This window comes from Heterodontus francisci, chromosome 9 (genome assembly GCF_036365525.1).
Source record: "Heterodontus francisci isolate sHetFra1 chromosome 9, sHetFra1.hap1, whole genome shotgun sequence".
In the NCBI taxonomy this organism is placed as follows: Eukaryota; Metazoa; Chordata; class Chondrichthyes; order Heterodontiformes; family Heterodontidae; genus Heterodontus; species Heterodontus francisci.
Window position 1 is genome coordinate 75937888 of NC_090379.1, and position 288358 is coordinate 76226245.

The 288358-nt window shown below is 42.6% G+C and overlaps 3 protein-coding genes across 8 annotated transcripts in view; all 3 read left to right on the forward strand.

Annotated features, from left to right (window-relative positions):
• The first annotated feature begins 28728 nt into the window (after nt 1-28728).
• Nucleotides 28729-38692, forward strand: dtd2 (D-aminoacyl-tRNA deacylase 2). Its single transcript, XM_068039345.1, has 3 exons — nt 28729-28896; nt 29221-29290; nt 34722-38692. The coding sequence occupies exons 1-3, from the start codon at nt 28744-28746 to the stop codon at nt 35045-35047; spliced, it is 549 nt and encodes a 182-aa protein (XP_067895446.1). The 5' UTR covers nt 28729-28743; the 3' UTR covers nt 35048-38692.
• An 18544-nt stretch (nt 38693-57236) lies between these two features.
• On the forward strand, nt 57237-174976 carry heatr5a (HEAT repeat containing 5a). Of its 3 annotated transcripts, XM_068039346.1 has the most exons (37): nt 57237-57548; nt 63329-63542; nt 67158-67369; nt 71302-71410; nt 71710-71859; nt 73270-73441; nt 75036-75193; nt 77874-78123; nt 78959-79114; nt 80771-81021; nt 81319-81430; nt 84599-84751; nt 86775-86874; nt 87986-88095; nt 93536-93699; nt 102133-102308; nt 106466-106571; nt 110504-110694; nt 114353-114512; nt 115408-115597; nt 119316-119485; nt 120122-120148; nt 124734-124875; nt 126156-126335; nt 126824-127048; nt 127258-127439; nt 131844-131912; nt 136186-136365; nt 137551-137785; nt 140592-140840; nt 152146-152273; nt 155121-155268; nt 156671-156940; nt 161152-161376; nt 170947-171098; nt 172523-172736; nt 173624-174976. In XM_068039346.1, the coding sequence occupies exons 2-37, from the start codon at nt 63417-63419 to the stop codon at nt 173935-173937; spliced, it is 6156 nt and encodes a 2051-aa protein (XP_067895447.1). In that variant the 5' UTR covers nt 57237-57548; nt 63329-63416; the 3' UTR covers nt 173938-174976. The 3 variants fall into 3 exon arrangements, with proteins under 3 accessions (XP_067895447.1, XP_067895448.1, XP_067895449.1); XM_068039347.1 differs by lacking the exon at nt 120122-120148 and having other exon boundaries at nt 57238-57548; XM_068039348.1 differs by lacking the exons at nt 57237-57548; nt 67158-67369 and having other exon boundaries at nt 63462-63542.
• Nucleotides 174977-200857: 25881 nt separating this feature from the next.
• Nucleotides 200858-288358, forward strand: part of hectd1 (HECT domain containing 1) — a 116081-nt gene continuing 28580 nt past the window's right edge. For 2 of the 4 annotated variants that reach the window (XM_068039349.1, XM_068039353.1), the window contains exons 1-25: nt 200858-201046; nt 201738-202001; nt 234109-234343; nt 242061-242288; nt 242963-243247; nt 243800-244070; nt 244162-244238; nt 244484-244582; nt 248859-248973; nt 252664-252838; nt 256155-256293; nt 258057-258227; nt 260618-260840; nt 262513-262776; nt 263002-263078; nt 273845-273979; nt 275789-275935; nt 276023-276117; nt 276204-276309; nt 276842-276976; nt 277094-277233; nt 278021-278344; nt 284394-284560; nt 284907-285083; nt 287390-288232. In XM_068039349.1, the coding sequence (XP_067895450.1) occupies nt 201862-202001; nt 234109-234343; nt 242061-242288; nt 242963-243247; nt 243800-244070; nt 244162-244238; nt 244484-244582; nt 248859-248973; nt 252664-252838; nt 256155-256293; nt 258057-258227; nt 260618-260840; nt 262513-262776; nt 263002-263078; nt 273845-273979; nt 275789-275935; nt 276023-276117; nt 276204-276309; nt 276842-276976; nt 277094-277233; nt 278021-278344; nt 284394-284560; nt 284907-285083; nt 287390-288232 (4768 nt within the window). In that variant the 5' untranslated portion in view covers nt 200858-201046; nt 201738-201861. The remainder of the gene's footprint in view (nt 201047-201737; nt 202002-234108; nt 234344-242060; nt 242289-242962; nt 243248-243799; nt 244071-244161; nt 244239-244483; nt 244583-248858; nt 248974-252663; nt 252839-256154; nt 256294-258056; nt 258228-260617; nt 260841-262512; nt 262777-263001; nt 263079-273844; nt 273980-275788; nt 275936-276022; nt 276118-276203; nt 276310-276841; nt 276977-277093; nt 277234-278020; nt 278345-284393; nt 284561-284906; nt 285084-287389; nt 288233-288358) is intronic. The other 2 variants (XM_068039351.1, XM_068039350.1) reach the window with 2 other exon arrangements.

Sequence of the window (288358 nt, forward strand, 5' to 3'; positions counted from 1 at the left end):
ACCAAATTATCAACATTATTTAGATATATAAAGATATCTAAAAGGGTTACTAACCTGAGGTATGGAATGAGACATTGCTGGAACAACTGGATTTGAAAATTAGAAGAACTGACTGAATTTTGGAAGTGAGTCTGTCGACCTGATACTGACAGTTGCCAGTAAATTGTTAGTGCATGAACGAACAAAAGGAGAAACTGATTTGTAACTAATGGACAAATAAGGAATGCATCAGAGCTGATGGAGGATCTTCAAAGGCAAGCTAATGCAGGTCTGCTTTTCAACAGTGTTTTTAAAAATTGCAGGAGAAAGAAGCCTTGTATTTAGGTGGACATATGGGGAATCTGGAGATTGGGAAACTTTTGCGCAAAGGTTATTGTGTTGCAGTTGATTCCAATATGATAAGAAAAAAATTAAATAAATTACCCAGATTTCAGAAGAGGCAATTTTAAAGCCACAGCAGTCAAAGTGGAGAAAGTAAGTGGGGAAATAATACCGGCTAGGAAAAATAGCAAACAAAATTGAATAGTATTAAGAATATATGGTGGGCAAATTAAATATGTATTGCATAAAAATAAAGTTAGTATCATAACCAGCATGTCAGGTGTCAAGTCATAAAGTTTAAAAATAGCTTAAAGAAGAAACAAAAGTTTCAAAGATTGAAACAATCTTGAATTGCTGAAATGGTGTGTTCCAACATCAGTCCTGACCAATTTTTTTGTTTTCCATTTCTAGAAATAATTTGGTTGTAGGCATAAGAGAATGGTTGTGAAGTTTGCTGAAACCAAATTAGGTGGAATGGCAAACTTTGAGGAATATTGCAGGACACAGGTTTGCAGACTACAAAATAGTTGACAGATCCGGTTCAGTGCAGAAAATAAGCAAAAATACATTTTGTGAGATAAGAAAGATAAAAGGAACTATACACAAAGAAAGCCCCCAATATTTTATGTCTTTCTCAATGGAACAGAGGCTAAGGAGGGACCTAATGGAAGTTTTCAAAATTGTGCGTGCTTCAAAACAAATGGTGTTCACCAGCCCATCCGTGGATCGCCACCTTGACGTGGTGGAGAGGCTTGTGTGCTTCGGCGATGCCTTGAGCGATGCTGTCCTCCTGGTGGGGCCACCCATGGCGGCAAGGTCAGGAGGAGGTGCCAGACAAAGTGCGGTCCAAAAAGTCCTCAATGGCAGAACGGGCAAAGGAAGACTGTGCGTCTCACCGGTTGTGAAGGTGGAAGAAGGCTGCAGTGGTAAGGTGGTCCTGGTCATCATGGTTCAACATGTCACTGAAATCTGACCACCAATATGTCAAGATTGTGCAGACAATGACGGCGACCCAAGGTCCCCACATTAAACAAAGTCACATGCAGACTTCTACCAGGGTCCATTTGCCAAGTCCTGTGGCGATGGGTCAGGGCTGTGGACCTGGGAGTCCCTAACCAAGAATCTGCACACTGGTGACAGATGCATGAAGGTCGTTGGACACCTATTTTGGGACAGAGGTGTCTGGGCAGCAGCATCTGTGAGAGCAGTTAAATTCAGGATACCCTCTGCTCACCCCAAATGGGGAGAGGGCTAGAAAAGGTGCCCTAAAAATAGGCTGTCCCACTTTCTCCAGGGTGGGGAACCACACCCTGTGGATCACCATCTTCGTGGTCAAAGAAAGAAAACTTTAAATTTTGCAACTTGGAATGTTAGAACACTCATGGATAACCTAATGAGTGGCTGTCCGAAAAGAAGATCTGCAATCGTATCACATGAGCTATCAAGATTCCAAATTGACATCGCTTCCCTCAGTGAGACCTGCCTTCCTGTGGGGGACAGCTGAAGAAACAGGCAGGGGGATACACCTACTGGAAAGGAAAAGCTGCCGGCGACCCCCATGTCCACAGAGTTGGTTTTGCCATCTGAAATAGGATCTTGGATGCACTGCCAGAACTCCCCAAATGCATAAATGAAAGATTCATGACATTTCACCTGCAGCTCAGCCATAATCAATACATCGCCATCATCAGCGCCTATGCCCCAACCCTTAACTCCAATGAAGATGTTGAGGAAAAGTTCTATTTTGACCTTGATGAAGTCCTTACTGCCATCCCAAAAGAAGAGAAGATCCTCCTCCTGGAGGATTTTAATGCCAGGGTTGGCCCGGACTCCAATGTCTGGAGAGGAACCATTGGGAAAAACAGGGTGGGAAAAGCCAATGCAAATGGTGTCCTCCTGCTGACAAAGTGTACACAGCATAGCCTCATTATAACAAACACCCTCTTCTGCCAGAAGGACAAATACAAAACCACATGGAGGCATCCTAGATCAAAGCACTGGCACCTCCTGAATTATTTCATTGTTCGAGTCAAAGATCTAAGCGATGTCTGTACCACTCGTTCCAGATGCCTGCTGGGCAAATCACCGACTTGCTCGATCGGTGATGAACGTCCATCTAGCAACAAGACGTCGCAAGACTGAAAAGTCCAAGAGGAAGAAGATCAATGGCTCAGCCCAATCGAAGAGAGGAATTCCAAGTGCAGCTCACAATCAATCTGGAAAATCTTCACGCATCCAACTCCATTTCAGAACAGTGGGAAGAAAAAAAGTCAGTTGTACTAGACTCCTGTGTCCAGACCATTGGGTTCGAGCATCGTCGTCACCAAGACTGATTCAACGAAAACAATGCTGAAATATGTGACCTCCTGGAACAAAACGAGCAGCCTTCATTGCCTGACAGAACAACCCAAGGTCGCAAGTAAAGAAGGCAGCATTCTAGTAGCTCAAGACTGAAACCCAATGACAAATCTGGAAGATAAAGGACAAGTGGTGGGAAGAGAAAGCCCAAGAGATCCAACAAAATGCCGACCGTCATGCGAAGATTTTTTTGAAGCCACCAGGGCCAACTATACTGGCCCCCCCCCCCATACTATTTACAATCTACCTGACAGTGGCTATTCATCTCATTAAAGATCAGCTGCCCTCTGGTGTGAGTATTAAAATACCACCTGGATAGAAAACTCTTTAACCTCAGTTGCCTGCGTGCCAAAACTAAACTGACCACCGCAGACATACATGATCTACATTTTGCTGATGACTGCAGTGTCATTGCCCGTTCTGCACCAGATTTGCAAGCCACTCTCGATCTCTTCAATTCCACATACAAGCGACTCGGCCTGTCCTTGAATGTTGCCAAAACAAAACTCTTATTAACCCACACCATGTCAGTTAAATGTTCCACCTCCCATATATGTTGAAGGAGAGACTTTGGAATATGCTGAGCACTTCCCATACCTTGGCAGCCATCTCTCTCAAAAGGCCACCATTGACGAGGAGATCTAATCCCGCATTAGCTGCCCCAGCTCAGCCTTCTACGAACTACGGGAGCAGGTGTTTGATGACAAAGATCTCCGCAAGTCAACAAAAACCCTAGTGTAGTTGTTGTCACCACTCTTCTGTACTGCAGTGAGACCTGGACTGTCTATCAGCGACACATAAGAGCACTCGCGAAATTCCATCAGCAATGCCTCCACCGCATTCCCCAGATTCAATCGGAGGACCATCGAACAAATGCTAGTGGTCTTGAATGGACTGGCCACTATGTCCGGGTGGCCGAGAACCGTCTTCTCCCTGCCAGGTCCAGTTTTCTCAACTCTCAAATGGTCGGTGTTTCAGGCGAGGACAAAGCAAATGCTTCCAAGACACTCTGAAGCTCTTTTGGAAGCGGGGAGGAACTTGCTACCAATCATTCAACATGGTGACAACTTGTCCATCAAGCTGCATCATGCATTGAGTCCAAACGTCTTAATGATGAGGCAGAGCAACGGCAGAGAAGGAAAGAAAAGGCAGCAAATCCTGCATGCCGGATCCCTCTACTTTGTGGGATATCCTGCCTCATGTGCCCAAAGATCTGTGAATCAAGAATCTGCCTGTTTTGTCACCTGAAGACCCATGGCAGAAAATCTCGACCTTGTGCAGACGCCATCCTCAAATCGATAGACAGCCAACGACGATTCACCAGCCTTGGAAGGGCATGTTTGAGGCTGTTGTCTGCCCACTACCCTTTCCCCAAACCACCACCGCCTCCCACCTCTCAACAGCTCATCGCAGCTCTTGGGAATTTGATTTTTAAAAATAACTTGTCCCTACAGTTAGCTTGGTGCCACAATGTAGTTTACTTCCTCCTATCAAGCTGATTCATTAGAACTTCAATCACATTTCCAGTTTCTCTGTATGGCATGTTTGCCAATGCAGTGTAGCCTCGAGGATATCTCACTGGTCTCTTGGAAAGTAATGGATTTGACAAGTCACTGGTACAAAATTAGCGACTCTTTTAACCATAATTAATGATAAACAGAAACATTATTTTTGTATAATTGTGTATTCTGGTGGTTCAATGCAACCCACTGATCCTGCTTAATCTCCCTGATAACCTCATGAGGCTGGGGATGCAAGCATGTCAGCCGGCATACTTAAAGCCCAGTTACAGATTTCTGGATTCCTGACCCCATTAGGGCGAGCAATGTTTTTTGAGACATTCTTGGGTAGAACGGAAGTAGCACTTGGGTGATGCAATATCTTAACCATACCAAACATTCTGCTGTGGTTGAGAGGAAAATGTAATTTGGGCATTTCAAGATGCAGTTGGTTTCAACTGTTAGTCTCAGTGATAACACTTTTGCCTCTGAGTCAAAAGATTGTTGATTAAGCCCCACTTAAAGGACTTTGAGCAGAAAACCCTAACTAAAACTTATTGCAATATTCAGGGAGATGTAGGTTGTTATGTGTGCTGTCTTTCTGAGATGTTAAACCAAGGTCCTGTCTGTCTGTTAAAATGACTATAAAGGATGTAACTATGCAAAAATATCTGCAACAAGAGGTAAGGGATACAAAATTAAGTTCGGGTTTTAGTGTAGGGGCAGTTACTCGATGTATAAAAGTATCTTTGGACAGTTATTTGTATGGCTCTGTAAATTCATTTCCCTGGTTAGTTGTTCAGGACAAAATTATGTTAGCATTGAGGATAGATTGGATAGGTGGATGAAGGAAAGGGGATGGGGATATGGTGGGTAAATGTAATTAGGACTAATTGCTCACATGGAGGGTAAACACCAACATGGGCTGGTTGGCCTGTTTCTGTGTTCTAACACATGTATTTCTGTGTAAATAATTTTGCCTAAAAATATATGCCTCTGTTGTAGCAAAAAGATTACTAAATTTAAACACTGCAATTCAAATCCTCTGAAGAAGGAATTTTCCTCCACACAAGATCAGGGGGCAGGTTGTTCAACCTTGCCCGTCTAAGAGCGAAGTCCAAAGTACGGAAAGTCCTCATCAGAGAACTCCTCTTTGCTGACGATGCTGCTTTAACATCTCACACTGAAGAATGCCTGCAGAGTCTCATCGACAGGTTTGCGTCTGCCTGCAATGAATTTGGCCTAACCATCAGCCTCAAGAAAACGAACATCATGGGGCAGGATGTCAGAAATGCTCCATCCATCAATATTGGCGACCACGCTCTGGAAGTGGTTCAAGAGTTCACCTACCTAGGCTCAACTATCACCAGTAACCTGTCTCTAGATGCAGAAATCAACAAGCGCATGGGTAAGGCTTCCACTGCTATGTCCAGACTGGCCAAGAGAGTGTGGGAAAATGGCGCACTGACACGGAACACAAAAGTCCGAGTGTATCAGGCCTGTGTCCTCAGTACCTTGCTCTACGGCAGCGAGGCCTGGACAACGTATGCCAGCCAAGAGCGACGTCTCAATTCATTCCATCTTCGCTGCCTTCGGAGAATACTTGGCATCAGGTGGCAGGACTATATCTCCAACACAGAAGTCCTTGAAGCGGCCAACACCCCCAGCTTATACACACTACTGAGTCAGCGGCGCTTGAGATGGCTTGGCCATGTGAGCCGCATGGAAGATGGCAGGATCCCCAAAGACACATTGTACAGCGAGCTCGCCACTGGTATCAGACCCACCGGCCGTCCATGTCTCCGTTATAAAGACGTCTGCAAACGCGACATGAAATCGTGTGACATTGATCACAAGTCGTGGGAGTCAGTTGCCAGCATTCGCCAGAGCTGGCGGGCAGCCATAAAGACAGGGCTAAATTGTGGCGAGTCGAAGAGACTTAGTAGTTGGCAGGAAAAAAGACAGAGGCGCAAGGGGAGAGCCAACTGTGCAACAGCCCCAACAAACAAATTTCTCTGCAGCACCTGTGGAAGAGCCTGTCACTCCAGAATTGGCCTTTATAGCCACTCCAGGCGCTGCTTCACAAACCACTGACCACCTCCAGGCGCGTATCCATTGTCTCTCGAGATAAGGAGGCCCAAAAGAAAGAATTATGCTTTGTATTGTTTTATAGACTTTTTAACAAGAAAAAAGTCGATTTTGTAAAAAAAAAAGATTGTTAAATTATGCTAGTAAACAGCAAGAGGTTCTTGTCAAATCATTAGGAGGTAATTGTTAGTAATGTTTCAGTTCCCCGGTGCTCAGGTTCCAATATTCAGAGGATGCTTTTTTTTCCAATGTCTGTGCAGAATGTTCTTGCTGTACATGGTTTTCATGCAGAACATTTCAGTGCTCACCATAAATGAAAATTGTCAGCACTTGAGGCATTGGAAATGCCATTGTGGATGAGATTCAACAAAAAATATTTAAATTCTTCAGCCGAGCACATGCACTTTCCTCATATGGAAGATGGGGTTTCTTGGTTTCATCATATAAGGTTGTTCAGGGTGCGTGAAAATTTACTACAAGGTCAAAACCAGATTGTGTTTTCAAAAAAGTTTATTAAATAATTTTAAATGAAGTATTGAGAAATTTGAGAAACTCTTGATTTTTTTAAAATTCAGTCTCAGGTGATGTGCACTGCTGAGACTGAAATTATTAAAGCACCTCAACCAGTATAGTTCAATGGATAAATGTGTTTTGTGGAGTTGTATAGACTCATAAAATTTTACAGTATAGGGCCATTCAGCCCATCGAGCCTGTACCAGCTCTCAAAGAGTTAGCCCATTAGTTCCATTTCCCTGTCTCTTCTCTATTCACTTTTTGAAAATTTATTTTAAATGCTTGTCTACTTCCATTTTATAAAATCTTTTATGGATTATGCTTCTACCACTGTTTCTGATTGGGAATCCATGTCCTAACTATCCTCTGTAATAAAACAAATTCTGCTAATCTCTCCCTTTGTTCTTTTGATTACCTTTAAATTTATGCCTTCTAGTTATGGACTCGCCAACTAGTAGGAATAGTTTTTTTCCCCCTAAATACCTTATCAAATACCACCAGCAGATCTTTTAAGCTTTCCTTGTTCTAACAAAAAGAACCCTGTCCTTCTATTGTCTCATTACTGAAGTGTCTCATACCTGGTATCGTAGTAAATCTGTTATGCATTCATTCTATGGACTTCATATAACAAGGCATCCAAAACTGGATACAATATTCTAACTGCAGCCTAACCAATAAACCTGAGCCACACAGACCCAGAGCACTGTCACTGACTCTTAACTGCCCTCTGACATGGCCTGGGAAGCTACTCAGTTGTATCAAACCGCTACAGAAAAGCCAAATAAGAATAAGACTGGTTGGACGACCTGACATTGACCTAGGCACCGGAAATGACAAAGGCACACTCTGCCCAGTCGACCCTGCAAAGTCCTCCTCACTAACATCTGAGGATTTATGCCAAAATTGGGAGAACTGTCCCACAGACTAGTTAGGCAACAGCCTGACATAGTCATACTCACCAAAGCATAACCTTACAGCGAATGTCCCAGACTCCTCCATCGCCTTTCTCGGGTGTGTCCCGTACCACTGGCAGGACAGTGGTGTACAGTTGGGAGGGAATTTCCCTTGGAGTTCTCACATTGATTCTGGACCTCATGAAGTCTCACAGCATCGAGTCAAACACAGGTAATGAAACCTCCTGCTGATGACCACCTACTGCCCTCCCTCAGCTGATTTGATCAGTGCCCCTCCATGTTGAACACCACTTGGAAGAAGCACTGAGGGTAGCGAAGGCACAGAATTTACTCTGGGTGGGGGACTTCAATGTCCATCACCAAACGTGGCTCGGTACCACCACTGCTAACTTAGTCTGAAGGACATATCTGTCGTACTAGGTCTGCGGCAGGTGGTGAGAGAACCAACAAGAGGGGGAAACCTACTTGACGTCCTCAGAAATCTACCTGTTGCAGATGCATCTGGAAATTATGGTATTGATAGGAGTGACTACCACAGAGTCCTTGTGGAGATGAAGTCCCATCTTCACACTGACTCCCTCCATCGTGTTAAGTGGCATGACCACCATGCTAAATGGGATAGACTCAGAACAGATCTAGCAACTCAAAACTGGGTATCCATCATCAGTAGTAGCAGAATTGTAACCTTATGGCACGGCATATCCCTCAATGTACCATTACCATCAAGCCAGAGAACCAACCCTGGTTCAATTGAGTGTGTAAGACAGCATGCCAGGAGCATACCCAAAAATGAGGTGCCAACCTGGTGAAGCTACAACACAGGGCTAAAAGCATACCAAACTGGAAGCAGCATGCTATAGACAAGAACTAAGAGATCCAACAACAAATGATCAGTTCTGCCACATCCAGGCGGGAATGGTAGTGGGCAATTAAAACAACTAAAGAGGGAGGCTCCAAAAACATCCCATTCTCAATGGTGGGGGAATCCAGCATGTCAGTGCCAAAGACAAGGCAATCATCTTCAGCCAAAAGTGCTGAGTGGATAATCCGTCTGTCTCCTCCTGAGGTCCTCACCATCATAGATGCTAGACTTCAGCCAATTCGATTCACTCCACATGATATCAAGAAATGCCTCAAGGCACTGAATACAGCAAAAGCTATGGGCCTTGACAATATTTCAGCCGGGGTACTGAAGACCTGTGCTCCAAAACTATCCATGTCCTTAGTCAAGCTGTTTCAGTACAGCTACAGCTAGGGTCGGCGCAGGGGTTAGTGGCGCAGTGGTTAGCGCCGCAGCCTCACAGCTCCAAGGACCCGGGTTCAATTCTGGGTACTGTCTGTGTGGAGTTTGCAAGTTCTCCCTGTGTCTGCGTGGGTTTCCTCCTGGTGCTCCGGTTTCCTCTCACTGCCAAAGACTTGCAGGTGATAGGTAAATTGGCTGTTATAAATTGCTCCTAATGTAGGTAGGTGGTAGGGCATATGGGATTACTGTAGGGTTAGTATAAATGGGTGGTTGTTGGTCGGCACAGACTCGGTGGGCCGAAGGGCCTGTTTCAGTGCTGTATCTCTAAATAAAATAAAATAGCTGTCTACCCGGCAATGAGGAAAATCACAAAAATCAGGACAAATCCAATCCGGCTAATTAACACCCCATCAGTCTACACTCAATCATCAAAGTGAAGGATGTTGTCGTCGACAGTGCTGTCAATTTGCTACTGCTCAGGTTGGGTTCCGCCAGGACCACACAGCTCCAAACCTAATTACAGCCTTGGTCCAAGCATAGACAAAAGAGCTAAATTCCAGAGGTGAGGTGAGAGTGACTGCCCTTGACATAAAGGCAGCATTTGACTGATGTGGCATCAAGGAGCCCTAGCAAAATTGAAGTCAATAGAAATCGGGGGAAAGCTCTCCACTGGTTGCAGTCGAACCTAGCACAAAGGAGGATGGTTGTGGTTGTTGTAGACCAATCACCTCAGTGCCAGGATATTGCTGCAGGAGTTCCTCAGGGCAGTGTCCTATGCCCAACCATCTTTAGCTGCTTTAACAATGGCCTTCCCTCCAACATAAGGTCAGAAGTGGAGACGTTCGCTGAAAGTTGCACAGTGTTATGTACCATTTGCAACTCCTCAGATAATGAATCAGTCCTTTACTGCATGCAGCAAGACCTGGACAACATTCAGATTTGGGCTGATAAGTGATGAGTAACATTTCTGCCACACAAGTGTCAGGGAATGACCATCTCCAACAAGAGAGAATCTATCTCCACATGACATTCTACAGCATTACGATCGTTGAATCCCCCACCTTCAGCATCCTGGGAGTTACCATTGACCAGACGCTTAACTGGACTCGTCCTTTAAATACTGTGGCTACAAGAGTAAGTCAGAGGCTGGGAATTCTGGGGTGAGTAACTCGCCTCTTGACTCCCCAAAGCCTGTCCACCATCTACAAGGCACAAATCAGGAGTATGATGGAATACTCTCCACTTGCCTGGATGAGTGCAGCTCCAACAATACTCAAGAAGCTTGACGCCATTCAGTACAAAGCAGCCCACTTGATCACCCCATCTGCTACCTTAAACATTCATTCCCTCCATCGTCGGCACATTGTGGCAGCAGTGTGTTCATCTACAAGATACAACTTGTCAAGGCTCCTTCGACAGCATCTTCCAAACCTCTGACCCCTAACATCTAAAAGGACAAGGGCAAGAGACGAGTGGGAATACCATCACTGGCAAATTCCCCTTCAAGTCAATCACCATCCTGGCTTGGAACTATTTTGCCATTCCTTCACTGTTGCTGGGTCAAAATCCTGGGCCTCCCTCCCTTCCAGCACTGTGGGTGTAACTACACCACATCGACTGCAGCAGTTCAAGAAAGCAGCTCACAATCACCCTCAAGGGCAATTGGGGATGGGCAATAAATGCTGGCTTTGCCAGCAACACTCACACCCCAAGAATGAAGAAAAAATATGGACAACATCCATGGTATTCCCTTTATCAATTAAACTCTGTTGTATCATATTATTACGACCAGGTGAGCAATGTCCAGGGGTCTTTTGCTGTCTTTACCTGGTCTTAGTGTAGCAGGGTTTAATTTTAAACACCCTGTTTTGAGCTCCCCTTTTGTGAATCCTTGTTCACCACTGTCCAATGATAAGAGAAGAAATGAGCACAAACAGGCTTTCTGTGGTTTAAAGAAGAAAGATGAAATTTATTAAACCTTAAACTTTAATACGGTTCACATCTAAGCATATACGACGCGGCCATGCTAGCATGCACACGTGATACATGCAAATCGGGGCAGAAGAAAACATAAGTAGAACAGTTTGAGGCAATATCTTGTTACTGTTTCTCAAGCTCACTGAAGGCATTGATTGAAGATATGGTCTTGAGTTTTGTTGGGGTACAGTATTCTGCTTAAACCTTGTTCACATAGGAAACTATTCTGTCTTTGAGGTTTACATGTTTTCACAAGATTCAGTTCTGTGGGAAAGAGATAGAGGCAGGCAGACAGGAGAGGGTTCTGCTGCAATTCCAGGAGAGATCTTCAGTCCATGAGCACACGGCTTTGTCTCGGTTTCAATCCGTTTGCTGGGAGTTCAAATTCAAAAAAACCTCCCAGGTTGCCCAGCAGGCTAGTCATGTGACTAGCTCCTTAAATGGAACAGTCCCTTCAAATCCTTTGTTGGAAGTTCAAATTCTCTGCAACAGCCATAGTCATGTGACTAAAACTGGTTGGACCACGTATGTGTATTGGAGAAGCAACTGCTGGGTCACCATTGTTTCAACATTGTCCGGTGCAATGGAAATGTCTTTCCGGTCAGGGGCTTGCAATTTTAAGTTTTAATGTTCATGTGGCAAAATAATATGTGCCTCAGTCTTGGTAGGTGGGGGGTTTGCCTGACAATATTTATATTGTCTGTCTTTAATTAACCTATATCTTTCCAGGTGAGTACTAATTTTATCCCGTATTTTGGCCTTTGCTGTTAGGCTGACTAATCTATAGTTACCTTTATTCCTTTTTTAACTGAGGTATTACATTAGCAACCCTCTAGGCTTCTGCCACAACATCTATATCCAAAGATGATTGTAAGTTTTTGGTCAGAGTCACATGTACTTCCTCTCTGAGCATCTAGCCTGATATTTACAATCATTTTCATCTTGAGTTTCATCATTTATCCAGCACTACTCCATTGTCAAAAATCATCTTATCCAATGACTCCACCTTCTCCTCATACCTTTCATTTCCCATTATCTGTTTTCTGCAAAAATTGAGGCAAAGTATTTGTTGAAAATGTTTCCCATTCCATCACCCTCCAAGTTTCTTTTTTGTCCTTGATTAATCCTATCTTTTCTTGAACTGGTACTTTACTTTTTATGTGACTATAAAATCCATTATTATGTCTTTTGATGTTCTTTGACTGTTATTTTTCATAGTTTCACTTAGTCATTACTATATTTAATGTGAATTAACATCAGATTTATCATATGCCACATGGAATTTTTGACAGTATCCTCTGCATTGTCTCATAATTTCACTATGAGCAGACTGCGGTCTCTAGTTAATATGCTTTTTATGGTAATGTTCTGCCTTGTATTATGCTTAGTTTGAATTTTGCCATGCAAGTAATATTTTCCTGGGTGAAATTCTTTCTGTTGGTAGTGGGGGATGTGTTCTTGTAGCTGCTGGGTGAAGTAAAGGCTGCACATCAAAGTAACTTGATCGATTATAAATTAACCAGTGTACTAGTACTACGTGTTAACTAAAGTTAGCAACCAGCTTTGATATGTTTGAGCTTCCCACTGATGGCATGCCTCAGATGATAGTTTTTCCTTCTGTGTACTTGAAATGATCTTATTTTTTTATTCATGCACCAGCAGTGGATGTTTAAAGGGAAGCAAAATCTAGTGGAAGTATTTTTTTTGTCCTCAACTTTATAGAAAAATATATCCACCACAGTCTACCCTTGATTGACAATATTATCAAACTTTTAGCTTTATTACCAACAGTGGAAACTCTCCAATTAGGCATCCTTCACTCCTGCATTACCATAGTTATATCATTGATGGGGAACATCTCAGTGAATTGAAGTTGCAGTTCCTGCTATTTGTTTTTTAAAAGAGTCCACCCGAAGCCACCCAAACTCAGGAAACCAAACTACAGGCTGGGGATGGAGATTCCTCTCACAGCCCATTTCCTATAAAGTCACTCCAGGGCATAGTGGGACACTCCCCATCAGTGGTATCACCAGAGTGGCCCAGTTGTGAGAAATAAACAATGTGGGAAATAAGATTAGCATTTTAAAAAATCTAAATTTAAGTTAAAATATTATTTTGATCTATATAGTAGCACTTTAAGGAAAATATATACCCCTATATGTTGCTTCTACTTTAAAGGAAATTTTAACCAAATGGAATATGCAGACATTCTCTTCAGAGATTCTCATTTTTATTGGGGAAAAAAATTAACATGCTCTGAAGTGGCTCGAGGTCAGGGTTGTCCAACCTTTTCCTGTGGAGGGGCCACATGACAATTTTGGTAGTACATAGGGGGCCGGTGAGACAATTTCCGAAAGATACAGGCATTAAAAAATTTATCTTAATGATTAATCAGAGGCAGTGGCGTACTGGTAATGTCACTGGACTGGTAATCCAGAGGCCCAGGCTAGTGCTCTGGGGACATGGGTTTTAATCCCACAATGGAAGATGGTGAAATCTGAATTCAAGAAATAAAACTGGAATTTAAAAAAAAAAGCTAGTCTTGATTATTGTAAAAACCCATCTGGTTCACGAATGTCTTTTCGGGAAGGAAATCTGCTGTCTTTGCCTGGTCTGGCCTACATGTGACTCCAGACCCACAGCAATGCCTTCATAAAATGCCTTCTGAAGTGGCCCAGCAAGCCACTCAGTTCAACGGCAATTAAGGATGGGCAGTATATGCTGGCCGAGCCAGCAACGCCCACATCTGACGAACAAATAAAAAAACACGTGGAAATGATTAGATTAATTGATTGACTTACTTTCTTCTTATTTTGGACACTGATTTAGTGAGATACCTGGCATTTGTTTGCTTGCACAAGTAGTCAATATTTGCTCGCAGACTTGTAGCGGTGCGGAGTATTCCAGATAGATGTTCAACTGTTAGTGATCTTGATCAGTCTCTCTCCCTCTCTGAGATCCCCCCCCCCCCCCGTGTAGTTGTTCACCTCCCCCCCCCCCCCCCCGCCATCTCTCTCTATGTCCCTTTCGTTCTGTTACCCCATCTCAATCTGGTCCCCCCCATGCCCCCCTCTCTCTCCCTCTCCCTCCCCCTCTCTCTCCTCTCTTTCCCTCCCCCCCTCTCCTCTCTTTCCTCCCCCCCCTCTCCTCTCTTTCCCTCCCCCCCCCTCTCCTCTCTTTCCCTCCCCCCCCCTCTCCTCTCTTTCCCTCCCTCCCCCCCCTCTCCTCTCTTTCCCTCCCTCCCCCCCCTCCTCTCTTTCCCTCCCTCCCCCCCCCTCCTCTCTTTCCCTCCCTCCCCCCCTCCTCTCTTTCCCTCCCTCCCCCCCTCCTCTCTTTCCTCCCTCCCCCCCCTCCTCTCTTTCCCTCCCTCCCCCCCCCTCCTCTCTTTCCTCCCTCCCCCCCCCTCCTCTCTTTCCCTCCCTCCCCCCCCTCTCCTCTCTTTCCCTCCCCCCCCCTCTCCTCTCTTTCCCTCCCCCCTCCTCTCTTTCCCTCCCCCCCTCCTCTCTTTCCCTCCCCCCCCTCCTCTCTTTCCCTCCCCCCCCTCTCTTTCCCTCCCCCCCTCCTCTCTTTCCCTCCCCCCCCTCCTCTCTTTCCCTCCCCCCCCTCCTCTCTCTCCCTCCCCCTCTCCTCTCTCTCCCTCCCCCCCTCCTCTCTCTCCCTCCCCCCCCTCCTCTCTCTCCCTCCCCCCCTCCTCTCTCTCCCTCCCCCCCTCCTCTCTCTCCCTCCCCCCTCCTCTCTCTCCCTCCCCCCCCTCCTCTCTCTCCCTCCCCCCCCCTCCTCTCTCTCCCTCCCCCCCCCTCCTCTCTCTCCCTCCCCCCCCCCTCCTCTCTCTCCCTCCCCCCCCCTCCTCTCTCTCCCTCCCCCCCCCCTCCTCTCTCTCCCTCCCCCCCCCTCCTCTCTCTCCCCCCCCTCTCTCTCTCTCTCCCCCCCCTCTCTCTCTCTCTCCCTCCCTCTCCTCTCTCTCCCTCCCTCTCCTCTCTCTCCCTCCCCCCCCCCTCTCCACTCTCTCTCCCTCCCCCCCCCTCTCCTCTCTCTCTCCCTCCCCCCCCCCTCTCCTCTCTCTCTCCTCCCCCCCCCCTCTCCTCTCTCTCCCTCCCCCCCCCTCTCCTCTCTCTCCCTCCCCCCCCCTCTCCTCTCTCTCCCTCCCCCCCCCCTCTCCTCTCTCTCCCTCCCCCCCCTCTCCTCTCTTCATCCCCCCCCCCTCTCCTCTCTCTCCCTCCCCCCCCCTCTCCTCTCTCTCCCTCCCCCCCCTCTCCTCTCTCTCCTCCCCCCCCTCTCCTCTCTCTCCTCCCCCCCCTCTCCTCTCTCTCCCTCCCCCCCCTCTCCTCTCTCTCCCTCCCCCCCCCCTTCTCCTCTCTCTCCCTCCCCCCCCCTCCTCTCTCTCCCACCCCCCCTCCTCTCTCTCCCACCCCCCCCTCCTCTCTCTCCCACCCCCCCCTCCTCTCTCTCCCACCCCCCCTCCTCTCTCTCCCACCCCCCCCCCCCCTCCTCTCTCTCCCACCCCCCCTCCTCTCTCTCCCTTTCCCCCCCCTCCTCTCTCTCCCTCCCCCCCCCCCTCCTCTCTCTCCCTCCCCCCCCTCCCCTCTCTCCCTCCCCCCCCTCCCCTCTCTCCCTCCCCCCCCTCCTCTCTCCTCTCTCCCCTCCCTCCCCCCCCTCCTCTCTCTCCCTCCCCCCCCTCCTCTCTCTCCCTCCCCCCCCTCCTCTCTCTCCTCCCCCCCTCCTCTCTCTCCCTCCCCCCCTCCTCTCTCTCCCTCCCCCCCCTCCTCTCTCTCCCTCCCCCCCCACTCCTCTCTCTCCCTCCCCCCCCCTCCTCTCTCTCCCTCCCCCCCCTCCTCTCTCTCCCTCCCCCCCCTCCTCTCTCTCCCTCCCCCCCCCCTCCTCTCTCTCCCTCCCCCCCCCCTCCTCTCTCTCCCTCCCCCCCCCCTCCTCTCTCTCCCCTCCCCCCACCTCCTCTCTCTCCTCCCCCCCCCCTCCTCTCTCCCCTCCCCCCCCCCTCCTCTCTCTCCCTCCCCCCCCCCCTCCTCTCTCTCCCTCCTCCCCCCCCCCTCCTCTCTCTCCATCCCTCCCCCCCCCTCCTCTCTCTCCCTCCCCCCCCCCTCCTCTCTCTCCCTCCCCCCCCCCTCCTCTCTCTCCCTCCCCCCCCCCTCCTCTCTCTCCCTCCCCCCCCCTCCTCTCTCTCCCTCCCCCCCCTCCTCTCTCTCCCTCCCCCCCCCTCCTCTCTCTCCCTCCCCCCCCCTCCTCTCTCTCCCTCCCCCCCCCTTCCTCTCTCTCCCTCCCCCCCCTCCTCTCTCTCCCTCCCCCCCCTCCTCTCTCTCCCTCCCCCCCCTCCTCTCTCTCCCTCCCCCCCCTCCTCTCTCTCCCTCCCCCCCCCCTCCTCTCTCTCCCTCCCCCCCCCTCCTCTCTCTCCCTCCCCCCCCCCTCCTCTCTCTCCCTCCCCCCCCCCTCCTCTCTCTCCCTCCCCCCCCTCCTCTCTCTCCCTCCCCCCCCTCCTCTCTCTCCCTCCCCCCCCCTCCTCTCTCTCCCTCCCCCCCTCCTCTCTCTCCCTCCCCCCCCCTCCTCTCTCTCCCTCCCCCCCCCTCCTCTCTCTCCCTCCCCCCCCCCTCCTCTCTCTCCCTCCCCCCCCCTCCTCTCTCTCCCTCCCCCCCCCTCCTCTCTCTCCCTCCCCCCCCCCCTCCTCTCTCTCCCTCCCCCCCCTCCTCTCTCTCCCTCCCCCCCCCTCCTCTCTCTCCCTCCCCCCCCCTCCTCTCTCTCCCTCCCCACCCCTCCTCTCTCTCCTCCCCCCCCCCTCCTCTCTCTCCCTCCCCCCCCCCTCCTCTCTCTCCCTCCCCCCCCTCCTCTCTCTCCCTCCCCCCCCCTCCTCTCTCTCCCTCCCCCCCCCTCCTCTCTCTCCCTCCCCCCCCCCCTCCTCTCTCTCCCTCCCCCCCCCCCCCTCCTCTCTCTCCCTCCCCCCCTCCTCTCTCTCCTCCCCCCCCTCCTCTCTCCTCCCCCCCCTCTCCTCTCTCTCCCTCCCCCCCCACCTCTCTCTCTCCCTTCCCCCCCCTCTCTCTCCCTCCCCCCCTCCTCTCTCTCTCTCTCTCTCTCCCCCTCCTCTCTCTCCCCTCCCCCCCCTTCCCCCCTCCTCTCTCTCTCTCTCTCCCCCTCCTCTCTCTCTCTCCCCCCCCCTCCTCTCTCTCTCTCCCCCCCCTCCTCTCTCTCCCTCCCCCCCCCCTCCTCTCTCTCCCTCCCCCCCCCTCCTCTCTCTCCCTCCCCCCCCTCCTCTCTCTCCCTCCACCCCCCTCCTCTCTCTCCCTCCCCCCCCCTCCTCTCTCTCCCTCCCCCCCCTCCTCTCTCTCCCTCCACACCCCCCTCCTCTCTCTCCCTCCCCCCCCCCCTCCTCTCTCTCTCCCTCCCCCCCCCTCCTCTCTCTCCCTCCCCCCCCTCCTCTCTCTCCCTCCCCCCCCCCTCCTCTCTCTCCCTCCCCCCCCTCCTCTCTCTCCCTCCCCCCCCTCCTCTCTCCCTCCCCCCCCTCTCCTCTCTCTCCCTCCCCCCCCCCTCTCCTCTCTCTCCCTCCCCCCCCTCTCCTCTCTCTCCCTCCCCCCCCTCTCCTCTCTCTCCTTCCCCCCCTCTCTCTCCCTCCCCCCCTCCTCTCTCCTCTCTCTCTCTCCCCCTCCTCTCTCTCCCTCCCCCCCCTTCCCCCCTCCTCTCTCTCTCTCTCTCTCCCCCTCCTCTCTCTCTCTCCCCCCCCTCCTCTCTCTCTCCCCCCCTCCTCTCTCTCTCCATCCCCCCCTCCTCTCTCTCTCTCCCCCCCTCCTCTCTCTCACTCCCCCCCCCCTCCTCTCTCTCTCTCCCCCCCCCTCCTCTCTCTCTCCCTCCCCCTCCTCTCTCTCTCTCTTTCTCCCTCCCCCTCCTCTCTCTCTCTCTCTCCCTCCCCTCCTCTCTCTCTCTCTCTCCCCTCTCCTCTCTCTCTCTCCCTCCCCCTCCTCTCTCTCCCTCCCCCCCTCTCCTCTCTCTCCCTCCCCCCCCCCTCTCCTCTCTCTCTCCTCCCCCCCCCCTCTCCTCTCTCTCCCTCCCCCCCCCCCTCCTCTCTCTCCTTCCCCCCCCCCCTCCTCTCTCTCCCTTCCCCCCCCCCCCTCCTCTCTATCCCTTCCCCCCACCCTCCTCTCTCTCCCTTCCCCCCCCCCCTCCTCTCTCTCCCTTCCCCCCCCCTCTCTCTCCACTTCCCCCCCCCCCTCTCTCTCCCTTCCCCCCCCTCTCTCTCCCTTCCCCCCCCCTCTCTCTCCCTTCCCCCCCCCCTCTCTCCCTTCCCCCCCCTCTCTCTCTCCCTTCCCCCCCCCTCTCTCCTTCCCCCCCCCATCTCTCTCTCCCTTTCCCCCCCCCCACTCTCTCCCTTTCCCCCCCCCCTCTCTCTCCTTCCCCCCCCCCTCTCTCTCTCCCTTTCCCCCCCCTCCTCTCTCTCCCTTTTCCCCCCCCCTCCTCTCTCCCTTTTCCCCCCCTCCTCTCTCTCCTTTACCCCCCCCCTCCTCTCTCTCCCTTTACCCCCCCCCTCCTCTCTCTCCCTCCCCCCCTCCTCTCTCTCCCTCCCTCCCCCCCCTCCTCTCTCTCCCTCCCCCCCCTCCTCTCTCTCTCCTCCCCCCCTCCTCTCTCTCCCTCCCCCCTCTCTCTCTCTCCCCTCCCCCCCCCCCTCCTCTCTCTCCCCCCCCCCCACTCCTCTCTCTCCCTCCCCCCCCCATCCTCTCTCTCCCTCCCCCCCCTCCTCTCTCTCACCTCCCCCCCCCCCCCTCCTCTCTCTCCCTCCCCCCCCCCTCCTCTCTCTCCCTCCCCCCCCCCTCCTCTCTCTCCTCCCCCCCCCTCCTCTCTCTCCCTCCCCCCCCCCTCCTCTCTCTCCCTCCCCCCCCCCTCCTCTCTCTCCCTCCCCCCCCTCCTCTCTCTCCCTCCCCCCCCTCTCCTCTCTCTCCCTCCCCCCCCCTCTCCTCTCTCCCTTCCCCCCCCCTCTCTCTCCCTCCCCCCCTCCTCTCTCTCTCTCTCTCTCTCTCCCCTCCTCTCTCTCCCTCCCCCCCTCCCCCTCCTCCTCTCTCTCTCTCCCCCTCCTCTCTCTCTCTCCCCCCCCTCCTCTCTCTCTCTCCCCCCCCTCCTCTCTCTCCCTCCCCCCCCCTCCTCTCTCTCCCTCCCCCCCCCCCTCCTCTCTCTACCTCCCCCCCCTCCTCTCTCTCCCTCCCCCCCCCTCCTCTCTCCTCCCCCCCCTCCTCTCTCTCCCTCCCCCCCCTCCTCTCTCTCCCTCCCCCCCCCATCCTCTCTCTCCCTCCCCCCCCCCCTCCTCTCTCTCCCTCCCCCCCCCTCCTCTCTCTCCCTCCCCCCCCCCCCTCCTCTCTCTCCCTCCCCCCCCCTCCTCTCTCTCCCTCCCCCCCCTCCTCTCTCTCCCTCCCCCCCCCTCCTCTCTCTCCCTCCCCCCCCTCCTCTCTCCCTCCCCCCCTCTCCTCTCTCTCCTCCCCCCCCCCTCCTCTCTCTCCCTCCCCCCCCTCTCCTCTCTCTCCCTCCCCCCCTCTCACTCTCTCCCTTCCCCCCCCTCTCTCTCCCTCCCCCCCTCCTCTCTCTCTCTCTCTCTCTCCCCCTCCTCTCTCTCCCTCCCCCCCCTTCCCCCCTCCTCTCTCTCTCTCTCTCTCCCCCTCCTCTCTCTCTCTCCCCCCCCCTCCTCTCTCTCTCCCCCCCTCCTCTCTCTCTCCATCCCCCCCTCCTCTCTCTCTCTCCCCCCCCTCCTCTCTCTCACTCCCCCCCCCCCTCCTCTCTCTCTCTCCCCCCCCCTCCTCTCTCTCTCTCCCTCCCCCTCCTCTCTCTCTCTCTTTCTCCCTCCCCCTCCTCTCTCTCTCTCTCTCCCTCCCCCTCCTCTCTCTCCCTCCCCCCCTCTCCTCTCTCTCTCTCCCTCCCCCTCCTCTCTCTCCCTCCCCCCCTCTCCTCTCTCTCCCTCCCCCCCCCCTCTCCTCTCTCTCCCTCCCCCCCCCCTCTCCTCTCTCTCCCTCCCCCCCCCCCCCTCCTCTCTCTCCCTCCCCCCCCCCTCCTCTCTCTCCTTCCCCCCCCCCCTCCTCTCTCTCCCTTCCCCCCCCCCCCCCTCCTCTCTCTCCCTTCCCCCCCCCCCTCCTCTCTCTCCCTTTCCCCCCCCCCTCCTCTCTCTCCCTTCCCCCCCCTCTCTCTCCCTTCCCCCCCCCCTCTCTCTCCCTTCCCCCCCCCTCTCTCTCCCTTCCCCCCCCCTCTCTCTCCTTCCCCCCCCCCTCTCTCTCCTTCCCCCCCCCCCTCTCTCCCTTCCCCCCCCTCTCTCTCTCCCTTCCCCCCCCCCTCTCTCCTTTCCCCCCCCCCCTCTCTCTCCCTTTCCCCCCCCCCTCTCTCTCCCTTTCCCCCCCCCCTCTCTCTCCCTTCCCCCCCCCCCTCTCTCTCTCCTTTCCCCCCCCCTCCTCTCTCTCCCTTTTCCCCCCCCTCCTCTCTCTCCCTTTACCCCCCCCTCCTCTCTCTCCCTTTACCCCCCCCCTCCTCTCTCTCCCTTTACCCCCCCCCTCCTCTCTCTCCCTTTTTCCCCCCCCTCCTCTCTCTCCCTTTTCCCCCCCCCCTCCTCTCTCTCCCTTTTCCCCCCCCCCCTCCTCTCTCTCCCTTTTCCCCCCCCCCTCCTCTCTCTCCTTCCTCCCCCCCCCCCTCCTCTCTCTCCCTTCCTCCCCCCCCCTCCTCTCTCTCCCTTCCTCCCCCCCCCCTCCTCTCTCTCCCTTCCTCCCCCCCCCTCCTCTCTCTCCCTTCCTCCCCCCCCCCCCCCCTCTCTCTCCCTTCCTCCCCCCCCCCTCCTCTCTCTCCCTTCCTCCCCCCCCCCTCCTCTCTCTCCCTTCCTCCCCCCCCCCCCCTCCTCTCTCTCCCTTCCTCCCCCCCCCCCTCCTCTCTCTCCCTTCCTCCTCCCCCCCCCCCTCCTCTCTCTCCCTTCCTCCCCCCCCCCCTCCTCTCTCTCCCTTCCTCCTCCCCCCCCCCCTCCTCTCTCTCCCTTCCTCCCCCCCCCCCTCCTCTCTCTCCCTTCCTCCCCCCCCCTCCTCTCTCTCCCTTCCTCCCCCCCCCCCCCCTCCTCTCTCTCCCTTCCTCCCCCCCCCCTCCTCTCTCTCCCTTCCTCCCCCCCCCCCTCCTCTCTCTCCCTTCCCCCCTCTCCTCTCTGGCAAGTGACAGTTTATCATGTCTCTCAGAATTGATTCCAATGATTTGTCCACTACTGCAGTTAGATTGAGAGAGAGAGAGGGAGGGCGCGGGGGCGAGAGAGAGAGCGGGCGAGGGGAGAGAGAGAGCGAGGAGGAGAGTGAGAGAGTGTTTAGGGAGTTAGGTGGTAAGTTTAAAAAAAAAAACAGGATCTCTCGGCTTGTAATCTCTGGATTACTCCCTGTGCCACGTGCCAGTGAGGCTAGAAATAGGAGATAGTGCAGCTAAACACGTGGCTGAGCTGTTGGTGTAGAAGGGAGGGTTTCAGATATCTGGACCATTGGGCTCTCTTCAGGGACAGATGGGACCTGTACAAGAAGGACGGGTTGCATCTCACCTGGAAGGGCACTAATATCCTGGCTGCAAGGTTTGCTAGCGTCACTGGGGAGGGTTTAAACTAGTGTGGCAGGGGGGTGGGAACCAGAGCAGTAGGACAGCTAGTGAAGTAAATGAGCAGGACATAGTAAATAAGGCCAGTAGGACTAAGGAAGAGCAGGCAGGGAGATGTTGCTGTGCACAGCGGTGGTCTGAAGTGCATTTGTTTCAATGCGAGAGGTATCACAGGTAAGGCAGATGAACTTAGAGCTTGGATTAGTACTTGGAAATATGATGTTGCTATTACAGAGACTTGGTTGAGGGAAGGGCAGGATTGGCAGCTAAATGTTCCAGGCTTTAGAAGCTTCAGGCGGGATGGAGGGGGATGTAAAAGGGGTGGGGGAGTTGCATTACTGGTTAAGGAGAATATCACAGCTGTACTGCGGGAGGACACCTCAGAGGGGTCATGCAACGAGGCAATATGGGTGGAGCTCAGGAATAGGAAGGGTGCAAACACGATGTTGGGGGTTTACTACAAGCCTCCCAACAGCCAGTGGGAGGTGGAGGAACAGATATGTAGACAGATTTTGGAAAGATGTAAAGGTAATAGGGTTGTAGTGGTGGATGATTTTAACTTCCCCAATATTGACTGGGACTCACTTAGTGCTTGGATGGGGCAGAATTTGTGAGGAGCATCCAGGAGGGCTTCTTGAAACAGTATGTAGATAGTCCAACTGGGGTTGGGGCCATTCTGGACATGGTGTTGGGGAATGAGCTCGGCCAGGTGGTCAAAGTTTCAGTGGGGGAGCATTTCGGGTGCAGTCTCCATAATTCCACAAGTTTTAAGGTACTTGTGGATAAGGATATGAGTAGTCCTCGGGTGAAGGTGCTAAATTGGGGGAAGGCTAATTATTACAATATTAGGCAGGAACTGAAGAATTTAGATTGGGGGCGGCTGTTTGAGGGTAAATCAACATTTGACATGTGGGAGTCTTTCAAACGTCAGCTGATTAGAATCCAGGACCAGCATGTTCCTGTGAGGAAGAAAGACAAGTTTGGCAAGTTTCGGGACGCTTGTATAACACGGGATATTGTGAGCCGAGTCAAAAAGAAAAAGGAAGCATTTGTAAGGGCTGGAAGGCTAGGAACAGACGAAGCACTTGAGGAATATAAAGACAGTAGGAAGGAACTTAAGCAAGGAGTTAGGAGGGCTAAAAGGGGTCATGAAAAGTCATTGGAAAACAGGATTAAGGAAAATCCCAAGGCTTTTTATACGTATATAAAGAGCAAGAGGGTAACCAGGGAAAGGGTTGGTCCACTCAAGGACAGAGAAGGGAATCTGTGCGTGGAGCCAGAGGAAATGGGCGAGGTGCTAAAATGAGTACTTTGCATCAGTATTCACCAAGGAGAACACTTAGTGGATGATGAGCCTCGGGAAGGGAGTGCAGATAGTCTCAGTCATCTCATTATCAAAAAGGAGGAGGTGTTGGGTGTCTTGCAAAGCATTAAGGTAGATAAGTCCCCAGGGCTTGATGGGATCTACCCTAGAATAATGAGGGAGGCAAGGGAAGAAATTGCTGGGGCCTTGACAGAAATCTTTGCATCCTCATTGGCAACAGGTGAGGTCCCAGAGGACTGGAGAATAGCCAATGTTGTGCCTTTGTTTAAGAAGGGTGGCAAGGATAATCCAGGAAATTATAGGCCGGTGAGCCTTACGTCAGTGGTAGGGATACTATTAGAGAGGATTGTTCGGGACAGGATTTACTCCCATTTGGAAACAAACAAACTTATTAACGAGAGACAGCACGGTTTTGTGAAGGGGTGGTCATGTCTTACTAATTTGATTGAGTTTTTTGAGGAAGTGACGAAGATGATTGATGAAGGAAGGGCAGTGGATGTTCTCTATATGTACTTTAGTAAAGCCTTTGACAAGGTCCCGCATGGCAGACTGGTACAAAGGGTGAAGTCACGTGATCAGAGGTGAGCTGGCAAGATGCATACAGAACTGGCTCGGTCATAGAAGACAGAGGGCATCACTCTAACCTGTCCCCCTCTGAACTTGAGGCACTCCGTTCTCTCAGGTCTAACCCCGACATGGTCAGCAAACCTGCAGACAAGGGTGGTGCTGTTGTCGTATGGCGTACCGACCTCTACCTTGCAGAAGCTCAACGCCAACTCACGGACACTTCCTCCTACCTCCCTCTGGACCATGACCCCACCACTGAACATCAAGCCACCGTCCAAAGGACTGTCACTGACCTCATCTCCTCCGGAGATCTTCCCTCTACAGCTTCCAACTTCATAGTCCCACAACTACGGACAGCCCGCTTCTACCTCCTTCCCAAAATCCACAAACAGGACTGTCCCGGCTGACCCATTGTGTCAGCCTGCTCCCGCCCCACTGAACTTATTTCTTTCTATCTAGACTCTCTCTTTTCTCCGCTGGTCCAGTCTCTTCCCACCTACATCCGTGACTCTTCTGACGCCCTATGTCATTTTGACAATTTCCAGTTTCCTGGTCCCAACCGCCTCCTCTTCACTATGGACGTCCAATCGCTCTGCACCTCCATCCCCCACCAGGATGGTTTGAGGGCTCTCCGCTTCTTCCTGGAACAGAGGCCTAACCAGTCCCCATCCACCACCACCCTCCTCCGCCTGGCTGAACTTGTTCTCACATTGAACAACTACTCCTTCAACTCCACGCACTTCCTTGAAGTAAAAGGTGTCGCTATGGGTACCCGCATGGGTCCTAGTTATGCCTGTCTTTTTGTGGGATATGTCGAGCATTCTTTGTTCCAGTCCTACTCAGGCCCCCTCCCCCAACTCTTTTTCCGGTACATTGATGACTGTATCGGTGCGATTTCCTGCTCCCGCCCCGAACTGGAAAACTTTATCAACTTTGCTTCCAATTTCCACCCTTCTCTCACCTTTACATGGTCCATCTCTGACACTTCCCTTCCCTTGCTCAACTTCTCTGTCTCCATCTCTGGGGATAGGTTGTCTACTAACATCCATTATAAGCCCACCGACTCCCACAGCTACCTCGACTACACTTCTTCACACCCTACCTCCTGTAAGGACTCCATTCCATTCTCCCAGTTTCTCCGTCTCCGACGCATCTGCTCTGATGATGCTACCTTCCATGACGGTGCTTCTGATATGACCTCCTTTTTCCTCAACCGAGGATTTCCCCCCACTGTGGTTGACAGGGCCCTCAACCGTGTCCGACCCATTCCCCGCACCTCTACCCTCACCCCTTCCCCTCCCTCCCAGAACCATGACAGGGTTCCCCTTGTCCTCACTTTTCACCCCACCAGCCTCCATATCCAAAGGATCATCCTCCGCCATTTCCGCCACCTCCAGCGTGATGCCACTACCAGTCGCATCTTCACCTGTCAGCATTCCGAAGGGATCGTTCCCTCCGCGACACCCTGGTCCACTCCTCCATTACCCCCACCACCTCGTCCCCGTCCCAGGGCACCTTCCCCTGCAATCGCAGGAGGTGTAATACCTGCCCATTTACCTCCTCTCTCCTCACTATCCAAGGCCCAAAACACTCCTTTCAGGTGAAGCAGCGATTTACTTGTACTTCTTTCAATGTAGTATACTGTATTCGCTGCTCAAAGTGTGGTCTCCTCTACATTGGGGAGACCAAGCGCAGACTGGGTGACCGTTTCGCGGAACATCTCCGCTCAGTCCGCAAGCAGGACCTTGAGCTTCCGGTTGCTTGCCATTTCAACACTTTCCGCCCCCCCCCCCCCCCCCCCTGCTCTCATGCTCACATCTCTGTCCTGGGATTGCTGCAGTGTTCCAGTGAACATCAATGCAAGCTCGAGGAACAGCATCTCATTTACCGATTAGGCACACTACAGCCTGCCAGACTGAACATTGAGTTCAATAATTTCAGAGCATGACAGCCCCCCATTTTACTTTCATTTTTAGTTATTTTTTCTTCCTTTTTTTTTTTACATTTTTACATTTTTTTACAACCTTTTTTTGCATTTATTTCATTTCATAGTTTGTTCAGTTTGCTTACCCACTCTTTTTTTTCAGGTTTGCACTTGCTGCTGTTCAATATTCAGTGTATTTACACCTAATCTGTACTAATGCTTTGTCTTTCAACACACTATTAACATATTGTTTGCCTTTGCTCCGTGACCTTTTGGTCAGCTATGAGGCCTGGTCCAATCTAGACCTCCTTTGTTATCTATTGCCCCACCCCCACCTCACTTGCTTATGACCTGTGACTTTTCTAATATTTGTCAGTTCCGATGAAGGGTCACTGACCCGAAACGTTAACTCTGCTTCTCTTTCCACAGATGCTGCCAGACCTGCTGAGTGGTTCCAGCGTTTCTTAGAGGGTATCAGTGGATGGGTGTTTTTCTGAATGGGGATATATGACTAGTGGTGTTCCGCAGGGATCAGTGCTGGGACCTTTGTTGTTTGTAGTATATATAAATGATTTGGAGGAAAATGGAGCTGGTCTGATTAGTAAGTTTGCAGACGACACAAAGGTTGGTGGAGTTGCGGATAATGATGAGGATTGTCAGAGGATACAGCAGGATATAGATCGGTTGGAGACTTGGGCGGAGAAATGGCAGATGGAGTTTAATCCGAACAAATGTAATATAATGCATTTTGGAAGGTCTAATGCAGGTGGGAAGTATACAGTAAATGGCAGAACCCTTAGGAGTATTGACAGGCAGAGAGATCTGGGCGTACAGGTCCACAGGTCACTGAAAGTGGCAACGCAGGTGGATAAGCTAGTCAAGAAGGCATACGGCATGCTTGCCTTCATCGGTCGGGGCATAGAGTATAAAAATTGGCAAGTCATGTTGCAGCTGTACAGGACCTTAGTTAGGCCACACTTCGAATATTGCGTGCAATTCTGGTCGCCACACTACCAGAAGGACGTGGAGGCTTTGGAGAGGGTACATTGGAGGTTTACCAGGATGTTGCCTGGTCTGGAGGGCATCAGCTATGAGGAGAGGTTGGAAAAACTCGGATTGTTTTCTCTGGAACGACCGAGGTGGAGGGGCGACATGATAGAGATTTACAATGTTATGAGCGGCATGGACAGAGTGGATAGTCAGAAGCTTTTTCCCAGGGTGGAAGAGTGAGTTACTAGGGGACATAGGTTTATGGTGCGAGGGACAAAGTTTAGAGGGGATGTGCGAGGCAAGTTTTTTTACACAGAGGGTGGTGAGTGCCTGGAACTTGCTGCCAGGGGAGGTGGTGGAAGCAGATACGATAGCGATGTTTAAGAGACATCTTGACAAATACATGAATAGGAAGGGAATAGAGGGATATGGGCCCCAGAAGTGCAGAAGGTGTTAGTTTAGGCAGGCATCAAGATCGGCGCAGGCTTGGAGGGCCGAATGGCCTGTTCCTGTGCTGTACTGTACTTTGTTCTTTGTTGTTCTTTGGCTGTGGCATAGAATATGAGAGCAGGGAGGTTATGCTCGAACTGTCTAAAACACTAGTTATGGCACAGTGAAAGTACTTAGTACAGTTTTGGTCACCACATTCCAGGATGGATGTAATTGCACTTGAAAAGCTGTAGAGATTTACGAGGATGTCACCAGGATTGGAGAATTTTAGTTATGAGGGAAGATTGGATTGTATGGGGTTGTTTTCTTTGGAACAGAGAGGGCTGAGAGGAGATTTAAATGAGGGGCCTGGACAGCTTGAATAGGAAGGACCTATTTCCCAGCAAAGCTCAATAACTAGGGACCATAGAGAGATACAGCACTGAAACAGGCCCTTTGGCCCACCGAGTCTGTGCCGACCATCAACCACCCATTTATACTAATCCTACATTAATCCCATATTCCGTACCACATCCCCACCTTCCCTCAAATCTGCTACCACCTACCGAAACTTGGGGCAAAATACAATGGCCAATTTACCTATCAAACTGCAAGTCTTTGGCTGTAGGAGGAAATCGGAGCACCCGGCGGAAACCCACGCGGTCACAGGGAGAACTTGCAAACTCCGCACAGGCAGTACCCAGAACTGAACCCGGGTCGCTGGAGCTGTGAGGCTGAGGTGCTAACCACTGTGCCGCCCTGATTGGCAGAAGGATTAGAGTGGAGAAATTTTTTTCACCCAGAGAGTGGTGGGGATCTGGAACTCACTGCCTGATAGGGTGCTAGAGGCAGAAAACATTTAAGATACTTGAATATGCACTTGAAGTGCTGTAACTTACACTGTTATGGACCAAGAGCTAGAAAGTGGGATTAGGCTGGAAAGCTCTTTTTGGCCAGCACAGACATGATGGGCCGAATACTCTCTTTCTGTGATGCAAATGTCTGTTTCTGAAGTACAGACTTTTTGGACACCATCAATCATTCTCATATCAGTAGCTGAACAAGAGTAGCATGATCCAGGGAATTGTGAAAGCAGGTTTTTTTTTCAATTTCCTTTCTTGAAGGAATTAACTCCTGCTGAGGTACAGTTTCATAGGCCCTTGGAGCATCATGTCCAAATAGTCCTTCTACATGTATAAAGCTATACAGTCAGTGTTAGCCAGCTTTCAGTTGCTGTAGGCTGTCATAGCCAAGATTGATCCCATCATCCAATCTTCACACATGCACTTTCCAATGCAGATCACCAAACAATGATCAGTCGTGGTTGGTTTAGCTGGTTGTTCCCTTCTGACCTCAAGGGTCTGAGGCCAATATTAGCACTTCGGTTGCCAACCTGGCAGAGATGAGCTAACTTGGCATAGACTTTGAATCAAATTTTGAATCCTTAAGTGTAATTTCACCTTGGAATATTTAATGGGACTCCTATATTGAATGGGAATTCTTATGTAACGTCAGGTGAAGGGAACAGTATAAATATTTAAATATGTGGTGTTTTGTGCTCCTCCGTTTCTAGAGATTCTTGCTGCCATGTTCAAATGTGTAAGTCGAGATCTATGGATACTCAGTAGAGTGAACAAATCCAGATGGGAACCAAAGAAAAGACAAAAAGGGATAGTAAAAGGAAAACCAATGGAAGAAAACAAACAGGGAAAAAATTAACGAGCAGTACAGGTATTCCGAACCTGCATTTAAATAACACCTTTCATATGCTTAGCATGTCCCAGATACAGACAACTGCATTTTCAAAAGATCTGTGCAGAACAACTTTCGAAACAACAACAACGTGCATTTATATAAAGCACCTTGAATGTCCGAAAGCGCTTCACAGGAAAGTATTATGATAAAAATTGACAGTAAGCGAAAGGAGATTCTCATGACCAGGGGTACCAGGAAGCTCTGAACCGCACGTGCTGAGTCCTAGGAACTTGGATCTCACTCCCGCTACTTGGCGCATGCGGCTCTGGAATCGACCCTGGTTTCCGGCGGAAGAAGACGTGCAGAGCTTGTTGCTGTTAATGGCTGCCCGTGTGCTAGTGCAGCAATGTCTCTCGGCCCGGTTGCGGGTGAAGGAGGCGGAGGAGGACGCGGCTGCTGAATGTATTCAGGTACTCGGCAGTGACACAGGCGATTGCTCTTCCGTTCAATTCAGTTACTGTGAATAGACTTGCCTGATGCGCTTTTGCTCTTGGCAACCAGCTCAGGGTTTGGTCTGGGAACTGGGGAGGGCAGGGAGTCTGATGCTGTGAAATGAGAGTAAACTTTAAATTCCTTCGCATCTCCTCTCCATTCTAGTCCTCCTTCTCCCGTCCCTACTCCCCTTCCTTGCAGAGGTAAAGAATAGTCTTTTATGCTGCATTTCACTCAATCTCTTCTACTTTATTTTGCTGAAAGAAATCGTATATTTTTACACTGATTTCCTTGATTCACAGATTCAAAGAGGAACATTGATCTATGTCTGCTTTTGTAAAGGTGCTACTGTAGACATGGTTCCCAAAATGGGTGAGTCTACAGTATATTAATAGTACATGTTCATAGTTGCTATTACTTCGTGCAGTTTCTGAAACTTCCAATGCAGAATCAATCATATTTTTAAAAATCTGTATAAAACAACTTTCCAAACAACTTAGTTATATAGCACCTTTTCAATATCAGAAAATGTCCCAAGACACTTCACAGGAACATGTGATTAAGGTTGACAAGGAGCCAAATGGGATATTAGGATGAGTGGTCGAAGAAATAAGATGAGATTGAGGTGTAGAGATGTAAAGGTTTACAGATGGAATACCATAGCTTGGGGTACAGACGACTTAAGGCATGTCAGCCTGTGGTGGGATCAAGGGAGTTGGAGGAATGCAGAGTTATTGGAGGGTTGTGGAGCTCAAGTTTTGCATGAGTTCAAGTTGATAGAGGATGGAAAATGGGAGACTGACCAGGAGATCATTGGAACAGTTAACTTTGAAGATAACAAAGCAAGGATAACAGTTTCAGCAGCAGATAAGGTGATGTTAAGGAGGTGGAAGTAAGTGGCCATTATGATGGAGAGGATGTCGCGTTAGAAGCTCGGCTCGCTCACAAAGGACGGTTTATCCTCATACAGTCGCCAGAGAATGGGATGGAAACGTTATCAAGGGAGCAGAGTTTGTGGTGGGTGCCGAAGACTATTGCTTTGGTCTTGCATTTCAACTCTTGCAGGACTGAGTGCCAGACGAGCATGTTGATAAGACAGGTACTGGAATGGTAAAGAGAGATGGTGGTGAGATAGAGCTAGTTATCGTCAGTGCATCTGACAATGTCTTGGGATGATTCTGATGCAGCATGTAGAGTAGTAGGGGTGGGCGGGCCAAGGGTTAATCTTTGGGGGACTCCAGATATAATGTTGCAGGGACAAGAGATGCCAGTGCAGGTGATTTTCTACCTACAATTGACGAGGCAAGAGTGGAACCAGGTGTGGGCTGTCCAACAAAAGAGAGGCATCGGAGGCAGATGGTGTGGTCAACTATGTCGAAGGCTGCAGAGAAGTGAGGTTAATGCAGAGGGAGAGTGCTTCACAGTTGTAGTCACATTGATTAGAATAGTTTCAGTGCAATGGCAGGGTGGAAATATGATTGAAGAAATGTAAATGTGGAGTTTTCACCTCTTCATCGCCTCCTCTATTTTGAAGATGTCTTGATAATTCTTTGTCTGAAGAAGTACTTGCTGTTGGCCTTGAATATAGCTGTTACTAGTTTGAACTTATATCCCACTGTCCTACTTGTCACTTTATAAATTGAACTGATATTCTGTATTTACTTTTTCTCATCGTGTAATTATTTTATATACTTTTTACAAGATCAGCGCTCACGCTGCTCCTTTCCAGGTTAAAAAGCCCAGATTTCTCCAGCCTTTCCTAATAACTGACCCCTGACACCAGGAATCAGTCTTGTGCCTCCTCTGTATACCATCTCCAGCTGCCAAATGCCGCCCCTTTTTCTTCCCAACCAGAATTGGATGCAGTAGTTAAGGTGCAGTTTGACTAGAGCACTGTACAGTTTGATCCAGACCTTCTTTGACTTGTATTGAACTGTTTTGGTTATGTAGTTCAATGTTCTGTTAGCTTTGCTAATTGCTTCTCTGCAATGATTTAACGTGTGCCATGACTGCTCGGATTCGCAGATCTCTTTCAACATAATCATTAGCTATTTCAACACATTTCATGGAGGACATTGTTCACCCTTGCCTGCACTAAATTTCATCTGATTTTTGTTTTGCTCACTCACATATTTTGCCCAATTTGTGCTATAATTTGTGAGCTACCTCCTTCAATTTCACTGCTCTTTTCCCATCATTCCCCCCCCCCCGCCACCAAGTTTGATATTGCCCGAAAAGTTAGCAATTTGCATTGAATTTTTGAATCCAGGTTCTTAATATAAATTAGAGATAGTCATCAGTTTGGTCACCCTTTTTGAATGTAAGTGCCACATTTGTCACTTTCTAGGCAACTGGTACCACAGTGTCTCATGACTCCTATCATCAAGGTCTCTTAAATTTTCTGCCTAGTCCTTCTCACATCCTGGGCCATCACAATAAAGCAGTTATTTCACCAACCTTCAGTTTTATTTCCTTAAAAATAGTATTTTAAAATATTAATATATGGAAGGACAGTCTGTTTAGTGTTTTCATTCCATTCAGGACTAAGTACAACAAACTTTGGGATCGCTAAGTGTTTGGAAACAAGTTGTCTGTTCCTTTCAGTTGTTAAGGATCGCAAGCTCTGGCAACTCATGGGTACCAACACCCCTCCAGATCTTTCTTCCCCTTCCCTTTGCTCTGACCCTATCCCTTATCCTAATCTCACCTCTTGCCATGTATTAACAAAACCCTCTGACCTCCCCCCACCCCCCAACGCTGAACGAACTGTACTTAGCAAAGGACTCAGTTTTAAAACTGCCCCCCCCCCCCACCCCACCCCACCCCCCCCAAACCCCGGACCAGTGGACCCATTCACCCGCCTCCAGTATTCTCCCTCCTCCTGGACTCCTTCTTCTGGCCTCTTACCTGCTCTTGATCTTTTCATTGAGAACTGTCGGCGTGACAACGGCCGTCTTAATTTTTCTGCTCCCCTTACTCATACTAACCCCTCTCCCCCTGAACTTGCTGCACCCCATTCTCTTAGGTCTAACCCTGAAAAGGGTGGTGCTGTTGTTGTTTGGCATACTGACGTCTACCTTGCAGAGGCTGAGCGCCAACTCTCAGACACTTCTTTCTACCTCCCCTTGGATCATGACCCTACCACTGAACATCAATCTGCTGTCAGCAGGACTGTCACTGACCTCGTCTCCTCTGGAGATCTTCCCTGTACAGCTTCCCACCTCATAGAACTACAACCCCGAACAACCTGCATCTATTTCCTTCCCAAAATCCACATACAAGACAGTCCTGGTATACGCATTGTTTCAGCCTGTCCTGCCCCACTGAACTTATTTCCTCCCTATCTTGATATTTTTTTCTCTCCTTGTCCAGTCTCTTCCCACTTACATCTGTGACTCTTCTGACTTCCTACGTCATTTTGACAGTTTCCAGTTTCCTGACCCTAACCACCACCTCTTCACTATGGCCGTCCAATCTCTTTATACCTCCATCCCCCAACAGGACGGTCTGAGAGCTCTCCGCTTCTTCCTTGAACAGAGGCCCAAGTCCCTATCCATCATCACCCTCCTTGGCCTGGCTGAATTTGTTTTCACACTGAACAACTTCTCCTTCAACTCCACTCACTTCCTCCAAATAAAAGGTGTTACTATGGGTACCCGCATGGGTCCTAGTTATGCCTGTCTTTTTGTGGGGTATGTCGAACATTCCTTGTTCCACTCCTACTCGGGGCCCCCTTCCCCAACTCTTTTTCTGGTACATGGATGACTCTGTTGGTGCCATTTCCTGCTCTTGCCCCAAACTGGAAAATTTCATTCACTTTGCTTCCAATTTCCACCCTTCTCTCACCTTCGCATGGTCCGATACTTCCCTTCCCTTCCTCAATATCTCTGTCTCCATTTCTGGGGATAGGCTGTCCACTAATATTTATGAAAAGCTCCCACAGCTATCTCGACTACACTTCCTCACACCCTGCGTCCTGTAAAAATTCCATTCTCCCAGTTTCTCCATCTCCACATCTGTTCTGATGGTGCAACTTTCACAACAGTGCTTCTGATATGTCTTCCTTTTTTTCTCAACCGAGGTTTCCTCTGCTCTGTAGTTGTCGGGCCCTCGACCATGTCCGCCCCATTTCCTGCACTTCTCTAACCCCTTCCCCATCCCTCCTAGAGCTGTGACAGGGTTCCCTTTGTCCTCACTTTCCACCCCACCAGCCTCCACATCCAAAGGATCATCCTGCGCTATTTCCACCACCAAACACATCTTTCCCTTCCCCTCCCCGTCAGCATCCTGAAGGGACTGTTCCCTCCCTGGGTCCACTCTTCCATCACCCCGACACCTTGTCCCTTTTCCACGACACCTTCCCATGCAATTGCAGGAGGTATAATACCTGCCCTTTTACCTCCTGTCTCCTCACCATCCAAGGCCCCAAACACTCCTTCCAGGTAAAACAGCAATTTACTTGTACCTTTCTCAATTTAGTATATTGTATTTGCTGCTCACAGTGTAGTCGCCTCTACATTGGGGAGACCAAACACAGTTTGGGTGACTGCTTTGCAGAACAGCTCTGCTTGGTCCGCAAGCATAACCCTGAGCTTCTGGTTGCTTGCCATTTTAATTCACCACCCTGCTCTCAAGCTCACATTTCTGTCCTGGGCATGCTGCAGTGTTCCAGTGAAGCTTGACTCAAGCTTGAGGAACAGCAGCTCAGCTTCTGACTCGGCACCCTACTGTCTTCTGGACTCAAAATTAGTTGAATAATTTCAGACCATGAACTCCATTTTTTTATTTTCATCTTTTCTTAAATGTTTTAAATATATGCTAGTCTTAAACTTGTTTTTCGTGTTTTTGCTTTCATTATTTTGCATTAGCGCTCTCTGGACAAATTGCTTCAACTATTTAACTCTCCATTTGCCTTCTGTTCCATGACATCTGTCATTCAATCTCTCCCGCTCTCCATTCTATCACACACCTTTCCTTTTGTTTGTTGTTCTTCTCCCGCACTCCCCGCCCCTTTCACTTGCTCAAAGACTGTTGCATTTCTCATTTGCCAGTTCTGTTGAAAGGTCACAGACCTGAAATGTTAACTCTGTTTCACTGTACACAAAGGCTGCCAGACCTGCTGAGTATTTCTGCCGCTTTCTGTTCTCATTGTCTGTCTTTCCTTTTGGTCACCAAAGCAGTCGGATAAATAAATAACTTGAGGGGAGGGGAAAGAAGAGGAATAAATGACAAGTTTTTTGTCACTGGCGTTTAACGGCTCACAATGATGCTCGTAGAGTTCAAGTTAGCATTAATTGGTAATGTCGCTGATGGGCTCCAGGGAAGAGCTAAATTTCATTCTGTTGGAGTTGGGCTGTTCTTCAAGGGTTGAGGCCGAGCTATATACGTGAAGTTTAGTGGAGGGAGATTAATTCTGCATTTGGCCAATATTTGGAGTCTTTTCTGACACTGGGTGTCTGAGATAGAAAGTGTTCAATTCTGCAGCACTAATATCCCTCACCTTGAGCACAAAATGAGCTACATTGAAAGGAATGGGATAAGAATAGCCATTGGGAAGTACATCTGAAACAGATTCAAAGTCAAAATGTTTAAATCGTGAACACTTTGAAGTTTCTGTCTTGCTAAGAAATTGCAACTTGGGCACAATATACTTGAGTGTATAAATATGAATAGGATACTTTGATTTCTTTTTTTTTCCAATAGATTTGATAAACTGCTTAACTGCAATGCATGTTGTTCGGGATATGAAATGTACCTGCATGAGTGTCAAGCTTTTGTTAAAAATTTTTTTCCCCTTTTGCAGTTAATACATTGTTGAATGTGAAGCTCTGTGAGACTAATGAAGGCAACTATGTATCTGTGCTGGATCTACCAGCTAATGTTCTCGTTATACCTCAGGCCACATTGGGTGGTAAAGCCAAGGGACGCAGCATGCAGTACCATTACAACATTGGAAAAGAGGAAGGAAAAGAGCTTTATGCACACTTTGTAGCTCTATGTGAAAAGGAGTTTGCCTCAAACAGTAAATGTGCTGAAGCTGGAGTTGTGGTCCGGCATGGGACCTATGGCAACAGACAAGTGCTGCAAATGGACACCAATGGACCATACACACACTTGATTGAATTTTAAGTCACAATTACATAATTTATAATTGTATACTCCTTTATCTTTTTTTCTCCTCTTAAACTTTCTGCTACTTTTAACTCGACAGGTCATTTTTCAGTGCAACCCGCAGTGAATCGGTCCATTGACGGTATTACTTGTGTTGTACTGATACTCTGAGTGGCTGGGTCTAAATGGTAGTCTTGACTGATATTTGAAGTCTGCTTCACCTTGGGTGAATTTTTATTTGACAGTTTTGGCGAAATTTTTTGGAACAGTTACCTCAAATGGTTAGGCCTATTGCACTTCAACATAACGGTCAGAATTTTCCAGACTTAATCATTGCCAAAACGGGCAGATCAGGAACCCTTTTGACTATTGAGCAGGCTTTGCTGAGGCTCTTCCAAGGAACCACGGCATTAGCATCCCGCCTCTGGGTTGCCAAACCAGTCAGAGAGGGCAGGCGAGATGATGCATCCATTCTCTGCAAGGAAGGATTTCTAATTAAAGGGACACGGGTAAGACGAGCTTACCAGCACTTGGAGTTTTGAGGCTGTAGTAGCTATAGGAATGGAGAGGAAACCTGGGAAGGCTTTTCCTTGAGCCTCTCACACCTGGAGGTCCTGCTGTGTGATCTGAGGGGCTGCTGTGAGGTGAGTTTTCCGAAGGACAGGAACAAGAGGATAGTTTCTCCAATTAAGCAGGCTTGGATGGAAGTGGCCTAGGAAGTCAGCAGCAGATGTGTGGTTCCTCCAACCTGGAGACAGTGCACCAAGAGGATGCAGGCCCTCAGGAGGGCATGACAGGTGAGTGACATAACATTTTCAGGTACCAAGCCCCAAACTCTGACATTCCTAGCATTCTCCTGCACATTTCTCAGATCAACACACCTTGCAGCTCCACTCAATCCTGTTTCACCAGCACCACTTCATATCCCCATTTGAGTAGCCAACACTCTAACTCGCCCTCATCCTATTGCCCTCTCGAACCATGCTTAACATTCACCCTCTACAAATGTTGTCCTTCCTTCCTCTCCATACAAGCCATTATGAACATTCACACCTCTCTGCTTTCTCTCCTTGCAGGAGAAGACCACATACAGCTTTGGAGAGAGGCAGAGACCTGGGCTGGGGGTTGACCCTTTAGTGACAGCCACCTTAATGACAACTGGCAATGTGCCCAACTGCTCCACTGGGAAGGAGGTCTTATTCCAGGGGGCTGCAGACATCAGCAACTTACAGTGGAAACCTGAGCCTCCTGAGGTGCTGATCCTTTGCTTGCAGACCCTGTGTTGGGAGTCTCACCACCTTTTAGCTAGATTTCTGTATCCATCACCTCTGCCCTGTGAAGGGGCATGCAGCTGAGGAGAAGGCAACTGGTGCTGCTGGTGATGGTGTTGCTTCTCTGCTTGTCCCTCATCAGAGATGCAAGCTGGAGCTGCATACACTGCTGCCATGCTGTGATGAAGGCAGGCAGCAGGGAAGTGCAACTGAAGGTGAGTGAAATGCTAGGTATGTGAAGTGCCTTCCAAAAAGTTGGCAATCGACTGTCAAGCTGAGATAGCACTCTTTCAGAGAAGAAGTACTTTGAACAGCAGCCTTCCACCTGGCAATGGCTGGAGTTTCTTCAGTGTAACATATCAAAGCCTTCCCAGCTTGTCAGTTTCACTAAAGAAGCTCTCACCGCTGTGCACTTGCCTTGGTGCCCCTGGCGTGTTGCTGACAGGTCAGAAAGCAGGAGCCCTGGCTGTTAAATCCAGAATTGAGGTTAAAACAGTACTTAATTGACTGACTTTTTAAGTACCTTAGTTGGTTCCTGACCGATCCAAGGGGCTTCCCCGCTCGCCTCAGAATCCACCCGGTGAAACCTGGAAGAGGGCAGAATTATGTTGGGATTTTGACCCAACATCACTTTTAGGGAATTTAACTCTCCTCATGTACCCAAACCTGCCTCCCTTGCCTGGGAAAATTCCACCCAGTATGTTCCCTTTAACTGATAACAAACTATGATGATTTGCAGATGAGAAAAAGTTCATGATCCAGATTATGTTCTAGTACAATTTCAGCATAAAATAAAAACAGGTTTTTCTCTGCATAGTCTTTCCTGGAAGCAGACTTTGTACCTGTTGTGTGGAAGCTGTAGCTTTCCTGATTATCTGCCCTGGCAGAATTTCAGAACGGAAGGACTGACATTAGTGTTATTTGCAATAACCATCTTGTTGGATTAAACACAAGTCTGTAAATAAGTCAATATTTTGCATTTTCAGAGAATTTGCATGCTCAAGAAACTTAAATACTTACCTACAATTAAATGGAAATATGAAGCAGAAAATAATTAGCAAATCAGGTGAAATTTTGAGTAGGGTTCACCTCTTATAGGGAACAAGATCCATTTATGGATGTTGCAAAAAAGACAATTTTTAAAAATATTTCCAAAATTATATTGGAACATAATTGAGGTCATGGACTTTTCCATGAATGTCTGTCAATTAAAATCTAGTTTCTAGAAATTAAATCGTGCTGTCTGTTTTCCTTGCATAAAATGGGTGCCTAAGGGTCCAATGTGGCATGCATGTTCTTATTCCGTGCTAGAATTTGTTAACCGCCAAACTGGTAAAGGCTTCCAGGGTGTGGGCCTGAAACAGGTGTTGGGCTGTTTGAATGTGTAAATAAGAGGCCTGATGCTTGTTTGAGGCTTCCTTTGCAAAATTCAATTCTGCACCATGCTGTTCTTCAACCAACCAGTGGTCCTTAAAGGGACTGCAAGACACTGCAGTGGGGAGGTAAGTTTTATATTTTTTACATGCGTTATTGTGGAGCTGGGAGGAGCATTAAATCTTGCTCGCTTCCCCCCGACCCCCCCATTGATGTCCTCACCTTGTAAACTCCATGACCTCAGCCGACGTTCAAGATGGACCATTTTAGTGCCTCCTGGAACTAGCGATCTGTCTCTGGAACTGCATTTGACACTTGTAGTTCACTGGCAATAAATAAATGAGGCCAGCAGACCAATTTTCCATGGGCTAGCCATTGGCAGCTTTAGGATCATGCAATGTGCGCTGCATCTGGATTGCACTTGGGGCATGATCCAATTTTTAGGCCCATATCTCAGAAAAACTGTTGAACTGGTGGCTTGGGGTGTTGGAGCCATCTGTTCTGAGAAATCCAGTGTACTTCTGGCAGAAAAAGCAAATAATGATTCATACTGTGGATTTGACATGCTCCATTGATTTTTCTTTAAACAATGATAATTGATAATACACATCAAATTTCTAAGTAATCAATAACATGAATATTTAAATTGGTAATTGTTGCTTGCTGGTGTTCTTGATATTCACTATGGCTAAACCATAAGCTTGTTAAGGGTGCAGGAAAGTCTGCTGTCTACAACTACACAACCATTAACAATTCAAAACAGCAGTGACTGTTCAAGATGTATTAGTTCAAAATACTGGTGTGTAGACACTATCCCAGCTAAATCCATTGGCTGTTTGAAAGGGGAAAAAATTGAATTGATGTTCACAGTATAAATTCACATATTAAAATTTTTGACAGTTTGCCATGAATAAATTATTAAAAATTTTAAAGGCCAGTGCCAATGACCAATACTCGTGATTGTATGTTGACTTTTTGTATCAATCTTAGTGATTCAAATAAAACAATGTGAAGTGTTTCCTTTTGGGTAAAATTTGTTTTTGATCAAGTTCAAGCTGATTTTATCTGCTCATTTTGAACTTCAAACTATCAGATGATCAGATATATCTGTAATCTTTACACTGCAAAGATGCACAAAGGAGGAATTTGGGTACATAATATCTGCACCATAGCATAAAATTTCATCAGATGCTTATCCTTATAAATTTTTGTGCTTTGAGTTCCAAATATAATTGGAGTTCTCCAATGACCTAGTGGATAGAGATATACTAACCAGTGTCAACTGACTCAGTTGGTATTGTTCTGACTGAGAAAGGAAGGGGTCTCGGGCTCCCCTCTCGCCCCTTTCCTGGTTTAATTTTGAAAAAGTGTTTTAGCTTCACACTTTTTTTCCCCCCCCCTCCCCAATCAAGTCTAAATCAGGGGAAACGATCACTGACCAACGCAAGCAAATGGACCGCTGGGTGGAGCACTACCTAGAACTACTGCAGGGAAAATGTTGTCACTGATGCTGTTCTCAATGCAGCCCAGTCTCTGCCAGTCATGGATGAGCTGGACGAACAGCCAACAAAATCAGAACTCAGTGATGCCATTGATTCTCCAGTCAATGGAAAAGCCCCTGGAAAGGACGGCATTACCCCTGAAATAATCAAGAGTGCCAAGCCTGTTATACTCTCAGCACTCCATGAACTGCTTTGCCTGTGCTGGGATGAGGGAGCAGTACTACAGGACATGCGCAATGCCAATATCATCACCCTCTGCAAGAACAAGTGGTTTTGTCACAGTATCAATCACCTCTGAGCCACAAGGTTGTGTATTCAAGTCCCACTGCAGCAACTTGAGCAGAATATCCATGCTGACATTCTAGTGCAGTACAGTGGGAGTACTGCATTGTTGGTGTTGTCTTCAATATGAGATGTTAAACTGAGGCCCTGTCTACCCTCTCAGGTGGATGTAAAAGATCCTATGACCCTATTTTGAAAAAGAACAGGGTGCTATCCATAGTGGCCTGGTCAATATTTATTCTCAACCGGCATTTGCTGTTTGTGTGATCTTGCGGTGCACAAATTGGCTGCCACATTTTTTTGTTACAAGAGTGATTGCATTTCAAAATTATTTAATTGGCTGTAAAGTGATTTGGAACATCCTGTGGTTGTGAAAGATGTTACATAAATGTAAGTTTCTTTTTTTGTTTTAATCCGTACAGACCTGTCGGATACCAATTCCTGCTGTGTGCTGAATTTGATCCTCTCAACCTGGGCATCAGTCTGGGTGCTTCAATTAGTCTTGGGACCGTGGGCCAGGTCAGCCAGGGTTCTTGTTTCTAATTACTATATGGTGACTTGATGGAAAGTGGGCATTTGTGGACATCAAGTAATATAAATCAGTTCAGCTGTGATGCTCTCCTTTTGGCAAATAGCTTGCTAATACACACTCTGGATTTGTGAGAAATGTCCACTTCGGTGAGATTCTGGAGAACCTTGCTGCTTAAAGAATCGTCCCCCACCAGCAGTTAGAGGGGGAAGATAATAGGCAAAAGGAAAAAAAAACTAAACCGGACTAAGCATGTGTTTAAAGGAGTTTTTTAAAGGAATTGCAACATGGAATATTTGTAGACCTTGGACGGTATCGTCCATTATGCACATCACTGAAATGTAGTCGTCCACCCTTCATTTAAAATATGACAACTTTAATATGGTGATGCATTTAGAATATTGCTATTTACAATGAAAAAGCAATTCTGCCAAGGTGCTCCTATGGGATTGGTATTTGCCTATCTGGGTTTACTTCTGGACTAGTGAAATTAAAGTTTGCCTGTAGTGGCTTATTTGATCCTAAATGTATTTTGAAATCTCAGCCCAGTGGTAATAGAGTCAGAGTCCAACAGCATAGAAACAGGCCCTTCGGCCCACTGCGTCCATGCCGACCATAATGCCTATCTATACTAATCCCACCTGCCTGTATTAATTCCATATCCCTCTGTGCCTTGCTCATTCAAGTACCTGTCCAGATGCCTCTTAAATGTTGCTACTGTTCCTGCCTCCACCACCTCTGGCAGCTCATTCCAGATACCCACTATGCTTTGTGTGAAAAATTTACCCCTTTGATCCCCTTTAAACCTCCTCCCTCTCACCTTAAGTCTATGCCCTCTAGTTTTAGTCACCCCTACCATGGGAAACAGACTCTGTCTATCTACCCTATCTACGCCTTTCATAATTTTATATACCTCTATCATGTCCCCTCTCAGCCTCCTTCGCTCCAGGGAAAACAGGCCCAGCCTATCCAATCTCAAGCCCTCCAAACCAGGCAACATCCTTGTGAATCTTTTCTGCACCCTCTCTAACTTAATCACATCTTTCCTGTAGTGCGGCGACCAGAACTGCGCACACTATTCCAAATGCGGCCTAACCAACGTTATGTACAACTGTAACATGACATCCCAACTCTTGTACTCAGTGCCTCGGCCGATGAGGGCAAGCATGCCATACACCTTCTTCACCACCCTGTCTACCTGTGTTGCCACTTTCAGGGAACTTTCAGAGAGTCCAAGGTCTCTGCTCAACAACACTCCCCAGGGCCCTGCCCTGGTTTAACTTCCCAAAATGCATCACTCACACTTGCCTGCGTTCAATTCCATTTGCCAATCCCTTGCCCACTTTCCCAGTTGATCTATATCCTGTTGTAACCTCAGACAACCTTCTTCACTGTCCACTATACCACCAATTTTGGTGTAATCTGCAAACTTACTAATCATACCCCCTACATTCACATCCAAGTCATTAATATATATGACAAAAAACAGAGGGCCCAGCACCAATGCCTGCGGCACACTACTGGTCACCGGCATCCAATCTGAAAAACAACCCTCCACTACCACCCTCTGCTTCCTATCACCAAGCCAATTTTGTATCCAATTGGCTAGCTCACCGTGGATCCCATGTGTTCGAACTTTCCGGACCTTGTCAAAGGCCTTGCTAAAGTCCATGTAGACAACGTCCACCACCCTGCCTCGTCAATCCTCTTGGTCACCTCCTCAAAAAATTCAAATTCGTGAGACATGATTTCCCACGCACAAAGCCAAGCTGACTATCCCTAATCAGACCTTGCCTTTCCAAATGCATATAAATCCTGTCTCTCAGAATCCCTTCCAATAACTTTCCCACCACTGATGTAAGGCTCACCGGCCTGTAGTTCCCTGGCTTATCCCTGCTGCCCTTCTTAAATAAAGGCACATTAGCTATCCTCTAGTCTTCTGGTACCTCACCAGTGGCTAACGATGATACAGGGCCCCTCCTGAAGTTCCCAGCATTGCAGATGCCAGACCTCAGCCAATTCGATTCACTCTGCGTGATATCAAGAAACGACTGAAGGCACTGGATCCTGCCAAGGCTATGGGTCCTGACAATAACCCGGCAATGGTACTGAAGACCTGTGCTCCAGAACTTGCCGTACCTGAGCCAAGCTGTTCCAGTACAACTACAACACTGGCATCTACCCGGCAATGTGGAAAGTTGTCCAGGTATGTCCTGTACACAAAAAGCAGGATAAGTCCAACCCGGCCAATTACCGCCTCATCAGTCTACTCTCAATCATCAGTAAAGTGATGGAAGGTGTCATCAACAGTGTCATCAAGCAGCACTTGCTTAGCAATAACCTGCTCAGTGATGCTCAGTTTGGGTTCCGCCAGGGCCACTCAGCTCCTGACCTCATTACAGCCTTGGTTCAAACATGGACAAAAGAGCTGAACTCCAGAGGTGAGGTGAGAGTGACTGCCCTTGACATCAAGGCACCATTTGACCGAGTATTGCATCAAGGAGCCCGAGCAAAACGAGTCAATGGGCATCAGGGGGAAAACTCTGCTGGTTGGAGTTATACCTAGCGCAATGGAAGATGGCTGTGGTTGTTGGAGGCCAATCATCTGAGATCCAGGACATCACTGCAGGAGTTCCTCAGGGTAGTGGCCTAGGCCCAACCATCTTCAGCTACTTCATTAATGACCTTTCTTCAATCATAAGGTCAGAAGTGGGGATGTTCGCTGATGATTGCACAATGTTCAGCATCATTCACGACTCCTCAAATACTGAAGCAGTCAGTGTAGAAATGCAGCAAGACCTGGACAATATCCAGGCTTGGGCTGATAAGTGGTAAGTAACATTTGCGCTACACAAGTGCCAGGCAATGACCATCTCCAACAAGAGAGAATCTAACCATCTCCCCTTGACATTCAATGGCATTACCATCGCTGAATCCCCCACTATCAACATCCTAGGGGCTACCATTGACCAGAAACTGAACTGGAGTAGCCATATAAATACCGTGGCTACAAGAGCAGTCAGAGGCTAGGAATCCTGCCGCGAGTAACACACTTCCTGACTCCCCAAAGCCTGTCCACCATCTACAAGGCACAAGTCAGGAGTGTGATGGAATACACTCCGCTTGCCTGGATGGGTGCAGCTCCAACAACACTCAAGAAGCTTGACACCATCCAGAACAAAGCATCCTGCTTGATTGGCGCACCATCCACAAACATTCACTCCCTCCACCACCGACGCACAGTGGCAGCAGTGTGTACCATCTACAAGTTGCACTGCAGCAATGCACCAAGGCCCCTTAGACAGCACCTTCCAAACCCGCGACCTCTACCACCTTGAAGGACAAGAGTAGCAGATGCATGGGAACATCACCACCTGCAAGTTCCCGTCCAAGTCGCACACCATCCTGACTTGGAACTATATCGCCGTTCCTTCACTGTCGCTGGGTCAAAATCCTGGAACTCCCTTCCTAATAGCACTGTGGGTGTACCTACCTCACATGGACTGCAGCGGTTCAAGAAGGCAGCTCACCACCACCTTCTCAAGGGCAATTAGGGATGGGCAATAAATGCTGACATAGCCAGTGAAGCCCACATCCCATGAATGAATGATTAAAAAAAAAATACAAAAATCTCTGCCAGGGCCCCAGCAATCTCCTCCCTTGCTTCCCATAGCATCCTAGGATACAACTGGTCAGACCCTGGGGATTTATCCACCTTAATGCGCTTCAAAACCTCCCAACACCACCACCTTTGTAATGTTGATATGCTCCAGGATATTGCTGTTCCCTCCCTTGAACTCACTAGCTTCCATGATCTTCTCCATGGTAAATACAGACAAGACATATTCGTTTGAGCTCGCTCATTTCCTGTGGCTCCCCACATAGATTACCACACTGATCCTTAAGGGAACCTACTCTCTCCCTTGCTACCCTTTTACTCTTAATATTCTTAATATAGAATCTTTTAGGATTCTCCTTTATCTTATCTGCCAGGGAAATCTCATGGCCCCTTTTCACCCTCCTAATTTCCTTCTTAAGTGTACTCCTACATCCCCTATACTCCTCGAGGGACTCGCTTGATCCCAGCTGCCTATGCCTGACATATGCCTCCTTCTTTGTCCTGACCAGACCCTTAATATCCCTCATCAACCAAGGTTCCCTAAACTTGCCAGCCTTGCCCTTCCATCTAACAGTAACATGCCGGCCCTGAACTCTTCCTATCTCACTTTTAAAAGCCTCCCACTTGCCAGACGTCCCTTTACCTGTAAACAGCCTCCCCCATTCAACTTTTGAGAGTTCCTGTCTGATGCCATCAAAATTAGCCTTCCCCCAATTTAGGACTTCAACTTGAGGACCAGTCCTATCCTTTTCCATAACTATCTTGAAGCTAATAGAGTTCTGGTCACTGGTCCCAAAGTGCTCCCCCACTGACACATCAACCACCTGCCCAGCCTCATTTCCAAAGAGGAGGTTGAGTGTAGCCCCTTCTGTAGTAGGGCCATCCACATACTGCTTCAGAAAACTATCCTGGACACACTTAACAAATTCTTCCCCATCTGATCCCTTAGCACTAAGGCAGTCCCAGTCAATAATAGGGATGTTAAAATCACCTACTATTACAACCCTATAATTCCTACACCTATCTCTGATTTCCCTACATATATGCTCCTCCAATTCCCTCTGACTATTGGGGGGCCTATAGTATAATCCCATCAAAGTGATCACTCCTTTCTTATTTCTAAGTTCTAACCATATGGCCTCACTGGATATTCCCCCCAGGATATCCTCTCTAGGTACTGCCGTGATGTCCTCCCTAATCAATAGTGCAACTCCCCCTCCTCTCTTACCTCCACCTCTGTCACGCCGGAAGCATCGGTATCCCGGAACATTGAGCTGCCAGTCCTGCCCATCCCTCAACCATATTTCCATAATAGCTATAATATCACAATCTCATGTACTGATCCAAGCTCTGACTTCATCTGCCTTACCGGTAAGGCTTCTTGCATTAAAGTAAGTGCAGTTTAGCCTACCAGCCCTTCCACACTCCCTGTCCTGCCCTGCCTGCCTACTGGACTTGCTTGCTTTAACCTCTACATTTGCGTCAACTATCTCATCGGAGAGGCGACTACTTTGGGTCCCACCCCCCCCTGCCAGACTAGTTTAAACCCTCCCCCGAGTAGTACTAGCAAACCTCCCCGCAAGGATATTGGTCCCCTTCCAGTTCAGATGCAACCTGTCCCTCTTGTACAGGTCATCTCTGCACCAGAAGAGATCCCAATGATCCAAGTAGCTGAAGCCCTCCTGCCTACACCAGCTCTTCAGCCACACATTCATTTGCCTTATCCTCCTATTCCTACCCTCACGAGCATGTGGCACAGGGAGTAATCCTGAGATTACAACCCTAGATGTCCAGCCTTTTAACCTTCTGCCTAACTCCCTATATTCACTTTGCAGGACCTCCTCTCTCTTCCTGCCTATGTCCTTAGTACCAATACGGACCACGGCCTCTGGTTGCTCACCCTCGCCTTTCAGAATGTCCTGTAGCCGCTCTGAGATATCCTTGACCCTAGCACCAGGGAGGCAACATATCATCCTGGAACCTTGCTTGCAGCCACAGTAACGCCTCTCTGCACCCCTTATAGTAGAATCCCCTATCACTATAGCTCTTCCACCCCTTTTCCTCCCCTGCTGTGCAGCAGAGCCCTCTGTGGTGCCACGAACTTGGCTGTTGCTGCTTTCCCCTGGGAGATCATCCCCCCGCCCCAAACAGTATCCAAAGCGGTATATCTGTTTGAGAGGGGGATGGCCACAGGGGACTCCTGCACTACCTACCTGTGCCTACTACTCCATCTGGTGGTCACCCATCCCTTTTCTGCCTGTGCAGCCATTACCTGCGGTGTGACCACCTCACTGAACATGCTATCCACGACGTCCTCAGCATCACGGATGCTCCACAGTGAATCCACCCGCAGCTCCAGCTCCATAATGCGGAGAGCCAGTAGCTGCAGATGGATACACTTCCTGCACACATGGTCATCAGGGACACTGGAAGCGGCCCTGATTTCCCACATCACGCAGGAGGAGCATATCACAGGGCTGAGCTCTCCTGTCATGACTTACCCTGAGATTAATTAGTTACTCCCTTAATTAAAACATACTAATTACACTAGGGGCCTTGTTCTACCCACTCCAATCTTCTCTTCTTCTTCTTTGGCCTCCTTGTCTCGAGAGACAATGGGTAAGCACCTGGAGGTGGTCAGTGGTGTCAGTCGCTGCGAGGCAACTATGAAGTGACCTCTCCATGGCGCATGCCTGGGCGAATGTATGGAGGTTGAGAGTTGCCCAAGCGTCAAAACCCCCCTCTTGGCCTTTCTGGTGGGGTCCTCCAATCTAAAGCCCTTAATAAGCTTCATTGAATTAAAAAAAAAACACTTTAGTAGTCCTCACCTTATCTCCTTTTTTCAACAAAAAAAACTTATCCTTTAGTGCATTTAACTATCTCAAAATAGCAGTGACTCACCCAACCAATCACCTTGCAGCTCTCCTCTGATGTCACTGTTGGCTTTTTTTTTCAAAACTCCGGCGCGCTGGAAGAGCTCCTCTCCGCTCCGCTCCCAGAAGGTAAGAGACCCCACGTCGATCCTTGGGCTCCGCTCTCAGCGTTCTCCCCACAGGTCCACTCCACTCACGGTAGGTAAGAGACTGGGCCTCAATCCGTGGGCTCGATCTATCGGCTCCGCTCTCTGCGTTCTCCCCACAGGTCCGCTCCACTCCGCTCCCACAAGGTAAGAGACTGGGCCTCGATCCTCAGGCTCGATTTATAGGCTCCGCTCTTGTCGTTCTCCCCACAGGTTCGTTCCACTCCTCTCTGCTCTCAGAAGGTAAGCTGCCATAGTATATGTGCCCCAAATTGGCAATATTACAAATGCAGTTTGCTTAGTATGGGAAATGGAGAAATGTCACTCCTGTGTAGTAAACGATAGCTTTCGAGCATTTGGCAGCGTGGAAATAGATTCCTTTACTTCTGGCTATGTTGTATCTGAGTAGGCACTGTTTATTTCTGTGGTTATGGGTTCTTAAGGAAATCACATGCATTCTCTACATTAGGCTGTGAATTTTCAAAAAGTTAGATATTAAAATTAAATTAAAATAAATTGCTATGTACACATGCACTTTAAGATTCATCATAGTCCTTTCTTGACTTGTAAGTCAGGCTTACAAGGCACTGAAATTTGGTGTATAGCTCCTTGATAGCTCAATGAATCCTACAGAGCACAGTAGTCCTAATCTCTAGTCTGAACAAAGTTACTGATATAAAAACAGAAAATTCTGGAAACCAGCGGTACCGATAGCCATCAGTGTACTCGAAAAAGGTAAGGGAGGCGACCTGTGCAGGACTGGAACAAAGTGTCTCCCACGAACCAACAGGCCATAGTAATCCTTATTTTGGAGGAAGTGAGTAGAGTCAAAGGGGAAGTTCAGTGTAAGAACAAGTTCAGTCTTGTGGAGTAAGATGTTGGTGGATGGAGGTAAGTTTGGCCTATGTGCAATTAAGAAGCAGAAGGCTCTCATCTGAACTGGTGGGGTTTGGAGATGTAGAGGGACAGGACATCCAGGTTGAAAAGGAGATGGTTAAGGTAAGGAAACTGGAAGCTGTTAAATTGGCATAGACTATCAGAAGAATCACAGATATAAGTGGGAAGAGACTGGAAAAAGGTGGGAATATTGAGTTGAAAGAAAGAAATAAGTTCCATGGAGCAAGAACGGTGATTTACTTGTACTTTCAATTTAATACACTATAGTCACTGCTCACAACATGGTCCCCTCTACATTGGGGAGACCAAATGTAGATTGGGTGACCACTTTTCTGAACACCACCATTCAGTCCTCAAGCGTGACCTGCCCCATTTTAATTCTCCATCCTACTCCTACTCTGATCTTGGTCTACACTGCTCTAATGAAGCTTGAGGTATGCACTTTATAGCCTTCAGGACAACATTGAGTTCAATTTCAGATCGTAACCACTGCTTTCGTTTTGTTTTTCAGAAAGCAGCTGCTGATAATTCTGCTGTTGCCATTTATAGCTCTTAGATGGATCTTTGGTAACTTCACTTGCCATTACTGCCCCTTTTTGTCTTGCATCGCCATCCTTTTGCCATTTAATCACTCCTGCCTTCCACTCTATCACAGATCTTCCCTTTTGTTCTTTCTTCCCACAACCCCGCCTCAACCCCCCCCCACCCCCTACATCCTTGTTTCTGTACTTGCTAAAAGCCTGTTACATCTCAAGCTTTGGCCAATTCTGATTAAAGGTCACGACCTGAAAACTAAACTCTGTTTCACTCCACACAGATGTTGCCTGACCTGAGAGCTTCCAACGTTTTGTTTTTATTTCAGATTTCCAGCATCTACAGTATTTTGCTTTGTCTGATTTAACTGATGTCAGCCAGAACTCGATAGTCAGTCTTGCATTCTCCATTTGGGAGAGGAAAATCAGCCTGTGTTCCACTCTAGATGGCCACCCAGTGACCTCCATTGGACAGGGACATACTTGGCTCTTTTGTGATTGAATAGCATTCCGATTTCATAAGATTCATAAATGATTTATCAACATTTGGGGATGTACTGGAAATGTCTATGGGACTGCTTGCAACGAGGAGTCAATAGGGACAGTGAGAGAATTGGCCATACAATATATATTCGAAAAATGAGATGCATGTTCCATTTTAAAAACACTAATGTCAACTCCTTTCATAGGAAATGCCAGTTCACATTTACCTGCAATACACCAAGTTATGCCCCACCCCCACCTCACTTGCTTATAACCTGTGACTTTTCTAATATTTGTCAGTTCCGAAGAAGGGTCACTGACCCGAAACGTTAACTCTGCTTCTCTTTTCACAGATGCTGCCAGACCTGCTGAGTGGTTCCAGCATTTCTTGTTTTTACACCAAGTTATGCTTGTAGATGGTGCTGTGAGAAGACTTTCAATGTTGAAGGCATGACTGCTTGCCTTTTCACATAAAGCTGAATGTTACTTGGTGTTACGCAATGCCTATTGTAGTAAGTGTGTGGTTTGAAAAGCTGCTTTGAATCTGTTTGTACTGGGTGTCACTGTGGAGTCACTATTTTAGTTCTTCAGCCTCCAATGTGTGGGCCACCTTGCTAAAGATCAATAATTAGAAGGTAAGAATTGCAGTTTTATTTTTAATCTATTTTAAAAGCTTACTTTTTAATCATTCATGAGATTTGGGCATCACTGGCAAGGCCAGCAAGGATTGCCCATCCCTATTTGCCTTTGAGAAGGTGATGATCCGCTTTCTTGAATCATTGCAGTCCATATGATGTATGTATACCCAAAGTGTTGTGACGCAGGACGTTCCAGGATTTTGACCCAGCAACAGTGGTATAGTTCCAAGTCAGGATGGTGTGTAACTTGGAGGAGAACTTGCAGTTGGTGGTGTTCCCTTGCACCTGCTGCCATTGTTCTTATAGGTGGTAGAGGTCGCAGGTTTGGAAGATGCTGTCGAAGAAGCCTTGGCAAGTTGCCTCAGTGCATCTTGTAGATGGTACACACTGTTTCTACTGTGCGCCTTTGGTGGAGCAAGTGAATGTTTAAGGGATGGATGGGTTGCCAATCGGGAGGGCTGCTTTGTCCTTGATGGTGTCAAACTTCTTGAGTGTTGTTGGAGCTGCATTCATCCTAGGAAATGGGAAGCATTCCACCACACTGCTAACTTGTGCCTTGTTGATGGTGGAAAGGCTTTGGGAAGTCAGGAGGTGAGTCACTCATCATAGAATACCCAGTCTCTGACCTCTTGTAACCACAGTATTTGTGACTGGTCCAGTTAAGTTTTTGGTCTATGGTGACAGCCAGGCTGATGATGTTAGGGTTTCAGCAATGAATGTCAAGGGGAGATGGTTACATTCTGTCTTGTTGGAGATGGTCATTGCCTGGCACTTTGGCGCCAATGTTATCACCACTTCTTAGTCCAAGTCTTGCTGCATGCAGACACTGACTGCTTCATTATCTGTGGAGGTGTGTATGAAACTGAACATTGTGCAATCATCAGCGAGCAGTCCCACATCTGACCTTATGTTGGAGGGAAGGTCATTGATGAAGCAGCTGAAGAAGCTTTAGTCTAGGACACTGCCCTGAGGAACTCCTGTAGCAATGTCCTGGGATTAAGATGATTGGCCTCCAATAACTACAACCATCTTCCTTTGTGCTCGGTATGAATGGAGAGCCCCCACCCCGAGTCCCATTGACTTCAATTTTACTCAGCTCCTTGCTGCCACACCGGTCAAATGCTGCCTTGATGTTGACTGCAGTTGCTCATGTCACATCCTATCTCTGGAATTCAGCTCTTTTATCCATATTTGGACCAAGTCTATAATGAGGTCGGAGGTGAGTGGTCCTGGCGGAACCCAAACTGAGCATCAGTGAGCGGATTGTTGATAAGTAAGTGCTACTTGATTGTACTGTTGACAACACCTTCCATAATTTTGCTGCTGATTGAGAGTAGACTGATGGGGATATAATTGGTCCGATTGGATTTGTCCTACTTTTTGTGGACAGGACACGCCTGGGCAATTTTCCACTTTGATGGGTAGAGGCCAGTGTTGTAACTGTACTGGAACAGCTTGGCTAGGGGCCCGGCTGGTTTATTATACTTGGCCATTATAAATTGCCCCTAGTATAGGTAGGTGGTAGGGAAATATAGGGACAGGTGGGGATGTGGTAGGAATATGGAATTAGTGTAGGGTTAGTGTAAGTGGGTGGTTGATGGTCGGCACAGACTTGGTGGGCCGAAGGGCCTGTTTCAGTGCTGTATCTCTAAACTAAACTAAACTTAGCGGAGGGGTCAATAACCAGGGGGCATAGATTTAAGGTAAGGGGCAGGAGGTTTAGAGGGGATTTGCGAGAAAAAAATTTCACCCAGAGGGTGGTTGGAATCTGGAACACACTACCTGAAGGGGTGGTGGAAGCAGGAACCCTCACAACATTTACAAAGTATTTAGATGAGCACTTGAGAGGCCACAGCATACAAGGCTACGGGCCAAGTGCTGGCAAATGGGACTAAAATAGATAGGTGCTTGATGGCCGGTGTGGACACAATGGGCTGAAAGGCCTGTTTCTGTGCTGTATAACTCTATGACTCTGTCAGCCATGGCTGGAAAAAAACATTTACATACCAACAGACATCGAAGCTGAGGAAGCACATTCCAGGGCCTGTTAAAGAGGATAAAATCCACAAGGGCCAGGACTGGTTAGACCAGCTAGTCACATGACTAACTGGCTGTTCCAGTATTATTTTTTGAACTGGCCGCAGAGAGTTTGAACTCAGCAAGACTGTTTGCTCCTGGACTGAGATGATCTCTCCTGTCTGCTCCCATTTCTTTCTCACAAGCCTCTGAATCCACTGAACACACATGAACCCCAAGAGAGAAAAGTCTCCTACAGCGAACAAGGTTTAAGGAGAATACTGGGCCGCAACGAAAAGCAAGAACCCCCTACAATCAAGGACTCTACAGTGAGCTCGAAGAACCGTAACAAAAACTCTTCAGAAATTGCCTCCAACTTTTCCACTTTATTTTTCTTCTGCTCTTTTCTCTCTCTAGTTGCATGTGTGTATTGCACATGCATGCATTGCACATGCATGCTAGCATGGGCGTGACGTGTATCATAGGCATCAACCGAATTAAAGTTTAAGTTCAAGTTTAATAAATTTCAACTTTTCTTCTTTAAACCTAATAAAACCTGTTTGTGCTGGTTTCTTTGCCTTATAATTGAAAAGCAGTGAACAAGGATTCACTAAGGGGGAGCTAAAAACACTGTCTGTTTAAAATTAAACCCTGTTATGGTAAGACCAGGTGAAGGCTGAGAGGGACCCCTAGACACCTTCCTCACCGGGCCCAGCTTATATCTCACTCCCCGTTCATTTCAGTTTCTCCCGCTGCCCAGTTTTTTCATCCATGGTTGGACTTTACATTTCATGGACATAAATCTGTAAAGACTTGTTTTGTTATGAGCTTTCTTTTTTTTATTAGAAATAATATGTTGCGTAATATCAAATTTCAGGGCATAGTTAATCTTAAGATGTATGTAAAATGTTAACTGCATTTGCCTCTTGTTTCACAAAGAGGGTGATAATTATAGAGGGGAAGAGAAGTAAATTACTACATGCAAGTTGTTACGACCGAGGTGGGAGGAGTGCACTGTTAATTCAGTCCCACTTCTTCACAGGTCACAACATTTATTAAAATTTTACCACTTACCGAAACAGTCAATCGGACACTCTATTTTTCTCCAGAATAAAGCACATTATCCAAGTTTATTTAATAAACACAAAATTATACATTTATTATAAACCAAGTCTTAACCAATAATAAAGTAAAACATGCACACAAATTGAAATATTAAAGCCCCTTATTTATCCTAACCCTCGCGCACGCACACACACACAACCAGTTAACCAGTTTACAAAGAAATAAAATTAAAAAGAAACTTAGGCTGAAAAGAAGGTATGGAAGGAAGTCCTTTGTTTTGGTGAGGTGTCCCAAAGGCAAATAGGCGGCTGTCAATGGAATCTTCCGAAACCAGTTCTTTCCAGGCAATGTGGATGATCAGTTTGGGTAGGCTTCCAAGAGATGCAGCTGCAGAAGGTTTCCGTTAGGTGGCAGCTACAGAAGGCTCCAAATGGGTTTTACAGCAGGGAGGCAGCAACAAAGGTTTCAGTTGCATACATTTGACATGCAAGTTCTTTAATCATGCAGGCTTTCTTCAAATACAGGAGGAACTAGGAACACCCTTGATGCAGGATTTCTTTTCAAGAGAAAGATGGGCTGGTCATCTCCTGGCAGGTCAGTAAGCCAACTTCTGTTTCAGGCCAAACACCAACTGGCTTTTTTAACAGTTCAAATTGAAAATAAAACTGTGCAGAAGTAAGTCCTGTGACATCTATAAATCTTGGCTTGTCACTCCTCTGCAAAAATTTGTCAAGCCAAAACAACCCCTGCTGGGTTCTTTGAAAACAGGTGCCTTACAGTAACTGTTTACTCTCAGGTCAAACCTTCTGGTGACCTTCCTTTTTAAAAAAAACATGAAGTTCAGCTTCTTCAAGATTCCAGATGAATCAATGTCAATTTAAAAAAAAAAGAAATAGAAGTAATCTCATAACAAAATAGGTAGAAAAATTGACCAGGACATTTTTTAACTTGTGTTTTCTGGGTTTTTTTTAGTCCTGTTGCTGCTGGTACTTTTAAGTTTTATTGTGCTGTTTTCTTTTAAATCCTGCTTCCACTTTGTACTTAAGCGTTCATTTTCATTCCCCTCAGTGTTTAAAATAACGTGAAATCAGATATTTGGGCCTTTTTCAGTGCCACTTACTTTTTTCATACTTCCAAATTAAATGCTCGTATTTAACTACAACTCTACTGTTTCAATTTAAGTCCTGTTCCCAGAATTTCTCTTTCATTTCGTCTTAGATGATTTTTTAAAAATTCTCTTGTGATTTTTGTATTTTCTTGTCTGTGTTTCTTTTCTTAATTATAACTCCTTTTTAGTTCTGCTCCTGTTTTTTATAAATCGACAGAAGCCTTGCAAAACTCTCCTCTCAATACTTATTAATACTTTTTAGTTTTGTTCCCAATTTTTTCTGCTTCTCATTCTCCTCATCATGACTGGCCTTGTCCTTATCAGACATCAAATTCTCCAATTGCACATGAGCAATGCAAAAGGAGATCAACCACTGAATGAAACGATGAGATCTCAGAACTAAAACTTAGCTTTATGTCTGTTTTTCTGAGGACAGTGCCTTATTTCCAATATAATACACCTTCGGGAGCAAGTTTAGGCAATGGGAAATCATACTGTATTGTTAGGGTTGCAGTTGGTATCACCACTGTCTTTGTGGTAGCACAGATCCTACTTTTAAAAAAAAAATTCTTCACGCTCCTGTCCCCAAATGATTGCCAACAGCAGCATGGGATATCACACATTGACATTTTATTCTGGTTACCACTACTGCATGAGAAATGCCAGGAACAAAAGGAGACCACTATATACTGCCTTCATCGATCTCACCCCAGGCATTAGACCATGTGAGCAGAGGTAATCTATTTAAGCTGCTGAAGAAAATTGGCTGCCCATCAAAGCTGCTCAGTGTAATAATCATCTTCCATGACAATGAGAGGTAAGGTCAGCTATGACTGAGCAATATCAAAACAATTTGAGATCCGCAGTGGGATCAAACATGGTTACTTTCTGGCACCGACATTCTTGGCATATTCTTCTATTTGCTGCTGTCATATGCCTTCAGTTCATCTACGAGGGCGTGTATTTACATACCAGAACTAATGGAAAGCTGTTCAGCCTTGTCTGCCTGAGATCCAAGACAAAAGTGCACCAAGTTCAAGAGTGAACTATACAGTAAATGGAAAAGTCCTGGGGAAAATTGATGTCCAGAGAGATTTGGGTGTTCAGGTCCACTGTTCCCTGAAGGTGGCAACGCAGGTAAATAGAGTGGTCAAGAAGGCATACGGCATGCTTTCCTTCATCGGACGGGGCATTGAGTACAAGAGTTGGCAGGTCATGTTACAGTTGTATAGGACTTTGGTTCGGCCACATTTGGAATACTGCGTACAGTTCTGGTCGCCACATTATCAAAAGGATGTGGATGCTTTGGAGAGGGTGCAGAGGAGGTTCACCAGGATGTTGCCTGGTATGGAGGGCGCTAGCTATGAAGAGAGGTTGAGTAGATTAGGATTATTTTCATTAGAAAGACGGAGGTTGAGGGGGGACCTGATTGAGGTGTACAAAATCATGAGGGGTATAGACAGGGTGGATAGCAAGAGGCTTTTTCTCAGAGTGGGGGTTTCAATTACTAGAGGACACGAGTTCAAAGTGAAAGGGGAAAAGTTTAGGGGGGATATGCGTGGAAAGTTCTTTATGCAGAGGGTGGTGGGCACCTGGAACGCGTTGCCAGCGGAGGTGGTAGATGCGGGCACGATGGAGTCTTTTAAGATGTATCTAGACAGATACATGAATGGGCAGGAAGAAAAGAGATACAGAACCTTAGAAAATAGGCGACATGTTTAGAGAGAGGATCTGGATCGGCGCAGGCTTGGAGGGCCGAAGGGCCTGTTCCTGTGCTGTAATTATCTTTGTTCTTTGTTGTTCAAGTCTTCATCAGAGTTCTTTATTTTAATGATGGTGCATTATCATTCCATACTGAGGAACACCTTCATTGACAAATGGACAGACTCTCTCACGCTTGTAAAGAGTTTGGTTTGACCATCAGCATCAGGAACACAAATGTCATGGTCCAGAATGTTGCTGTACCGTCATCAATCAGCATTGACAATGTGAAATAAAAACAGAATGTGCTGGAAAAACTCAGCAGGTCTGGCAGTATCTGTGGAGAGAGAAGCAGAGTTAATGTTTCAGGTCAGTGACTGTTCTTCAGACAATGTGACACTGGAGGTGTTGATAGCTTTACACATCTAGGCTCCACAATCAACAGCAATCTGTGTCTTGATGCTGAAACCAAACTGAGTAAGAGAATGTGGAACAACAACAACCTGACAGAGAACACCAAACAGCAAGTCTACCACGCCTGAGTCCTCAGTGCACTCTTCGACGCTAGTGAGACCTGGACAACATATACTAGACAGGAGAAAAGGCTGAACAGTTTCCACCTTAGCTGTGTCAGATATATCCTTGGCATCTGTTGGCAGGAAAAGGCCGCCAACTCAGAGTTCTGGAGATTGCTAATTCTGTCAGCATACACTCATTATTAAGTCAGCAATGGCTCGGCCATGTTCATCGGATGGATGATGGCCAGATACCCAAAGAGTTTCTGTATGGTGAACTGGTCACTGAGTCACAGCATGCTGGACGTCCATATCTCTGCAACAAGGACACCTGCAAGCGAGATATGAAGATGGCAGACATCAACAGACAAGTAGGAGACAGTCGCCAATGGCTGGGATAGTTGGAGGCTGATTGTGTGAAGGGGCATTGGAAGAGGTGAGGAGAAACAGAAAGCTCAGCTCGCTGAGAAGAGGGCCCAGAGAAAACAGAGGCCAGCGCATCCTGCATCTTTTCAGCTCATTGCCTTCATCTGCAGTAAGTGCAGCAAAGACTTCTATTGCCAGACTGGGGCTCCTGAGCCACACCAGGCAATGTTTAACACTAGCAAAGCGTAAACCATCATCGCATGAGACTGAAGGCTGCCACCACCTACGGGCTAGCAGTATAGTTTTTGCATTAAAATAAAGTTCTGATGAAAGGTCACAGACCTGAAACGTTAACTCTGCTTCTCTCTCCACAGATACTGCCAAGCCTGCTGAGTATTTCCAGCACTTTGTTATTTTAGTTTTTTGCATTGCTTGGCTTTGTGGCCATTAGGGAGAACTTAACTGTTTACAAGTGGGGACAAGCATGTGCTTAATCTTGTAAATGATCGTGTAGATAACAGCTCAGTTCTTAATTTTGGAACCAAGATGCAGCAAACCCCTACAAGTCAGTCTCAGGAGATTGTCTCAGAAGAAACTCAAGCCTTACTGAGTTGAAGAAAAACGTGCACATACATAAAACAGTTTATCACCACCGACAATGAATTAGTATTGGAGTGGAGGCACTATTGTGCTGGCAAATGCAACGGATGGATGCCTGGATAGCTCTGCATTCCTTCTGCCAGCCTTGGGTCAATTAGGATCTTAAAAGACCTACAACATTCTAAAATGTAAAAGGCTATCAAACATCTGGTTTGAGGAGCTTCTGTGCCTAATACGACTAAACATATATTTTTCAATTAATTTTCAGAAACAGCTTTTTAAAAAAAATTCTAACAATGGAATGACACATGATACAACAACCCGTTGCTTATTTTCTGATTTTGTACAGGGCCGTTCGATTACTCGGATTTCGAATCGTTGCTCTGGTCATTCGGCTTTCCGCTTACTGTTCGGTTACTCGGAGTTCGGCTCACTACGCTAGTCATTCGGCTTTCCGCTTACTGTTCGGTTACTCGGAGTTCGGCTTGCTGCGCTAGTCATTCGGTTTTCCGCTTACTGTTCGGTTACTCGGAGTTCGGCTTGCTGCGCTAGTCATTCGGCTTTCCGCTTACTGTTCGGTTACTCGGAGTTCGGCTTGCTGCGCTGGTCATTCGGCTTTCCGCTTACTGTTCGATTACTCGGAGTTCGGCTTGCTGCACTGGTCATTCGGCTTTCCGCTTACTGTTCGGTTACTCGGAGTTCGGCTTGCTGCGCTGGTCATTCGGCTTTCCGCTTACTGTTCGATTACTCGGAGTTCGGCTTTCCGCTTACTGTTCGATTACTCGGAGTTCGGCTTGCTGCGCTGGTCATTCGGCTTTCCGCTTACTGTTTGGTTACTCGGAGTTCGGCTTGCTGTCCTCGGCGCTCCCCTGGCTCATAGTTACGGCACCTGTGGCGAGGAGGAGGTGAGGGAGCTGTCTGAACCCAGGGGACAGTGGCTGCTGTTGAACGAGGGGCCTGGGGAGTAGTTACCCAAAAGGGAGCTGTCGATCTCTGTGCAGGTGAGTGACGGCTGGTAGAGGAGGCGGAGCGAGTAAGTGGCTGGGTCACAGCGGGACTGAGATGCGGGGAAGCTGGAAACCGGGGCCCCGCTTCTTGACCACTGGGAAATGGCCGGAGGAAAGGAGCGCTCCGGCCGTCCCTCCGTCTGTTTCCTATTGTTAAGCTAATGGCTAAAGTTTGCATTAAAAGTCAGCCGGGTTTGCCCTGGGAAGGTGGATTAAAGCCTTGGAATGAACGAAGGAGCTGGCGAAGGGTCCGGGCGGTGGTTTCCCCCCTCCCTTCCCCCAGTGGAAGCTGCAGAGCTGAAGTACCGACTGGCGCAAACCTTTGCATGCGTCGTCGGATTCCAAGTTAACCTGTCGGCAAACCCTGGGATATTTGTGGATGTCTCGATTAATCGTTGCGTTAATAATTGCAAGGTGTTTCCGGTTGGACGTTATGAATTTTGTGGCAGTGACGGTTTGAGAAATATTGCAAATTAAAACTTCGATATTTCATTGAAACAGAAAATATTAAATCAAGTATATTCCATGCATACTCGCAGTTAAAGTGTTGCACATCATAGTAGTGGTATCTGCTTCTGTTTGTAGATCAAGTCATATTATTAAAGAAGCTCTGATAACCTGAGTTTTCATCTGAAGTAGGTGACATTTTGCCGAACACTAAAGCTGAGGCGTGTATGGTTAGAGGACGATAGGGAGATCGTCTGTCATTGAACTGTTCTGTGGAAATAAAATTAGGTCGAAGAAGAAACCGAATAATTACAGGGTGGTGGGAAAATATTTTGAACGTAATTAAATATTTTGATGCTGTGTTTCATTCTGTTTATGTATTTAGCGATTCATTGAGTGAATTGAGACGTTATGATCTACAGTAGCAGGTGGTTTTCCAGAAAAAAATAGCAGTTATTGTCAAACTTGTGATTATAATGTTGGAATGTTACTGCCAGGAATGAGCTCTGTTGAATTCCAGTGGTATTTGGTTTTGGACTTTGCTCACATAACTTTAGCTTGCTGCAGAAAGGCATTCTTGGGCTAAGTGGTTTTATTTTACTTATTTTACAGTGCTTTCTAGCATCTGGTGTGTTGATGCAAGGGCTGATCACGACTCAGTAAAAATAAGAATGTCATTGGGAAGGATCTATATTCTGATCTAATAAGCTGGGAAGTATCTGAGAAACTGCTTGAAGGAAGAGGCATATTATTTTTAATATTCCATTAGTATTCATATTTTAACGGTTTTACCTTGATGTTTCAATTTTGTGCATTCAGTAAAATGCTTTGCTTCCTGAAAGAGTGTTGTGCAGTTCATTATCACCAATAAGACATCTCTATTTTGAGTTTGTTGTCCACATTTAAAATTGATGGCATTTTCCCTACCAATTAAAACTAATGTTTTATATGCTGTAGAAATATTGATAAGCCATTCCTCTTATTACTAATAATTTGCAGTTTGTAATAAAGGTTTCATTGGAACGTGTTGTATGTTCTTCGTGCTGCTCATGTGTTATGCTTGTGTATCAAGATTTCTGAAATCTATTCCAACTGCATCAGGCCATGTATTCACTGACAAAAGAAATAAACTTTGGGACGAGTAAAGCAATAGAATGTGACTCAGCAAGAAATTCTTAAATTAATATAAAGCTTGTAATTTGTTCCAATCTACTGGACCAAGATATTTTGCACAAGGTTCATGATCATAACTGATCGGATAAGACAACAAACATATTCCATTACTGGCTGCATTGTCTGGTGAACTTAATATGTAGGTAACTTAGATTAGATTCATAGAGAGATACAGCACTGAAACAGGCCATAATAATAAAAGCAAAATACTGCGGATGCTGGAAATCTGAAACAAAAACAAGAAATGCTGGAATCACTCAGCAGGTCTGGCAGCATCTGTGGAAAGAGAAGCAGAGTTAACGTTTCGGGTCAGTGACCCTTCTTCGGAACAGGCCCTTCAGCCCACCAAGTCTGTGCTGACCATCAACCACCCATTTATATTAATCCTACATTAATCCCATATTCCCTCTCACATCCCCACAATTCTCCTCCCACCTACTTACACTAGGGGCAATTTACTTCTGTGCAAACTTTTCCAAACCACCTTCTGCAAATAGATTTCATAGTAGTTATAAAGTTACAAAAAGGCATTGGATTGTTTTTTTTTGTGAGCCAGTTATTTTTCCTGTGCTGTGATTTATGCTTTGAGTATTGCCTGTATACTTTCTGCTGAAGGGATTAACAGTTCCGGGTCTGAATCAACTGTGAACATTCCTTTGAAACCTACTGAATCTACCTTAAAGTGTTACTATTGTTGCCACCAGATGTCACTGGTGCATCTATACAAGCTGTTAGTGACAGAGATTACATTTTGAAGAGATCTGCTTATTTTGATGCATTACCAGGGCATTTGGCAGATCCTGGATGCATATGTATGCTGTGGTACCACACAATGCACTTAGGCTCATAAATAATTGATAATTCCAGTTGCATATTACTGCAGCTGCCATCCCCATGCTCAAATTCTTTTGGGCCTCCTTATCTCGAGAGACAATGGATACGCGCCTGGAGGTGGTCAGTGGTTTGTGAAGCAGCGCCTGGAGTGGCTATAAAGGCCAATTCTGGAGTGACAGGCTCTTCCACAGGTGCTGCAGAGAAATTTGTTTGTTGGGGCTGTTGCACAGTTGGCTCTCCCCTTGCTCAAATTATAAGCAGTAAATCAACGGGTTTTTAAAAAAAGTTGGACCGACAGTTCAAAGGACAGCTGGTATAAGTCGGACACCTGGTATAAGTAGAAAACCTGATGGAACATTGATAGTTCAGTGAAATTCAATTATCAGTCAAGTCACTTTATTATATGTAATCCATTGTTTAGTGTGTATCCATCATTTAAATGATTTCTATCTTTTTGGGAATTTGAATTATATGATCAAAACACAGAATGCATTGCAGCTCAGGCATTTCTTTGCATCTCTGCATCCTTTTCTTCCATGCAGTAATTTGAGCTTGCATTGGCCCTGTGATCCATCCTTTTGATGACTGATACCTCCCTTGAGAATTTCATATAATTGCCATGAGGCACTATTTACAGAGTTCTGTACAGATAAAGATTGTTTTTGTGATTACCTAATCAGGATGACTGATAGTTTGGAAAGAGTATTGCTGTCTTTCAGACAGGTTGGAGAAAAAAATGCTTGTTTCAGTGAAATCCTATTTGCCCTTGCTCCAATTGAAATGAACACCTGACAATTGGGCACATCAGCTTCACAGTCAGATGAATGATCTTCTCTTTTAGTTAAACCAACACCATTGCCATTCTTGATTACACTACTTGTGTATGTTCTATGTAGTCCTGCAAGCACTTGAGTAAGATGCAAGAGCATGTATGTAGCAACAAATCCATGCATGTTTCAGCAGATTTTCACCTCTAATATGATGAAAAAATACTATTTTAATATTTTACAGAAAAAAAGTCTCTTTAGCTCCTAGACCTAATGCCAGAGTAAATTCATGGATTTATTAAACAAATTACCATTTCATTGTTAAATCTGGAAGACAGTTTAATCACCTAGACCATGTTGTGCCCATTATAAGAATGATCCAGAGCAGGAAAAGTTAAATCATTTGGAGATTCACATGCCAGGACAATTGAATGGGCTGTTGTAGTTATTTGAAGAAGCATTTGACTCACATCCAGGCCTTTTACTTTTGTAACTTAAGTACCTCCTGTGCCATCATCTCTATCAGTCAATTGCCTTGTGGAATATGTAACTTTTGGAAGTGCAGATGTTGGAGATTAGCAGTGCATAGCAACCTAAGGAATAACATTCAGTGGCAATCCAACAAAATCCTGTCTTTGTAACCTGATTTCATAAAGTTGGAATCTTTGATTCAGATGTTACTAATTATGTGCAATGTACTTTCATAATTTCTTTGGTTTTTGAAATTACGCCATTGCCAGGTACTTGCCTGTACATTGTGGTAAAGTGCACTTAGAGTCTGTGTTTACAGTCTGCATTTGAATTATGTAGGTGGAATGAATATTCCTTGGTAATGTTTTTTAATGAGTCGGCTGCTCAAAACAAGTAATCATGCAATTGCTAACTTTAAAAGGGGATTCAACTTGAATTGAAAGTGTTTTGTGTACTTTACATTTCAGATTTATAGTTTGTGTTGATGCTTGCAAGGAGCTCTTGTGCACTAAACATTAAATGTCTGAATATACCATAATTTCACAAAAGTAATTTTCCTGTCTTCCAGCTCTATCTTAAGAGCTGGATGTGGTTTGGGTTCTCTATTGTGGGAGGGTTACATTTACATTTTGTCGAAAGCTGCCTGATTTCATTTAACAGTTGTGCCTTGTAAGTATTCAGATGACGTGAGACTGGTCGAATATAAATAGCTTATTTATTTGTGTATTGTGAGTGAAGAGTTTATCAAGTTTATTTAAATTTTATATAGTTAAATGTAAAATCATGAATGATACTGAGACGGGGGGCGGGGTGTTCAAGATATAAATAATGTTAAGTAAGGGTTAGTATTAATGAAAGTACCATGCTTACAGGCTTAGTCCTTGATAAAATGTCACTTTCGCAGCTGCAACAGATTTGAGGTACATATGATTTATTTCTTCATAGTGTGAATTTCAACTGAATTATTTAAAAGATGGATCAAAATTTTAGGTTAATGCAACATAATTTTGAACAAAAACAATTTAAATTTGGCCGCCTTGGGAAATGAATCTTTGTTTTAGTTTTGTGTATGATTGCACTAAAAACATTGGACATCAGTTGTTCTTGAATCATTCTTGAAATAAATACAGTTGATTCAGCACTTTCTGAATAAACTGGAGGGCAATGGACTTGTTGACGAACTCTTCAATCCTCGCCCATCTAGACATTTTTAGCATTCTTTATTTAGTGTTAAGAGTTTATTTCATAAGCAGAACGGAGCCTTGCATCAGGGCAGGCATAAGATCAATAAAATCTCCACATACTAAATTTCAACAGTCAGCATGTATTTAAAATTGCGAAGATCATCATATAACAAAAACTGTATTTATGCATGTGTATCAAAGTCCATATTTCTTGCAGCTGATTGGTTTATATGCATACTTTTTTCCAGCAATCTTTAAAAAAGACATGTCATTTGGAATGCGCACAGAAACTTCCTCACCAACAGAAAATAGGTTATAAGCTTAGTTAGGATATCTTGAAACAATTGCATAAACAACCTCAGAAATCTTACTTTGGAGGGAAAGTGGAAGAGAGAAACTGGTAATTTCATCGTGGTTCGTGACTTCCAGCCTAAAAAACAATTGAACTCTGACCTCAATCTCCAAAGTTCCCTCACCAAACAATTAAACTGAGTTGAAGTTGTGATTACTTAACAACTTTGTGGCTTTAAAGAGGCATGATTTTCTCTTACACAGATAACAAACAATTCATTATATTGATTAACATTTTTCCTTATAAAGCAACGTATTAAATATGCGAGCATATGAGAGAGATGCTAGTATATTGATAAGTTAGCATAAAAGTTCCCATTTACTAATAACTGGGAGAAAACAACTTGAAATTTGGTTCTGCAGATGAAATAAAATGAATTCATGCTGAGGCTCTTTGAGGTGTGCTCCTTATATAATGTAAATTCTTGAAGATTTTTCTAACATTGTTTAACCTTGAAATGGAAAATAATTTTGTATTGATTTATTCTTGAACCAGTTGATGTGATGGGCCCAGACTGTGAATAGTTTTCTTGTGTTTGTGTTGCAGCAACGGAAAGGATGCCAGGACTTTCAGTTTGCATTCATTGTCATTTGTGAAGTTTCAGTGACTATTGGAAGAAAAGTCTGCCAGAGGCATGGAACAGGCACATGGCCTGCTGTTAAATGAGGAGCTTTATAGTCAACTGAGCGAATCAAAGAAACCAGAGTTTGTTTTTGAATGGCTTCGATTCTTACAGAAACTTCTGTTGGCTGCCAGTAAGGTAAAAGGTTAAGCAAGTTTTAAAAGCTGCGAAAATGTTTTTGTTATGCAATGTTCTTTTGTCTGAATATGTACAAATTTGCATTCGTAGAAGTTTGCATTTATGAAGCAGTTTGGACGTCAATATCTGAAAATGCCTAATTAACCAATTTGAAGTTCATCCTCTGTCGCCTCTATCATGTAGACAAAGTCGCAGCCTGTTGCACAGTAAAATTCCACAAACAACAATTGGGTAAATAACCGAATAATCTGGTTTTAGTAGTGGTGGTTCAGGGAGGAATGCTGGCCAGAATACTGGGACACTTCCCTGCTCTTGAAATACTGCCATTTGATTTCTTCCCTTCATCTGAGCTAGTAGGCCTGTCACACTTAATGTCTCATAAAAAAAGATGGTGATGACAACTTGCATTTAGGTAGTGCCCTTTGGAGGTATGATATGTCACCCACCCCCACCTTTTACTTCAATTTTTGATTGGGGAGAATGGGGCTGAGGAAGTGTGTTTTTAAAGGGAAGTAAACCGACTACTGAAATGAGCAGTGTTAAGGACTTGAGCACATTGGAGTTGCTGTGTTTTGGATGATGCATTAAACTGCCTGCTGCTCTCTGCCTATTGTGGTAGTTCAGGTCGATATTGAAGGTTCCTTGGCATATTGAAGAATAGGGAATATCTCCTGGGATTCTAGCCAACATTCCTCCTTCATTATCTGGTCATCCATTTCAACAACAGAGCAATGTCTATTTGTAATTCATCTTTAATGTACTAAAACATCCCAAGGTGCTTCACTGGCATTATCAAGCAAAGTTTGACACCAACAATAACAGATCCCTTTATCAAATCGCAGTTTAAATTCACTCTAGACAATGGGATGGGCACACAATTCCCATCGATACCCCGTATCAATACATTTTTATTCAGAGAAGTCTTTGAAGAAAAGCCTAAAACTTTTCCTAATGTTGAGCTCTGAGCTGATCCAGTATCTCTCAGGATAACAACCTTTCTGAGTCTTTCCTTAGACCAAAATGGAGTGACTTCACCTTCAAATATGAAGCCCTCATAATCTTCAACGCCCCTATTTGCACCCATTGTAAATGCGTTAGATGGTACTAATTTTTCATCAGTCTCACACTTTGGTGACAGATACTTTGAAGAACCATTACCCACACTCACTAAAGCTACAGCTTTTGGTTTTAACTTCCAACACACTGTCATAAGGTCTGAAATGTAAGTGCAATGAAAACTAAGAAGGGTCACTGACCCGAAACGTTAACTCTGCTTCTCTTTCCACAGATGCTGCCAGACCTGCTGAGTGATTCCAGCATTTCTTGTTTTTGTTGCAATGAAAACTTGTTGGTCTTGTTGATTCACTCTTATCCTGTCTACTATCTTTTTTACCACTTTGAGGAGCATCTGTCTTCTCATTTTTGCTACCCCCTTCTTTGTACTCAGAAACCTGTTCAATATCATTCTGTCTATCCTTCCAACTCCTGTCTACTGTCCCCTGGCTGTTTGAGATAAATCATAAACATCAGCGAAAACAGCAGCATCTCTTATATTAGAAAGTTTACGTTCTTCGAGGTATGTCCGAATACCTGCTGGAACGCTATTTTTAAATTTCTCCATTAACACCCGTCTCACATTTCCAAAATTCTACACAATTTTCGTTGAACAATGCCAATGGTAAAAAATCATTTCTTTATCTCTAGCAAATTCTACACAAGTTTGATTCTGTGTCTTCCTCAAATTTTAAAATTTTAATTGATTACTTTCTGGAACCAACTCATATGCGTTAAGTACAGCATTTTTAATTGTCGCATAATCTAAAAATTATTCCTCTCAAAGGCTTGAATAAACATGCTTTTCCCATTAAGGCACTTTGTAAAAGAATAGTCCATGTTTCTCGTGGCCAAGCTCGCCTTGTAGCAATTTTCTCAAATGAGACAAAATACCTTTCAATCCCTTCTTCACTGAATTTAGGCACGAGGCGAACATTCTTTGTTAAATCAAAACATTGAGTGAAACTCAAATCATCATCCAAACTACCAGTTATTCACTGTCCATGTAAACAAAACCTTTCTCTTTCCAATTCAAATTGTCTCGCTTCCCTTTCTCTTTGAGCCTCCAATTCAAATTTTTGTTTTTCGAATTGCTTTATTTTCTTTTCCAATTCAAGTTGTTTCATTTGCAACTCAGTCCTAGCTAACTCAATCTGTGTTTTATCTGGGTTAACCCTTCCCTCTTCAAATTCCACATGTGCGAAAGTGTACACTACTTCTGCTTTTTTAGCCCCTGCTATTGACTCTACCTTCAACTCTTCTGCTAATGTCATCAGCTTAACTGTTGATAGTTACAAAACACTCGGGGATAAATCTGCCTGTCCCAGAACAGTCTTAGCAATTGACAAAACCATTCTGCTTCTCAATAAGTACAGTAAAAGTCACTGTGGAAACTTGTTCACTTAAACTTTAGCAAATCCCAGCATACCCGTCTCAATCTGTGGATACGAAATACCGCCAGGAGCCTCCAATATGTTACAATCCCTTTAGGGACCATTAACTTTTAAAGAGAAAGTCGAATTCCCAGTTTTTTTTTATTTAGAGATACAGCACTGAAACGGGCCCTTCGGCCCACCGAGTCTGGGCCGACCAACAACCGTCCATTTATACTAACCCTACAGTAATTTTATATTCCCTATCACCTACCTACACTAGGGGCAATTTGTAACAGCCAATTTACCTATCACCTGCAAGTCTTTGGATGTGGGAGGAAACCGGAGCACCCGGAGAAAACCCACGCAGACACAGGGAGAACTTGCAAACTCAGCACAGACAGTACCCAGAATCGAACCCGGGTCCCTGGAGCTGTGAGGCTGCGGTGCTAACCACTGCGCCACCCCTTGTTACTGAAAGAATTATGCCACAAGATTTCAGGTTTTAAACAACAAACTTTACTGTACAGGAGTTAAACAACGCAAAACACTAACAACACAATTCGAAAACGCATATTTCAAACTTAAAATCTTAACAGAACATTGTCACGCATACCAGAAGTGCAGTTGTTGTGGAGGTCCATGAGCTCCTTGCATTTGTCCACCCTCACCTCCAACAATGTGATGGGAGAGGAGTTTAAAAAGACAGTTTGCAGTAGAGAAAAGAAGCCAAGGTTATCTTTGCATTCCAGGATGATCCTGAAATAGTGAACAGTTTTAGCAAATGTGAACAGGACCTGATAGTGTTTTACGTAGCGGTGAATGGTTAAACCAGTTGTCCGCCATTTCAGTTCAAGTCTGCATCCCTTGGACTTAAAGCGGAAGATGAGGGCCGTACCAGAGTAACAGCCAGAGTGAGAGAGTATAATAGTTTTAATGGAGATGAGAAGACTAAGGGTGAAGGTGAGGATGTGGTTGAGGAATTTCATGGCTCTGCAGAATCTTTGTAGGTGCAGAATGGCTGTATGGTCTGATTGCATAACAACACTGCACTTAGTCATTCATTTTGAATGAAACACTCTGGAAGTCTGAGAGGTGTGTTAAAGTGCTATATAGATAAAAGTTTGTGTGTCTTTCTGGTCAAGAGTTATTAAAGTTCACTTTGCTACTGAGAATCTTTTCTTGGCAGGATGATATTAAAGAGAAGCAGAAGAAGCTTGTGCAGCAGCTCATAGCCTTGTTAGAGAGCTCACCAGGCCCACCTGCCCGTAATCTAATTGCTAAGAATCTGGCCTTGCTGTATTGCGTTGGTGACACATTCTCTGTGTATCAAACTATCGACAAGTGCAATGAAATCATCAGGAGTAAGGATGACTCACCAAGTTACCTACCTACTAAACTGTAAGTGATTCTTTTTCCAAAAAAAATCAAGATTATGACAAATGATGGAAAATTGGAATGGCTAGAAATTGATAATGTAGATTTCTTTTCGACTATGTACGCTGAGGTCATCTATTTTCCTGCAGTTCTGTTATCTTGTTGCTGTTCCTTTCGCTTTTCATTTTTGAGGGAGTGGATGCTTCCCAAGCCGCTACTAATACTGCTGGCAACTAACTGCCAGAAGTTGCATAAGAGTGGCCTTATGGGGACTCACTTGTCTTTTTTTTCCACGCCTCTTGGGAGATGTCAGGCCTCCACATGGCACTTCATGCAGCAGTACAACGGGAGGGTTTAAACTAATGTGGCAGGGAAGTGGGAACCAGAGCAGTAGGACAGCAAGTGAAATAAATTAGGGGGAACGAGTAAATAAGGCCAGTAAGACTAAGAGGAAGAGCAGGCAGGGAGATGTTGCGGAGCACAGCGGGACTGGTGGTCTGAAGTGCATTTGTTTCAATGCGAGAAGTATAACAGGTAAGGTAGATGAACTTAGAGCTTGGATTAGTACTTGGAACTATGATGTTGTTGCTATTACAGAGACTTGGTTGAGGGAAGGACAGGATTGGCAGCTAATTGTTCCAGGATTTAGAAGCTTCAGGCAGGATAGAGGGGGATGTAAAAGGGGATGGGGGAGTTGCATTACTTGTTAAGGAGAGTGTCACAGCTGTACTGCGGGAGGACACCTCGGAGGGGTCGTGCAGCGAGGCAATATGGGTGGAGCTCAGGAATAGGAAGGGTGCAGTCACGATGTTGGGGGTTTTCTACAGGCCTCCCAACAGCCAGCGGGAGGTAGAGGAGCAGATATGAAGACAGATTTTGGAAAGATGTAAAGGTAACAGGGTTATAGTGGTGGGTGATTTTAACTTCCCCAATATTGACTGGGACTCCCTTAGTGCTAGGGGCTTGGATGGGGCAGAATTTGTAAGGAGCATCCAGGAGGGCTTCTTGAAACAATATGTAGATAGTCCAACTAGGGATGGGGCCGTACTGGACCTGGTATTGGGGAATGAGCCCGGCCAGGTGGTCGAAGTTTCAGTAGGGGAGCATTTCGGGAACAGTGACCATAATTCCATAAGTTTTAAGGTACTTGTGGATAAGGATAAGAGTAGTCCTCGGGTGAAGGTGCTAAATTGGGGGAAGGCTAATTATAACAATATTAGGCAGGAACTGAAGAATTTAGATTGGGAGCGTCTATTTGAGGGTAAATCAGCATCTGACATGTGGGAGTCTTTCAAATGTCAGTTGATTAGAATCCAGGACCGGCATGTTCCTGTGAGGAAGAAGGATAAGTTTGGCAAGTTTCGGGAACCTTGGATAACGCGGGATATTGTGAGCCTAGTCAAAAAGAAAAAGGAAGCATTTGTGAGGGCTGGAAGGCTAGGAACAGATGAAGCACTTGAGGAATATAAAGACAGTAGGAAGGAACTTAAGCAAGGAGTCAGGAGGGCTAAAAGGGGTCATGAAAAGTCATTGGCAACAGGATTAAGGATAATCCCAAGGCTTTTTATACGTATCTAAAGAGCAAGAGGGTAACTAGGGAAAGGGTTGGCCCACTCAAGGACAGAGAAGGGAATCTATGTGTGGAGCCAGAGGAAATGGGCGAGGTACTAAATGAGTACTTTGCATCAGTATTCACCAAAGAGAAGGACTTGGTGGATGATGAGCCTAGGGAAGGGAGTGTAGATAGTCTCGGTCATCTCATTATGAAAAAGGAGGATATGTTGGATGTCTTGCAAAGCATTAAGGTAGATAAGTCCCCAGGGCCTGATGGGATCTACCCCAGAATACTAAGAGAGGCAAGGGAAGAAATTGCTGGGGCCTTGACAGAAATCTTTGCATCCTCATTTGCTACAGGTGAGGTCCCAGAAGACTGGAGAATAGCCAATGTTGTTCCTTTGTTTAAGAAGGATAGCAAGGATAATCCAGGAAATTATAGGCCGGTGAGACTTACGTCAGTGGTAGGGAAATTTAGAGAGGATTCTTCGGGACAGGATTTACTCCTATTTGGAAACAAACGAACTTATTAGCGAGAGGCAGCATGGTTTTGTGAAGGGGAGGTCGTGTCTTACTAATTTGATTGAGTTTTTTGAGGAAGTGACAAAGATGATTGATGAAGCAAGGGCAGTGGATGTTATCTATATGGACTTCAGTAAAGCCTTTGACAAGGTCCCTCATGGCAGACTGGTACAAAAGGTGAAGTCACACGGGATCAGAGGTGAGCTGGCAAGATGTATACAGAACTGGCTCGGTCATAGAAGACAGAGGGTAGCAGTGGAAGGGTGCTTTTCTGAATGGAGGAATGTGACTAGTGGTGTTCCGCAGGAATCAGTGCTGGGACCTTTGCTGTTTGTAGTATATATAAATGATTTGGAGGAAAATGTAGCTGGTCTGATTAGTAAGTTTGCGGACGACACAAAGGTTGTTGGAGTTGTGGATAGTGATGAGGATTGTCAAGAGTTTACAGCAGGATATAGATCGGTTGGAGACTTGAGCAGAGAAATGGCAGATGGAGTTTAATCCGGACAAATGTGAGGTAATGCATTTTGGAAGGTCTAATGCAGGTGGGAATTATACAGTAAATGGCAGAACCCTTAGGAGTATTGACAGGCAGAGAGATCTTGGCGTACAGGTCCACAGTTCACTGAAAGTGGCAACACAGGTGGATAAGGTAGTCAAGAAGGCATACGGCATGCTTGTCTTCATCGGTCGGGGCACAGAGTATAAAAATTGGCAAGTCATGCTGCAGCTGTACAGAACCTTAGGCCGCACTTAGAATATTGCGTGCAATTCTGGTCGCCATACTACCAGAAGGACGTGGAGGCTTTGGAGAGGTTACAGAAGAGGTTTACCAGGATGTTGCCTGGTCTGGAGGGCATTAGCTATGAGGAGAGGTTGGATAAACTCTGATTGTTTTCACTGGAACGACGGAGGTGGAGGGGCAACATGAACAAAGTTATGAGTGGCATGGACAGAGTGGATAGTCAGAAACTTTTTCCAAGGGTGGAAGAGTCAGTTACTAGGGGACTTAGGTTTAAGGTGAGGGGCAAATTTTAGAGGGGATGTGCGAGGCAAGTTCTTTACACAGAGGGTGGTGAGTGCTTGGAACTTGCTGCCGGGGGAGATGGTGGAAGCAGGTACGATAATGACGTTTAAGAGGCATCTTGACAAATGCATGAATAGGATGGGACTAGAGGGAAATGGTCCCTGGAAGTGCAGAAGGTTTTAGTTTAGGCAGGCATCAAGATCGGCGCAGGCTTGGAGGGCCGAATGGCCTGTTCCTGTGCTGTACTGTTCTTTGTTTTTTGAAATGTCACTAGTCCATGGCATTGTATACTGGTACTTGAATGTACAATTGCACTTTGATATCTTCCTTTAAACAATTCAGTAGAATGCCATTCTTTGGGAAGAATTTGCTTCGCTTTGTGCCTTCTTTTGGCTTCTGCTTAATAATGATCAAAAATTCGAAATGATCCACTGTTATGTTGTGCTCAGAAATTTGTCCATTGACCTCCCGTCCTCTGAAGTTCTTTCACTAACTCAGATTGTTTAGGTAATTTTAGCTTTTAATTTTGCATCTTATCTGTGGTTTTCTTTGACAAGCCAGGTCAATTATTTCAGTGGCAATCTAATCTGTTTCTTCAGATGTGATAAAGATCATCAATTATGTCTTCAAACTGAAATAAAAACAGGAAATGTTGGAAACACTCAGCAGATCAGGCAGCATCAGAGTTTCCATTTCAAGTTGATGAGCTTTCATCCGAACCCTTCTCTTTCTTTCTCCATAGAGCACTTTCTCTGTTTGTTTCAGATTTCCAGCATACAGCAGTTTTCGTTTGAATAGAGTATTTGTGTTTAAATGCATGTAGTTCATTCAGTTCATTGGCCTTGTTTTACAGGGCTGCAGTTGCTTGTTTGGGGGCCTTGTATGAGCAGCTGGGGAGAATGTTGGGGAATGCATACATGGATACTGTGGGGAACTTGCTGAAAGCTATGAAAAGTGCTGAGGTAAGAAAGGCTTCCCATCAGGATCTTTTCAACAATCTAGAAAATCTATTTCAAAGTAAATATGGATAGCGGTGGGTTAATAGAAATAAATTCACTTGTTTTGATATATGACCAATCCTTTATACACAGATAATTACAAGCTTCATGTATTGATTATTGTGCTAAATGATGCAGGAGAGTGCTGAGCCTCGATACAAGTTGGCAAGCTTACTGGTTTGTAGCTATTGAAGCTGTATTATAGTATCATACTGACATGAATGAATCTTTAACATCAGTCTCTGGCATGATTTGTAACCTAGTCCCAAGGACGCTATGAGATTATGCTGAGTTTGCAGAAGGTGCTTTCTGGACAAGGAGCTACTGCTGCACCATGTCACAGAGATATCTACAAAGCTGCTCGCTCATGCTTAGCAGATCGATCAATGGCTGTTCGTTGTGCTGCAGCAAAGGTATACTTTTCTCAATTTTTAGTGTTTATTTACTTTGTCACATTTGAACGGAAAAATGAGGCCATACTACGGTTTGTTTAAAAAAACAAAGTTGGCAATTGTCTGTTGGCCTTTTTTCACTTTCCTTTCTGTCCTATATGTATCATAGAAACACTTCTCAGAGACATTTTGATACATAGACATTTCAGCTTTTCTATTTACAAAAAGCTAATTGAATTCTAGGTTTTATCAGAAGAGGTAATGAGGAACCTATGCAAAAAGTCAGCAAGACTTGTGTGACTCCACACTTACATGAAGCATGCTGAGGGTATAAAGCAGAGTCATTCGGATGCCACCTAGTATGAGGAAATATAAATATGAAGAAATGCTTGAAAACTGCATCATTTGTTAAACCAACACAGATAATGGGATAATATAGTATTTGAAATTATGAAAGGATGGACTATGGTTATTTGAAGAAGACTGCTCCCAGTAGTTGAGGGGGTCAAGAACGAGTTTTCGTAGGTTAAAAAATTTAATGCAAGACATTGATAACACAGGGCAGGAGAAACTTATTCACACAAGCGGCTGTGGAATTCACTTCTCGGATTAGTGGTTAAGATAGAAATTATGTCAGCATTCAAGATTAAATTGGATGTGTGGATGAAGTAGAAGGTGTTACCTGGATATGGGAAGAAGGATTCGATCCATTTGCACTTGTGGAGGATGGATATTAACAAAGACTGATTCGGCTGAAGGTCTCTTTCCATGTTGTAACCTCAAAGTATTTCTGTGTATTTTTCTCATACCTAATGTTACATTAGCCTCACCTGGTTAGGCAAAGGACAGGCCGATCACCTGCTTCTGGACCCCCGCCCATGCTGTATTTGTAGCCTTTTACCACGAGGTGTGCAAGAACATTATTGGTGCTTTTTTGCACCATAGGAATTTAAAATCATAAAACATGGTAATGAGTGGTGGCTGACAAGATGCTGATAAAAGTGATCACAGTTTTTTGAGGGTCTGTACCCTCCTATTAGATCCTGCTTCCACTGTGCTTTTCACCATCCTATCTCCTTGTTTCACTCCCCACAACCCTACCTCACCTTCACGTTCAGACATGCATTTTTTGTGCGAGAGGATGAGTTCCTGAGCTGCATACTGTGTCTTAACTGATCTTGTGCAATTCCTGCTTTAGAAAAAGAATTATTGAATAGCAGTTACTTTTTAAAAAGGACAGATATTTCACAATGTTTAACAATGTTTTGAGATAGGGTGAAGTTATGCATTGACATTGAATCGTTTACAAGAATATTTTGTTAGTAAAATTAGTGCATAGTATTTCAGTGGTGCTTTCTGGCTCCCAGTACACTCATTACCATGATTGCCACAATGTGAATTCAGAGAAAATTGTAATATTTTTGTTTTTAGTGCCTTTTGGAACTTCAAAATGAAGCTGTGTTTATGTGGACCACAGAACTAGAGAATGTTGCTACGCTTTGCTTCAAAGCTTTTGAAGGTTCTAATTATGATGTACGTGTGTCCGTTTCAAAATTGCTGGGTGCTATTCTGGCTACAGCTGTGGTGCCTAAGCAGGGCCCAGGTAGGTGCTAAACTCAGGCAGATGGAATTTTTTAAATCATTTTTTTTTAAACCAATTTGGATTTTGAAGTATCATTTCAATATAGAGGTAACTGTAACAAGATAACAGATTTAGTGTTTATTTCTAGATAATTGTATCTGATAAATGGACTATTCCTGAAATTATGCCAGCAGTGATTTTTGTGAAGATGCAGAACATGCGTCTTTAAACCGGAAGTAGTCCAGGCAAAACATTTTCTAAAAATTGGTTTATCTAACTGTTCAACTTCAGTCACACACTATGCATCTCTCTGCCTGCTGTGCCCCTTTTTTTAACAAGCTATGTCTAACTTTTTAAACTGGGTGTTTAACTCAGAAATATGTTAAAATGAAGTTTTGAATTCTGTAGAAGTATTAAAAATTTTATACAGTTTAACCGTTATTTATCCCAGCCAGGTCTTTTGGATCATGCAGCTTACACCCCGTGTCGTAACATGTCCTGGGCCTCCTTGGAGCTTCTGTCAGTACTGTTCTGTAATTGTAATCGTCATCTTCTGCTTACATAACTTTGCCTTCCTCAGCCGCAAACGTAGCCATCCATATCTTTACCACTGCTGGACATGACCATTTCAGTGCTTTCCTGGCCAGTAATCTTCTGCTTGTCCCATGTTCCCATGCCAAGTCCCACTCACCATTCCTCTTAGCCTCACTGAAATATGTTGTCTCCCAGTACCCCAGTGCCTCTGGGTTTTACAATTATAATTCTTGCATTTAAAATCACTTCAAGACCTGGCTGAACTCTATCTCTGCAACCTTCATCAGCCCTCCAGAACCCTCCTGTCCTCCAATCCTAACCTCTTGTGCAATACCCACTTCATCCCACCATTAGTAGCCATGCCTTCAGCTGTTTCGGCCCCATGCTCTGGAATTCCTCCCCTAAAGCTCTCCACCGCTTCACCCTCTTCTCCCTTGATCCCCTCCATAAAAGCCATCTCTTTGAAGAAATTTTTGGTCAACCCCTCCTCCTGCAGCTACCCAATATCTTTCTTTGGCTCTGCATCCATTTTTGTCTCTATGCTTTCAATGAAGTACCTTGGGACATTTTCCTACATTAAGTGGACCATATCAATGAAGAAGAATCCCAGTCATTGTTCCTTCCTGATGCGCACTTAATCTGTACTTGGGATTGTGTCCAATAATCCAGCTTTGATTGGATATTTACTCCCTGGAAAAATGTCTATGTGCTCATTGACCTTTTTTTCCCCACATGTGCCATTCATTTCATCCACTTCATATGAATTTAAAAGTTAAATGAACACTGCTGGGATTCAGGCTCAGGACTTTCTGGGCCTGTTTGGCACTCACTTAACCGAGCTACTCAATTTTTCTTGGATTACATGAAACTAGGATTTGAATCCTGGTTTCTTAATACTGATCAGCATGTTTTCGCTGAAAGTTTGCATTGCGCCTCTTTTAATATCATAGATTCAATCTTCCCTATAAGTAGACTAATTAGTGAGTTAAAAATATATTGGAAAAACCTCTGCAATATGACACTGTAACACAACAGAGTTCAGTGCTTTCTAATTGACATCAATTGTTCCTTTTTCTCTCAGGTGTGAGGCAGGTTGTTCGTAAAACCTCACTGGAGGAAGCAATGGACTTGCTGGCTACTGGCTTCCTGCGAGGAGGCAGTGGGTTCTTGCGTGTCAGTGGAGAGATGTTGAAAGGAGGTAGCTCTGTTAACCGGGATATTAGGATTGGAGTAACTCAGGTGAGAAATGACATGGGCCGAAGGGCCTATTTCTGTGCTGTATAACTCTGACTCTATGACATTTGAGTTTTGCCTTTGAGAAACAATGAGCGGAGTGATCTTTTAGCTGCACTTTTATTTATCAAAGAATCAAATGAGGTTGGTGCTTGATAAATGTTATATCGAAATCTCTGGAATACTTTTAAATATTTGAGTGATGCTTTGTTTTTGACATACTATTGTCTTAAACCTGGAATGTTCTATCATTTTGCTGTTTGCAGGCAACCTTCCTCCTCATTTTGGAGTAAAATGCTCATTTGCTGTGTGGTGTGTTGTACTAATGGTACACTTGACAAATTTTTTTTTCTTTCATGGGATGTGGGATTCGCTGGCTAGGCCAACATTTTTGCCCATCCCTAATTGCCCTTGAGAAGGTGGTGGTGAGCTGCTGCTTTGAACTGCTGCAGTCCATGTGGTGTAGGTGCATCCACAGTGCTGTTAGGAAAGGATTTCCAGGATTTTGACCCAGCGACAGTGAAGGAACCGCGATGTAGTTGCAAGTCAGGCTGGTGTGTGGCGTGGAGGGGAACTTGCAGGTGGTGGTGGTGTTCCCATGCATCTGCTGCCCTTGTCCTTCTAGGTGGTAGAGGTCACAGGTTTGGAAGGTGCTGTCAAAGAGGCCAAGGTGGGTTGCTGCAGTACATCTTGTAGATGGTACACACTGCTGTCACTGTGTGCTGGTGGTGGAGGGAGTGAATGGTGGATGGGGTGCCAATCAACTGGGCAGCTTTGTCCTTGATGGTGTCGCGTGTCTTGAGTGTTGGAGCTGCACTCGTCCAGGCAAGTGGAGAGTTTTTCATCACACTCCTAACTTGTAGCTGTTGGACAGGCCTTGGGGCGTCAGGAGGTGAGTTACTTCGCACAGAATTCCCAGCCTCTGACCTGCTCTTGTAGCCACAGTATTTATATGGCTGGTCCAGTTCAGTTTCTGGTCAATTGTAACCCCCAGGATGTTGATAGTGGGGGATTCAGCAATGGTAATGCCATTGAATGTCATGGAGAGATGATTAGATTCTTCCTTGTTGGAGATGGTTATTGCCTGGCACTTATGTGGCGCGAATATAACTTGCCCCTTATCAGCGCAAATCTGAATGTTTCCCAGGTTTTGCTGCATAAGGACACGGATTGATTCAATATCTGAGGAGTCGTAAATGGTGCTGAATATTGTGCAATCCCCGCAGGACAAACCCAGTACAGCCAGTTACTGCCCCATCAGTCTACTGTCAATCATCAGCAAAGTGATGAAAGGTGGCATTGACAGTTCAATCAAGCGGCACTTACTCAGCAATAACCTGCTCATCGATAAGCAGTTTGGGTTCCGCCAGGGCCACTTGGCTCCAGACCTTATTTGAGTCTTGGTCTAAACATGGACAAAAGAGCTGAACTTGAGGGGAGGCGAGAGTGACTGCCCTTGACATCAAGGCAACTTTTGACTGACTTTGGCACCAAGGAATCCTAGTAAAATTGAAGTCAATGGGAATCGAGGGGGCAGTCTCTCCACTGATTGGAGTTGTACTTAGCACAAACGAAGATGGCCTCCAACAACCACAACCAATCACCTCAGCCCTAGGACATCACTGTAGGAGTTCCTAAGGGAGTGTGCTATGTCCAACCATTTTCAACTGCTTCATCAATGATTTTCCCTCCATCATAAGGTCAGAAGTAGGGATTTTTGCTGAGGATTGCACAATGTTCACCATTTTCAGCAACTCAGATAATGAAACAGTCTGTGCCTACATTCAGGCTTGGGCTGATAATGGCAAATAACATTCACGCTTCACAAGTGCTTGGCAATGATCATCTCCAGTACGAGAATCTAACCATCTCTTCATGCTACTTAATGGCATTACCATTGCTGAATCCTCCACCATCAACATCCTGGGAGTTACCATTGACAAGAGCAAGTTAGAGGCTGGGAATTCTGCTGTGAGTAACTCACCTCCTGACTCCCCGAGACCTGTCCACCATCTACAAGGTATGTGAAGAGTGTGATGGAATACTCGCCAGTTGCTTGGATGAGTACAGCTCCAACAACACTCAAGCTCAACACTATTGAGGACCCAGTAGCTCACTGGATTGGCACCTCCTCCTCCACCACCTTAAAATTCACTCCCTCCACCACTGGCACACAGTGACAGCAGTGTGTACCATCTACGTGATGCACTGCAGCAACTCTCTAAGGCTCCTTCGACAGCACCTTCCAAACGCACAACCTCTTCTCACCTAGAAGGACAAAGGCAGCAGATGCATGGGAACACCACCTGCAAATCGTACACTATCTTGACTTGGAAATGTGTTTCTGTTCTTTCACTGTTACTAGGTCAAAATCCTGGAACTCCCTTCATAACACCAGATGGACTGCAGCGATTCAAGATGTTCACTCACCACCGCCTTCTCAAGGGCAATTGGGGATGGCCAATAAATGCTGGCCTTTCCAGTGAGGCCCACATCCCATGAAAGAATTTTTTAAAAAGCTGCAGGTTACACATTTTAGTGTTGTTGCATAGTATATAATGATTTTAAGATAACACCTTGTATGTGATGGAAAGAAGTAATTAACTGTATTGTGTAATATCACTCAAATAGCTTTTAAGTTTTGAAATTCGAAAAATCATAATTTTCACTGATTCATCTTTTGTAGGCTTATGTTGCCTTTGTTTCTACACTGGGTAGTCAGTGGTTGGAACTGAATTTTGCTGCCCTACTTGCACATATTTTGGAGTTGGTGTCCCACCCAAAAGCTATTCAGACTCAAATAGATGCCATTTGTTGTCGCCATTGTGTTTCATTCATCCTTCGAGCCACAGTAGGACGTCTACTCGGAGAGAAAGCTCAGATTGCAGCAGCAAAAGAGATCTGTCAGGCTGTGGGTAAACAGAAGAAAGCTGTAGGTATGAAACTAGAACCAAGCTAGGATAATCTTCATGTCAGTAAGAAATGCTTGTATGTCTAAAATGTATTTTTCCACATGAGCTATATAGTTAGATCGTTACATGTTGAGTGGAATACATATATAATGATTTCTACTGTTGCTACTGCTGCTCTACTTAGTGACTGCCTTTCAATTAATAACTGTTTTGTGCTTCATATATTGCTCTTGATAATGAAATCTGTATGGCAAATTAGGCATCATTAAAAAAAAAAATCTCATGATTAACATTTTTACATTCTGAGCAGTTGCTTTCCTGTAGAAATGTATTTTATTACAATACAATTCAGAATTAGTCTGTAGGTATTGAACCTACAAATGACTAATTTTCACTTTAGTGTTGTGTTGCTTTTATTTTTACATGGGGTGGGGTCTGGAATTTAACTGTAAAATATTTGTATCTCACTTTTATATATGGCATGAATGTTTGAATATCCAGTTTTCACTTAACTTATATTTTGAAGATTTATTTCTGCTGATTGGGTCCCTCTTACTATATTTTGTCTCTCACTAAAGTATAATTGTTTAACTGCCCATCAGAACGAGCAATGCTTCAGACAGGCATGAAAAATTAGACATTGGGCAATGGGGTTCGTGAATTATAAATATGAGCTAATGTTGCGATTCAGATTTTCAATTCTTTGGTTTGCTTGAGCTGTTGGACTCATCTCTTTATTCATAATTAAATAATACTGATGTATTACCACATTTCAGTAGTGAATGCAGTAGTTCTGTTTTATGTATGACAGCCTTTTGATTTCTGCAACAATTTGATTTTAGTTTATCTTTACTGCCAGATGCTGCCATGAGTGACAGTAATATGGAGACAAAGGTGGATACAATGGATGTGTCTGCCAGCCAACATGTGCTTGTCTGTGCCCTACAAGAGTTGGGCAGTCTAGTACAAGGCCTTGGTTCTACTGCTGCCCCGCTGCTTCAGGATTCCACCATAGGTAATGTGACAACAATGACAGTATGAAGATGTTTAGCTGTCCTTGATGTGTTAGCAAATCTAATAGCTGAAATTACTGTTCTCCAGCATTTTCTTCCGAATATTGATGTTTTTGCAATGCTTTCTTATTTTTATACGTTAAACAATGTGAAAATGATATGTTCGTGCATGAGTTAGTGCATGCATTCATCCCTCATTAAATTGAAGTTTCTTGGCTTTACTGGTGGCCCAAGATTTTGGTCCTGGTCGTTGCTTGTGCTGATTGACCATATGGTTACATTCCAATCGTCACTAGACATTCCACAACTTGTATATTATGAATGCTATCCTAATGACCTGCAAGAACTAGGTCTACATATGAGATCCCCTGAGCAGGATCAATAAAATAATGTCGAGCTGTCTTGCACTACATTTAATAATTCAGATTTTGTTGCCATTAAGGTATTTATTCCCAGCTGGTATTAGACTGGTTCACGTGACTCATCACTTATTACCTATCTAGACTCTGGTTATCTCATTACTTAATATATTCATATTACAATTACGGAGACTAATTTTTTGACAATTTTTTAAAATAATGGTCAGGGTTATGGGGAATTCAGTTTCAGTTTTTACTGTATACCGCAGAGTTTATTTCTGTTTTACTTTGGGAGGTGCCTAGAGGAAACCAAAGTCAGAAGGAGAATAGTTCCATGATGTCAGTGTGACTCTTTGCATCCAGTTTAAATTGTTATTGAAAGAAGCCCATGAGCAGGTCATATGTAGGTAGCCCGCCAAAAGGACTGAGTACCATCATATATTGAAAAAATGATCCTACATATGCATCATATAACTGCCCTCAAATTTGCACTCTGAAACAAACTACAATGTATATAGTGCACCCTTAAATATATCAAAATGATGACCCAAATTTTGTGGTCAGCAGTGAAGTGATGGCACTCACTGCTGACCTTGAACAGAGACCTAGCGATCTTTCAGGTGTGGATCTCACCGTTGGTTTGATTTCTGGTGCCAAGTCAAGGGGATCTCCAGGTGTCCAGCAACAGTGATGCCAGAAATTGCTGTCAGTTTCAAATTGTAATGATAGCTGAACACTGAGTGAAGCAAAATCCAGGCCATTATGAATAAAGTAGTATGAGAACCTAAATTATATTTATGTTCCAGTCAGTGCTTGCTTTGGTTGTGAATTATAAACTCAATTTGCTCACTGAATACAAATCTTATCTGTGGGTTGCTGTATGACAAGCAGACATTGGCACAAAATGGTAAAAGGCAATTTCAAGGCTGATGCCATGATGCACTTTCATCACCCAGAATGCTTAACACATGATCTTCTGGGGGAGGTAGTGAATGTAAAAACTCTGATGTCATTCGAGGTACAATTAGCTGTTGGGGGTGGGGGGTAGCAGGCTTAACTATCAGTTACTATGAAAGGATGTCCTCAATTGACTGGTCGTCTTCATCTGTACTTGTCTTTGTGTTAGCAGTATGCAAGTCATTTGTCAGTAAGTGTGTACAACAAACTAACTGGCAGCCAGCTTGCAAACAAAATTTTTGTATGTTTAAGTGAAAAGCTGAAGTTGATATTTCTAAGAGGATTTATTTATGAAAATACAGGTGGAAACTATAATTTGTGCATCTCCTCTTCTCCTGTCAGGTGTGCTGGACAAAGTCATTTCAGGGCTGCTTCATCCCAGTGTTTCAGCTAGATTAGCTGCAGCTTGGTGTTTACGTTGTTTTGCAGTGGCCTTGCCATCCAAAGTTTCTCCTCTTCTGGATCGTTGCACTGAACGTCTCAGTGCTCTCAGATCTTCACCTGAAGCAGTAACTGGTTATAGTTTTGCTATAGCAGCACTGTTAGGAGCAGTGCAACATTGTCCACTGGGTATCCCTCATGGGAAAGGAAAGGTGATGATTTTGCTGACATTTATTTGTACAAGAAAAATTACATAAATTTGGTCACAGTTGAAATGGAATTGACTGTAATTAAGAACTGTTGAGTTAGAAAGAGATGCTGCTTTCCTTTAAGGCTTATTTAGCTGAATTTTAATGCTATTTTGTTGTTCAATATCAAATCTTTAGTCATTAAAGTCATTTTCCCACATCTGTTTTAATTTATCACCTATCACTGTTTAGGAAGTTGATTTTATTCATGTACATGGTTAATGTATATTTAAGACCAATTTTTAAATTAATCTGTTGCAGTTGATTATGACCCAAGCAGAGGATTTTTTACGTACAGCAATCCAAAATAGTCGTCTCTCAGTACAGCGCACCCAGGCTGGTTGGCTTCTGTTTTCTGCACTTATGACACTAGGTAATATTGTTTAGTCATATCGGTTGGCAAAAACTAAATTTAATTTCTAAATTAATATGCCTGCAAATGATGTTCATGAGGAAGAAAAGAGACAATGACAAATCCATGAGTGACTCCACACCTGACAGTGCAGGTATGGGTAAATAAGCCATTTTTGGAGGTACATGGACTGTGCATGGATCGGACAAGAACCACAGAAAGACAGTTTTACAGTGTTGGATAACGGAGGAACGGTGAAGAAGGAAGATGGCATGCTCTATTGTAGAAAATGTTGCATAGAGATGCATCACGGGTGCAGAAAGTGGCGTTCATGACTTTGATCAACACCCTGTACATACCAACTTGTCTGAAACTTAACTGCCCTTATGCTACCCTTCACAAAGTGACACTCACTCATCATCCTTGTTCTCACAGACCAAATTAGCTCTGGCCCACAAGGCATTAAATTTAAACTTGTCACCTTCTAATCACTTCATAGCCTTGCCTCAACCTCCTTCAGCCTTGTATTCTCTAATGTGCCCTTTGGCTTTTTGACTGTGGCCTTTTGTGTGTTTAACATTTGAAACCCAGAACTTCTTAGTGAACAAACCATGCCTTGATTACGTTTACATACAAATGTGCTGTTTTGTCCCATTTCCACTCTACCAGCTTAATATTCAGTGTCCCCCAGCTGCCCAATAAGCTGTTTTGTGCAGAAACTCACAGTCCTGTGTCTAATCCATCAACTGATGCTTGCCCAATGTCATAAACCAGTCCTCCGTGCACATTGTGCTTTTCCAGGATGAAACCCAGCACATCGTCATTGCAACTTTCATGCACAATGGAAGGGAGACAACTGGTGAAACAACTGCAGTTCCGCATACGCTATTAGATTGTCATTACTGCTTGCATGGCTCAGTGAACGAAGACATCTGTATTTTTTTTAAAAAAAGCAATCTAGCACACATATGGTCAGCTCATAGATTTCCAGAACATATCAAGTATGAAAAATCACAGATGGAGAAAGCAGGTAGAGACAGAGAAATCAACAGATGTAGAGAGATTGATAACACACAAATCAGACTAAAGGAACAGATTATTGGTTGGCACAGAATTGAAGTGAAGCACAGATATGGATGCGAGAGAAATGTTCTGAAAAAGCCTGAGAAAAAAGATCAGAAAGACGCAGTTGCTAAGAGGAACATCAAGGCGAACAGAGTAAGTCATTGAGCACTCTTCCCCAACTATAAAATTATTCAACCTTGTTTAATCCCTCTGCTTTGATTTCCAACTCAGCTGAACAGACCCTTTTCCCCTCTTTCATTCCCCCTCCCTTCCCACCACCACCCCCACCTCTAAACCCATCTCTACCTTCCCCCTTCCTCCCACCACACACTACCTTTCTCCCCTGCCCTCTGACATTACATCACTTCCTCACTCTTGTCCCGTTGTCTCTCACCCTCTAATCCTGCTTCATGTAAAAGCTAAACTTTTTCGACTACTCATGTGCCATTCCCGAGGAGATGTTATTTGGTCTTCTTTTCCCTATTTACATTAAAGTCATATTTCAGGCAGTTAATGTATACCTTGTAGATCAGGCAGGCGATGGAGGTTCCTGCTCACCCAACCTTTTAGACTACAGAGCTTGAGGTTTTGCATTCTTTCTCATAGCTCAGTCCTTTTGCATTTGGGTTCAGTCTTGTTCATCTCTGTACCCTCAAAATTGCTGTATATTTCACATAGATTGTACTGTTACTGATATCCCTGCACATTCTTGCTGTGTATTGTTTAGAAATAAAACATCAAAGGTCACTTGTTCATCAGACGGGCATATAAAACTCATCATCCCGTGATTGTGTTAGCTCAGGATAGTCTTGCCACAAGTGACTTAATAGATTGCCAATCTCCAATATATGTAAAAAAAAAACCCTCCAATGTAAAATTTATTGTAGCTTTAACTCTTGAAAACATTGAAATAGTGTTGTATACATGTTTGTGTATACATGGTCATGGGACAAGGTGTTGCATCTCTGCCCCTGATCACACTAAATAACACCCCATTGGAAGTGGTTATTAAATTCTGCTACCTTGGTCCATGGTGCCAGACAATCTGTCCCTTGATGCAGAGCTGGATACACGCATAGGGAAAGCCGCTACCACCTTTTGGTCGACGAACGAAATGCGCATTGGGATAAAACCAAGCTGTCCCTTAGGACCAAGCTGATGGTTTATAAGGCCTGTGTTCTCAGCACCTTGCTGTATGGCTGTGAACCATGGGCGACTTACAGCTACCAGACAAAGAAGCTCAATAACTTCCCACTTCGCTGTCTGCGGCGCGTTACGGGTATGTCATGGCAGGACAAAATCACAAATGTGGCAGTACTCGCAAAAGGCGGAGCTCCCAAGTATGTTGGCGCTAATCAAACAGGCGGCTTCAGTGGATCGGACACGTCAGCAGGATGGAAGGCGGTCACATACCAAGGACCTTCTGTATGGTGAGGTAGCAGGGATTTGATGCCCAGAGTTCCGCTTCAAGGATGCTTGCACGTGTGACATGAAGGCCCTAAATGTTGACTGTTGCACCTGGGAGTCAGTAGCTGGCGAAAGAGGGAAATGACGACACATCCTGTGGACTGGTGTGCACTCCCACGACAGCCAGTTGCTACAGCAGCTTGGCAGCAGGCGCCAATGTCAAAAACAACAACTCACGGTGTCACCTGGCAGCTTCACGTACAGCACTTGTGGCAGAACCTGCTTCTCAATGATTGGCCTTCGCAACCATTAACAAAGGTGCAGCAAGAGCAGACATCCCACCTAAATGGATCATTTGCTGCATGTCCATCATCTTTCCTAGATGGAAGGATGCCACCCTAACCTACATGTTCAAAATAATGTGTAAAAGTACTTTTTCTAAATGTTCACTAACATAACTTCAGTTAGAATAGTGAAACAAGTGCACACTTCACTCATTAATGCAACTTGCTGACATCTTATGCAACATAGTACAAATTTTAGCATTGGTCAAATTACTTTTAATTTGGTCAAAAATTTTACTTTATAATTGACCTTATCTGTCAATTCTTTAATGTTTCCTTGTTCTTGTATGTTCATAATGGGTGAACTATTTGCAATTTTCAAAATAATTAAATTTTTCAAATTGAACACTTTATAATCAATTTGTAATTCCAGGATCGGCCGTTATTCACCATCATCTTCCAAGAATTCTCTTGCTTTGGAAAAGTGCGTTCCCACAATCTCCAAAGGACTTGGAAACAGAGAGAAGTCGTGGCGACTGCTTCACATGGCAGGTGACGCTGGAAGGACGTGCAGGAGCTCTGTGTGGTAAGACATTTGGAACTGTCAATGCTTAATAATCTGCTTGAATGTGAATTCCCATTGGCTTACAACACAGATGTGCTACTTTCAAAAACATTTATTCATTTTTAGCTGGGGGAGGAAAATAAAAACTCAATTCCATAGACGCCGCCAATAGTCAAACTTTCCTTAAATACAGTAATTAGTGAAGTAAAAACATCTAACCTGATGTTTTAATTTTTATTCGTATAGAACTATTTGGCTGCATGTGATGCCATTTTTCTAAGGCATTCATTGTTACCTCTGGAAAATACAACGATACCACCCCTACAATCCATATGCAAGTTTAAATACCATTTTAAAAATTCCTTTTGTTTTAGTTATCAAATATATTACAGGCAGAAAATATGATCTATGGGATACAATCTGTAGGCACTGACTGTACTAAACATCATTTTGTTGGTTGAGAGTTAACAGACCATCCACTTATTAGTTGTACCAATACCTCACTATCGTGTATCTATTCACTCTTAATAAAAATGTAGTCAGAGTAACAATTATGCTCCGGTGACAGAAAATAATTTCTTCAGTAATTTTAAGAATGTGGATAATAAAATTCCTTTTTTTTTTTGTTGCAGTTGAAAAGGAAAATTGTTTACCTCTTTGCACAACCTGATTCAGCTATGCAGGCAATAACCCTGTTGCAGCCCTTTTACTTGACAGTTAATTTTGTTCTGAAACTAGATGGACTGTGTGCAATCCTGTATCACTGCTGATGTAAAGTGAGCACTTGAGTGAAGGAATCCTAATTGCAGCAAATTGAAATAAGCGGCGCAGTGGTTAACACCGCAGCCTCACAGCTCCAGTGACCCGGGTTCAATTCTGGGTACTGCCTGTGTGGAGTTTGCAAGTTCTCCCTGTGTTTGCATGGGTTTCCTCCGGGTACTCCGGTTTCCTCCCACATGCCAAAGACTTGCAGGTTGATAGGTAAATTGACCATTAGCAATTGCCCCTAGTGTAGGTAGGTGGTAGGGAAATATAGGGACAGGTGGGGATGTGGTAGGAATATGGGATTAGTGTAGTATTAGTATAAATGGGTGGTTGATGGTCGGCACAGACTCGGTGGGCCGAAGGGCCTGTTTCAGTGCTGTATTTCTAAACTAATATGGAGTAAGCAAAAATAGAAATGAACTAATAAAAGACACTCGTCAAATCACTCTGGTGCAACATAAGGCTGCAGAAATTACCTTTCACTAATGCATTGTAACACAAAGGAAGGAAAACTAATTTTACTCATGGCTCATTTTTTATTATTCAAGTTGCATGTGCCCAAGTAAGACATTAAAAATGGGATATGCACAGTTCTCTGTCTCCCTGTTTGGGGAAAACAAGAAGCAGAAATAGTGACACAAAAACAGAAAATCCTGCAAATACTCAGCTGGTCTGTGTGACAGACATGAAACGTTAACTCTGTTTCTCTCCACAGATGCTGCCTGACCTGCTGAGCATTTTCTGTTTTTCAGATTTCCAGCATCTGCAGTATTTTGCTTTTGCAGAAATAGCAATATTGACAAATTATGCCTGTGGCTAAAGGGTTGATGATACTGTCAGTAGTAGTTTTGTTCTTCAAAAAAGTACGCAACCTTTTTTTGAGGGTGCTGGTTCATTACAAGGCAAAGGAATTGCGCCTTGTTCATGTGATGCTTTTGGGATACTTAGTTTGTGACCCAAAGTGAAAAGTGTCCATTTACTCTTGTGTCTTTTGTTTCAGAGTACAATTTTTTTTTAAATTACATTTTACTGACAGAAAAATGGAAGCTGTAAACACACATCCTGTCTCTCAACAGCTCAAAAGCTTGAAGATTCACTTTGCATTTGAGTCACAGCATCTTCATACAATTCAGTACATGTATAGTACTTCGTTTTTATTTGTTCTTTAGTTTTTGTAGGTTTTTCTTAGAATTACATTTTCACAACTCTATTTTTATGCAGACTCAAACAATATTCTAAGACTTTTAAGTTGGCTTTGTATTGATTTTTTTTTTTTTAGCAATGAAAAGTTTTGTGTTGCATTGCGGAGATTTGTTGACTGATGATGTAATTGAGAGACTCCTTCCACTCCTTGCCTTCGCTGTGGCTTTATCAACAAAGTAAGTTGTATAAGCTATTTAACAGTCAGTCATTTGAGGTGTCTATATGCTTCAGTTAGGTGCATTCTTTTGCTTGTTATATTTTAGTAAGGAGATTGTTTTAAATGCACGTTGGTGAAATTTTGATGCTTTTTAAATCAGTTATTTATAAAATAAGTCTTTTGTAAAGGATGAAATTAACATTTCTAACTTAAGCAAGAAAGTTCTTTCCTTCCTCCTCCCACCAGAAAAGTTGCTGTTGATTATTTTTAATAACTTGTACAATATGTACAAAATAAGCCATTAACAAACGTTTCTTGATCTTGACATTGGCATAATTTCCACTGATGTTTGTTGGAAAAGGGGGGCAAACCATTTATTTGTAAGGGGGTAGGACATATATTGAAACCTTAGTAGTTATTTCGTAAAAATTAATGGCTTCTTAGTGCTTGCTACATGAGGAACGGGCTCAGGTTTCACTGTAATGTTCCCCATGGTTAAGTAGCTCATTGACACTTTCTGCCAAGTTACTTAACAAGGATGGTCACAGGCAAAGTATCAAAGAACTGCTGTTGCCCATTAGAATCATATTCCAGTATGAATTGCCTTGATTGTGTGGGGGGTGTGGTTAAGGGAGAACTTCGGGGAAAGACTGCTTACAACTTTGTATTTCTTATCAGAACTTAAGGAAAGTTGTCTAATATAAAGATGATTTTCCTTCATTTGCTTTGTCTTTTCGTGCATATCAAGAATACTGCTGACAGCTAATTCAGTGTTGGGTATTGCCGCGCATGTCATGTCGTAGGTGCTAGAGATACGTTTCAGAGAAACTACAGCTAAACTTCTCAGACAGCATCAGCTCCTGTTTGCTAATTTCACCACATTTTCATAATTTGTTAGCCCAAATCCGAGTGTTGCATTTGCTGCTGCTTGTCAGCTGTACAGTTGTTTTCTGCAGTTAGCCCTTCCCCTTCAGTGGGCCAAGAAGACTCAGGTTTTAGTACTGTTTTTGATGGCTAAAATACTCATAAACAAAGGTGTAGAAATGAATAACAAAACAATTTTATAGAAACCTTCTCTGTGCAGTAATTAGCTTTATGCCTTGAGGTGATAAATAATACATTTCTTTTAGACTGCCTGCACTTAACAAATCCTATGGAGTTCCTTTGAAGACTGCTTCAGTGGTGTTCAGGCAACGGTTATATGAGATTCTGGCTTTGTTGCCACCCAAGACCTATGAAGGTGGGTCTGATAGAAAGTTTCAGTCTCTACTATCTGATATTTATGATTGTAGAATAAGATCATTTCTTGTGGGATTAAGTTGTATTGAAATATTTTGTTTTCCTCTTTTCCTCCTCTCCAGTGGCATTCTATTTTTATTCGTACTTTAAAAGAAAAAAATATAATCTCATTGAAAATAATAATCTCAAAGAATTGGGGAATGCAGACAATCCATGGACATGGTACACAAGTACCATGACAATTTCGAGATAAGGCATATTGCTGAATAAATAGTTAAGCTTCTGTTTTAAATCTACAAGAAAACCTGTCGCTGTCTGTTTATTTGACATACAAAACACAAGGGGTTAGAATCCTAGTAGCAAAAACACTTGCTGCGGTCATTTGGGAGTTGAACAAATTGGTACAAAAGTAATGAATATGAGCAAGTGTATTTCATTGACAAATCCAGATCCTAACAAGTAATAGATTAACTTCTCAGTAAAGTTAAATAAATATTACAACCCAAAGTTTGTGAAACTTAGAGCATTGTGTTATGATCACATGGTGAGGGGTGTGGGCGGTCCCCCCTCCTCTGCCCCCCCCCTCTCTCTCTCTCTCTCTCTCTTTCTCTCATATATCAAAATAGTCTCCCATTTTGCTTCTGTTGGGAGACATAAACTTCCTCCCTGTGGTGACTGACAGCCCACGATGTGACCACTTCGCACCTTTATTTCAGAAGAACCCATTGACGCAGTGGTTAGCACCGCAGCCTCACAGCTCCAGGGACCCGGGTTTGATTCTGGGTACTGCCTGTGCGGAGTTTGCAAGTTCTCCCTGTGACCGCGTGGGCTTTTGCCGGGTGCTCCGGTTTCCTCCCACAGCCAAAGACTTGCAGGTGATAGGTAAATTGGCTGTTGTAAATTGCCCCTAGTGTAGGTAGGTGGTAGGGAAATATGGGATTACTGTAGTGTTAGTATAAATGGGTGGTTGTTGGTCGGCACAGACTCGGTGGGCCGAAGGGCCTGTTTCAGTGCTGTATCTCTAAATATAAATAAAATTCAAAATTGTCTCTTGATCGGTTCAGAGTGGATGTAATTGATACCTCTTAGTTTTGAATGTATTCTTTTGATCTTACCACACAGTGAGACAGTTTGAATATACAGGTTTGACCTTTGGCAGCCATTTTTTCCAGCATATTGTCCATTTTTAAAGGAAAAGTCAGTTTTTTATAACTTCAGTTTGAGTTCTTGTATTTTCAGTCGCTGCACTTCACATGAGTGAAACAATTGTAAAATATATAGTCAGGAAGAAGTCTTTGCAACAAGATGGAAGGACTGTCAACACAAGAAATTGGGACACAGGGATTCAGAAATCACTGGAGTCATTCTCAACACCTCTTTTCCCACCCCCCCCAAGAAAAATGGATGCTCCAAAAATAAAGACCACATTTTTAAGATTTTCTTCTGATGGAATAAAAGAAAACATGATTCCACAAATCGAGACCAAAGGAGCGTTTTGACGCAGAACACAGGCACTGCATGTCCTTACTGCACATGAGAAGATTAATCAATGTTTCTATTCATGAAGAAGGATATGAATAACCAGGTTAAGATGCAGTGGTGGTTTGGGTTTGAAGAAATAACAGTTACAGATTTTACTTTTCAGGATTATAGCTAAATACCAGGGCCAAGAAAAGTGGTCGAACCCTTCAGTTTTTAAGAATCCTTTTTCAAACAAATACAGATGATCCTTTTGTTCTCTCGGTTGAATTTTTCCAATATCCAACTAGCTGACATCTCATCCTTCACTTTCCATAAACTTCAGCTTGTCCAAAACACAGCCACTTGAAAGTTGTCCTGCTCATGCATCACCTCAAAGTCGCTGACCTAGTTCAGCACCCTGTTAATCAATGTATTGAATTTTAAATCCATCCTCAACTTTAAATCCTTGATGTTTTCCCCCACCCTACATTGCAATCTCCTTCAGGTTTAAATTGGATTCTTCACCTTTGGTTCACTTATTCTGATGTTCTAAGGTTTCCCCTTGCCCTAACCCTGAATTTGCAGCTTCCTCTAGTTTTTCTGCTGTCTCCTCTCATGCCCTCTCTGAGCTTATTGTGTTGGTGAAATCTACCTCTTCCTCTCTCAACCCTATTCCTCCAAAACTGCTGACCACTTCCTTTCCTTGCTGCCATGTTAGTTGATAACAGTTCTCTCCCCTCTGGTACTATCCCCTCAAGGAAACAATTTACTTGTTTCAAATCCTTCCATGGCCTAGCCTTCAGTCCCATATATCTCTGCGCTCTGCAAATTCTAGCTTCTTGAGTGTTGCTGATTTAAATCACTTTACCATCGGCAGCCATACCTTCAGCTGCCTGGGCACTAAGCTCTGGAACTCCCTCCTGAAACCTTGCTACCTTGTTTCCTGCTTTGACATTCCTTAAAACCTACTTGTTTGACCAAGCTTTTGGTCATCTGGCCTAATATTTCCTTATGTGTCTTGGTGTCAAATCCTGTTCCATAACACTCCTGTAAAATGTTTTATAACATTAAATGTGCTGTATAAATGCAAGTTGTTCTGCGCTTCGCTCCTCCCTTTCTCCATCATTGGTTTCAGCCTTTAGACACTTTGTCCTACTGTTAGGAAATCCTCCTCTAAACTTCTACAACCCTATTGTCTCCACTTTAAAATGCTTCCTTAAAATGCATCTGTTCAATCAAGCTTTCAGCCTTCGTCTGAACTCTCTCTCAGGCTCAATGTTCATTCCTTTATTATCTTTATAAACACTTGGCGATGTTTTTCAGTGTTAAATGGTGGCGGCAGCTCTTGACACTCCAAGAATGGAAGTCAAACTCCATATTACAGGAGGATCGCTTTTGTCAGAATGGGGAGATAGTGACAAAACTCAATAAATGCTGTCATAATATAGAAGTCCGTGCAGTATTTTCCTTTTTTGCATTGCTGAGTCAGATTTGTTCCAGAACGTATAATGAGACTGAGGTAATTCAACTTATCTGTCGGCCTCACAGGTGCAGTTTACTCAAATATTTTTGTGGTCCCAGCAACTAATATGGTCAGATTTGTGTGTGGCATCTCTCGTTAGTTTCTACCTGCAGTACATTCCATGTTGAACACTGTTTATTTTAAATAACTACTGAGAAGCATAAATATATGGAGAGACAAACTTGATTTCTGAGGCAAATTGTTCGAGACAGGTTGTGCCACTAGCCACGTAACATTTAGTCCTGACTCTAAGTTAGAATTGGATGTATATTGCTTGTCTACTGTTTCTTTAACAATTGCATTATTGGCACGTTTTGATGAAGAAATCTGCAAATGACTGCCCATTGGGAAAATCAGTTTTTCATTAGTTATAATGGTCTTATGATTATATAAGCTGGCATTGAGATTTTGTTACCTTTGTTTGGTTTCCTGTAGCCCTGTGCTTTAGTAAGTTGTCAAAAATATGTATATAATTTTTTTGTCAACTCTGAACTAAACTGCTTTGGTGTTTAACCAAATGCCAGGAAATTGGATTTAAACAGAACCAAACATACATGATGAAAGGTCACAGACCTGAAGCATTAACTCTGTTTCTCTCTCCACAGATGCTGTCAGAACTGCTGAGTATTTTCAGCACTGTGTTTTTGTTTTAGATTTCCAGCATCCGCAGTATTATGCTTTTACAAGCGTATAATATCTTGGGTGCAGTGTGTTGCGTATGAGAGCATTTGTTTTGTTTATGTTCTAAATGCATTCTTTAGCTGCTGCTTGGTATGTTTACATCTTTGTACCTGCTACACACATTAGTAACTGAGTAATTTGGCACAGAGAGAGCTTCTCTATTATCATTGCCACGTTTTATAGATACTAAACTTCTGCAGTGTTTTTCTAATAAAGCACTGTTGGTAGATTTGGACTGGTGGGAATAGATGACAACACATGCCTGTCTGTCATATATCTTTAGAACAAAATTTCTTGTAGCTGTTCAGCTTTTTTCCTGCAGGCCAACAGTCAATTTCTCATTTCCTGTCTTGATTTTTCTAATTTCTTATACGTTATCTATTTTGTAATTGATATTCAAAACAGCACAAAACATTCCCCCATGCCCCCAATTTATTTTCTCCCCAGTCCTATTCTACCAGAAACTTTTACCCAATCACTTTATAGCACAACAAATTGATGTACAGTCACCATGGCAGCTCTTCACCCATCCTACTTTAGATCCTAAAATAAGAGTCATTTAACATAAACTAGTCCCAAAGTAAACGTCCCTCGCAACAACACTTTTTTCAAACCCTTTTTTACAAACAGTATGAATGACTCTTTTGAGACTCTGAACACTGGATTCAAAGTGTACCTTGCTTGTTCCCCTTCTCCTGATTATTAACAATACTTATTCAACCTTGAACTTGCTACATTTGGAGATCTAATGTTAAGTCCAAATGTAAACAAAATACATGGGCACAGGCCAAAAAAAAATCCAGTTCTCTGGGAATCATCCCTCCCTTCCTGTGACATCCTTGTTCACTGGAGAGAGAGAAACGTGAGAATTGCAAAGATAGAATAGTAAAGGAGCACAAAGAAAAAAAGAGGTAACAGAAGAAAAGAAAATACTTGTGAATTATTTCATATCATTGTAAACTGATGTTAGTAGGAGTCTGAAATGCAGCAGGTTCATTCTGATCAAGATGAGTGCAGTTGACTCCTCAATTATCAATCTTGGCTCAGTCGTAGCATTCTCGCCTCTGAGTCAGAAGGTTGAGTTTAAGTCCCACTCCAGAGATTTGAGAGCACAATCAAGACTGACACTCGGTGCCCGACTAAGGAAGTGTTTGAATGCAACATTAAGCCACGTCTACCCTCTTGGATTCCATGGCACTATTCAAAGGGGAGCAAGGTCCTCCACATGTTCTGGCCAGTTTTATCTCTCAACTAAAACAGATTATCTTCTCATTATCTCATTGTTGCTAGTGGGAGCTTGCCATGCACATATTCGCTGTCATGTTTCCTACATTACGACCGTGACTACACTTCAGAAGTACTTCAAAGACTATAAAGCACTTTAGAGTGTTCTGAAGTCCTGAAAAGTGCTATATAAATGAAAGTTATTTTGTCTTTTAATGCAATGTCACATAATTCAAATTAACTGATAATTCAACATATTTTGGTTTTTAAAAAAAAATTCCCACTGATCTGTTATCTATGTAGCTTCATTCTAATTATTGGGTAATTTAAAATTATACTAGTGCAAAAAACCCCTGAAATATCAGGAGTAATGCATTTCAATATGAATAAAAAGTCTGATTAGCTGAAACACACAATACTTTCAGTAATTTGAATCCACAGATGTGATAGATTGATATGGTGCAAGAATCATCCTATAATTTATATATTAAAAAATTACATTTGTGAAAAGGAGTTATAAAACTTTTTGAATTTCTTTCTTTTTAACCAACAGGGATTTTTAGTTCTGTTCTGAAAGAGTTGATTGCTGAATTGACTCTGGCTGATAATCAAATGTTTGCTGCTACCTTCTTGCTTCCATCCCTCTGTCACCAGGATGATGCTCTGCTACTTGGAGCCTGGTTACAGGAAACTGATCATCGATTTATTGAGGAGCAGGTATAGTATATAAATGTAGCCATTGATGGCAGACACTTCGAAAAATATTTCACTCTCATGTTTGGAATGTTATAATCATTTTTCCACAGAAAGGCTTTGGAAAAGAGTAAGTATAAATATTGTGTTTTACCTCGACTGTTTTCACGTAAGTTTGGAAAAAAAACAAAGGGGTTTGAGGTGATAGGTAATTTAAGTGTTGCATTCGCTTTGATCCTCATAGACTGAATAATCAGTTTGTTAGGTTATCTTGGTAATCTAAAAACATCTCACAGCTATTCTATTATAAAATGTACAATCCCCTTTTCTGGCTGTGAACATCAAGTGGTGTAAAACCAACGGACAATGTGTTATTGAACATACAGCACAGAAATGGGCAGTTTGGTCTGTGCCAGTGTTATGCTCCATATGAGCTTCCTCCCACCCCTCTTTATTTAACCCATCGACATATCCTATTCTTTTCTCCCTCATGTGCTTATCCAGCTACCCCTTAACTGAATGATGCTATTTGCCTCAACGACTCCTTGCGATAGCATGTTCCACAGTTTAAGCATTCTCTGGGAAAATAACTTTTTCTTGAATTCTCTATTGGATTTATTAGTGACTATCTTAAATTTGTGGCCCTAATTTTTGCATCTCCTACAAGTGGAAACATCTTATGTTAATCCTATTGAACGACCATTATTTTAAAGATCTCTATCAAGTCGCTTCTCAGCCCTCTCGTTGCTAGAGAAAAGAGCTCCTGCCTGTTGAGTCTTCTGCAACAATGTGTCCTAGAACCAACCAGAGGGCAGGCCATATTAAAGTTAGTAATGAGTAATGAGCCAGATTTAGTTAACAGCCCTAACGGTGCATGAATATTTATTGAATAGCGATCATAATAGAGTTCAACGTGGTGTTTGAAAGGGAGAAACGTGAAATAGCTGCTAAATTTCTAAATTTAGATAAGGCTGACTTCAATGGGTTGAGACAAAGACTGTCCACAGTAAACTGGGAAATCTGTTAATGAGTAATGTGGCAAAAGATTAGTGAGAGGTGTTCAAACAAGAATTTGATGTGATAAAGAACCAGTTTACACCCTTAAGGGCAAGAGTTCTTACCAAAAATGGCAGCCCATGAACAACTAAAGAGATAAGAACCAGCAAGACGCTGAAAGAAAAGCATACAAAAAATAACACAGATCCTGGCGAATGGGAAAAATACAAAGGCTGACAAAGCAGCTAGTAAGAGCTACAAAAAGAGAATTTGAAAAGAAAATTGCAAGGCAGGTCAAATCAACACACAACTTTTACAATTACTTTAGGAAAAAAGAGAGTAGTCAGAACAAAGTTGTCCCCTTAAGCTTTCAAAGTGGTGTTGTCAATGAAAATAAGGAAATGGCGGATATGCTGAATAATTATGCATCAGTATTTACAGTAGAAGAAGGGGTCAGCATGCCAGACATCCCAAGGAAACTATTATTGAATCAGGGACTTAACAAAATTATCATAAGTAAGATAACAGTAATGGAGAAATTAATGGCACTGAAGAGCGACAAATTAGAACATTACAGCGCAGTACAGGCCCTTCGGCCCTCGATGTTGCGCCGACCTGTGAAACCATCTGACCTACACTATTCCATTTTCATCCATGTGTCTATCCAATGTCCACTTAAATGCCCTTAAAGTTGGCGAATCTACTACTGCTGCAGGCAGGGCGTTCCACGCCCTTACTACTCTCTGAGTAAAGAAACTACCTCTGACATCTGTCCTATATCTATCACCCCTCAACTTGAAGCTATGTCCCCTCGTGTTTGCCATCACCATCCGAGGAAAAAGACGCTCACTATCCACCCTATCTAACCCTCTGATTATCTTATATGTCTCTATTAAGTCACCTCTCCTCCTCCTTCTCTCCAACGAAAACAACCTCAGGTCCCTCAGCCTTTCCTCGTAAGACCTTCCCTCCATACCAGGCAACATCCTAGTAAATCTCCTCTGCACCCTTTCCATAGCTTCCACATCCTTCCTATAATGCGGTGACCAGAACTGCACGCAATACTCCAGGTGCGGTCTCACCAGAGTTTTGTACAGCTGCAGCATGACCTCGTGGCTCCGAAACTCGACCCCCCTACTAATAAAAGCTAACACACCATATGCCTTCTTAACAGCCCTATTAACCTGGTTAGCAACCTTCAGGGATTTATGCACCTGGACACCAAGATCTCTCTGTTCATCTACACTACCAAGAATCTTCCCATTAGCCCAGTACTCTGCATTCCTGTTACTCCTTCCAAAGTGAATCACCTCACACTTTTCCGCATTAAACTCCATTTGCCATCTCTCAGCCCAGCTCTGCAGCCTATCTATGTCTCTCTGTACCCTACAACATCCTTCGGCACTATCCACAACTCCACCGACCTTAGTGTCATCTGCAAATTTACTAACCCACCCTTCTACACCCACTTCCAGGTCATTTATAAAAATGACAAACAGCAGTGGCCCCAAAACAGATCCTTGCGGTACACCTAGGACCAGATGGTTTCTATCCCAGGGTTTTAAAAGAAGTTGGTGCAGATGTCCTAACTATAATCTTCCAAAGTTCTCTTGATTCAAGAACTATTCCCTCAGATTGGAAAATTGCGTATGTCTCTCGAAATTGCTGGAGTCTATAAGGACAGGGTGATTGAACACCTTAAATTTTCAGCTGATCAGAGAGAGCCAGCATGGATTTGTGAAAGGTAGATCATGCTTGATGAACCTGAGTGAATTTTTTTGAAGAGGTGTCTAAAGCTTTGGTGAGGGGAATGTTCATGGATGTTGTTTATATGGACTTCCAGAAGGCATTTGATAAAGTCCCTCATATGAGACTGTTAGCTGAAATTGACACTCATGGAACTGAAGGCAAGTTATTGACCTGTAAGAATTTGGCTGAGTGAAAGGCAAGATATGACTAGTGGTGTTCCGCAAGGATGTGTGTTGGGGCCTCAACTATTGACTGTATTCATTAATGACATTTATGATGGGTTGGAAAGACACATATCCAATTTTACCAATGATACAAAGATAGATAGCATTGTAAGCAGTGTAGATGGAAGCATTAAAATACAAAGATATTGATAGCGCAAAACTGTGGCAAATGGATTTCATTGTAGGTAAATGTAAGGTCATGTACTTCCTAAATGGTTAAAAGCTGGAAAATTGTCATTTACAGCACAGAAGGGAAGCCACTTGGCCCATTGAGTCTATGTCGGCTCTCCGTGGAGCTATGCAGTCAGTCCTATTCCCCCACTTTATCCCTGTAGCCCTGCAGGTTTATTTCCTTCAAGTGCCCCTTCAGTTTTCTTTTGAAATCATTGCGGTCTCTGCTTCCCCCACCCTCTTTCTTAATGAGCAAGGGGATGGAAGGTTATCGAGGGTAGGTGGAAATGTGGAGTGATCAGTTCAACCATGAACTTAATGGCGGAGCAGGCTCGAAGGGCCAAGTGGCCTACTCCTCCTTATTCGTATGTTTATAGGCAGCGGGTTCCAGACCATTGCCATTCGCTGTGTAAAAAAAAAAGTTCTTCCTCATATTCCCCCTGCCCTAAACCTTAAATCTTGTCCTCTAGCCCTTGTACCATCAGCTAATGAGAACAGCTTTTATTTGTCTACCTTATCCAAACCTGTCGTAATCTTTTACCTCTCCATCAAATCTCCCCGCAATTTTCTTTGCTCCAAGGGAAAACAATCCCAGTTTCTAGAACTTAACCTTGTAACTAAAATACCTCATCCCTGGGACTATTCTGGTAAATCTCCTCTGCACCCTGTCAAGGACCCTCACATCCTTCCTAAAGTGTGGTGACCAAAATGGACACAATACTCTAGTTGTGACCTAACTAGAGCTTTAGAAAAGTTCAGCATAACTTCCCTGCTTTTGTACTCAATGCTTGTACTTATGAAGCTGAAGATTTGCTGACCACTCTCTCAATATGTCCTACCACTTTCAAAGATCTATGCAGATGCACCTCCAGGTCCCTCTGTCCCTGGACAGTCTTTAGAACTGTGGCATTAAGTCTGTATGGCCTCTCCCCATTCCTTTGGTCAAAATGCATCACTTTACAGTTCTCTGTATTAAATTCCATCTGCCACCTATCTGTCCGTTCTGCTAGCCTCTCTATGTCCTGTTGCAGGCGGTTTGAATCATCCTTCCTGCTTGCCACTCCAAGTTTGGTATCACTGGCAAATTTTGAAATATTAGACTCTATTCCAAGATCCAAGTCTTTATATATAATCAGAAAAAGCAGTGGTCTTAGCACCGACCCTTGGGGAGCGCCACTGTCTACCAACCTCCAGTCTGAAAAATTTCCATTTACCACGACTCGCTGTCCTTAAGCCAAGTTTTTATGCAAGTTGACACTGATACTCATATTCGTCGAGCCTCAATTTTACTAACCAGCCTTTATGTGGTACTTTGTCAAATGCTTTCTTAAAATCTAAATAGACAATATTCACTGCATTTCCTTCATCAACCTTTTCTGTTACTGCATCAAAAAATTCAATTAGATTAGTCAAGCACGATCTACCTTTCACAACTCTGTGCTGGCTATCCTTAATTAGCTCAAACCTCTCCAAGTGCCTGTTGATTATTTTCCCCCCTGATTATTGTTTCTCAGACCTTACCCACCACTGATGTTAAACTGACTGACCTGTAATTACTAAGACTGTCTTTACAACCTTTCTTGAAGAAGGGTGTCACATTTGCCACACTCCAATCCTCTGGCAGATCCCCCTGTATCGAGGGAAGTCTGGAAGACTATGGTGAGCCTTTCCGCTATCTCCACTCCCAGTACCTTTAGCAATCTAGGATGTAAGCCAGGCAACTTATCCACTCGAAGTATAGCTAGCCTTTCCAGTACATCCTGCCTCTCAACTTTCACCCCATCCATTACCACTACCATCTCCGCTTCTACCAATATTTTGTCAGCATCCTCTACCTGAATAAACACTGATACAAAGTTCTCATGAAGTGTTCTAGTCTTGCCATGCACCTCTAAGCATAGGTCACCCGCTTTGTCCTTAATAGGCTTGACCCCACCTGGTAAAAAATATTTGGGCTCCCTTTTATGTTCACTGCCACTCTGTTTTCATAATCTCTCTTTGCCAGCCTTATTTTTCCCTTCATTCTCCTCTCAACTTATTGTATTTGACCTGGTTTTCACTTGAAGAATTCACCTGACATGCATCATACACTTTTTTTTGCTCCATCATGTTCTCTGTCTCACTCATCATCCAAGGAGCCCTTTTGTTCCCTTCCCTTTCGCCCTTGATGGAATGTACCTAGCCTGTACTTGAAGCATCAGCTCCTTAAAGAGTACCTATTGTTTCATTACAGATTTTCCTGTCAGTCTTTGGTTCTATTTTACTCTGGCTAGATCTCTTTCATCCCATTGAAATTAGCCTTCCAATTGAAATTAGCCTTCTTCCAATTTATATGTTCGTGGAGGTCCAAAGAAACTTGTGGAGCTGGTGGGGAGTCTAGGTACATAGATCATTTAAAATGTCATGAACAGGTACAGAAAGAGTGAGAGGGGACGCAGAGTGAGAGGGGACGCAGAGAGAGAGAGAGAAAGAGGGGGGACGCAGAATGAGAGCGCGAGCGAGAGGGGGGGACGCGGCAAGCTGTGGGGGGAGGTGGAGAGAGAGGGGGCAACGACACGGGGTGGGGGTTGACTGAGATAGGGAGGGAGGGAGAGAGAGAGCACGATCAACATCACTTCTGACAGATGGCCATCTATCTGGAAAACTCCTCATCCCTACAACAAGTGCGTGGCAGACATTGACAACTTGTGCAAGCAAAGGAAAATGCCAGGTATCTTCACTAAATCAGTGTCCAACATAGTGAAGAGAAACTAAGTCAATAAATTAGTCTGCCAAAGCTTCTTCACAAAAATGCGCATTTGTTGTTGTTTTGATTAATAGCAAGATACATTTTAATGCCTTTATCTTTCCGAAATTCTCTCTCCGGTCCCCTAAGTAAGACAAAATTTGTAATGTGGCCCCTCAGCAAGGTTATATTAAAACACAAGGTTAAAGGCTTGCGTTAAGTAAACTAATTTTCAAATGGCAAAAGACACTTAGAGAATGACTCAATTTCTACATTCTGGCATGCAGTGCTTTCACTTGGGACACAAGCTTAGTGACATGTTGGAAGTTGCTAGACTTGTACTTCTATATAAATGTCTCCTGCTTTCCATTTGGAATCACATTGTTCCAGAACTTGTATTGAGGGGAAAACAGGCAAGAAAATGCAAGGAATCTCCAGAAGTCAGCACTAAGTTCCTCATGAGTACAAGAGTCAGGTGTAATGAAGCTGAATGATATCGGTAAAAACAGGATGTTGCTGACCCGTATACAATAGTTAGTAATAGAATGTAACAGCTTTAATAAAACTGAATCCATGATGAACTGTCTATGATTCCTTAAAATCCATGCTGCATTTGCAGTTAAAAATTGTCGGCGCAGACATAGTAAAAAAATTTACGTTTCAATGTCCATGTTAGAAACTTTTTGCTGCAAATTGGATTAAAGGACATGTTTTAAAAGTATGTGAAAGATCAGTATCTGAAATGTGCATTAATTACTATCCAGTTTGAGGGCAGATAACCTGAGTGGCCATTGTCATTTGAAAGTTGTCTGTATCATATAATTACATAACGTTAAAAGTGCACCTTTGATAACAGGCTTGGACATAAATTGGTTAGTCTGGAGTACAATCTTACAGATAGTGACTGAACATTTTGTAACTGAACAATACGTACAGTAACAACCGCTCAACATTTTGCTTAAAAGCTTTTTGTTGATTATCCAGTCAGAGATGAATTGGAATTGACAGTAATAGACTGAGATAGATTAGATTAGAGATACAGCACTGAAACAGGCCCATTCGGCCCACCGAGTCTGTGCCGAACATCAACCACCCATTTATACTAATCCTACACTAATCCCATATTCCTACCAAACATCCCCACCTGTCCCTATATTTCCCTACCGCCTACCTATACTAGTGACAATTTATAATGGCCAATTTACCTATCAACCTGCAAGTCTTTTGGCTTGTGGGAGGAAACCGGAGCACCCGGAGAAAACCCACGCAGACACAGGGAGAACTTGCAAACTCCACATGTGACTTTAAGAGAATCGCTTTATTGGAGGAACTGAAGGGCGCTCTTTATTTGTAATTGTGTTTATCCAATTTTGTCACTAGCTTTGGTGAGTAAATAACATTTTGTCCATGAGAGATGCTGCTGTTCCTGTATTTTAGAATCCAGTACTGAGTTTAACAGCCTGTTGAGATGAATAAACTAGTCTTGGCTACCTACCATTAATCTCTCTGTGGCTTCCTGTCCTACTCTGCTTTTCTGTTTTACATGACTCTTCTCAAGTATTCTTCTGCTCTATCCTATAAAATTCTCCTGACTTGCAGGTCACTGCCCTTTTGTTGGCTGCTCTATCTTCAGACACACATTGCAAACAGGTGGAGAAGTTGCGCAAACATTGACCATCACTGGTTAAATTGTCTTGTGACAATAGCAGTGTGAGAAATTGTATGTCTTCCTATTGCTAATTTTCTACTTCCTCATTTCAATAACCACAATAACAATCCTCTCCTTGAGTTTCATGGTTTATTGGATGAATTTGCACTCCTGAAACAGTGTGAATCCATAGAGGCCATCCAATAAGGTCTGTCTACCACCCCGTGATATGGTATAGCTAACTCTGTTCTGTCAACAAAAGTAATTCGTGTTGGCATTGCATACTATTTTGCCTGCTAGCTAGCTAATACAGTTGTGCTGCTCTCCATTGATATTTGTATGCTTAACTATATATAGAGAGAAATGTGTTTTAAATCAGACTATGTAATGGTGTTAGATTGGATGTACACTTTTATATACAGACTAATTGCCCCCATGTCTATGGCTGAGTCAATAATTTTTGTTAAATGTCTGTGGTACAACATGTTGCTGCCTATCCCTGATGACCGCTGCAATGAAGGCCTTACCTTTCCAAAGCATGCTGTCTCTGCTGGGCAGTTGAGTCTCCAATCAGCAGACCTACCTTCTGCTGGCCTAGTTGGCTTTTCTCTCTTTCACCTTACGCATATTTTCTCTTCTGCCTGGCTGAATTGTGCACTGGTAGATTTTGTTGAATTATCACTTAAATCTCTACAAGGAAAATCAATTGATAAACTACGAATAAGTATAAATCCACTTTGAGAATTAAGGCTCAATTAGTAGAGTTCATATAGAAAATTTTGGGTGCAGCTTATTCCTGCTGGTGCTGGGTTTCAAACAGAAGTCTTCATGGATTTTTTAATATTTTGTCACGCAAAGCTTCCGTGAGTTAAATGAGCATATTTTTAGTTGCCTGTGTTGCATTTACAGATATTTGCCTAAAATTTTCTGTTTTCCTCTAACAGTTAAAACTGGGTGGTATTTTGGGAGGTGGAAGCCTTGAACATGATCCCTTTACCATCTATGAGAGGTTAGCGGATGGGGAACCTATACCCACACCTCTTCCTCCAGTGTTATCTATGATCCGAGCAGCAGTTGATCTTTTTGGAGTGATATTCCCTTGTGTGGATGTTAAGCACAGGTGACGATTTCAAGCATTTATGAATTTGTTCTGCTTGTTAAACATTTTTTAAGTTCAAATATTATCATACGAATGTATAGTAACAAGTAAAATCATAGGAACAGGATTAGGCCATTCAGCCCGTCAAGCCTGCTCTGCTTTTCAGTTAGATCATGGCTGATTGTCTACCTCAAAGCCACTTTGCCACACTATCTCCATATCCCTTGATGTCATTCATCTCCAGAAATATGTTGATTTCTGTCTTGAAATGCTCAGTGATTGAGCTTCCACAGCCCTCTGGGGTCAAGAACTCCAAAGATTCACCGCCCTCGAAGTGAAGAAATTCCTCCTCATCTCAGTCTTAAATGGCCCTTCTTCTGAGACTATGTTCCCTGGTTTTAGACTCACCAGCCAGGGGAAGCATCCCATCTACATCCACCCTGTCATGCCCTTTAAGAAATTTGTATGTTTCAATGAGATCACTTCTCATTCGTCGAAACGCTAGATAATGCAAGCCTAGTTTCCTCAATCCTCATCACACAATCTCGCCATCCCAGTGATTAGTTTGGTGAACTTCTGTTGCACTCCCTGTATGGCAAGTATATCCTTCCTTAAATAAGGAGACATTGTACACAATGCTCTATACAACTGCAGCGATACTTCTATACTCCTGTACTTAAATCCCCTTGCGATGAAGGCCAACATACCATTTACCTTCCTAGTTGTTTGCTGCACCTGTATGCTAGCTTTTAGTGACTCATGAACAAGGACACCCAGGTCCCTTTGGACACCAACACTTCCCAACCTCTCGCCATTTAAGAAATATTCTGTCTCTGTTTTTTCTACCAAAGTGGATCACTTCATACTTATTCACATTATATTCCATCTGTCATGTTCTTGCCCATTCACTTAGCCTATCCAAATCCCCTTGAAGCCTCCTTGCATCTTCCTCACAACTTACATTCCCACATTTAGTGTCATCAGCAAAGTTGGAAATATTACAATTGGTCTCCACATCCAAATCATTTATATAGAATCATTGGGTTGTAAAATTATCCCTTTCTTGGGTCATTTCTTCTCTACCCAAGATGCTTCCCTGAACATTAGTGTGCAAATGATTCTTCTGTCCTCTGCTTCTTAACTTCGTGGCTGATTTCATACAGAAGATAGTGCATGCTGTTGATTGTTTTGGCTTTTATGCAAAATGTTTTGGGCTTCCATGTACTATGTGGGCAAATAGTGTACAGAATTGTAAGAAATAGAAATTCAGGTTTTTAAACAATGTATTTCTCACTTGTACACTCATTGCCAAAAGTCTGCAAAATCAATTTCAATAGATTTGTCCTGTATTCGCATAGGTTTACACCAAAATCTTAATTTTATCCATTGTGTGAAATATTTTTGTCTCTAATTTTTAACAGTTAACAACATTTAAGATAAAGTATTTCAAAAAGATTAAATCCTAAATGTACCTACTTGCACCAGTCAGGAATAAGTACTGGAAAATATTATCATATTCATACAAAATCTCCAACATTTTTCAACTGGCATACATTGGTGGTATTGTTTAGATTTTGGTTTAAGAACAAAGAACATTACAGCACAGGAACAGGCCCTTCGGCCCTCCAAGCCTGCGCCGATCCAGATCCTCTATCTAAACATGTTGCCTATTTTCTAAGGGTCTGTATCTCTTTGCTTCCTGCCCATTCATGTATCTGTCTAGATACATCTTAAAAGACGCTATCGTGCCCGCGTCTACCACCTCCGCTGGCAACGCGTTCCAGGCACCCACCACCCTCTGTGTAAAGAACTTTCCACGCATATCCCCCCTAAACTTTTCCCTTCTCACTTTGAACTCGTGACCCATAGTAATTGAATCCCCCACTCTGGGGAAAAAGCTTCTTGCTATCCACCCTGTCTATACCTCTCATGATTTTGTACACCTCAATCAGGTCCCCCCTCAACCTCCGTCTTTCTAATGAAAATAATCCTAATCTACTCAACCTCTCTTCATAGCTTGCACCCTCCATACCTGGCAACATCCTGGTGAACCTCCTCTGCACCCTCTCCAAAGCATCTACATCCTTTTGGTAATGTGGCGACCAGAACTGCACGCAGTATTCCAAATGTGGCCGAACCAAAGTCTTATACAACTGTAACATGACCTGCCAACCCTTGTACTCAATACCCCGTCCGATGAAGGAAAGCATGCCGTATGCCTTCTTGACCACTCTATTGACCTGCGTTGCCACCTTCAGGGAACAATGGACCTGAACACCCAAATCTCTCTGTACATCAATTTTCCCCAGGACTTTTCCATTTACTGCATAGTTCACTCTTGAATTGGATCTTTCAAAATGCATCACCTCGCATTTGCCTTGATTGAACTCCATCTGCCATTTCTCTGCCCAACTCTCCAATCTATCTATATTCTGCTGTATTCTCTGACAGTCCCCTTCACTATCTGCTACTCCACCAATCTTAGTGTCGTCTGCAAACTTGCTAATCAGCCCACCTATACTTTCCTCCAAATCATTTATGTATATCACAAACAACAGTGGTCCCAGCACGGATCCCTGTGGAACACCACTGGTCACACGTCTCCATTTTGAGAAACTCCCTTCCACTGCTACCCTCTGTCTCCTGTTGCCCAGCCAGTTCTTTATCCATCTAGCTAGTACACCTTGGACCCCATGCGCCTTCAGTTTCTCCATCAGCCTGCCATGGGGAACCTTATCAAACGCCTTACTGAAGTCCATGTATATGACATCTACAGCCCTTCCCTCATCAATCAACTTTGTCACTTCCTCAAAGAATTCTATTAAGTTGGTAAGACATGACCTTCCCTGCACAAAACCATGTTGCCTATCACTGATAAGCCCATTTTCTTCCAAATGGGAATAGATCCTATCCCTCAGTATCTTCTCCAGCAGCTTCCCTACCACTGACGTCAGGCTCACCGGTCTATAATTACCTGGATTATCCCTGCTACCCTTCTTAAACAAGGGGACAACATTAGCAATTCTCCAGTCCTCCGGGACCTCACCCGTGTTTAAGGATGCTGCAAAGATATCTGTTAAGGCCCCAGCTATTTCCTCTCTCGCTTCCCTCAGTAACCTGGGATAGATCCCACCCGGACCTGGGGACTTGTCCACCTTAATGCCTTTTAGAATACCCAACACTTCCTCCCTCCTTATGTCGACTTGACCTAGAGTAATCAAACATCTGTCCCTAACCTCAACATCCGTCATGTCCCTCTCCTCGGTGAATACCGATGCAAAGTACTCATTTAGAATCTCACCCATTTTCTCTGACTCCACGCATAACTTTCCTCCTTTGTCCTTGAGTGGGCCAATCCTTTCTCTAGTTACCCTCTTGCTCCTTATATATGAATAAAAGGCTTTGGGATTTTCCTTAACCCTGTTTGCTAAAGATATTTCATGACCCCTTTTAGCCCTCTTAATTCCTCGTTTCAGATTGGTCCTACATTCCCGATATTCTTTCAAAGCTTCGTCTTTCTTCAGCCTCCTAGACCTTATGTATGCTTCCTTTTTCCTCTTAGCTAGTCTCACAATTTCACCTGTCATCCATGGTACCCTAATCTTGCCATTTCTATCCCTCATTTTCACAGGAACATGTCTCTCCTGCACGCTAATCAACCTCTCTTTAAAAGCCTCCCACATATCAAATGTGGATTTACCTTCAAACAGCTGCTCCCAATCTACATTCCCCAGCTCCTGCCGAATTTTGGTATAGTTGGCCTTCCCCCAATTTAGCACTCTTCCTTTAGGACCACTCTCGTCTTTGTCCATGAGTATTCTAAAACGTACGGAATTGTGATCACTATTCCCAAAGTAGTCCCCTACTGAAACGTCAACCACCTGGCCCGGCTCATTCCCCAACACCAGTTCCAGTATGGCCCCTTCCCGAGTTGGACTATTTACATACTGCTCTAGAAAACCCTCCTGGATGCTCCTTACAAATTCTGCTCCATCTGGACCTCTAACACTAAGTGAATCCCAGTCAATGTTGGGAAAATTAAAATCTCCTGTCACCACCACCCTGTTGCTCCTACATCTTTCCATAATCTTTCAATAGCTTTTCAATGTAAATATCAAAATCCATAGGTAACAGTTCTAGAGTTGTATAAAACTTTTACCACTTCATTTTTTCCCTAGAGCACAGATATTGGATCAATTTACAGAGTCCATAAAGCAAACTAAAGGATCAAAGCAGCAAACTGTACAGCTAAATGTTTTTGCTGCATTCTGCTGTGGATTGAAGGTAAGCATGCTGTTTTCATCATGCTCCCTGAGGATAAAGAGAACTTGAAACTGTTCACTAATTTGAAATGACAAAAGTTGGGTTTGAATTGAGCTCAGGCTAATGCAGTGAAAATCTCATTTTGTGACTGTATGAGCCTTGTATGAAATCCATTTGACAGTCTCAGTATATAACCAGTATGAACAACTAGCTTCAAAGTGCCTGATGTTTGCTAAAAATTGGCTATAATTGCTATGTTATTGAGAATGATCATTAAGATGAGGCGTTTTTCTGAGATTTTTGATGAACCCACAATGAGGCAAAATTGAGTGTATTCCTCTGCATCTATGTGCCACACCTGGGAGTGTTCAATGGTGAAAAGTGGAAGAAGTGTTCCATTCCATATCACTAATACTCTATCCTCTATCTTAGTGAGCCAAAACAATGTGAAATGCATGAATGTAGAGTTATTGGCAAGAATTTTAAGCTTGTGAGTCTACAAAATGGTTGGCTTATTCAGCCAGCTGACTTGAGGTTTCGTCGTCTTGGTCATGCAACTTTACTCTTAAATTGATTGGAGCTGCTTCCAGAAAACAATCCATTAATGTTAATTGACTTGTTCCTTGTGCTCAATGATATTCTTCCCTTCTGATCACAATTTCCAAACTCTCTCCAGTTAGAATTACAGTATCCTACACATCCGTCAAATTTGCACGACTAAAACGCCCTGAAGAATTCGCCAAAGTAACTTTCTTCGAAAGTTAGTACTTAATTTCATATAAATATTGTGCACTGTTATGAGTTATATCTGTTGCACCTTCATAAATAAACCTTTCTCCATCAGTTGAAGTGCATTCAGTGTTTTCTCTCTCTCTTCCTCCATTTTGGCTTGTGTAAAGATCCCAGTAGCAGTTGTTAATGCTCATTTTCATGTTTGCAGTATTCTTTTTCCTCCTGTTTGTAATGAGCCTCTCTTCTTCTTTTGGGCCTCCTTATCTCGAGAGACAATGGATACGCGCCTGGCCTCTGGCGTGCGCTTTTTCTGCCTTTTCCTCTTGGCCTGACATTCTAATCTTGGTTCACAATTCTTTTTTTCCATAAAGTCATTTATTTATTTATATACGGCACATTCGGCCCATCGAGCCCATGCCGGCTCTCCATCAAGCTATGCAGTCAGTCCCACTCCCTGGCTCGATCCCCATAGCCCTGCAAGTCTATTTTAGAGTCGTAGGTTGGTATTAGCTTTTCAGTATTGCTGTTTGCTTCCACTGGGTGTCAGTCATGGCTCAGTGATGGCACTTTCATCTCAGTCAGAAATTTGTGGGTTCAAGTCCCACCCCCAAGGCTTCAGGGCATTATCCAGGCTAATGTTTCTGTGCAGTGCTGAAGGAGTGCTGCACCATTGGAGCTGCCTCTTTCAGATGAGATGCTAAACCAAGGATGAAACGTCGACCTTCTTAGATGGACATAAAAGATCATCTGGCACTTTTCAAAGAAGAGTGTGGGAGCTCTTCCCTAGTGTCCTGGTTAATATTTATCCCTCAACAAACATCACAATAGAATCAAATTTTCTGGACATTATCCCATTGCTGTTTGTGGGACCATGTGTGCAGATTGGGTGCAGTGTTTCCTACATTACAGCAGTACTTTATTGATTGTAAAGTACTTTGAAATATCCTGAGATTGTGAAAGGCAATTGTTAAGGCCACGTGGTGAGATGTAGGTGGTTCCCACTGTTCAACTCCCCACCTGACCGCAGCAAGTGTGTTTTGTTATTAGGGTGTTACGATCAGGTGAGGAGTGGTCGCAAGGCTCCTGCCTTGCCCTTCCTCTTGTTTGACCGCAACAGGTTTTATTCCTTTTTCAACAGTAGTTGTGCTTCCCACTTCAGTGAGTGTTTTACCTTTTACCTCTGTTGTGATCGTAAAGAATCAATCGCACAGGTTTTCTTGAGCTTAACCAAGAAAGAGGTGAGTTTATTGTACTTGAAAAAAAAATTAAACCTGATCTGGATAAAATAATAAAATTATGCTACACTTTCACTCACACAAATAGAGTACAGAATGGATAAGAAATAGTTGGGTTTGGATTTTAGAGTCCAGAACAAGTAAAAATTAATACACAGTCTGTGGGTTGGATGATTGTGTTGTCTTCCGGCTGAAGTTGTGATCTTGAAGTCTTGCCTTGTGACTGGCCCACCTGGCTCAAGATTTTCTTAGAGACAGAATTGTAGGTGGCTTTCTTTTCCTGGTGTCTCTATCTGTAGCAGTTTGTCGGCTTGGATGGTCCACAGCCGCAGATGGCTTTTAAACTTGTGATGTAATAGGGAGAGAGAGACGTACAGTCCCACTGGGTTGTGCCTGGTTCGCAAATGAAGCCTCTGCTTCAAGATCTCAGTAGCTTGTCTGCTGTGTGTAACAAAACTCCCAGTTTTATACAGCCTGGGGAGATGGTCACGTGGTTCTCTCAATCCCCCTTTGTTTTTCATGAGTTCCGAAGTTTAAAACCCAAAACCCCTCTCAGGTGGTATTGGCAGTGTTTAGAGGGACGTCTCCGCTCATGAATGCCTCAAGATGGCTTTGAATGTCTTGCTAAAGAGGGTGATTTGGATAATCTACTCAGTTAGCCAAAGCATTGTTTTGGATGGGCTTCTTGTTAGACATGTGTTTCCAGTTCAATGTCCTGGAATGTGAGGTATTTCGGATGCAAATTGTGGTGGCCATCTTGGCTGCCAGTTTTTTTTTTAAAAGGTAACTGTAGGATCCCAGCTCCTTTTTTTTAATTAAAAGTTTAATGTTGGTTTCCAACCAATGAATTAAAAATCCTCCTTTGGCAAAGCAGGTTTGCTCGACAAGGTTTTAACCCCTTTGAGTTTTATTTGTCAATTAAACAGACAGGTTTTCTTGTAGGTTTAAAAACAGAAAGTCAATTGTTTATTGATCAATACGCCTTATCCCGAAATTGTCGCATTCGCCCACTCACGCATTCGCTCGCTCGTGCGTGCGCACAGAGAGACGGATAGAGAGCAGAAAAAAGGCTAAGTGATTTTTAAGTTTGGAGAGGGATATCACGATAAACCTGTTGAATTCTCTTGGAAATCGACTTCTCGTGGGTTGCAGGCCTGAGGTGATTGTCGATTTCTCTCTTGGTTGTAAGTTCAGTTGAAGACAGTGGATCGCTTCCAGTTCACTACTGTCTTGTGTAGATGTAGGATTCTACAGCAGGGCACGTGCCTTCTGGTTTGCTGGAAGCAGGCTGCTGGATGTTGCTTTTCTTCTCTCTGTCTGGATTCTCTCTCAGCTCCTTTTTTTAAGGTCAAGCAGTGTTACCTCTCACCACCTGGTAAGAGACGCTCTGGTCTCTTCCCCATGGTGACCGCACAATGGCTCAGGACTATTTCACACCTTCTTTGTTTCAGAAGAAGACATTCAATTCTGGAGTTTTTAGGATGAGTTCAATTGACACCTCTTAGTTTTGAAGATTTTCCTTTGTCCCTGTCAGACAGTTTGAATACACAAAGGCCAAGAACTTTTTCTTTGGTGGCCATTTTGTAATATTCACTTTTTAAAAAGAGGTTCATTTTTAAAAGACAAAGTCAGTTTTTATAACCCTTCCAGTTTTGTTCATAATTGTTGTATCGTTGTACTTCTCGCGTGCGTGACACGATATATAAATAATTATTTGTGTTTTCAATTCTTTTTGTCATACCAATAACGAGCCACTGGGTCCACCTCGTTGTTTAGAATTGAATAGTATGGGTATACATGCATCAGCTTAGCATGTGCTTGTTGCTGTTTATCATTATGGAATGTAGATGCTAAGTCTTTTTTCTCAGATGATTGCACATTGGGATAAGGTATCTTTAAAATGGCTCTTGTTGCTAGAGGAAATTGGCCCTTGCTGAAGAAATTATGTAAGCTTGTATGAATGCAGTTCGTGTTTTTCTTTTTCAGAAGTTAGCTTGCAAGAAAGGTAGTTTAGGACCAGAAGAGGTGAGAAGACCTGCTCTGGCTCTGGTAATGCGTTCCTTGGAAAGTACAAATCTTCTGCTAAGATGTGCTGCAGCAGAGACTCTGGCCAGACTGGCACAGGTAGTAGCTGATGGTGCCTTCACTGCTAGGCTAGCACAGACCAGCTTTGAAAAGTGAGTAAATCAAAATATAAAATGTTCTTTTTGATTGCAGTGCAATAAACCCCATTATTAAAAAAAACTGTTTAGCTTCTGTGTGGGATAATTGTGCCACGATGTTTGATCATGAGTCTTACTGAGCCAGTGCCAGAGTCCCTCCTTGTTCTACACTGAAGCAACTGTAATGGATCTGCACAGGACAATTGTAGATTTTCTGCATAAGAGGAGAAATTAGCTAGGATTCCTATCTTGATCCCTGCAGTAAAATACAGGTTTGTGAATGTACAGTGAAGATGAATCATGCCTTTTTCACTATTGAATCTGCTCCTGAAACTCTTATCTATGTCTTTGTCACCTCCAAATGCAACTATTCAAATGCTTTCCTCACTGGCCTCCTGTTCTCCACCCTCCACAAATGTCAGCTCATGCAAAACTCTGCTACCCATATCCTATCCTCCACCTAGTGCCAATCACCCATCACCCCTGTCCTCACTTTTCTATATTGGTTCCCGGTTCCCCCAATACCTCTTTAAAATTCTATCTATGTGTTTAAGTTCCTCCGTGGCCTTGCCCTTCCTGTCTCTGTAACCTCCTCCAGACCTACAACCCCTTGCCCCCATACTCTTTGCACCTTGAGCTCCAACCACTTGTGCAATTCCCCCCTGCCCCCCACCTTTGCCCACCTTCGGTGGTCATGCCTTCAAGCACTTACTGCAAATGCTCTGGAAGTCCCTGTCCAAACACATCCGCCTCTCTTCTTTCCCCTCTTCCTGTAAGTCCATGTTTAAAATCACATCTAGACCAAATTTTTCATCACCCTCCTAAGTAATACCTACTTCTTGTCGTGGCTCATTTTTCTTCATTAAAGGCACTATGTAAATGCAAGTTGCTGTTGGATGACTGCTGTGAAGCTGTCAAGTAATCTTAAAGGAGTCAGCTGGCTTCTTCTCTCATGAATGTAGGACTGTTGCTTTCTTAGTGAGTGCAGTGTGTCATTGGGCTCATTGAACTTTTATGGACTTTTGATTTAGTGCCAAATGTAGCCTTCATGAAGAAGTTGGAAATTATAGGAGTAGACTTGCTTCTGGAGGCTTGGATTTTTCCCCATTCAGCTCCCAGTTGAAGTCTGACCAGATAGCATTGAGCAAGCTGAAAAAGGGGTGGCAAACTTACCAGTGTGAGCTGTGCAGTTTTACCTGGTTAAATTCTAGCACGACCCCTCTGCACGCTTGGTTCGACCATCTTGTTTCTGTGGACGTGGTTAATTCCTTTATGAGGACAAACAACTCTCATTTATATTGCGCTTTTAACACAGTAACTTGTCCCATGATGTTTCATTAGATGGTCTCAAAATTTTAGACTAACTTATTTGTGTTTCTCGCCTGAGCTATACTAAAGGTTTGCATCAGTGCATAATGAATTGTCTAGTGCAATATGCCTATAGGTTTTCTTTTCAAAAGGGAGGACCCTAGCTCTTGATTGACATTTGTTATTGTTCAGGTTGAGCACCAACTTTTTTTTTACCAAGTGTATTTTAAAACATTAAAGCAATTTACAAACAGTCATACTGGTGATTGTGGTGCCTTCCCCAGCATGCACTTTTATCTATTGAAATTCTGACAGTCATTCAGGACAAAGGATAACTTGAGGGAAAGAAAGTATCTTCAGTGAAAACTGCTTCAGTCTTATAAATGTCTTAATTTAAAAAAAATAAATTTTAGCAAAGATCTTCTACTTAATGGTCATTTTCCGGCAGCCTTTTTGGTCATGTGGTGATCAGTGAGGCATTCAATTAATATCTATTACCATGCACTCTTTACTCAATGGGAGTTGTCACTATTTTCTTTCCTGGATCAGAGACAGTCAGTTATTGGAGAGGTAGTGTGTATGAACTAAATGTTTTAAAAGAGCCAAGGTTCAATTCAGAGTCAAGATAGTTGTCTGCTCGAATGGCAGTAAAGTTGCTCAGGATTTCTGCTGCAGAGTGCATGTGTGTGGATGTCTGATGAGGATGAGTTGGATTTAGGCATGCTGCCCTGCGCAGTTGAATATCGTTTGACATCTTGTTCAGAATCAAGATGGGAAGAATGACGATTCCGAAACTGGACAACAAGTTCATAGGAGGGGAGAAAATTGGTAATTGAAAAAATCCACAATGCTGGCTGATTTCAGGCCACTGAAGAGCCCATTACTGATATACACTTTAAGAAATAACTGGTAACATACTCATAAGCTGCCTTTTCTTTTGATTTCTGGCTTTGCTGTAATTAATTTCCTCTGCACAGATGTTGTTTTCTGTGATCTTGCTGTCACCCCTTCGGGGCTTGTAACTCCCTCCGGAGACTTTGTTTCATTTACTCAATCCAGTATCAATATTACCTGATGCAAATTAAAATAAACTGGTCATCTTTGACACTTGGGTATGCTGCAACTACTAAATGTTTGTCCTATTTGAACCATAAACAATTTTCCAACAAAAATTAGTTGAAAATGCAAATCTGTTTGTATATTTTCATTTCAAGGAAAATTAAAATGTCAGTGCTTCAATCATTAATCATCATGATTTAAGCTGTTAGATCTAAGGTCATACTAATGTTATAGGTGGTATTTCAGAGGCATATCATTGAATTATGTATGACAGATTACAGTCAGAGATTATTCTTCCCCCCCCCCCCCCCCAGCCCCCACAAGAATATTAGTGGAAGATATTTCAGTATTTTTGTTTAAATATGTCTGTTTATAAAAAAATCTGCCATTCAAGAACAACATTTGAATTTCAAAATACATCAGTGAAGAGGACCTAACCAGCTTGATGAACTAACAGTGCTCTATTACAGCATAAATGTTTTTTTTATTATTAGTGCTTCTGTTACTAACAGACAATTATTTTTATGTCACATGTATTCTATCCTTCATATGCCTTCAGCTTCAGAGATTAATAACAATTAGAATTTTCAGGCTAGAGTCATGCTACAGCTTTACAGAAATATGCTCCAAAGTTCCAAATCTCTCCCTCAACTAGGGAAACAGCCAAGTTTACAGTTTTCTCCCTTTAGTAAATTTTGTGGCTATTCTATACAAAGATTATTGAATTGCACTGTGTAATTTTAACTGTGTTGATGACTACAGACTGCAATTCTATCAAATTTATAGCCGAATTAGTGTTGCATCTTTCAATATGGGTTCTTGAGTGCCTTAAGTTTACTAGAGGTTTAACACCAGCATTTTGAACACTGTTGAAGAAATGTGCATTTTTGTAAACTTAATTATAACAATGGAAAAAGTCTTAATCAGCTCATATCTGTACAGTTACTTAAAATATTTTTAAATAACCAATTCTGTTTTGAGTTACAGACCCAATATAGAGCAGCACCTGCAAGGAGGCATGAACTAATACTCTGACTTCTGAATTGTATAATGTAAAACCAAGAAGGGCTTGGGCTAGCACTTTCCTCTATGCTGTGCATTGTAACTGCTGACCTAAAGTTAACCAGAATGTGCGAGCTGCATTTTTGATCCTTCTCAGCATGCTTGTTTTATCTGGCAGCCAAATAGTACAGAAAAGTTAGCTGAGCACCAAATTAAAATGTATACACCAGATGCAAATTTGTTTTTGTAGCTTGTGAATAAATCCATGGATTTCTAGTAACTGCTTCCTTCTTTACAATTTCAGGTTAAAGTCTGCTAGGGATGTGGTATCACGCACAGGACACTCAATGGCCTTAGGTTCCCTTTGTAGGTACCTGGGAGGAATAGTTTCAACTCAACACTTGAATGCTTGTGTCAGTATTCTTTATACTTTATCTCAAGACAGCACCTCACCTGAAGTTCAGGTAATATATATTTTGGCATGTGGAGTCAAAAGGAAATTCTTCCAAATGTGAAAGCATGAAAATTCAGTTTTGATTAAAAATTCTTCTTCAGCTTTGCTACATTGAAGAAATATATTGCCACAACTTTATTAAATTACATCAGGTTTTCATATAATAACAATCCCATCTGAGCTTTGTGAAAATACCTTAATTGACAGATTTACAAGCTGCATAATTTATATGCCTCGTTCTTTTCTAATCTTTTTGGTGCTATATTTCACACGTAAAGTTTTAAAAGTTTATCTCTTTGGGCACTGTGGTACCCTGTGACTGCTAAATAATGATGAATTGAGCTTTAGTTGTATGCTTTCTTGTTAGATGCAAACATTTGGTGTAATGATTGCATTTTTGGAAGGTTGCTTAATTCACTGTTTGTCTAGTTGATAGCCATTTACTGCCTGAGCATTTGAATAATTGCAAACCATGTAAACCATTTCTATTTCTAAAGTATCTATATATTCAAAGTATAATAGAATGTTGTAATATTAATTTGTGTGGAAGAATGCTAAATATTGAGTTAAATGTACTTGTCTGATTTGAAATAGAGTAAGATATCTAATCTGCAATATTTAATGGCACTGAATTGTTAGACAAATGAATATTCCCTCCATGATAGTGTCAGAAAGGATTAATAGTGTACATTGATTTGCCTATCTAACCTAAGAAGCTCAATCCGTTACTTTTGGTTAGTTTGTTTTTGGTGTAAATGTGATTTGTTTATAAAGAAGCTTTGTCAGCAATATCTTTCCAAGGTTGCGGAATTTATCAATTTATTAATGCATGCAGGTAGTATATTAAAAGTATCATTAAAAGATTTAATAGAGTTTATAAATACTCTTCTTGTCTTCACTTGTAGACTTGGGCATTGCACTCCTTGTCATTGTTAATAGATTCCAGTGGTCCAATGTATAATGTCCATGTGGAATCAAGTCTGTCTCTAGTCCTGCTCCTGCTGTTGACTGTGTCTCCTGCTCATGCTGAAGTTCATCAAAGTTTGGGTCGTTGTTTGAATGTGCTTATTACCACATTGGGGCCAGAACTGCAAGGTAACATGTTAGCAGTAATTAAGAAATGAAACCATCCTTTTTATCATTGTAATGAGAATACCCAAGAATATTAGAAATATATTCCCATTGCATGATAAATGCCAGAAAATTATATTATAAGTTAAAATATTAGTATTAATATCGTATTTGTATTTATTACATTGATTTATTTAATGCTCCTCCATCCCCAATAAAGGAATAGGTGTTTTCAATGGAAAGCATAGTTTTTTGTGTGGAAATAGAATTTCTGTTTATTTCATACAATTTTTAAACATGTTTTGAGTTAAAATGAACGCTGTTTTGCCTGAGTAAATGGAAAGTGGAGTTTGGCAGACATGTGACTGCAAGACCTCAGAGGTTGATTTGAACTGGAAGTTAGACAGGATACGAAAATTTGGATTTGGTTGGAAGGCATTTAGCTGGAATCAGACCCCCTGAGAACATTGGTATCTGGTCATCAGCCTGATGTGAATATCCTCTGCCCGTTGTCTCTTTAGTCAGGATTGATGAGATGATCTTGACTTCAGAGGCCTTTGTATTGTTAATTACAATCTCTGTCTTTACTTCTGGGTGGAGAATGAAAACTGTGTTGATGGAGTGGAGATTTTCACTATCCGTGTACAATATTGCATTGTGATGGTCTATGTATTGCTGTCCCAGCCAGAAGACCTGATGCTTATCAGACTGTGTAAGAAATACATGTTATAAAATGTGGTTTAATCCCTGGTTGCATGACTTGTTGTTAAGCATTTTACTAACAGTATCTTAGTGTATTATTCAACCTCTAAGCAAAAATGTTAGTTTTAGCTTTCCAAGAGAGGTTTAATAAAGTGCCACTAATAGGCTTGCTGGCAAAGTTGACACCTATGGAACAAGAGGGAAAGTGGCAGCACAGATACCAAGTTGGCTGAGTGACAGGAAATGGAGAGTAGTGGTGAAAAGTTGTTTTTCAGACTAAGGAGGGTATACAGTGTGATTCCCCAGCGGTCAGTCCAAGGTATATAAATGACCTAAATAGGTGGTAATTTCAGATGAGGCAAAACTTGGAAGTATTGTGAGCTGAGGAGTAAAGCCTGGCTTGGGTATAAAATTAAAACCCGACCCGGGCCTGAGTCATTTAATTTTTTTAAATGCCCGACCTAATAATAAACATATATTTGAAACAGAAAATGATCATAGACTAAAACAAAAGCAATACAAAACAAAACAGTACAGTCCAACCCAACTCGAGCCCAAATGCTGGGCACCAAATACAGACCCGACCCGACCCCGACACACATTGGGTTTGGTCGGGTAGCCAGGCTTTACTGAGGCAGATAGAAATAGATGTGAAAAGGACATAGACAAGCTGGTGGAATGGGCAGACACTTGGCAAATGATATTTAATGCAAAGGAGTGTGAAGTAGGAAGAATGAGGAGAGGCATTATAAAATAAAGGGTACAGTCTAAGGGGGTGGGGATGCTGCCTGAGAGCATGGTGGAGGCAGAGTCAGTCATAGCTTTCAAAAGAGAATTGCTGGTGAGAGAAATTTTGCAAGGCTACAGGCAAAGGGCGAGGGAGTGGGGCAGCTGGGTTGCACTTGCAGGGAGACAGCACGGACACGACGGGCCAAATAGCAGCCTCATGCTGGAGCCATTCTCTTGATTCTTTGCATAGCAGTCATACCATTGCATTTACTGCCATTCAAAGAAGTCAGGCAAACATTGGGCATCCTAAATAACTTTGTGCTTTATACAAGCATTATGGGGTCATTGGATATAACATGTTCACAATCAACAGATGTGAACTGTGGAAGGGCTCCGGTTTTGGGCCAAAGAAGATTTGGTCTACTTACAGAAACGACTTTTTTGCCACAAGCACAAAACAAAAGTGTTAGGGAAAAGGCTGAACTTGATTGAGTTAACTCACTGTAGTGCAGTAAGGATTTAGATTTTAATTTGTTTTCAAAAAAGAATGATTTATTTTCAGGTAGATTTAGTGTTCGTATTTTATTCTTTGTTGATCCTTCCCTCTGTATTTCCTGACCAGGTTCACTTTGGTTTTGCTATGTGATTTTTGCATATTTAAAGAGGAGATCAGCTTGGCTTCGTTAGTAGCCATCTTGCCTATGTATAAGTCCCACTGCAAGACTTGCATAAGGCTGAGACAACATTGTGTCACTAAAGGAGTGCTGCATTACAGAGATAGATTATCTTTGGTTGGGACAGAAAAGCAAAGGCCCCATCTGCTTAATCCAATCATTCAGGGTGGACATGAAAGATGCCATGGCATTATTAAAAGAAGAGTAGGATCTTTGACAATATTTTTCCCTCAGCTGATAAAAACAGATGAACTGGTCATTCATCCTGTTATCCTGTTGCTTATGGGCCCTTGCTATTTGAAAATTGTTTGCTGCATCTACCCACAGAATACATTTTAAAAAGTAATTTATTGGATTGGCAGCATTTTGTGACATCCTAACATCTAATAATGTGCTCGTTTTTATCTTGCTATATTACGATTTCATTATTTTGACAGACGAATTAACAGTGTTATTTAAGTGTAAATTAAATATGCTATTACATTCACGTCATTCTAGAAACATTTCTTGTGGCAAATTGGTGACTAGATATTTTTTCTATCGTTATGCATTATTTGTCGTGTACATGCTGCCCCTCAGTGGCTATATCCAAAAACCACAGTGTTGCACTGATGACACCTAGCTCTACCTCACCACCAGCTCTCTTGACCCTTCCAATGTTTCTAAATTGACAGACTGCTTGTCTGACATCCAGTACTGGATGTGTAGAAATTTTCTCCAATTAACTTTTGGGACAAAACCATTGTCTTCAGCCCCGCTGCAAACTCTATTCCCTATCCACCCATCTCAGCCCTCTCCCTGGCAACTATCTGAAGCTGAACCAGACTGTTTGCAACTTTGGTGTTATATTTGACCCTGAGATAAGCTTCCAACCACATATCCACGCCATCATTAAGACCACCCATTTCTACCTCTGTAACATTGCCCGACACCGTCCCTACCTAAACTCACCTGCTGAAATTCGTGCCTTTGTTACCTCTGGAGTTGATTATTCCAACACACTCCAGGCCAGCCTTCCATGATCTACCCCTTATAAACTTGAGGTCATCCAAAACTCTGCTGCCTGTGTTCTAACTCACACTGTCCCATTCACCCATCACCCTTGTGCTTATTGACTTACATTGGTTCCCAGTTAAGCAATACCTTGATTTTAAAATTCTTAACCTTGTTTTAAAATAATATCCGTAATCATCTTCAGCTGCAGAAACATCCGAGATGGTCCTCTAATTCTGGCCTCCTGAGTACCCTGGTTTTAATTCCTGCACCCTTAGTGGCCATGCCTTCAGCTGACACGGTGCTAAGCTCTGGAATTCCCTCCTTAAATCTCTCTGTCTGTCTCTCCCTTTCTTTCCTCCTTTTAAGATGTACCTTTTCGACCAAGCTTTTGGTCATCTGCCCTCATGTATCTTTATGTGACTTGGTACCTATGAGCACCTCGGGACACTTTATTACATTAAAGGTGCTGTATAAATGCAGGTTGTTGTATTGATAGAACAGAGTGATCCTGGACAAATTTTTTTTGTAAGGTCCACTGCTGGAAAATGTAATGTTTTCAATCTATACTGAATATCGAAGAAATTCAGAACTCACTGTTCCAATAATTAAAAATAAATAATCTATGTATATTTAATTCCTAGGCAACAGCACATCTGTCCCCCTGTTAAGAACTTCCTGCCTAGTTGGCTGTGCTGTGATGCAGGATAACCCTGATTGTCTTGTGCAGGCACAAGCCATCTCCTGCCTCCAGCAGCTACATATGTTTGCACCACGTCATGTCAACCTTTCCAGCCTTGTCCCCAGTCTGTGTGTAAGTATACCACTTGGATATATCCTTTTTTTAATATTTGATTTTCGGTACCTAAAACTTACATTTCTTAAGTGTGCCATCCGTAAATCCTAAATTGGTTGTAGCCCTTGCTGTGACTTAAACTGTATGTCACCTAAGCTGTACAGCTTTTGTTTATTTTTAAGGAGCATGTTATGTTAACCATACACAGTGCCAGGGTCAGATAATAGATCAAACAGACAAATATGGGGCCCCTAATAAAACTCACCGTAATGCAGGAAAATTGCATACAACCAGTGGCACAGACTTATTTAAGCGGAATGTATTGTAATATGATTTACTTCATTTGCTAATGTGTGTAAACAGTATAAGGGACTTTTTCTTGCATTTTGCAACACGCTTGTGATTTAATGGATTGGATTTTAAGTGCGTATCAAGAGGTCGCCAACACTAAGAATTCTTCACCGACTCTGCACAGTGAAATTATTTTTGTGGCAGTGTGCAGACTCTGGGTAGTGAATCAGAGCGCAGTGCTATGTGTAGTGTCAAGTTCTTGCTAGAAATGTTATAATTGGCACCATCGTTTCCATTTGTTGAACAAATGTGACATAACCAGTGTGTTGTTGTGACTGGTCTGTCATTTGTTCTTTTGCACAGGAAATCTTATTGGATAATTCTGTTTGGGTAGGTTGTCTCCCTCATTCCGCCCATTTCCCACCCACTTCCCACCTACCACCACCCCCCAAACAAGTGTTGGTTTGATGTGTTTGGATACCTTTTTATATTGGTTTGTTTTTAGCTCTGTCTTTATTAATCAATCTAACAACTTGGCTGAGCATGCAAAATGAATACCAACAAGCTGTGTGATGTAACCTCCCTACTGATAACCCTTGGCTAAAGCTGTATTTGACTTAATTTTCTAATGTACTTTCCTTATTTGACTAGCATCACTTGCATCTGTGGGCTGCACAAAGATGGCAGTAACCAGTACTGATTAATACTGCAAATGGTTTGGCTTTTTATTATTTGCTTGATCATGCAAGAAGCTCTCCAGAGCCTTGAGATTGTGATGACCAGAGTATGTATTGTGATAGCTGTTGGCAGGTTTTCCTCACTTGAGATTCTTTCAGTTTTTTGCTGGTTTCCTGAAACTAATTGATTTATATCTATCAACTGATGCAATATGTGCTGCTGATTTCACACGTTAACTTGCAGAGGGTAATAGTTTTGCGAAAAGTAATGCCACAGGGTTACAGTTTACTTTAATTGTTAACTTTTGCCTGTTCTTTTGTGCTTGGTAGTAATTGTCAGCATTTCTTTATGTTTGCAGGTGAGTGCACTACTAAATTCATATGCATTAATTTTACATTCAAAGCTTGATCTTGGTTCAGCTGTTTAAAATCACACTTAGTTTTGTATTATTAAAACAAGCTTTAAATTACCTTTTGTGCAACTTGTAATGAATTGTTTTGACTTAAATTCTAGCACAAGTAATTGGTATGGTAACGCCCACTAATCAGTTACAGTGCAGAATCCAATATATAATGCTGTGCAACCTTGAATGAAATAAAAGTATTCAATGAACTAACAATGACACAAGTGTGCAAATTATAACAATATTCTGCTTAAATTTATATGCATCATATTTTTCCAGAAAGATATCCAGTTACAGTTTTTGTGGATTTTAAGCCTAGCATGTACTATTTTCACATTATATATTTATGTTGCACCAAACACTTTATTTCAAAAAAAGACTGCAGCTCTCCTATGACTAAGTGCTAAGTTCATTGCTTCATGTGGAGCCACACAAGACAGACCAACAGTCCCATGATCATTCTGGTCTGCAGTCAATTAGTTGGGGGACTGTAGGGAGATTACTATTGACAACAGCTCTGAGCTAGAATGGAAAGGGAAAGAAAACAGCCAGAGACCCTATTCTTGATCACTATCCACCAGTTCCTCCTGCAAAGTACAGATGGAAGAGTTGTGTGAAAATTGAATTTTGGGCTTGTTTGTTCTGTCATGCCACAGTGGATTAGTCTTTATAATCTCAACCCATGCACGAAGAACATGTCTTCTAGCACCTAGACCATGTACATGTGGTACCTGATTCAGCACCTTCAGGAATGGACTAGGGATACACATTTATGTTAACATAGCTATCACAGCTGCAGTTTGTTTCTCTACATTGTTAATGGTCATAAGCTCAGGTTTTGTTGAAAAAATAATGAGTTTAATGGCATTGCCGTTACTAATTTGCAAATTGTCCAGCAACTTGTGGTGAGGAAGAGATACCCTGTGAATTGTTAATCGCTACAGGTTGCTGGACAAGTTGCACTGCTGCAGTCTGACCTCAACAAAAATGGAATTTCACCCTCAGCCTGCTCGAGAGATTCATGGAATTGCTGCATTTGTACATTAATTGCCAGTTAAACTTCCCACAGAAAGTTAGGGCTGCTACTTAACAGGGTAAGTACCATTTTAAGAGATTTATGTTCCTGCATTGACACTTATCTTCTCTGGTCCAGAAATGAAACAATTTAAACTGTGGAGTCTTATTCCCACAGGTAAATTGTTCGAGAATTTTAAATTTCTTTTATTTTTTTCTCTCTCTTTCTCTACCTGTTTTGACTATAATTTGCCATATTTTTTCTCCATTCCTCTTTCTTTCGAAATCTTTAAATCTCATTGACTAAGGATGTAGATCGGTGGCGCTGTTGACCATCAAGGTCCCAGATGCCCCGCAGTCCTTGTTATGAGTTCACACTTCAGCAACTTGCAGGGGGAAAAAAATTAGAGCTAAAGGGTGAAAGGAAAAAAAAGTACAACTAAAAGGATACATTGCAAAATGCCCAACTCCAGCAAACCTGGTCCATCGTGTTTGGCTGTCTGATTTGAATTCCTAAATCTACTACTTTTAAATGGTATTTGCGTTAGTGGTGACAAGTGTTCTTTTCCTTTTTATTAGTATTTATGCTTCCAACTTATGTTAGTAACATCCCTTCCAATGCACACAGTATCTTTTTTTAATTAAATTGTGAACTACACTTTCAAGGCTATGTAATATAAAGCCCATCTCTAGATGTTCTGCGAATGTAGGCCTTCTCGTGGTAATTGTTGCTGCAAAAAAGAGAGCTTGCTTGGCCACTCCAAGCTGCATTAAGAGTCACATCTGTAGGTCGGGTTGTTAGTCATGTGGGTTTTTATGACTACCTGTCAGCTTTCATGGTCATTATTTCCTGATTCCAAATGAAAAATTAACATTCATTTAATTCACCCTCACAACATGCCATGAAGGGATCTGAACTCCCAACATCTGGGTTACAAGTCAAATATCATAACCACCACATTGCTTTATCCGAAGTTCAGACTTGAGGTCTGTTTTTGGGTCTCTGCAAAGCTGCTGGAAGATTAAAGTGGAAGTGTAGATGTGAACCATTGCAACACAATGTATTGAAACAGTGGTGTTCTGTTTCACCATGATGTCCTTTGAGAATTGAGGTTCTTCACTCCAGCTTTTGTTGAAAGGTATGAAGAGACAACTGTCTCTGGCCATAGTCATTGGTTGTAATTTAGTTTTTTGCAAATAGAAAAGATTGTATGTTTCCCAGTGTCATATTTCTGGTGGTTGAAGTGAATCTGTTGCATAAATGTAAATTTTTGTTCATCTGTAGGCAGTTGCTGGTCATCTCTAGCTTGAGTCTTCTACTTAACTTCCGCTGGCTTGCACTGTAATAGATTCCAATACTCTTAGAGTAGAGATAAAAAGGAAACTTCTTCAAATGAAATTTATTTTGGCTGTCCTTTCTCTGTCTTTCCTGTTGGATTTGTGCCACAGTTCAGTGCTTTATATCTTATGTGGAGTCATTCCCTTCTAAATTCAAGACATGGTTCTTTGATTACTCTTGGCATATCTACACCAAGTTAAATGCAAACGTTTAATTACTTCTGTGCACTCTGCTCAAACTAGATTGCTCCATTGAATTTGTGATAACAGTCCTTGCTATTTTGCTTGATCCTTTAAGAATGATTGGATCTGTGCTATACTAAAGAAGAAGATAAATCTAAGGAGATGCATTCTTTCTGTCCTGATGAGTTGGTGGTGAGGGAAGGTAACACATATTCCACACAAGGCATATTTGTAATAGGTTAGAAAATATTTTCATAACATCTTCAGGGAAATCCATGCTTCCCTCCTCAGCCACGCTATAACTATGAACTGTGTTATGGAGAGAGACTAAGTGCATCATAGGACAGCTTCATTCACTAGAATTGGAGCAATTCCTTAGAATACACTGATAACTGATTCGGAGCTGTACAACCCTAGAAAACAAATTATTCATTGGGTGCTGTTAAGTGTAATATATATTTATAATTGTTACTGGGATGCCATTCCACAAATGTTGGGCTGTTCTATAGAGGCTTGTCTTTTTTTTTAGTAATTTTGCCTCTTCTGTCACTTCTTCCTTGTGTACATTGTGTACTCAATACCCAAGTACAGCTGTGGAAGAGAAGAATGATGTCCTTATTTGTTATGATAAGGAATGTTAACTCCAGGAGTAGAACCATATTGTTTTTGTGGTGATCCAAGGATCAAGCAAGGGCTCAAAAGACCACCTCCTCCTGCAGTTTAAAAGTGAGCCATATAATTTCATTTTCATGAGTCTTTGCAGATGGTTTTACTTGTGCAGAGGGTGTCTAATTTCTTCCTCTCTGCTTCCCCCCCCCCCCCCCAACCGCAAACAAATTTTCTTAGCACTATGATTGAAACTGTACAAGGGGCTCACTAAATACATACATTTCTGGTGCTAAGGTTTTTTCTGCTACTGAAAAACTCTACCCTCTTCAATTTAAAAGTTGTGTTAAAATCAATACTTACAAGATAAAATATAGAACAACTCTATATCAAATACCTAAACCACTCTAAGTATGTGTTTTTTTTTTGTTAGTAAGCACGGGGAAATTTCCCATGATTAGCAATATGATATCACTTCTGCAAATCCAGCTCGTACTGGACGAGATAAACTATGTTAAGTTTGGATGGAAACAATGTAATCTTTTACAATTGGATCTGAATTGTGAATAGATATCTATGATACTTTGTTAACGGTAAAATGCTGATTATATTTCAGTATAACTTATCGATCATCATTGATTTGAGTGTGTATCTGATTCCAGTGTTTTGTTTCTTGGGTAAGAGGGGAAAACATATTGCATTATCTCTTCCCAAGGTTGACTGCTTTCACTACAGAGGATTTTTCTCCTTTAGGTAAATCTCTGCAGTTCACACCTGCTGTTGAGACGTGCTGTGATTGCATGCCTACATCAGCTTGCGCAGAGGGAAGCTGCTGAGGTTTTGGAACATGCCATGGTTCTTGCCAAGGATTCCAGTAGAGCAAGTTGTAAGCTTGGTAAGATGTTTGATTGAGTGCTATAGAAGTTCTGAACTTGGTATGCTGTCAAATGCATCAAAAACAAACTTTGAGAGCATCAGTTTTGGAACAGTTTGCACTTGTAGCATGCCTTTAAAGTACAAAAAGGTGAGAAAGCACCTCACAGAACTAGAAATAATTGGACACTAAGTACTGGTGGTGGAAAGGTTAGGTGTGGTTACTGAAGGTTGCGCAAAGGGAAAGAGGTAGCAAGGCAGAAGGGTTGCAGTGTAATGCATCCATTGAGGATAACTCCGGTGACATCCTAAACAGAGAAAATCAATATTTTTATTCATTTTATTTAATATCTAGCTTCCTCGCTGTACTAGAGTAGTGATAGTAAGTAGTGTCTTAGTATTGCGAATAGTTTCTTCAGCAACAGTAACTGTTTATCAAAAGCTTTGGGTATAATGTATTATAAGAATTGGTGACATTAGTGTTGAGTGCCATGTTATTAAAAATCAATTATTATTGTTGCACAAACAAAAAGATGGTGCTGCAAATTAATAGAAATGTCTTCCACTGTTTTATTCTAGAAAGCCAGTTGGTGAAGGATAGACCTGGAGCCAATCTTTACATACATACTTTTATAAGCATTTATTGACAAGCGTTCAACTGGACAAGCATGCACCTTCTAAGCCAATAACCACAGTTTGTCTATTTATAGGGGCACAAGTGAATCCCCAGTTAATGTCCACCACTGCATACAATTAAATATAATTAGTATGCCCTAAATGGATTTCTTCTGGATTTTTGTGTTTGTTCTGCTTAATTTTTAGGAGCATGTAAGGGAGTGAGTAATTGCCATAGTTTGCAACTTCAAGAAAGCTTAAAAAGCCATTCTCAACTATCAGTGACACAAAATTGTGCATTGCTGCAGAGTAAAAAGTACTGCTGGTTCAGCATGCCATCAGTGCCATGGTTCATACTATGCAGTGATAGCAAATGGAGAGTAAAGCACTCTCTTCAATGACCCATCATAACATATAATTTGTTTTACAAAATATTAGCACTAATTAACTGCAGTCAGAACTCTCTAGTATGCTTCAGAAATGTTCTACAATGTAGGATTCATTAGTAAGGGAAGCACAAAAATTAGATGTCAGGGAGATCTACTCAGATCAACTTTTATCTTTGAAAAATTAAATTAAGGTAGTTTGAGAACTGGAGATTCACAGTAGAATGAAGTCCTGCCGTCTTAACTGTCAATCAGAAAATGTGGTTGTGGAGAAGAATGCTGACCTTGTCTTTATTTTCAGACGTTAATATTGGTGAAACTGGCCTGGAAGGAGCCCTTTTCAGCTTACTAGACAGAGAATCAGACCAACGTCTTTGTCAAGACATTCGGGAAACTCTAAACCATATCCTATCGTCCATGACTGTTGAAAAACTTTCTCATTGGTTAAAGTTATGCAATGATGTTCTATCTGCCTCAGCTGGTGCGTTGAAGTTTTTAATATGGGAAATGTGTTAGTCTCCTGTCAAGCATGTGAAACTGGTTTTATTGCACTCTGACATGGAAGATTTTGTTAGTCTCTTACCTCTTTGTTGATTTCCACCTTCTCAGGACCATTTCTATCTTTAAGGACAAATTGGTGACATATTGCCCATATAGATCTATAGCCAAGCAGCAAGGGGTGACTTTACAAATTTTCCCTCCCTCTGGGGAAGTATCTAACCTAGAATTATTATCTAGCTGTGATGGCATGCTGAGTTTGAGAACTGAGTTTGTACATGTAATTGTGAGTGTGTACGTGGACTCCACTGCTCTGGTGGAACTGTTCTACATGACTCCATTTTAAAATCTGATCAGCATATTGTGTTCAAATTTAATATATTTTTGTGCTATTTGCATGCCATTATTTATTTTCAGTTGTAAGTTAATGTATCTTTTTAAAAAATACATAAATTATGATTTGTGCTCCAGATTTCACCACCACAGTCCCCGTAGACACTACTCAGGAAGAGGAGGATGATTCAATACTTACCTCAAGAAAAAATGATCAATTCCAGCCAATCATCACACCACGCTGGCCTACAAGGGTGTTTGCGGCAGAATGTGTATGTCAAATCATTACACAGTGTGAGAACTTAGATGCTGCTCATTTTGATCTGGCCATGGCTCAGGGAAAAAAACTACAACACCCTAAGAGTAAGTGGTTATGTAGGGACCCGGAAAGTTGTTTTCCTTTAGGGGGAAGGGGTAAAGGATGTAGCTTATTCAGAGGTCTGTTATACCTATGCTCAGTTTAATATTACAATTATCAAAATGTGAAACTGGATGGATTTCACTGAGGATTTTAAAAATATTTTGTTCATATTTAATATGCTATGCACACAATTTTTAAATACTGTTTGCAGGTGATTTCTTAGTGATCCATCTGGCAGATTTGATCCGCATGGCTTTCATGGCTGCTACAGATCACAGTAATGCTCTGCGGCTGTCTGGCCTTGAAACACTACTTGTTATCATCAGGAAGTTTGCAACTATCCCTGAACCAGAGTTTCCTGGTCATGTAATCCTTGAACAATACCAAGCAAATGTAAGTAACAGACAAAGTAGTTCAGTTTATATGGTGTCTTTTGTGTCAATAATCTTTTACAGCCAATGGATTATTTTGAAGTAAAATAATTGCTTTGTAGCCATACACAGGATTTAATTTGCATGCAGTAAACTCCCACAAGCAGCATGTGGGTGAATGAAAATAAGTTGAAATATTGTAATGCTTTTGTATTTGGAGAATTAAATCTATTCTTGTTTCATCATTTATCAGACTGCTTGTCAGACATCTAGAACTAGATGAGCAGTAATTTCCTCCAATTAAATGTTGGGAAGACTGAAGCGATTGTCACCAAGTTCTGTTCCTTAGCTACTGACTCGATGCCCCTCCCTGGCAACTGTCTGAGACTAAACCAGACTCTTCACAACCTTGCTGTCATATTTGACCCCAAGATGAGCTTCCGACCACTTATCCGCACCATCAGGGGGGCCACCCATTTCCACCTCTATAACATTGCCTGACTTTGCCCCTGCCTCAGCTCCTCTACTGCTGAAACCCTCATTCTGCATTCATCTAATTCTCGCCTCTTGAGAATCCCCCAATTTTAATTGCTGTACCATTGGTGGCCATGGCTGCCTAGGCGCCAAGCTCCGAAATTCGCTGCCCAAATGTATTTGCCTCTGTACCTCTTTCTTTATGACACTTGTCATGAAGACCTCCACCTGCCAAGCATGAGGCATATTAATTTTGTCATATGAGCATTAATTTTACACTGTTGCTGGAGTGAAGAAATGACTTGCTTAAAGAGATCATCAGGCGTTTGGCTGAAGGACATTTGCATACTAAGAGACAGTGCTTGGAAAGACAAAGCAACTACTCACTCGTCCAATTAACCCAAATGGATTTTGATCAGACATTGAAGGTGTAAGGAAGTTTGCATTCCAGTGTCTGCTTAGATGGAGAATTCACAAACACTCGAGTGGCTAAACCAGCTGGTCACATGACTAACCTGCTGGCCCAGGACAGTTTGAAGACAGACTGCAAATTGCAACTGAACCTGGAACAAGAGAGCATCCTCCTGGCTGGCTCTCTATTGCTTTCTCACAAACCTCTGGACCCAATGAAGTCACTTAAACCTCAAGACAGAAAAGACTCCTGCATCGAAACAAGTTGACACGTGCACTGGGCCCCAATGAGCAGCAAGACTTACCGGCAACCAAAGACTCCACATCAAACTCAAAGGACTGTAAATACACCCAGCTATTGCCTCAAACTTTTCCCCTTTATTCTTTCTACGTTTTCTGTCTCAGTTTGCATGTGTGTTTATCGCGTATGCATGCTAGCGTAGTCGCGTTGCGTGCTCAAGGTCATTAACCGGATTAGAGTTTAAGGTTAATAAACTTCCACCTTCCTTGTTTAAGAAAACCTGTCTGATTTCTTTTCCTGACAATTGGAAAGCAGTGAACAAGGATTCACTGAGGGGGGAGCTAAAACACAGTGTTTTTAAAATTAAACCCTGTTACGGTAAAACCAGGCAAAGGCTGGTGGATCCCTAGACCCCTTTCTCACCTGGTCATAACACACTGATTAAAACCTACCTCTTTGACCAAGCTTTTGGCCAATTGACCTAATATTACCTTTTGTGGCTCAGTGTCTAATTTTGCTTTGTAATACTTTTGTGAAGTGCCTTGGGGCGTTGCATTACCTTAAAGACACTATACAAATATGTTATCAGGGCTTAAAGTTGTAACCTTAAGAGTACTACACCATTTTGTAAATATCCTGCTATTTGGTCTCATTCCAAAATGTTCTCCCTGATAACCTCCACCTTGCTCCCTCTTCTTTCCTTTTAAAAGCGTCTTTAAAGCTGCCTCCTTGATCCTACCTCCTTCACCTTACCTTCTGTCACCACCCCTAAATGTCTCATATCATTGCTTAGTGTCTCTTTGAAGTTCTTTGGACTTTTAATTGCTATAGAAGTGCAAATTATTGTTGGAACAAAGGAAGGCAGGATTCCTGTTTCTGATTAGTGTCTTGAGATTCCTGCTGGCAAAGCTGCATGTATGGCTAATGGGTGAAGACAGGATAAGCAGTCTGCAGACTCTCACTCAAGTTGAAGAATGACCACTTCTTGCATCCATGGAACCATAACAGGATCTTCAGAAAAGGAAGAAGAAAATTGAGGGGAAAATATTATGTAATAGTAACATAATGTTTATTCAGTTTGTGATACAGTGTCATTGGTGCAGAGTTGAACTCTGAAGTGAACTCCTGGCATTATGTGCACAGGGATCAAACTTCTTTATGGAATATATCAACCCTGTTAGCCCTTTGAATTCTTGCTTTTTTAAAAGCAACTTAGTAAATTTTCAGCACAAGGCAACACAAGTGATGGTGTTTGGGGAAGTTAGATGGAAGTACAGTTGCGTCCAACATATTCTTCAATTTGTGCCCTTTGTATTGGGCTGCTCATAGGCACAACCGCTGACAAAATTAGGATAGGTGCACTGAAGATTTGTTCGTATCCCTTCGCTTACTGACACAGGCTAACCATTCTTGAAAATAAATTTGAGCAAATCATTTGACACAGTGGTTCTGAAGTATTTCACTTTTTGCCTTGCCAAAAATGGCACTTGCTTGACACCAATAAAACTTGCCCATAGCAATTGACTAAAATGAAAAATTAAACATCTATAATAATAATCAGTTTTTGTCTGTACAGACTGTTTTGATTGGCCAGTTTAAGGGGCATGTCTGTTGGTGGGTTCATTTGGTGGACAGTGCCTGGCGCAAGTAGAGACACATTGCGTGTGTGGAGGACTGAATAATGTCAGGTTAACTAAAAGAATACATCAGCGTTGATTCTTAAATGAAGATGATGGTAACAGTCTGTACCCTCCCATGGGCATACCATCGCAAGCTTAGACTCAAGGAAGAAGCAGTTATAATGTTGCTACGAAACTTGAATCCTAAACAAGGACTTCATCAAGGGAACAAGACTGGTAGTTAGGAAGTTGTTTTTTATGTTGGATGCTGAAATTATGACAGGCAGATTCCAACGAAATAGTGTTTATTCCTTGAATAATATTGAGCCTATTGTATGTAAACCTGCCTTTCAACTCAAGAAAACTGTTCTCAGTAAAACTTACATATTCTATGACTATAAACAAGTCACAAGATCAGACTTTTGACAACTTATATTTATATTCCTAGGCCTGTTTTTATACATAGATAGCTTTATGTAAGTTTTTACCAGAGTGAGAAGTTTTGCCTCTGTTAAAGTCTTTGGTGAAAGACTAACTAGAAATCCTGTATTTAAAAAAAGCGCTGTTGCAATAAAGAATCGAATTTGACCGCTAATGTTTTGCGGATCTCTGCTAGTTTATTTTTTCGGAATGTCACCTGACTATGCAGAGCATGCGCAGAGTCATCACCAATGTCATCAGTGCATCCGAACATTTGCCAGCTTGCCTGTGTGAATCCACACATGCGCCCGCGGAGATCACCACGCAATGACGTCAGACATAATGGCCGTGATCGCTGCCTCCATTCCCCCAGCAGTATCCCGCACCCTCCTGCCATCGCCGCCTCAATTGCGGCTTTCAGTTTCCCACTCCCGGCCTTGCCACTTCCTCCCCTCAGCCGCTCGCTTCCCGACACGCCCCATCATCCCTCGGTTGCTCGCAGCCCACCTCGCTGCTTCCCCTACCCCCTCAGCTGCTCATACCTGCCTCGCCGCTTGGAGAAACAGAAACGGGGGTCGGGGGCAGGAAGGAAGAGGCTGAGGGTGGAGCAAGGGGTGCCATGGTAAGGCAGGGGAGCGAGCAGCCGAGGTGGGGGCGGAAGCAGCAAGGTGGGGAGCGAGCAGACAAGCAGGGGAGGGAGTGGCAAAGAGAAGCAGCGATAGCGGGAGGGAGCGGGGTACTGTTGGCAGTGGGGTGGAGGCAACAATCGCAGCTATTGAGGGGGGTTTGTGTTTAATTCATTTTTTGTGTCAAATTGAGCAGCGCCATCTTTATTACTGGCAGCTTCCTGAGAGGTCTGAGGCTGCGCCACCTAGTGGTTGTTTTGTCCGCAAACACAGCCGTATTTATGATACTTGTTTATTTTCTGCCTTTTTTGACTCCCAGGCCTGTTGGTGACCCTCATGATAGGCATATAAGTGTGGAAATTGGTCCATGATAATTTGCCTTTTGACTTTTTCATTTTATTCTCCTCTGTTTACACATGTATTTTCTGTTTGATTTATCTCATGACAGTTGAGGTTGGCAGTTATATCTTTTGAGGAACTGCAAGCATGAGCCTCTCTAATCTTATGTAGCTTGAAACATTAGAGTAATATTGTGCTTTACTCCCTTCAGACACCTTTTGTTATAATTTGAATAGTTTTGTCTTGCTTTCAACAAGAAGGCACGGTCATGTTAAGTATTCTAATTTGGCTTTCAGGTTGGTGCAGCACTGAGGCCTGCATTCTCCCCCGACACCCCACCTGATGTTACTGCTAAGGCATGTCAAGTAAGTGCTTCATTTCTTGATTTTATAGGACTAACATGTCATTCACCATTCTCATCTTAAATGGTTTTTCAGTTTTCAGCAGTTTAGATCTGCAACAGAAGCATAATATGATCTTTCTGCACTCTTAATATAGTGGAGGAAAAAATTTGATCTCAAAGCAACGTGTAATCCTATCACTATGGAGCACTGCACCTTTATTATTCTATGGTAGAGATTTCAGTTGGATGTGACTGAATTGCCATTCCTGTGAGAGAAAATTCATCCAACAGCTCAGTTTTTACTGCAAAACCACATCAGAAGTTGGTTTGGGTAACAGTTGCAATAGCTCAGCTGGTAAAGCCAGCTCTTATACAGACCAGAAGATTCTGGAATCCATTCCCAATCTGTGCTGACTTAGGCAGCTGCTATAGTTGGCTCCTTTGGTTCGGAATCAGTCAGAGTTCCCTGCGCAGTTACAGCCCTTTTTGAGCCTTACCATCAAATGTATGTGTATATTTATTTTTATTCATTCATGGGATGTGGGCGTCGCTGGCCAGGCCAGCATTTATTGCCCATCCCTAATTACCCTTGAGAAGGTAGTGATGAGCTGCCTTCTTGAACCACTGCAGTCCATTTGGTGTAGGTATACCCACAGTGCTGTTAGGGAGTTCCAGGATTTTGACCCAGCAACAGTGAAGAAACGGCGATATAGTTCCAAGTCAGGATGGTGTGTGACTTGGACGGGAACTTGTAGGTGGTGGTGTTCCCATGCATTTGCTGCCCTTGTCCTTCTAGTTGGTAGAGGTCACGGGTTTGGAAGGTGCTGTCTAAGGAGCCTTGGTGCATTGCTGCAGTGCATCTTGTAGATGGTACACACTGCTGCCACTGTGCATCAGTGGTGGAGGGAGTGAATGTTTGTAGAAGGGGTGCCAATCAAGCGGGCTGCTTTGTCCTGCATGTTGTCGAGCTTCTTGAGTGTTGTTGGAGCTGCACCCATCCAGGCAAGTGGAGAGTATTCCATTACACTCCTGACTTGTGCCTTGCAGATGGTGGACAGGCTTTGGGGAGTCAGGAGGTGAGTTACTCGCCTCAGGATTCCTACCTCTGACCTGCTCTTGTATCCACGGTATTTATATGGCTACTTCAGTTCAGTTTCCGGTCAATGGTAGCCCCTAGGATGTTGATAGTGGGGGATTCAGCGATGGTAATGCCATTGAATGTCAAGGGGAGATGGTTAGATTCTATCTTGTTGGAGATGGTCATTGCCTGGCACTTGTGTGATGTGAATGTTACTTGCCACTTATCAACCCAAGCCTGGATATTGTCCAGGTCTTGCTGCATTTCTACACGGACTGCTTCAGTATCTGAGGAGTCACAAATGGTGCTGAACATTGTGCAATCATCAGCAAACATCCCCACTTCTGACCTTATGATTGAAGGAAGGTCGTTGATGAAGCAGCTGAAGATGGTTGGGCCTAGGACACTACCCTGAGTAACTCCTGCAGTGATGTCCTGGAGCTCAGATGATTGACCTCCACAAACATCTTCCTTTGCGCTAGGTATGACTCCAGCCAGCGGAGGGTTTTCCCCCGATTCCCATTGACCTCAGTTTTGCTCGGGCTCCTTGATGCCATACTCGATCAATTGCTGCCTTGATGTCAAGGGCAGTCACTCTCCCCTCACCTCTGGAGTTTAGCTCTTTTATCCATGTTTGAACCAAGGCTGTAATGAGGTCAGGAGCTGAGTGGCCCTGGGGAACCCAAACTGAGCATCACTGAGCAGGTTCTTGCTAAGCAAGTGCTGCTTGATGGAACTGTTGATGACACCTTCCATCACTTTACTGATGATTGAGGCTGATGGGGCGGTAATTGGCTGGGTTGGACTTGTCTTGCTTTTTGTGTACAGGACATAACTGGGCAATGTTCCACATTGCCGGGTAGATGCCAGTGTTGTAGCTGTACTGGAACAGCTTGGCTAGGGGCGTGGCAAGTTCTGGAGCACAGATCTTCAGTACTATTGCCGGAATATTGTCAGGGCCCATAGCTTTTTCAGTATCCAGCGCCTTCAGTCGTTTCTTGATATCACGCGGAGTGAATCGAATTGGCTGAAGTCTGGCATCTATGATGCTGGGGACTTCAGGAGGAGGCCGAGATGGGTCATCAACTCGGCACTTCTGGCTGAAGATTGTTGCAAATGCTGCAGCCTTATCTTTTGCACTGATGTGCTGGGCTCCCTCATCATTGAGGATGGGGATATTTGTGGAGCCACCTCCTCCAGTTTGTTGTTTAATTGTCCCCCACCATTCACGGCTGGATGTGACTGGACTGCAGAGCTTAGATCTGATCCGTTGGTTATGGGATCGCTTAGCTCTGTCTATCACATGCTGCTTATGCAGTTTGGCACGCAGATAGTCCTGGGTTGTAGTTTCACCAGGTTGACACCTCATTTTGAGGTATGCCTGGTGCTGTTCCTGGCATGCCCTCCTGCACTCTTCATTGAACCAGGGTTGGTCTCCTGGCTTGATGGTAATGGTAGAGGGGGGATATGCCGGGCCATGAGGTTACAGATTGTGGTTGAGTACAATTCTGCTGCTGATGATGGGCTACAGCGCCTCATGGATGCCCAGTTTTGCACAGCTAGATCTGCTCGAAATCTGTCCCATTTAGCACGGTGGTAGTGCCACACAACACGATGGAGGGTATCCTCAATGTGAAGGCGGGACTTCGTCTCCACAAGGACTGTGCGGTGGTCACTCCTACCAATACTGTCATGGACAGATGCATCTGCGGCAGGCAGATTGGTGAGGACGAAGTCAAGTATGTTTTCCCCTCTTGTTGGTTACCTCACCACCTCCCGCGTACCCAGTCTAGCAGATATGTCCTTTAGGACTCGGCCAGCAGTGGTGCTACCGAGCCACTCTTGGTGATGGACATTGAAGTCCCCCACCCAGAGTACATTTTGTGCCCTCGCCACCCTCAGTGCTTCCTCCAAGTGTTGAACATGGAGGAGTACTGACTGATCAGCTGAGGGTGGGTGGTAGGTGGTAATCAGCAGGAGGTTTTCTTGTCCATGTTTGATCTGATGCCATGAGACTTCATGGGGTCCACAGTTGATGTTGAGGACTCCCAGGGCAACTCCCTCCCTACTGTTTACCACTGTGCCACCACCTCCGGTGGGTCTGACCTGCCGGTGGGACAGGACATACCCAGGGATGGTGATGGCAGTGTCTGGGACATTGTCAGGTATGATTCCATGAGTATGGCTATGTCAGGCTGTTGCTTGACTAGTCTGTGGGACAGCTCTCCCAAATTTGGCACAGTAAGGAGGACTTTGCAGGGTCGACAAGGCTGGGTTTGCCGTTGTCGTTTCCGGTGCCTAGGTCGATGCCAGGTGGTCCGTCTGGTTTCATTCCTTTTTATTGACTTCGTAGCGGTTAGATACAACTGAGTGGCTTGCTCGGCCATTTCAGAGGGCATGTAAGAGTCAACCACATTGATGTGGGTTTGGAGTCACATGTAGGCCAGACCAGGTAAGGACAGCAGATTTCCTCCTTCCCTAAAGGACATTAGTGAACCCAGATGGGTTTTTACAACAATCGACAATGGTTTCATGGCCTTCATTAGACTAGCTTTTAATTCCAGATTTATTAATTGAATTCACATTCCACCTTCTGCTGTGGTGGGATTTGAACCATGTCCCCAGAGGGGTACCCTGGGTCTCTGGGTTACTAGTCCAGTGACAATACCACTACGCCACCGCCTCCCCTATGGACAGGATCAGGATGGTTCATCAGTAGTCATTAGTCACAGGCACTTAAATGAGTAAGTTAAACCAGACTTAATCATGAGTTGGTACCACCAGGCAAAGGGGAAATTAAAGAAAAAAGTGTTGAGCTGAAGATGAAAACATAGCAATCATTTTAGTTTTGTGACTGGCTGGAAAAAAAGTCTTCAGATTTACCAAATGGACTGTAATGACCTGAAAGTCGACTTCTTTTGAAGAGAAAGTAAGAAGTAGATTTTAACCTGCAGCCCCATTTTAATTGACGTTGCTAGCTTCAGTTTCCCATTACTTCACAGGTGGAGTCCATTTCTGCCGCACTTGGAAATGTTACAACATATTCTGAATTAGATTCATTTAGGAGCTTGGCTTTTTTTCTCTAGTGAGGTAGTTTCCAGACCCTTGAGGAAGTACATAATTAACTGACATCTCCGTGTTAAATATGTTGGATCCTCAGTTGGGCCTATCCAGTCAGTGTGATCAAATTGAACATTTTTCTTAAATTCTGCATTAGGTTTGCAGTGCCTGGATTGGAAGCGGAGTTGTGAGTGACCTAAATGATCTTCGAAGAGTTCATCAGTTGCTGGCAACATCCTTGAGCAAAATACAAGTTGGGAAGGAAGCACGGAATCAGCTGTACAACGAGAGTACCTCGACAATGGAGACTCTAGCTGTCCTGAAAGCATGGGCAGAAGTATGTAATGCTTAATACAACCTCAAATATGCTGTTTCAATCCTTATGCAGCTTTGTACTTCTGATACACATCATTCATTTTTGAAAACATCTTTATCTGGGTCGTCAGTTCACCCTGACAGGCATAGGTGTTAATAATAAAATGGAGGAACCTTGTACAAATGCATTATAGAACGCTGATATTCAAACAGTGATTCACTATGACTTTGGCAGCATCTTTGTCCCTGGTAAAGACAGATGCAAAGTACTCATTTAGTACCTGAGCCATGCCTTCTGCCTCCATGCAAAAATCCTCTTTTTGGTCCCTTATCAGCCCCACTCCTCCTCTTAGTACCCTTTTGCTGTTTATATGCCTATAGAAGACTTTTTGTATTTCCTTTTATGTTAGCTGTCTGTCTCTTCTCATTCTCTTAGCCCTTTTTACTACTTTTTTCACTTCCCCTCTGAACTTTGTACATTCAGCCTGTTTCTCACTTGTATCACTAACCTGATATCTGTCGCACTCACCCTTTTTTCAGCTTCAACTTACTCTATTTTTTTTTAATCATCCAGGGAGCTCTGACTTTGTTTATCCTACCTTTCCCCATCGTGGGAATATACCTCAACAGTACCCGAACCATCTCTTCTTTATAGACAGCACATTGTTCAGTTACAGTTTTGTCTGCTTATCTTTGATTCCAATTTACTTGGGCCAGATCAGTTTTCATGCCAATGAAATTCGCCCTCCCCAGTTAATTATTCTTACTCTGATTTGCCCCTTCTTTTTTCCAAAGCTAACTTAAACCTTATGATACAATGATCATTGTCCTCTAAATCTTCCCCTACTGCCATTTGACTCATTTCGTGCCACAGAACCAGATCCACACCCTTGTTGAGCTGGAAACATATTGATGTAGAAAATTCTCCTGAACATATTTCAGAAACTCTTTCCCTTTCTGCTCTTTACACTATTACTATCCAGTCTATGTTAGAATAACTTAAGTCCCCCATTATAACTACTCTACAGTTTTTGCACCTCTCTATAATTTCCTTGCAAATTGTTCCTCTATATCTTTTCCACTTGTTGGTGGCCTATGGAATACACTCAGTAGTGTAAATGGTACTTCTTTCTTACCAAATAGAGTCTGTCCTTGACCCCTCTGGAACATTTGTTTATTTGCTTAACATTTTTATGTTTCCTGTCAGGTTTATGTAGTAACTGTTGAAATGCGAAAAGTGTGTGCACCTAAACAGAAGCAGTTCTTGAAGGTTGAGAGCTCTGCAACTGATGGCTCTAAGGATATAATTATGACTGCAGATGGTCTTCTCAATTTGGTCCAATCAGAACTGGGAACACTGAGTAAGCTTTGGCTGGCTGTACTACAGGACTATGCCCTTCTCACCTTGCCTCCAGAATATGCTAATCAGCTTCCAGCTGAAGGTAAGGATATTGATATTTTTGATAAATTGTACTTAAATTGAATTTACGTTTAAAAGTTTCTCTTTGGTTCATTTGCTTGCACATACAAACTTTGCTGATGGCTGACATAACTAAGGTTCAGAAACTTGGGCTGTTCTCAAGGAACTCTCAATATCCAGAGCCAGCAAATGAATGGTGACACAACCTGTTTTTTTACCCATAAACGGTCAAAATACATGATGGCAGCTATTGCTTTAGCAGCTGAAGTTAAATGACATAACATTGAAAGCCCTCTATCATAGCCCCAACACATACTCCAGTTAAGTGTTGACACCTTGAAAATAGATTTTCCAATTGATAGCTTCTGACACTAGTGTTTTGATGTATTTTGAGGTGGAATGTTGCGAGCCACTCAGTATTTTTAATATATAATAGGTGTATCTTGAGAGAATTACTGTTTTTCTGTAAATACCATTCTCAGCTAAAAGATTAGGCAAGACCTTACCCTGATTTACTAATGCCATTCTGATACTGACTGCTAAGGAGTGCATGAAAGCAATGAAGTGACCATTTTCCCTCCTTGTGGGGAAGTGCTTGTCCTTTGCTCAGTCCTTTGCCAGAGCAGTGTCAATTGGATCATAAAGCCAAGGTGAATGGAGGATACAGGCGAAATGTCATGCCTTGCCACTCTAAAGCACCAGAAGCTAGTGTTTCAGTGAGATGTGTATTTGCAGCCCCTTTTTTTGATTTTAACTATAAAATGTAAATCTGAGGATTGAAAAATGCTGCCATTAATAAAATTGAGAAATACTAAAGCTAAAAATTCACTTCCTCGCAGGAGTTTTTTACTCCATTTTCTGTATTATAATGTTGAGGGGAGGCGTCCTATTTTAAATATACCTCTGCTCCCGACTCTAACCTTAGCTACAATTTAGAGTTCCTCTAAATTTGCCATTGCATTTTTTCTCGAATTTTCTCCTCGCCTAAAAGCACTGAGCCACCGCAGTTCTTTAATGCCTGTCTAATTAACAATTGTTTGTGTGAGCTCAGATGCCACACATCAACAAGCTCTACCCAACTTTGATTGCAATTCAGCAAAATCTAGACCTTGGCCTAAATCTACAGCGTGGGCCTTTGAATAGTGATCTGGAGCATGAATTGTCACTGATTTTCTCAGTACTTCAGGAGCATTGAGGCTAACTCTAATGTCTCTACCTAGAGACCAGGGATCAAACCTCAGGTCCTCCCTGTCTGCATGACTCAGTGCTGCACTAGATATTGAGTACCTTTGCCACCTATGCCCTCAGACAAGCACATTTGTATTTGTAAAACTAGCTTAAAGTTTACTCTAATGGATAAATGTGTCATACATTGTTGTATAAAGGCATAAAAACCATAAGATCTCATTCTGATTCTCACTTTCAGCCAACTTAGTTGATCACAACTGAGTCAGCATCTAGGATGTTATAAATGGCTCAGCCACTCTGGCTTGGGTCATCAGTCTTTGCTTCCCCTCCTTATTCCTTCCCAATGACTTCTGCTGGAAATGTGTGACTTTCTGATGAGAACAGGATCAGGCTCATTTACAATGCCTTTGTCCGTTAAATAGCATACTGACGTCGTCACAACGTGCCTCAAGAATAGCCACGTGACTGAGGTTCCAGAGGGTTGCTAAGAGCACCTTCTGGTGAAGCAAGGCGAAAAATTTGTTTGTTTTTTAGTAACTTATCAAATCCTGTTATATAGTAAAGCTTACAATATTAGTGGATAGTGCTTGGATGATTGTTGAAATTTGTAATAACTCTGCCTAAAACCATAATATTCAGTTTGTATTGAGTTGGTTGGATTACTACATGAATTTACTTGAATAGCGGTTCTAAAATTGGCCTTTAGCACCCTGCATTTACAACAAAGAAAACCAGTGCATATGTATAGCTGGCAAGTCAAGACAGATTCAGGCTTGCTGACATGAATAAATAGCCATTTGCATCAGGTATTGGAATCAATTCAATATTCATGGAATAGTAAGCTTAGCGAGAAGCAACTGACATGGTGAGGGCAGAAAATGCTTACGGCAAGAGAGGGAAATATAGCTGCAACATTTAGTATGCTCTAAATAAAGTGGTGATAGTAAATTCCTCAGTCAAATAAATATTAAAGGCTCTGTTTTGTTTCAAAATTGTCTTATCTGAAAGTGATAATTTTTTTTTATATGTTCTTCGGATGTGAGCATCACTGGTAAGGCCAGCATTTATTGCCCATCCCTAATTGCCCTTGAACTGAGTGGCTTACTAGGCCATTTCAGAGGGCAGTTAAGAGTCAGCTACATTGCTGTGGGTCTGGTGTCAAGTGTAGGCCAGACTGGGTAAGGACAACAGGTTTCTTCCCCTGTTACTGTCGCATTTAAGTCGCCTTGATTCAATTTAACTAGTATCAATAATGCTTCGTTATTTTGTTTCTTGCTTGCCATTAACAGAGTGAATGTTTGAGAGAATGGGCAATGAAGGAATGCCTCACCCAACATTCTAGGGGCATCTAAGTTCTCCATTCAGATCAAGAACTGAAACTGAGGTCTTGGTTTGAAGGCCTGATTGTCATGCCTTACATAGAACTCATCCACTGAGCCAGCACAGAAGATAAGATTCCTTTTTAGGAGCACTAGTTTTGTTCCATATATGAAATTCTGGCAGATAAATAAATGGGAATTTATCTAATCAAGTTTAATTTCTATTAAGTTTTCCCTCAGACCAATAATCCTGAAAAGTTCAACCTCATTAGACTCGTCATAAAATGCTAATGTATAATGTGTTTCGTCTTCTTTGGCTAGGTGGTGCATTCTATACATCGGAGACCATAGAGGGTGCAAGGCCACATTATTATAATTCTTGGGCTCCTATTCTTCATGCTACAGCATTGTGGCTGAACAGTACAGGTTTCATAGTAATTGACCCAGATGAAGGCTCTTCTCGTCTGTCCAGACCTGTAACCCCAACCATGCTGGGTCATGAGTCCACTTTGGCAAATGCAGTCAAGTCTCCAGAGGATATCAACACTGATAGATTCCATCTCATTCTAGGTTAGTTAAAGTAATGTTTTTCTCTGTAAATGGGATTATTAAAGGATATATTTTATATACATATGTGCACATTTACCAAACGAAGCAAACTGACCTGATCTTTCCTTGTGCGTGATTGTGAAATTTGTGAGAGAATAATCCACAACAATGTGAAAAAGTGCAAACATTTGGAACTTGTTGGCTGGATGTTAACATTCTGGTGTATTTGCAATGTTGACAGTAACAGCCTGTGTTTGTATTACACCTTTAACAAAGGAAAACATCCCACCATATTTCTTGCGGGTGTAAGGAAAATGGATGCTGAGCCAAAGAAAGAGAAATTGAGAGGAGTGATGAAAAGCTTAGTCAGAGGTGGGTTTTAAGGAGGGTTGTAAAGATTAGAAGGAGATAGAGGAACACCGATTTGGAGAGATGATTCCAAATAATGAAACACAGGCAACAAATGGTGAGGCAAAATCGGGGATGTACAAAAGCCAGAATCAGAAAAATGGAGAATCTGGGGAGTACTGGAGGAAGTTAGAGAGAGAGCGACCACAGAGGGATTTGAAAACAGACAAGAATTTTAAATCTGAGACTTTGGACATCAGGAACCAACATCAATTAGTGAGCTTAGCTGCTGATTGCACAGGGTTAAGTTCCATTTGTAACTCCTCAGATAATTGAAGTAGTCCATGCCTCCATGCAGTAAGACCTGGACAACATTCGGGCTTGGACTGATAAGTGACAGGTAACATTCACACAATGACCATCTCCACCAAGTGAATCTAACCACCACCTCCCCATGACATTCAATGGCATTACCATTGTCAAAACTCTCATCATGATCAAACTTAACTGGACTTGTCATATAAATACTGTGCTATCACAGCAGATCAGAGGCTGGGTATCCTGCGGCGAGTGACTTCCCTAACTTATTAAAGCCTTTCCACCATTTGCAAGGCACAAGTCAGGAGTGTGATGGAATACTCTCCACATGCCTGGATGAGTGCAGCTCCAACAATACTCAAGAAACTCAGCGCCATCCAGGACAAAGCAGACTGCTTGATTGGCACCCCTTCCACCACTTTAAACGTTCACTTCCTCCACTAGTGACACATTGTGTCTGCAGTGTATACCATCTGCAAGATGCACTGTAGCAACTCACCAAGGCTTGGTGGAGTTGCGGATAGTGATGAAGATTGTCAGAGGATACAGCAGGATATAGATCGGTTGGAGACTTGGGGGGAGAAATGGCAGATGGAGTTTAATCCGGACAAATGTGAGGTAATGCATTTTGGAAGGCCTAATGCAGGTGGGAAGTATACAGTAAATGGCAGAACCCTTAGGAGTATTGACAGGCAGAGAGATCTGGGCGTACAGGTCCACAGGTCACTGAAAGTGGCAACGCAGGTGGATAAGATAGTCAAGAAGGTATACGGCATGCTTGCCTTCATCGGTCGGGGCATAGAGTATAAAAATTTGCAAGTCATGTTGCAGCTGGACATAACCTTAGTTAGGCCACACTTAGAATATTGCGTGCAATTCTGGTCGCCACACTACCAGAAGGACGTGGAGGCTTTGGAGAGGGTACAGAGGAGGTTTACCAGGATGTTGCCTGGTCTGGATGACATTAGCTATGAGGAGAGGTTGGATAAACTCGGATTGTTTTCACTGGAACGACGGAGGTGGAGGGGCGACATGACAGAGGTTTACAAAGTTATGAGCGGCATGGACAGAGTGGATAGTCAGAAGCTTTTTCCCAGGGTGGAAGAGTCAGTTACTGGGGGACATAGGTTTAAGGTGAGAGGGGCAAAGTTTAGAGGGGATGTGCAAGGCAAGTTCTTTACTCAGAGGGTGGTGAGTGCCTGGAACTTGCTGCCGGGGGAGGTGGTGGAAGCAGGTACGGTAGCGACGTTTAAGAGGCATCTTGACAAATACATGAATAGGATGGGAATAGAGGGATACAGTCCCCGGAAGTGCAGAAGGTTTTAGTTTAGGCAGGCATCAAGATCGGCGCAGGCTTGGAGGGCCGAATGGCCTGTTCCTGTGCTGTACTGTTCTTTGTTCTTTGCTTCTAAGCCATCACCTCCCAAATCCAGAACCTGTACCACCTAGAAGAGCAAGGGCAGTAGGTGCATGGGAGCACCACGCACTTGCATGTTCCCTTCCGCGTCACACCATCCTGATTTGGAAATACATTGTCATTCCTTCATCAGCACTGGGTCAAAATCCTATCCTGGTAATTGCTACCTAACAGCACTGTGAAAGTAACTTCACCGCACAGACAGCAGCATTTCAAGAAGGCAGATTATCACCTCAAGGACAAATAAATGCTGGCCTTGCTGTTGATGCCGCATTCCTTGAATCAATGGAAAAAAAGGTGCTGTGGAACTTGGGGTTAGACAGGATATGAGCAAAGCAGTTTGGACAAGCTGGTGTGTATGGAGGACAGAAGGCCATCAAGGAATGTGATGGGGGTTTGTTGAGAATGGGGTTGTGGGAGCATGAATTGTATTGGACAACAGGTATTTGGATAACAGATGGGAGAGAAATTTGGAACCAGAGCTTGAGTGGGAGGTTTGGTATAGGAGGAAAAGGGAATGGAAGAAGCAGTTCAGTAATGGTCAGTATCTGGCTGGCAAATCCATAATTCCTTACATTTGTTGTGTGAGGCAAGAGCAGAGGGGGCAAAAGAAGTGGGCTATTTTGGCGGAGCAAAGTGAAGCCCTGTAGGACTTATTGTGGTCAATTTAGAACTGACGATGGATAAGTAAGCTAATTATGCACAATGTATGCTCAAGTTTTTGCACCCCTAACCTGGCAAAGCAATCATGTGGTCTTACTAGAGGGAACAACAATGTTGGGTGAATGTTTCTTGGGGATGAAAGTTGAAGCGAGGAATAAATGAACAGCTGTAGATATATCATGGCAAATGGATGGCCAAAGGCTAAGTGTCAAAATCAAGGTGGGAGGAGTGCACTGTCTTTTCTAGTTCCACTTCTCCACAGGTCACAACATATATTTAAATGTTTACCCAGTTACCGATACAGTCAATCATATGCTCTACTCTTTATCCTGAATAAAATACACCAACCAGGTTTCTTTAATAAACGACAAAATTATCAGTTTATTATAAAACAAGACTTATCTAGTAATGAAGCAAAGCATCAACACACATATTGAAATATGAAAATTCCCTTTTTAAATATGCCACACACACACACACAGAAAAAGAGATTCTCTTTTACAAAAAAAGACAAAGAAAGGAATACTTTGGCCAAAAACTACTTAATTCTTGGAAAAAAAAGAGAAGATATGGAAGAATGCCAGTTGTCCTTTTTGGTTAGGCAGGTATACGGAGACAGATCTTCAGTTTTGCCAAATAAACCAATGTCCATGATTCTAAAATACGAATTTTCAAAAAAAATTCAAACATAGAAGAACTTAGATAACATCTCCATCCTTGGAGGAACAAAATGCAATTTTTAAATGCATTTCATTACTAAGTATGGAAAAACTGAAGATGAAAAAATATTTAAGCACAATACACACTCCTTCTCATTCATTCTTTACCTGTAGCTAATACAGTTCTGCTTTATACCATCTTTGCACTCAGATAACTCAAAGCAAAGTTAAATCTTAGACAAACCATCCGCAATGATATTTTTCTCCACAATGTGGATAATCTTTAAGTAATAAGTAGTAGGAGTAAACTCTAATAGGAATAGTCTGACATTCTGGTTTTTGAATTTTTCTACAAAGGCTAGGGGGTTATGATCAGTATAAACCAGTGTCTCTGTAGTCGTGGTGGACATATACTTTAAAATGCTTAACAGCTAGCAATGAGCCCAGGGTTTCTTTTTCCATTGTTGAGTATCTCTTTCGGTGTCGATTTATCTTTTTTGAAAAGTATCCCACAGGCCTTTCTATGCCCGATTCATCGTCTTGTAATAGGACTGCACCCACCCCTAGGTCACTAGCATCAATGGCTACCTTGAAGGGCTTAGTGAAATTTGGAGCAACCAACACTGGTTCATTAATCAAAATGGCTTTCAGCCTCTCGAAGGATGCTTGGCAATCTCCTGACCACACTATCTTGGCTTTCACTTTTTGTAGCAAATCCATCAGTGGAGCAGCTATAGTATGAAAATTTGGTACAAACTTGCAGAAGAAACCACACATCCCCAAAAACCTCATGATTTCTCACTTAGTCTTGTACTTTTGCTGTTCTTGGCAACACTTGTCCTTGCCCTATTTAAATTCCCTAGGTAGGTTACCCTCGCTTTTGCAAATTCACTTTTGGAAGGTTATCACTCAATCCACCGACTGTAATTTTCTAAACAGAGCTTCTAGTTGTTCCAGTGTCACTGTATACCAGTACAACATCAAGGTAAACCACACGGTTATGAACACTGGCTACCACTTGGTTCATTAGTCTCTGAAAAGTGGCTGGGGCATTTTTTAGCCCGAATCATTGGAAAAGACAGTCTGGTGTAATGAAGGCCGGTATTTCTTTAGCTCAGGGTGTTAAAGGATCCTGCCAGTATCCCTTTAACAAATCTATTTTGGTAAGAAATGTGGCACTGCCCACTCTGTTAATTCCTCGCTTGGACGACTGTATTGGGGAGGAGTCTGCCTTTGTTACTGTATTAACTTTTCTGTAGTCGATGCAGAATTTAGTTGAACTATCAGGTTTAGGCACGAACACCACTGGGGAACTCCAGCTGCTTTGACTAGATTCAATTGGGTGGTTTTCCAACATGTATTGGATTTCTGCTTTCACCTGGACTTGTTTCTCTGGACTTAAGTGATAAGGATACTGTTTTACAGGAAAGGATTCCCCTACATCCACATCATGTATGGCTAAGGATGTACACCCTGGTTTGTCCCTACACACTCCTTTAAATGTTGCTAGTAGCCTTGTTAGCGTTCTGCATCTAAATATGAAACCATAGGTCTAATCTCCCTAACAATTCAGTATTAGCCAACCGGATAGTAGGAGTTTCAGTTTGATAATTGTCTGAGCGTCCTTCTGCCTCTTCCTCACTATCCTGTTCATCCTTCGCTGTCCTTATTACCTGACATATCTGTCCTTGCTTATCCTCCTCCCAGCAATGATATTGTTTCAACATATTGATATGACACAGCCAATTCTTTTGCGGGCGATCTGAGGTTTCATCAAATAATTTACCAATTCTTTTGGCCACTTTATATGGACCACTGAACCGTGCTTTCAGCAGTTCACCCTGGAAAGGCAGTAATACTCACACTTCATGCCTTGGTTGAAATGTTTGGGTCTTGGCATGCTTGTCTGCCCATTTCTTCATGGTTGTTTGGGAAGCTTTTAAGGTGTTCCTGAGCCACTTTGCAGGCTCTCGTGATCCACTCCTGGAACACAGATACATAATCTAACACGGAAGATTTGTTCCTCTGTTCGGAAAACCTTTTTTGATTAGTTTTAGAGGACTTCTTATCTCATGTCCATAAAACTAACTCAAAAGGACTAAAACCAGTAGACTCATTCGGTGAATCTCTAGTGGCAAACAAAAGAAATTCCAACCCTTTATCTCAATCATGGGGATATTCATGACCGTGTGCCCTGATCATCGTTTTGAGGGTCTGATGGTACCTTTCTAAAGCTCCCTGTTTCTGTGGGTGGGATGCTGAAGACTTTAACTGTGTTATACCCAAATTACCCATAACTTACTGAAAAACTTTAGACACAAAATTGGAACCTTGATCCAATTGAATCTCGATTGGTAATCCATATCTAGTGAAGAACTGGTTTAATTTCTGTACCACTACCTTAGCAGAAATTGTTCGCAAGGGAATGGCCTCTGGAAACTGAGGATGCTTATCCATGATAGTAAGTATATATTGATGTCCCCCTTTTGTTTTCGGTAATGATCCAACACAGTCTACCAACAGCCAACTAAATGGTTCCCCAAAAACTGGTATGGGAATTAGAGGTGCCGGTATTATGGCAGTTTGCGGTTTTCCCACAATCTGGCATGTTTTACAAAACTGCACCACATCCTTCGAAAGACCTGGCCAGTAAAAATGTTGACTTATACGTGATTGGGTCTTGCGGATCCCCACATGTCCCGCCTTAGGAATTTCATGGGCTATCCTTAATATTTCCCGACGATACTTGGGCAGTACCACCATCTGGTGAACAACCAACCATTCTTCATTTGCAGGTCTGAGGAGGTCTCCACTTCCTCATCAGAATCCCATTTTTCATATAGTAGCCTTCCGGAACTCCCATTGCTTCAGCTTCCGTTAGAGCTGCTTGGGCCATTTTATTTAACTCTGCTCGGCTTGCTGAGCCATGATCAGAGAAGACATACTGAACATTTCCTTCGGATTATCCAAATCCCTCAAAAAAAAGTTTCAGATATTCGGCTATCTGCCAATGGTGCCAGTTTGACCTCCGACAATGGAGCTTGTTTAGCCATTGCTTGGGTCACTACACATGAAGGAAAAGTTCCTGGAACCTTTTCCTGCAACCATTCTGTCTCTTTAACTTCACTTGGTCTTTCCGTGACTACTGGAGAAGCTACTACCGTCGCTCCAGCCAAATCATTCCCCAGGAGTAGGTCAACTCCATCTCCAGTCAAACTATGGACAACTCTTTTATAGTTACCATTCCAGACATTAGGTCATACTCCAGGTGCACCCAATACAAAGGTACTGGTATGTACTCCCCGCCGATACCATTCACTAAAACCTTGGCATTCAGTGCTCTCTCTAGTGGAAAAGTTATGCCTTTCCCCAACCAAAGAATTTAGGTGGCTGCTATATCCCTAAGTGTTACTATAGATTTACCTGCCTCACTTGAGGGATAAGGAGTTACTTTTCCTTTTGACAACAATTCCCTGTAACTCTCAGGTATCTCGTTCACGATCCTCGCACTCACAGCAGTTTTTGTACTTGGCCTTACAGCTGCAGTCAGAGCTACAGCCTGATCTTTTGTACTCTCGGTCAGGGCCGCTTTCTCTGCATTGGCCTTGTGTACCCCAATAAGTCCCATGGATTTACCCCACAACTTCCAGCATTCTGCACGAATGTGTCCCACCGTGTGGCAATGGTAACACTTAGGCTTGCGGACCTCACTTCCACCCTCAGCATCTTCCTTTCTGGCCTGAGGAGATGATCCCAGGGCGTTCCCAGCTGTCCCTTCTTGTCCCCGCTACTTGCCCTTCTTCCACCCTCCCACCTTCTATCCTTCTCGGATTTGTTGGGGTGACGGACCAAAGGGTAAACAAGCTCGTAATCATCAGCGATCTCAGCTGCCTGTCTGGCTATTGAAACCTCTGGTTCTCTACAGGTTTTCTAATGGGGAAGGAGTGAATTTTTAAATTTTTCCAGGAGAATTATTTCCCTAAATTTCTTATATGTGGCCTCTACTTTTACTGTCCGCATCCAACGATCAAAATTAATTTGTTTTACCTTCTCAAATTCTATACAAGTCTGCCCCGGCTGTCTCTGGATGTTCCGAAGTTTCGGCCAGTAAGCTTCAGGGACTAACTGATAAGCAGCGAGAATAGCCTTTTTTGCCATCTCATAATCTGCATAAGCCTCCTCAGAAAGCATAGCACTTCATGAGTTCTACCCATCAACCTGTTTTGTACGAGCAGTGTCCTGCTTTCCTTCAGTCTGTCTGGCTATCTTTTCAAAAGAAATAAAAAATGTCTCTACATTGCTTCCCTCAAACTTTGGGAGGGCTTGCACAGATTTAAACAGCTTTCCACTGGGTCCTGGGCTGGAGTCAGTTTTTTCGTCACCATAATTTTCCTGGAGTCAAGACCACTTTTTTGTCTTAATTCCAGCTTTTTTAAATTCAAATTCCCTCCCTTCTCTTTCTCTTTCCTGCCGCTCTGCTTGCTCCCTTTGAAATTGTAGTTCATGTTTATTTTTACTGTCAGTTCTCTTTCCTGTTCAAGCTCAAGTTTTTTTCATTCCAATTGCAACTGAACCCTAGTTATTTCAACTGAACTACCAACTGGATCACCTTTTTCTTCTTCCAATTGCAAATGCTGTGCTATTACTTCAATTATGTCTACTTTCTTAGCTCCTGGTTTTAACACTAACCCCAATTTTGCTGCCCTTACTATAAGCTTAACCTTGGTTAAGTTTCTCAAATCACTCAGGGATAAGTCCTCCTCCTCTAGAAAGGTCATAGCAACTGACAAAGTCATTCCGGTATTGTAAACCTTAATGCACAAGAAACCTGGTTTGTTCTTTTCTTCTTCAATTATTATTACCCCACTTACAATTGCACATCATTGGCTTTGGGTTTTCCCACACATAGCCCCCAGTTATATGTTACGACCGAGGTGGGAGGTGTGCACTGTCTTTTCTAGTTCCATTTCTCTACAGGTCACAACATATATTTAAATGTTTACCCAGTTACCGATACAGTCAATCCTATACTCCACTCTTTATCCTCGAATAACATACACCAACCAGGTTTCTTTAATAAACAACAAAACTATCAGTTTATTATAAGACAAGACTTATCCAGTAATGAAGCAAAGCATCAACACACATATTGAAATATGAAAATTACCTTTTTAAATACCCCCCTCCTACACACACACACGCGCGCCCCAGTTAACTGAAAAATTCTCTGTGGAGCTCTTTTACAAAAAAAAGACAAAAAGGAATACTTTGGCCAAATACTTGTTAATTCTTGAAGAATGAAGAGAAAATAAGAAAGAATGTCAGTTGTTCCTTTTGGTTATGGTGTCTGGTATACAGAAACAGATCACTGGGATCTTTTCTGGAGATGTTGCAAAGTAGTCTCGTAGGCTTTCCAGGAGAAATGTGGCATCAGAGGTTTCAGTTATCCCACTCTGGATTTGCAGGTCTTTCAAAGAGGTAGAGAAAGAGAGCTGACACACTTGATTTCTCCGAGTCTCTTCGGGAGGTGTAGGAAAGATGAGCAGGGTGTTTCTCCCTTGGCAGGTTGATCTCCAACTGCTTTTCAACACAGTCCACACCCCAAATGTACCTGAACAATATCTCAGAAGCGAAACCAACTCCTCCCTCATAAATCTTGACATGTCACTTCTCTGTAAACATCTTCCCCAAGTCACCAAGGTTCTGTTGTTTAATGAGCTTAAGACATGTGACAGCCAGTAAAGGTTTGTTTTCAAACAAGATCTCTCTGACCTTTGTAAAAAAAAAACCACATCCATGGAGTCTTTTCAGTTTTCCCAAATAAACCAATGTCCCTAATTCTAAAATGCAAATCATCAAAAAAAATGAAGCACTTTCATAACAGTAAGCAGATCGATATTTGAAAGATCTGTTGTCAGTAACTTGAGATTTTTGCTCCCATTTTTCTTATCGCTTATGTCGAGAAAAATACACCAATGTGGCAGTTGTTTAAAAATTGCTTTTGTTCAAATATTCCAGCTACTGAATCCTACAAAAAAGTGCTGTTTATTCTTTAGTTACATTTTGTTGTCTATGTTCAAACTGTCAAGCTAGGCTCCTACTTGCCAAGAATGAGGCACATTAATTTTGTTAACATTGATTTTAAACTGTTGCTGGAGCAAGGAAATGACTTGTTAAACATATCAGCCGCAGCTGGAAAAGACATTTGCATATTAACAGACAGTGCTTGGAAGGACAAGGGACCATTCCCTGACACATTCAACCCACAGTGGACCTTGATCAACCGGTTATTGTTTGTAAGAGGAGCATTCCAGAGACTGCAAAGGTGATGCAATCCAGGACTGGTTAGACCAGCTGGTCACACGACTAACTGGCTGTTCCAGGCTCTTTTGAACTAGCTGCAGAGTGTTTGAACTGAGAAAGACTGCTTGCTCCTGGACTGAGAAGATCTCTCCTGTCTGCTCCCATCTCTTTCTCACAAGCCTCTGAATGCACTGAAGACACATGACCCCCAAGAGAGAAAAGTCTTCTACAGCGAACAAGCTTTGAGAAGAATACGGGGTCCAAACGAAAAGCAAGATCTATCTACAATCAAGGACTCCACAGTGGGCTCAAAGAACCGTAACAAAAACTCTTCTGATATTGCCTCAAACTTTTCCCCTTTATTTTTCTTCTCTTTTCTGTCTGTATTTGCATGTATGTATCACGTATGCATACTTGCGTGGGCGCGTCGTGTACCCATAGGCGTCAGCCGAAATAGAGTTTAAGTTCAAGTTTAATAAATTTCAACATTTCTTTAAACCTAAGAAAACCTGCTTGTGCTGGTTTCTTTGCCTTAAAATTGGAAAGTGGTGAACGAGGATTCACCAAGGGGAGCTACAAACATGGTGTTTTAAAAATTAAACCCTGTTATGGTAAGACCAGGTGAAGGCTGACATGGACCCCTGGACCCCTTTCTCACCTGATCGTAACAAAACACATTCATCAGATTCAGTTGGGCTGAATGGCCTGTTTTTATGCTGCAGATTTGGTGTAACTTTGTGGATGATGGTCAATGCGCATATTTGGGTACCTCGTCTCAGTATCAATTATTCATCTTTGAGCTTTTTACAGTAAGTTATAGCAGGTTATTTAATTACGGGTGGGTCGTAAGGAGTGCAATGCTGACACTATCCTTGCATGATGTGCACTTCCAACAGGAACCATTAGAAATCAGTTAGGAGTGGGAATCCTGGCTGATTTTACTACTTAAGCAAATGGTATGATGCCCAGTGTATTGTCTCCTGAAGCCATTTAACTCGATTGAAAATTGAGATCTTCATGGTTTGTACAGCTCAGTTGTCCACTACGTAAACCCATTGAGCCAGGATGTGTTCCTAAGCTAGTTTTAAATGCACTTTTTGCTTCCCTGGGGATTCAGTAAATGTATCAAATAATGGGCAGTTTTGTTTAGCAGATGCCCCGCAGAAGCATGGAGGGGATACCCAAAACGTTTTAGTATATATTACTTATAGCTGTTCTCCACTAGTGTAAATTAAATGTTAAACTCATAGCCCTTTGTCCCATTTTGTAAATGAATTTGAGGAAAGCTTTTGCAGAAAATGATTCCATATTGCTTCTGGCCAAGAACTGGCATGTGCAGGAGCAGTGGAGAAGCAGCAGAAGTGCAGTTGTTCCCTTTTGTAACATTTAGGATTATGTGATCATTCAGCTAAGAAAGGTGTATTTGGGTAAGCTTATGTGTCTAGTATGTTTTGTAATAAAACTGAACTCAATGCTTATTTTGTTTCCTTCAGTTAGAAAAATAACTGATTTGTTTTAAATGAACAAACTGGTCATTTCACCAGTCTGGTTGCGAAAGCTAGGCTAGGATAAAGAGTTGAGCAAAATATTATGTGCTGTTGTATTACTTTCATTACAGGAATCAGTGTAGAGTTTCTATGTTCACCACGACCGGATGCACCAATGGAAAGCATCGTAGCCTGTTTACATGCTCTGCGGTCACTACTGGAGATTGTTTGGCCACGTTGTAAAATAGGAAGCGATCAGGTAGTACATGGAAATAAATTCTATAAAGTTTTTTCTTACTTCCTCATAATCCTTTTTTGAAGAAGAATGGACCTGTTTCTTTATTGAGTTTGTTAAACATTTTCAGTTTGACTTGAAATAAATTAACATGCTTTCACCTCCCCCCAAAGACAGTGAGCCATCGAGACTGAGAAGGTCCCACATTCAATTCCTGGTGAGCTGACTAATTTCCATTCGGCAATTCTAGAGTTGGCCTTTGCATTCTGGGCTAAAAAGAGAGATAATTACATTCTACTCCCGATTGCTATTCATTTATCCCTGTTGAAAATGCAGGAGCATGAATGTCTGAGAAGGATAGGTTTCAACTCAGTTATAATGGTGCAAACAGTCCACTAACCTGCATTCTCCAAGCTCACAAATGAAAATTTGGGCAGTATCCTGGAGAGCTATTACAACTCCATTTGGGACATCTTGGGGCTGCAAAGAAAATTGGAAAAAGGAGTGGTTTCGGCAAAACTTTTAGTTTTTAATAAGCAACAGATATGCAGTGACCAGTGGTATGGTATGCCAAATACCACCACGAGTGAGGCTGACTACGTAACTTCAAGCAAGTTTTCGGGTGTTTCATTGGACTGTCAACAAATATGAAAAATGGCTTTCTGATGCCAAACTTTGGGTTGATTACTATTCTGCATGCTGTCCTTTTGTTTGAGTCAGTTCAGTTAACGATCCTTTAATCAGTTTTCATAAGTGGCTTTCTTTCTGCTTTTGTTATTACATTGGATACATTCTATTTCCGCATATGTACACAGTGACAATTTGAGACTTTTAAACTGTATTTTGTTACCCTGCTCTTTATTTGCTAATCCTCTTTTACAATAGACAAGTTGTAAACCAGATTTCTTCGCTTTACTCGTTCAGCTAAAATGCAAGTTAAAACTGACAAATCATATATTGGATTCAGAGATTATGTTCTGTTGCATAAAATTTTAATTCTTTTCTACCTAGTTTTCTCTGTTCCTTGCCACTGATATCTTGCTCCAATACCTCAACCAAGTGACAGTCTTCATGCATGAAAATTACCAGTTAGTGTTTATCCATGGGGCTATCATAGCTGAATCCAACCCTTTTCTCTCCCACGATCCGAATTGTCCACTTAGGGCAATGGTAGGTAAACAGTGAACAAGAACAGGAACCATCAAGGATTTATCTGTATTGACCTTGGAGATCAAGGTTAACTGTAGCGCTCTCATGAGTTCAGATTGACTAACTTAGATCTGAGACCTCTCAAATCTGTTCACCTAAGTAGCTCTCCATGAGCTGCAGTTACCTACAGTGCCATCAGGGAAAATTTATTGCATTCTTTTACTATATTTGGTACTCTTGACCTTACTTTACCATTAGTCCTTCAGCTCTTGCAATCAAATTTGGGATATACCAGTGGAATTTTATGCACAACTTTGCATCGATTAAAACTTTGAATTGAGATTTCCTTCTGCAGTTATGGGGAGATGGTGGCGTCATGGTAATGTCACTGAACTAGTAATCCTGGGAACATGGGTTCAGATCCCACCACGGCAGCTGATGGAATTTGAATTCAATTAATAAAATTAATTCGTTTTAAAAAATCTGGAATTGAAATCTAGTCTCAGTAACGGTACTATCATCAATTGTCGGAAAAACCATCTGGTTCACTAATGTCCTTTAGGGAAGGAAATCTACCAACCTCTCCTGGTCTGGTCTACGTGTGACTCCAGACCTACAGCAATGTGGTTGACTCTTCACTCCCCTCTGAAATGGCCTAGCAAGCCACTCAGTTGGCAAGGGCATTTAGGGATGGGCAACAAATGCTAGCCTTGCCAGCGACACCCACATCCCATGAACCAATAAATTAAAGAAAAGTTGAATTAAGGCTCACCTTGATGTTTCTTTGACTCTACTGTGGATCAAGAGAAAGTTTTCTGAAATTCGTTTTTTTTATTGTGGTATTTATAATTTAGGATCAGTAAAAATACTTTCTGTAGTTTCTGTTTCGTATTGAATATTTTGACTGGCTTAAGTTCACCACCACAAAAAAGTCCAGTTGTGGTTTTAGTTAAATAAACCATCTGATGTGATATTGAGTCTTTCAGACTATGAAGATCCTGTGTTCAGTGTTTTGATTAGTGCTCAGTTGATTGATGTAAACCAGGAGAGCACTATTGACTTCAAGATCTGCAGGATTAGGAACACAGTTAAATTGGAATGTGGCTTTTCCACTGACTCCCTGGTTGACGTGCATATACATCAATATCAGCTAACAACCGGATGGGGATCAACTGTGACCCCTTCCCTTTTTTTCTCTCCTCACCACCATCACCCCCCCCACCCCCTGTCAGCACTCATGGTTTAGACTTGTACTTGACAAATAACTGTTCGAGGAAGGTAGCAAAGAGATTCTGGTTCCTCTGAAAAGACAATCCTGTTTGTGTCACTGTCTTCTTAGAAAGGAGGTACTAACGGGGAAAATGAAAAAAAAATTTGTGTGGGCAATTACTTTAAAATCAAGAAACAAAGCATTTAATTGGTTATTGTTTACTATGCAGCCAACCTAAAAAAAAATAATTCTAACATCTGACTGAGTTCAAAGACTTCTATGATTCCTCTTCTCGAGGAGGACAGTTATTGGGTTCTTTTTGAAATGAAGATTTAGTTCTATGGACATTCAGCAATCTATCTAGTTTGAATGCTTATGCATTCTCTCCTTTATCCCATCGGGACTGCATTTGATTCATGTTGGCATTTCAATGAGCAAGTGATTTTTTTTTTATTGTCCACCTTCCTATTTCTTTAATTGAATCAATATGAATTCCCTTTTCTTTATTGCAGGAGCTTGGAGTGGAATTGCTCAATGTGCTGCATCGATTGATACTGACACGTGAGTCCCCGTTCATCCAACTGGCTGTAATTGATGTTGTCGAACAGATTATATGTGCAGCCCAGGAGCACGTGAAAGAAAAACGGAGAAGTGCAGAAGGTGGGCATTCATAAAATGCATTTAATTGGTAAAGAAGTTCTTAAATTTATCAGACCTTTTGCACCAAAACTATTCAGTGTACCAGTGCATGGCTTACAAATGGTATATAGTGCAGAATGTTGAGCTGCGGATTTGTGCCCTTTGTTTCCCACATGAAAAGCCTTTATTAATTTTAGCTGGACATTTGAGATAATGAAAGGAAGCAAAACATTGCTACACAGCGAGAGGTAAGAGTTAATAGAAACAGTAACATCCTGTTCTCAGTTGAGAAGCTTCAATTTAGAGATCTATTACGTTGTAATTTTAATATGCTATCCAAGAAAAGGTCTCACTTCTCTGACCTAAAATAAGTACTTTACCAATTACTAGGTATTCTCATGCCATCCAAAAAGGGGGAAAACTTGGGGTCACTTGAGCACTTTCCAGTGATCTGTTCCAAAGGGGTAGGAATTCTCCCTGCCCCTCCCACCCTTTATGGATGGCATGAGAATACTTAGTAATTGGGAAAGGACTTATTTTAGGTCATGGAAAATGGTGCTTGAAGTGAGACCTTTTCTGTGATGATATATGAAAATGACAACTTAATGGACCTCCAAATTGAGACTTCTCAGCTGAGAGTCAGCAATGTTTCTGTCCAAGTGCCATCTTTTGCAGTTAATTTCCCACATGCAGATGCATTGTCACATCATTGCCAATCGATGAAGTAATTACTTTGTTATCTATTAATATTTTAAAGCTACTTCTGAGGAATTAATAGGTTACTAGTTATTAGAGGAAGATTACTCATTAATGCAGTCTGAATAAGTATTCTACAATTTTAGTTTCAATATATGCTTAAAAGCAAGGAGAATTCTGAATTGGCTAAAATATGAAATTCTTATTAACAGTATGCTTCAAAAGTAAAGTCAGTCCTCTGCTCTTTACCACGCCCAACCAACTTACTCCCCTTTTCTGAAGGCAGTGAATAAAGCCAGACAAGCATTTGTTTTTCATTCATGATCATGGATCTTGGAGCATGACAAGGAGGAAGAGGAGGGAAGAGAGAAGTGGGTGACCTAATTCTGTTGTTACTTACTCCCAATATAAAAATATACACTTTCAAGCTTGATTACAGATTGGGCTCAGAAATGGCAGTGCTTTCAGGTTTTATCTTCTCACCCCCACCTCCAGACCTCAACTCCCCAACCTGCAGACGTAAATGCTATTTACAGTCTCTCTTGTTGATCTTAACTCTTCAGCTAACTTGGCACAGACCAAGAATCGAGCCTGGAACAACTTGATCTAAATGACTCAGACCATTTTGCATCGAGCTATCGGGAGAAGCTTCATGTTTTTTCTGGTTTTATGTCAAAGTTCTGAAGAAATTCTTTTCCTTTTATGTCTAATTACCTCTTGTGTTTAGTTGACGATGGTGCTGCTGAGAAAGAGACACTACCAGAATTTGGAGAGGGTAGTGACACGGGTGGACTGGTACCAGGAAAATCCCTTGTCTTCGCAACACTGGAGTTGTCCCTTTCCATTCTTGTTCGACAGCTTCCACAATTGAACCCTAAACTTGTGGGGGTTCCTGTTGAAAATGGAAAACCTCAGTTGTTGTCCAAGGATGGTGTTAAATTAGTAGCAGCTGCCCTGGGAATTCTGTCTGAACTCACTTCATTGTGCTCCCCCACAGGTATGTAGTGCACATTTTACAAAACTAATTTATATTTTCCCATCTGAATTTCAGTAATTCTGCTTTTGAAATGTTAATTTTTTAAATATTTGTATAAAGGTCTATATTTGGAGTCTTGATATGTTTTCTAATTTACTTTTATCCCACTTTGACTTTGGTGTAGAGAGAAAGGTTAACACTCTTTTTTTCTCTCTCCAAAGGTGCTGTCAGACCTGCTGAGTATTTGCAGCATTTTCTGTTTTTATTTCAGATTTCCAGCATCCCCATTGTATTTTGCTTTTGAGTTTGCTAATGTTGCAAACTGGCAGGTACTCCTGAGACCTATGAAAATTTAGCTCTTGAAAATTTATTTCTGATGAAATCTCAGTTCTTCTATTAAATGGAAAATTATAATGCACATGAAACCATAAAAGGAAGAGAAAACATAGGCAATTGCCATTATGTTATTCAATCGAAGGAAATAACTGGCAGGCCCTATTGAACAGCAATTGCTGATAAATCTATTGCTTTTCATTCTGAACTGCATTGGAAGGAAATTATTCAACAAAGGGATATGACCTGCAGTTTCTGATCAAGTTATAGTGGAAATTAAAACATTTCACAATGGAAATTTAAAACATTTTGGGGCTAATTTGAAAACTTAACATTCTGTGGTTCAAGTGGAGACATCTCAAACTAAGCTGAATGTCATATCTGCATGAATAACTTCACACCATGGTTGAGGAGATTTATTTTGCTGCAGCAGGAGATCAAGTAATTTCTGTTTCAGTATGTGGCCAAGAATATGAGCTAAGAAAAACTTTATGGCTTCTCTGTTGTGGAAGGAAAGGAAGCAATTTACTTTATTGATAGTAAATTCAATTCATTGAGCTTTTGGACTTGAATGGGTGGCCTTTGATCTAGCAATTGGTTGTGAATCCCCTGTATCTGCTCCTGAGTGAAATGTTCTTTCTGGCCCTCCTTTTTTAAACTTACAAAAAAACTGATTCTAAGGAGCTTTAACAACTACTACTTCTGCTTTTAATGTGAAACTTTTTTTAAAAGGAGTTTCAGAATTGTGTTAGCTAGGGGTTACAACTCATCAATATTGCAGGAATGGAGATTTGGCTAATTCAGAATTATTGGTAACTTGGAAATAACACTCCATGATGTTCCTCCTCTTGTCCCTCTGTGATAGAGATTATATGGCTGAGGGGAGCTATCGGAGTATGCTTCGTGAAATGCTCAATTGCAGTCAGTTGATTATACATATTGAAGTTTGCCAGTGGTGCAGGGGATGAACATTGTGTCCTGTGGCATTACTCATCTAAGCCAATGGTAAATATTCCATCACACTCAGGACTGGAACTTTGTAGATGATGAGGTTTTGAGGGATCAGGGAGTGCGTCATTGTTGTCGAATACTTAGACTTTGCCATCTAGTTGTAGTGATGATTTAGTCCAGTTCATCATCTGTTCACTATTGATCTCAAAGATGTTGTTTGTGAAGGAATTTGATGACCGTCATCTCATTGAAGGTGGTACTTGTGTCATTTATTTTTAGAGATGGTTATTGCCTAGTAATTCAGTGGTGCAAATGTTACTTGCCTGTTGCCAGCCTAAGCCTAGATATTGTCCAGTTCCTTATTTGGGCTGGTGTGGGCTGGCCGTTATCGAGGCGTTGTGAATGGAGCTGAACACTGGCATCATTAGCAAACAGCCCCAGTCCTGACTTTTATGATAGAGGGAAATTCATTGATGTAGCAGCTGAAGATGGTTGGGCCAAGAATGCTGTCTTGAGGGGCTCCTGGTCTGACTTGGACTGTACGATTGGCCTCCAACATTCATTACCATCTTAGTGAATGTTTGGTATGACTCTAGCCACTGGGAGTCTTTTTTCCTTTTGACCTTAGATTAGCTAGGGCTCCTTGGTGCCATTCTTGTTTGCGTGACAAGGTGGCATTCAGGTAGTCTTTTCCCTCCTCTGGCCTTCATCTCTTATATCCACGAATCGAGGTTCTGATGACATCTGGAGCTGATTGGTTCAGACACAACCCAGTTGTGTGTTGAGCAGGTTGGTGACAAAGTGCTGCTTGATGACATTAATGACTTCTATTGCTTTTTTAGGAGGAGGCTATTAAAGTAATTGGGCTAAATTTATCCAATTTATTGTCGATAGTATGTAAATTTGATCGTTTTGCCACATTACAAAAGTAAAATATTGCAGATGCTGGAAATCTGAAATCGAAACAAAATGTTGGAAATACTCAGGTCAGACAGCATCTGTGGGGGGAATAACAGAGTTGATGTTTTAGCTCTGTGACTTTTCATTTGAACTGAGAAAAGTTAGAAATATAATAGGTTTTGAGCAAGTGAAAGGGGGAGGGTGGGAAGAAGATCAAAGGGGAAGGTCTGTGATAGGATGCAGGGCAGGACAGATTAAATGACGAAAGGTTTAACGGTACAAAGCTAAAGGGAGTGGTAATGGGACAAGTCAAGAAATGAAAAATATGTCTAGATGAGGTGTGAATGGCAGGATAGCAGCCATCCAAATGCAAAGTAAAGAGATTAAGAAACGAGAGAAAAACAAACCAGCAAAAAAAAACTAAATCAAATGATGGCAGAGGTTCTGATCTAAAATTGTTGAACTCAATGTTGAGTCCAGAAGGCTGTGAAGTGCCCAGTCGAAAGATGAGGTGCTGTTCGTTGAGCTTGGGTTGAACTTCATTGGAATGCTGTAGCAGATCAAGGACAGAGAGATCATAGTGGAAGCAAGGTAGAGAATTGATCAGGGGGAAAGCAGGGATCACTGTTACTGTCAGCCTTCACGGTACACTTATTGCAGCAGTTGCGGGCATTGTGGCCCAGGTGGTTACAATTAAAACAGCGCACTGGAGTGACCCTTCTTGGCACCAGATTTCTGGATGGCCCAGACCTCTGGTTAGGCAATGAGCCTTTCATAGCCGCTACTTTAGCCTTAGCAGATGCTCAGGGCATGTTGCCACAGATCTGCTCCTAGACTGTATGGGAATGGGTGCACAGCTCTTCCCAGGGTGGTGTTTTAGTATTATAAGTGCCCAGCACTATGGACTAGTGGCCAGAGGCCATTCAAAAATCAGGCTTTTGAAGCTCGGGGAATTAAAATGGTGACCGTCACCATCTCTCGTATGCTATTAAACATCATGGAGCTTATCTGCGAACACGCTTGGGCTTTCAGTAGGGTCCCGTGTTACTATCTGTTTCCCGTTTTAACTCTAGGGAGCACATATAAACATAAGAACAAGGAGCAGAAGTAAGCCACTCAGCCCCTTGAGCCTGCACCACCATTCAATAAGATCATAACTGATTTGATTGTATCCTCAACTCCACATTCCCACCTAACCCCGATAACCTTTCAGCCCCTTGCTTATCAAGAATCTATCTACCTCTGCCTTAAAAATATTCAAAGACTCTGCTTCCACCGCATTTTGAAGAAGAGAGTTTCAAAGATTCATGACCCTCAGAAATTTTTTTTTTCCACATCTCTGAATTAAACGGGCAGCCCCTTATTTTTTAAACAGTGACCCCTAGTTCTAGAAAGGGTACAGGGGAGATTTACAAGGATGTTGCCTGAACTGGAGAATTTTAGTTATGAGGAAAGAGTGAATAGGCTAGGGTTGTTTTCTTTGGAACAGAGGAGACTGAGGGGGGATCGACTTGAAGTCGATAAATTCATGAAGGGTCGAGATGGTGTGGATAGGAAGGCCCTATTCCCCTTGGTTGAGGAGTCCATGACTGGGGGCATTGTTTTAGGGTATGTGATAGGAACGGATAGGTAAGAGTGCATTGGGATGTCCTGAGGACATGAAAGGCACTTTATAAATGTAAGCTCATTCTTTTTCTTATTTCCTTGGCTACCAGGTAATCATTTGCATAGTAGTACTGAAAATCTAAGGAACTCTTCCAAGTTATGCTCATATACCTCTTTGCAGCCGGAGTCAGAACAATATTGGTAGAAACCTGGGAGCAGGTCACCACCCACTTGTCCTTTGAGCCAAATATTACAGGGAGAACTAAGGAAGGAGGCAAAGAAGAATTTCATGAGGAAGTATAGTCCTCAAATATAAATGAGGAAGTATAGTCCTCAAAAATACATGAGTAATATAATTATTTAAAAGTTTTATTATAAAATTTAATGTTGCACTAACTTTTCAGTTCATTAGAAATGTTCCAGTATTTTTCTTTCTTTTACAGGGAGCATTTCGATTCTTCCTACTGTCCTTTACCTTATCACAGGAGTCCTTAAAGAAACTGCAGTAAAGATGCTTGATGGTTGTATATCTTTAACAGTCCGTGCAGCACTGCAGGCATTGAAGGCTGTTGTCTCCTCTCCTATGGCTCGAGCAGAGAAGAGCCATGCTGCATGGACCAGGCTTCTCCGCAGTGCTCTTGCAACAATTTTGGAATTTTGGAATCCAGGTAACAGAATTTTGAACTCTTCTATATAATAAACAAGACCTTGTATCGCTTACATGATATTGCCATTTTCCTGGGGGAGAAAATGTTGCTAATCACTGTGAATAACAACTTGCATGTACACGCAATTAATGCAAAAATGTCCCAAGATGCTTCAAGGAATACAAAAACTTGCATTTATATAGCAGCTTAAAACATCATAACACATCCCAAGGAGCTTCACAGGAGCATTATCAAATAAAGTTTGACACAGGGCCACATATTAGGGCAGATGGCAAAAAGCTTGGTCCAAGACTTTAGTTTTAAGAAATGTCTTAAAGGAGGGAAAAAACTAGAAAGGCGGAGAGGTTTAGAGAGGGAAATCCAGAACTTTGGTCCACAGCAGCTGAAGTCACAGCCACCAGTAGGGGATCAGTTAAAATCAGGGATGCTCTAAAGGCAAGAATTATCTGAGAGTAGATATCTCCAAGGGCTGTGGGACTGGAGAAGATTACAGAGATAGAGAGGGGTGAGACCATGGAGGGATTTGAAAACAAGGATGAGAATTTTAAAATAGAGGTGTTGCTTGACCAGGAACTCAATGTAGGTCAGTGAGTGCAGGGGTGATAGATAAATGGGATTTGGTGCAGGTAAGTACATGGATAGCAGAGCTTTGGATGGCCTCAATTCTATGGAAGGTGGAAGATGGGAGGCTGGTTAGGAGTACCTTGGAATAGTCAAGTATAGAGCTAATGAAGGCATGAATGAGGGTTTCAGCAGCAGATGAACTGGAGAAGGGGCAGAGTTAGGCGATGTTAGAGTTGTGGAAGTAGACAGTCTTGGTGATGTGGATATGTAGTTGGAACCTCATTTAGGGGTCACATATTGACACCAAGGTTGCGAATGGTCTGGTTCGGCCTCAGACAGTTGCCAGGGAAAGGAATAAAGTTGGTTGCTAGGGAATGGAGTTTGTGGTGAGGATTGAAGACAATGACTTTGGCCTTCACACTAATTTAGTAGAAAGAACATAAGAAATAGCAGCAGGAGTAGGCCATTCAGCCCTTCAACCACACTGTGCCATTCAGTGAGATCATGGTGTTGAAATAGAAGATCAGCCATTTTTACATGCACTATCTCCGTATCCCTTGATGTTTTTGATATGTAGAAATCTATTGATCTGTCTTGAGTATACTCAGCGACAACCTCCACAGCCCTCTGGGGCAGAAAATTCCAAAGATTCATCACCCTCTGAATGAAGAAATTCCTCATCTCAGTCCTAAATGGCCTGCCCCTTATTTTGAGACTGTGTCCCCTGGTTCCAGATTCCCTGCCAGGGGAACATCCTTCCTGCATTGACCCTGTTGAGCCCTGTAACAATTTTGTATATTGGAATGAGATCACCTCTCATTCTTCTAAACTGTAGAGAATAAAGGCCCAGTCTATTTAATCTTTTCTCACACGACAATCCCTCCATCCCAGGCATTAGTTCGGTGAACCTTCGTTGCACTCGGTCTATGGCAACTATATCATTCCTCTAGTAAGGAGACCAAAACTGTACACAATACTCCAGGTACAGCTTCACCAAGGCTCTATATAATTGCAGGAAGACATCTTTTCTCCTATTCTCCAATCCTTTTGTAATAAAGGCCAACATATCATTTGCTGCCTTATTTGCTTGCTGTACCTGCATTAGCTTTCATTGACTCATGAACAAGGACACCCAAGTCCCTTTGAAGTTCAACTCTTCCCAGCGCCTCACCATTGAATAAATACTCTTTCTGTTTTTACTACCAAAGTGGATAACTTCACACTTCTCCATTTGCCAAATTTTTTCCCCACTCACTTCGCACCTCCAATCCCCTTGAAGCCTCTTTGCATCCACCTCACAACTCCACCCAGTTTTCTGGCATCTGCAAACTTGGAAATATTAAATTTAATCCCTACATCCAAATCATTGATATGGATTATGAATAGCTGGGGCCCAAGCACTGATCCTTGCTGTACCCCACTAGGCACAACCTGCCAACCTGAAAATGACTCATTTATTATTTTTCAAATGGTATGTTGGCCTTCAATGCAAGAGGATTTGAGTACAGGAGCAAGGATGTCTTGGTGCAGTTATACAGGGCCTTGGTGAGACCACATCTGGAGTATTGTATGCAGTTTTGGTCTCCTTATCTGAGGAAGGATTTTCTTTGCACTCCCTGCATGGCAAGAAGATTTACTAGGCTGATTCCTGGGATGGCAGGATTGACCTATGAGCAGAGATTGGGTCGACTAGGCCTTTATTCACTAGAGTTTAGAGCAATGAGAGGGGATCTCATAGAAACCTATAAAATTCTAACAGGACTAGACCGGCTAGATGCAGGGAGGATGTTCCTGATGGCTGGGGAGTCCAGAACCAGGGGTCACAGTCATTTAGAACCGAGATGAGGATGTGGAATTCTGTACCGCAGAAGACAGTGGAGGCCAAAGCATTAAATATATTCAAGAAGGAGATGGATATATTAATGCCAAAGGGATCAAGGGATATAGGGAAAAAGTGGGAACAGGATTACTGCATTAGATGATCAGCCATGATCTTTTTTGAATGGCGGAGCAGGGCTGAATGACCTACTCCTGCTCCTATTTTTCCTACTCGGTTTTCTGTCCGTTAACCATTTCTCAATCACTGCCAGTATATTCCCCCCAATCTCATGTGCTCTAATTTTGTTTACTAACCTCTTGGGTGAGACCTTATCAAAAGCTTTTTGATATGCCAGATCCACTGGTTCCCCCTATCTATTCTGCTTGTTACATTGTTATGAGTGCTTCCATTTTTTTTTTGTTAAATTATGAGGATTTGTGTGGTAAAACTGGAAAAGATTCCATAGATGTTGGAACTTTGCATTTTTTTTTTGTTTAAAAGAGGTCATCAGAAGATCTTTTGGACAGAGCTTGTAAACAACAGTTACTGAAAGACTCGAGGAGTGCTAAAAACAAGCCCTTACTGGAAGGCACCCATCTTCAGATAATTAACTAACAGGGGTTTCTTTGACATGGGGAAAGATGTTTATGAAGAAGAGACAGGTCAAGATTTATAGGGGTCAGGAGGCTTGACTCCTGAGATGCTTTTGTGTTTTGCTTTGGACAGGCAGTTGGGATATGGACAATGGTTTGAAAAAGAGTTAAAGAATCAACCTGCTAAGGACAAGCCCCAACTCAACTTGTTCCAGCTGTTTGAAAAGCCTGCCAGTTTTCCATCTCTGAGAAGCAAGTGTAAGAAACAGACTGAAACTGTTGCTGTCTTTTTCCTGGAAAGCCTGCCCGACTGATCTTCAATGACGCCTGACGAGAATTGTTTTAGGAAGATCCCAGTAACAGCCGTCTACGCGTATTTGGGACACCAAACCAAAACAAAGGACATCTGACACCTTTCCATATCTTCTCTTTTTCCTTCAAGAATTAGCAAGTATTCGGCCAAAGTATGCTTTTTGTCTGGTTTTTTTTGTAATAGAGCTCTAAAGAGTAAATCTCTTTTCGGTTAACCGGTGCATACATGTGTGTCTGTGTGTGAGGGGCTAAGGTAAAAAAGGAACTTTTATATGTCAATCTCTGTTAGTGCTTTGTATCGTTCCTGGTTAAGACTTGTTTCATAATAAACTGATTTTTTTGTTTATTAAAGAAACCTGGTTGGTGTATTTTATTCTGGGATAAAAATATAGTCTATGATTGACTTGTATCAGTAACTGGGAAAAACTTAAATATATGTTGTGACCGATGGAGAAGTGGAATGAGAAAAACAGTGCACTCCCCCCACCTCGGTCGTAACGATATCTTCAAAAAGCTCCCACAGGTTTTTTCAACATGATTTCTCTTTTATAAATCCATTACTCTTGTTACACACACCTCTAATTTCCTGATTTATACTGTGATTTACATTACTACTGTTTGGTGGCCTATAACCACTCCCACCAATGTTTTCTGCCCCTTGCTGTTTTAGTTCCACCCAAACTAATTCTACATCTTGATCTTTAAAACTAAGATCATCTCTCTCAAGGGTAATGGATATATAAAAGGGAAATCATGTTCACCAAACCTGTGGGAGTTATTTGAAGATATTGTTACGACCAAGGTAGGGGCAGTGCACTGTTTTTCTTGTTCCACTTCTCCATAGGTCACAACATATATTTAAGTTTTTCCCAGTTACTGATACAGTCAAAATCATAGACTCTATTTTTATCCCAGAATAAAATACACCAACCAGGTTTCTTTAATAAACACAAAATCAGTTTATTATGAAACAAGTCTTAACCAGGAACAATACAAAGCATTAACACAGATTCAAATATAAAAGTTCTCTTTTTACTTTAGCCCCTCACACACAGACACACACGCATGCACCAGTTAACCGAAAAGAGATTTACTCTTTAGAGCTCTATTACAAAAAAAACATTTTGGCCAAATACTTGCTAATTCTTTAATTAACAGAGCTACCCCACCGCTTTTTCCCAGCTTCCTGTCCTTCCTGAATGTCATCTACCCTTGGATATTCAGGTCCCAGCTTTGGTTCCCTTGTAGCCACGTCTCTGTAATGGTTGTCAGGTCCTACATATGAATTTCTATTTGAGCTGACAATTCATCTGTTTTATTGCGAATGCTGCGGGCATTCAGATAGATAGCCCTTAATTCCATTTCTTTTTTACTGTTTTTGTAAACTCTGGCCCTATCTGCTGGCGCACTCTTAAGTTTACAATCACTGTCCCTTCCTGCCACATTCTGATTATCATGACCTTTATTGCTACCTTGATCTATTGCCTTGTCATTTCCTTTTAATTTACTCAGTCTTCCCCTACATGATTCCCTTCCCCCCCCCCTCTATTTAGTTTAAAGCCCTCTCTACTTCCCTGGTGATACAACTTGCTAGAACACTGGTCCTAGCACTGTCAGTCCCAATGATACAGCCCCCGCTTTCCCCAGTACTAGTGCAAGTGCCCCACAAACCAGAACCCACTTCTCCCACACCAGTCTTTGAGCCACGTATTCATCTGTCTAATCTTATTTATCCTATGCCAATTTGCACAGTCGTTGGGTAATAATTCAGAGATTATCATTTGAGGTTCTGCTTTTTAATTTAGTGCCTAGATCCTCATATTCCCTATGCCGAACCTCTTTCCTAGTTCTGTCTGTCGTTGGTACCTACATGAACCACGATCATTGGATGCTCCCCCCTCCCACTGCAAGTTCCTCTCCAGCCCTGAGCAGATGACCCAAACCCTGGCACCAGGCAGGCGACATGGTCTTCCAGATTCTCACTGTCAGCTGCAGAGAACAGTGTCTGTCCCCATGTCTATACTGTCCCCTAATACCATTACATTCCTTTTTAACTTCCCCACTTGAATTGCTTCCTGTACCATGTTGCCATAGTCAGTCTGATCATCCACACTACAGCCCTCGATCTTGTTCATACAAGCTGAAGGACCTCGAACTTGTTACTCAATTGCAAGGGCTGAGGCTCTTCCACTCCTACCTTCTCAATCCCCTTACCTGCCTGACTCTCAGTCACACCCTCCTGTCCCTGACCACTGACCAAATCAGGCAGCCCTATCCTAAGGGATGTGACTGCCTTCTGGAACTAAGTATTCAGGTAACTCTCCCCCTCTTTAATGAATTGCAGTAACTATAGCTCACTGACTCTGAGCTGAAGCTCCTAGAACCGAACTTACTGCAGACCTGCTTGCCGTGGATCACTCTGGCCTCCACCAGCTCTCACATACTGCAGCAGCAACACATCACATGCCATGCGCTCTTTATAATGTGTTAATTAATTTATTTTTCTTAATTTATAATTACTAAACCCCACTACTATGAAGCCCTGTTTCTAGTAAGCTTTACCACTGCTGGTAAACCTTACTACAACTAATATAACCTTACTAATAAATAACCTGAGTCTCAGAAGGTTCTTAAGGTTACTATTCCAATTAATGTTACATTAACACCAATTCTTTAGGTAAGAGAAAACGAAAAAATGTTCAACCAATCACTTACCTTCTGTGCTGGAATGACATACGTCAACCAATCACTTACCCCTCTGCACTGAATTCCCACCTTCACACTCTGACTACATCTCCACTCCGTGCAGTTTGAAATCCTGACTGCTTTTATAGAATCTCTGATGAGTCACTATCGAGCTAAGCTTCCTGCTACAGTAATTAACACCTATTGAACCAACTACTTTCAGCTGATTGACAGGTAACTGTCACTGTCAGGCAGCTCTCTGTTTAACAAGGCAATTTAACTAACTTGAAGTTTGAAAGTTCTATGTCAAAGCCTGACTCTTAATCGAAATTGAACTTGGAAAAAAGTTACCATGTGAACCAAATTCCCACTTTCACACTCTGACTACGTCTCACTCTGGCAAAGTCTTCAGTCTGTGCACCCGTCACTCAATGAAATTTCTGCTAATCCAGTACTCAATGTTGGACAAATAATGTAACAGATTAGAGACAGGGGAGGGGTCAAGAGAGGTGGTGGTGAGGTACTCCTGGGTGTTGCCAGCATATATATGGAACCTGATGTTGATGTTGCTGGGGGCAGCATCTAGCTGAGAAATGGGAGGTGGCCAAGGATTGATCCTTGGGGGCTATCTGTGATTCTATATGTGATTCTTTGGCTAAGCCTGGATAGATTGATGATAGCACAGTGTTCAGTCCAATTCATATCTCCTCAGATAATGAAGCTGTCCGTGCCCGCATGCAGCAAGACCTAGACAACGTTCAGGCTTGGGCTGTTAAGTGGCAAGTAACATTTGTGCCACACAAGTGCCAAGCAATGACCATCTCCATCAAGGGAGAATCTAACCATCTTTCCTTGACATTCAATGGCATTACCAGTGCTGAATCCTGCACCATTAACATCCTGGTGATGACCAGAAACTTAACTGGACTAGCCACGTAATGAGTTTGGCTACAAGAACAGGTCAGAGGCTGGAAATTCTGTGACAAGTAACTCACCTTCTGACTCCCCAAAGCTTGTCCACCATCTCCAAGGCACAAGTCAGGAGTGCCCTGGAATATTCCCCATTTGTCTGCATGTGAACCGCTCAACCACTCTCAAGAAGCTCGACACCATCGAGGACAGAGCAGCAACCATGTAGCACCTTAAACATGCACTCCCTCCATCACTGGCACACAGTGACAGCATTATGTACTATCTACAAGATGCACTGCAGCAACTTGTCAAGCCTCCTTCAACAGCACCTTCCAAACCTGTGACCTTTATCACCTGGCAGAACAAGAGCAGCAGGCGCATGGGAACACCACCACCTGCAAGTCCCCCTCCACGTCAAACACCATCTGACTTAGCAATACATTGTCGTTCCTTCACTGTTGCTGGGTTAAAATCCTGGAACTCCCTCCTTAACAGCATTGTGGGTGTACCCACACAATAAGGACTGCAGTAGCTCAAGAAGACTGCTCACCACTGCCTTCTTGAGGGCAATTAGGGATGGGCAAACAATACTGGCCACCTCAGCGATGCCCACATTCCATGAACAAATTTTTTTTTTAAAAGGTGAGACTGGAATCAGGCAGGTACAGTCCCAACCAGCTAGCGACCGTAGAGGGGTTTTGGTGGAGGATGGTGGGTCAACAGTGTCAAAGACTGCAGACAGGTTGAGAAGCAAAAGGAGAGATAATTAATATACATCGGTCACAATCACACAGGAATGTCATTTATGACTTTAATAAAGGCTGTTTCAGTCTTGTGGCAGGAGTGGAAACCTGATTGGAGAGATTCAAACACAGAGATTCAAATAAGGAGAAAAATGGATGCCAAAAAATATAGTTAAGCAGGAATGATCTGAGGTTTGGGCAATGAGTTGGGTTTTAAAGAGGCAGAGAGAGAAAAACATTTAGCACGCACTCCCACATTATGAGGCCTGATAAACTCAGGGCACAGCTGGCCTGAAAGTGCAGGGAAGGCAGTAGCGGGGATGAAAAAAAGGCACGAATCAGTGACTTGACCAGAGGATGGGTGAGGCCATGCAGGGATTTAAACACAACGATGAGAAATTTAAATTTGAGGCTTTGGGAGGACCAGGAGCCAGTGTATATCAGCAAGGATGGAGTAATGGGCAACTGAGAGTTGGTGCCAGAAGGATATGGTCAGCAGAGTTTTTGATGAGCTAAAGTTCATGGAGGATAGGACATCAGCCTGGAGACCATTGGATAGTCAAGCCTGGAGTTGTCAGAAGCATGGATGAGGATTTCAGCAGCAGATGGACTTGAAGTTGGGGCAGAAGCGGGTGATGATAGCAGTGGATGTTGGGGGTCTTTGTGATGGGCATGTTGTGGGATGAAAAGCTCAACTCAGGTGTGGAATAAGATGTTGAAGCTGCAAACAATCTGGTTCAGCTTGAGGCAGTGACTGGGACGTCGGTTGGAATCAGTGGCAAGGGTATGGAATTTGTGGTGGGAGCCAAGAGTGATTGCTTCAATCTTCCTGATGTTTAATTGGAAGAAATTGCAACCCATCCAAGACTGGATGTCAAAGAAACAGTCTGATGGCTTAGCTACAATGGAGAAGCTTGAGACAGATGATGGACAAGTAGAGCTGTAGGTCTTCAGCATACACATGTGTACTGAACCATGTTTGCAGATGATGTCTACCAAGGATGACATGTAGAAGATGAGGGATTAAGGACAAAACTTTGGGGACCTCCCCATTTGACATTGCCATCTTTTAAAATAATAAGGAAGGATTTTTGACTTGGGCGCACCATTATAATAGATCAAACTTAAGGTAACTTGGTTAACATCCTTTCTGTATCGTATATTTGTGTTGAAAATTAAGTGAAGGGGCTGTAGTCCCAAGTTGCTAGGCTTACCTCATACCATTATCACATGCCTCCAATAGATGTTCCCCTGTGTATCTCTTTTTCCGTCTTGTATTTTTGTTGGGTACCTCCTTTTCCTGTTTGTAAGTGTCTCTGAATGAGAAATGCACCTAATCAACATGTAGCAACAACAAAATTTTCCTATTTTATTTAATTCTGTTTTTACAAATGCACTGTTAAACTGTAGTTTTGCTGCATTGTTGCAACTTGTAGATTTCTTTGTCTTTTGCTTTTTAACCTGAACTTTGAGTTCTTGCCTCCAGCTTCCATTCTGTACCCAGGCCACTAATGCATTGCCTCCTCTTCTGCTATCAGGCTGGATGTCCAGTTGGTCCATGCCAATCCAGAGAAGGAGGGAGTCAAAATTAATTAAGTGCACATATCCTGTTTTTCCCTTTAACACCACAGTAGCTGTTGAACTATGCTCAGACATATTTCTTCTATAATTCTTTGGGTTTCTGAATTTTTTTATTGAAAGTGTGAAACGGAATATGTTTGATCCTGAGAGGCAGAATTTGCCAAGCTTCACTGTCACCAAAAGTTCTCACATCTTGCACAGGAATAATATATCCCCATACATTTGTGCCAAAGATTAAAAGTGTCTTTCCGCCCCCTCACCACCACCCCCGCCCCACCAAACCTGCCATAAATTAGAAGGAGTGAAATTCCTTGTTTGTAGCCCCCCTGTCTAAATTTTGTATATGTTCTTGTTTCCATAGAGATGACTGAGTCAGAACTGGATGAAGTGAGCATGCTTACTGCCATTAGTATTTTCTTGATGTCAGCAAATCCAGAAGTCACATGTGTACAGTGCCTTGAGAAAAAATGTATCAACAGATTTAAAATAATTCTTAGTTCTAAAAATCCAGTTGTAAGTATTCTAGCAGAATTACTTAAGTTGAATGGAGTTGAAAGATACTGCCTGTTGTCCATAATTTAATGTAGTTCAATTTATAGTTGAAATCAAATGGCAATCATTATCAAAATGCTTTTTTTCTGTCTGCTTAAAATATAAACTATCTTTCTTCTGATTGCCTTTATCAACTGTGCTATGTGTTGTTGACCTATACAGACCAGAAGATCCCAGATTTGACTCCCAATTGGTGCTGAATTAGCTGATCATTGTCAAGTTTGTGATGATAAGGGAGGCTAGTTGGCTGATGTAATTCATACTTCAATAGAAGCCTGACATTTTCCCCATCATAGCATTCACCTACATCTGTTAAACTCCCAAAAGACCAAAGTGGTCTGGGGGAAGGGGAGCTAAAATGATCTCAGCACTACTGTGGTAGGGAAGGGGAAATCAGCAAGAGTTCCTGCCCCTGATTGTAATGCAGTGATCACTGAAGGAAAATGCACATAGGTGTAGACGTTGGGTGAGGATAACATTAGTCTTGGCTGTAATTCCTCTCACGTTTCAAAAGCCTCACCATCCAGGTTAATGCATGAAGAGTTCATGAGATATTCCTGGAACAATACCCAGTCAAAGTAAATGTTTTCAAAAGAGGAGGAGAAAAATTTTTCCAACATATATTTATGAACTTAGCCTATTAACTTTTGGGCTCATTCACATCTTATCCATTTAGAAAATTAAATGCTTTATTGTCAGAAAACTTGATGAAATGAGACAAGCAAACTCATACAGTGACTTAGTTGTTAATGCACTGCATGATGCAGCATTAAGCCACACAGACCAGGAAGAACAAAGATTTTGTTTCTAGTCTGTGCTGAGTTAACTGATCTCTCAGTTGAGCTAAAAAGTAAAAATCAGTCACAGTCCTTACGCCTAATAGCTAACCAGTGACCCCTGCTGGAAAATGCACATGCACACGTCAGGTAAGGACAGAATCAGGCTTGGCTTTGATATCCCTAATGATCTAATAGCCTGCCTACATGCATGTGTAGGCTCATATTAATAATTGTCTCATTGGCCTTATGTAATGTAACAGGGAACTGATGGTCCTGTAACCCCAGCCTGAGTCAATGTCTTCAGGAGAACAGAAACAGCAAGAAAATAAAGCTATCAGCAGTGACCTTTATTGTTTAGCCTTAGTATACTTGATGCAGAAAGGTGGTAGGCAGCAGTTTTTGTCTGAGTTTTTCATATGGTGAAAGAAACTGCAAAGCAAGAGATCACCCTAAAATATGCTAACCTTTTAATGTATAATACATAATAGTATATTTTTAAGTCCTACCTTTTCAAATTTTAATAATTTGATTAAGTTTCTCAGTATTTGTGCTTTGATGCCCTGTAATCTCTCTTGTTTGTAAGAACTTGTTCTTTTGTCATCTCAGGTACTGATGCATTGCTACAGACTGCTGCAATCAGTATTTCAGCATCCTAATAGGGCAGTATCCACACCTTACATCCACTCCCTGACTCTTTTAATTGTGGATAGATTACGAGTAGTGGAAAAAAAGAAACCAAGCACATGTGCAGAGTTGCAGGCTGTGCAGGAAGGGACGAAGACTTTGGAGGCTTTGGTCAGTTTGGCTGATGAGCAAAACCGTAAGTGTTTTAATGATCACTTTGGACTTTTATTAACAGCTGAGAATTTTCACATTTATTTTGTAGCAGAGGAACCTTTAATATTTAACTCACTTTTATTTTTTAATTATCCCCGTGTCTGGTAAATTTCTTCTGCCTCTGCTGGGAGGATGAGTTCTCAAGTCCTCTGCTAGTACCCTCTTTGGCTGGCTGCCAGGAAGCACGAGGTACCACCCAGTTAGAACATTTTCATGCAGTTCTTCCCTCTCTTGGATAGTTGTCTGAGAAGGGGAAGAGGAGAAAGATGACCGCTTTCCTAAAGCAGTAGCTGATTTGCAGCACTATATCTCAAAGTTTAGTTTATATTCACCCACCAGTTTTCTTCCCCCTTTTTGTGAAGATGGGGAGTTATTATAGTGTATGGAGTCTGTCGGCCTTCATCACCTTCCAAAATGACCATTCTTTGTGTTTGAGCAAACAGTGAGCGTTGGAAGTTGATCAGAACTAAGCCTGATGCTGTATTGATTCGATATCAATACTTTCTAAATGGGGTGGAAATTCCAGCTCATTTATTTTCTTCTCCTTGGCCGCAAGGTCCTGAGGCCAACTGTTGGGCTGCATTAGCAGTACAGCTGTTCTTCAAAGAGGAACAATTAATACTTTGTTTGAACTTGAATGTATAATTATAGACTTAACATTTGAATTCAAAACCTAGTGAAATATTCACTAGTTACTCCTTCAGCTCTGAAATTAGTTGCCATGTTAATTGAAGTACAGAATTTTTTCCCCAACCATTTGGAGATTATGCTTTAATGCATTTTCTTTATAGTTATTTATAGTTACTGCTGAATACATTTATACAGATTTAGTTTTAGTGTTAATTTGTTTAAACTGTTCATATGTTGCAGGAATCCATTTGGTAGCTTTACTTCTACCAATCCTGATATCTTTCCTTTTGGATGAAAATGCTTTAACATCTGCACCAAATCCAGCCAAGAGTTTACACGAGTTTGCCCTTCAGAACCTGACGCGAATAGGTCCTCAGTATCCAGCCATTTTTCAGAAATTAATGAGTACTTCACCAGCTATGAAAGCAAGGCTTGAAGGTGCTGTTAAAGGTAACCAGGAGAGCGTCAAAGCAAAGATAGCAGCTGGGCAGTCCAAGTGTCCTGAAAAATCTTCTCCCAGCATTCAACTCAAGACCAATTTTTCTCATTCCTGAGAGCTGTGAAACGGTTTGACAAACTGCTAGTAACAATACAACTACAAACTAGACCAAGTGAAGAAATTTAAATGGAAGAAAAGTTGAGAAAGAATCTTAGCATAGTTTAACCAGTCAGAATAGTTGATCTTGTTTGTTTATAACAGAGGGCTAAATTTGTAGAACAACATGTGTAGGAATTAACATTGTAAAACTTGAACATCCCACTTTTTAAAAATCAGCATTTAATTTTTAAAATGCATGTATACTGTTTTAAATATTACTTTTACTATTCTCATTTTAATTGTTAATTTACCGAAATGAAGTCTTAAAACAACTATTGCGTACTTAGTTATTATAATGATGTAAGGATTTGAAATGGCTTGTTAACCAGGACTTGATTTCCAAGTAAACAAATATAACTAGAGTAGTAATGTTAAAGGGAATTTTATGCAACTATATTTTTCATTAAAAGGCTGCTCTCCTATTGCCAGAATTTATGGAAAACCTAATATGGGCAGTTTTATTAGAATTATCCACAACATGCAAATTTATAACCAGCAGTTGCTAACTTCTTACATGGACTACGAAGACAATTGCACTACAATGCTATTATTTTTTTAAATAAACATGAAGTTACCCAATACTAAATCTGTTTAAAAAAAAATACATAGACTCTATTTAAAAAAAAGACTTAGCTTTAATAAATTTGTAACCATAAATGGTTTACTGAGTATGGCTGTTGATGCCACTCAATTGTATTTATGCCAGTGATAATGACATTACACACTGTGCTATGTGTATAGTATTCTTCATGCTATGCTAATCTTTATACTGAAGGTCTAATTCCAAAAATTATTCTTACAGAAAAGCAGTCCCCTAGCTGCCAACTGACTAGTTCGTGTGTTTTGGCTCAACTAAAGCTCTGAAGTACTGTACTACTCGTAGGTGACTTTCATGTCATGTACATAACACAAATGTAAATTGTACAGAATAACTACATAGCATTATTGTTACATCTTGCTTTTGTAATTTTACTGAAATAAAGCTAATTTCTTCATTTTGTCTGCTATCGTTCCTAACTTTTCTCTCCTATTTGTTATTTCCACCCCATCATTCCACATTCCCAGATGAAAATGGGCAGCAACGTGTTCTTTTCTAGTCTGCATTTTTTTCCCCTTTGCCAGTTTTTTTGTAATCCCCCCCCCCCCCCACCTCTTCTGCTGAAGGTGCTGACTTGTGTTGTGTTTGAGTTTAAATAATTTTTAATAAATTTTGACAGTCTCTTTTCCCATGGCGGGTCACTGGAAATGAAATTTATACTGTCTCCCTTTCAGGCTCTGTGTTTTCTTACCAACTTTTCAGCAGATCTTTCTAGATAGTAAACATTGGAGCTTTGGCTATTTATTTTCGCTAGCCCAGGAACACTAATAGCAGTTGTATTCCCAATGTTGTTCCAGCTTTATTAGCAAACAGCACAGACTAGAGATCAAGACTGTGACCTTCCTGGTCTGTATGACTCTATAAAACATTGTTGTATTTACCAACTCAACCAGCAAGTCATTTTGGCAGCCCACATATAGTCCCTGGGACCTTTTCGTCAGGGTATATGTATTTTTGTTCTTGCTTTTTATCCCTCCTTACTTGTAAGGAATGTGCCTTGTTGATGTTGAGCACCTAACCAAGATTGTAAGCAACTGGGAACACACCACTATCTCAGGAATTGTGGATTTTTAGTGCTTTTATTTCAGTTTAAAAACCTTTTTCTGGGCCAGTCTTTCTAACATTTAAAATGCTTTTGTGTCCTGCCAAGTGAACAGCCTGGCTAGGAATACATATGTGCAATTTGAATTTGATGAGTGAGATGACCAAATGAGTCTTTTGAGTGTATCGAGGTGGTGCTTCACACAATTGTACACTTAACAGAAGTACACTTAAGATGTGCACTAAATTTTAACTAACATTCACTGTGTAAAATTGAGATCCAACTTGACATCAGCTTTTTAATGGTTTTAGTATTGGTTTGTATGGAATTCAGAAAATAGGAATATAAATGTTAATTTTTGTTTTGCAGTGTTAAACTAAGAGCAAGGGTAGATCCGACTAACCCTTTCTGAAATGTTTGAGATAACCAGATAATCTACTGGGGTATTAAATTGATCATTTGATGCCTATTTTATACATGTAACCAAAACATTGTTTTTTGTGTTTGCTTATCAACATATATGATATTGCATTGTATGGTAATTGAGTTGGATCCTGAAATGTTTGACTTTAGCATAAAACGAATAGAATTTTTAGTTTTTCTTTGGTTTTTATATTGCTTGTAAGAGGACGTTTCAATTGTATAGGGTTTTAAAGTATTTGAGGACTTGAAATTAATTTGATCATCCATGATGTGACAGAAATCACACCTGCCAAATAGAAACATATTAATTTTGTCTTATGGAACACTACTTGAATCTCTTTGCTGGACATTGCACATATCTTGTTTTAAAAAATCCAACAGAGCTGAACAGCTGAAAGCATGATTGCACATCTGCATTCTGAGAGACAGTTGAATAGACAGACAATGGGAGTGCTCCCTGATTCAATTAACGAGATGGCTTTTATCAATAGTGATGACCCAAAAGACATTGAGAGCCATTAACTTTGTAAGAGACAAACCCCCACTGAATGTCTGGAAGACTGTGAAGTCCAGCAACCCTCCAAGAAGTTGCTATTTCAAACAGATAGTCACATGACTTACTGGCTGGCCAGACTGGGAACCGTTTGAATTGTGCCTCACAGAAAGATTTGGGGCAGACTGCAATTTGAAGACCAATAGAAGGAAGCTGTCTCTCTCTCGAGCAAAGTTCCAGGGACCCACGGAAGCATTTGAAGCCTCAAGACAGAGGACCTCTTCAGCCTTCTGGTACCAGAGAAGCAAGTTTGAAAGTGTGCAGTGGGCCCCAGCGAGAACTGCAAGACCTCAACTCCAATCAAGGACTTTACATCCAAACCAAAAGAAGTAACTGAATTCTATTTACTGCCAACCTGACTTAAACCTCCCCCTTTTTAATTCTTTCTCCCTCTCTATATCTATTTGTGTGTGTGTTTATCTCATATGCATGCTAGTATGGTTGCATCACGTATTTTAGGAATTTTAACTGAGTTAGAATGATAAGGATAATAAACTTACATCTTTCTTGTTTAAACCAGTGAAACCCTGTCTGGTTGGTGCATTTACAATTAAAATTAGAGAGTAGTGAGCGAGGACTCACTGATGTGTTAAGCTAAAATCACGGTGTTTTACAAGTTAAACCCTGTTACAGCCAAACCAGGAAAAGGGGCAAGAGGGGAGCCTGAGACCCCTTCCTCACGTGGTCGTAACAATGAATATACATCTTGCTAACTGCTGTGTGAGTTGGCTTCACCATCTGTGGAACTTTTCAGTTTAATGCACAAAATTATTCCTACTCACTGTAGCCAATCATCACATTGAAGCAGCTGCACAGGAACAAAAGACAGTGAAGGATATTCTGAGATCAGTGTCATGAAAACCACACCTGCCAAAGTGAGACGTTGATTTTGTCACATGGAACATTAATTTTAAACTGTTACTGGACTGAAAAAATAGCTTGGTTTAAAAGGACAATGGCTGGAAACATGACTGCTTGTTTTGCATTCTATAAGACAGTCGAAAAAAAAGTGGGAACTGCTCACTGATTCAATTAACAGAGATAGTTCTGGGCAACCGTGATCCACATCTTGTCTGTGTAAGAGACAGCACTACACCACCCCCTACCACGCACGCCCCCCCCCCCCCCCCCCACCGTGAGCTTTGAAATGCACAAACTGCAGGAGCTGTTGTTCCAAATAAGGGGTTAGTCAGATGACTAACCTGTTCGCCAACTTGGAGTTTTGAATTGTGCTCACAGAACAGTTGAAAAAAAGACTGCAATTTGAAGACAAGAAGGAAGGTCTCTGCATCTCTCTCTCTCACAAAGTTCCAGGGGGATCCACTGAACCACTCAAACATCAAGAGAGAAGACTCCTTCAGCTAAACAAGTTTGAAAGAGTGCACTGGGCCCCAACGAGAACTGCAAGACAACTGCAATTCCCAAAAGCTAGTAACTGAACTCCAGCTATTACTTTAAACCTTTCTCCTTCTTTCTCTTGCTCTGTCTCTATTTGCATGTATGTTTATTGCGTATGCATGCTAGCGTGGTCGCGTCGCGTATTTCTAGTAGTTTTAACCAAATTAGAGTTTTAAGGTTAATAAACTTATACCTTTCTTGTTTAAATCTAAGAAAATCTGTCTGGTTGATTTCTTTGCCATTACAATTAGAGCACGGTGAACAAGGATTCACTGAGGGGAAGCTTAAAACACAGTGTTTTAAAAGTTAAACCCTGTTACGGCCAAACCAGACAAAGGCTGAGAGGGAACCTCTAGACCCCTTCCTTCGATAGAAAAGGTCAGCAGCTGAAATAAAATATTGAGAAATTGAGGAGGCAATGCAGAAATAAGGGACAAAATTGCAAAAAGTGATGTAGCTTGATACATAATATCAGTTGAACAACATCTGAGGCTGAACAAATAGTGAGAAACTGCATGGATTTAGATGCATTGCACTCAGATTTGCCTGGAAGGCCACAATACAAGTATTAAACAAAAAAAAACTCTCCTCCCCAGTTGATTCAAGACCAGATCATCATTATTTTAAAAAATGGAAGTTGGGGAAAAGCACAGGGCATTTTATTGGAATAAACACCAATGATGGGAAAATAGAAGATGGCTTGTACAGGAGAAGCGTCAAGTTTCATAAATAAATTCCACATTCATCCACTCCCTCTGCATAGAAATGAGTGCCATTGTTACCCATGTGGTCATTAGCAATTTTACTAAACACAAAGTCAACTCTTCTCTTTATGGTAGCATTGTCCAAAATGTTTTTTAAATACATCTTCATCTTGTATTTTACTTCCCTCTGGTCTTAAAGCTGTTCATTCTTTGGGATAGAGTTCTACAAGCACCAATCTCCAGCACCTCACAATTATTACTTGTGAGGCTTAGCAAGTGAGTCAGTAGCTTTGAGGCATCTGATGACATGAACCTTCGGGGTTTATAGGTTTTTTTTTTAATCTGAAGATCAGATTACAGCCACAATCGCTTATGAGCTCATTTTATTTTTAATTCCTCTCAGCAACTTTTTCCTCTCCTGCAATGAGTGGCTCATGTGGTACAATACCAGGTACTTTCTCTATGTTGCCTAGTTTCCTAAACAGTGGAGGCCTGCATATTGCTGGTCTTGTTGATTGGCATTGGCTCCCCCCCCCATATATAACTTAGTTGAGGACAAACATTAAATAACACATCTGTTGACTATCATACAACTCTCAGACATCAACAGCTCCATTTTATTTTCTGTCTGAAGTTAGTTGGCAACAAATAATGGAAGCAAGAAACATATGATTATTTTGAGTCTAACCTTTCGATCAATTTGGTTCCGACATGCTCCAGTCCTACCTTCCAAATAATCTGGTTGATTGATACTAATAACCTCCAATTTCCAGTGAAAAAAGTTGATGCTTTTGAAATGTTGATACACCTCTGTGAAACACCTTGGTATCTTGTTTTCCTTTAAAGGTGCTTTATAAATGCAAGTTATGATTCTTGGGTTGAAGCATTATCAGTAGTTGGCATGTATGGCTAAAGAAGAAAAAATAAAGCTGAACCCTGTGTATAATCTGATCATTGTGTCATAGTTGAATTCTTTAAAAGAAAACCCTTCCATTTTCTACCAATTGTCCTCACCTGAAGTATTTCACTCCTTGCGGGGGTACAGTTCCATGAGTGGCAGTCAGTATCTTGCAAGGTTTCATGAGTGACAGCTACTATCGTCCAATCAGTTTTTCTGCATGATTGAGGCTAGGCACTAATTGTTGATGGACTATTTTATTGGGACCTTTATAAAGCTCTGGTTAGGGCACAACAAGAGCATTGCGACCTGCTCTGCTCACCACACTTTCAGAAGGATGTGAGGGTCCTTGAGATGATGCAGAATGATTCCAGGGATGGTAGATTTTAGTTACAAGGTTAGATTGGAAAAGCTGGGCTTTTTAATTCTTTCTTGGGATAGGGCTTTGCTAGCAAGGCCAGTATTTGTTGCCCATTTCTAATTGCACTTGACCTGGGTTGCTTGCTAGGCAGAAGGAAGTTAAGAGTCAACCACATTGGTGTGGGTCTGGAGTCACATGTAGGCCAGACCAGGTAAGAATGGCAGATTTTCTTCCCTAAATGGGTTTTTACGACAATCGATGATAGTTTCATGGCATCATTATTGAGACTAGCTTTCAATTCCTGATTTTAATTAATCTGAATTTAAATTCCATCAGTTGCCGAGGTGGGATTTGAACCTATGTCTCCAGGACATTAGCCCAGGCCTCTGGATTACTAGTCCCACGACATTACCACTACACCACCATCTCTCCCGTCTCCCTGGAGCAAAGGAGAGTGAGGGGAGCTTTGATAGAGGTGTACAAGATTACGACAGGCTTAGGTAAGTTCGGCAAGGAAAAACTTCCCATTAACTGATGGTACTAGGACTATAGGACACAGATTGAAGGTTTTGGGCAAGAGATGCAGGGGGAATGAGAGGAAGAACTTCTTTTACACAGCAAGTGGCAATGACATGGAACTCACTGCCTCTGAGGGTGGTGGAAGTGGAAATAATCAATGATCTCAAAAGGAAATTGATGAGCACTTGAAGGAAATAAACTTGCAGGGCTAAGGGGGTCAAGCAGGAGACAGAGACTGATTGGATTACTCCGTGGAGAACCAGCATGGACTCAATGGGCCAAATGGCTGCCTCCTATGCTGTAAATGACACTCTGACTATAACAGTTGAGCTACTCTAGTCTTCACCTGCCATCCATGCAGCTCACTCCCCAGAGGGGTTGCTGATAGTAATCAAAAGTGCCAATCTTGATCAATTTGTACTTCCCTAAAACAGGGGAATTGAGAGACCAACTGTGGCCATCCTCCTGACACTGGCTGAAACCAGCTAAGTCATCGTAGACTGAGGGTCACACCCAATCAGTTTGGTTCAAATATTCACTGTCTTAACCAGCTAACCTGTTGTGTAATATGCCTGTGGCTTTTAAGGGTGTTAATACATTGAGATACATTTTTTATTTGATGCAGAGCATTTAATACTACTAAGGTTCTGGGCAGATCTGGACCTTATTTGGGTTCTTGGATAAGACAAAACAGTTGCAGACAGTAGTTCCAACAAATTAAGAGGATTTATTAAGTAATAAAATTATAGTTAACAACAAGGCAAAAGTTTTCAAGTCACACAGGGCCTTTACTCTCCGCAGCGCTTGGAAACAGACCAATGCTAGTTGTGGCCTCCTCTTACTACTTTTTCTTCAGTAAAGCTGTGTGCCAAAGGCTACTGGGCATAGTCTTTTAAACCCTTTCTTGGAGATTTAAACCCCGAACTGAACAACCGTCCCTAGTTCTTTTGATTGATCTCAGATGCATGTGTTCACTATCTTATTGGTTTCTTAAAGTGACAGACACATAGGGCAGTACTATCCATTACACAGTCCCATTGCTCTCTAGAGATAACGGACCATGTATTTTACAGAAACTAGGGTCATGTGATTTTCAAAATACACTTGATTACATGTGCATGGATAAATGAATCGAAACATAGTTCATATTCTTACAATACTGTAGTTTGCAGTTATAGGCAAATAATTGGAGAAATTGGAAAACATTTTTGTCTCACTTCAATTTTTTAAAGACCCATTACATTATCAATAATGAATTATGCTCTTAAATGCAATAAATTAGAGTCAGAACTATAAAGGTATCTGTTACAGGTTTAGGGTCTGCCCTGTATATTCTTTTCGGGACAGCAGTCCTGAACACGACTGTAAATGATCTGAGTATCTTGAGCTCAGAAGAGTCCTCGTTTTGCCCAACGTCTAATTAGTCAATCGTAAAACCTGGGAATATTTGATATATTTTTTGCATTTGCCTTAACAAGTGTTTCTCCAACCTTTTCAAAGGCACACTGAGAAAAACTTGGTGAGATCAGGCTAGAAATTGATATATCAAGGAGTCTAACAAATCTGATTGAATTGTTCAAGGAGGTGACTAGCTGTGTAGATGAGGATAAAGCAGTTGATGTAGTCTACATCGACTTCAGTAAGGCTTTTTATAAGGTCCCGCATGGGAGATTGGTCAAGAAGGTAAGAACCCATGGGATCCAGGGCAATTTGGCAAATTGGATCCAAAATTGGCTTAGTGGCAGGAGGCAGAGGATGATGGTCGAGGGTTGTTTTTGCGATTGGAAGCCTGTGATCAGCGGTATACTGCAGGGTAAAGGCCTGCTACCCGACAAGAACCCGATGACGGGTCGGGTCGGGCTCCTCTTACGGGTCCAACTTTTGGGGTCGGGCCGAGTCTGGGTCGGGCTCGGGTCAGATTGGGCCGAGTCTGGGTCAGGCTCGGGTCGGGTCGGGCCAGACACACACGGTAAGTGCTCTGCCGGTAAGTATTGAAATTAAAAAATTTACTTGAGCTGGGAGTCCAGGACAAAACTGAGTCTGTACAGTGAGCAAGTGACATCACTATGACGTCATCACGCATGCGCTGCAGCTTCCTGGAGATTCCAAGTCAATGTAAGTAAAGGGGATGGTCGGGTCGAGTCGGGCTCGGGTCGGGTCAGGCTTGGGGAAAATTGGAGGGACTCAGGCCGGGTCAGGCTTGGGTCTGCTGTGGATCGGTCGGGTTCGGGTCGGGTCCTTTTTCCCGACCTGAGCAGGCCTTTACCACAAGGATCGGTGCTGGGACTCTTGCTGTTTGTAGTGTACATTAATGATTTAGATGTGAATATAGGAGGTATGATCAGTAAGTTCGCAGATGACATGAAAATTGGTGGTATCATAAATAGTGAGGAGGAAAGCCTTAGATTACATGACGATATAGATGGGCTGGTAAGATGGGCAGAGCAGTGGCAAATGGAATTTAATCCTGAGAAGTGTGAGGTGATGCACTTTGGGAGGACCAACAAAGCAAGGGAATATACAATGGATGGTAGGACCCTAGGAAGTACAGAGGGTCAGAGGGACCTTGGTGTACTTGTCCACAGATCACTGAAGGCAGCAGCACAGGTAGATAAGGTGGTCGGGAAAGCATATGGGATATTTGCCTTTATTCGCCGAGGCATAGAATATAAGAGCAGGGAGGTTATGATGGAGCTGTATAAAACGCTAGTTAGGCCACAGCTGGAGTACTGTGCACAGTTCTGGGCACCACACTCTAGGAAGGATGTGATTGCACTGGAGAGGGTGCAGAGGAGATTCACCAGGATGTTGCCTGGGCTGGAACATTTCAGCTATGAAGAGAGATTGGATAGGCTAGGGTTGTTTTCCTTCCAGCAGAGAAGGCTGAGGGGGGGACCTGATTGAGGTATACAAAATTATGAGGGGCATTGATAGGATAGATAGGAAGAAGCCTTTTTCCTTAGTGGAGGGGTCAATAACCAGGGGGCATAGATTTAAGGTAAGGGGCAGAAGGTTTAGAGAGAGGGGATTTGAGGAAAACGTTTATTAACCCAGAGGGTGGTTGGAATCTGGAACACACTACCTGAATGGATGGTAGAGGCAGGAACCCTCACACATTTAAGAAGTATTTAGATGAGCACTTGAAATGCCACAGCATACAAGGCTACGGGCCAAGTGCTGGAAAATGGGATTGGTGTAGTTAGGTACTTGATGGCCGGCACAGACACAATGGGTCGAAGGGCCTGTTTCTGTGCTGTATAACTCCATGACTCTAATATTAGATGCTTTATTTTACTGGTAGTAAATGAGTGAATAGAGGAACAGTTTGTAAACCAAAGTTGCTTCTTTCATTCAACTTTTCACCAGGAAAAATAGGGGAAAAAATGCCCTCGCCCTTTTGTAGACTTCCTTACTCGTTTCGAAGAAAAGAATTTCCAAAAAACTTTGAACTTCAAAAACTGACCACCTGAATTTTAGCTTCAAATGGCAACCTTCTTACCTCTTGAGTCAGAAGGTTGTGACTCAAGTACCAGTCCAGAGACTCGAGCACAAAATTTAGGTTGACAGTTGACATGGGAGAGAAACAGTTAATGTTTCAGCAACATTGGCCGGAATTTTATGGCCCCCAAAAGAGTGGGCTGGTGGAGGGGTTGTGGGGGGGTGGGGAGGGTGTAAAATGGAGTGGGAAACTGGGGAGGGGGGGGGTGGGCCTCTTACCGATCCGTTCCTTCCTCCACTGCAAATTTACGCAAGGCGGTGGTGGCGAGAAACAGCCCGCCTGCCCCAGGCCAATCAAGGCCCTTAAGTGGCCAATTAACCGGCACATAAGGGCCTCCATCCGCTGCCATGGGTATTTTACCCTTGGCTGGTGGGTGACTGAGGCCTCAGAAAGCCTGCCTGATGAAACCAGGCAGCCTTCAAGCGGGCTGCTGGGCCCTCCTGATCGGGTACCCTGTGTCTCACGGAGGGCAGCCCCCAAAGCCCCAACCGCCCCCAATGCACAACACCCACCCCCGTCACTGACCACCCCTCCCCTCCCCCGTCTGGCCAGGGCCCGACCGATTGTTCTCGGCGAGGCCCTAAAAAGTTACCTTTTTGCAGGGCCATCCTTCATCTTCCCCCTGAAGCTGGGTGTAGTCCCAGCAGTGGGTACCGTTCCCGGTGGCACTGCTGGGACTAAGAGCTGCCAGCCCGCTGGTTGACCTGCTTCAATGAGGTGCAAGTCCCGCTCAAAACCGATTAAGGGCCTGGGAACGTAAAATCCGGTCTGGATCCCCAGAGGCGGGCTCACCCCCAACTATTCAGCTCCCCCCCGCCCAATGAAAAATTGTGGCCATTAACTCTGTTTTTCTCTCCACAAATGCTGCCGGACCTGCTGAATATATCCAGCATTTTCTGTTTTTACTTTACCTCTCTTTCACCCTCGGAGTGCAGGTTTCAAAAAGACATGTGAATAGTAACTACTTTGGCGAATGGGCTTGTGATGAGGCAGTTGTCCCTCATTGGGCCCGTTGGAAATGATCTGTGTGCTTTATCATTCTACAAACCAGCTTGTCTACTTTAATATACATCTTCAATGCCTATTTACAAGAATGAATTGCAGCGATAAGCAGTTGTGTTTTAGAGTGTTTTTTGTACATTTTAATCACTAGTCAGCCCAATAAGAGCACAAAATGTTTTTAGAACAGAAAAAGGTCAGTGGGCCCAGGAAGCTAAGTTCCTCTGTGAAAGGTCTCAATCTAACCTCCCCACTTTCTCGTCATATTCTTTTGCTCCTTCTCTCTAATAAGCAATAGTCACAATTATGTCAATTAATAATTTTATTTCATGCGTTGCTTATATAGTTCATACCTATCGCCCACTGATGACTCAGTGGATAAACAATGCAGATCAATTTTTCCATTCTGGTGAGTTTGGTAATGTCAGCCCAGGCATTACAGGGAGCATTAAACAGTCCTCAGTTTTCCTGGGCTAGGACGAAGAAAAAATGGGTCAGTGCTCCCTTTGCTGTCTAGTGACTTTTGCTGAGGATGCGTGATTCATGAGGACAGGATTAGGCTCAGTTCCATGGTTATATGGTACACAACAATTGGGAAATTGAAAGCTACTGCTGTCTTCAAAACTGTACCTAACTTGATTTGCCACTTTTAGGAAAGGATGAGGTATGAGGAAAGCATAGAAGGAAAAAATTGGAGAAGAAAAAATGATTCACACAATTAACATAGGCAGAATTTAAGTGCCTCACGAGCTTTTTAGTTGGACTTGTTTGAAGTCACTATCAGTTTTTGTCACATGATGTGCAAAGGGTAATGGCATTGAAGTCCAAATATAGCAAGGAAATATATTACTGCGTCAAAACTTACCATGTTTTTTTAGCACAAACAATGTAATTTTTGCTGCTGATTTGGGTGTTTTATTAAAAATTAGTTAAATTTTGGGATCCGGTTATTTAAGAAAATTGATAACTTTGATCAACAATAAGAAGCAAGTTATAGAATGTTGATTTTTTTTTTAAAGAGACTAATTGCATTAAAATAGAATTCTTATTGCAGTCAAAACATTTATTAGTCACTGCTTCATCAGTCATGAATCATTACCAAAGTAAAATTGCCAATGCGAGACAGCTAAATGAAGTAACATTTCATACAGCAATTGCAAAAGTAAATAAGTACAACTGTAATTGTCTTCATATCTTGTTAAAATTTTAAAAACTGTTTACTACCCAGTTGGAAAAGTCTTATTTAGCCACATCCCAGTTCTTTTTCATCCATTCAATTTCCCTTAGGCTTTAAGAGGGCATATGATCTCCCTTTTTTCTGCCATTGCTACTCTGAGCCAACTTTGAGGAAATTGTGCTCGGTCAACATTTCCTCTCATTTTTCTTCTCTTGCCCTTTGTGGAAACTGACTGATTTCTTAATCAGAGTCAATTTTTGTACTTTTGCTGCTAATCCAGCGATAACAGTTAATGCAGAAATCAAATCTGGGATCTTCCTGGTGTGTATAACTCAAAAGGACTGAACCAGTTGATGCACTGACTCAACAACCTGTATTTAAATAACATCTTATACGTCGTAAAAGGCCCCAAGGCACTTTGGTGGAGCATTATCAGATAAAATTTGACACTGAGCCACATAAGGAGATATTAGGACAGATGATGGGAGCATATTAAAGGAGGAGAGAGAGGTTGTGGGAGGGAATATCAGTGTTTGGGGCCTACACAGCTGAAAGAACTGCTGCCAATAGTGAAACAAAGGAAAGCAGGAATGCACGAGCAGCCAGAATTGGAGGAACACAGCATTCTCTCAGGGTCAAAAGACTGGAGGATGTTACAAAGATAGTAAGGCCATAGAAAGATTTCAACATGAGGATGAGAATTTTAAACTTGAGACACTGCTGGAGATAATGCAGGTCAGCGAACAAGGATGATGGGAGAATGTGACTTGGTGTGAGGCAGTATACAGGCAGCAGATTTTTGGATGGGCTAAAGTTTTCGAAGGAAGGAGAATAGTAGGCCGGCCTGGAAACCATTGGAATAGTTGAATCTGAAGGCAACAAAGGCAGAGAATAGGATTTCAGCAGCAGATGGCCAGAGGCAGGGGTAGAGACAGGCAATATTATGAAGGTGGAAGTAGGTGGCTTTGCTGACGGAAAGGATATGGCTTGGGAAGTTCAGCTCAGGGTCAAGTCTGATACCGAGGTTGTGAACAGTCTGGTTCAGCCTCAGACAGTTGCCAGGGAATTGGATGGAATTGATGGCTTGGAAATGGAGTTTGTGCTGGTGGCCAAATACAATGGCTTCAAGAAATCTGGGCAGCATAGCCAGAATACTTTTTATAGCCACCAAACAATTGCAAAAGTGTCTTTTGTCTTACAGTAAGTACTGAATATGGCAGTAATAAAACTCAAAGCTATAGGAAAACTGGAATATTTTATTTCTTGTCCTTTAATTGAGAGAGGGTGTAAATCATTGTTCACCTACCTTGGTCAGTATCTTAGTCATTGTCTTAACTTAGCTAAATTACAAATTAAGTGTCATCATAATTGTGAAATGTTCCCAATAAATCATGTTGGTTCACTTTTCCCTTGGTGATTGTGTGCAAGTGTAAATGTCAATATTTGAATATTTGTCATCAATAAGGGACCATCAAGAAACTTATCAGCTTGAGTCAAAACCTACATCCTATAATTGAGTGACAAATTATTATGAACCACTGATGTTTTCAATAAAATGGGATAACACCATTATATTTTTGATTTTGAACAATATTTCTCTGGTGCTCTTGTTCCTTGCAAACTACAGAAATCCCTAGAAATATTGGATGCATTGGTGGTCATCCAAGATTCTATAGACTCTGGAACAGTTCCTACAGATTGGAGGGTAACTAATGTAACCCCACTATTTAAAAAGCAATGTAGAGAGAAAACAGGGAATTATAGACCAGTCAGCCTGACGTCGGTAGTAGGGAAAATTCTAGAGTCCATTATCAAAGATTTTATAGCAGAGCACTTGGAGAACAGTGGTAGAATCGGACAGAGTCAGCATGGATTTACGAAAGGGAAATCATGCTTGACAAATCGACTAGAGTTCTTCGAGGATGTAACTAGTAGAGTTGATGACGGGGAGCCAGTGGATGTGGTTTATTTGGACTTTCAGAAAGCTTTCGACATAGTCCTACATAAGAGATTAGCATGTAAAATTAAAGCGCATGGGATTGGGGGTAGTGTATTGCGATGGATAGAAAATTGGTTGGCAGACAGGAAACAAAGAGTAGGGATAAACGGGTCTTTTTCCGAATGGCAGGCAGTGTCTAGTGGGGTACCGCAGGGATTGGTGCTAGGACCCCAGCTATTTACAATATATATTAATGATTTAGATGAGGGAACTAAATGTAATATCTCCAAATTTGCAGATGACACAAAACTGGGTGGGAGGGTGAGTTGTTAGGAGGATGCAGAGAGGCTTAAGGGTGATTTGGACAAGTTGAGTGAGTGGGCAAATGCATGGCAGATGCAGTATAATGTGGATAAATGTGAGGTTATCCACTTTGGTAGCAAAAACAGGAAGGCAGATTATTATCTGAACGGCTATAAACTGAGAGAGGGGAATATGCAATGTGACCTGGGTGTTCTCGTACACCAGTCGCTGAAGGGGGAGTCCAGAACCAGGGGGAATAGTCTAAGGATACGGGGTAAACCTTTCAGGACTGAGATGAGGAGAAATTACTTCACCCAGAGAGTGGTGAGCCTGTGGAATTCACTACCACAGAAAGCAGTTGAGGCCAAAACATTGTCTGTTTTCAAGAAGGAGTTAGATATAGTTCTTGGGGCGAAAGGGATCAAAGAGATATTACATGGGGGGAAAGTGGGAACAGGTTACTGAGTTGTATGATCAGCCATGATCATAATGAATGGCGGAGCAGGCTCGAAGAGCCGAATGGCCTACTCCGGCTCCTATTTTCTATGTTTCTATTTTTTTTGTACAGTGTGCCTTTACATGCACAATATTTGGTATTGTAGCATTGCATGGTTTGAACAGAAATCTGTAGCTTTTTAGATATATGAGACCTTTTATGATCTCCTGGACAAAGAAGGGTTGAATAAACAATATCAAACTATGGAAAAGGGCTATTGAAAGTAACAGGAAAACAATTACAATGGACAATAGAGCAGTGTACTGTAGTTTACAAAAGTTTCGTCACATCTCCTTGATACAAAAATTTTAAAAAATTGCTTCACTAATTCTTTCCATACCACTGGACCTGGACCAACAACTGTAACATAACTTGTGAATGGTTCTCAAGTCCCTATTTTGATAGCCTTTGAAGAACTGTTATAAGATTAGCCAAGATAAATCTTTACCTTTTTCCTTGTTATTATACATTTACACCTTATGAAGCTATTATACACATAAATTTGCACAAAAAGTTAAGAATCTATTAATGTGGATGTATATTCTGAAGCCATTGTACAATTAAGCATACATTCACATTGATATTTCAGGAGTTCATTGTTTATTTATTTCTACATTCTCACATACTTTATGAATGTATACTTGCATAAATAGCTTCTGGAGTCACAGCGAATCCTGATTGCTCAGTGCCTGTGGAAGAATGTATCACCACATCAGTGTTTGTCTCCTGGAAATAAATGTAGCTTGGGTTGGTGTAGCTTGTTTGATCATGTGTTCTGTGGTTAGTTAAGGTGAGGAACTGTGGGAAGGGGTCCTGCCTACTTGTGGTCATATTGGTTGGAGGTATAGAACATAAGAAATAGGAGTAGGAGTAAGCCTTATGGCCCCTCGAGTCTGCTCCTCCATTTAATAAGATCATGGCTGATCCGAATTTGGCCTTAACTCCACTTTCCTGCCTGTTCCCCATAACCTTTGACTCCCCTATAGTTCAAGAATCTCTCTATCTCAGTCTTAAATATATTCAGTGACTCAGCCTCCACAGGTCTCTGGGGTAGAGAATTCCATTGTTTCACAACTCTCTGAGAAGAAAAAATTCCTCCTCACCTCCATCCTAAATGGGCAACCCCTTATTTTGAAACTGTGTCCCCGAGTTCTAGATTCCCCCAGGAGGGGAAACATCCTTTCAGCATCTACCCTGTCAAGCCCCCTCAGAATCATATATGTTTCAATAAGATCACTTCTCATTCTTCAAAACTCCAATGAGTATCGGCCCAATCTGCTCAACCATTCCTCATAAAACAACCCCTTCAACCCAGGAATCAGCCTCATGAACCTTCTCTGAACTGCCTCCAATGCAAGTATAACCCTTCTTAAATAAAGAGACCAAAACTGTACTCTGTATACACGGTGTGGTTTCACCAATGCCCGGTTCAGCTGTAGCAAGACTTACCTAGTTTTATACACCATCCCTCTTCCAATAAAGGCCAACAATCTATTTGCCTTCCTAATTACTTGCTGTACCTGGAACACCTGCCTCCCTTAAAACCATTTTATTTTTCCTCTCTATCTTCTCTTGAGAACGAATGTGTGAGTGAGTGGTGTTGCAACAATTTCAGGAATTAATATTGTTCAATAGATAGTTAATCTCTTATTTTAAACCTACAAAAAACCCGTCACTGTCTGTTTATTTGACAAATAAAACACAAGGGCAAAAAACCCTTGTATCGAAAACACGTGCTATGGTCAGTTGAGAGGTGAACAATAGGAACAAGCCACACCATCATCCACCTGGCTGTAACAGTGTTTTATTTACGAGGACACCCAGATCCGTCTGTACTGCAGCATTCTGTAGTGTCTCAACATTTAAATAATATTTTGTTTATCTGTTCTTTCTGCCAAAGTAGATATCCTCACTGTCATGCTAGACTCCCACCTGCCAAGAATGAGGCATATTAATTTCGCCATATAGACATTAAATTTCAAATTGTTGCTGGGAAGAAGAGAAGGCCTGTTACAAGGGCTGCCAGACATTTGGCTTGAAGACATTTACATATCAAGAGGGACAAGAGAGGTTACCTCCCTTATCCAATTTAACCCACAATGGACTTTGAGCACCAGACATTGAAGGTGTGAGGGAGCTCAAATTTCAGGATGACTGCTGGGATAGCCGAATCCACAAACAGACGTGGTCAGACCAGCTAGTCACATGACTAACTTGCTTGGCAACCACGTTTTTCTGAATTATACAAACAGTTTGAACTGAGAGTGTCTGTTTGCTCCTGGACTGAATAGACCTCTCGTGGCTGGCTCGCCACAGCCTCTCCTGTGTGCTCCTATCTCTTTCTCACAGAACTCCAAATCCACTGAAGACACATGAACCCCAAGAGAGAAAAGTCTCCTACAGCGAACAAGGTTTAAGAAGAATACTGGGCCTCAACGAAAAGCAAGATCTATCTACAATCAAGGACTCTACAGTGAGCTCGAAGAACTGTAACAAAAACCATCTTCAGAGATTGCCTCAAACTTTTCCACTTTATTTCTTCTGCTCTGTTCTGTCTCTATCTGCATTGTGTATCATGTATGCGTGCTAGCGTGTATCCATAGGCGTTAATTAGAGTTTAGGTTTAACAAATTTCAACCTTTCTTCTTTAAACCTAAGAAAACCTGTTTGTGCTTATTTCTTTGCCTTATAATTGGAAAGCAGCGAACAAGGATTCACCAAGGGGGAGCTAAAAACACGGGGCTGAATTTTATTTGGGCACCGCACTGCGCAGCGGCGCCCTTTCAACTCAGCGAGGCGCTCGCATTTAGCGGCCCCTGCAGAGCCCCCGCGATATTATGCGTGGGGGCTCATTAGAATCACAGCGCCGAGCTGCTCTCCCCATATTATGTGCAGAGAGGCGGGACATTCGTCACAGAGAGAGAGTTTTGACAGCTGTGCAGCTGGTGCTGAGGGCCTATTTTAAGCACTCCAGCACCTGCTTCCTGACAGCTGTCAAAGAATACTTACCTGACTGCTGAAGAGTAGGGGCTGCGGTCAATCTGGCAGTAAAGCAGAAAGTGCTGGAGAAATCAAGCAGATCAGGCAGCATCTGTGGAGAGAGAAACGGAGTTAACTTGTCCAAGTTCACAGACCTGAAAGTTAACTCTGCTTCTCTCTCCACAGATGCTGCCTGACCTGCTGAGTTATCCAGCACTTTCCGCTTTGCTGCCACATACTTACCCTGCTGTGTCCCAGTGTCCCATGAAGTTGCGATCCTCTTCTCCCACTCAAGTGTAACATTTATTTATTATGGGGAATAAAGAAATGGCTGACCAACTAAATACATACTTTGGTTCTGTCTTCACAAAGGAGGACACAAATATCATACCAGGAATGTTGGGGAACACAGGGCTCTAGTGAGAGAGAGGAACTGAAAGAAATCAGTATTAGTAGAGAAATGGTGTTGGGAAATTGATGGGATTGAAGGCCGATAAATCCCCAGGGCCTGATGGTCTGCATCCCAGATTACTTAAGGAAGTGGAGCTAGAAATAGTGGATGCATTGGTGGTCATCTTCCAAGATTCTATAGACTCTGGAACAGTTCCTACAGATTGGAAGGTAGCTAATGTAACCCCACTATTTAAAAAGCGATGTAGAGAGAAAGCAGGGAATTATAGACCAGTCAGCCTGACGTCGGTAGTGGGGAAAATTCTAGAGTCCATTATCAAAGATTTTATAGCAGAGCACTTGGAGAACAGTGGTAGAATCGGACAGAGTCAGCATGGATTTACGAAAGGGAAATCATGCTTGACAAATTGACTAGAATTCTTTGAGGATGTAACTAGTAGAGTTGATGAGGGGGAGCCAGTGGATGTGGTTTATTTGGACTTTCAGAAGGCTTTCGACAAAGTCCCACATAAGAGATTAGCATGTAAAATTAAAGCGCATGGGATTGGCGGTAGTGTATTGCGATGGATAGAAAATTGGTTGGTGGACAGGAAACAAAAAGTAAGAATAAATGGGTCTTTTTCCGCATGGCAGGCAGTGACTAGTGGGGTACAGCAGGTATCGGTGCTAGGACCCCAGCTATTCACAAGATACATTAATGATTTAGATGAGGGAACTAAATGTAATATCTCCAAATTTGCAGATGACACAAAACTGGGTGGGAGGGTGAGTTGTGAGGAGGATGCAGAGAGGCTTCAGGGTGATTTGGACAAGTTGAGTGAGTGGGCAAATGCATGGCAGATGCAGTATAATGTGGATAAATGTGAGGTTATCCACTTTGGTAGCAAAAACAGGAAGACAGATTATTTTCTGAATGGCTATAAACTGAGAGAGGGGAATATGCAGCGAGACCTGGGTGTTCTCATACACCAGTCGCTGAAGGTAAGCATGCAGGTCCAACAGGTGGTTTAAAAAAGGGCAAATGGTATGTCGGCCTTCGTAGCGAGATGATTTGAGTACAGAAGCAGGGATGTCTTGCTGCAATTATACAGGGCCTTGGTGAGGCCACAACTGGAATATTGTGCGCAGTTTTGGTCTCCTTATCTGAGGAAGGGTGTTCTTGCTATAGAGGGAGTGCAGCGAAGGTTTACCAGACTGATTCCTGGGATGGCGGGACTGACATATGAGGAGAGATTGAGTCAGTTCGGATTATATTCGCTGGAGTTCAGAAGAGTGAGGGGGGATCTCATAGAAACCTATAAAATTCTAACAGGCCTTGACAGGGTATTCACTACCACAGACAGCAGTTGAGGCCCAAACATTGTATGTTTTCAAGAAGGAGTTAGATATAGCTCTTGGGCCTTGGGATCAAAGGGTATGGAGCGAAAGCCGGAACAGGTTACTGAGTTGTATGATCAGCCATGATCATAATGAATGGTGGAGCAGGCTCCAAGGGCCAAATGGCCAACTCCTGCTCCTATTTTCTATGTTTCTATGTTTTTATTCCTTCTTGTAGGTGTGCTGCACCTGGGTGAATAATCTTAATTGTGCACATTCCAAACGTGAGACTTAAATTGACCATAGAAGGTATTACACAGGTTGACAGAGAACACACTGACACAAATGGAAATGCACGGGTGTCACATCAATGTAAAAACGTCTTTCACTAAATGTTCCTCGCCAACCTGTGTGTCCTTTTCTCTATGTGAATGATGTGTGCCAGCATGTAGCGCCAATGTCACATCCCTTTGCACTGTTGGCCTTTCAGGAGAGCTAACGTATGCAATAACATCATTGCCATGCCACCATTACTCATGAGCGTCTCAGTGACATGGACATTGGCTCAGTCAGCTGCTGCCTCTAATGGTTTACACACGGATGCTGCAGATGTGGACTGGTGCACAGCAGGTGAGCGAGGGTGATGTGTGGCTTGCAGAGCTCATGTCAGTTCCTATGGAGCAGGCAGCCTTTGTCTGATAAGCTATTTCCATACATCCCTAGCTCACTGCTAGCCCTACGTGCAGAGCCTGGGTGCCATCTACCCTCCCATGCGTCTTTCATGTTGTAGGTCCTCAGCGCCCTCATAGTCCGAGGAGGAATCCTGTTGACGTCTCTCCTCATCATGCCAGGCCTGGCCCCTATTGGGTGCATAGTTGCAGAGCAGCAAAGAAAGGAGCTGACCTTTTCAGCCCGTAGTACATGGCATCACCCTATCCATACAGGCATTGGAGGTGCTCTTTCAGCATGCTGATCTTCTGCTCAATGGTGGTTCATGTAGTTCAGGGGCTGGAATTGTATCTCTCCTCTGCAGCAGTGGCGGAGTCTCTCACTGGTGTCGGGAGCCATGTCTGCAGAGGATAGCCCTTATCTCCAAGAAGCCACACCTCCATCTGAGCCAGTTCAGCGGTGGTGGCAGCTGAGACTGGCGCAAGACCCAGGTGTCATGGCAGCTGCCTGAGAAGTGGTCACAGGTTCGCTGCAAGCATCTGCGGTGTTCACATACCAGCTTCACCTAGATTGAGAGGGCTCCTTTAATGGTGATGTCTGCAGGTGGTAGCCTGGCAGTAGGCCTGATGGCTACACGAGTGCAGTCTATGAACATTACAACCTATGGTTCTCCTGGTGCCAGAACCAATGGCTCTCTGGGCCTGGCTGTGAGAGTCTGTCCTGAAGCGGACATACTCACTGGCCCTCCGGTGCAGGCCATTGGTGACCTCCCTGATGCAGCAGTGCACTGCTGACTGTGTGATCCCACAAAGGTCTGTTGAGCCCCTGAAAGGCTGCAGAGGCATCAGGCTTGAGAACCGCTGCCACTATGAGGAACATGGGATGTCCACCGGACCCCATGGGCTGCAGGTCATCCTTGAGCAGGGCACAGAGACGTGTCACCACCCTCTCTATATGCACAATCTCCTCTGACACTGGTGCTCTGACATCCGATGGCATATCATGTGGAGCCTGTAGATGCAAGGCAAACCTAATGGCGAGCTCCCATTGGTGGTTGTTGCTCACAACCGGGGGTCTCTACGTGGATCGCACCTGCCTGTTGGGTAATGCCTCCGGTGCATATGGATCCCCATGTGCAGAGGATCATACAATGTAATAGGAGCCATATCTATTTCCATGTGATAAATAAAATTGAACCCTGCATGTATTCGAAGGCTCCTAATGGGCAGAGATTGGTGTTGACGGGTACATCCAACTGCTTTCCTGGATCAACGATGTGGTGTGCCATGGCATTGCCCATCTTGGCCAACACTCAGAGTGGCATAGCAGAACCACATCAAGATCTCATCAGCTGAATCGATTGCCCCCACCATCCAGGTAACATTAATGCTCCTGCCCTTTCTGGCACCCTCCCCACACACAGGGTGCCTAGTGTGCCATTGCCCCCCTCACAAACACAGAGCGTACATTGTTATTGGAGGGATGGTACATGGTACCTCCCTTCATGCCAGCACAGCTTTCCCTCCAGTAATCCCAGTCCCTCCTCCCTTTAAGAATGCAGAGTGCGACCCCTGAATATCCCCCCCCACTCCTCCCTTTAAGAATGCAGAGTTAGACGCCTGAATATCCCCCCTCCCTCCTCCCTTTAAGAATGCAGGGTGAGATGCTTAGATAAGGGAACTTACCTTCGCTGGCGACAACTTCCACCTCTGAGGACCCGCCGGCTTTTCAATTGTGAACGGGACGACGTATGACGGCCGCCCGTTCAGCGAAAAATACGGAAGTGTCAGTGGAGAGGCAGTGGGCTGCATAATCAGCAAAGGTAAGTACTCTTTACCATCTGCTAATTGTGGGGGGGGCCGCACCAAGGTCCCGCCGCCACCGATAATATGCGGCAGGCCCTTCTCAACGTTGCGGGTCAAGACGGGCCTCTCCCCGCAGCATTTTACCAGCCCCTGCGCCACGACCCGTGGCATCGAGAGGTCGGTAAAATTCAGCCCACGGTGTGTAAAAAATTAAAACCCTGTTACGGTAAGTCCAGGTGAAGGCTAAGAGGGAACCCTAGACACCTTTCTCACCTGGTCGTAATACTCACATTTTCCCACATTATACTCCAACCACCAAATTTTTGCCCACTCACTTAACCTATCTATATCCCTTTGCCGGCTCTTTGTGTCCTTTTCACCACTTGCTTAATTCACCTATATTTGTATCATCAGCAAATTTGGCCACAACACACTTGATCCCCTCATCCAAGTCATTAATATAGATTGTAAATAGTTGAGGCCCCAGCACTGATCCCTGTGGCACTCCACTAGTTACAGTTTGCCAACCTGAAAACAATCCATTTATCCTGGCTCTCTGCTTCTTGTTAATTAGCCAATCCTTTATCCATACTAATATATTACCCCAACACCATGAGCTCTTATATAATAAAAGCACAATACTGCGGATGCTGGAAATCTGAAATAAAAACAAGAAATGCTGGAACCACTCAGCAGGTCTGGCAGCATCTGTGGAAAGAGAAGCAGAGTTAACGTTTCGGGTCAGTGACCCATCTTCGGAACTGACAAATATTAAAAATGTCAAAGGTTATAAGCAAGTGAGCCGGGGGTGGGGCAAGAGATAACAAAGGCTCCATGACCTCTTGGTCAGCTATGTGGCCTTGTCCAATCTACACCTTCTCCTTTGTTATCTCTTGCCCCACCCCCGCCTCACTTGCTTATAACCTTTGACATTTCTAATATTTGCTAGTTCCGAAGAAGGGTCACTGACCCGAAACGTTAACTCTGCTACTCTTTCCACAGATGCTGCCGGACCATGAGCTCTTATATGTGCAGTAAACCTTTATGTGGCACCTTTTTGAAAGCCTTTTGGAAATCCAAATACACTACACCTACTGGTTCCCCTTTATCCACCCTGCTCGTTACATCCTCAAAGAACTCTAATAAATTTGTCAAACACAGTTTCCCTTTCATTAAACCGTGTTGATTCTGCTTGATTGTATTATGAATTTCTAAATGTTCTGCTACTACTTCCTTAACAATGGATTCCAGCATTTTTCTCAATGACAGATGTTAGGCTAACTGCTTTCTATCTCCCTCCTTTCTTGGATAGGGGCATTAAATTTGTGGTTTTACAGAATCCAGGGAATTTTGGAAGATTACAACCAATGCATCCACTATCTCTGCAGCCACTTCTTTTCAGACCCTAGAATGCAGGCCATCAGGTCCAGGGCACTTGTTAGACTTTAGCCCCATTAGTTTGCTTAGTACTTTGTGTCCAATGATAATGATCATTTTAAGTGTCTCCCTCCCTTTTGCCCCTGATTTTCTACAATTATTCAGACACAGTTAGTGTCTTCTACTGTGAAGACAGATACAAAATATTTGTTCAAAGTCTCTGCCATGTCCTTGTTTCCCATTATTAATTCCCCAGTCTTATGCTATAAGGGACTAACTTTTAGTTTAGCTACTGTCTTCCTTTTTATATACTTGTAGAAGATCTTGCTGTCTGTTTTTATATTTGTTGCTAGTTTACTCTCAAACTATTTTCTGCCTTTTAAAATCATCCTTTGCTAGTTTCTAAAGTTTTCCCAATCTTCTGGCCTGCTACTAATCTACACATTATATGCCTTTTCTTTCAAGTTGATAGCATCCCTAACTTCCTCAGTTAGTCACAGATGATTTATCCTTCTCATAGAGTCTTTCTTTCTTTATGGAATATATCTTTGTTAAGAGTTATGAAATATCTCCTTAAATGTCTGTCACTACTTAACTACTGTCTTACCTTTTAATCTACTTTCCCTAGTCCACTTTAGCCAACTCTTCTTCATATCTTTGTAATTGCCTTTAAGTTTAAGACACTAGTTTCAGCCCAAAGTTTCTCACCCCCAAACCAAATACGAAATTCATCATGTTATGATTACTCTTCCTAGCCGATCCTTGACTATGAGATCATTAATTAATCCTGTCTCATTACACGTTACCAGACTAAAATAGCCTGTTCCCTGGTTAGTTTCACAACATTGATGACAAATTGGTGGGTTGCTCCAATCAGGGAGTAATTTATGTTGAGTGGGTCTGCAAGAAGAAACTCCAGACTGCCTGGTATTTTCACAATTCCAGCAGAGACCATGGATCAACTCTCCAATTGGCAGCTGTTCCTCGTGTGCTTAACCACCAACCCCCCATCCCCCCCTCCCCTGAGTGAAGGTTATTAATGTTTGGGTTTCAGTTATCTGAAAGTAACAAAATAGTTCATGACTTTTAAAAAATATAAATATAAAATGCTGTAGACACTCAGCAGGCCAGGCAGCATCATGGAGAGAGAAGCAGAGTTAATGCACTGAGTTTTTATAGCCGGCCGCTGATGTCGAGCTTCAAAACTGGCATGGCACATGCAGGAAATGTGTGCCACAGAGCTGCTGCAATACTTTGTGCAGTGGCTCATTAGCATGGAGGGGGCAGAATGCCCGCCCCCGATGATGTAGAGAGGGCGGGCGCTCCATCCCCGGCAACAGCGTCCGGCACCACTGTGGAGGCACCGCCGCCATTTTTAAAGGGATTGGAGCCCTTACAAGTTATTTAACTTTTTTAAGAGAACTGCAAGTTCCATTTAAATTTAAACATTGTGAAAGATCCAAGCCCCTCCTCCCCCCACCAATGACCAAACAAGTTATTTATTTCTCCCCCCGAAAAACTTTTTTGTCAGTCCCGAACTTTCACCCCTAAACTTTAATATCTTTGATCTTCAATCCCTTCCCACCATCCCCTCAGCCAATCGTAACAATTTTTCCCGCTCCCCCAGCCCTGAAAACTTCAATCCTCCCCCCTCGCCACCAGTGTTCCACCTTGGATCTCCGAATGGAGATCCGAAGGCACGGGACTTCCAGCAACCGGCCCAAATATCACCGTGGGCAGCCGTTGTGGAAAGGTAAGTAATTATTCAGTGATCTAAATTTATAAAAATATTGTAATTAAGGTTCTCACACCGAGTGGCGGGGGGGGGGGGGGGATGCCATGAGGCCTCGCCACCGCCAGTAGAATGGGGCGGGGCCTTCCTGGTGTTGAGGCCCGTGGCGGGCCTCGCCCAGAAGGATTTTCCAGGCTCCCGGGCCATGACGCCCTGATGTCAGGGGGCTGTTAAAATTCAGCCGAAAGTTTCAGATAAGTTATCTTCCATTATAATTGAAAGGTTAATTCTGTTTGTCTCTCCAGAGATGCTACTTGACTTGCTGTGTTTTTCAGCATTGTCTTGTTTTCATTTCAGCTTTCCAGCATCTGCAGTATTTTACTTTTGTTTTATGATACCATAGATGGAAAGATTCAAGACATTTGTAGAAATGCTCTACAATAATAAAGCTATTTCCACTAATTTTATTTCACTAAGATTTTAATGAGGAATACTTTTGTATTGCAAATACAGAGAATGACAGCAGCTTATTTCACCATGGGATCAGCACAGCAAAGCCCAATCCAGTCTTCAGCTAACATCTATACATGTATATTGATAGTCAGATACTGACTAATTACAGCTACCCCTCCACCCAGCAAAATAATAGTTCCCCAGCTACTGTCTTTGTTTTACTTTTGACTCAGATTTGCTGTATTTGCTTGCAATTAATTTTATTTAATATTTTTGCCAAAATTCAGGGAAAATGTCTTCAAAATCAGTAGACCTTTGTATAAGTGAGATGGAAGCTCTAAGAAAGATTTTAACTGTGCGAGTGAAAGTATCTCCAAACTAATGTTACTCAGTTTATACTACAGTTTTCTGATGATAAATTGTCAGAAGAGCAAACAGCAGTGAGACGAAATAATTTGTTGTACCGATTACTGTTGATGGATGAATGTTGGCCAGGAATCCCTGCTTTACTTTGAAAAATTGCCATTGGATCTTTCACCTCCAACTGAGTATGTTTGATAACATATGAAAAATAGCATGCATGGCAAGTTTGGAGTGGGATATGGTCCTAAACTTTATGACACTGAGACAAAAGAAGGATAATATGCCTTAATGTAGCACCTTTCAAGGCCACAGGATATCCCAAAGTGCTTTAAAGCTAATGAAGTATTTTTCACGGTAGTCATTCTTGTAGTGTCGGAAATGTGGCAGCCAATTCGTGCACAGCAAGCTCCCACAAACAGCAATGTGATAATGACTTATCGTTTTTGTTGTGTTGATTTAATGGATAAATATTGGGGATAACTCTTCTGCTTTCCTTCAAAATAGTGAGGTGGGATCCTCCCATTTGTACTCAAAACCCACGTTAATTGCAGGGAACGTGAAACTCTCACTTTTTACAAACAGAACCAAAGAAAAACTGTAGAACAACCACACCATTTTACACCACCTCAAATCTAAATTAATATGTTAAGTAACAAATCTTCATCGTTTGCATAACTAGAGCAATGAAACTAATTCACCAGTTAAAATGTGACTTCTATATTCTCCTACGATGTATTTCAAAGGAAAGTTAAATGTTATTTTTATCTAAGATTAAATATACACAAACGAAGAAACGCACAACGTTTGACGCTTGTGGGCGATGATGGTATTTTCGTGTCGCTCCCTGGGTGAAGGAGAAGGAACCCGACGCTCCTCCCTCTCTGCATTCCGTGCCCAGAGCTTCGGGCCGGCCGCAGGATCAGCTGCTTTTCTCAGCCTGCTCGACCCGGCTACTACGCCCAATACTCGGTCAGTGTGGAGGATGCGGAGCCGCGATTCTCCTCAAGCCGCTCTGCCCCTGAGCCGCGGATAGAGAAGTCCCGAGAGCCGGTGAGTGAGGCGGAAAATGCCGCGTTGCAAGGGGAGCGAATGGCTTTCAGGCCGGGATGGCGGAATTTCTTGCCACAGGCAGCCGACCCGATCACGCTCGGCCTACGGGCTGCGGGTCAAAATTTAGCCGCAGGCTTCTCGAGGCCTAGTGTGGGAGTGAATGAGGTCGGCGCGGCCGTTCGGCGGAGGAATTGCCCGTTGACCTCGACGCCACCGAGTAGCGGCCAGTTAAAGGGCTGTGGGAGGCAGCAGGCCCGCCGGGTAATGCTTGCTCCGGGCCGGACTCTTTGTGTGTCTGTGGGGAGGTGAAGCCGCTCGCGTGACTCATGTTTTTTAAACCTATAAATCGGCCCGTCAGCCACGACCTTCCAGCGGCCTCGGGAGCGGGCTAGGCCGGGCCGGTGTGTCTGCTCGATGTCGAGGAGACCTCCAGAAGCCTGGTCTTCGGGTATCCGATTAAAGCAGGAATGCAATCGGCTTTAGGCCGAATCTGTTTGTTCAATGGCGGCTCCGGACTAACAACCTTGGGGGATGGGATGGGATTGGGGTGGGGGGGAGAGAGTGCATTCATTTCGGGTGAAAACTGCCGTCTGGTTTTTCAAACACTTCAATTTGGGAGAATTGATGCACCGAACTACAAAGCAGTTACAGAGGAACGACATCTGTTAACATTTACTTCCCTTTTGATCAGGTTCATTCGGTCCAGTTGTGGAAACACGGCAATCTTGTCTTTTTCCGGTGACTTTCTTAATCCACCTCAGCTCGAGGAGAAAGAACATTGGGGAAAAAGATTTAGATTTTGAAGCGGTCTCACCATGGCCGATGTGGATCCTGATACATTGTTGGAATGGCTACAAATGGGCCAGGGGGACGAAAGGGACATGCAGCTCATAGCATTGGAGCAGCTGTGTATGTTACTTCTGATGTCCGACAATGTGGACCGTTGTTTTGAAACGTAAGTCAAAATTACACTGTGGATTTTGAGATTGTTTTGTTTTCTGTTGACTTTTACTGGATCCCAAACTTAAGTTGAAGCTGATTTTATTTTAAAAATGTATTCCTTTCTCGGTAGTTTGTAAATCATATTTGTGTAAGGGACGTATTAGGGGACACAACAAGGCTATAAGGTAAAAACAAGAAATGCTGGAAATATTCAGGTCTGGCAGCATCTGTGGAGAAAGAAGCAGAGTTAACGTTTCAGGTCGGTGATTCTGATGAAAGGTCACCAACCTGAAACGTCAACTCTGCTGCTCTCTCCACAGATGCTGCCAGACCTCCTGAGTATTTCCAGCATCTGCAGTATTTTGCTTTTATTTCAAGGCTATAAAGTACCCAGGCATTTGACAGTGTTTCAGATCTGCATTCCGATGGCCCCGAACAAAGTCCCAACATGTTTTGTATTTAAAAAATACTAATATGCCTGCAGTGGCATTGTTCATGGTCTGCAATCTGGGGAGGTTGAAAGCTGTCAGGAGACTGAGGGTAGTCATGAGTTGTCTTGGAAGTGTGAACAGCAATGAGTGATGTGTGGTCTACTTAGCTAATAACTTGAAAGTTGGGATTCTTGTGGATATATTAGAAATTTTGGTAGGAGTGGTTGTGTTTTTAAAAGTCAGTTGTGATTCTGTATTGAATCAATCAGAAAGCTTGGGATTGTGAACTTTCTGGCAGTACAGACGCACACAATATTTTCAGGGTAGCTTTTGAAGTTTTCTTACCATCCATTGCTGTTACTCTGAAGACCACACCGATGAACGTCAAGGACAATTAACAAAAGGGCTTTACTGAGGAATAGATGTGCTGTATCTCACCTGTGTGAAATTGCTGCAAGCATATCGTCATTTGCAGAAGTGTTATCTATGTGAAAATGTTTTAAAATTGCCTTTGAGAGACAGCTGTGATTTGCACTATTGAGTGCAATCTTGCAGTTGCCTTTTTCTGTCACATGATGTGAAAAAGCACAGTACATCTTTGTCAGAAAGTGACATTCAAGAAGAACTGGCAGCGAAGGTAATGAACATGAAGGGAGAGGAAAAAAACTTGTCATCCTTGGCTCAGTATTCAGGCTCTAAGTCTAAGATTTATGTCCAACTCCAGAGATCTGAGCACATAATAGCCTGACATTCCAGTGTGGTACTGAGGAATTGTTGCACTGAGAAGTTAAACTAAGGCCCCATTGATCTCCTCAAGTGCATGTAAAAAAATTCTAGTGGAACCATTTGAAGCGAAGTTCTCGGTCTTTTGGCCTACGTTTATCCCTCAACTAAAACCAGAAAAACATATTATGTGGTTACTTATGTCATTACTTTTAGTGGATCTTGCTGTGCTGAAATTGGCTGCTTTGCTTTCCAAAACACTTCAAAGGTACTTCATTGGCTGTGACGCACTTCGAGAATATGGCAGGTATTGTATAAATGCATGATGGTCCTTTCTACCTACCTGGGTATCTACGATGAAATTGCCCTGCATTTTTTCTGAAAGTGACAAATATTTTCTCTTGCCTCGCCCAGGATTTAGGACTAAATGTTGGGGAATGCAATTCATGTTGAATCCTTGTTGACTCTGCCTGGTTACCTTGAATTTTTCAAAGTGCCCTGCTATAACATCATTAATAATAGCTTCTGACATTTTCCATATGACAACTAACTGGTGTCAAGGAAGAGATTACAAAAGCTTCGCCGAAAAGCGGAAAAGCACTGATTTTAACAGAAGTCATGAGACCTTATCAATGCTTACTTTATCTCCAAGACAGCACAGCCTAGTGAATTGCATTTCATGATTGATTTCTCCCTTTTTGTATATTTGCATCTATATGTTTTCATACTCTGTTAAAATCACTGATTTTCCCCTTTTCTTTTTGGCTAAGCTTTTGGAATCTCTTCCTTGAGGCCAGTTAGCTTAACATCTGTCATTGGGAAAATGTTAGAAGCTATTATTAAAGACTTTATAGCAGGGCAGTTAGAAAAATTCAAGGTAATCAGGCAGAGTCAACATGGTTTTGTGAAAGGGAAATCATGTTTAACCAATTTATTGAAGTTCTTTGAAGAAGTAACATTTGCTGTGGATAAAGGGGAACTGGTGGATGTATTGTACTTAACTTTCCAGAAGGCATTTGATAAGGTGCCACATCAAAGGTTATTGCAGAAAATAAAGCTCATTGTGTAGGGGTAACATTGGCATGGCTAGATGATTGGCTAGCTAACAGCAAACAGAGTAGGCATAAATGAGTCATTTTCTGGTTGGCGGGATGTAATGAGTGGTGTGCCAGAAGGATCAGTGTTGGGGCCTTAACTTTTTAGAATTTATATAAATGACTTGGACTAAGGGACCCAAGATATAGTTGCTGAATTTGCTGATGACACAAAGTGGGAAAGTAAGTTGTGAAGAGGACATGAGGCTACAAAGGGATATAGATAGGTTAAGTGAGTGGGCAAAGATCTGGCAAATGGAGTAAAATGTGGGAAAATGTGAAATTGTCCATTTGGGCAGGAAGAATGAAGAAGAAGCATATTATCTAAATGGTGAAAGATTGCAGAGCTCTGAGATGCAGAGGGATCTGGGTATCCTAATGCATGAATCACAAAAGGTTAGTATGCAGGTACAGCAAGTAGTTAGGAAAGCTAATAGAATGTTATCATTTGTTGCGAGGGGAATTGAATACAAAAGTAGAGAGGTAATGATTCATTTATACAGGGCATTGGTGAGATCACATCTGGAGTCCTAGGTACAGTATTGTTATCTATTAAAGGAAGGATGTAAATGCGTTGGAAGCAGTTCAGAGAAGGTTTACTAGACTAATTCTGATCACTGACCTGAAACATTAACTCTGCTTCTCTCTGCACAGATGTTGCCAGACCTGCTGAGTATTTCCAGTATTTCTTGTTTATATTACTAGACTAATACCTGGAATGGGCGGTTTGTCTTATGAGGAATGGTTGGACAGGCTAGGCTTGTATCCGCTGGAGTTTAGAAGAGTAAGAGGTGACTTGATAGAAACATACAAGATCCTGAGGGATCTTGGCAGGGTGGATGTGGAAAAGATGTTTCGCCTTGTGGGAGAGTCTAGAACTAGGTGTTACTATTTTAAAAAGAAGGGGTTGCCTATTTAAGGTAGCGATGAGGAGAATTTTTTCTCTGAGGGTCATGAATCTTTGGAACACTCTTCCTTAAAAGGCAGTGGGAGCAGAGTCCTTAAATATTTTTAAGGCAGAGGTAGATAGATTCTTGATAAGCAACAGAGTGAAAGGTTATTGGGGGTAGGCGGGAATGTGGAGTTGAGGTTACAATTAAATCAGCCACGATCTTATTGAATGGCGGAGCAGGCTCGAGGGGCTAAGTGACCTACTCCTGATCCTAATTCGTATGTTTGAGCTGAGTGTCCATTCTTTTCCTTGCACTTCTGAAGTGCTTGCTGACATTTTTCCACATTAAATATGCTATTTAATTGTATGTTGTACTATAGATTCAACAGTTTTAAAGTTTAATCAGCATTTTACTTCACTGTTCTAGATCTTTGAAGAATAATCAATATTGACAACTTAGAGTCATAGAGTTAGACAGCACAGAAACAGGCCCTTCGGCCCATCGTGTCTGTGCCGACCATCAAGCATCTAACTATTCTAATTCCATTTTCCTGCACTTGGCCCATAGCCTAGTATGCTATGGCATTTCAAGTGCTCATCTAAATACTCCTTAAATGTTGTGAGGGTTCCTGCCTCTACCACCTCTTCAGGTGAATATTATCTGAATATTATTTCTGTTGAAAACATCTATCCTTTTGGGTGCTTTGTGATCAATGTTGACAAGTTTTTGAACTCACTCCAAGGCCATTCGAATGAGTCAAAAATAACATTTTAATGATTCACTGACCTGTTTTGAGTTGTTTCAATTTTGTTTTTCTAATACTGAAAGAACAATGAAAACCAGGTGGATGACATTACTGTGGCCCAACTTTTGCTCTGGAGCTGTGATATGTTTGCCTTTTGTATTTGACTCCCTGTTTAGCCTCTCTTCACAAAGTAGATGGATGACATGTTCCTGGACTATTGCCAACATTTTTCCTGAGCTGACTGGAATGAAATTACAAATTGTCCCATTGTGATTTTCCTCTTTTAAAAAAAAAAATCATCCCTGACTGAAAGAACACAAAGGAAAGGTCTGTTAGTGGAGGACAGAGGTGATTACATGTCAAAAGTGATGATGGTACAAGGCAAAAAGAGGTGTTGATGAGACAAATACAGGAATCAAAAAATGAATCCAGGGGAGGTGTAAATAGTTACAGCAGAATAGAATACAGATGCAGCTGGTTGACACAGGTATATTTCAATTACATTGGCTCTCTCATCACAATGAAACTCAGCACCTGACACTTCATCCAATTGGGAGTCAAAAACTGAACTCAGTCATATCACAAATGAGAATGGATGTGCACTGATGTCTCTAGTTCAATTTTATAGAACATTGAGGATTTAAATTGATCAATGTTATTGACATTCTGCATGTCAGATATTTCCAAATTTGGTATTCCTTTGGCTGGCAGTTTTTCTTTGCCGCATCGCCACTCAGAAGTGAGAAATAATGTCCTTGAGTGAATGGATGGATTTGATGGAACAGATCACAGGCACCTTCACTGTTCACAGTGCTGCTTGTGTGGACTGTCAGTTGGTAAGATTTTTTAAAATGATGTGGGGGACATTACAGTTGAAATATATTGTCAGCAGCAACTGTGTTTGATAATTCAGAATGCCAACCAGGGTGTTCATAAAATATTTTCTGTTGACAGCAATCGTAACCATAAACATTCAATCTTTCGGAAATGCATGACAGAACAGGTGCAGATTTTTGTGGGTCTTGTGATTTACCATTGAATGAAAGGCCTTGTTGTGGACAGGTAGGGATAGAACATTCATTAAAATGGTGCCTTTCATGACCTCAGGATTTCCCAAAGCACTTTACACCCATTGTAGTCCTTTTGAAATGCAGTCACTGTTGTAATGTAGAAAAAGCAGCAGATTTGCACACATACTTCCACAAACAGCAATGTGATCATGACCAGATGATGTTTTATTGATGTTGGTTGAGAGATGAATATTGGCCAAGACACCAGGGAAGACTCCCCTGCTCTCCTTCCCAATAGTGTCATGGGATCTTTTACATTTGCCTCAGAGGATAGATGGGGCCTCCAGTCTAACATCTCATCCGAAAGATGGCACTCCTGACAGTGCAGCACTCTCTATTCCTTGGGAAAGTCAGACACGCTAAGCTAATTTATTTTGTTGGAGCGCTTACCCAGGACTACAGAATTCTGTGAATAGGGAGCCCCCACCATATGAGTTGAATCCTATTGCAATGTCTGCAGCAGACTGAATCCAATTTACTCAAGTTGCAGCGGCAAATAAGGTAATAATGCTGTTGTTTGTCACCAGTAGGCTTGTTGGGGCTGATTTTGAATGTAAAGCCCTTCTTTATCAAATGTGTAGAAGACCAGGTCTCCCTATTCCAAATGTACTGCCAACCCACTGGATCCTAACACATGAAGAGTGTTTTGACAATGTGCTCTCAAACTTGACATACAAGATAAAAGCTTTGGTAAAATACATTACTTGTGTATTGTGCTTGGAAATGTTTCTAATCTAATTCTAAAGTTTGAGTATTTTCAATTACAATACACAGGTTTAAATTTCGCCTTTCTGATTGGTCTTCCCTGTGGCTTTAAGTACAAGGCAACCTCAGTGTGCAAGCCAGTGCAAATTTAAAATTCTATTCAAATTAGTAATCCCAAATTTGTAAAACGGATCTATGTTTTACTTCACAGTGTTTTAAGGTTGATTTTGGAATGCAATTGGAGAAGTGAAAGATATTCGAATAGTATTAGCAAAGTGGGAATTTCTATCTGCGGCACAACTTCCAAATGCATATTTAGTTGTTTGTATGTGGCCTGTGGTGATGAGCAAGATAACTAGATTCAAATGCTAATGGAAACAATTTGGGGTAGTTCATGATGAATTGTGTCAGTTGCAGATAAGTTATGGAAGCATCGACAGATTTTGTATCGTGCTTTTTCTTGAATATTAGCTTGGAATATGGAAGGTGTTACAGGAGCTCACAGTGGCCCCAACATAATTTGGTTTGGAGTAATTATGGCAAGAAGCCAGAAAATATCAAAGGTAAAAATGATCAACTGGGAAAGAGCTAATTTCAATGATTTAAGTTGGAGTGGACAGTGCAATTGCAGGGTAAAGCAGTAATGGAGCAATGGAAGACATTCAGGGAAGAGGTAGTTTAGGTAAAAATGAAACATAGTCCTTTGAAAGGAAAAGTAGAGCATACAAAGCTAATGCACCCTGGATGATAAAGGAAACAAAATATAAAATAAGACAGAAAAAGGCTGATGACAAATGTCAGGAGCAAGATTGTTAATAACAAGATGATTATGGGAAGTACAGGAGCAATTGAAGAAATTAATACATGCGATAAAGAGAGGTTATGAGAACAAATTGGCTGGCAACATTAAATTGAACCCTAAAACATTTTATAAACATAGTGTAAGAGGCTAGCTAGGGAAAATGTTGGGCCTATTAAGGACTTCATGTAGAGGCAGAGAACATGGCTGAGTATTAAATGAGTATTTTGCAACTGTCTTTACAAAGGAAGCATGATGTGGAAATTACACTAAAAGAGAAGGAAGTTATGAACAGGATAGTAATAGAGAAGACTTATTAAAAAGATTACAATTGCTGAAAATTCAAGCCATCTGTTTGGATTGAATGCATCCTAGTTTGTTGAAGGAGCAAGGTAGAAATAGCAGAGGCATCGGTTACAATCTTCATTGGATACAGGAGTAGTCCTAGAGGACTGGTGGGCTGATAATGTTATCCCACTGTTCAAGAAAGGGGAGGACTAATGCGGAAAGACAGTGTTCTATAAATTGCATGATTTTGTAAAGTGTAGATGAACAGAGATTTCTTGTCCATATTCAGAAATCCTGAAAGGTGGCAGGGTAAGTTGATAAGGTGGTTACAAAAGCATGAGAGTTACTTGGGTTTATAAATCGATGCATAGAATATAAAAGCAAAGAGGTCATGCTAATACTTTACAATCGCTGGTTAGGCCTCAGCGGGAATATTGTTGACCGTTCTGGACACCTCATTTTAGTTAAGATGTAAAGGCCTTAGAAAAAGGTAGAGCGGAGGTTCACGAGGATGTTACCAAAGATGGAGGACTTTAATTATGATGAGAGATGGGAAAGGTAGGACTGTTCTTGCAACAGAGAAGTTTAAGAGGTGACCTGATGTAGGTTTTCAAGATGCTGATTGGCATAAGATTGAGAGATGAGAATTTTTTTTCACTGAGTTGTATGGTTCTGCAATTCTCTCCCGTTAAAAGGTGGTGGAAGATGATTCCATAAGTTATTTTAAAAGGGTATTGGACGAGTACTTGAAGATGTGGAGCTTATAGAGATAGGGACAAAAAGTAGGGGTGTGGGACAAAGCATGACTGCTGTTTCAAAGAGCCAGCACAGGCACGATGTGCCAAATGGCCCCTTTCTGTGTTGTAAGTTTCAAAGACTCAGTGAATTTGAATGGATGCAACACAATTTAGGTTTTGTGGTGTGCATTTGAATTATTTTTAGTGTAGGACAGAGATGTTCACAAACTTACTTTGTTGGAACTTAGAATTCTCCTCGGAAGGAATTGAAGATAGGATTGTGGTTTTGTGCACATCAACAGCCAGCCATTGTTCCCCTCTCACACCCCTAGCAAAGAAAAATCTGGCTCAACTCTGAATTGTGGGTGTATTGGCCTGGAAACAAGAGGTGATGTTTCAATACTAAGAGATTTCAATAGCCGCCCTCTCCTTAGTAGGCTGAGTGTTGTATACAAAAGCACATTTACTCTGCTGCACATACTGTTTTTAAAAGTTGATGCTGAGCAAAACTCTTGTCTATAGGGCAGGTAAATATTTTCAGCAGAAAGCTCTTCGATCCTTGAATCGTGCACAATTTATGCTCTGTTATTGATTCTGAGTTGGAACTATGAGTACTTCAGAAATATAAACTGATCTGTTGAATGAATATTCTGAGAAAAGTATGTGTTCACTACATTGCCCAGGATATCCTGAGCAATAAGTGCCAAGCAGATGAAGGTGAGCATTTTAGTGTTGGATGTTAATTGGGAGCTAAGCTGCATTTGTTTTGTAAGCTGAGAAAGCAACAAGGCCCATCTTGCATTGTTCAAAAAAACAAATTGAGGCTGTTGATATCAGCATTGTGACCCCACCCACCCATTTTGCAAGTATTGTAATGAATTTGGAACACTTAAGAGATTAGCATGTAAAATTAAAGCACATGGGATTGGGGGTGGTGTATTGCAATGGATAGAAAATTGGTTGGCAGACAGGAAACAAAGAGTAGGGATAAATGGGTCTTTTTACGAATGGCAGGCAGTGACTAGTGGGGTACCCCAGGGATCGGTGCTAGACCCCAGCTATTCACAATATATATTAATGATTTAGATGAGGGAACTAAATGTAATATCTCCAAATTTGCAGATGACACAAAACTGGGTGGGAGGGTGAGTTGTGAGGAGGATGCAGAGAGGCTTCAGGGTGATTTGGACAAGTTGAGTGAGTGGGCAAATGCATGGCAGATGCAGTATAATGTGGATAAATGTGAGGTTATCCACTTTGGTAGCAAAAACAGGAAGACAGATTATGATCTGAATGGCTATAAACAGAGAGGGGAATATGCAACGAGACCTGGGTGTTCTCGTACACCAGTCGCTGAAGGTAAGCATGCAGGTCCAACAGGTGGTTTAAAAAAAGGCAAATGGTATGTTGGCCTTCATAGTGAGAGGATTTGAGTACAGGAGTAGGGATGTCTTGCTGCAATTATACAGGGCCTTGGTGAGGCCACACCTGGAATATTGTGTGCAGTTTTGGTCTCCTTATCTGAGGAGTGCAGCAAAGGTTTACCAGACTGATTCCTGGGATGGCGGGACTGACATATGAGGAGAGATTGAGTCAGTTAGGATTATATTCGCTGGAGTTCAGAAGAGTGAGGGGGGATCTCATGGAACTGTTAGAATTTTATAGGTTTCTAACAGGACGACAGGGTAGATGCAGGAAGGATGTTCCCATTGGTGGGGGAGTCCAGAACCAGGGGGCACAGTCTAAGGATACGGGATAAATCTTTCAGGACTGAGGAGAAATTTCTTCACCCAGAGACTGGTGAGCCTGTGGAATTCGCTACCACAGAAAGCAGTTGAGGCCAAAACATTGTATGTTTTCAAGAAGGAGTTAGATATAGCTCTTGGGTCGAATAGGATCAAAGGGTATGGGGTGAAAGCGGGAACAGGTTACTGAGTTGTATGATCAGCCATGATCATAATGAATGGCGGAGCAGGTTTGAAGGGCCGAATTGCCGCCTCCTCCTATTTTCTATGTTTGAAGTACAGTGTAAAGCGCTGTCATGATTGTTATGAGCACCAGATATTTTTAAATTGCTTCACGTGCTTGAATGTAATGTTACGACCAGGTGAGAAAGAGGTCTAGGATTCCCTTTCAGCCTTCACCTGGTCTTACTGTAACAGGGTTTAATTTTAAATACACCATGTTTTTTTAACTCCTCCTTGGTGAATCCTTGTTCACTGCTTTCCAATTATAAGGCAAAGAAACCAGTACAAATGGACTTTCTTAGGTTTAAAGAAGAAAAGTTTAAATTTATTTAAACTCATTAATGCCTAAGGATACATGACCTGCCCATGCTAGCATGCATACGTGATACACCCGTGCAAATAGAGATCGAAAAGAGCAGAAGAAAAATGAAGTGGAAAGATATGAGGCAATATCTGAAGAGTTGTTACGGTTCTTCGAGCTCACTGCAGAGCCCTTGATTGTAGGTAGATGTTGCTTTTTGTTGGGGCCCAATATTCTTCTTAAACTTGTTCGCTGTAAGAGACTCATCTCTCAGGGTTCATGTGTCTTCAGTGGATTAAGAGGCTTGTGAGAAAGAGATGGGAGCAGACAGACAGGAGGTCTTCAGTCTAGGAGCATGCTGCTTTCTGCAGGCTCTCAGTTCAAACTGTACAATTCAGAAACCCCCAGGCTGCCAAGCAGGTTAGTCATGTGATTAGTTGGTCTGACCACGTCTTGGCTCTGTGTATTGTATCATAAGGAATGGAATGCGCTTCCCTGTCTAATGTCTGTTAGTATGTAAATGTTCTTTTCCAGTCAAGGTCTGGCAGTCCTTGTAACAGGCCTTCTCTTCCCAGCGACAATTTGAAATTTCATGTCCATGTGGCAAAATTAAACTGCCTCATTCTTGGTAGGTGGGGGCCTGCATGACAATAAGAACATAAATAGGAGCAGGAGTAGACCAAATGACCCCTCAAGCCTGCTCTACCATTCAATACGATCATGCCTGATCAACTGTACCTTCCCGTCTGCTCCTGTATCCCTTGATTCCTAGGGAGGCCAAAAATCTGTCTATCTCAGCCTTGATTTGCTTAATGATAGAGCATCCACAACCCTTCGAAGTCGAGATTTCCAAAGATCACAACCCTCTTGAATGAAGTAATTTCTCCTCATCACAGTCCTAAATGATCGACCCCTTATCCTGGGATTGTGCCCATGCTCTCGATTCCCCAGCTAGGAGAAGTAACAGTGTCTACCCTGTGAAGCTCTTCAGAATCTTGCATGTTTCAATGAGATCGCCTCTCATTCTTCTGAACTCCAGAGAGTATAGACCCAATTTACTCAGCTTCTCATCCTAGGACAACCCTCTAATCCCAGGAACTAATCTAGTGAACATTTGCTGTAATGCCTCCAAGGTAAGTATATCCTTCTTTAGATATTCAGGAGAGCTTTTTGAGCCACCACGTAGAGAGTCCTACAAGAGGAGGAGCGGTATTGGACTTAATTCTAGGGAATGAAGCCGGACAAGTGGTAGAAGTGGCAGTGGGGGAGCATTTTGGGGATAGTGACCATAACTCTAAGATTTAAGGTTGTTATGGAAAAGGACATAGAGGGTCCGGAAATAAGAGTACTGAATTGGGGGAAGGCAGATTTCAATATGATAAAACAGGATCTGGCCAAAGTGAACTGGGAGCAACTTCTTATAGGAAAGTCTACATCAGACCAGTGAAAGTCATTTAGAAGGGAAATTGTGAGGGTTCAGGTGCAGCATGTTCCTGTAAAGGTCAAGAGTAGGACCAACCGATCAAGGGAACTCTGGATGTCAAGGGATATAGAGGATTGGATAAGGAAAAAAAAGGAGGCGTACGGCAGATTCAGAGCGCTGAAAACAGCAGAGGCCCTAGAGGAGTATAGAAAGTGTAGGGGAGTACTTAAAAAAAAAAAGTAATTAGGAGAGCGAAGAGGGGGCATGAAAAATCACTGGCAGACAAGATAAAGGAAAATCCAAAGGTGTTTTATAAGTATGTTAGGGGTAAGAAGATAACCAGGGAAAGAGTGGGGCCCATTAGGGATCAAAGAGGCAATGTGTGTGTGGAGCCGGAGGACATGAGGTTTTGAACGATTACTTTTCATCTGTGTTCACTATGGAGAGGGACAATGTAGGTGTAGTGATCAGGGAAGGGGATTGTGATATACTTGATCAAATTAGCATTGAAAAGGAGGAAGTATTAGCTGTATTAGCGGGCTTAAAGGTGGATAAATCCCCAGTCCCAGATGAGATGTATCCCAGGCTGCTATGTGAGGCAAGGGAGGAGATAGCGTGGGCTCTGACTTAAATTTTCAGATCCTCTTTGGCCACAGGAGAGGTACCAGATGATTGGAAGACAGCGAATGTGGTACCATTATTCAAGAAGGGTAGCAGGGATAAATCAGGTAATTACAGGCCGGTGAGTCTAACATCAGTGATAGGGAAATTATTGGAAAAAATTCTGAGGGACAGGATTAATCTCCATTTGGAGAGGCAGGGATTAATCAGGAATAGTCAGCATGGCTTTGTCAGGGGGAGATCGTGTCTAACAAATTTGTTTGAATTTTTCGAGGAGGTTTCTAGAGTTGTAGATGAGGGTAAAGCAGTTGATGTAGTCTACATGGACTTCAGTAAGGCTTTTGATAAGGTCCCGCATGGGTGATTGGTTAAGGAAGTAAAAGCCTATGGGATCCAGGGTAATTTGGCAAATTGGATTCAAAATTGGCTTAGTGGCAGGAGGCAGAGGGTGATGGATGAGGGTTGTTTTTGCGATTGGAGGCCTGTGGACAGGTGGGGATGTGGTAGTAATATGGAATTAGTGTAGGATTAGTATAAATGGGTGGTTGATGGTCGGCACCGACTCGGTGGGCCGAAGGGCCTGTTTCAGTGCTGTATCTCTAAACTAAACTAAACTTTCCAACCAAAGGCCAAGTAATAATTAATGAATGCCTCTGATACAAAAGCAAAATATTGCGGATGCTGGAAATCTGAAATAAAAACAGAAAATGCTGGAAATACTCAGTAGGTCTGGCAGCATCTGTGGAGTGAGAAACAGAGTTAATGTTTGGAGTCTGTGATCTTTCGTCAGAACTGTGAAAAGTTAGAAATGTAATAGGTTCTGAGCAAGTGAAAGGGGAGAGGGTGGGGAGAAGAACGAAAGGGGATGGTCTGTAATAGGGTGGAGGATAGGAGAGCTTAAATGACAAAGGTTTCATGTTGCAAGGCCAAAGGGAGTGGTAATAGGACAAGTAAAAAAAAACATGATGTGCCTCGAGGTGGTATGAAAGGCAGGATAGCTGCCTTCCGAATTCCAAGTGAAAGAAACAGAGAAATGAGAGGAAAAAAAACAAACCAGCAAAGAAACATGCAACGTCACAGACCTGAAACATTAACAATGTTTTTTCTCTCCACAATGCCAGCAGACCTGCTGAGTATTTCCAGTGTTTTCTGTTTTTATTTTTATTTCATGTATGTTTCTCTTGTTTTTGGTAGATGTTTGTTTTTCATATCAGTGGTTGATTTCTTGCAGTATTTAATTTACTTCAGATGTGTGCCTCCTGTTCAAGTTGTCAAAAATACTGTTACTACTTTCTACGGGTTTCAGAGGTTTCACAAAACAGCATAAAGCATCAAGAAACAATATTAGACAGCCTGAAGAAATTCAGCCCTGCCTATACTAAATGGAAACTTAACTTTATAGGTGTGCACCACTGTTGTCAAATCATATTCCAAGGCATGATGAAATAGATGCAGTCTTGAAAATCATGCCCCTTTTCCCTTCTAGACACTCGTCTGGAAATACTGTACATCTATCTGTGTCTGGAAACACAGTTCTGGGGACAGTAACATAGAGTATGTCTTTGTGTTAAGAGAGACCAATTTGGCAAGGTTCCCTTTAATTTCTTTATCCTAAAGACCTCTGCTTTTATACTTTATATATCCAAAGATCAAAATACGTTTACATCAAAATTTTTGTTCTCTGCCTTTACAATAAATCCCAACCAATAAGAAATGGGCAGCCCAGTGTCTGGCATATAAACAGCCTGCAATTATATGGTGTATTTCATGTCCTCAAGACATCCTATTGTGTTTCATAGCCAATTAACAATTATTGAAGTATCCTCATTATTATGGAGGGAAATAAGGCAGCCTGTTTTCGTGCACGAGTCCCACAGACAGCAAGTGACCAGTTAATCAATTTTGGAGGTGTTGGCTGAGGGATTAATATGAGCCTTGACATTGGAAGAGTGTCCACCTGCCTGTTCGAGGGTGATGCGACATCCACTTGAACATACAGGTAGAGCCTTGGTTCAGCATCTCATCTGTATACAATACTGCAGTGAAATGTTAGCTTAGATTTCTTTTTGCTGAAGTTATGAATAGAACCCTGACCCAAAATCTTCTGACTCTGAGACAAGACTGAGCCAATCTCAGAGTAGATAGAGAGAACTGTTCCCACTCGTGAAAGGATTGAGAATGAGAGGGCACAGAATTAAAGTAATGGGTAAGAGAAGCAAAAGAGACCTGAGGAAAAACTTTTTCACGCCGTGAGTGGTTAAGGTCTAGAATGCGCTGCCTGAGAGTGTGGTGGAGGCAGGTTCAATTGAAGCATTCAAAAGGGAATTAGACTTGTATTAAAAGGCAGAATGTGCAGGGTTATGGGGAGAAGGCGGGGGAATGGCACGAAGTGAATTGCTCTTTCAGAGAGCCAGTGCAGACATGATGGATCAAATGACCACCTCCTGCACTGGAACCAATCTGTTTCTATGTGACCTCCTGGTTTAAATGGCTATTATTAGCTTAGGTGGTCGATAGCAACTAACTTGGCAGGGCCCAGAAATTGAAAATTGGACTTTGCTGATTGCAGTGGCCCAGAAAATGTTCTGCAGACCCTCACCCATTGCCACTTATTAATGAGGAGTATTGCACTAACCATTTGTCAGCATTGTACATGCATTGACATTTAACATGCATTGTATTCTGAAACAGCCAGGAGAATTTTGGCTTCCAAGACAATTTAATTGCTGTAACTCAAAATTCCTCCTTGAGTTAGACTGAATCATTCTAGGTAGGTTGCCTGAAGAATGTACAGCAATTGATGGATTTGAAACTGAATCAACAAGATGTGCCTTGGCCAAAAAATTAAGTTTCCAAATTATTCACTTTAGCCATGCTTCTGTTTAGCTTTAAGATTCTACCAAACAATGTAAAGCTCCTGGAATGTTGTATATGTGATTATTTCTGTAACTTTCGCATAAACTGGCTTTGGGGTGACAGTTTTCTGAAGTGGTAGCCTGTAGAAATCCTGGTTATAGAAGTGGGAAGGTAGGAATGTAAGATCTTAGCCTCTCTGACTCATTGGCTCCCAGCAATGTTCTGTCTAAGCCCATGGCTGCACAGCAACATGAAAATTCTTGCATCGGCTGCATCCAAGTCGGCCCATTAAAGTTGCCACGCAAAAAAGTTTAAAGGGACCCCACACTATATCTAAGTCTTTTTAAATGCAATGAGGATTTCTGTTTCTACTGCACTTTCAGGCAGTGAGTTCCAGACCCATGCCAGCCTCGAGCTGAAAAAGTTCTTCTTCAACTCCCTTTTAATCTTTTCTACCTATTAGTTTAAATACAGAAGTCCTTGAAGCGGCCAACATCCCCAGCTTATACACACTACTGAGTCAGCGGCGCTTGAGATGGCTTGGCCATGTGAGCCGCATGGAAGATGGCAGGATCCCCAAAGACACATTGTACAGCGAGCTCGCCACTGGTATCAGACCCACCGGCCGTCCATGTCTCCGTTATAAAGACGTCTGCAAACGCGACATGAAATCGTGTGACATTGATCACAAGTCGTGGGAGTCAGTTGCCAGCATTCGCCAGAGCTGGCGGGCAGCCATAAAGACAGGGCTAAATTGTGGCGAGTCGAAGAGACTTAGTAGTTGGCAGGAAAAAAGACAGAGGCGCAAGGGGAGAGCCAACTGTGCAACAGCCCCAACAAACAAATTTCTCTGCAGCACCTGTGGAAGAGCCTGTCACTCCAGAATTGGCATTTATAGCCACTCCAGGCGCTGCTTCACAAACCACTGACCACCTCCAGGCGCGTATCCATTGTCTCTCGAGATAAGGAGGCCCAAAAGAAGTTTAAATCTGTACCCCGATTATTGATCTCTCTGCAAAGGGGAATAGGTCCTTCTGATCCACTCTGTCCAGCCCCTTACCTGGAGGGAGTTGGGAGCGGTGGCAGCACCAGCGGACCTGTGAGGAACCAACAACCTCTACATTCCGGATTTTGAAAAAGAGGGAAAAAGAATCAAACCGTGACATCACAGGAAAGCGGTGAGTTGATTGTCTGGTGAGTATTTGCTGCTTAGGGACTGAATCTTAACTGGAGTTTAAAAAAGTTAATAAGTATTAATACCCAGTAACAAGTGGGTAGCTGGTGAGTCTTATGTTTTATTTTTAATTGGTGACGTTATTACTACTATTGGGAACATTTCAGTATTGATCGGGTATGTTAATTGTGGTAAGGTCACTTAGTATTGGTAAATTTTAGTATTAGTAGTAGCAAGGTTATTATTATTGGTAGCATTTATTACTATTGGTAGGGTTATTTAGTATTAGCAGGGTTTAGTTGTAGTACCAAGGTTACTATCTAATAGAGGAATGGCAGGCCTGCTCCAACTTCTGGAGTGCTCATCCTATGCATTGTGGAATCTCCAGGGTGCTTCTCAGGTTTGGGATAACCATATATGCAGGAAGTGTCAGATGCAGCAGCTTGAGCTCCAGGTTTCGGAACTTGAGCAGAAGCTGGCAGCACTATGGTGTATTGATGAGGATGAAAGCTTCGTGAATAACACGTTTATAGATGTGGTCACTCCGCAGCCTAAGAGTATGGAGGGAGAGAGGGAATAGGTGACTGCCAGACAGTCAGGAATAAATAAGCAGGTCGTGCAGGGGACCCCTGAGTGCATTTCACTCTCCAACAGGTATTCAGTTCTGAATACTGAGGAAAGTGATGGTTCATCTGGGCAGAGCAGCCAGAGCCAAGTCCATGGCACCACAGGTGGCTCAGCTGCACAGCAGGATACAAGGAAGACTGGAAGAGCGATAGTGATAGGAGATTCGATAGTCAGGGGAACAGACAGGCGTTTCTGTGGCCGCAGATGTGAATCCAGGGTGGTGTTGCCTTCCTGGTGCCAGAGTCAAGGATGTCACTGAGTGGCTGCAGAGCACTCTGAGGGGGGAAGGGTGAACAGCCAGTAGTCATGGTCCACATCAGAACCAACGACATAAGTAGAGAGAGGGTGTGGTCCTGCAGAAAGAGTTTACTGAGCTAGATAAGAAATTAGCATGCAGAACCTCAAATTGTAATCTCCGGATTACTCCCTGTGCCACACGCAGGTAAGCACAGGAATAGAAGGATAAGACTGATGAATGCATGCTGGAAAGTTGGTGCAGGAGGGAGGACTTTAGGTTCTTGCGACATTGGGACTGGCTCTGGGGGAGATGGGACCTGTACAGGCTGGACGTGTTGCACCTGAACAGAGCCTGGACTGAGTTCCTTGCGGGAAGTTTTGCTAGTGCTGTTGGGGAGGGTTTAAACTAGGATTAAACCAGGGGGATGGGGACCTGAGGGTAGATGCAGTTGGGACAAAATCAGAAATGAAAATGGAAAGCATAAGCAAAGGTTAGAAAATTAAAAAAAAAAAGAGTTTGGCAGTGCTCTATCAACTTCCATGCAAGGAATATCGCAAATAATGCTATATCTGAGGGCACAGATAGATACGTGGCAGTATGATATCATAGCTATTACAGAAATATGGCTTAAGGAGGGACAGGAATGGCAGCTCAGTGTTCCTGGTGACGGCGTTTTCAAACACGAGAAGGGTGGTAATTTTAGTCAAAGAAACAATTACTGCTGTGAGGAGGAATGATGTGTTGGAAGGTTCATCAAATGAGGGCAGATGGATTGAGCCAAGGAACAAAAATGGAGCAATCACACTGCTGGGAATGTACTACAGACCCCCAACAGTCGGGGAGATAGAAAAGCAGATATGCAGTCAAATCTCTGAGAAGTGCAAAAACAATAGGGGATTTTAATGACCCCAATATTAACTGGGATAGTTTTAGTGTGGAAGGAATTGAGGGAACTGAATTCTTGAGGTGCACTCAGGAGCACTTTTTTGGCTAGTATGTAGCCAGTCCAAGAGGGTGTAGTTTTTAGACAGTTTTAGGAAATGAAGCTGGGCCGGTAGAAGGAATGGGAGAGCATTTTGGTGATGATCATAATTCAGTCAGTTTTAACATAATTATGGAAAAGGACAGAGATAGAACAGGAGTGAGTTCTCAATTGTGGCAAGGCCAATTTTACTAAGCTGAGGAGTGATTAAGCAAAAATGGACTGGAAACAGCTACTTGAATGTAAATCAGTGTCAGAGCAGTGGGAGGCATTCAAAGGGGAGATTCAAGGGGTTCAGAGTAAACCCGTTTCCAAAAAGAAAAAGGGTGAGACGGCCAAACCTAGAGCTTCTTGGATGTCAAGGAGCTTGCAGGGTAAGATAAGGCAGAAAAGGAAAGCTTATGTCTGGCACCAAGAACGCAATACTACAGAAAGCTGTGAGGAGTATAGAAAGTGGAGAGGTGAAATCAAAAAGGAAATTAGGAAAGCAAAGCGAGGGCATGAAAGAATATTGGCAAGCAAAATCAAGGTGAACGCAAAGATGTTTTATCAATACATTAAGAGTAAGAGGATAACTAAGGAAAAAGTAGGGCCTTGTGTGAATCCGGCCTTCGCCGCACCATTGGCTGTGCTGTCAGCTTCTGGAAATCCTTCTTTGAACCACACCAACTCTACCCTCCCCCATCCCCCAACCTTTTCCCCCTTCATGATCTTGCTTAAAACACCTATTTCATCAAGCTTTTTGTCATCTTCTTTGGCTCTGTGTCTGTTTCTGTGTGATTATGCTTCCATGAAGCACCTTGGCACACATCGTGCTACATTGAAGTTGCTGAATAATTGTAGGTTGTTGTAATATGATCCCGATGGACTCTTACATAATCTTGCCTAAACTGTCGTCTTTGCAGTCTCATGGGATTGAGTAAGTGTAACATTTCATGGTTTTCTCTTGTGTGCTTTCCATTTGGTTCATCAGATGAAAGTCCCACATCCGAGGTATGCTATCACTGTCCATATTTGAAGTAGATTACCGACAATGACCCGGCCCTCAGTTATTAAAGCAGACTTTAAATGATGAAGTGCATTTCCTGGACATTAATGCTCACAAAAGTGAGTCAGATGTAAGTGTATGAGGAAGCTGTGGGTAATACTTTGAAGGTGTAATTGTGGGCTTTTAAGTCTATGGTACTATAGTACTAACAATTAATTATTTTTTGGCAGAATAATTACTATCCCTATATAGAAGTTGAGGAGAACGTAAGAGGGCTGTTCACTGTATGCAAAGCAGAGAAGTTAATGTTCATGTTAGGACATGCTGATCCCTTTGTAAATTCATGATTATACTTGGCACAGATTGCTTAATTATTTTTAGCCTGCAATGTAGAGTATTTCATGTCTGCAGCTTCTGGGCAAGGGTGGATTCTCTTCATTATGTGTGAAGAGAGAGTGCTAATAGCCTGACATAGTCAGACTCATGGAATATTACCCTACAATGTCCCAGACGCTGCCATCACCATCCCCAAGTATGTCCTGTCCCATCAGCAGGACAGACCCAGCAGAGGTGGCGGCATAGTGGTATACAGTCGGGAGGGAATTGCCCTGGGAGTCCTCAACATCAACTCCGCACCCCATGAAGTCTCATGGCATCAGGTCAAACGTGGGCAAGAGAACCTCCTGCTGATTATCATTTACCGCCCTCCCTCAGCTGATGATTCAGTACTCCTCCATGTTGATCAGTGATTGGAGAAAGCACTGAGGGTGGCAAGGGCGCAGAATGTACTCTGGGTGGGGGACTTCAGTGTCCACCACCAAGAGTGGCTCGGTAGCACCACTACTGACCGAGCTGGCTGAGTCCTAAAGGACATAGCTGCAAGACTGGGTCTGCAAGAGGTGGTGAGGGAACCAACAAGAGGGAAAAACATACGTGACCTCGTCCTCACCAGTCTGCCTGCCGCAGGTGCAGCTGTCCATTCCAGTATTGATAGGGGTGACCACCGCACAGTCCTTGTGGAGATGAAGTCACGTCTTCACATTGAGGATACCCTCCATTGTATTGTGTGGCACTACCACCGTGCTAAATGGGATAGATTTAGAACAGATCTAACAATGTAAAACTGGGCATCCATGAGGCGCTGCGGGCCATCAGCAGCAGAATTGTACTCAACCACAATCTGTAACTTTATGGCTCTGCATATCCCCCATTCGACCATGACCATCAAGCCAGGGGATCAACCCTGGTTCAATGAACCAAATAGAGAACAGGCCATCCTAGATTGGGTATTGTGTAATGAGAGAGGAATAATTGACAATCTAGTGGTGCGAGACCCTTTGGGGGTCCGTCAAGATGGAGAGTGACGTAGTTGATTCTGAGACTAGAGTCCTGAATCTTAGTAAAGAAAACTACAAAGGTATGAGGCGCGAGTTGGCCATGACAGATTGGGAAGCATTACTTAAAGGGATGACGGTGGATAGGCAATGGCAAACACTTAAAGAGCGCGTGGATGAACTGCAATAATTGTTTATCCCTGTCTGGCGCAAAAGTAAAACTGGAAAGGTAGCCAAACCATGGCTTACAAGGAGAATTAGAGATAGCAATAGATCCAAGGAAGAGGCATATAAATTTGCCGGAAAAAACAACAGACCTGAGGATTCGGAGCAGTTTAGAATTCAGCCAAGGAGGACCAAGGGATTGATTAAGAAGGGGAAAATAGAGTACGAGAGCAAGCTTGCAGGGAACATAAAAACTGACTGTAAAAGTTTCTATCGGTATGTGAAGAGGAAAAGATTGGTGAAGACAAATGTAGGTCCCTTACAGTCAGAAAAGGGATTTTATTATGGGGAACAAAGAAATGGCTGACCAACTAAATGCATGCTTTGGTTCTGCTTTCACAAAGGAGGACGCAAATATCATACCAGAAATGTTGGGGAACACGGGGCTTAGTGAGAGAGAGGAACTGAAGGAAATCAGTATTAGTAGAGAAATGGTGTTGGGGAAATTGATGGGATTGAAGGCCAATAAATCCCCAGGGCCTGATGGTATGCATCCCAGAGTACTTAAGGAAGTGGTCTGAGAAATAGTGGATGCATTGGTGGTCATCTTCCAACATTCTATCTACTCTGGAACAGTTCCTACAGATTGGACAGTAACTAATGTAACCCCACTATTTAAAAAAGGAGGTAGAAAGAAAGTAGGAAATTATAGACCAGTCAGCCTGAAGTCGGTAGCGGGGAAAATTCCAGAGTCCATTATCAAAGATTTTATAGCAGAGCACTTGGAGAACAGTGGTAGAATCAGGCAGAGTCAGCATGGATTTACGAAAGGGAAATCATGCTTGACAAATCTACTAGAATTCTTCGAGGATGTAACTAGTAGAGTTGGTGAAGGGGAGCTAGTGGATGTGGTTTATTTGGACTTTCAGAAGGCTTTCGACAATGTCCCACATAAGAGATTAGCATGTAAAATTAAAGCGCATGGGATTGGGGGTAGTGTATTGCGATGGATAGAAAATTGGTTGGCAGACAGGAAATAAAGAGTAGGGATAAATGGGTCTTTTTCCGAATGGCAGGCAGTGACTAGTGGGGTAATGCAGGGATTGGTGCTAGGACCACACAATGTTTTGGCCTCAACTGTTTTCTGTGGTAGCAAATTCCACAGGCTCACCACTCTCTGGGTGAAGAAATTTCTCCTCATCTCAGTCCTGAAAGGTTTACCCTGTATCCTTAGACTATGACCCCTGGTTCTGGACTCCCCCACCATTGGGAGCATCCTTCCTGCATCTACCCTGTCAAGTCCTCTTAGAATTTTATAGGTTTCCGTGAGATCCCACCTCACTCTTCTGAACTCCAGCGAATATAATCCTAACTGACTCAATCTCTTCTCATACGTCAGTCCCGCCTTCCCAGGAATCAGTCTGGTAAACCTTAGCTGCACTCCCTCTATAGCAAGAACATTCATCCTCAGATAAGGAGACCAAAACTACACGCAATATTCCAGCTGTGGCCTCACCAAGGCCCTGTATAATTGCAGCAAGACATCCCTGCTTCTGTTCTTGAATCCTCTCGCTATGAAGGCCAACATACCATTTGCCTTTTTTACCGCCTGTTGGACCTGATTTACTTTCAGTATGAAGCACATGAAGACTGAAGCAGTCCGTGTAGAAATGCAGCAAGACCTGGACAATATCAGGGTAGTGTCCTAGGCCCAACCATCTTCAGCTGCTTCATCAATGACCTTCCTTCAATCATAAGTTCCGAAAAAGGGTCACTGACCCGAAACGTTAAGTCTGCTTCTCTTTTCACAGATGCTGCCAGACCTGCTGAGTGGTTCCAGCATTTCTTGTTTTTAGCATCCGCAGTATTTTGCTTTTATTTTAGGTTAGAAATGGTGATGTTCGCTGATGATTGTGCAATGTTCAGCACCATTCGTGACTCCTCAGACACTGAAGCAGTCCATGTAGAAATGCAGCAAGACCTGGACAATATCCAGGCTTGGGCTGATAAGTGGCAAGTAACATTTGTGCCACACAAGTGCCAGGCAATGACCATCTCCAACAAGCAGCCTCACAGCTCCAGCGACCTGGGTTCAATTCTGGGTACTGCCTGTGTGGAGTTTGCAAGTTCTCCCTGTGTCTGCGTGGGTTTTCTCCGGGTGCTCCGGTTTCCTCCCACATGCCAAAAGACTTGCAGGTTGGTAGGTAAATTGGCCATTATAAATTGTCACTAGTATAGGTAGGTGGTAGGGAAATATAAGGACAGGTGGGGATGTGGTAGGAATATGCGATTAGTGTAGGATTAGTATAAATAGGTGGTTGATGGTCGGCACAGACTCGGTGGGCCGAAGGGCCTGTTTCAGTGCTGTATCTCTAAAAAAAAAAAGAAAGAGAGAATCTAACCATCTCCCCTTGACATTCAATGGCATTTTATCGCTGAATCCCCCACTATCAACATCCTAGGGGCTACCATTGACCAAAATCTGAACTGGAGTAGCCATATAAATACCGTGGCTACAAGAGCAGGTCAGAGGCTGGGAGTCCTGCGGAGAGTAATTCACCTCCTGACTCCGTAAAGCCTGTCCACCATCTACAAGGCACAAGTCAGGAGTGTGATGGAATACTGTCCACTTGCCTGGATGGGTGCAGCTCCACCAGCACTCAAGAAGCTCGACACCATCCAGAACAAAGCAGCCCATTTGATTGGCACCCTATTCACAAACATTCATTCCCTCCACCACCGATGCACAATGGCAGCAGTGTGTACCATCTACAAGATGCACTGCAGCAAAGCATCAAGGCTCCTTAGACAGCACCTTCCAAACCCGTGACCTCTACCAACTAGAAGGACAAGGGCAACAAATGCATGGGAACACCACCACCTGCAAGTTCCCCTCCAAGTCTCACACCATCCTGACTTGGAACTGTATCGCCATTCCTTCGCTGTCGCTAGGTCAAAATCCTGGAACTCCCTTCCTAACAGCACAGTGGGTGTCCCTACCTCACATGGACTGCAGCGGTTCAAGAAGGCAGCTCACCACCACCTTCTCGAGAGCAATTAGGGATGGGCAATAAATGCTGGCCGAACCAGCGATGCCCACATCCCATGAATGAATAAAAATAAAAAACTGATTTCTGCAGCTCAATAACTGTCTGATGTCACAAAGCTATTTTTGTTTGTTCTACAAAAGTACTCATTAACATTCATTTTTATCTTTTTTTCCCTGATGCAAAGAAATGAGTGGAGAGTTTGCGTGTTATATTTGTGAGATAACCATAACTTGTGACTTGCAAGTGTTTGTTTAATCTCACTTGTAGAGAAATCTGTCCTAGCACCTATCTGGAGTTTTTTCATTTCCTTTTCCACCTTTTTGTTTTCATTACTCCTTTGTCTTATTTCTGATTCAATTTCAGTATCATGTATTCTCCAGCTTTGTTTGCAGAAGGGAAAGTCTCATTTTCATACCTGATTGTCTTCATGGAAACCTACTCTTCCAACATGGTGCCAACTAGCAAGATTATGTAAGAGTCCATCAAGATCATATACATCTCCAGATGAGGCAGAGGATTTGAATTGCGACTATTAGCAAAATGTTGGCTGCTCTAATAGTTGTACCAGTTGTGCATTTTGTGACTTAAAGGGCACTTTTAAGTGTCCTTGGAACTAGACGATAATCCATGCAACTTGTCAAATATGCAGACAGCATTGACTGAAGCTGTAGCTTATTTTCTGACTCGGGAAAACTTATACTTTTGGGGAAATTGTAGGCTTTACAAATGCTTTAGAAGCTAGACTCATTTAAAATTATAGTTAAGATCCTGATAACAGGGTTCCTCATTTTTATGTTTTGGTCTGTTAACTGTTCAACTATAAAATGGTTCTGAGAGAGTGTAGGACATGATTTCAATCTATTTCTAATATTTGCTAGTTCCGAAGAAGGGTCACTGACCCGAAACATTAACTCTGCTTCTCTTTCCACAGATGCTGCCAGACCTGCTGAGTGGTTCTAGCATTTCTTGTTTTTATTTCAGATTTCCAGCATCCGTAGTATTTTGCTTTTATGATTTCAATCTACACTGCTTTGATTTCTTCCTTCTATTCCCCTCCAATTTTTTCTCATTTCTCTTTCTTGCATGTGTCGTCTCCTAGTTGCAGTCTGGTTCCGCAGGCTTGGTGTTCATCAGTGCCTTGCCAGGTGGCTATTCTTCATTGGTTAATCTAGATAATAGTTATTAGATGTTGAAGGACATTGGGGTTGAACATTCCCATTTGCACTTCAAGCAAAGATTTGCTCATTAATGGCTAGGACTAGTAGTTAGAACTTTGGGGATTTTTTTTGTCCCTCAGCCACACAACCAGGTGGGTGTTGAGACCAGTTGTGTCCCAGTTGCATATGCCCCTCACCCTAAACTTCCCAGCTGAGATCAAATAACAGCACCGACATGATCTACCTGGGTTAACATGGTTCTGAGGTTCCATCATTGAACATTTCATCTTGGAGCTATTTCGACCCCAAAGCTACCATGTTTATCCCTCCTTCCTCTCCTCACACTAACCCCTCCTCGCCCCACCCCCCAACCCCGTCAGATGGAAAAGGCCAGTCACTAGTGGTGAGGTTTGATTTTTCAGCGCTTTTTAGGTGGACATTATTTAACAGGAGCTTCTTCGGAGTAGCAAGCCGAGCACTACTACTGGAACCCAGGGGATCACAGTTGGGTTGATATCGGAGTGATAACTGGATCTGTTCCTCAGTTGAGACAGTTCTGCATCTTGGGATGGTAATGCATGCCGCTGAAAGAATACTTTTCACCAGCTTCAAAAGAACACCTCCAAGGCATCTGGTTCTTGGCTCTTATTTTCCCAGATGATTCCCATTGCTGTTTTTGTGCTGTGAACCCCCAACCCCAACATTCAATATTTTTCTGCAGCTTTAAGGAAGTCAATATAGCTAACAGCTGCCATAACTTCAGCTAAGCAGCATGGTGTAGAGTCCAGTTACTCCTATTAAGGCCTTGGTTCTGTGCAGTGTACTCAGTTTGGCTTATTGAACCCCTATGCAGTTGGCTTCCACTACAGCTTACTGGGTCAGTATAGTTGTCTTAGACCCTGAGGATGTCCTTGGGGGTGGTCTGTTGGTGAACATTGGACTTGGTAAAAATGACTATGGTCTTTGATTAACCTTAAGCCAAGGTTTTTCTCTCTCCCTGTAATCAATACATTTGCATTTTGAAGCTTGTGAATGATTTTGTAGTTCTGTTTTTCTAATTTTCTCCTTTTTTTTCTCTCTCTCTCCTGGGGCACTGACTCTTGTAGTTACACATTTTTGGCAGTATTCCAGCACTTTGTCCAAATGGCGATTCTTCATAAGTGACTTTAGACACTAAATTTTAGTTGTCTAATTTATCCTGCACTGGACCTCAAATATCCAGGACCTTGGGCCAAGGTCCAGTTAACCTTTTTTTCTGATGAAAGGTCATCGACCTGAAAAATTAACTCTGTCTCTCCACAGATGCTGCCTCACCTGAGTGTTTTCAACATTTTTTGTTTCTAGCATCCAGGCTATTTTGCTTTGGTCTTTTCTCTGGCCTTTCTGCAAGAGGTAGGCAGGTCTAGGGTGTATAAGGGCCGGGAGCACCGGAAGGAGGGCGGAGGCTTAGAAGTTGGGAATGGGAGAGAACCAGGGCCTGGAAGTAGCAAGCAGATGGATCATAGGCCTGAGCAGAATACAGCATAGTTTGATTCTGGGAGATTGGAAAGCTGAAAGTGTGCATGACTAGAAATAGGGAGATGGATATATCCCATCTTAAAGCACAACTATCATGATGATTTCCCTTTTGATATGTGGCATTTAATTGGTTAATTGTGGTGGTGTTTAGTGGTGAAGACTGAGCATTCTGAGTGTTGTAATGCTGGGAGTGTGGATTGATTTGAGAATCAAAACAAAATTCATAATTGTTGCTCAAGGGATAAAGCACAATTCAAAACTGAAGCTTATAAATAGAGAATGGAAGTTGACAAATGAGAAAAATTGAGATAGTGGGCTGGGGGTGGGTGGGTGTTGAAGGAGCTTGAGCAGTTAAATCTGTATGCCAGTATTCCTCATAACTTCATATTTGAATGAGATAAAGTATATTGTGACATAAAGTTAGTGAGATGCATAGAAATTGGGGAAACGTACAGAAAAAAAAAAGAGTAAAATACAAAATAAAGTAGTTAAGTATTGAGAGAGTGGTAGCCATACAGAAGAGAGATTAGAAAGCCAGTGGGAACTTAGAGAAAGGGAGCGAAACAGTGAGGGGAAAAGTAAGACAAATGTGTATAAACAACAATACATATTGAGCAAAAAAGCGAAACAGTGGACAAAAACCTGCAGATTAAAAGATTGGGAGTCAGCAGACACAGTTAAATAGACCCACAACTTAAATAAAAAATGTAAGAAATGACACAGTAGACCAACGTGTGTTCTAAGTAATATGAACTAAAATGTACAAACGTAGAACGCTATATATAGTGTCATGTACTCCATATAGGTTTAAAGAAGAAAAGTGAAATTTATTAAACCTTCAACTTAAACTCTGATTCAGTTAACGCCTACGGATACACACTTTGCCCACGCTAGCAGATACAGGTGATGCGCACATGCAAATAGAGACACAAAAGAGAAGAAAAATAAAATGGAGAGGTTTGAGGCAGTCTTTAAAGGGGGTTTCTTGTTGCTGTTTCTATGTTTCCAACTCGCCGTAGAGTCTTTGATTGTGGAGAGCTCTTACTTTTCCTTGGGGCCCAGTATTATTCTTGCACCTTGTTCACTGTAGGAGACTTTTCTCTCTTGGTGTTCATATGTCTGCAATGGTTCCCGAAGCTGGTGAAAGAGAGATGAGAGCAGACAGGAGAGAGGTATTCTCAGTCCAGGAGCTAACAGCCTTCTGATTTCAAATTCAAATAACTCCCAACAGTCGGCCAGCCATTTGACTAAACCGGTCTGCCCACGTCTGTTTGTGTATTCGGCCATCTTAGCAGTTAAGCTGGAATGCTAGCCTTTTCACCTTCAATGTCTGGTAAACAAAAGTCCATTGTGGATTAAATTGTAGCAGGTAATAGCGCCTTTGTCCTTTGATGAACTTGTCTGTTGATATGCTAGTGTCTTTCCCCAGCCAAAGTCTCCAATTGTTTTTTAAAGCAAGTTCTTTCTTCAAGAATAGTTTAAAATAAATGTTCATGTGGCAAAATTAATTTCTCGCATTTTTGGCAGGTGGTGGTGGGGGGTGGTGCTTGCCTGACACCACCACCACCCAGGGGAATGAAATACAATTTGAAGAAAAATGGTGCATTTCATTACCGGGTTTGAGAGAAATATAAGATACAGAAAGAAAAACTATACATTTCTCTGATTCATTTCTGTTCATTCACAAGTCTAAAAGCCTATTTAGAAATGGTCTTTGGCAGGTGCCAGTGCTGTTTTAATTTCCCCCTTTTTTATTCAGGAGAGTTAGGTGGGTCTATCCTGAACTGTGAGTCATGCAAAGACGTTTGACTTCAGGGGATGGGTGGTTCCATTTTCCTCTGACTGTGGGGGGAGGAGTATTTGTTTTCTCCCCTTTGTTCTCTGGGGCACTCCCACCTGCAGGTATTTGTGCAGACTTAACTGCACTCTCCAGTGACACTTCGACTAGGTGAGGCATCACCCTCACGGTTTCTGTGCCCCTAGAGGTCTTTTTTTGTCTCTGCAGGTTCCTGTAAATGCTGTTAGCAACTCTGGGGTGCTTCCAGAGTCTGCATTTACATAGGAGGATGTGGGATCCAAACGTTTCAGATATTTTGGGATTGGTTGACTGGACAGTTGGGATTTTCATCTGAGATTCTTTCTGGACTTCCTTTAACTTGCCCTCTGGGTCAGTTTTCCCCCCTTCTCTTTCTAAACTTTTGCCAGCTGCGTGCTTGCCTGTACGCTTTTGTTCTTGGCGGGGGTCCCTTACAGTTCACCAGCCCTCTGCTAGAGGGTCCTCCTAACACCGGTGCAGGACTTAGGGGTGCAAGTTTCACTGTAGGTTGGGGTTTCCACTCCACCTGGCACATATGACAACTCCTGCAGTACTCCGTTGTGGAGGTTTGGCCAGTCAAACTGCTGTCTTATGCGGGCTTTGGTCTTTGGTATACCAGCATGTACAGCTACTGTAGTCTCATGGGCCCTCCTTAATATTTCTCCCTGGTACCTCTGTGGCATCACTAACTGGTGAACTGCTGTCCAGTCCTTGCCCTCAGGCCTGTGCGGCGGATTCCATTTCCTCATCAGTACCTCCTTTAAATAGTAGCAATTAGCGACTCCCTCTGCTTCACTTTCAGATTGGGCAGTCTGTGCTAACTCTCTCAGTACTGAGTCGGCTCGCTGAGCCTCAGCTAGGGAAAATCGGGAAAATCCATTTAATTCATTCCCTGGGTCTCCTAACCGTCCAAAGATAGTCTCGGACCTTATGGTCATTTGCCTGCAGTGCCAGTACTGTCTCCTCTGGGGGAGCTGGTTTGATCATGGCCTGACCCACTACACATTCAGGGATTCTGCAGGGAACCGTCTCATGCCACTGCCTTGTCTCTCTGATCTCCTGTGGTCTTTCTTTGATTACTGGGGAGGGGGCTGCCACCTTCACCCCCGCCAGATCATTACCTAGGAGCAGGTCAACCCCGTCCACAGGCAAACGAAGGACAATCCCTACGGTCACTGGTCCCGAAACTAGGTCGCACTCCAGGTGCACCTGGTGTACAGGTATAGGCATACACTGCCCTCCAATACCATTCACCACATTTTGTTGTTCACTGCACTCTCTTGAGGAAAGGTCAGGCCTTTTCCCAGTAAAAGAGATCTGGTGGCCCCTGTGTCCCTGCGAATTACTGTGGGCTTGTTTGCCCCACTCGAGATATGGGGTTACTTTCACTTGAAACACAAATTCCTGATAACCTTCATGAATCCTTTTAACCTTTCCTGCACATGCCATAGTATGCTTCCTGGGTTGCACTCTTCCTGCAGTTAAAGTCACAACTTGTGCTGCTGTGCTTTCCATTAGGTTATCTTCTTCACTGAGCAGATGTGCCCTGATTAACCCTACCGGTATTCCCTTTAGTTTCCAGCAGTCAGCTTTTAAATGCCCTCCCTTATTACAATGGAAGCACACAGGCCTCGGGTCTCACTCTTGCTCCTTTTGGACCTTTTTTGACTAGAGGAGGGCCCCCTGTGTCTCCTGCTTTTCTTTCTCTTCCAGAACTGCCTGGGCAGATATCACTTTCGCACCCGTTGTCCTTTTTGAATTTGTGGGTGTGATTAGGAGAGATTCTCCCTTGGGAAACCGACTTATAAATTAAAGCAAACTCATCAGCCAGAATGGCTGCTTGCTAGACTCGCTGAACCCGCTGCTCCTCTACATGGGTCTTAATGGAGAGTGGGAGCGAGTTTTTAAATTCCTCTAACAGGATTACTTCCCTGAGAGTCTCATAGCTAGGCTGTATTTTTAAAGCCCTTAGCCACTGGTCAAAAGCCAGCTGCTTGCTTCTTTCAAACTCCAGATACGTTTGGCTTGTTTTTTTGAGGATTCTAAACTTTTGGCGATAGGCTTCGGGTACTAATTCATATTCCCCGAGGTTAGCATTTTTGGTCAGTTCATAATTTAATGAACTCTCATCTGGCAACAGGGAATAAACCTCATGGGCTTTTCCAGTTAGTATGCTTTGTATTAAAAGGGGACCAGTTCTCAGCTGACCATTTTAGCTGCCTTACCAGTTTCTCAAAAGACACGAAAAACGCTACCACATCTTCCTCATTGAATTTTAGAATTAATTGAGTGAGTTTTAGCCATCTTGTACCCAGCCCTGATTTCTGCTCCTCCATATTGGCCATGCTGTCACCTGGGGTTACTCTGTTGCCTCCTAGTTAACTCAAGCTGCTTCAGAGCTCTCCTCGCATTCTTTCCAGAATATTCTTTCTTTCTCTCTTCCCTCTCATTCCTTGTCCTGTCTTTCTCTCTCTCCTGCCTTTCATTTCTTCACCTTCCTTTTGGAACGCTCTCTCTCCCTTTCCTCAAATTCAAGTTTCCTCTGTTCCAGTTGTATCTTTTCTAACAATACCCAGTCGCATTCTGTTTCTAACACTGCTTCTGCTTCTTCAGATTCAAGGGAAAAATGTTTGGCCACTAGCCTTAGGAGTTCAGACTTCCTAGCCTGGCCACATACAGTGGCCACACTGCTCAGCCATTTTCTCAACTCCTCCATAGACAGTGCTTTTCAGTTATTCCAAGTTACTTCACCCTAGCATGGAGAACTACTAGCTTCAGTTGCAGACATGTTAGTTTTCAATCACACACAACCACAAGAAAACCTGTATTGAAATTTGCTCTTTCTGATTGGGAACACTTTGGCTTCCCATTTCCTATTTGTTTGTGGGTAAAATCCTGGAGGCTCGCACCCAAATTTCTGATATGACCAGGTGAGAAATGTGTCTAGTGGTGTTTTATTGTCTTCGCCTGGTCTTATTGTAACAGGGTTTAATTTTAATCACACACTGTGTTTTGAGCTGCCCCTTTGAATCTTTGTTCACTACTTTCCAATTATAAGGCAAAGAAATGAGCACACCAGCTTTTCTTTAGGTTTAAAGAAGAAAAGTGAAGTTTATTAAACCTTCAACTAAAACATCTAATTCGGTTAATGCCTGCGGATACACACTTTGTCCACGTTGGCAGGCACATGCGATACGCACATGTAAATAGAAACAGAAAAGAGAAGAAAAATAAAATGGAGAGGTTTGAGGCAGTCTCTAAAGGGGGTTTCTTGTTTCTGTGTTTCTGGCTCAATGTAGAGACCTTGATTGTAGACAGCTTTTACTTTTCGTTGGGGCCCAGTATTCTACAACCTTGTTCACTGTAGGAGACTTTTCTCTCTTGGTGTTCATATGTCTTCAGTGGTTCCTGAAGCTGGTGAGAGCGAGATGAGAGCAGACAGGAGAGAAGTGTTCTCGGTCCAGGAGCTAACAGCCTTCTGATTTCAAATTCCTTGTTGGAATTTTATGAATTTGAACTTCCAACAGTCAGCCAGCCATGTGACCAAACTGGTCTGTCCACGTCTGTTTGTGTATTCGGCCATCTTAGCAGTTAACCTGGAATGCTAGCCTTTCCACTTTCGACGTCTGGTAATCAAAAGTCCATTGTGGATTAAGTTGGAGCAGGGAATAGCTCCTTTGTTGTTTGAAAGTACTTATCTGTTATGCTAATGTCTCTCTCCAGCCAAAGTCTCCATTGTTTTTTAAAGCAAATTGTTTTCTTCAACAGTAGTTTAAAATCAATGTTTGTGTGGCGAAATTAATTTTTCTCATTCTTGGCAGGTGGGGGGAGAGGGGGGGAGGCTTGCCTGACAACTGTCGGTCTTAAAATTCCCAAATGAATTGAAACAGAAAAATAACTTTATTATGCTGCTTTATTCCACACTTTCATAATTGGAAGAGCAATTGTGCCATTAGCCATAGTTTCCAGTAATATCTCCTGCACTGCAGCATTTTGTTTTGTTTGCATAGTTTCCGATCTCTTTAAACAAAAAAATGTCTTATTTATGAATGGACTTAACAAAATATAAATTAAAGATACAGGATGGAAAGTTGATGCTTCAGTTGAAATTTCCTGTGTGTCTTTTTTGGGGGGTGGGTTGAAATGGGTGATAATTTGTAGTGTCTTCTAAAATGCCTCGTAAAGCCTTTATTTGTATAGTAGGTGAGTGCTGAGTTTGTTAACACTTACTTGAAGAGCAAGAAATGTTTAAAGTAGTTTTTATAGTGATGCAGTATTTAGTTGCTGATTAGTGAATAATGCTGAGGTTGATCTTGAATTCTTCCATTAATAGAACAGCAAAAATTAACTGACTACACTTGGTGACATTACTTGTCTGTAGATGCAGTCCTTTTAAAAAAGTGTCTTTGTCTTTATAGGTGCCCTCCTCGTACTTTTCTACCAGCTCTATGCAAAATTTTTCTGGATGAAAGTGCTCCTGACAATGTGTTGGAAGTGACAGCACGAGCCATAACGTATTACCTGGACGTCTCTGCTGAGTGTACACGAAGGATTGTTGGAGTGGATGGAGCCATAAAAGCACTTTGTAACCGTTTGGTTGTAGTTGAGCTCAATAATAGGACCAGCAGAGACCTGGCTGAACAGTGTGTGAAGGTAATGAACGCGCTTCTGTGATTGATTCCATTCAAAATAAAAACTTTAACAAGATGATTTCTTGTGGTATTGCTTATAGACAAGTTTTTAAAAAATGATGGGAACTGGCCTCTCGCTTCTGGAACCTGGATTCCGCTCCAGCACCTACAGTTGGGTGCAAGTCTTCTCTGCCTGATGACTGTCAAAGTCCTTTTGTGAGATCAATTTGGGCAGTATCAATCTAGTTTCTACTAACTAACTAATGCCTCTAACACATATCGGCAATTTGAGAAGTCACAGGTTGGCTTTTTGGGAATTGCATCAATGCTATACTGGTGTAATCAGTTTTTTTTATTCTGTATCTGATCGTCATATGCCTGATTTGCAACTGCTTGATGCTGACGTGGGAGGAGTTAATCTCCAACACAACCATCCTTCACCCTGACGACTGTAACAGTTGGAATTACACAGCTCTTAGCAGTTGACACCTCTGACTAGGCTTGCTTGCAGATTAAATTCCAGATGTATCTTGAGGCCCAGAGCTTGAACTTCGTTAAAATTTCAGTTAGCGTTTGAACTTTCAAATGTTTTGAGTTATTTCAGTTTTGCTATGTAATTGTAATGGCTGTGTTCTATGTTTATTGCAGATTTTCTGTTCTGATTGACTCATCGTAACCATGTGGTATCCGTTGTTAAATCTAGAAAGCTTGTTGTGGAAGGATAATGCTGGAGCCTATCTTTACTCATTTTCACATTTATTGTACAGAGTAAAAGGATTACAAACATGTATCTCCTCACTCAAACCCTCCACCAGTCTCAGTAAGAGTCTCCTTTTCAGTGAGGTCCCAGTTAATACTCCCCACCGTATATAATTAAATAATTGATACACAATTAACAGATTCCCTTTCTTTTGTAATAAAACTTAGATTAATATGCTCAAACAACATTTTCAAATAAATTCCATATGTACAAAATATTACATTGCGAGATGCCCCTTCTCTAGCACCTCTAATAATTTATTTGTACTAGCATTTCTTTTTGTGAAACAATTGGATAGCTGATGACTCACACAGAAACATAGAAAATAGGAGCAGGGGTAGGCCATTCGGCCCTTTGAGCCTGCTCCGCCATTCATTATGATCATGGCTGATCATCCAACTCAGTAGCCTGTTCCCGCTTTCTCCCTTTAGACCCAAGAGCTATATCTAACTCCTTCTTGAAAACATACAATGTTTTGGCCTCAACTGCTTTCTGTGGTAGCGAATTCCACAGGCTCACCACTCTCTGGGTGAAGAAATTTCTCCTCATCTCAGTCCTGAAAGGTTTACCCTGTATCCTTAGACTATGACCCCTGGTTCTGGACTCCCCCACCAATGGGAACATCCTTCTTGCATCTACCCTCTCAAGTCCTGTTAGAATTTTATAGGTTTCTATGAGATCCCCCTCTCACTCTTCTGAACTCAAGCGAATATAATCCTAACCGACTCAATCTCTCCTCATACGTCAGTCTCGCCATCCCAGGAATCAGTCTGGTAAACCTTTGTTGCACTCCCTCTATAGTAAGAACATCCTTCCTCAGATAAGGAGACCAAAACTGCACACAATATTCCAGGTGTGTAGTTGGAGATTTCCTTACTCTCCAGCATTTGTTTCAATCCAGCAAGATTAATACATAGTCTTTTCTCACCCTCTTTTTGTAGAGTACATTCTCCCACAAAGAACAATTATCCACCAACATTCAATGGGTATCCTATCTTCAGTATGTCAATTGTTCAGCATTCTACCTAAAATGTTTGACATATACAATCGCGTAACTGCTGCCTCCACAAGTACCAGTGTTTCCGCAGCTAAAGTGCTTTTAACGACCTTTTTTATTTTCTTAGCTTCCCAAGCTTAAAGGAATACATTTCCCATGTTCACCCATCAGAAATATTATGAAACCAGCTGTATTTGAATACCCATCAGGAAGATTAGCATGTGAAGCATCACTAAAAATGACTAGCTTCATGTTCTTTGGGTTAGCTAAGGATGGGAACTTCAGTATACATTTCTCCAGATTTAATTTTTTAAATGTTTTATTTGCCCTTAAAACATTCTCAACTTTCAGGTGTTTCATCATCATACTTCCCTCCAGCACATCAAAACTAGCATCAGGTCTAGTCTGACTGCACAACCAATTTAATTAACCAATCAAGTTTTCCAAATGCTCAGTCTCTACTTTAGATATATCATCATTGTGATCACCGAGCATGATTAACCAGGATGTAACACACTCTAAATAGGATTGTTGATTTAAAGTTATTCCAGACTTAGTCTGCTTAATATTTAAACCAATGTATTTAAAGACCGCACAGGCCTGATCCCCAATCTTAAATTCTGCCCTAATCTGAATATATTTCTCAAAATACGCAGTATCACCCCATTAGAAATCATCAATGTGCATTTTGAAGATGCCTGAAAGTTTTGCTTTATGATACCAATAAAACATGGCAGGATCTGCTTTTACTTGAACACAACCAATTGTCAACAAAACAGATCTCACTGAGAAATACCACACTCTGAAAGCATCATTAAGGCCATAGATGCAGTTGTTCAGTTTCCATAGTTTTGTCTCTGCATCTGCTGCCTCTTTAGATGGTTTCAGAAATGTTTCTTTCTGCACATTATTACCCTGCAGAAATGTGCTTTTTATGTCAGTGGATCTACACTCCAACTAAAATGCTTTTCAAGATTTCTTCTCCAGCTGTGGGAGAGTCCACTCTTACTTAGCTCTTCAAAAACCCTCACAACTAGCCTTGCTTTAGCCTTATAAGTCCCATTGGGAAGGACCTTTCTCAGTACAAATCCAGCTATGTATCTCCTATCTGGTACCTCAGAATAAACACCAGACTCTCTCCAACTTTCTAATTCCTTATGTTTTTCTTCTCATTTATCCTCAAGTTCATTCACTATCATGAGGACTTCTGCTTCTAGTTCTATTCAGAGACTGTGCTCTAGCCTTTGTTTCATTGTGGAATCTGTTCAAACTACGGCCTTTATTAGCACTGTGTTGTCTTTCGGGACTACTGCTATAAGATCTCCCTCGCGCACTATCGGAGGCTCCTTCACCAGTATGGTCATCGTTTCCTGACGCAAGAGTCACTTCCAGACCCACTATTAGAACTTTCACTGTGCTTTCTTACTCTCCACTCTTTGACCCGATTCTGCCAGTCCACGGACCTTGTTTCTTTGCCATTGTCTTGACCATTCAATCAATATTTAAACTTGCCAGTAGATTTTCCTGCCGCCCCACAATTGTTGCATATCTGCATTTATTAGACCCCTCTGGGATATATGTTACCCGTGTACCTACTTGGGGCAATTGTCCTTTGGATGCGATAGCTCTTTCTTGAGCGTCATGATCGCTCATTACTATACAACCCTTGATCTACCTCATTCTATTCCTCAGGACCTTCATCACAAAACACATGATCGTTTGAGGTACAAGGTGCCTCATTTCCCTCTATCAGCTGCTCAGATTCTGAGATTTTGTAATCAACCCTGATTAATTCGAGGAATGAACCTGAACAGTTTGATTTCCATGCTTGATAACTACTGTCTTACCATCATGACCTATTACCTTACCAGGGCCCTTCTATTCCCTATGACCTTCTCTTTGAAAATACACCAAATCTCCTGAATTAATTTCTGCCTCAGATGGCCTTATACAATGCCTCAGCGCTCTCCAAATTTTCTCAGAGACCTAAGCCTTGATGAAATCCCCTGTCTCTGCACATAAAGCATTCAAATGTGCAGAAAGATGGAACAACTTTTCGTACCTTCTGGAGCAGGAGGACTGTCGCACAGTACAGAAGACTATTTGGGATTCCGTCCATAGACCAATTGAAAGTGACTATATCCCCCCAACCATCTGAAGCAAATTTTTTTGCATGAACTACCCATGCCAAGGCGGTTGTCAGCTTGCAGTTTGTTTGGTCAGCTAAGATTTTATGCAGCATTGCATCAGTCAATCACGGTGATTCCTTTCATAGAGCCCATTGCGGAAAGGACTTTCAGCTTCAGTATTCATAACCACAATGTTCATGTTTTCACACATATCTCTCAACTCGTCATTGGCCAATTCCCCTCCATTACCAGTCAGAAACTTAGCTGGTGCCCCAAGTCCAGTCCCGATCCATTTCTCCATGATTTTAACAATAATCACCCTTTTGTCCTTGCTATTATTGTAGAAAGACTAAAACTAGTTGATAGGTCTATAAAATATGGAATGAGAATGTTCTTGCCTTTGTCCCATACCTTTAAATCAATGGAAACTACTTCGTTAAAGTCATGTGCCAATGGAAGGCTTACAAATGGACGTACTGGCATCCTCTGATATTTTTTGCACTTTTCACTAATCTCTTCTATTATCCTTATATAGTCTTAATCAGTCACACCAGCATCCTTTAGCTGGGTTTTTCTTCTTTGACAAGGGTGAGCAAATTGTCTATGTAACTTTAAGACAATTTGCTTTTTATCTCTGATTCTTCTCACTTGACGCCATTAATACTATTTTAACACTCTGACTAGAAACCTCAAGTTTTGTTAAGGGGATACAATAATGCCCTGACTGAGTAAACTGCAAATTCACTGACTTTCCAAAAACAATTGCCTTATATTCTATATCAAGTTTCATTTGTGCCTTTTTCATTGAAGGTTTACTCAACAGATAGGTATCTCACTAGAGACTATATCAGTACTGATAAAGTGGCTTACTCCAGTTGTTTTACGTGGAATTACTACTCTGTTCAGTGACTCTGATGTGTTGTCATCACCAAACCTAAAGTTGGTGGTACTTTTATTTTCTTTAATCTTGCATCGATCTTCACTACTGAGTGAATTCATATAAAGTTGTAACCAATCTGTTCCACATACTGATGATGTGCAAGCACTATCTAATAAAGCACAGTTGAATGAATCTACAACTAACACATACATCACAGGATTAAAACTCCTTGTAACTGTACAATTCATTCAGATTAATCAGTATCTTCCTCTTCTGCCTCAGAATTCTGTGTCGTGTTATTTCGACGACTCTGTCCCTCCGCTTAGGGCATTTCATTGCATAATGATACTTTGAGGCACACGTGAAGCACCAATTAACTGTTCCTTCAGCATTCTGGGATTTATTTGTCTGTGATTGCTCTTCCAATATTGTCTTCTGCTGTAATAGTCAGACCTGCTAATGGTGTTTTCATCCTAATTCCTCCTGTCTTTAACTCTTCCATTGGAATTATGCCTGCGTCCAGTATCTGGACCATTACAAAATCCAGTATACATTGAGTCCTTTGTTCTTTGCGTCATCGCAGAATGCCCTGTTTGTTCTACCAGGGCTGCAGGAAATGACTCTTTCCCCAGGAATTCCTTTAAGGCAGCAAACATTGGATCTAACGGGGAGTCTTTTTCCAGGAACTGAACCCCAGTTAGAATCAAGAGCCTGTCCATATGTGACATCCTAGAAGCAATTTAAATGGCAGCACTGAGCCAGGGATCTCCAAATTGAATTTCCTCAACCTTCTATACAGTCTGTTAAAGTCCACGCTATATTCCTCCTTTGAGTAACCATTTGTTTTCTGAAATCTATCAAAGTCTGATCATGTCTCATACACATTCAATAAGCCATCTTTCTAATGGAAGATCCAAACCTTCATCAGTATCCAACTGACAAGCATCCAGTTCACAAAATACTGTCCTTCTGATTTTACTTTTGGTAGGAAGTGACAGCACCAAGGCCATATTTTGTTTCCTCTTTGGTAGGGACGTAACCTGTGTCCACATATCACTTCATTCTTCCATTGGTCATATGGTTCAGACTCAGAACATCAGAGGGTGATCATATACCCTGACAATTTACATTTGCTTTCGGTCATATTTTCCACAAACGCCAGCGAGATTTTAGTTTTCTATGTTTTAAGAAAAAATCCTAGTTTCCAACCTTCAGTTTTAGGCAACCATCCTCTGCTACCATGTTAAATTCCAGAAAACTTGTTATGGAAGGATAATGCTGGAGCCTGTCTTTACTCAGTTTCACATTTATTGTACAGAGTAAAAAGATTACAAATATGTAGCTCCTCACTCAAAACCTTCACCAGTCTCATAAGAGTCTCCTTTTCAGTGCTCGTGAGACCCCTGTTTACACCCTCCACCTGCATATAATTAAACAATTGATACAGAATTAACATCCATTAGTGGGGCTAATTAGGAAGCACTTTGGAAACCTGCACTTCCAATGCAGCAGATTTTATTTGAGAAATGGGGAGTAAAGTGAGATTTGGCGTACACACTAGCGCGTTGAATTATTGTAAGATTTCCCTGATAAAATGGAATTTCTTGGGCAGATTCTTGCTCAGAAGTAGCATCACAAATTTAATTTTGAATGATTAATTATTAATATATGATTCTGCCAAATAACCGTGATTTCTAGCCAGCGGTCAAGTTCACCATATGTTTTTTGTAGACTAAAATTCTGCAGTGAAAACTTGTCCTAATCCTCTGCTGATTGCTTGTGAAGCAAAAATGGTATTTCCCAGAAGTCATATGAAAAGTAACATTGACAGGTCTGATGACATGTCCTTTTTTCACTCTCCCTTGATAGACTTTTAAAGAAGGCGAAGAAATATCTTGCTAAAAATGGTGGGTTGAGAAGTTAATTTTAACTCCAGCCTTGTTCATTAATGTTCAGGCCCAGATTGCAATTGAAGTTACTGTATCTCCAGTATCATCATTGAATGGTTTCTTGTGTTTTATGGCTTAATGGAAATTTTGGGAAAACTTGAATGTAATGGGTAGTTCAGACAGCTTGTGATTCTGGTAGTGGATGATAACCTCAACAGATTCACTTGGCATTCAGTCTCATTGATTTGACAGCGTATTACTACATATTCTGGGCAGTGTTTAGTAATTTAGTGTTCAAAACCTAGCAAACAAAAATTGCAATAATGGCTTGAACAAAAAGTTGTTTTTACGACAAAATCGGTTCAGAGACTTTGATTTTTGGATCTGACCTCATAACAACTGTGACTTCACTAAGTTAGTTATTTCAAAAAAACTATGTTGCTGATTTTAAAAAGAATAGCATGGTATTGTTAATATTGATATTGACAGCCACAAGTGGCTCACAGTTTTAGAATTTGAGGCCAGGTGATTAGACTGTTAAATGTCAAAGAATAGAAAATGCTGAGTGCTCACATCAGCAGATCAATCAATATGTGAAAGAGAAATGCAAGTTAATGTTTTGAATGTGACCCTTCTTCAGAGTTGGTCAGTATATCTCAAACAGTGACCTGCATTTCTCTTGCATGCATTAATTGATCTGTACATTTCCAATATTTTCTCCCTTTCACTTAAGTTCCAACATTTATTTTAACTTTAAAGATATACCTTTTATCAAAAAACTGCTTAAAGCTGGTAAACAACTTAATTTATGTTTACATTAAGTGCTGTGTTCCTTACCAACTACTACACATTGTTTTGCCTCTGTTAAAAGTTACTTATCCCTTAATTTGTTTGCGTTATCACTTTTTCTTCAAATGAAAATCTTAAAATTTTTTGATGCCCTTAAGTGTTTTGAATTATTAGGACTGAACCGCTTTTGATTCTTGCTAAGATATTATTTTTACCTCTGACCTTGTTTCACTTCTGTTTATCATTAACTTGTATAATTCATACTGTTGCCATTGAATGTGATCTGATTTTATAGGTACTTGAACTCATCTGTACTCGAGAATCAGGAGCAGTATTTGAAGCAGGAGGCTTAAATTGTGTACTAACCTTTATACGGGATAGTGGTCATCTGGTACATAAGGACACTTTACATTCTGCAATGGCTGTAGTTTCCAGACTTTGTGGGAAAATGGAGCCTCAGGATTCATCACTTGAAACTTGTGTGGAGTCTTTGTCTAGTTTATTGAAACACGAAGATCCTCAAGTAAGTAGAGTGAGAAACCAACCTTCACTGTCTTGGAGCCATTCTTCTTATTTAGAATCATTTTAACAATACAGTTTTCCCTCTTCTTCCACCCCCACCCCCATCTTTTCTTCAAAAAATGCTTTTGCTCAGCCACAGTCCCATTTGCATGTTTCTAGGTAGTGATTGTTGGCTTGATATTTGACTGTGAAGTATTACTGACTGATCCTGCTGTCACTGTGCAATTTCCAGCAGGGGTTATTGAACCATGATCCCTAGTTGATAGCTTTCTCATTAACCTAGAGGCACCGGGGCCCATTAGGTGAGGAAGGCTATTGTGCACATCTAGTGGTCAGCATTGGCAGATCCCTGGAAGATCACTTTTATCTGTATTTTACAGATGGAGCAGCGCATTATATTGTTGCTTCTTCATTCTGCTACAGAGGAATGATGTGAAGTATTGTGGAATTGACTACAGGCTGTATTTGGATGGTCCATCACTACACTCAAATGCCTCCTAGAGAAATTGTCTGAAGAGCATGAGTGGCTAAGACCTGTCGTTATTTCAAATAAATCTTCAGATATTTCAGGGCAGGAAGAGGCTTAATTGTACACTTGTTCTTTTGGTTGCTAATTTTCATTTTCAAGTGGAAAGATATGATCCAAATAATAGATTGGCCCTTTTTTACTTTCAGGTATCAGATGGAGCTTTGCGTTGTTTTGCTTCCTTAGCAGACAGATTCACTCGTCGTGGAGTTGATCCAGCTCCTTTAGCAAAACATGGGTTGACGGAAGAGCTGCTTTCTCGCATGGCAGCAGCAGGAGGTTTAGTGGCAGGAGGATCTTCATCTGCTTGCAAACCAGGCCGTACTTCCACAGGAGCAACTCCCAATGCCGCTGATTCTAAACTTAGTAACCAAGTATCAACAATTGTTAGCCTGCTTTCCACACTCTGCAGAGGTTCCCCTGTTGTGACGCATGTAAGGATTCAATTATTTTAACTCTTCTCATGCATGATTTTGCAGCAATAAAAGGAAAACTATAGAAAGGTGCTAGACAATTGCACATGACTGCTATTTAAAAAAAAACATACAAAACATTACATTTATTGCTGATAAAATAAACAGTATTTCATAATTCCTGATCAGATTTTCATATTTTCTGTTGACTTAGATATTTACAGAAGTTTTACTATTCATACAAAGATTTTAGATCTGATTTGAAATACGGATTAAGTGAATTTTTATCCAGATATGATTTTGTATTCAATTTAAGATCTGATTTATTTGTAACTTCACTAAAATAAGAATTCAAGCACAGGATTTCAGTACTGAATTTGAATCTTCAGTCAAAATCTTATCAAATCACATCAGTTTAAAATCAAATCTCTTCATAGCTCAAATTAAAACTTAACACTTATCAGTATTCATGTACCACAGTCATAGTTGATGATGAGGTTGGAATACTTTTCATCCTGTCCTAAGATGTGTGTTTGATTGTCACTATAGTATTAATAGATGTTTTCCCCCTAGGATTTATTAAGATCAGCACTACCTGACTCAATAGAAAGTGCACTACAAGGTGATGAAAGGTGTGTACTTGACACTATGCGATTGGTGGATCTACTTCTGGTATTACTTTTTGAAGGACGTAAAGCTTTGCCAAAGTCCAGTGCTGGCTCCACGGGCAGGATCCCTGGCCTACGGAGGTTGGATAGTTCTGGGGAGCGTTCTCATCGGCAACTTATTGATTGCATCCGTAGTAAAGATACTGATGCATTGATAGATGCTATTGATACCGGAGGTAGGTTACTGTTTGGGGACAAAAAATATATGTTCATGTAAAAAGTGTTTTTTCCCCCCAAATTAATGCTTGTTTATGGCTTTTTGTGTAGCTTTTGAAGTAAATTTTATGGATGATGTGGGCCAAACACTCTTGAATTGGGCTTCTGCTTTTGGAACTCAGGAAATGGTAAGAAAACTTACGCAACTTTAGAACAGGCCTTCAAGCCTGTGCTTTCTTCAGTGTGAATATTGGTATGACCAGTGAAAGAATTAACTTGAACATAGTAAAGGTAATTTGTTGTAATACATTTTAGTCAGGTACCAAATTAGGTGTTTATTAGAAAAAGAATATTATTTTGCACAAATTGAAAATTGAGCAGAAAAGCAAATGATCACCTGACATAAGAATGGTTTAATAAACTATCTTTTCAGGTGGAATTTCTTTGCGAGAGGGGTGCTGATGTTAACAGGGGTCAGAGGTCCTCATCTTTACACTATGCAGCTTGTTTTGGAAGGCCACAGGTTGCGAAGGTATGATTCGATTCTTTTCCTGTAGTTAACTATTGTAGAAAAGAGCTTCCTGTTAGCTTAGATGATATAGGCCAATATGGTACTGAGCCATTTCATAAAATCCAAGGTACTATAGCTGATTTGTTGGGTCAACTGCCTTCAGATGGGATAAAAGTTGGGCTAGGGAGTGGGTAGAAAATGGCCAGCATGGCAGCTGATTGCTGTGCATAGACTAGTGTGGAAAAATACAGTGTACATTATGTAAAACTGCTATGATACCCTTTTTTGTGATCACACACATGACGAATGATTATTTAGATGAGTTACTATCTGGTGGCTGGCAAAAGTACAGCTATACATACCTTAGCAAGAGAGGAAAGGGATAGTTAGGGAAAAGGAACTGGAGAACAAGTGGCAATTATTTAAGACTGCTTTTATTTGATAGTGATAGGTACAACAGGTCAAGTCTAATACTTAAATCTTGAAATATAACCTATTTTGTAACATGTTTTGCTGAAGGGACAAAAATAACAAAAACTTGGATTTATATAACTTTAATGTAATAAAATGTACCATGGCACTTCACAGGAGTACTGAAAAGCAAAATTTGACACTGAACCACATACTGCGATATTAGGGCAGATGGCCAAATGTTTGGTCGAAGAGTTAGGTTTTAACGAGTGTCTTAAAGGAGGAAAAAGAGGTGGAGAATTTTAGGGAGGGAATTCCAGGGCTTTGGGCCTTGGTAGCTGAAGACATGACCAACAGTGGTGGAGCGATTAAAATCGGAGAAGCACAAGAGGCCAGAATTAAAGGAGCACAGATACCTCAGAGGATTGTGGGGCTGGAGGAGATTAGAGATAGGGAGGGGGGAATCTAAGGAAGGATTTGCAAACAAGGATGAGAACCGAAGTAGCTCAGCAAACGCAAAGGTGATGGGTGAATAGGACTTGGTGTGAATTAAGACATGGGCAGCAGATTTTTGGATAACCTCAAGTTTGTGCAGGGTAGAACGTTGGAGGGTGGCCAGGAGCGAATTGGAATAGTGAAATCCAGAGGTAGCTAAGGCGTGGTTGAGGGTTTCTGCAGCAGATGAAGCAGAAGAATAAAATGGGAAACTGTAGACCATTTAGTCCAGTGTCCGTTGTGGGCAAACTTCGGTTTGAAATAAAATTAAGAAACATTTGGAATTTTTTTTAAATTTCTTCATGGGATGTGGGCGTCGCTGGCCAGGCCAGCATTTATTGCCCATCCCTAATTGCCCTTGAGAAGGTTGTGGTGAGCTGCCTTCTTGAACTGCTGCAGTCCATTTGGGGTAGGTGTACCCACAGTGCTGTTAGGAAGGGAGTTCCAGGATTTTGACCCAGCGACAGTGAAGGAACGGCGATATAGTTCCAAGTCGGGTTGGTGTGTGACTTGGAGGGGAGCTTGCAGGTGGTGGTGTTCCCATGCATTTGCTGCCCTTGTCCTTCTAGTTGGTAGAAGTCGCGGGTTTGGAAGGTGCTGTCTAAGGAGCCTTGGTGCATTGCTGCAGTGCATCTTGTAGATGGTACACACTGCTGCCACTGTGTGTCGGTGGTGGAGGGAATGAATGTTTGATGATGGGGTGCTAATCAAGCAGGATGCTTTGTTCTGGATGGTGTCAAGCTTCTTGAGTGTTGTTGGAGCTGCACCCATCCAGGCAAGTGGAGAGTATTCCATCACACTCCTGACTTGTGCCTTGTAGATGGTGGACAGGCTTTGGGGAGTCAGGAGGTGAGTTACTCGCCTCAGGATTCCTAGCTTGTGACCTGCTCTTGTAGCCACGGTATTTATATGGCTACTCCAGTTCAGTTTCTGGTCAATGGTAGCCCCTAGGATGTTGATGGTGGGGGATTCAGCGATGGTAATGCCACTGAATGTGAAGGGGAGATGGTTAGATTCTCTCTTGTTGGAGATGGTCATTGCCTGGCACTTGTGTGGCGCGAATGTTACTGCACGGGATAATCAAGGACAGCCAGCACAGATTTGTTAAGGGCATCTAATTTGACAAATGTAATCATTTTTGGAGATAACTGGATAAATAATGCAGTATATGAATTTTAGCAAGGCTTTTAATAAAATGTCTCATGAGGCTTGTTAGAAAAATTTATGTATATGGTAAGTATAAAAGAAGTGTAAACATAGCAGTATGGATGGAACATTAGTTGATGGACAAAGAACGGGTAAATGGGTGCTATTTGGATTGGAAAAGGGTTTGAAGTGGTGTACCTGAGGGACCAGTGCTGGTTCCATTTTTATGGGTAATCACAGATGTTTTGGACGAGGACATGGAGCCAGGGATAGGAACCAACATGTTGCACCATGGACATTTGACAAAATTATTGACTCAGCCACGGACGTGGGAGCAATTAATCTGTATGTAAAGTGTGTAACCAGCATTATGCCATCCCAACACAGTCCAATTTAAAACACATTTCTCCCTTTTTAGTGATACCTGGCATTGTTTTTGCTTGCACAAGTAGTCAATGTCTGCTCGCACACACGATGTAACGATGCAGAGAATTCGGATAATGTCCATGTCAGGAGTGAGTGGATCTCTTTCACTTCCCCACCCCACTTCCACTGGCCTCTGTCTCTCCCCCCCCCTCCCCTCCCCCCCGTCTCTCCGCCCCCCCTTCCCCCCCCCCCCTCCCCCCCCGTCTCTCCGCCCCCCCCTTCATATCAAGGAGCCATAGCAAAACCAGAGTCCGTGGGAATCGGGGAAAACTCTCCACTGATTGGAGTCATACCTAGCACAAAGGAAGATAGTTGTGTTTGTTGGAGGTCCATCCTCTCAGTCTCAGGACATTACTGCAGAAGTTCCTCAGGGTAGTGTTTTAGGCCCAACCATCTTCAGCTGCTTCACCAATGACCACAATGGCGCAGTGGTTAGCACCGCAGCCTCACAGCTCCAGCAACCCGGGTTCGATTCTGGGTATTGCCTGTGTAGAGTTTGCAAGTTCTCCCTGTGACCGCGTGGATTTCCGCCGGGTGCTCCGGTTTCCTTCCACAGCCAAAGACTTGCAAGTTGATAGGTAAATTGGCCATTGTAAATTGTCCCTAGTGTTGGTAGGTGGTCGGAGAATGGTGGGGATGTGGTAGGGAATATGGGATTAATGTAGGATTAGCATAAATGGGTGGTTGTTGGTCGGCACAGACTTGGTGGGCCGAAGGGCCTGTTTCAGCGCTGTATCTCCTAAATAAATAAATTTTTAAAAAAATTATGTCAGTGATTACACTTAAAACAGTACTTCATTGGCTGTGAAGCACTTCGAGACGTCTGGTAGTCGTGAAAAGTTCTATATAAATGCAAGTCCTATTTTTCCCTGAAAGTGTGACTAAGCCATTAAAAAAAAAGCCAATAGCATGTTGGTTTTTATATACAGGTGCTTAGAGTGCAAGAGTGAAGAAGCAATGATAAACTTGTACCAAGCATTGGTTAGGCCACAGTTAGAGTCCTGTGTGTAGTTTTGGGCGCCCTCACTTTTGCAAAGAAGTTGAAGCCATATCGCACACAGCTTGGATTCAACTGCATAATATTGGGATGGGAAGCTATGTGCTGAGGAGAGGCTCGAGATACTAGAATTATTTCCATTGGTGCACTGAAGACTCATTTTAATAGAGCTTTTTAAAATTATAAAGGGTTTTGATAGTGATGTGAGTTTGTAAAACTGCTGAATAAATGGCAAGCTGTAAGGTTTCTTTTTCGAATCATTCCTTCAGTTGCCTCCACCCTGTTATGTCCTATTTTAACTTTGTTCTGTTCTGACTAATTGTATGAAGTTCCTTCCTCCTCTGTCTTTTCTGTTCCCATTGCCCAGAGATGGTAACAATTAGAAAAAAAAATCTTTTTCCTTTGGCTGTAAACCAGCTGTAGAATATTATATGTACAACCAGGTCAATATTTGACATGAACACCAGAAAGTGCTAAAGATTTACGCAGCAATCTGTACATATTGGTTAAAATAAACTATCAACATGTTCATTCCTGGGCAGATTTGTAACTGGGCAGCTGGTACCTGATTAAACTCAGCAGATCAGAGATCTAATTGTGTGTGTTTTTTGTTGACGATTTAAAACATGTCAATTAATGGATAATGTCAGTGGAAGCATTCATCTAAGTATTTAAGGCCCATTTGATATATATTCGCTAATATTTAATGCGTTTGTTTCTTTGACTGAAGAGAAAGATTTGCAAATCATGTGAGGGGTGTTGTTAAGCAGTTTTATTCAGTTGAACTTGGTGAGTGATATTCTTTGCATTTCTTTTTACCAGACTCTGTTGAGGCATGGAGCAAATCCAGACCTACGTGATGAAGATGGCAAAACACCTCTCGACAAAGCACGTGAGAGAGGCCATAGTGAGGTTGTGGCTATATTACAATCTCCAGGTTAGAAATCTTGTTTAGCTTCACCAAGTTAAAATAAAAACTCCTGCTCATTCATTGCTTTAATTTGTTAGAGAGTAATGTGTTGCTGTTTTTCAGTTTATTTTAACCAATATGTATAGATTGCTGCGTAAATCTTTAGCTGAATGTAAGAGTGTGAGGCAAAAGGCTGACAAAATAAGGTTATGGAAAAGTTAGAAAATTGGACAGACATGATTGTAGCGAAGACAGCATTTAATGTTGCAGCTCATTTTAATACGTACTCATGAAAATTGTAGTTGCTGAGTGTTATACTAGCTGGTTCCAGTGCAATGAACCCATACTGTTCCCCCGGCTGCTTTTTAAACGTTTAGAATTTTAACTGCTGCTTTGGTTGTGTCGGCATCACAGACTAACATCCATATTCCACCAACAGGGGTGGGCCGAAGAGGCAGGTCCCCAAGTCTACCTGAGCTGGAGCAGGAATTGAGCCCATGCTGTTGGTGTTATTCTGAACCACATGCTAGCCACCTAACCAACTAAGCTGACCGGCCCCCTTACTTGAGTCAGAGTTCAAAACGTTCCTTCAGAACATAAATAGAAGGAGGAGCAGGCCATACAGCCCTTCAAGCCTGCTTCTCCATTCAGTAAGACCACAGCTGAACTTCTAAATCAACTCCACTTACCTGCCCTATCTGTATATCCCTTGGTGACGGAAAATCTATTCATCTCAGTCTTGAATATACTCAGTGACTGAGCATCCACAGCCCTTGGGTTAAGAATTCCAAAGATTCACACCCCTCTGAGTGAAGACATTTCTCCTCATCTCAATCGAAAGGGCTGATCCCTAGTTCTAGACTCTTAAGCTAAGGAAACAGCCTCTCGGCGTCTACCCTGTCAGGTCTCCTAAGAGTATTAGACATTTAATGAGATCACCCCTCATTCTTCTGAACTCCAGAGTGTATAGGCCCATTCTACTCAGTTACTTCATGTCAGTAACTTGGACCATAATGATATCTGCAGCTTTCTCTTCGTCAGGAAATGCTAACATTTCCTGGAGGTTTTGTGGGATGGAGGAGGGAGCATGTGAGCTGATGCTGACAAGGTGGTCTGCACTCTTGGTTCAAACTTGCTTTTATTCTCCTTCCATGCTGTTGGGGCTGCTGCAGTCTACTCAGTTTTGCAAGATTTTTGTGCTTGCATGTCCAGCTGCCTTATCCTCCACCACCTTCAGCTATTCAAGTGTTCTCTATATCTCGTAAATAGTAAATTTTATTGATTTCTTACATTATATCTCCCATTATATGAAAACATTCCTGTCATTTAACCATCTCTTTTTCTGCAGTCAAGCAATTTACAGCTCATTTTGTTTCTTTGTGTACGGGTGTATTTTTCTCTCTCCATTCTTCTGTTTCTTTTAAAATGCTGTTCATCTGTAATAGCCTTCAGTTTTGACAGTGTCCACTCACTAAATGTGTAATCTACCGATGGTGCCTGACCTACTGAGTATTTCCAGTATTTTCTGTTCTTGTTTAAAATGCTCTTGTTTAAAATTAGTTCTAAATGTTTCAAACTTGGAACTTATTGTATTTGAAGTAACTAGCTGATGTTAGATTTAACAATGTGCTCCTCTAACTGCCACTTGAGATGCATGTCCATTTAAAAAGCTTGCACTGCAGGAATCTTTTAAATTGCTGTTATTCAAGTCACAAATGGAGATTGCAAAAGAAGAGCCTTGGTTTTACAATTTGAAGCAATCTAGGCTATTCTGAACTACTTGTTTCCTCCATTTGCTATTTTATTGGTCTCAATTGTCTTGGGTAGCTGGATTCACTGGTAGAGTGGTTAAATGCACGGCCCACTTCAGAGCACTTTCGTTCTGAAATAACATGACTTGAGTTAAAGAAGTATTAACATATCTGTAGTGATGAATTCAGCTTGTATTTTCACAAGTATAGTGCAGTAATTACAATTGAGGTGGTGGGAGGGGGAGAAAAAATTTTGATCTACCTCTAGGCTCATACTCCATATGGATCTACATCACTAATGTCAAACTTAGAATTCAGGTTAAATGAGGGGGAAATATCAATGTGTATGGAGAATTATAAACTCTGGTATCTTCATTAGCATATTTCTGAAAGCCCTTAGGATTGCCATAGTTTCACACAGAGCAATTCAAATCACATTTAATCATGTCTGCAATGTATTGGCGAGTATTGTTTGCTGTAGATTTACAATGTTACTAGTTATCACTTCAACTTGGACCAAAATCATCCTAGTCCCTCAAGTGTCTCCTGACAACACAGAGCATGTGCACAGTGATTGCTGACTTCATCAGTGCCTCCTAACATTTGCCAGCATGAATCCGCGCATGTGTGTGGCAACGTCAGACGTAATGACATTCTGAGTGTTACCCCTCAATGACTGCAATCGCCTCCTTCGCCCGCCCCCCCCCACCCCAAACAGTACCCCACTCCCTCCCACAATCACTGCATGTCTTCCCCGCTCCCTCCTGCAACCGTTGCTCTCTCCTGCTCCCGACTGCTCACTGCTCCCGACTGCTCACTGCTCCATCCTGCCATTTACTCCCGCTCCTGACTGCTCGCCAGTAACTTCCCGGCTTGGCCCCCCCCCCCCCCCCACTTCTCCAGGTAGCGAGGCGGGGCGCAAGTGGCGGGAGGGAAGGTGGGATGGAGCGAGGAGTAGTCGGGAACAGGAGAGAACAGCAAGCAGACGATCACAAAGGGAGGCGGTGATCGCGAGAGTGAGCGGGAAACTGAATGTGGCGATTGAGACGGGAGGGAACGGGGAACTATTGTTGCGGGGGGGCAGGGATAGAGGCGGCAATCATGGCCATTGAGGGGTGAGGGGATTTTCGTTAAGTTCGTTTTTTGTGTCAAATTGACAGCGCCATCTTTATTACTGGCAGCTGCCTGAGACATCACAGACATTTCAGTTGATGAGGCTCCATTTGCGCATGTGCCAGTACTGTGCCATCTGGTGCTTGCATTCTCAGCAAATGCAGCTTTTTGAATGTGAGATCACTGCCATGCCATAAGATGAAGGTATCTCTCCCTGTGAGTCTCCATACAGTAAATTCTAATTTGAGCCTATATTGTATGTGGAAATGAAGTACTTCTTACCCAAGGGGCTTTGGAAGTACGTACACATCCTAGTTTTTATAATGTCAAACCCTTAAAGCATCTGATATTTCTGTCCATTTTTAATTAGTAACTTAGTATCTAGCTGTATTTAACTGTCAATAAGAATATATGAAACAACCATGGGCAATAGTCTGCAAACTGCCTTCTTACCTCTAAAATCTTGCCGAGGTTGGAGAAATTGAAATCTCTCTCGTGCTCTTTTGTTCTTTCCTTGCCCAAGGTAATGAAATTGACATAGATCCAGAGCACAGAATAGTCATAATTTGACACTAATTGCCAATATTTTTGGGGAGTCCATAAGTATGACTGTAGGAAGTGGAAGATTTATGCTAGTGCATTAAGGGATGCTCGTCAAGATTTGAATATTGGGACAGTTGCATTCTACATCTGGTTATACTGTACTTGGCCAAGGAGTGCTTGATATTTGAACTGGGGGCTGAAGATAAGGAGTAAATTCTATTCTTTTGCAGTGACATTCCTTCTGTTGTGCACAGTATTTCCCCAACAGAGAAAAATGTGCAAAAAGTGTATTTAATTGTAATGCATTTAGGAGATTGGATGTGTCCTGTAAATAAAGGTGAAGATAAGAAAAAGAAAGATGCCAACAGAGAGGATGAAGATGGAAATGAACCAAAGGGAGATCCTGAAATGGCTCCATTATACTTGAAGAGATTGTTGCCGGTTTTTGCACAGACCTTTCAGCACACTATGCTGCCATCCATCAGGTATATTTTTCAAATCAATTACTACATTTATTAATTTTTTGTCATTAGCATTTTGTTGGCAACTTTTAAGAAAAAGCAGTAATAAAAATTTAATTTGGTTTTAATCTGGATGTTAATGATCTGAGAGTAGTTTGGAAAGTGTAGTCAACGGAGATTATCACTTTCGTCAAGATACCACCTTTACTGATGAGGTAGAGTAAAACTGCAGAAACCAGTACTGTAATTCTTAAATATTTTTTAAGTAAATAAATAGTTTTTTGGCATTGCTGAAAGCAAATTTTATTGGCTCCTTAGTTTCACTTGCACTGCTATAGACGCTTAAATGGTGATAGGCAAATAGGGTATTTTTGACAGCTACTTGTGAAAGGCAAAGTTGAGTATAAATGGCAGCCAATTTCTTATTCCCTCAATTATTATTAGATTTTTCAAGACTAAAATTCAAGAAATTAAATGTTTAATTTACCATGGGCTGAATTTTATTAGCGCACTGCACTTTACGGCAGCACGCTTTGAAGCCAGTGGCCTTCTGACACGGAAGCGCCGTCGCTGAGTTCCCGCGATATTTCGAGCACGGCTCATTTAAATGCAGGGGCGTCCGCTGTGTCCCCGGCAATGGCATCAGGCACCGGCGCCATTTTTAAAGGGCTTCAAGCCCTTAACAAAAATTTGAATGTCTGAAGAGAAAGTGCTTTGTTAATTTTTTTTAAATAAAAATCAAAAGCCGGAGGCCCTTTCCCAACCTCTTTTCCTCCTCCCCCCCCCCCCCCCCCCCCCAAATCATGGCTGTTTTATATGCCAATATGACTGACATAAATTTTATTCCCACCCTGAACTGCCCCACCCCCCACCCCAACCTCGTCACTTTTCCCCTTCCCACCATCCCCACAGCCATTAAAAAATTTTTTCCCTGCTTCCCGCCCCTCCAACCAATGTCTCGCCTCGGAACTCCATATGGAGTTCCAAAAGCATGTGAGTTGCGGCTGGCGGCTGTAAAACCGCTGTGGGATGGCTGTCGGGACCAGGTAAGTTCATTTCAATATTTATTCTGCTAACTTGCAGTAAAATGTGGCAAGGCCTTCCCGGCACCGTTGGTCAAGTTGGGTCACTGCTGCAGGCATTTTACGGGCCTCCCTGCCACAATCCACAATGTCAAGGGGCTGGTAAAATCCAGCTCCATATGTCTAAAGTTTGCATTAATTAAAAAGCAATTGTTGTAAAGCCAGTCGTCAGAATTATTTATTATTTGATTATAATTTGAAAATTATTTGAGCCACATGTTTGGATTTGTATTGTTTGAATATGAGACTGATGAAATTGCATTGTGGAATTGCACCCACAGTACAGAACAGGTTTCATTACACTTGCATTACAAGGCTTGGAAGACATTTACGAAGAAATCTATCCAAGGCTTGGAAGACATTTATGAAGAAATCTATCCGTAGACACCACCAATTAAACCATCAACGTTTAAAACAGACAGTTGCTATATCGGCTAAAAAGCACTTGTCATTTGCATTAACAGCAATATAATCTTTTAAGTGCTCTATTTATTTCGGGCAAAAAGAACTTTGCTTACTCACCTGTCGGTCACAGACATCTGATTTGAGGTTGTTGATCTCATCTATTATGTAACACACTGAGCCAATGCCAAAGGCAAGTGTTAATAATGGTGCTAACTTAAATTGATGATGTTTAATCAATTTAACACAGAATTGCCTCCTCACTTTATTCAGATGGACCCATTTTGGTCTTTACCCAAGATGCAATAAATATTGTAGGCTGCATTAGGTCAGCTGAAAGATGGTTCTCTTCACTCTTTGCTGTACGATTCCTACTCCTGTCAGCAAACATTTTAACTCTTGCTACCATGTTCTAAACTGTGAACAAGTCATCCAGGTAAAAGGTGCTGGCAGAAGTGGAAGCTCTGGGTGAATTAAGCCGTGTGCAGACTTGCAATAAAATGCAGTATTAAATCTCAGTGTGTATAGTTCTATATGCATTAATAAAACGGCTGTAAACCTAAAGGGCACTAGTTCCTCAACAGCTCTTTTCAGTGATGTGACCATGAAGACAGTGGCTGCTTTGAGCTTTGCAAGCAGACTCCTCTGGAACATAAACTTTTGGTCCCCAAACAAACCACCCAAAGAATCGGGTTACCAGTGAACTCAAATAAATCATGTACTGGCTATCACATATTCATGAATGTGCCCGCCGAATGTAGTGTTTACTATATTGGGCTTTTGAATTTCCAATTCACAGTGCAACTTCAATGGGCTTTTAGATACTAAGTGCCAACAAAATACATTTTTAGAAACAGAAATTGCTCTTTATAGGAGGAATATAAAAGAGAGCTATGTCTTGTTTCCGAACCAGCTGATTAGTTGGGTGAATACTTCCGAGAGAAACCAAGTAGTGGAGGATTGTAGATCTCAGTGTTTTGGCACTTAATCTATTTGCAGGCCCAAGGAAATCCCAATCTTCCTGGGTTAACTGTTTACATTTTCAGTTCCTATTCTTTCGTGACAAATATAAACACTAATATTATAGTACAAAACAAAGTCAGCTATTACTGTAACTCAAGTACAAAAAAAAACTTACAAATTTAAAATTTTAAAACTTCCTTTTTCCCTGTCTTTTTTCCCTTGTTCTCTTATGCTTGCTTTTCTATTTTTTCTTTCAATTTTACTTTCTTGTATTTTAATTTTTAAAAATATTAAATTTTCGATCCCATTTCTGTCTCATAATCCATTTTGAAGCTGGGAGCAATATTCAAAAACGCCTCTGGCTGGAAATTATCTCCATTATTTTTCAGCCATTAAAATAACCTGTCTAAGGTACAGGGAGAATTAACACAGATATAATTGTTAAATATCTTAGTGTCGGCTGCCATCTTCAGGTGTTCTCAGATTTTCATTTTAATAGTTCTTTAGGTTCTGATCAAAAACATAATTTCGTTCAAATCACTGTAAAATACAGTTTATAAAATGTGTTTATTTTAAATTAGAATTCAAAGGTAAAACATTAGTGAAGGCTTCACTTGATCTCATTATAGTGCTGTAGGTACTGGAACCAACAGAGTATATTGCATATTGCTGAACTCAGTTGTTTGAAATTTTAAATTTCAAACTATATTAGTGTCCATTTTTGGTGTATCTACTTTAGAAAGAGGACATTACACCAAAACATATTAAAATACTCCACTGAACTGTGAATGAATCCTATTTTTATCAATGTTATCTGTACTTTGATGTGGATGTGATAATTTTGCATGGGCTTCAGTAATTCAGTTGCCAATGTTTTCCCCTTTCATTTCTAGGAAAGCTAGTCTTGCTCTTGTTCGAAAGATGGTACATTATTGTTCTGAAGCACTTCTGAAGGAAGTATGTGATTCAGATGCTGGCCACAACTTGCCTACGGTGCTGGTGGAAATTACAGCTACAGTCCTAGATCAAGAGGTCAGACTCCATACTTAAAATATAAAAAGCTACTTCATGCAGAATTTAAATGCTGTAGGTCTGTTGTTTTACATTGAATATTTAGTGGTTTGATAACTGAGTTATCATGTGTACTGTCACCCATTTCAAAATGCCAAATGCAAACTGCTCAGTAAGATTTAACAAACTATTATTGAGCAGCACTGAAACTGATCATCTGAGGAGATCAAATTAAAATATAACATCCTTCTCAGCTATTGTAGGTGTGTTTACACAGCTAGTCTTTGAAATAGTACTAACAAATGGTTGCAAAACTTCACAATGCTAAGAAGTTGAAGTACAAGATACTCTGCTGTTCAACTATATTTTGAGAATTGTAGTTTTGAAAAACAAATTTCTATTTTTAAAATAGCAGTTTGAGATTTTAAGGATGGACCAGTTAAAATTCTTCTGAACGGCTTTGTTACAAAAATCAGTTTGGATTGCCATTTTAGTTGCCGCCTTTGAATGTATTGTTTCATTTTTATTACTGTATGTTTCCATTATAGCATAGGAGGATGAAAAATTAGTATTTTGAAACATAACACAAAACACAAAAATTGTTGGCTTTGGTATTGCTAGAATATTGGTGTTCCAGGAGACATAACAGTAATACAAATAATTAAAATAAAGCTTTGATACTTAAGAGTAACTATTCAATGGATGAAACTCAAATGGATGAAAGGTGCAGTGGTGTAACATTGTTGAGACATCCTGTGATAGATTAGTCATGCTTTGGTTTGTGCCTGCACATTGTCTCCTGCCTAGTTTCCATTGTATCAATTTTTATCAGGGAGAAGTGCCAAATTGAGATGAGGCATTTGCACACTGTTCCAGTGATAGGTTAAAACTAGTTTTGGCGAGTCTGATCACTTGCCTAACCTGTGTCTAGGAAAGCCTTAAGAGCACTATTTGATAGGGGCAGTTGATTAAGTGGTAATGGTCCAAAATTTGTTCAGCATATTTTCAATTTTCCCGCGCAATTTGCTGTCCTGAAGATGGTAACTGATGTGGTGTGTTAATGCAGACTATTGGTATATGGGAGCATTGACAGTGTTTGTTGGAAGGATCAGAATGAAGTCTAAACCTATCCTTGATGCTCCCATGTATTTTTTCAGTTGATCCCACTGGATAACTATCAGGAATGATAACTGTACCTTATTTTCTTCCTCCGCCCAGAATTGGGGCAAGGCCAGTCTGTATTCTGACTGGTAGCACAGCTGACATGAACAAACTTGGCTCGGCTGCCTAAGCCCCAAACTCTGGAATTTCCTCCCTAAACCTCTTCGCCTCCACCTCCTGCTCCTCCAAGATGTACCACCTTGACCAAACTTTTGGTCTTCTGTCTTAGTATCTCATATGGTTTGATGTCAAATTTTATTTGATAATGTTCCTTGTAACATTTTACTATGTTAAAGATGCTATATAAATGCAAGTTGGGATTGAAAATTTGTATAGTTGAGTATCTCATCAGCTTTGTGCCATTTGAGAAAACACTGCTCCCGAGATAGACTAATAATTTAGAATAGCATTTGAATAGTGGTACCCTGCCAGTTTTTATGTGGGTCGTTGAAACAGCATTCAATTCAAGCGTGCCTTTCATTTGCTGATTGATGAGTAAATTGGTTGTGTTCTGTACAAAAGCAGATCAGTAAGTCTGATGTATAGGAAAATAAAAATTTAACTATGCTTTAGATTTGAATTTCATTTATGGTGTAGCAGTCTGATACTTCCTTTTGGTACAGGACGATGATGATGGCCATTTACTAGCTTTGCAGATCATAAGGGATCTGGTAGACAAAGGAGGTGACCTATTTCTGGACCAACTTGCAAGACTTGGGGTAATCAACAAAGTGTCCACCTTGGCAGGACCATCTTCAGATGATGAAAATGAAGAGGATTGCAAGCCTGATAAGGTGATCAGATTTTATATTTGTGATAATTTGATTTTGGCTATAAAAATCTAAATCAAAATTTGCTAATGCGATATCACCATTCCTAAAAAAAACAATCACAAAGCATATGAGTAATGCCCAGCTTGAATATTTTGAGTGTTGTTTCTCACTGCAATAGTACTTGTAATTTCTTTCCGGTAATCTGCAAGTTCTGTGTTTCAAGACGGTGCAGAATTCACGTGACAGCAGCTCAGTTCCAGCAAAGTTGCATATAACAACCGATATCTCTGCTACAGTAAAAAGTAACACAAACCATTATACGTTTAGAAATATTTTAAGCGATGAATGAACTTGAATTTATCCTATCACTGGACATAGTTGTTTATGTGCTCTCCACATACTTGTTTGTTGTATAGCTTTTTATTTTACCTTCCTGAGGAGCTCCAGTGGTATAGGTTATGAAGCTGCATATGTCCAGAGGAACTCCTTTAATGGGAGTTATTGCCTCAATCTAGAGGTTGATCTGAAACCACTCATCCTTGGAAAAAAGCCTTTGCCAAGCTTGTATGCAGCACCAGATTGCCGGAAGTCTTGTTTTCTGAGTTTGGAACTCTGGGACATCATAATATAACTCAAAACTCCACAAGCATGTTTTCTCCAGATGCCTTTGTAGTAGTTGGTGATTGAGGAAGACAAGGAAAAACTCAGTTGATTGGAATTGCTCATCTAATTTTTGACCTGAAAGGACATCCTATTTTCATGGGCACCAAGTAGTTCTAAAACTTTAAAGGCAGGTAAAATCCTCCTTCCTGGATAAGTTTTCATCTCTAGTTGGGCCTGATTTGAGCAGCTACAGCCTATGATTGAAACCATTTTTTTCAGTAACATTACCATCAAGAGAAGGTAAGTCAATATATATGCAGAAAGTCACATGCAACAGGCAAGAATTGTTGATGCTTATTTTGGAGAGTTCCATTGACTTTTCTCTGCTAGAACCTGAACTAATGGCAACATTTCTTGGCTAGAATAAACACTGGAGGAAGAATATATATATATATATATATATATATATATATTTGCATTATTTTGCTTTTAAGTATGACAATGCAGTGCTTTTCACTCTGGAATTGAGACATTTAGACATTATATATATATATATATATATATAATGTCTAAATGTCTCAATTCCAGAGTGAAAAGCACTGCATTGTCATACTTAAAAGCAAAATAATGCAAATGCTGGAAATCTAAAATTGTGTTCAAACATGTTGGGCTACTATGGATTTCTTATTTTGGAGGAAACTAGATCAATGAAAGTGTCTCTATGCATCATAGGTGATGGTACTAAGTGAGAAACTTGGCTTTATCCAACAAATCTGTATGGAAAATTTGCTATGAACATTTACCATATACTGAGTATATTCATTCCTGTTAGTATTTTGAAAAAAATTTCTTCCCTTTTTTTTATTCATTCATGGGATGTGGGCGTCGTTGGTTAGGCCAGCATTTATTGCCCATCTCTAATTGCCCTTGAGAAAGTGGTGGGCTGCCTCCTTGAACTGCTGTAGACCTAGGGGTCTAGGTACACCCATAGTGCTATTAAGAATGGAGTTCCATGATTTTGACAGGGTGACTGTGAAGGAATGGCGATCTAGTTCCAAGTCAGGATGGTGTGTGTGTGACTTGGAGGGGAACTCTCAGGTAGTGGTGTTCCCATGGAACTCTGCCCTGTCCTTCTGGTGGTAGAGGTCGCAGGTTTGGAAGGTGCTGTTGAAAGAGTCTTGGTGAGTTGCTGCAGTGCATCTTGTAGATGGTACACACTGCAGCCACTGTGCATCTCTGGTGAAGGTAGTGAATATTGAAGGTGGTCGATGGGATGCCAGTAAAGCAGGCTGCTTTGTCCTGGATAGCGACGAGTTTTTTGAGTGTTGTTGGAGCTGCACCCATCCAGGCAAATGGAGAGTATTCAATCACACTCCTGACTTGTGCCTTGTAGATGGTGGACAGTCATTGGGGAGTCAGGAGGTGAGTTGCTCACCGCAGGATTCCCAGCCTCTGACCTGGTCTTGTAACCACAGCATTTATGTGGCTGGTCCAGTTCAGTTTCTGGTCATTGGTAACTCCCCAAGATGTTAGTGTGGGATTCAGTGATGGTAATGCCATTGAACATCAAGGGGCGATGGTTAGATTCTCTCTTGTTTGAGATGGTGTGTAATCAAATACAGTAGTTTGGTTTATTGTGTTTTTTAAACTGACTGAAACAGTGTAGACAAACTAACTTGAAACAGAACTGTATAGATAATTGGTCACTATATTTGTTAATGGCAACTGGGGCTTTTTAACACACCATGTGGCTCTTGGTCCAAATAAATACAGATTCACGGTTGTAACTGGCTATATTTTCTTTTCAGGATGATGAGCCTCAAGAGGATGCTAAAGAAATTCAGCAAGGCAAGCCATACCATTGGAGAGATTGGTCTATCATTAGGGGAAGAGATTGTTTATACATCTGGAGTGATGCAGCTGCCTTAGAGTTGTCAAATGGTAGTAATGGATGGTTTCGATTCATCTTAGATGGGAAATTAGCCACCATGTATTCTAGTGGAAGCCCAGAAGGTGGTTCTGACAGTTCAGGTAAAGTATGTATGTTCATTACATGTTGAACTGAATAGATTCCCTGATGACTTGGTGAGGACATGTATTGTATGATTTTGCACTGAACCATGCAGGTCAAGAATGTCTCAACTTAGATTCCTAGGGCTGGATTTTAAGAGCTGCCCGCCGCAGGCAGCATGCCTAAGAGCCACTGCGATCTCAAAAGCAGCGGCTCATTTAAATAGCCGGGGTGGCCCGCCTCCCCAATATCGTGGAGGGGGCGGCTGTCCGTCCCCAGCAATGGTGTCAGCTGTCTGTGTGCAGGTGTGGCGCCATTTTTAAAGGGCAGCCAGTCCTGCTGTCAAATTTAAATTTTTAAAGAGATACCCCCCCAATATTAAATTAATTTCTTGTGCCCCTTTCCCACCCACCCCCATAACAATTACAATTACTACTTGCGCTTACCCCCCCCCCCCCACCACCCAAAACACTTAACTTTTATATCTGACCTCCTGCGCCCCCATCCCCAAACTGTACCAAGTTTAAGTTTGAACCCTTACACCCATTATGTGTATTTGACCGCACTGACAAACCTACCTCCTCCCTCCTTCCCACCAGTGTGGTGCCGCATTTCCCTGGATGGGGATCTGAAGGTTGCGGCGGGCCGGTAAGATTCCAGGTGAGGTTATGTTAAATTATTTCATTTACATATTTAAATGCAGATCCCACTGTCCAGTGGGGGGGAAGTGGGGGGCCGCCACAGAGCCTCGCTACCTCTGGGAGGATCGGGCCAGGCGTGCTCTCTAGTTGACGTCAGCAGTAGCAGAGTGGGGTGCTACATTTAACTTCAATGTTTGTAGAGTAGGTGAGGGAAAAATTGAGCCAGGGCTTGAACTTCTGATTGCTGCCTCGTGGCCCTGCTAAACGTGCACATATGTGCATGAGATTGGTCTTGCATGTGGCCCCTGTGATCGAATAGAGCATGCTTGGGCTGAAACGTGAAGAATTGCAAGAGAAGGAGCATCAGTGTTAGTACCTTAGTATGAGTTGGTATCTTTATAAGAAGGATAGCAAGAAAAATGAAGTTTGTGTGTGTGTATGCAAGCATTCATGTTTCCTCCAATTAGCTATAGGTCTTCTGGACCTTGCACTATAACCAACAGGTAAGCTTATCCCAGGCTTCTTCCAATCCTATTTTTTCAATAGTCTCCAGGAGGCATAAAATAGGAGTTTGAGGTAACTTCTGTTTCTTTTTCCTTCCCTTTCTGTGGGAAAGTACCTGGGTTCGGTTCTGTTATTGCAAATGGACGAGGACTTGAAGAAACGAGCCAGTGTTTCACTACTGCAGGGACCAGTGTGTTTTGTGAACCTTGTGCATAACATTGAATTAAACTATAGTGATTTTTAAAAAGTGCTTGGCGAAAAAGGAATTTTTATGTATCGGACAAGAAAAAATTTGTTGCGGTACAACAACCTGTTGTCACCTGCAAAATTGCAAAATGATGTATATAATTTGTGTTGCTAAGTCTTAGGCCTCCTACTAGAGGAAAAGGAAACTCTATGTTGGTTTCTTTGTAAGGTTGCTACTGAGTAATGGAAAAAAAAATTAAATCCTATTTTTGAGTTTATTGTCTGAAGGGTTAAGATTTTTTTTTACAGTTGTTGGTAGTACAGTATTGCTGTTTGTAACTGATTTCTCTATTTGTCACAGAAAGCAGAAGTGAGTTCTTGGAAAAGTTGCAACGAGCTCGAAGTCAGGTCAAACCAGCAACTACCAGCCAACCGATTCTGACTACACCTGGGCCAATGAAGCTTACTGTAGGCAACTGGTCCCTTACCTCTTTAAAAGAAGGAGAAATTGCAATACACAATTCTGATGGTCAACAGGCCACTATATTGAAGGAGGATCTGCCTGGATTTGTGTTCGAGTCCAATAGGGGGACCAAGCATTCATTTACTGCAGAAACGTCGCTTGGTAAGGGTGCAGATAACATTGTAGGTCACTGTACAGTACTATTTTTGGGCATGTTATAAAAATATTTAGCTTTCTGATATTACAACAGTGACTACGCTTCAAAAGTACTTCATTGGCAGTAAAGCACTTTCGGATGTTTTGTGGTCATGAAGGGTGCAATATAAATGCAAGTCTTTTCTTTGGAAGAAAAATAATTTAATTTCAAGCTTGTTTCTTGTTTTGCAGGATCAGAATTTGTAGCAGGCTGGACTGGCAAAAGAGGAAGAAAGCTGAAATCAAAGCTGGAGAAAACTAAACAGAAGGTGAGTTTATACTCAGAGCAAAGCAGTGTCAATTATATTTTAATGTTCACATCAAAGATAATCATTTATGATGAGCATTAGCTTCTGTATGTTAAATCAATGGACATTGAAGTCCCTCATCCAGAGTACATTCTGTGCCCTTGCCACCCTCAGTGCTTCCTCCAAGTGCTGTTCAACATGGAGGAGTACTAACTCATCAGCTGAGGGAGGGCGGTAGGTGGTAATCAGCAGGAGGTTTCCTTGTCCATGTTTGACTTGATGCCATGAGACTTCATGGGGTCCGGAATCGATGTTGAGGGCTCCCAGGGCTGTATACCACTGTGCCGCCACTTCTGGGTTTATCGTGCCCATGGGACAGGACATACCCAGGGATGGTGATGTCAGTGTCTGGGACATTGTCTGTCAGTTATGATTCCATGAGTATGATTGTCAGGCTGTTGCTTGACTAGTCTGTGGGACAGCTGTCCCAACTTTGGCACAAGCCCCCAAATGTTAGTAAGGAGGACTTTGCAGGATTGACAGGGCTGGGTTTGTCGTTGTCGTTTCCGGTGCCTAGGTCGATGCCGGGTGGTCCGTCTGATTTCATTCTTTTTTATTGACTTCGTAGCGGTTACATACAACTGAGTGGCTTGCTCGGCCATTTCAGAGGGCATGTAAGAGTCAACCACATTGATGTGGGTCTGGAGTCACATGTAGGCCAGACCAGGTATGCTACAGCAGATTTCCTTCCCTAAATGACATGAACCAGATGGGTTTTTACAACAATCGACAATGGTTTCGTGACCATCATTAGACTAGCTTTTTAATTCCAGATTCATTAATTGAATTCAAATTCCACCTTCTGCTGTGGTGTCCCCAGAGCAATACCCTGGGTCTCTAGGTTACTAGTCCAGTGCCAATACCACTATGCCACTGCCTCCCCTGTCTGTTTTTCCCTACTCTTTGCTTCCTGTCCATTAATCAATCCTCTATCCATGCTGATATATTACTTATAACTCCTTGAGCCCTTATCTTGCATATTAACCTTTTGTGTGACACTTTATCGAATGCTTTTGGAAATCTAAGTACACACCACCTATGAGTTCCCCGTTATCTGGTCTACCAGTTAAATTCTCAAAAAACTCTAATAAATTTGTCATTTCCCTTTGGTAGAACCTTGTTGACTCTGTCTGATCATACTATGATTTTCTCAGTGCATTTAAGACTACTTTAATAATAGATTCCAGCATTTTTCTGATGACTGTCAGGCCAACTGACCTGTAATTCCCTTTTTACTGTCTCCCGCCTTTTTAGAATAGCAACTTTTATATTTGCGAGCCTCCAATCTGCTGGAACCATTCTAGAATCTAGGGAATTTTGGAAAATCATAACCAGCACATCCACCAACTCTGCAGCTACTTCTTTTAGAATTCTAGGGTGTAGGCTGCCAGGTACTGGGTATTTTTCAGGCTTTAGTCCCCCAAGTTTCTCTAATACTTCTCTGCTGATTAATTACTTTAAGTTCCTCACTCTTATTAGCCTCGTGGTTACCCTCGACTTCTGGTATTTAATTTGTGTCTTCTACTGTGAAGACAGACACGTGATATTTGATCACTGACTGCCATTTCCTCATTCCCCATGATAATTTCTCCTGTGTCTGCCTCTAACGGACCAACAATTACTTTTGCTTTCCTTTTAATATACTTATAAAAGCTCTTACAGTGTGGTTTTATATTCCTGGCTAGTTTCTTTTTTTCCCCCCTTATCAACTTTTTGGTCACCCTTTGGTATCTAAAACACTCCCAATATTCAGGCTTACTACAGTAACAAGAGGTTATATTTACATCGCGGCTTTAATGTAATAAAACATTCCAAGGCACAGCAGCATTATGAAACAAAGTATGACACCCAGCCATATGAGATATTAGGTCAGATGACTAAAATCTTAGTCACGGAGGTACATTTTAGGAAGTGTCTTAAAGGAGGAAAGTGAGATGGGGAGATGTAGTGAGGGTATTCCAGAGCTTTGGGCCTAGGCAACTAAAGGCACAACCACCAGATGCTCAAGAGGCCAGAATTAGAGGAATATAAAAAAAAAGGAGAATCCTGAAAGATTCTGTAAGTATATTAAGAGTAAAAAGGTAGCTAGGGAGAGAGTAGGTCCCCTTAAGGATCAGTGTGGTAATCTGTGTGTGGAGCCACAGGAAATGGGCGAGCTCTTAAATGAATACCTCTCATCTGTATTTACTGTGGAGAAAGTCATGGAAGTTAGTGAGTTCAAGGGAGGGAACAGTGATATCCTGGAGCATATCAACATTACAAAGGAGGAGGTATTGGAGGTTTTGAAGCGCATTAAGGTGGATAAATCCCCAGGGCCTCACCAGTTGTATCCTAGATTGCTATGGGAAGCAAGGGAGGAGATTGCTGGGGCCCTGGCAGAGATTTTTGTATCATCGTTAGCCACGGGTGATGTATCGGAAGACTGGAGGATAGCTAATGTTGTGCCTTTATTTAAGAAGGTCAGCAGGGATAAGCCAGGGAACTGCAGGCTGGTGAGCCTTACATCAGTGGTGGGAAAGTTATTGGAAGGGATTCTGAGAGACAGGATTTATATGCATTTGGAAAGGCAAGGTCTGATTAGGGATGTGAGCCTGGCTTTGTGCGTGGGAAATCATTTCTTTCAAATTTGATTGAGTTTTTTGAGGAGGTGACCAAGAAGATTGACGAGGGCAGGGCGGTGGACGTTGGCTACATGGACTTTAGCAAGGCCTTTGACAAGGTCCTGCGTGGTAGGCTGGGCCGGAAGGTTCGAACACATGGGATCCAGGGTGAGCTAGCCAATTGGATACAAAATTGGCTTGGTGATAGGAGGCAGAGGGTGGTAGTGGAGGGTTGTTTTTCAGATTGGAGGCCGGTGACCAGTGGTGTGCCGCAGGGATCGGTGCTGGGCCCTCTGTTTTTTGTCATATATATTAATGACTTGGATGTGAATGTAGGGGGTTTGATTAGTAAGTTTGCAGATGACACCAAAATTGGTGGTGTAGTGGACAGTGAAGAAGGTTGTCTAAGGTTACAACAGGATATAGATCAACTGGGAAAGTGGGCAAGGGATTGGCAAATGGAATTTAACGCAGACAAGTGCAAAGTGATGCATTTAGGAAGTTAAACCAGGGCAGGACATGTATAGTGAATGGCAGGGCCCTGGGGAGTGTTGTTGAGCAGAGAGACCTTTGGGTGCAAGTACATAGTTCCTTGAAAGTGGCAACACAAGTAGACAGGGTGGTGAAGAAGGCGTATGACATGCTTGCCTTCATCGGCCGAGGCATTGAGTACAAGAGTTGGGACGTCATGTTACAGTTGTACATAACGTTGGTTAGACCACACTTGGAATACTGTGTGCAGTTCTGGTCGCCGCACTACAGGAAAGATGTGATTAAGCTAGAGAGGGTGCAGAAAAGATTCACAAGGATGTTGCCCGGTTTGGAGGGTTTGAGTTATAAAGAGAGATTGGTTAGGCTGGGTCTGTTTTCTCTGGAGCGAAGGAGGCTGAGAGGGGACATGATAGAGGTATATAAAATTATGAGAGGCATAGATAGAGTAGATAGCCAGAGTCTGTTTCCCATGGTAGGCGGTGACTAAAACTGGAGGACATAGATTTAAGGTGAGAGGGAGGAGGTTTAAAGGGGATCAAAGGGGTAAATTTTTCACACAAAGCATAGTGGGTATCTGGAATGAGCTGCCAGAGGAGGTGGTGGAGGCAGGAACAGTAGCAACATTTAAGAGGCATCTGGACAGGTACTTGAATGAGCAAGGCATAGAGGGATATGGAATTAATGCAGGCAGGTGGGATTAGTATAGATAGGCATTATGGTCGGCATGGATGCGGTGGGCCGAATGGCCTGTTTCTATGCTGTAAGACTCTGACTGTATAAGAACTAGGAGCAGGAGTAGGTAATTCAGCCCCTCGAGCCTGCTCCGCCATTCAATACAATCACGGCTGATCTCATCTCGGCCTCAACTCCACTTTCCTGCCCGTTCTCCATAACCCTTCAACCCATTACTAATTAAAAATCTGTCTATCTCTTTAAATTTACTCAATGTTGCGGCATCCACCGCACTCTGGGGTAGTGAATTCCACAGACTCCCGACCCTTTGAGAGAAGTAATTTCTCCTCACCTCTGTTTTAAATCTGCTACCCCTTATCCGAAAACGATGACCTCTCATTCTAGATTGCCCCACAAGAGGAAACATCCTCTCTACGTCTACTTTGTCAATTCCCTTAATCATCTCGTATACCTCAATTGGATCTCCTCACATTCTCCTAGACTCTAGAGAGTAAAGACCTAAACTACTCAATCTCTCTTCATAAGACCAACCCCTCATCCCTGGAATCAATCTAGTGAACCTCCTCTGAACTGCCTCCAGTGCAACTACAACCCTCCTCAAGGGGACTAAAACTGTATGCAATGCTCCAGCTGCGGTCTCACTAATGCCTTGTAGAGTTGCAGCAACACTTCCCTACTTTTATACTCTATTCCTTCAGCAATAAATGCCAAAATTCCATTTGCCTTCCTTATTACCTGCTGTACCTGCATACTAGCTTTCTGCAATTCATGCACGAGGACACCCAGATCCCTCTGCACCAAAGCGCTCTGAAGTTTCTGTTCATTTAGATAATTTGCCTTTCTATTCTTCCGACCAAAATGGATAACCTCACACTTAACCACGTTAAACTCCATCTGCCAGATTTTGGCCTATTCACCTAACCTATCCATATCCATTTGTAAATTTCTTATTTCTTTATTGCAACTTACTATCCCACCTATTTTAGTGTCATCTTGGACATAAACATCTTGGAGGGTGGTGGGGCTGGAGGAGGTTACAGAGATAGGGAGGGGCAAGGCTTTGGAGGGATTTAAAAACAAGGATGAGCTTTTTAAAAACAAGATGTTGCTTGACCGGGAGCCAGCGTAGATCAGCCAGCACAGGGGTGTTAGGTGAATGGGGTTTGGTGCAAGTTAATACATGGGCGGCAGAGCTTTGGAGGGCCTCAAGTTTATGGAGGGTAGAATGTGGGAGACCAGCCAGGGGTGCGTTGGAATAGCCAAGTCTAGATGTGACAAAGACATGAATGAGGGTTTCAGCAGCAGATGAGCTGAGATAGGGGCAAAGTTTGGTGCTGTTACCGAGGTGGAAATGGGCTTCATGCTGATGTGAACATGTAGTCCGAAGCTCATCTCGGGGTCAGATGTGCAAATAAACTGGTTTAATCTCAGACTGTTGCCAGCGAGAGGGATGGAATCGGTAGCTAGGGAATGGAGTTTGGAGTGGGGACCGTTAACAATGGCTTCAGCCTTCCCAATATTTAATTGGAGGAAGTTTCTGCTCATCCAGTACTGGATGTCGTTTAAGCAGTCTGATAATTTAGCAGCAGTGGAGGAGTTGAGAGAGGAGGTGGTGAGTTAGAGCTGGGTGTTATCAGCATTGGCGGGAAAACTGACGCTGTGGTTTCAGATGATGCCAAGGGGCAGCATTAGGAGCAGATGAGAAATAGGGGGCCAAAGATAGATCCTTGTGGACACCAGAGGTAATGGTGTCAGAGCAGGAAGAGAAGGTATTGCAACTGATACTCTGGCTATGATTAGATAAGAATGGATCCAGGTGAGAGCAGTCCACCCAGCTTGATGGCAGTAGAGAGGCATTTGAGGAGAATGGTGTGGTCAACCCTGTCAAAAGCTACAAATAGGTTGAGATGGACGAGGAGCGAAAATTTACCATTGTTACAGTCGCATGAGATGTCATTTGTGACTTTGATAAGAACTACATTGGTGCTGTGGTGGAGCGGAAACCTGATTGGAGGGATTTAAACATGGAGTTCTGGGAAAGATGGGCACGGATTTGGGAGGTGACAACACATTCAAGGACTTTGAAGAGGAAAGGGAGGTTGGGGATGGTAGTTTGCAAGGATGGCACGGTCAAGGTTGTTTTTTTGATGAGTGAGGTGCTGACGGCACATGTAAAGGAGAGAGAGACAGTAACATATTGGCTAACATGAGAACCAGGAGGGGAAGTTGGGTGGTCAGCAGTTTTGTGGGAATCTGGTCAAGGGAGCAGGAGGTGGCTCTCGTGGACAAGATGAGCTTTGTGAGGGCATGGAATCGATTGGCTGAATGGCCAATTTCTGTGCCATAATGACTCTTATGATTGGAGAGAAACTGAAGAAAGATGTGAGTATAGGGTTTGGTTATGGGCAGCATTTGGGGATTTTTGGCCAGGTGGGCAAGTGGAAGGGAGGGGCGTGGCAGAGACAGTTGATCGATGGTCTTCATCTTGGTGGCAAAGTTCATGAGCTGCTCACATTTATTGTTGGAGGTGAGGGTGGAGGGGATGGGGAGAGGGGTTTAAGAAGGCAATTTGCAGTCGACAAAAGAAGCCAGGGGTTATGTTTGCATTATGACTATTCTTTGCAACATTATACGCCTCTTCCTTTAATTGAATACTGTCCTTAACTTCCGTAGTAAGCTACGTATAGATATTTCTTGGTGAGCTTTTGTTTTTTTAATGGAATGTATTTTTGTTGAACATTTTGAAACCTTTAAATGTTTCCCACTGTTTATTTACATCCATACCTTTTAGTCTATTTACCCAATCAAGCTTAGCTAACTCTCCCCTCATACATATGTAATTGGCTTTAAGTATAAGATTCTTGTTTTGGACTTAAGTATGTCTCAAATTTAATATAGAATTCAATTCTATTATAATCATTTTTTTCCCCAGAGGATCGTTTACTATGAGATTACTAATTAACCCTCCCTCATTACACGATACTGTGTCTAAAATAGCTTTAACATGTTGGTTCCACAACATGATCTAGGAAGCTGTCATGAAAGCATTCTACAAACTCATCTTCCATACTACCTTTGCCGATTTGTTTTGTCCGGTCTATATGAAGATTAAAGTTCCCCGTGATTATTAAATTGCCTTTGTTACAAGCTCCAATTATTTCTTGCTTAATCTTTTGTCCAACGATATAACTGCTGTTTGATGGGAGCAGTTTATAAGCCCCCTGTGTTTTCTGGCCTCCTGTTGTTCTTAATCTCCACCCATACTGATTCTACCTCATACTTCTGAGCCAAGATCCTTTCTTACTACTGTTCTTCTGTCTTTATTATCAGGTCTCCTCCTTTTCCATTTTGCTTATCTTTTTGAAATGTTAAGTGCGCTGGAGTATTTTCCCAACCTTGGTGACCTTGCAAGCATGCCTGTGTAATGGAGATTAGATCAAACCCATTTATCTCTCTTTGTGCTGCTTGTTCCTCTGTCCTGTTGCGACTGCTTCGTGCATTCTGATAAAGAGCCTTTAACTTTTTTTGTAACCACTATTCTTTGCATGGACCTTAATCACTGATGCACCATTACCACTAAATTTCAACTGTCCACTCTGCTTGTCTTTATCCAAATCGCTGTACTGCTTTATTGCCTTGACTTTTCTGTTCAGGTTTCCAAATTTCTCTTCACCTAACCACTTTCCCCCACTACCACTGCAAACCCCCCCCCCCCCCCCCCCAACCACTCCCAACAACTCGCTTTTAGTTTAAAGTCCACAGTCAAAGTTAAATGATTCATCAGGGCACTGATTCCAACCTGGTTAAGTGGAGCCTGCCCCAATAGAGCAGCTGCTTTCCCCAGTACTGGTGCCAGTGTCCCATGATTCAGAACCCTTCTTCCCACAACACTGTTCGAGCTATGCGTTTCATTCTCTAATTTGCTTAACCTTTTGTCAATTTCTGTGTGCCTCGGGTAGTAATCCAGAGATTATTACCCTTGCGATTCTACTTATTAATTTAGAACGCAATTCCTCAAACTCCCTCCTCAGAACTCATTCTTAATTCTACTTATGCCATTGGTTCTTGCATGGTACATGACAACTGAATCTTCCCCCTCTCACTCCAAGTTGCTGGACAACAGCGCGGAGATGTCCTCAAGCCTGGGACTGGCAGGCAACACAACCTTCGGGACGCTCGGTCTCTGCTGCAGAGAACTGTATCTATTCTCCCAACTATGCTATCCCCTAACATTACCACATTCCTTTCCACTCCCCCACTTGAATGGCCACCTGCATCCTCGTGCCATGGCCAGATTGCTCATCTTCCCTGCAGTCCTTGTTCTCATCCGCACAGGCAATAAGTACCTCATACCTGTTGGACAAAGAAATAGGCTTGAGACTCCTCCATTACATCAAAAGAGCAAAAGTAAAACTGCAGTACTCACCAACCGACCCTGTTGTCCTCTGACATCACTGCTTGATGTATTTTTTTGGTTGATTTGAAACTCTGGCTCCCTTGTCTCTGCTTCTCTCACTCCCACAGGTCTGCTCTTGAGCCTTTTTTATCCTTGGTTGCTTCTCTTGCTGAAACCTCAAAACTCTTAATGCACATAATTTCAATGCAAGTTACTCTGTTTTCCCTCTATAGAACATAGAAAAGAAGACAACTGTAAGGAAAAATTCAAACTTTCCCATTCGCTACTGGCATGAGCCTTATTATAATGGGTACTAAGGTCAGTCCACATCTAAATTCAGTCGGTGGCAAACCGACTGAATACCCATTAGAGTCTGTCTTCTTGTTTGGAGGCTTTATAGGAAGATTCTCCTGACTGTTGCCTTATGGCAATCAAAATATCTGCACTGGATAGATTTTCTTTTTATGCAAAGTGTTATATGAACTTTTCAAAGTACTTCTGGTTCTCGCCTCTTCCACACACATGTGTAATTTTTCTTGATGAGCTGTGAGCTCGAGGTTTCCGTTTCAAGAATGTAATGAAGTACAAAGCAGAGTTCAGGTATAGTGCATAACAGAAAATTTTTCTTGCTCTATTTAATTTTAGTAGGTGAATTTTTAAAAAATTAGTTTGTGGGATGTGGGCGTCGCTGGCTATGCCAGCATTTATTGCCCACCCCTAATTTTCCTTGAGAAGGTGGTGGTGAGCTGTCTTCTTGAACTGCTGCAGTCCTTGGGATGTAGGTACACCAACAGCGCTGTTTGGAAAGGAGTTCCAGGATTTTGACCCAGCGACAGTGAAGGAATGGCAATATAGATCCAAGTCAGGATGGTGTGTGTCTTGGAGGGGAATTTGCAGGTGATGGTGTTCCCATGCATCTGCTGCCCTTGACCTTCTAGGTGGAAGAGATCGCGGGTTTGGAAGGTGCTGTCGAAGGAGCTTTGGTGAGTTGCTGCAGTGCCTGTTCTAGATGGTACATACAATGCCACTGTGCGTCAGTGTGGAGGGAGTGAATGGTGATGGATTGGGTGCCAATCAAATGGGCTGCTTTGTTCTGGATGGTGTCGAGTTTCTTGAGTGTTGTTGTCTCCACCCAGACAAGTGGAGAGTCTTATATCACACACCTAACTTGTGCCTTGTAGATGGCGGACAGGCATTGGGGAGACAAGAGGTGAGCTATTCGCCGTAGAATTCCCAGCCTCTGACCTGCTCTTGTAGCCACAGCATTTATGTGTCTGGTCCAGTTCAGTTTATGGTCAATGGTAACCCCCAGGATGTTAATCGTGGGGGATTCAGCGATGGTAATGCCATTGAACATCAAGGCGTTTGAGATGGTCCTTGTCTGGCACTTGTGTGGCCTGGATGTTGCTTGCCACTTATCAATCCAAGCCTGGATTTTGTCCAGGTCTTGCTGCTTTGGTATCTGAGGAGTTGCGAATGGTGCTGAACATTGTGCAGTCATCAGTGAACATCCTCACCTCTGACCTTATGATGGAGGGAAGGTCATTGATGAAGCAGCTGAAGATGGTTGGGCCTAGGACACTGCCTTGAGGAACTTCTGCAGGGATGTCCTGGGACCAAGATGATTGACCTCCAACAACTACAACCATCTTTCTTTGCGCTAGGTATGACTCCATCCCAGTGGAGCGTTTTCCCCTGATTCCCATTGACACCAGTTTTGCTAGGGCTCCTTGATGCCATACTCGGTCAAATGCTGCCTTGATGTCAAGGGCAGTCACTCTCACCTCACTTCTGTAATTCAGCTCTTTTGTCTATATTTGGGCCATGGCTGTAATGAGGTCAGGAACTGAGTGGCCCTGGCAGAACCCAAACTGAGCGTCAGTGAGCATGTGCTGCTTGATAGCACTGTCGATGACCGTTTCCACCGCTTTGCTGATGATCAGGAGTAGACTGATGGGGCGGTAATTGTCCGGGTTGGATTTGTCCTGCTTTTTGTGCACAGTACATACCTAGGCAATTTGCCCCCACAGCTGGGTAGATGCCAGTGTTGTAGCTGCACTGGAACAGGCACAGCTAGTTCTGGAGCACAAGTCTTCAGTACTATTGCTGGAATGTAGTCAGGGCCCATAACCTTTGTAGTATTTAGTGCCTTCAACCGTTTCTTTATATCAGACAGACTCTAATGGGTATTCAATGGGTTTATCACTGAACGCATTTCATAATGAAGATGTGGACTGGCCTTTGTACCCATTAAAATAAGGCTCAGGCCAGTAGCGAAAGGGAAAGTTTGAATTTTGCCTTACAGCTGTCCTTTTTTTCTATGTTCCATGGAGGTAAAACAAAGTAACTTGCTTTGAAATTATAGCTTATCTAATAAAAATTAGAGGATCTAGAACCCAATGGACTTAAGAGTGGTGCACTCCTTTTTCAAACTTGGAAATTCAAATTGAATTCAGTCGTGAACCACCATCAACCTTCCTTTTACCAAGTAGAAAATATATTGTTTTGATTTTAAAAAGGAATTTTTAAAGCAGTTTTCTTTGCAGGTGCGAACCATGGCCAGAGATTTATATGATGATCACTTTAAGGCTGTAGAAAGTATGCCTCGAGGAGTGGTGGTCACACTGCGAAACATAGCTACACAACTTGAGAGTGCGTGGGAACTTCATGCTAACAGACAAGTAAGTAAAATTGACATTTCTGAATACCTTAACTTTAGGTTAACAGAATTGTCCTATTTGGCAATTCTACTGAATATAAATTTTGGATAAGTAAATATTGTTATAGCTTTTTCAAAACATTTTAATTGAAATGCAAATAATAATAGATATTTGTGAAGTAATAAAATTTTGCCTTTGGGATTTCTGTTATGGGCAGTTCAATGCCAATCTGCCTAAAGCTCCCCATACTTGATTGTGGGCAACTGTGCTTGGAAAGCATTCATTGAATATTGATGTTGGGAATCCACTGCACAGTGTTACATGCTGTTTCCACATAATTATTCTTTTAAAAGGCGGCCTTGTGTGATCAGGGTCTCGAAGCTCTGTAGCTAATGAATAAAATCTCTTGACCTTCTGGTCAGCAATGTAAAACCAGTTTATGTTCCACACCCATTATATTCTGCTCTCTGACTCACTTTCCAAATCTCTCCTTCCCCCAGGTGGTTAACACTCACCTGTTGCTGTAGAGGAATGGTCTGAATGAGTGATGTTCAGCGTTCTGAAGTGCTGGCAAGACTAGATGGAAATGAACTTGCTAGTTCATCCTCTTGTGTTTCTTCTTAAGGAACACTTGGAAGAGGAATTGAGTTGACTTGTCTCTTTCAATAGAAAAAGTGATGTGTGGTTCTTGATTCAGTTTGTTGACTAATATGGGTATTCTAGGATGAGGGAAGCAGAATGTCCTGAGGAACCTGCAGCTGGCTCCTGGCCTCCTGATTCTGCACCTCCACTTCCCTCTACTGCTTTCTTCTCCTGAAACTACATAACTCCCTCATGGCAGTGAAGGCACAATTTGGGGAGGAGGATCTACAGCTTGTTGCTAAATGCTCTGGTGTTATGAGCTGTGTTGTCCTTTTTAAAAAGAAATGATGCATCTGCACACAAGTGTTACAATAATGTGTGATGGCAGGTGTATCAGCAAAGCAATTACATACGCAAAACTTTTAGTAGGATGAAAGCATGTAAGAATGTGTGTGAAGGAATACTTTTTAGTTAAGGCTGGGGGTGTGAAGGCACCCATGCTGCCTCATGTCTGTTTATGGTAAGCAGCTGAGCACTTCAGCACACTGGGGGTAAAATGATTGTGAATTGCAGGCATGCTCAGTGCATATTTGGAAAGTTCAGACCAGGCAAGGTAATTGTCGAGTTGCCTTGGCTACTGATGTGCTGCTGTTCTTGTAGGTTATTGCATAATCAGTGTAATATCTCCTTCTTTAGGCTAACTTCATTCAGAAGCACTGCCACATCCTCATTGATGAACCTCCACCCCTATTGAGTCCTGCAGATCCAGCAGACATCTTTCTGCGGATGAGTTTTCAGAATTGCTGCAAATGTGTCTTTTTGTTGTGCTAGCTCTTCTAAGCTGTTGCAGGCCTTCAAATCCTGTAGAAATATGCAGGTTATTGCCCCCACACGTTCTCAAAGTCTACTGTTTGTGACACTAGTAGCTTGTGTGTCATTCTGAAAATTTGTCCGACCTTGTAAACTCCAGCATGTCAGCACATTTCTCGGCAGGCAAGTGAAAATCATGAAATAAAAACGGAAAATGCTGGAAATACTCAGCAGGTTGGGCAGCATCTGTGGAGAGAGAAACCGAATTTATGTTTCAGGTCAATAACCTTTTATCAAAGCTGTGGAAATCATGCCTTTCTTTTACACTTGGGGGTTTGACCGAGTGAAAAATCTAGACTAAGATGCCACTGATTGATACTTGAGAAGACATCTGAATGATGAACATTTCGAGATGAAAAAATGCTTTTTGTGTTGCAGGGTGTGGACAGAGAGGCTACATGGAGAGATTTAATGAAAACTGCCCTAGAGAACTTAATTGTACTACTAAAGGATGAAAACACAATCTCACCCTATGAAATGTGCAGCAGTGGGCTAGTTCAAGCACTACTTACTGTCCTCAACAATGTTAGTATGAGGTTGTGAAAGAGCACTTGTTTATTTTGGATCTGTCTTGTAGTTTGTGATATTCACTTAATTTTTTTAACTTTGTAGAATGTGGACTTAGATGTAAAACAAGATTGTAGTCAACTGATTGAGCGAATAAATGTCTTCAAAACTGCTTTCAGTGAAAATGAAGATGAAGAAAGGTGGGTAGGCTTTTCTTGAATTTTTAAAAATGCATTTTAAAAAGTTCCTTTCAGCTTTGTAATATGAAGCATTTTTTTCTTTTTAGTCAGCCAGCTGTTGCCCTTGTTCGTAAGCTCATAGCAGTGTTAGAATCTATTGAGAGGCTGCCTCTTCATCTGTATGATACCCCTGGCTCTTCATATAACTTGCAGGTATGAGGGAGAATATATGATGATCAAGTCTGATTTTCTTTTCCTGCAACTATCAGTTAATTTTATCTCTATAGTACATGAAGTATATGGAAGCTGCCCTTTTGTATTTATCAAGCTCCACTATCTACTTGTAATATTAAGGATTTATTTTGTTCTTAAATGCAAAGGGAATGATATTTATTCTGTGCAAACCAGCTTTTGTGGAACTATCTCCAATGCTTTGGTGTAGCATGTGGCTTTAAGTGTTAAGTGGCTTGGAAAAACTGTTGACCTGTTCACTGTAAGGAAGCTCAAGTAGTCTGTGACTACTTGCCAATTCAGGTTCCTCACAGTCATAGTCCAAGCCACTCTCAATTCTCTTCAGCTTTTAATTCCCAACTGATTATATTAGCTGCTACTGTTTTAAACAAATGTCATATTTTAAATAAAATTTAAAAGCAGTCATGTGGAGATCTGTTGCAGCTTACTATGACTTTGAAGTTCAGGTCAAATTCTACCAATCTGTTTACAGACTGTTTTTCCTCCCTTCAAGATCCTGACTAGAAGGCTGAGGTTTAGATTGGAACGTGCTCCTGGGGAGACATCATTGATAGACAGAACTGGAAGAATGCTCAAAATGGAACCATTGGCTACTGTTGAATCCTTAGAACAGTATCTTCTTAAAATGGTAAACAATGTGATATAACTAGTCCAAATATTAACTTTTTAAGGTTCATAAAAATATTGAATGAGTAAATATGAACATATAAGATATTTTAGTTTTAACTTCATTTTTTTGGTTCAGGTGGCAAAACAGTGGTATGACTTTGACAGATCAACCTTTGTATTTGTGCGTAAATTAAGAGAAGGACAAACGTTTACATTCCGGCACCAGCATAACTTTGATGAAAATGGGATAATATACTGGATTGGGACAAATGCAAAGTAAGATTCAAAATTAATATTTTTTGCATTTCAGTTTATGACTTGTATGTAATTCCCTAAAGAAAAACAGCTATATATGTTTTCAGTATCTAAAAGGCTATGAAGGTAGACTTAGTTCTTGAAATAGCATGTACCAAAGTTTCATCAGTTGTTTACTTGGAAAAGATTTGTTCACCAGTGAATATTTTTGTACGTTCAAACATTTGTTGCATTTGATCATTTTCCCCCCATGTTCCTGGAATAGAAAATTACTTTTGAACATGTTTTGATTTCAAGACATTATCAATATGATTTCCCATGTCCCTGTCAAAAAAGCTGCTGCATGGTGTATAACAGGGAGGTTTTATACCTGACTTCAGGCTACTCTTGATGTGTGAGACTCTCTCAAGGAGCTTTGTTCAGTTTTGCACCAGAGTGTAACAGTAACTGATGTGCAGTGCAGTTTGAAAACCTCCTGCAAGTTTTGATTATGACTGCTGAAACCTGTTTCCTAGTGGAAAGGTTGGCTCATAGTATGCTTTATAATTTGCAGCAACTGCTCTGCATTGTATGCATTACTTGCTTTTGAGTGAAGCTATTTAAATGGACTGAAAAGCCATATTTCAATGAGAAATTCTGGCATTCAGTTTTAAATGTATTAACTATATGGCGCAATCATTTTCCGTGTTGGGGAGTTGATATGACTTAAGTAATAGGCAACAGAATAGCTTAATAATGTCAATAATGCAACCACGATTTTAGGATATTAATTTCTTATTCATTAAAGAATCCTAATGTTGAATTACAGGACTGCATATGAATGGGTGAATCCTGCAGCTTATGGCTTGGTGGTTGTAACGTCATCCGAAGGGAGGAATTTGCCATATGGACGATTGGAAGACATTTTGAGTCGTGACAGCTCAGCCCTTAATTGTCACACAAATGATGATAAGAATGCTTGGTTTGCTATTGATCTTGGTCTTTGGGTGATCCCGTCAGCCTATACTTTGCGACATGCACGTGGTTATGGTCGGTCTGCCCTGAGGAACTGGGTTTTTCAAGTTTCCAAAGATGGACAAAACTGGACCACTCTATACACTCATGTGGATGATTGCAGCTTGAATGAGCCAGGGTTAGTAGGCAGATTAGGATAAAATTACATTAAAACACTGTTTTAATATATAAATAATGTGTAATGTTGAGTTTACAGTTCTCAACTTTTGAGGAATTAGATCAATATTACAACATAAACAGTAATTTGGCCCAGCTGTCAATGCTGGCGTTTATCCTCCACATTAACAGTAATCCCATGCTGTTTACATATTTTCATTTATTTATATCTTTGTTTCAGCTACCTAACCTATTCCTAAATGTTGACATTGTCTCTGCTTCAATTAATAACTGTTCATATACTTCACAACATCGTGTTCAAGGCCCAACCATCTTCAGCTGCTTCAATCATAAGGTCAGAAGTGGGGATGTTTGCTGCTGATTGCACAATGTTCAGCACCATTCACAACTCCTCAGATACTGAAGCAGTCCATATAGAAATGCAGCAAGAACTGGACAATATCCGTAACACTCGCTCCACACGAGTGCCAGGCAATGACCATCTCCAACAAGAGAGAATCTAACTATCTCCCCATGACATGCAATGGCATTATCATCGCTGAATCCCCCACTATCAGCATCCTGGGGGTTACCATTGACCAGAAACTGAACTGGAATGGCCATATAAATACTGTGGCTCCAAGAGTAGGTCAGAGGGTGGGAATCCTGCGACGAGTAACTCACCACCTGACTCCCCAAGCCTGTCCACCATCAACAAGGCACAAGTCAGGAGTGTGATGGAATATTCTCCACTTGCCTGGATGGGTGCAGCTGTAAGAAGCTCGACACCATCCAAGACACAGCATCCCGCTTGATTGGCACCCCATGCACAAACGTTCATTCCTTCCACCACCAACGCACAGTGGCAGCGGTGTGTACCATCTACAAGAGGCACTGCAGCAACTCACCAAGGCTCCTTAGACAGCACCTTCCAAACATGTCACCTCGACCAACTAGAAGGACAAGGGCAGCAAATGCTTGGGAACACCACCACCTGCAAGTTCCCCTCCAAGCCACACACCATCCTGACTTGGAACTATATCACCGTTCCTTCACTGTAGCTGGGTCAAAATCCTGGAACTCCCTTCCTAGCAGCACTGTGGGTGTCCCTACCCTACATGCAGCGGTTCAAGAAGGCAGCTCACCACCACCTTCTCGAGCAATTAGGGATGGGCAATAAATACTGGCATAGCCAGTGATGCCCACATCCCATGAATGAATTTTAAAAAAAGCTTTGTCACCCTCTGGTTTATTTAAAAAAAAAGATTTCTGCTGAATTTCTTGCATTCAATCTTAGATATTTAAATTCAATTAATTAAGAAATCTGGAATTTTTAAAAGTTTCAGTCATGATGATCATGAAACTATTGGATTGTCGTAATAATCCATCTGGTTCGCTAATGTCCTTCAGGGAAGGAAATCTGCCATCCTTACCCGCTCTGGCCTACATGTGACTCCAGACCAACAGCAATGTGCTTGACTTTTAACTGTCCTTTGAAATCGCCAAGGAAGCCACTCTGTTATATCAAATCGCTACAGAAAGTTTAATTGAGAATTAAACTGGACAGACCACCCGGCATCAACCCAAGCACTGGAAATGAAAGGCACACCCCACCCATTCGACCTTGCAAAGTCCCCATCACTAACATTTGGGGACTTGTGCCAAGATTGGGAGAGCTGTTGTTGTCATACTTGCCACATCATGCTTTACAGACAATGTCCCAGACTCCTCCATCACCATAATAAAAGCAAAATACTGCGGATGCTGGAAATCTGAAATAAAAACAAGAAATGCTGGAAATACTCAGAACTGAAGAAGGGTCGCTGACCTGAAACGTTAACTCTGCTTCTCTCTCCCCAGGATGCTGCCAGACCTACTGAGTATTTCCAGCATTTCTTGTTTTTATTCCTCCATTACCATCCCTGGGTATGTACCGTTCCACTGACGGGACACCTGAGGTGGCGGCACAATGGCATATAGTTGGGAGGGAGCAGCGCTGGGAGTCCTCAACATTCACTTTGGACCCCATGAGGTTTCATGGCATCAAGTCAAACATGGACACGGAAGCCTCCTGCTGATTACCACATACCGTCTTCCATGTTGAACACCACTTGGAACTTGGAAGAAGCACTGAGGGTAGCAAGGGCGCAAAATGTACTTTGGGTGGAGGACTTAAATGTCCATCACCAACAGTGCCTCTGTAGCACCAGTACCGACCAAGCTGACAGAGTTCTGAAGGACTTATCTGCCAGACTGGGCCTGCGGCTGGTGGTGTGAGAACCAACACGAGGGAGAAACCTACTTCACCTCGTCCTCACCAATCTACATATCGCAGATACGTCCATCTATGACAGTATTGGTTGCAGTGACCACCGCACAGTCCTCACACTGTGGATGTGCACCATGTGTGACACTGCCACCATGCTAAATGGGATGGATTCAGGACAGATCTCGCATCTCAAAAATTGTCTTCCGTTGTCTTCAACAACAACAGAACTGTATTCAACCACAATCTGTAATCTCAGCCTGGTATATCCCTCATTCTACCATTGCCATCAAGCCAGTGGACCAACCCTGGTTCAATGAGGACTCTGAGAGCATGCCAAGAGCAGCACCAGGCAAACCCTAAAAATGACATGCTAACCTGATTAAGCCAAAACACAGGACTATGTGCATGCTAAAAAGAGGAAGCAGCACACCGTAGACAGAGCTAAGCAATCCCACAACCTACGGATCAGATCAAAACTCTCCAGCCCTGCCACATCCAGTCATGGATGGTGGTGGACAATTAAACAACTAACCAGAGGCGGCGGCTCAACAAACATCTCATTGATGGGTGAGTATCAGTGCAAAAGGCAAGGCTGAAGCATTTTCAACCATTTTCAGCCAGAAGTGCTATGTGGATGATCCATCTCAGCCTTCTCCATGTGATAGCAAGAAATGGCTGAAGGCACTGGAAACTGCAAAGGTTAAGGGTCTGGGCCACATCCCTGCTGTCATACTGAAGATGTGCTCCACAGCTAGCCACAACACTAACCAAGCTATTCCGGGATAGCTACAATGCTGGCATCTACCCAACAAGGAGAAAATTTGCCCAGGCATATCCTTTCCACAAAATGCAGGACAAATCCAATCCAGCCAATACCGCCCCATCAGTCTACTCTCAATCACCAGCAAAGTGATTGAAGGTGTCATTGACAATGCTATCAAACAACACTTAATCACCGATGCTCATTTTGGGTTCTGCCAGGGCCACTCTGTTCAAGATGTCATTACAGCCTTGGTCCAAACGTGAATAAAAGAGCTGAATTCCAGAGGTGAGGTGAGAGTGACTGCCCTTGACATCAAGACAGAATTTGATCGAGTGTGTCATCAAGGAGCATTAACAAAATTGAAGTTAAGGGGAATTGTGGGGGGGGGGGGGGGGGTGGTGGTGCAGGGGAGCTCTCCACTGGTTGGAGTCATACTTGGCACAAAGGAAGATGGTTGTGGTTGTTGGGTGTCAATCATCTCAGTCCCAGGACATCAGTGCAGGAGTTCCTCAGGATAGTGTCCGAGGCCCAACAATCTTCAGTTGCTTCATGAATGACCTTCCCTCCAATATAAGGTCAGAACTGGGAATGTTTGATGATTGCACTGTGTTCAATGCCATTCGCAACTCATCAGATACTGAAGCAGTCTGCCTACATGCAGCAAGGCTTGGGCTGATAATGGCAATTAACATTCATGCCACACAGTGCCAGGCAGTAACCATCTCCAACAAGAGAGAAGCTAACCATTTCCCCTTGACAGTCAATGGCATTACCATCGCTGAATTTCCCCCACCAGCAGTATTCTGGGACGGTCACTTGACCAGAAACTCAACTGGACCAGCCTTATAAAAACTGTGGCTGCAAGAGTAGGTCAGAGGCTGGGAATTCTGCGGCGATTAACTCAACACCTGACTCCCCAAAGCATGTCAACCATCTACAAGGTACAAGTCAGGAGTATGATGGAATATTCTCCACTTGCCTAGATGAGTGCAGCTCCAGCAACACTCCAGAAACTTGACACCATCCAGAACAATGCAGCCGCTTGGTCGGGCATCCCATCCGCCACCTTTAAACATTCACTTCCACCACCACTGGTGCACAGTGACAGCAGTGTGTACCATCTACATGATGCACTGCAGCAATGCACCAAGGCTCCTTCCGACAGCACCTTCCAAATCTATGACCTCTACCTCCTAGAACAAGGGTAGCAGACACGTGGGAACACTAGTATCTGCACGTTCCCTTCCAAGCCCCATAGTATCCTGATTTGGAGCTATATCACCATTCCTTCACTGTTGCTGGGTCAGGATCCTGGAACTCCCTCACCAACAGCACTGAGTGTAACTGCACCACATGGACTGTAGTGGTTCAAGAAGGTGGCTCACCACCACCTTCACAAGGGCAGTTAGGGATGGGCAATAAATGTTGGCCTTGGCATTCATCCCACGCATGAATTTTCAAGTGTCCCATTATTGTAGAGCCCTCAAACATTGGAAACACTCTGCTTTTATCTGCTCTCTTCTGTGCTTCCAAAATTTTAACACCTATCAAATTACTCCATCATCATCTCCTCCTCCCCACTGCCCACCAATTTTTGCAAGTCTTTCTTCTTGCATTTCCTCATGCTAGCATATTAGTGAACCTACACTCTCTCCATTCTATTTTCTTCACATTTGTCCTCTAGTTTGGAACCCAAAACTGCACAGTGTTACCACAGGGCTTTTGAAGATTTTATTGAGATAAGCATCTTGACTTATATATTCTACACCTTTTGCCATAAAACTCAACATTTCATTTTTTTATGGCTTGGATCCTTGAGGTATTGCTGTAAATGTCTTGCGATCCCGAACCCTGAAATCCCTGTTTTTCCACATTACCGAGTATTTCCCCCATTCAGCAAAAAATTATCTTTTTATACCAAGATGTGCCACCACATTTACTGACATTGTGGCAGAAACTGAAGATGGTATTCAAAATCTATAGCCTTGCTAATGATTCTGCTTTACTGCCCAGCCACTGTCTCTGGCCGAGCCAAACTGTTACCAACCTTTGCATCCTGTTCGCGCTGATCTGAATTTCTGATCTATTCCTCGCCATCATAAAGGCTGCCTATTTTCACCTCTGTAACTTTTCCCGCCTCTGACCCTGTGTCGACCCATCTGTAACTGAAGCTCTCATCAGTGCTTCTGTTACATTCAGATTTGACTCCTCTAATGCTGTCCTGGCTGGTTTCCCATCCTGTATGCTCTAAAGTTCAGCTAGTCTAAAATTCTGTTTGTATTCTATTTAATCAGCAAGCCCCGTGCACCCCATCATTCCTTACTACATTGGTTCCCAATCCTCCAACACATCCAATGTAAAATTCTTACCCTGATGTTTAAATCATTTCATGGTCTTGCACTTCCCCATTTCACTAACCTCCTTTAGTGCCAGCAGAACTCTCCCTTCTTTTGACTGGCCTGTTGTGTATCTTTTCCTTCACTGCACTATTGGTGGCTGTGCCTTCAGGCATCTGGGCCCCACATTTTGGAATTTCCAATCTAAACCCTGTTGCCGTTCCCCCTCAAAACTTTTAGACACTCCTAATATTTCCTCCTTTTGGCTTGATATCCATTTGTGTTTGATTATGCTTTTGGGAACCATTTAAAACATTTTATGCTCTGAATGCAAGTTTTTGCTGTTGATTTCAAGATGGCTACATGTGTTGAGTGACAGGGAATGGAAACCATTTTTTCCAATGTTAATGAATCACCACCGAGTTCCAGCATAAATTTAATTATAGTGTACAAGTATTTAGTTCTGGGTTATCATTTCAGGCTGATTTTTGTAATCGCTTTAATTCTAAATTGGCATTGTGATTTTTTTTTTGACATTTCGCTGTCTTGATAGAAAAATTGCAGTACGTTTTTAGACATGTTGCTAACCGTGTGATTGAAAGACTATCATTTTTGAGAATATAACATCTTGAGCTTTGCTTTGGTCTATTTAAATAAGTCTCGTGAAAACCTTTGGCAAAAATTCACATAAATTATGTTTTAGATCTACAGCAACATGGCCACTGGATCCTCCAAAGGATGAGAAACAGGGATGGCGACATATTCGGATTAAACAGATGGGTAAAAATGCCAGTGGGCAGACTCACTACCTCTCCCTCTCAGGTTTTGAACTGTATGGGACAGTCTCCGGTGTGTGTGAAGACCAACTAGGTTAGAATATTGCTGTTAATTATCATTACAAGATTTAAAATACTGCATTACAGTTTACAAAATTGACAGGAGGACTTTGTTATTCACTTTATCCTCTGACGAACACTGATTTAATAGAATGGCCATTTTGAACTAAATCATTGGTTGATGTTGTACCTGATGCAGATTGATGATTAGTTGTAAAAAGTGAGATTAAAATTTTTATTCCTAAATCATAGTAACGCTAACATAGTTTGTAACTTGGGTAACATTATTTTATACTGTTAATTGCATCATCCTCCATTTCTCTTCATTTTACCCCCTCCAAATGATTTTTATATTTCACAATGTTTTGTTCCCTTAATAGGAAAAGCAGCTAAGGAAGCAGAAGCCAACTTAAGGAGACAGAGACGCCTGGTGCGTTCTCAGGTTCTGAAGTACATGGTGCCAGGTGCACGAGTAGTTAGAGGCATTGACTGGAAATGGAGAGATCAAGATGGCAATCCACCAGGCGAAGGCACCATCACAGGAGAGCTGCATAATGGTAAACCAGTAAGATTTGTTTTTTTATCCTTATAGCACTTAATGCAGTAATTGTGATACTTGCTAATATGGTTTTCAATTGAAAACCAGGAGTCTTCATTTTAAAATTCTTATCCTGGTTAAAACAAGAACCCAGGTTTTTGTGAAGTGTAAATTCAAGTTTCTAGAAGTGAAATACAGCTACACTGGCAACATTTTTCGTGACCCTGCCTGTGAGCTCCCCTTCGGCAGTCTTTCCTATTTTACTTGTATTTCATAACACTAGGTTTCATTCCAGCCTGAATGAATTAATACCCAGTGGTAGAATCCAAAATACAGTGCAATGTACTGCTAAATTATTGCAATTTGTTGAAAAAAGTTGTCAGTATTTATTACTGACTCATTCCTTTTGCTAATCAAATATGAACCTTTAAAGGTTTGGATGAAACTTGGCTGATGTATGTTCCACCATACAAGCCAGCTGAGAGCAGACATGCTATGTGGAGAATTGCAGGCATTACGATGTTTCTTTTCAATAATACCTCTTCGCACTTATCCTTTCAGTTGGCTTGTGTTTGATAGTAATCTTTTGCACTTTTTACCCAGTTTTACACAGCAAGCTTATTAACTGAAAGCATTTTTTAGAAATATCCAGTTTGGTGACTTACGATTTCAATGCCAGTATAGCTGTTTTTTTGTTGACTCATCAAGAGGAGAAATTAGTTTGACTTTGAGGCTTTGAATCTTACGCTGGAGAGTGAGAAAATGATGAAGGTGATTAAGTATTTCAGCTCCGTTTTCACCGATTAAGGTGTAAGTAGGATTGTTAGGAACACCTGAGGAAGATGTGGATGAGCCACAACTGGAGGTCAATATTCAAAAGGAAAGTGTATTAAAAACAGTTCATGGAAGTCTCATAAGCAGAGGCAGTAACCGTAATCTTTCCAAATCTGTTGCATTGGGGGATGGCAAAGGTTATACCTATGTTCAAGAAACGGGTAAGAAAATTATTGGCAGGTTAGACATTTCGAATTCGTAGTACAGGATGAAATGAAGAGTTTGAAGCAAATGGGCTAACAATGTTAATGAGGATGAACTTTATGGAGCAGGTTGTGCTTGACTAATTTAATCACATTTTTTTGTCCAAAACTCGTGTTATCTGCAAAGGCCATTGTATATTGCTATTCAGAAGGCATTTAATGAGATTCTTCAAAATAATTTATTGGAAAATCAAGGCTATGGTATGAAAAGGTTGGTTAGGGCAGGGTCGCACTGCAAGTGGTGATTGGAGGGACGAACAATTTGCGCCCTATTTGAATTTTTCTGCTTATCGAGGTGAAAGATGCATCAAGCATCAGATAAAGCACAATATGATGCAGAGTAAAGCTTCCTCTCTCTGTCTCATTAATGTGCTTTAGCCCTAACTTCAAAAGGATCCCTTACAATGTCAGTGTAACATTTTTTCCATTTTTCATACCAGCCACACCATGCCATCTAAGGAGATTGCTGCTGAATTAGAGGCAGCTTTCTGCTGTAGCCCCCATGTCCAGTAGGAACTGGATGGATACTGCTCAAACTGATTTCACAGTCAGCAGGGAAGACTTTTAACATGCATTTTCAGAATTGAAACTAACTATCCTATGCTAGGTTTCGTATGGAGCTTTTCAGTCCAGGTGTGCATTGCATTATTTTGGTCTCAAACAGCACATCAAGCATTACCAATTAAGAGTCATTTTATTTAACTGAATGAAGTTGAACAGCAGTTCTACATTATGCATTACTGTGAATACAGTCTAATTATTTGTCAGGGTATTACTCTCTTCTGTGTGACTTTCAGCTTGGCATTTGCAATACATTTCTTTATCTCTGATACTCAATTTTCCTTCCTGCACTGCTTCACTGGGACCAGACTATGCTTTTGTTATGAATTCCGACATACATGTTTAACAGCAGCAATGTTGTCTGGAATCTATTAAGCTTATCAGTCATTATTACTTCCTCGTAATGAATGCGCAATGCACAGAACTAATTTGAGTTCCTTTGTACTGAAAGTGGCTCCCTTGTGCTGAATATAATATACTGTTGGCAAATATACCTTCATATATTTTTAACTAACCTTTAGGCAGTTAACACTTGAACTGGAAATAGCTGTGAAGTTAGCTGTTAAAAGTGCTAATTAACTCCTCTGAAAACCACGTGGCTATTCCCAGTAAAGTAATATTTAACTAGTATACATATGCAATAGTCTGGTCCCAAGGGCTGAAGCTGCTGTCCATGTAGCTGCTGTCTGCTTTCTGCTGGGTCTGATAAACTCCTGTCCCTTTCCAGGCTGGATTGATGTCACCTGGGATGCTGGTGGCTCTAACTCTTACCGTATGGGCGCAGAAGGAAAATTTGACCTCAAGCTTGCACCAGGGTACGACCCTGATTCAGCGCCATCACCCAAACCTGTTTCATCCACTGTTTCAGGCACAGCGCAGGCATGGAGCAGCTTGGTGAAAAACAACTGCCCAGACAAGATGGCGGCTACAGCGCCGGGCTCTTCCAGTCGAAAAGGAAGCAGCAGTTCTGTGTGTAGTGTGGCTAGTAGCAGCGATATAAGCTTGAGTTCATCTAAAATGGATCGCAGGTCTGAAAGCGTATTGGAACAGACAACTGCTTCTGGTACAGACAGTCATGAACCTATTGTTGTCCTTTCTGCTACTGATATTTTGCCCCAAGGAGGAGCAGGATCAACTTCTAGTGCCAGTACAAGCACCTTGACTGCAGACACAGCAAGTGAAAATGTGGACAGGAAGTCTGGCCCTGAGGCCTCCATGCGTAATTCTGGAGAATCTGGTGCAATATCGATGGGTATTGTTAGCGTGAGCTCACCTGATGTGAGTTCAGTCGCTGAATCGTCAAACAAGGAAGCAACATCACAGCGCCCACTTAGTTCTTCAGCAAGTAACAGACTTTCAGTAAGCTCACTATTGGCTGCTGGGGCACCCATGAGCTCCAGTGCCAGTGTACCTAATCTATCATCAAGGGAAGCCTCCAGCCTTATGGAATCCTTTGTACGGCGAGTTGCTAATATAGCACGCACCAATGCCACCAATAACATGAACTTAAGCCGCAGTAGCAGTGATAACAACACTAATACTCTGGGACGAAATGTAATGAGTACTGCAAGTAAGTGATTAATTTTATTTTGTATATTTGCATTGCGTGGAAGCAAAGTGATGAGATTGCTGTGGTGTAAATTGAGAAAACAAATAATTCAAATATTCTGTTTGATTGAAATTTTTTAATGGTGAT

Bases quoted from the DNA above. Each gene is read 5' to 3' on its own strand.
- dtd2 (XM_068039345.1), top strand. From the start codon at position 28,744: ATGCGGCTCTGGAATCGACCCTGGTTTCCGGCGGAAGAAGACGTGCAG. The intron at 28,897-29,220 runs GTACTCGGCAGT...CTTGATTCACAG, and splicing joins CGGCTGCTGAATGTATTCAG to ATTCAAAGAGGAACATTGAT. The intron at 29,291-34,721 runs GTGAGTCTACAG...CCCCTTTTGCAG, and splicing joins AGACATGGTTCCCAAAATGG to TTAATACATTGTTGAATGTG.
- heatr5a (XM_068039346.1), top strand. From the start codon at position 63,417: ATGGAACAGGCACATGGCCTGCTGTTAAATGAGGAGCTTTATAGTCAA. The intron at 63,543-67,157 runs GTAAAAGGTTAA...TTTTCTTGGCAG, and splicing joins TTCTGTTGGCTGCCAGTAAG to GATGATATTAAAGAGAAGCA. The intron at 127,440-131,843 runs GTAAGTAACAGA...TTTGGCTTTCAG, and splicing joins TTGAACAATACCAAGCAAAT to GTTGGTGCAGCACTGAGGCC.